Source organism: Capricornis sumatraensis, chromosome 14 (genome assembly GCF_032405125.1).
Source record: "Capricornis sumatraensis isolate serow.1 chromosome 14, serow.2, whole genome shotgun sequence".
Taxonomy (NCBI): domain Eukaryota; kingdom Metazoa; phylum Chordata; class Mammalia; order Artiodactyla; family Bovidae; genus Capricornis; species Capricornis sumatraensis.
The window spans coordinates 77,563,967-77,826,353 of record NC_091082.1 but is presented as its reverse complement, the minus strand read 5'-3'; the positions used below and the strand labels follow the sequence as shown (position 1 = coordinate 77,826,353).

General features: G+C 39.1%; 1 protein-coding gene and 1 pseudogene across 4 annotated transcripts; one reads left to right on the top strand and one right to left on the bottom strand.

Annotated features, from left to right (window-relative positions):
- The first annotated feature begins 29,199 nt into the window (after nt 1-29,199).
- On the top strand, nt 29,200-239,839 carry RPS6KC1 (ribosomal protein S6 kinase C1). Of its 4 annotated transcripts, XM_068985994.1 has the most exons (15): nt 29,200-29,321; nt 49,214-49,249; nt 56,352-56,472; nt 82,470-82,585; nt 93,656-93,749; nt 108,191-108,553; nt 143,683-143,798; nt 156,834-156,926; nt 185,978-186,025; nt 187,221-187,353; nt 202,404-203,984; nt 204,256-204,345; nt 222,280-222,362; nt 223,424-223,519; nt 239,022-239,839. In XM_068985994.1, the coding sequence occupies exons 1-15, from the start codon at nt 29,217-29,219 to the stop codon at nt 239,130-239,132; spliced, it is 3,186 nt and encodes a 1,061-aa protein (XP_068842095.1). In that variant the 5' UTR covers nt 29,200-29,216; the 3' UTR covers nt 239,133-239,839. The 4 variants fall into 4 exon arrangements, with proteins under 4 accessions (XP_068842095.1, XP_068842099.1, XP_068842098.1 ...); XM_068985998.1 differs by lacking the exon at nt 108,191-108,553; XM_068985997.1 differs by lacking the exon at nt 156,834-156,926.
- On the bottom strand, nt 56,696-58,433 carry LOC138090670 (NADH dehydrogenase [ubiquinone] flavoprotein 2, mitochondrial-like; annotated as a pseudogene).
- Nucleotides 239,840-262,387: the final 22,548 nt, after the last annotated feature.

Genomic DNA, 262,387 nt, shown 5'->3' with positions numbered 1-262,387 from the left:
CCTGGAGAATCCCTGGGACAGAACCTGGCGGGCTGCAGTCAACAGGGTCTCACAGAGTCGAACACGACTGAAGCGACTTAGCAAGCAAGCACTGCAGTTACTGTTTTTAGCAGTAACTTTTTAAGGGCGGGGGGGGGGGGAAGTGTTATTTGTATCGGCTCAAGGTAGGGAAAAACTTCTCTGGGTTCCCACAGAATCGTGGTACCACAGATTTTTTCAATGAAGTTTTCGGGACCACGTCTGCAGAGCTCACTTTTAAATGCCCACCTCTGTTCAGTGCAGATTGCGGGTGCAATGCCCTGCTTTTGCTCCTGGCTCTTCAGGAGTGGCAGTTGGGTTTTTTGTTGGTCTCTTTTTTGTTTTTGATAATCAGCCCCAACTGTGCTGTGCTTAGCGGCTTAGCGGTGTGGGACTCTGCGACCCCATGAACTGTAGCCCGCCAGGTTCCTCCGTCCATACTAGAGTGGGTTGCTGTGCCGCCCTCCGCCAAGGAATCTTCCCCACCCAGGGCTTGAACCCAGGTCTCCCGCATTGCGGGCGGATTCTTTACCGGCTGAGTCACCAGGGAAGCCCATGAATACTGGAGTGAGTAGCCTATCCCTTCTCCAAGGGATCTTTCCAACCCAGGAATGGAACCAGAGTCTGCCGCATTGCTGGCGGATTCTTTTATCAGCTGAGCTACCAGGGATGCCCTTTCCCCAACTGTGCATACACAAAATTGTTTCTAGTCCTTTATAGTTTGTATTTTAGTGCTCAAGGAGATTTTTACCAGGTGCAAGCACTGCAGCAAAGGGTCTCAGGTCTCAGGTCCCAGACTGTCTAAAAGTTACTGCAGACACTGAATTAAGGACTACTAAACCTAACAGAAGCAGAAGATATTAAGAAGAGGTGGCAAGAATATACAGAAGAACTGTACAAAAAAGATCTTCAAGACCAAAATAATCACGATGGTGTGATCACTCACCTAGAGCCAGACATCCTGGAATGTGAAGTCAAGTGGGCCTTAGAAAGCATCACTACGAACAAAGCTAGTGGAGGTGATGGAATTCCAGTTGAGCTATTTCAAATCCTGAAAGATGATGCTGTGAAAGTGCTGCACTCAATATGCCAGCAAGTTTGGAAAAGTCAGCAGTGGCCACAGGACTTGAAAAGGTCAGTTTTCATTCCAATCCCAAAGAAAGGCAATGCCAAAGAGTGCTCAAACTACCGCACAACTGCACTCATCTTACAGGCTAGTAAAGTAATGCTCAAAATTCTCCAAGCCAGGCTTCCGCAATACGTGAACCGTGAACTTCCATGTGTTCAATCAAGCTGGTTTTAGAGAAGGCAGAGGAGCCAGAGATCAAATTGCCAACATCCGCTGGATCACGGAAAAAGCAAGAGAATTCCAGAAAAACATCTATTTCTGCTTTATTGACTATGCCAAAGCCTTTGACTGTGTGGATCACAATAAACTGTGGAAAATTCTGAAAGAGATGGGAATACCAGAGCACCTGACCTGCCTCTTGAGAAACCTGTATGCAGGTCAGGAAGCAACAGTTAGAACTGGACATGGAACAACAGACTGCTTCCAAATAGGAAAAGGAATGCTTCAAGGCTGTATATTTTCATCCTGCTTATTTAACTTCTATGCAGAGTACATCATGAGAAACGCTGGGCTGGAAGAGACACAAGCTGGAATTAAGATTGCTGGGAGAAATATCAATAACCTCAGATATGCAGATGACACCATCTTTATGGCAGAAAGTGATAGGAACTAAAAAGCCTGTTGAGGAAAGTGAAAGAGGAGAGTGAAAAAGTTGGCTTAAAGCTCAACATTTAGAAAATGAAGATCATGACATCCGGTCCCATCACTTCATGGGAAATAGATGGAGAAAGAGTGGAAACAGTGGCTGACTTTATTTTTTGGGGCTCCAGGGTCACTGCAGATGGTGACTGCAGCCATGAAATTAAAAGACGCTTACTCCTTGAAAGGAAAGTTATGACCAACCTAGATAGCATATTCAAAAGTGGAGACATTACTTTGCCAACAAAGGTCCGACTAGTCAAGGCTATGGTTTTTCCAGTAGTCATGTATGGATGTGAGAGTTGGACTATGAAGAAAGCTGAGTGCCAAAGAATTGATGCTTTTGAACTGTGGTGTTGGAGAAGACTCTTGAGAGTCCCTTGGACTGCAAGGAGATCCAACAAATCCATTCTAAAGGAAATCAGCCCTGGGTGTTCTTTGGAAGGAATGATGCTAAAGCTGAAATTCCAGTGCTTTGGTCACCTCATGCGAAGAGCTGACTCATTGGAAAAGACTCTGATGCTGGGAGGGATTGAGGGCCAGAGGAAAAGGGGATGACAGAGGATAAGATGGCTGCATGGCATCACTGACTCGATGGACATGAGTTTGAGTGAACTCTGGGAGCTGGTGATGGACAGGGAGGCCTGGCGTGCTGCGATTCATGGGGTCACAAAGAATCGGACACTACTGAGTGACTGAACTGAACTGAAACTATTGTTCCTAAGGAAAATACAGAGTTAGGTTCCCCGGAAACGCTGATCACAACATGTTAGTCACTAACTAACCTTGTTTTATTTACTTGTTTTATTTATTTATTTACTTGTTTTATTTACTAACCTTGTTTTATTTCCTTGTTTTATTTATGTTTGTTTAAAGACACTTTATTTATTATATATTTTTGATTCAGTAACATTGAATTCATGACCAACAGCGCTGTAATTCATACCAAAATGAAGCATAAAAACACATGTGTTATCTCCATAAGGCACATCACAGACTCTAGGAACAACAGACAGCATTTCAGCACTACGTTTGGAGGCCATTTAAATAGCAAAATAACTTAAAAAAAAAAGCACAAGAGGTTTTTTTAGCACTTGGCACTAAATAGGCTGTGAAGAGGTGAATATGCTTTTAAATATGCTGTCTAGGTTGGTCATAACTTTTCTTCCAAGGAGTAAGCATCTTTTAATTTCATGGCTACAATCACCATCTGCAGTGATTTTGGAGCCCCCAAAAATAAAGTCTGACACTGTTTCTACTGTTTCCCCATCTATTTCCCATGGAGTGATGGGACTGGATGCCATGATCTTCGTTTTCTGAATGTTTCTTTATAGTGTGAGAGCTGAAAAAGAAGGCAGCACTTTGCTTTCTTAGACCTTACCTGGGAACATTCATGCTGGGAAACCAAATTTTTCAGTGCTCTGTACATGTCCATGAATGAGGACAAAAGCACTGCAAATATTGATTTTGGAGGCACAGATCTATTTTAGCCAGCAGGCAAATTCACAAATACATAATCCATGAATAATGATGATCAAATACATTTCCATTTTATACTGTCCTACTGTAGTCTCAGTTTGGCAGTTTATTAAATTTATTGACTGATGGTTTCTTGTATTATCTCCATAATGAGGTTGTAAGTACCTTGTGGAGCAAGGACTATGACTCATTATTTTCAAAATATACCCTACCTGGTGCTATGATCATTACACAATAGATTGTGGATAGTATTTTTTTGAATGAATGGTTATTCAGTTCAGTTCAGTCGCTCAGTTGTGTCCGATTCTTTGTGACCCCATGAATCGCAGCACGCCAGGCCTCCCTGTCCATCACCAGCTCCCGGAGTTCACTCAGACTCACGTCCATCGAGTCGGTGATGCCATCCAGCCATCTCATCCTCTGTTGTCCCCTTCTCCTCCTGCCCCCAATCCCTCCCAGCATCTGAGTCTTTTCCAATGAGTCAGCCCTTCGCATGAGGTCGCCAAAGTACTGGAGTTTCAGCTTTAGCATCATTCCTTCCAAAGAAATCCCAGAGTTGATCTCCTTCAGAATGGACTGGTTGGATCTCCTTGCGGTCCAAGGGACTCTCAAGAGTCTTCTCCAACACCACAGTTCAAAAGCATCAATTCTTCGGTGCCCAGCCTTCTTCACAGTCCAACTCTCACATCCATACATGACTACTGGAAAAACCATAGCCTTGACTAGACAGACCTTAGTCACCCAAGTAATGTCTCTGCTTTTGAATATGCTATCTAGGTTGGTCATAACTTTTCTTCCAAGGAGTAAGCATCTTTTAATTTCATGGCTACAATCACCATCTGCAGTGATTTTGGAGCCCAAAATAATAAAACCTGATACTGTTTCCACTGTTTCCCCATCTATTTCCCATGGAGTGATGGGACCTGATGCCATGATCTTCGTTTTCTGAATGTTGAGCTTTAAGCCAACTTTTTCACTTACTGGACCAGAAATAAAGGCTTATGAATTAACAGAACCTTTTCTCTCGAATACACTCTATAACCTCTGGTTTGTGATTTGTAAGGAGGAATGTAGCACTTTAAGCAACATCCCTGGGGACTCCTCTGGAAATATTCTTTGACAGGAAAATAAATCAGCAAGTGTTGTTGTTGTTTAGCCTCTCATTTGCTTCCTACTCTTTGTGACCCCATGGACTGTAGTCCACCAGGTTCCCCAGGCCATGGGATTTCCCAGGCAAGACTGCTGGAGTAGGTTGCCATTTCCTTCTCCAGGGGATCTTTCCAATCCAGGGATCAAACCCGAGTCTCCTGCATTGGCAAGTGAGCCAGTAGGTCTCACAAGAAAAGAAAAGAAGCAACAGAAATTAATGAATATCCTTTCAATGGAGCTGGAATTTGGAGGATTATCTGATCCTAAAAGATAGTCATGTTTACCTTGGATTAAACTATTTTAGAATTTCATAGATATTAGAGAACTGATGGTAATGCAAATAATTGTTGCCTGTGAACATGTGAACAAATTCTATCCAATGGAGGGAAAACTCCTCTGTAGATAAACCAGTTTTGCATCCATTTGTACATTCAATATCCCTGTTCTGTAAAATGTTTATATTTGGATTCTCTTTGAACAAATTGTAACATATCTTTGGTTCCCTTATTAATAAGTTAAATAAAATCACTTTATATTGAGACTAGCTGGGACTTGGGACCTTTTGCTGCAGTGCTTGTACCTGGGCAAACAAAACACAAAGAAACACTAAGGGACTAAAAATAACTGTGTTCATGGGTACTTGGGACAAATTATGAACAAAAGACACAAAAAGACCAAACCCCCCAGCAAAAGAAGTGTGCTGGGAGCAACAGCAGGGTACTGTGCATACACTCTGCATAGAGCACTACCAAGCGGGTGGACAGACCAACGAAGCCACCCCTCTGGCCCAACCTCTGGACCCATCCCTGTGCTGTGCTTAGTCGCCCAGTCCTGTCCAAGTCTTTGCAACCCCATGGACTGCAGCCCACCAGGCTCCTCTGTCCTTGGGGATTCTCCAAGCAGGAATACTGGAGTGGGTTGCCATGCCCTCCTCCAGGGGCTCTTCCCAATCCAGGGATCCACCCCAGGTCTCTCGCATCACAGGCAAATTCTTTACCATTTGAGCCACCAGGGAAGCCCATCCCTACTCTTACCCTATGTAAGGAACCAACTCACCCCGCCTCGAGGAGTGAGGAAGGGAAACTGTTGCTTGTTTTTGCTCCCTCCTGCAGCAGCAAGAGTCCCAATAAACCCTTGCTTGAATTTCTTGTGTGACTTTTTATCAATTTCTATTGATTAGGGAGGCCAAGAACCCTGGCAGGTAACAATATGATTTCATATTTTGTGTGTGTGTGTGTGTGTGTGTGTGTGTGCGAATTATCCTTTAAAATGTCTGCTGTTCCCACTGTGATGCCCAATGAATTCATCTGATGAGCAGATGAACTTCACCATCAGAGGAATACACTTCATGGATACCTAAATCCAGGAATTTCTTTTCTTGTTCCCAGAGGTGAATCTGAAGCATAATCGAATTCTTTAGGTCCTCTGTTTTCCTCCCAGAAATATTCTCCTCCATCAGTTAGAGTTTTATGTTATCAGTAAGTTATTCCCCTCTTGTGGCAGCAAGATCAAGAATTTGGTTGTACAGTGGGCTCTGTAAAAGAATTAATGATTTATAGAGATCTATTATCTGTTGAGTAAGAGACAGAGAATGTGGTTTCTTAGTTTGGTTTTTCTTTTTGTCTATTTTGAGCTCAAGAATTCTGCGTCTGGGCTTCCTTGATGGTCCAGTGGTTGAGAATCCACCTGCCAGTGCAAGGGACGCAGGAGGAAGATTCAATCCCTGATTTAGAAAGGGCCCATATCCTGAGGGGCAACTAAATCCATGCACAACTACTGAGCCCGTGCTCTGAAACCAGTGAGCCACAGCTACTGACGCCCAAGCGCCCAGAGCCTGCGCTCCCGAACAAGAGAAGCCTTTGCGATGAGAAGCTAATACACCACAGCTACAGTGTAGCCCCCATTCTCTGCAACTAGAGAAAGGCCAAGTGCAGCAATGAAGACCCAGCACACCCAAAAGTAAATAAATGTGAAGGAGCTGGAAGCCTTTAAGCATATACTGAGAATGTATTTGCTCCACTCATGACGAAGGTTGGAAGCTGGGACGAGCATAACAAAGGGTTATGAGCGTTCACCGAGTGCCCACGGCTGGGAACGGATAATGAAGTGTTATACGCCCGGCCTTGAGGCGTTCGAAGGCTTCCTTCTGACCACCTGTTTCTGGGAGCAAGGACTGTTGTTTCATGAAAGACTCCTTTTAGAGTTTCGCCAAAGCTATGTTATGGCTTGGGCGGTGGGAACTGTATTTTATGCTTGAATGCTTTGATGTTTCATTGAAAAAGGCTATGTGCAAGTCTGCTTTATGCTTTGCTCCCTGAGACCATATATCTGCAAACAGGTAGATAATAAAATTTGTCAGTCCACTAGAGGCTGTCCCTGAGTGTCCTTTTCAGTGTGTGGTTCTCCGAGCCTTACAAATAAATATATCTTTAAAAAAATTTCTCTCTCTACTGGGTAGAATAGCTCTTTGATATCTAAACTAGTGAGGTTTTACATTTCACACTTCTGTGTTTACTCTTGACCCATAGCTGAAATTGTAGAATTTAAGCCATAAACGCTCCATATGCCTGTGTGTCCATGTGTCTGTTATTTCTAAAGACCTTTATTTCGCATTATGTGAAAGTGAGATGTTTTACATCTGGATGGTACTAATATATTAAATTATAAAGCTTATTAAAGGAGCTCTGTTCTGAATTGTTTGTAAAGATAAAGAGATACATAAATTTCACTTCCCCAAATTATCTGAAAACAAAGAAATAGACATATGTGGGATTTTTTTTTTTTTGGCTGCATTGAGAGGCTTGCAGAATCTTAGTTCCCCCAACTGGAACCTGGGACCCTTTGCTGCAATGCTGCAAAACTTGGACTTGGACACATGCCTCCTACAGTAACAAAATACAAAAAACTATGTGGGACTAAAAATAACTGTGTGTATGCCCAGCTGGGGCTAATTCTAGAACAAAAGATACAAAGACAAACAAACAAAAAAGCCCAACTGCCATTTCTGAAGAGCCAAACAGTGTCAGACTTTATTTTGGGGGGCTCCAAAATCACTGCAGATGGTGATTGCAGCCATGAAATTAAAAGATGCTTACTCCTTGGAAGGAAGGTTATGACCAACCTAGATAGCATATTCAAAAGCAGAGACATTACTTTGCCAACAAAGGTCCATCTAGTCAAGGCTATGGTTTTTCCAGTGGTCATGTATGGATGTTACAGTTGGACTGTGAAGAAAGCTGAGCACAGAAGAATTGATGCTTTTGAACTGTGGTGTTGGAGAAGGCTCTTGAGAGTCCCTTGGACTGCAAGGAGATCCAACCAGTCCATTCTGAAGATCAGCCCTGGGATTTCTTTGGAGGGAGTGATGCTGAAGCTGAAACTCCAATACTTTGGCCACCTCGTGCGAAGAGTTGACTCACTGGAAAAGACCCTGATGCTGGGAGGGATTGGGGGCTGGAGGAGAAGGGGACGACAGAGGATGAGATGGCTGAATGGCATCACTGACTCGATGAATGTGAGTCTGAGTGAACTCCAGGAGTTGGTGATGGACAGGGAGGCCTGGCGTGCTGCGATTCATGGGGTCGCAAAGAGTCGGACAAGACTGAGCGACTGAACTGAACTGAACTGAATGGTAATAAGAAATGGGTAGGATGAGACACTGATTGATATCTCAAGATACCATCTCATCATAATTGTATAGATAGCCAGGGGCTGAGGCAGTGAAGAATGGTCAGGGATACCTCAACATTCAAGTTAAGAGCCTGCCTGCCAATGAAGGAGATGTAAGTGACACGGGTTTGATCCCTGAGTTGGGAAGATCCCCTAAAAGAGGGCATGGCAATCCACTCAGGTTTCTTGTCTGGAGAATCCCATGGACAGAGGAGCCTGGCAGGCTACAGTCCACAGGGTCGAAAAGAGTCAGACTGAAGCGTCTTAGCATGTGGTACATGGCACTAAAGGGAAACCAAATATTTTAGACAAGCATATGGAAATTCATCTGGTACTAAGGGGACTGCTTAAAAGCTTAGGAACTTGAATCAGTTGGGCAGAGGAGTGAGGAGATAATATGGCAATAAAGTGTGAGTTAAATGTCTCCCAGAGGCTCTGATATTTTAAAGAAAAGTGCTTCAGAGCCCACATTTCTACAGCACGAGGACTCTCAAGAATTCTGTGCCCACTGGAAAGAACAACTCTTTAAAGACAGATGGGTGAGGTTTTGCTTGTTCATTTAGTTGTTTTTCTGTATGGAGTTTATTTATTTATTTATTTTTGTCCATGTGTAGCACTGCTTGTGGGATCTTAGTTCCCTGACCAGAGATTGAACCTGCATCCCTCCACAGTGAAAGCATAGAATCCATTTGGCCAGGGGATTCCCTGGATGGGTGAGTTTTTGAGTTTCTGTGTTTAATCTTGATCCATAGAAGTTGTTCCTGCTGCCAGAAACTAAAGGAGGTAAAACTGCCCCTCTCTTCCACAGAACTGGCAGGGCTGATTATGGAGCAAGGAGGAGGGTGGAGAGGTGCAGTGGCATGAAGTCAGAGACTGACTCTCCTCCTGAAAAAGTCACTAGTGGAGGCACTTAGCAGCGTGACACACGTACAGAGAAATTCACTGGGGCATTAAGGGTTTTCCAACTAGAAATAGAGATGAATAGAGCCGTGGAAATGTGGTCAGAGATAAAAGACTGAAAAGTATGAATTTTGTAATGCCGTTTGCAGCAGCATGAATCAACCTAGAGACTGTCATACTCAGTGAAGTAAGTCAGACGGAGGAAGAAATACCATGCGATATTGCTTATATGTGGAATCTTAAAAAATGGTACAAATGAACTTGTTCACAAAACAGAAATAGAGTCGCAGATGTAAAGCAAGTTTATAGTTACCAGGAGGGAAGAAGGAAGAGGGATAAATTGGAAGATTGGGATTGATACATGTACATTTCTATACATAAAACATACAACTAATAAGGACCTACTCTACAGCATAGGAAACTCCACTCAGTACTCTGTAATGACCTGTATGAGAAAAAAATATGAAAAAGAGTGGACATATATATGTATATATGCATAACTGATTGACTTTGTGCACAGCAGAAACTAACACACTGTAAACTAACTATACTCCGATAAAATTTTTTAAAAAAATATTAATTTTGAACAATAGCAAAAGACCTAGAATTATCTGAAGATTATTTTTGAATCCCTGAGCACAGGCTTGACAATTTTGGCTGCTTGACAATTTAGTCTGAAAGCAGACAATCTTAGTATGCTTTCAGACTAAACTGTCAAGCAAGCAAGCAAGATTGTCAAGCTAAGCAAGCAAGATTGTATGGATTATGATAGAAGAAAAATCTAGAATAGACTGGAAGAGAAACATTACATGTCTGGAGAAGGCCTTCATGAGTTTCCAGAGGACAGGAGGAATCTGAAATTAATACCATATTGGTCAAGGGGTGCACACTTTCAGTTATAAAATGAAAAAGTTCTGAGACCTGAAGCACACAGCATAGTGACTATAGTTAATGAAAATGAGTACCTGAAACTTGCTAAGTATTTTCACCATATGCACACAAAATGGTAATTAAGCGAAGAGATGGATAGTATATGTTAATTACCTTGTGATAGTCATTTCAAAATGTTTATATACACCAAAACATGTTTTATACCTTAATATATACAGTTTTTATTTGTCAATCATACCTCAGTAACAGGGGGCATTGAGGAAGAAGTTAATGACATACCAAGAACAGAGCATTTGTAATTCGTTAAGTTACAATTTAAATAATTTTTCCAGATATTATTATTGTTGTATCTCTACACCAGTTGAATTCCAATGACATTTGCAGTTAAGATTCAGTCACTCTTTCATTTATTCATTTATCCCAATACCCAGCTTAAGAAATAATGTATTAAAAATGTAGTTGAAGCCTCTTGGCACTTCATGCACAACTCCTTCATCTCCCCAGATGTAACTCCTGTCCTGATTTTCATGCTTTTCATTCCCATATATGCTGTTATGAGTGAGTGAAGTCGCTCAGTCGTGTCCGACTCTTTGCCACCCCGTGGACTGTAGCCCACCAGGCTCCTCCTTCCATGGGATTCTCCAGGCAGGAAGCAATACTGGAGTGGATATATGCTGTTATATCTTTCTATACATGTAAGTATTCCAAACATTATATAATGTTTTATAAAACATATTAAAACTATATATAAATGGCATACTCCGTATCATTATGCAACTTGCTTTTTAATCGCAACATAATATTTTAAGATTTACCCATATTTACACCTCTTTCTGATTCATTTATTCTTCAGTACTATACAGTATTCCAAATACAAGTCACAGTTTATTTTTCTTTCTTTCTACTGGTACACATTTATGTTGTTTACCATTTTTGCTATCATGACTAATACTACAATTACTAATAAATGTTCTTGTACGTCTCCCTGTTCACATCTATGAGGTTTATTTATGTGTTCCTGGGGTAGAATTGTTCCGATGATAGGAAACATAAAATTGTTCCATCTTTACTACATATTGCCAAATTGCTGTCTAGAGTGGTTGAACTTTCCTTTGGGATGTGTAAAAATTTCCATTGCTCCAAACACTAATTTCACTTGAATTGCTCACAAAATTTCTAATAATAACTGTTATCTCTATCATTTTCATGATTAAGACAAGAACTTTAGCAGACTTTAATTTTTCATTAAACATTGCTGCCCATATTTCTTGGAGAAGGAAATGACAACCCACTCCGGTATTTTTGCCTGAAAAGTCCCATGGCTGGAAGAGCCTGGCAGGCTACATACCATGGGGTTGCAAAGAGTCGGACAAGACTGAGCGACTTCACTTCACTTCACTTCATACTTCTTGAATTTTTGTGCCTTCAACATTAGCGTTTTAATAGTACGTTCACTAACATATTGATGACAACTTCTTTGCTCTTTGTTGTTGTTGAAAACAAAATTCAGCTGAGGAAATTTGAAGATATGATTGGCTTTGTTCAATGATTCATGAATCAGGCAGCATCCTATCAAACAGAGAGAAGCCCCAAAGAGCTGTATAAAATTGAAGGCTTTTAAAGAGGCAGAAAGGGGTGAGATAAAGTATTTTCTAGAAAAGAATGGGTTGTTTCAGGGAAGGTCACCTTCCTTTGGTGGACAAAAATGTCCTATTGAGTAGACTACCTCGCCAGTGCTGACCAGGTAATTTCAGATTGACTAGTTTAAAATTACATTTCTGGGAGAGGCTGAAACTGCAATTAGGTTAGGAATTAAGTCTTGATTTGGAGATACAGGGCTTAGCAAAGTGACCCCATCTGGGGTTTGTTGTTTCTTTTTTAAAACATTGTTTCTCCTTTTTGCAAATGTCTGTTGGTGATAAAATCTTTCCTTTTTAGTGTCACTGATAAATATCTTCATTCTGGTTTCTCTGTGAGTGATACTTTAGGGTTTGGCGTAGTTATCAATACTAAGCTGTGTCTTATTTGCCTCCATGTCCCTCCATGGAATCCCAGACCAGAATTAGATCTTGTATTTCTGGCTTCAGGCTTGTCGAGTTATGTTGTCAAGAAACACTGCACACCCATGGCTGATTCATGTCAATGTATGGCAAAAACCACTACAATGTTTGTAAAGTAATTAGCCTCCAATTAAAATAAATAAATAATATATAAATGAAAGAAACACTGCAGGTCCAGCCTGTGAGTTAGTGGACTAGGTCCTGGATATGAAACTGGCACCTTTCTCCACTTGGGGCATGGCTCTGGAAGCAGTCATTGCTGCCCTTTTCAACCTTTTTGTCATAGGTCAAGAAGCCCCCAGTTTCTGCAGTGAGATTGAATCCATCTCTTTCCTTTCATGGGAGGACTTCAAGTCCATGTTAATGAGCAGGAGCAAAATTCTTAGATGGAGGATCCAGCAGGCCTCAACTTTGGCGTTTTCGAGCCTCAGAGAGGTTTAAATTGGTTCTGAGCATGGTAGTTTACGTGTTTGTTTGTTTTTTGGTTTGGTTTTGTGTGTTAATTTCTCTTTTTATATTTTATCTCTCGTTGCTATGTGTTGGAGCAGAGGGTATTTCAATGTAAGAACTTACAAATTATCTTAGCTGGAAGTCCAAATATATTGTACTATGTAATATCCAGAAGCAATGTCTTTATAAGTTCAAAATATATGCCTCAAGAATCATGAGGACATTGAGATTCGGTGTAGCACAGGAAATGGGAAGACTTGGGAGCGGCAAATAAACCTGCAATTTAACAGCCACGACACTTCCAGATGTGATATGGGGCAAACGTATCACCTCTTTGGTTACAGTTAGCTCATCTCTAAAAGGCGATAATGCTACTTGTGAAATATTGTGATGATTAAATAAAGTGATAGCTATGAAGTATCTGTTATGAGACATAGGCAGAAATGTTTATTTTGCATCAACTTTGTGTGCAAAACAAACGTGAACATAAACTTGATTAAATAAACTACATATACTAAGTAGATAAGACACACATAACACAGCTTTATGCAGACATTTTGGGAAACAGTACAAAATAATTAAACACAGAAAATTAAAATGTTATAAAATCAAATATAAAGTAATATAGTATAGATTTAATACATGAGGTATCCACCAATAATCTCAGGTTTCTTAGTCAAGGATAGATGTGCTAATATATGAAATAATCTATTTGAATTGTTGATTGATATAAATGTCTATTCTTCAAGAAACCTTGTATCTTTTGTTAACAAAACCCCCTATTTCCTGAAGTTGCATAGTCATATACATATGTACAAAACATTTGTATATGAGTATGGGTTATAAAAGTTATTTTTGCCCTTTTGCACTTACAAAGCAGGATTTGGCACTATGTAGATTGCAATAAAAAGCTAAAAAAATAAAGATGAAAATTCAAACTTGAAGTGTCTCTCAACTCCCACACATGTTCTTATACTTCAGTCTCAACTCCAATTTTTGGAAAATGTTTCTGTATAGCCTACCAACTCTCCCAATAAAAATATCTCAAGTTGTCATGGGGACATAATTCTCTCCCCTGCAGAATTTTGTTGGCTGGTGCAGTGGTTTCCTAACTCTTTATGGTTATGAAATCTTACCTTTACTTTTTTCATGCTCTTTCTTATTTTTCCAGCGTAAATTGCACTTGAGCCTAGTGCTGCTGCTGCTGCTGCTGCTAAGTCGCTTCAGTCGTATCTGACTCTGTGCGACCCCAGAGATGGCAGCCCATCAGGCTCCCCCATCCCTGGGATTCTCCAGGTAAGAACACTGGAGTGGGTTGCCATTTCCTTCTCCAATGCATGAAAGTGAAAAGTGAAAGTGAAGTTGCTCAGTCATGTCCGACCCTCAGCGACCCCATGGACTGCAGCCCACCAGGCTCCTCTGTCCATGGGAGTTTCTAGGCAAGAGTACTGGAGTGGGGTGCCATTGAGCCTGCTAGAGTGGTTGCAAATTAAAGGTTTGATTTGGAGCAGGACAGATCTGATGAATCGTCTCACAGTAGCAGGGCTTCTCTGATAGCTCACTTGGTGAAGAATCCACCTGCAATGCAGGAGACCTGGGTTCAATCCCTGGGTGGGGAAGATCCCCTGAAGAAGGGAAAGGCTACCCACTCCAGTATTCTGGCCTAGGGAATTCCATGTCCATGGGGTCACAAAGAGTTGGACACGACTGAGTGACTTTCACTTCACTTCACTCACAATAGCCAAGAGTCAGTAAATTGGTTTGGAAAGTTCATGGAAGTCTTCATGAATATATACGTTCTGCAGTGTTTCTTGATGAACACTTTATAGCATTCAGCCCTTGCTAGAATCTCTCGTTTCTTTCCTAACCTGTAAATGGACTGATTAAATTAAGAACTCTGAAACAAAGCAGTTACAGAAGACAGATGATTACCCCTCTGTTTCCCATAAGACTATGGGAGTAAAATCTCTGAGGGGGGAAGGAAATAGGAGGGAAGAGAGCAGGGCCACAACCTTTAAAAGAATGACACAGTCATAGGACATGACACAAACTGATTAGAACCAGCTAGGTCCAAAATGGCGGGAGATTTGACTTCCAGTAGACCTTGAGCCTCAATAATTGTAGCACATTAGCATGTTAAGTGACACACCCATGAACTCCAGAACAGTTCTGAGACCAACCATAAAAGGTCATAAACTGAACAGTGGCCAAATTCCTGGAAATCTCTGCCCTTTCCCCCAAATAATTGGAATAATCCTCCCATTCATTAGCCTATGAAACTACCCAGCCCATAAAAACTAACCCTGCCAGATTTCAGGGCTTCTCACCTTCTGAGATGGCCCAAACTCTGTGTGTAGAGGGTGTTTCTCCCTAAATAACGCCACTTTTTCCTATCACTTTGTCTTCAAATTCTTTTGCCATGAAGCAAGAACATTAATTCACTGGGAACATCTTAATGTTCAGGCTTTTACAGCAGAGGTGCAATGATAGAGATTTGGCAGTCAGGATATAAAATTTAGATTAGCTCTTCTCTGCTCTCTACCTCCAAAGCCTTTCTTATTCCCATCTCAGTCCCAGAATGGGAACTTTGCAGATTTGTGGGTCTCAACAGTGCAGACACTTGCAGATATCACAGAATAGAGCTCAACTCTGACAAATGTCTTGCTGCCTGGGCTGGTCTGTCTTCAGGCTCCTGTGGTTATCTTTCTGGGAAGCTATGAAAAAGTAAACTGTGGAAAATTCTGAAAGAGATGGGAATACCAGACCACCTGACCTGACTCTTGAGAAACCTGTATGCAGGTCAGGAACCAACAGTTAGAGCTGGACGTGAAGCAACAAAGTGGTTCCAAATAGTAAAAGGAGTATGTCAAGGCTGTATATTGTCACCCTGCTTATTTAGCTTATACGCAGAGTACATCATGAGAAACGCTGGACTGGAAGAAGCACAAGCTGGAATCAAGATTGCCGGGAGAAATATCAATAACTTCAGATATGCAGATGACACCACCCTTATGGCAGAAAGTGAAGAGGAACTAAAAGGCCTGTTGATGAAAGTGAAAGAGGAGAGTGAAAAAGTTGGCTTAAAGCTCAACGTTTAGGAAACGAAGATGATGGCATCTGGTCCCATCATTTCATGGCAAATAGATGGGGAAATAGTGGAAACAGTGTCAGACTTTATTTTTTTGGGCTCCAAAATCACTGCAGATGGTGATTGCAGCCATGAAATTAAAAGATGCTTACTCTTTGGAAGGAAGGTTATGACCAACCTAGATAGCATATTAAAAAGCAGAGACATTACTTTGCCAACTAAGGTCCATCTAGTCAAGGCTATAGTTTTTCCAGTGGTCATGTATGGATGTGAGAGTTGGACTGTGAAGAAGGCTGAGCACTGAAGAATTGATGCTTTTGAACTGTGGTGTTGGAGAAGACTCTTGAGAGTCCCTTGGACTTCAAGGAGGTCCAACCAGATTATCCTAAAGGAGACCAGTCCTGGGTGTTCATTGGAAGGACTAAAGCTGAAACTTCAATACTTTGGCCACCTCATGAGAAGAGTTGACTCATTGGAAAAGCCCCTGATGCTGGGAGGGATTGGGGGCAGGAGGAGAAGGGGACGACAGAGGATGATATGGCTGGATGGCATCACCGACTCAATGGGCATGAGTTTGAGTGAACTTCGGGAGTTGGTGATGGACAAGGAGGCCTGGCATGCTGCGATTCATGGGGTCGCAAAGAGTCAGACACGACTGAGCGACTGAACTGAACTGAACTGAACTGATGAAAGAGTAAGGGCAGATATCAGCAGAGGTTCTTTAGATACAGAGGAGAATGATGGTAAAGCAGAGGAGAGCATGAGGAAGCTGTCTGTAAGAAAGAGTAAAAATGCTCTTCATGGTTGTCTATTTCCCACTTGAGGACAGGAACTGTGTCTTTTGTTTGTCTAAATAATGTGATATTTTATAGTATTTTACCAAGTATTTTGACTTTGCCATGCCAAAACTAAGCATTTAGTTGAAAGCAGTATGTGTCTTTCATGAAGGCTAACATCAAGGTGTAAAGTAACATATCACTTTATTCTCTTTAATTAATCTTTAATTCATAAACAGTTATCTAAACCTGGGAAGTTTAGGATCCTAGAGGTCAAAAAAATTTAAGGAAATCTTTGAATTATTATAATATTTTAAAATATCAAATAGAAATTGAAGAAAAGTCTGTAACAAGGTAGCAAAGGTTTGCCAAAACCACAGTTTCTTGCTTTTGACTGATATTATATGAGCTTAATATGAGTATATTTCTTATTTTATTCTGGTCAGAAGCTCAGATCAGTAGTTAAAAGTCAGTTATTTTGGGCAAAAAGATAAATAGTTATAACAGTATATTTAATTGGATTGGCAGGAAAAAAGTCTTTAGAACCTTGGAGTTAATGTAGTTAGCAAATAGCTCTTCCCTTCTAGCCACTGCAACAGTTACCTGGGGTATGAATACAAAGCAAAAACAGCCCCTGCCTTTAAAGAGTTCACAGCATAATGGGATAAAAACATCTCAGCCCTAAATTAGCCCACATAACATATCGCTACCCTGTGCCAGGTGCATAGCACAGATGAAGAATAGAGAGGTGATACCAAAGACAAAATACCTACTATTCCTTGAGAGAGAAGGTTGGTCTGTGAAAGACGACTTCATTAGTCCTTGAGTGAGCTGATTTCTGCAGGCTGGTTGGAGGTGGTGGGAATTTCTAAAGAAACAGATGATCTGAAGATCTGGAGGTGTGATATTGCAAATGATTTGATTGAAACCCAGATAAATGAAATGAGGTGAGCAAGGACCAGACATAATGGATCCTAAAAATCTATGACAGAGAAATCATGACAATAAGACCCAGTGAAGAATTTACGGACGAGTGACATGCCATAGCTTTTAAAATGGATGATTTTAATGGGAATATGAAAGGTGGATTGGAAGTGTCTAGGGAGACCAGGGGACTTTTATTTTCTTAAAAATTTAAAAAGCTTACTGATTGGGGGAATTCCCTGGAGGTCCATTGGTTAAGACTTCGCCTTCCACTGCAGGAGGCGCAGGTTCAATCCGTGGGGGAACTAAGATCCCACATGCTGCAGAGCACAGCCAAAAATAGATAAATGAAGAAGTAAGCTTATTGATTGGGGCATAACATATACACAGTAAAGTAAATAAATCATAAATGTTTAGTGTGATAAATGTTTTCATATACACATACTTGTGTATGCATGTTCAGTTGCGTCTGACTCTTTGTGACCCAAATGGCCTGTAGCCCGCCATGCTCCTCGGTCCATGGGATTTTCCTGTCAAGAATACTAGACTATTCCTCCTGGGGATCTTCCTGACCCAGGGATTGAACTTGCAGGTTGAACTTCCGTCTCCTGCATCTCCTGCATTGGCAGGTGGATTCTTTACCACTGCACCAGTGGTGGGGGGTGGGGCGGGGGTGCCTTATGTAGCTAACCAGATCATGGCCCTTCCCAGCATCCCAGAGGAATTTCTCGTGTCCTTCTCATGTGCTCACCATCCCCATCCTCCGTGGAGAGCCACCGTCCTGACTTCTATCACTACAGATTGGCTTTGTTTTTGAACTTTATGGAATCATAGAGTATTTACTGATTTCTGGCAGTGAGGCTGACCATTATGTGCATTTACATCAGATGCATTTCTTTTGACCCATGCCCCACGAGCAGGAGTTAATTAGAAAAGAAATTTAGTATACGGTGTTAGGTAGGGATCCAAATTCATTCTTTTGCATGTGGATATCTAGTTTTTCCAGCATTACTTGTTGAAAAGACTGTCTGCTACCCCTCCCCACCCACTTCCATCTTCCTCAGCCATTGAATAATCTTAAGATCCTTGTTGAAAATCACTTGACTATAAATATATCAAGTTATTTCTGAACTCTCGATCCATGCCATTTATTTATATGTTTATCCTTATACCACTACCACTGCCTTGATTACTGTAGCTTTGTGGTAAAATTTGAAATCAGGAAGATTTCAATTCCAACTTTTTTTTTTCAAGATTATTTTGGCCTTTCAGAGTCCCTTGCATTTCCAAATGAATTTTAGGATCAGCTTGACCATTTCTGAAAAAGGAAAAAAAAAAAGTTGGAATTTTAATAGGGATTCATTGGATCAGTAGATAAATTTGGGGAGTATTGCCATCTTAACCATATTTTAAGCCATGAATGGGTATGACTTTCTATTTACTTATGTATGCTTTACTTTCTCAGTTTTCAGTGTACAAGTCATGTTTCTTTTATAAATTTATTCCCAAATATTTTATTATTTTTGATGGTATTGTAAATGGAATTATTTTCTTAATTTTAATTTCAGACTGTTCATTGCTAACATATAGAAATAAAATTGACTTTTGTGTGGTGATCTTATTCCTACCGTTAAATGGAAATTGTTTATTAGTTCTAATAGTTTTATTGCATGTATGTGTGTTTAGAATTTTCTATGTATGAGATCATGTCACCTGCAAATGAAGAGTTTTATTCCTGCCTTTCTCTTCTGTATGCTTTTTACTTCCTTTTCTTGTCTAGTTGCCTTGTCTAGTACTTCTGTACAATGCTTAATAGAAGTGGAAAGAGTGTTCATTTTTGTCTTCTTGCTAATCTCAGGGAGAAAACTCTCAGTCTTTCACCATGAGTATGATGTTAATTGTGAGTTTTTCCTCAGTGCCTTTTATCAGGTTGAGGAAATTCCTTTTTATTCTTTCTTTGCTTTGTGTTTACCATGAAAGTGTGTTTGATATTGTCAAATGCTTTCTTTTTTTGGTATTTAATTATATTATCCAGTGTTTCCCCCCTTTATTTCATTCAGTTCAGCTCAGTTCAGTCGCTCAGTCGTATCTGACTCTTTGCGACCCCATGAATTGCAGCACGCCAGGCCTCCCTGTCCATCACCAACTCCCAGAGTTCACTCAGACTCATGTCCATTGAGTCGGTGATGCCTTCCAGCCATCTCATCTTCTGTCATCCCCTTCTCCTCCTTCCCCCAATCCCTCCCAGCATCAGGGGCTTTTCCAGTGAGTCAACTTTTCGCATGAGGTGGCCAAAGTATTGGAGTTTCAGCTTTAGTATCAGTCCTTCCAATGAACACCCAGGACTGGTCTCCTTTAGGATGATCTGGTTGGACTTCGTAGTCCAAGGGACTCTCAAGAGTCTTCTCCAACACCACAGTTCAAAAGCATCAATTCTTCTGTGCTCAGCTTTCTTCACAGTACAACTCTCACATTCATACATGACCGCTGGAAAAACTATAGCCTTGACTAGATGGACCTTTGTTGGCAAAGTAATATCTCTGCTGTTTAATGTGCTGTCTAGGTTGGTTATAACCTTCCTTCCAAGGAGTAAGCGTCTTTTAATTTCATGACTGCAGTCACCATCTGCAGTGACCCTGGAGCCCCCCAAAATAAAGTCTGACACTGTTTTCACTGTTTGATGGGACCAGATGCCATCATCTTCATTTTCTGAATGTTGAGCTTTAAGCCAAACTTTTCACTCTCCTCTTTCACTTTCAAAAGGCTTTTTAGTTCCTCTTCACTTTCTGCCTTTATTTCATTGATATGGTATATTATACTGATTTATTCTCATATTTTGAACCAACCTTGTATTTTTGGGATAAATCCTCTGTGGTCATGTTATTTAACTTTTTAAATATACTCTGGGATTCTGTTTGCTAATGTTTAGTTGAAGATTTGTTGTTGTTTTTGTTTGTGTTTATATTTGGTTGCAATGGGTCTTTGCTGCTCTGAGTAGGCTTTCTCTGGTTGTAGCAATCCAGGGCTGCTCTTCATTGCAATGTGAGTGCCTCTCATTTCAGTGGCTTCTCCTGTTGCAGAGCACGGGCTCTAGGCACTCAGGCCTCACTAGTTCTGGCACTTGGGCTTAGTTGCTCCATGGCATGTGGGATCTTCCCAGACCAGGAATTGAACCCATTTCCCCTGCATTGGAAGGTAGATTCTTAACTGCTGGACCCCCAGAGAAGCCCCCTAGTTGAATATGTTTACATATATTCATAGGGGATATTTGCAATTTTCTTTTTTTGGGACGGCTCCATCTGCCTTTGGTATTCAGGTAATACTGGCTTCATAAAATGAGTTATTGTTTTCTCGTTTCCTATTTTTTGGGGAAGAGTTTGAAAAAGATTCATGTTAATTTTTCTTTAAATATTTGGTAGAATTCACCAGTGAAGCCATCTGATCCTGGGCTTTTTATTTGTTCAAGTTTTAAAATTACTGATTCAGTATTTTCACTCATTATGGGTCGATTAACATTTCCTCTTTCTTCTTGAACCAGTTTGGTTAAGCAGTTTGGACATTTTTTGCTTGGTGTGTGTGTGTGTGTGTGTGTGTGTTTAGCTCTTTGAACATAGCTTCCTCATGAACTTGGTTTTCAGTGCCCTTTCCACTCCTCTCTCTTGATACTGCTCAGTATCAGGAGAAAAAATCAGAAGAGATGAGAACAAGAATGGTTTCCTTTACTCTTTTCTCTTCCTGGCTAATTCCTGTCTCTCTTTCGAAATTCACCATAGTTTCCCCAGTATCAGAAAACTTTAGCTAGTCTTCCAAACAGAATTAGCTGTGTTCTGTAGCACTCCATATATGCACCTGTGATAGTATTTATTTTAATAACAATATACTTTAAATGTGCTTTGCTTTTTCTTCCTAAATGGTTCTTGAGATCAGGGACTTTGTAACTCCAATGCCTAGTTAGTATGATGACTGGCGTATAATAGGTGGTGAGTTCAGGTTGAATAAACAAATGATAGATTTAGGAATACATAGTGTTAGTCGCTCAGTCGTGTCCAACTCTTTGTGATCCCACCGACTGTGGCCTGCCAGGCTCCTCTGTCCATGGGATTCTCCAGGCAAGAATACTGGAGTGGACTGCCATTCCCTTCTTCAGAGGATCTTCCTGACCCAGGGATCGAACCCAGGTCTCCTGCGTTGCAGGCAGATTCTTTACCATTTGAATTACAGGGAAGACCTTGCATACATAGGCTGCGAAGAAGGAGCCAGTGACAAGGAAGAGGTTGAAGGTACAGAAAGTAGAATTGGGATGTCACTGATGGAACAAGGTCTTTAGGTCTGCCAACGAGGATGGATATCAGTGCATAGGAAGAGTGATTAGTCCTGGAAAATGAGGTAGGGATATGTGTAGGTCTCAGATTGAAACAGAATTATGTGAAGATGAAGGGATTGGTACTAAGTACTTTTCCCCCTCTGTAAAGAAGGAGGGGCCAACAGGTAAAAAGGCGAGGTGAAGAGGAACAGAGTGTTGAGGAGAACGGCAACCATTTGGAAAGAATGTTATGGGGAATGAGAAAATCTTGATGAAGGAAGGTAGAGGAATCAAGCTATCGATAGTGACAAATTTAAATAGGAACTCTGTTTTCGTAGTAGACACAGGTTCCAGCTTTAGAGTATGAATGGATGAATTTTAAAATTGAAATAGGTTGTGTCAAATAAAAAACATGCACAGTGTGAGAACGAGTGTCAGTTTTATTCAGGGGCCGCGTTGAGACCAATAGCCCAAGAGATAGCCTCTCAGATAGCTGAGAAACTGCTCCAAAGAGGTAAGCGAGGAGGCAGGTTTTATTTGATTCTTTTTTTTCGCTGGGAAAAACATGAAGTAGTGAAACATTACTGCTGATTACAGAAAAGCCATCACAGTTAATGATTTTAGTGCTTTTCCATTTGTGGAAGATTTAAGAATCTATTGTGGTGATCCGAGGATGAAAGAGCAGATAAAACCAAGGAGGGTCTTGGAATGCAGGAACAAAACAACCAGACCTGTATCGTCCTTCCCTCCCCCATGTTGTAACTATTAATGGAACAGTATAACATGTCCCCACCTCCTATCCCATAGGGAGAAGGTATTTGCCCTGTTCTTTCCCCACCCAGTATATGTGCCTAATCCAATCAGCAAATGACCTGCAAGACCCCTATCCCACTCCTGTACCCAGGGTATAAAATGGACTAAGGACCCCCATTCAACATTGGTTCTCCCTTGAGCAGGCCCGCTGTTCTAACAGCATCTCCCACTCCAATAAACTTTATTTCCCTCTCATTCGGTCCCATGTCTGGAAATTCTTTTCCAACCCGTGCCCAGACCACAACATTTTTGGTGGCCCGTACGTGGACCTTGGGGTCTCTTCGTCTACCTCCTTGCCTCTTCTTTTTCATAGGGGCCCTCTGCGAACAGGCAAGTGCTGTGGAAGCAACTGAGGGACTCTGGCCAGGGTTACCCTCTAGTGTGTTCCAAAGGCCCCACTGCTCACTGCACCCTAGTAGCTGCCGCCCAAATGGGTGAGGGTCTGTTCTTTGTCTTCTTTCCAACTGAGGATTAGGCCAACTGGGTATTGTGCAGGCACGGGTCAGGCACTTAAAAGCCATTGGGGCTCCTGCCACGTTGATAAGGGGGACACAGAACAGATTGGGCCACAAGGGCATCCACCCCCAGCAAGACAACTTCCATGCACCAAGTCAGGCACACTGTGGCTGAAGCAAAACAGAGACCATTGTCCCCTGGCCACCGTCTCTCCGATAGGATTGTAAGGCAGATTCCTCAGCCTTCTTCCCTGTCACTTCTTTCTCTTTTGGTCCGGATTGACTTACAGGAGCCTAGATGTTGCTTTCATGGTTCTCAGTCAGAATCCAAACTTGAGGGACTCAGGCTGCATGTGTCTTTCTGTTGCCTCCCTATCTCTTGCCCCCTCTGTCTCTCTCCATCAGATTTCCTAGACAACCCCTACTCGAACTTTCATATCCACATGACCTCTAGGAAAGGATTCTGAGGTTCCTTTTTGTTCAGGTCTTTCTCCTATATTCAAAAGCCTGAAGAATCAAAAACTCTCCTAACATTTTAAAGAATCCCCTTCTAACTACACTTCTCTCTCAGGTGGCTGCTGCTAAGTCGCTTCAGTCGTGTCTGACTCTGTGTGACCCGATAGACGGCAGCCCACCAGGCTCCAAGAACACTGGAGTAGGTTGCTATTTCCTTCTCCAATGCATGAAAGTGAAAAGTGAAAGTGAAGTCTCTCAGCCTTGTCCGACTCTTAGCGACCCCATGGACTGCAGCCTACCAGGCTCCTCTGTCCATGGGATTTTCCAGGCAAGAGTACTGGAGTGGGTTGCCATTGCCTTCTCCTCTCAGGTGGAGAGGGAACCAAATTTCCCCAATCCTGAACATCCTAAAGAATTCTCTTCTAACTACTCCTGTTTCTCAGGGTAGGGAAGGACCACAATACCCCACTCCTGCAAATTCCCTTAGCCCTTCAGGGACTAAGGGACAAGGACCTCACTTCCCACCAAAGGGACAATCCAAGATTTTCATCAGCTGATCTGTCTTTGATATCAGAGTCAATTTGAGCACTAGTTGGTCTATATCTTAGCTATAAAACTATGACCACAGAAAGGAAAGATGACTTTTTGACACAGGATGGCCATGATTTTCTTTAGACTCTGGAGAAAACTGGTTAAAATGAATTTTTTTTTCTTGGAAACTACAAAACCAGTTCTTTTTGCATATGCAGTTAAAAACAACTAGCTTGTTAAAAGCCCTGCCTAGGGAAAAGCTTGAGGTTAATCCTTTCATGTTCTCGAAATACACAGCCCGATTTGCCTGAGACCTCAGCCTCAGGAAAATTGGAACTTCAAGCAAAGAAAAAAGGCGGGAGGGTCAAAGAGACATTTTAAATCTCAAGAAGCAAACTATGAGATCTCTGTATGGATTTATGTATGTCTCAGTGTGTGTCTTTTTTATTTTAAATATTGCTGAAGCTATAAATGAGTTCTAATTTAAAAGGAAAGTTATGACCAATCTAGATAGCATATTCAAAAGCAGAAACATTACTTTGCCAACAAAGGTCCATCTAGTCAAGGCTATGGTTTTTCCAGTGGTCATGTATGGATGTGAGAGTTGGACTGTGAAGAAGGCTGAGCGCCAAAGAATTGATGCTTTTGAACTGTGGTGCTGGAGAAGACTCTTGAGAGTCCCTTGGACTTCAACGAGATCCAACCAGTCCATTCTGAAGGAGATCGGCCCTGGATTTCTTTGAAAGGACTGATGCTAAAGCTGAAACTCCAATACTTTGGCCACCTCATGCGAAGGGTTGACTCACTGGAAAAGACCCTGATGCTGGGAGGGATTAGGGGCAGGAGGAGAAGGGGACGACAGAGGATGAGATGGCTGGATGGCATCACTGACTGGATGGATGTGAGTTTGAGTGAACTCTGGGAGTTGGTGATGGACAGGAAGGCCTGGTGTGCTGCGATTCATGGGGTTGCAAAGAGTCGGACACGACTGAGCGACTGAACTGAACTGAACTGAAAGAACAGTACTGCTGCTGCTGCTGCTAAGTCGCTTCAGTCGTGTCTGACTCTGTGTGACCCCATAGATGGCAGCCCACCAGGCTCCCCCGTCCCTGGGATTCTCCAGGCAAGAACACTGGAGTGGGCTGCCATTTCCTTCTCCAATGTATGAAAGTGAAAAGTGAAAGTGAAGTTGCTCAGTGGTGTCCAACTCTTGGCGACCCCATGGACTGTAGCCTACCAGGCTCCTCCGTCCATGGGATTTTCCAGGCAAGAGTACTGGAGTGGGGTGCCATTGAAGAGAAATTAACCTAAATGAATTTCATATTCACATAAACTGGGAAATAATCAATATTAAATATCTAGTATTAATGTTTGTTTGCTAATCTAATATAGACATGTTTAAGAGTCATTAATATTAAGCATACTTTCATTGTGCCTGGGTTAATTATAAGTTAAACATTGTTATATTGTTATTTCTGTTACAAGTTTGTCAGCAAGGAAAGTACCTCAAGTGAAGAAACTTCCAAAAAAAAGTAAATGAGATAGGAGCTTTTAGATAAACTATTAAGAATCATTATACTTTAGAAATGTCTCTCTAAAACAGTCCCTCTAGATTTTGGTAACCCTGAATTTCTAGGGTTGTGCTAAACTAAGTGACTGATTTACTAAATAGCTAGATCATTTCCAAATAAAAAAGATTCTGAAACATTCATTGCTGCTGCTGCTGCTAAGTCGCTTCAGTCGTGTCCAACTGTGCGACCCCAGAGACGGCAGCCCACCAGGCACCCCCGTCCCTGGGACTCTCCTGGCAAGAATGCTGGAGTGGGTTGCCATTTCCTTCTCCAATGTATGATAGTGAAAAGTCAAAGAGAAGTCGCTCAGTCTTGTCCAACTTCTAGTGACCGCATGGAGTGCAGCCTACCAGGCTCCTCCGTCCATGGGATTTTCCAGGCAAAAGTACTGGAGTGGGTCGCCATTGCCTTCTCCACTAACTTCCTCTTACAGAGAAACTAGAGATTTTGGACTATTAATGAATAATATTTGATGCCATCCTGAGATGTTCTCTAGAATTTTTTTAGAAATTGTCACTGGTATTTACGTTCACCAATCTGTAGAATGCTAATATAAAGGTCAGTTCTTGGTTGCTTAAGGAAAGTACGATGTGTGTTTTCAGTAAAGAAGATATGAGGAATGAAATTACATTTTATGAAGGGAAAAGGAAGTAAGTCTGACTTACAAGTGGCTGTTTCAGGATGGGAGAACAAAGTAACGGGTACAGAAAGTGTTAAGGTTTGATGGAAAGTGCACTCCATGGGAAGAGTTTTGTGCATAAATATAAGCTTTCTTGATTTCTTGAACTGCCTTTCATAATGGATTTTAAGTTTCTTTACCTCTGAAGTGATCTGTTCTGTTTACCTTTGAAATCTTCTTTGTTACTTTGGCTAAGTGAATATATTATTTCACAGTGACTTATATGATCCTATCTGACTGACTTATGACCTTACTAATAACTGCTAAGTATAGGTATATTGTTTTCTATGTCACTTGTTTCAGAAGATTGTTTCTTATATCACCAAATGTGTGACTGACCTGTGATAAAATGCTGACATGCAGTTCCATATAAGATCAGTGATTGTAATAATGTAACTCTAGATATGGGAAGAAGCAATAAGAGGGAATATTTTCCTGGACCAAGAGGCTAATCAGACAGGCATGGTCCAGAGACTTTTGCTGCTCGCAAGCCCTGGTCCAATAACAGCACACTGAATGGCCTGTCGATAGAATCTTCATTAGACCTGGTAATGAACCTTCCCAGCACTGCGGGACACAATGGCCATGAAATGCCCCCAAAGCATGGTCAATTATGAGGGGACCCTGCTGACTGGAAATTGGCACTTGCCAGCTGCCTCTGCAAGGATTACATCGTGACCACTGCAAGCTGCTGACCTTCAACATCCCCTGAAAGGAGTTCAGGGTGGAGATCAGAAATAAGGCACTCTGTGCTTGGGAAAAACCCACAAGAACTGGCCTTCAGATAGTCAGATGTTTTCAGGTAAAGATTTTATGAGCCCAAATTCTTGCATCTTCTCATACCTAGAGAAACACTAATGTCACAAACCAATGTCTAGTCCTGATTCGCCTGGCTAGCTCCTCAGCAGCTTTTCTCCTTCTATTAATCTTTGGGCCAAGTACCTTTAACTTTCTTATTGTTTCTTCTAGAATACAACAAATCTCCAAGTAGTAGTATGACTAGAATGTTCCCTGGTCAACACCCAGACGATGCTGAAACAAGCTGCCTTATCACTCCATGGACTTTCATCTCTCTCTGTAAATGCACCCTGACAGAGAGCAGGCAAAAGGAACCCAGAGCTCCACTACACCCCTGTACAGCCTGAAGAAGCCAGAGCGGTCATGGCCCCTTTTTCTTTGAGACTGGGTTCCCAAATACCCAAGAAGTGAAATAGGTAGGTAGTTAGACATGAGCAGGGTATCAAAAGAGGCCAAAGAATTGGCCCTAAAAATAGAAGGAGGAATGTGGTGACCCAAGGACGAAAGAGCAGATAAAACCAAGGAGGGTCTTGGAATGCAGGAACAGAAAAACCAGACCCTTATCCTTTCCTCCCCCATGGAACAGTATATATTATATACTATATACTGTGTATATTATATGGACTTCCCTGGCGGCTCAAACGGTAAAGCGTCTGCCCGCAATGTGGGAGACCCAGATTCGATCCCTGGGTCAGGAAAATCCCCTGGAGAAGGAAATGTCAACCCACACCAGTATTCTTGCCTGGGAAATCCCATGGACGAAGGAACCTGGTGGGCTACAGTCCATGGGGTCGCAAAGAGTCGGACACGACTGAGTGACTTCACTTTGTGTATATTATATATACAGTATTGATGGCACAGTATAACCTCTCTCCCCTCCTATCCCATAGAGAGAAGGTATTTGCTCTACTCTTTTCCCACCCAGTATACGTGCCTCATCCAATCACCAAATGACTGCAAGACCCCTATCCCGTTACTTGTACCCTGGATATAAAAGTGGACTAACCCTGGGATTTCTTTGGAAGGAATGATGCTAAAGCTGAAGCTCCAGTACTTTGGCCACCTCATGCGAAGAGCTGACTCATTGGAAAAGACTCTGATGCTGGGAGGGATTGGGGGCAGGAGGAGAAGGGGATGACAGAGGATGAGATGGCTGGATGGCATCACGGACTCGATGGACATGAATGTGAGTGAACTCTGGGAGATGGTGATGGACAGGGAGGCCTGGCGTGCTGAGATTCATGGGGTTGCAAAGAGTCGGATACGACTGAGCGACTGAACTGAACTGAACTGAAGGACCCCCATTCAATGTCGGTTCTCCCATGAGCAGGCCCGCTATTCTAACAGCATCTCCCACTCTAATAAACTTTACTTTCCCTCTCACTCTGTCTCATGCCTGGAAACTCCTTTCCAACCCACGCCTGGACCATGACATCTATGAAATTTTCCCTTAGATATGCAACTTGACTACCCAAGGGTTAGTATACTCAAAGCAGGGAATGCGTGTTAATTTCCCCTAGTTTGAATTCCCCTCAGGGTGTACTGTCAGTGACTGCAGTGCAGTGGGTTGAAGCTTAATCCTTACAAACCTCTTCAGACAAGCAACTTTTTTTTTTTTTTTTAATTTGGGAGGCTTGCTGTGGCTCAGCTGGTATTGAATCTGCCTGCAATGTAGGAGACCTGGGTTCGATCCCTGGGTTGGGAAGATCCCTTGGCGAAAGGAAAGGCTACCCACTCCAGTACTCTGGCATGGAGAATTCCATGGACTGTACAGTCCTTGAGGTCGCAGAATCAGGACACTGAGCGACTTTCACTTTGTGGCCTCCCTGGTGCTCAGATGGTAAAGCGTCTGCCTGCAATGTGGGAGACCTGGGTTCAATCCCTGGGTTGGGAAGATCACCTGGAGAAGGAAATGGCTACCTACTCCAGTGCTCTTGCCTGGAAAATCCCATGGACAGAGGAACCTGGTAGGTTACAGTCCATGGGGTCGCGTAGAGTCGGACACGACTCAGCGACTTCACTTTCACTTTGTGGTGGTATAAACACAGGTGCACAGATGGACGGGGTTAGTCTTGAAATAAGAGTTCAGGGGTTGTGGGTATTTAAACCAATGGGCCGCCAATAGGGAAGGAAAGAAGATACTAGGCTGGGGTATCCCTCCGTCTCGTCGCGGGCGGTGCCATTGCCTGATCCTCGTTCATTGCCGGGCTGAGGCTGGCGACGCGGGTCCGGGTCTAAAGCGGAGTCTCCCTCCCAGGATTGGAGCCCGGGTCTGACCCGGAAGCTTTCCCGCGACCCCGGAAGCAGAGCCCAGCGGCGGAGGCGCCGCCGATGAGCCACCGCCCCCTCGCCGCCTGGCTGCTGCTTCAGAGAACCGCGGCGGCGCCGGGTTGCACTGATGATCCCCGGCAGGCGGCGGCGGCAGAGGCGGCGGGAGGATGACCTCTCCCCGCGAGCGGGGTGCCGATCTGGCCCGATTCTACACTGTCACCGAGCCCCAGCGACACCCGAGGGGCTACACGGTGTATAAGGTCACCGCCCGGGTGAGTGCAGTTGCCGGACGGGGGTCGGAGTCTGACCAGGGACGAGAGACCGGCGTGGACCCTGGTGTGGGGATGCCGGATGCCAGGTTGCGCCTAGTGCCGGGACAGGCGCCCGAGGTGGGGACTTCAAAAAGGATGAGGTGGGGGCAGAGCGTGCGAAGTCCCGGATTGGGCTGGAAATGGTCTCAACAGTGTCCCCTTTCCAGGGTGGGGCAGGCGTTGATGATTTTTAATAGATGACTCAGCCCCATCCCACTTGGACTTTCTCTTCCGAGGCTGAAATATGCAGAAGTGGTTTTGCTTGTCTCCTAGGGATAATGCAGGTTTAAAAAAAAATGTTAAATTGATGTACTATTTGACTTATATAATAGAGGGTATTTCTTCCCTTCCTTCTGGGTTGCACAGAGGCAGATAAACCCTTGGGAACTATGTCAGTGGTAGGGCCACCATCCTAGGACCTCTGTAACTGGTTGTGTCTTTTCGCCTGTGAATTTTTCGTGGTTTTCCGTAGGAGACAGGAGAAATTCTGCTGAGGGTGTCTTGTGTGAGTTGTCTTGAGAGCACATTTGAAAGTTGTGAGGCTCCTTTTACATCGACTAATTGATACAGTTTTTAGTACCCACTTTGTTCATGTTTGATTGCTCTTACTTTGAGTTTTAGAGTTTGCGTCTTCCTCCTTGAAATAAGAGTAATAAAATTAAATATTAATATTAAATACAAATTAGTATTAAATTACATATATTTAATGTATTATATGTAGTATGAATGTATGTGTGTATTAGGCATATGTACACATCACCTAGTTAAATCCTAATTTTAATGGAGAGGAAACTATGGTTCAAGAAAGTGTTGTAGCTGGCCCAGCTTCACACTGCAGGGAAGTAGCACCTCTGGGGTATGAGTTCTATTCTGTTTAACTCTAAGTTGTAAAAAAAAAGTTTAAGAATTACCTTCATCATTAATTGTTAAAAAAGAGAGGTACAGATAGTAGTAATATTAGAGTATACATTTGGGGGATGTAGTACTCTTGGGGGATAGATCAGGAAGTGGGCCTTGACAAGAACCTTAGAGGTTAAATAGATTCAGATCCGCAGAGTTTGGGGCATGGGAATGGCATGTGCTTTTTGGAGTTGGTACACAATTCAAACAAGTGTAAGAGGATAGGATGGACAAATTTGTGTAAATGTAGTAAGACCAGGCCTGATTATTGCAGAGGGTTGTACCAACAATAGAGAGAAAATTGTTACTCTCTGTTTGCAAGTAAGGTTGTTATATAGGTGGAGTGTTAGTTTCAGCTTAAGAAAAAATTTCAAGATTAAAGGTGCTCTTACTGTAAGCCCCCTTGAAAGCTTCTTTTGGCCCTTCAGAAACCTAGACTTGGTTTCCTAACATAGTTTGTGAAATTAGAACAATTTTCAACATACTTAATGCCCTAGCTCTAATGTTCCCCTCAGAGCACCCTGTTCATCTCCTATTATAACACTTATCACAGTTATAATATATTGTATTAATCTGTTTGCTTGTCTCTGTCTCTCAGATTTAGAGCAGGTCACTATCATTGGTGTTTATTTCCTTTTATATCTCCCAAGGCATTGTGGGGCACAGAGTGCCTAAAAATTATTGTTTTCCTCTGTGTTTTAGGTAGCACATTTACTAAATGTTTAGTTTCAGGTACTATGAGCTCTGAGGGTGACAAGGCAGCATAAAGTGTGGTCCTTCTTTTCAAGGATACCCCTAGTAGAAGATGGTTTACTGTACTTGAAGTCCAGTGCAAGGTAGAAAGTGTTAAATGCTATAAGAGACTACAGAAAAGAGCTATGGGGTTTCAGAATACAGAGTTTCTGGCTCAAGGGATCAGGAAACATGTACCAATTAAGATAGGTGGTGAGAGATGGGAAGAATCTAGATGGGTGGGATAAGTGGAAAGGGCACTGCAAGGAGAAGGAATATGTGAGTGTGTGTAGAACTTGAAGAAGAAACTGAATATGATTATTACTTGTAGTCTTACTTTAGGAATGGTTAATCTATTTGAGATCTTAAATATCTTTTTTCCAAGCTGTCAACTAACATGACAACATCAATTAGAAGATGAAGTAGCACATTGCCTGTTCTCACCAGATCCGTGTAATATGCATATTAGTTACCGCTGTGGTTGTTTAACTGGAAATTGCTTACACTTGTCTTTTTTTCTCCTTGTAAATATTTGTGTCCTCATTTATTGCTTATGGTACAGATTTTGTTTTCTAATTTTAAAGATTGAGGATTGATAAAGAGATATACTTTTAAAAGCTTCATAGTATAAAATACAAGTAAATTATTTGTTATTTTTTGAGACTTAACGAGAAAAACATCTTACCTCAGGAGAATTAATCAGGTTAGTAGTGCTCCCCTGACAGAACTTTGTGAGATAAAAATGTCCTCTTTATGTTTCCAATTACTGACTGACAGATTTTTAAGGAACAATCTCTATATTCTTGATTCTTGCAAGGTTTTTATGTAAGAATAGAATTAGAATCATTGGAATTACCATTGTTAAGTATTGGTTGGCATAAGAGTGTTTCATGTTCTTAAATCTCCTTTATCCTTTCTTTTCCCCCCAGTTCTTTGGAAGCTGGCAGGCTTAGATAACCTTATGGCCAGTTACAAGCTTGCTAATGGATTTCCTACTTAAATCCTATGTTGCTTGTTGATTTTCATCTTGAATAAGTACTTCTGTTCAGCATTTGAAAATTCTTTTGTAGATTTCCATTGATTGTTTAGTTAAAGGGGACGCAGATGTAAAAGAACCATTCACATAGTGTTTTTGGTTGTTTCATCATGCTAAAGTTTACAAAATTGTATAAGGTAATATAGATTTCTTAACAGTATTAAGTAAATAGTAATTCTTGCCTGTATTCTTTCATGAATATGAAAAGAAAATCTTGTTTCTATTATTAAAAGACAATGCTGCCTTATGACTTTCTTTCTGTTGAGGCGTAATTTATATGGAGTAAGATTCACCAATTTTAAGTGTACAGTTTGACGAGTTTTGACCTGTGTCTGTAACTGTGTAACCACCACCGCCACAGTCATCACTGCGGCAGTTCCCTCATGCTCCTTTGCAGGCAGTCCCCTCTCCCCACCCCCTGTCCCTAGGCAGCTGCTGGTCAGCTTTCTGTTGTTGTACTGTGCTCTTTTGTGGAGGAGGGATTTGGCTTCTTTACCTCAGCAGGTTTATTTGAGATTCATCTATATTGTGTATTTTTATTCTCCTTTATTGCTGACCAGTATTCCCTTGCGGGTTTCTCTGGTGGCTCAATGGTAAAGATTCAGCTGCAGTGCAGGAGAGCAGGGATTTGATCCCTGGGTCAGGAAGATTCTTTAGAGGAGGGCCTGGCAACCCACTCCAGTATTCTTGCCTGGAGAATCCCATGGACAGAGGGGCCTGGCGGGGTATAGTCCGTAGGGTCACAGAGTTGGACCTGACTGAAGCGACTGAGCAAGCATGCACATTCCCTTGTATGGTTATCCTATAGTTAATCCTTCCACGTTTGGGTTGATGGACATTTGGATTGTTTCCAGTTTTTGGCTCTTTTAAATACAGCTACTATGGACATTTATATACAAGTCTCAATGAATGTGGGCTTTTGTTTCTCTTGATAGCACACAGCCTTATTATACCTTTATAAGTAAGTAAGTAAGTGAAGTCGCTCAGTCATGTCCAACTCTTTGCGACCCCGTGGACTGTAGCCTGCCAGGCTTCTCCGTCCATGGGATTCTCCAAGCATGAATACTGGAGTGGGTTACCATATCCTACCTTTATACCAAGCTGAAATCTGATAGTCTTAATCCTCTTTCTTTCTCAAAATTATTTTGGCTATTCTGGATTGTTTGCATTTTTAGAAAAACTTTGGAATCAGCTTATTAAACTTGCAAACATGCCTACTCAGATTTTGATTGGAGTTACACTGAGAATGTGGGGCTTTCCTGGTGGCTGGTGGCTCAGTTGTAGAGAATTCATTTGCAATGCAAGAGCCAAAGGCTATACAGGTTTGATCCCTGGGTCAGTAAGAGCCCCTGGAGGAGGGCTGAGCAACTGACTCCAGTATTCTTGCCTGGAGAATCCCTTGGACCAAGGAGCTTGGAGGGCTACAGTCCCTAAGGTCCCAAAGAGTTGGACACAACTGAAGTGACTGAGCATGCAGGCACGCATGTTGAGAGTATAGATCAGTTTTAGAATTGATATCTTTAAGTAATATTGAATCTTCTAATCCATGAACACAAATTTTCCTTTTATTTAGCTCTTTAATTTGAGCAATATTTTCCAGTTTTCAGTGTGCAGGTCTTGCACATAATTTGGGTTTGTTTTCAAACTATCAGAATACATAAGTCTATTTGACATAGCTAACGTTTGTTGAATATTAATAGCACATACTTCTGCGGTGCTTAGTGTGAGTCAAGCTCTATTCTAAGCACATTATATAAATTAGCACATTTTTCATAGCAGTGCATGAGTAGGTGCCATCATTATTCTCACATTAGGAGAATTCCTCACGTGAGGAAATTGAAGCACCTAAATGTTAAATAACTTGCCTAGGCTCACACAGCAAACAAGTGGTAGAGTTTAGATTGGAACCCTGGTAGTCTATCTGTCAGAGTGCTTTTAATCCCAGTGCTGTGCTGAGTTCCTAAACACACTTTATTAGAGGCTGTGGGTATACTGTAGTTTACTAAAGTGATATTTACTAAAGCAAATATTAATAGAAGTACTCAGCTTGACTTGAATCTGAAAATTGCCTCTTCCAAAGCTTCAAATTCAAGCACTATTTGTATTGCTTGGAGGGAAAGTGAAAGTGAAGTTGCTCAGTCGTGTCTGCCGATTCTTCTGTCCATGGGATTTTCCAGGCAAGAATACTGGAGTGGGTTGCCATTTCCTTCTCCAGGGAATCTTCCCGACCCAGGGATCGAGCCCAGGCCTCGCATTGCAGGCAGACGCTTTAACCTCTGAGCCACCAGGGAAGCTTTGGAGGGAACCTGCTTTCAATTCCTGACCACATTGTTGTATGGGCTGCTTGTGCTTGGAAAGATAATTATCTGTAGTTTCCTAAGTATGCTGGTACACTGAGTTTTTCCTGTGTGTGTGTGCACATGTGTGCGTGCTCTGCTGTATCTGACTCTGCGATCCCGTGGGCTGTAGCCAACCAGGCTCCTCTGTCCATGGTATTTTCCAGGCAAGAATACTGGAGGGGGTTGCCATTTCCTCCTCCAGATCTTCCCCACCCAGGGATCGAACACACATCTGCGTCTCCTGTGTCTCCTGCATTGGCAGGCGAATTCTTTACCACTGGGAAGCATGCTTCCTTGCTTCTCTGTTAGATGTGGATTTCTCAGTCTGGAATGCGCTTCCATTTTTTCTTCGCAATCGCTGCTAGTCTCAGGTGACCTCTCCTGCCCTGTTTCTACAGGAAGCCTTTCTTAAATGGAGAACTCTGTGTATTGTATTCAGTTCAGTTCAGTTGCTCAGTTGCGTCCGACTTTGCGACCCCATGAATCTCAGCATGCCAGGCCTCCCTGTCCATCACCATCTCCCGGAGTTCACTCAGACTTACGTCCATCGAGTCCGTGATGCCATCCAGCCATCTCATCCTCTGTCGTCCCCTTCTCCTCCTGCCCCCAATCTCTCCCAGCATCAGAGTCTTTTCCAATTAGTCAGCTCTTCGCATGAGGTGTCCAAAGTACTGGAGTTTCAGCTTTAGCATCATTCCTTCCAAAGAAATCCCAGGGTTGATCTCCTTCAGAATCGACTGGTTGGATCTCCTTGCAGTCCAAGGGACCCTCAAGAGTCTTCTCCAACACCACAGTTCAAAAGCATCAATTCTTTGGTGCTCAGCCTTCTTCACAGTCCAACTCTCACATCCATACATGACCACAGGAAAAACCATAGCTTTGACTAGGCGGACCTTAGTTGGCAAAGTAATGTCTCTGCTTTTGAATATGCTATCTAGGTTGGTCATAACTTTTCTTCCAAGGAGTAAGCGTCTTTTAATTTCATGGCTACAATCACCATCTGCAGTGATTTTGGAGCCCCCAAAAATAAAGTCTGACACTGTTTCTACTGTTTCCCCATCTATTTCCCATGAAGTGATGGGACCAGATGCCATGATCTTCGTTTTCTGAATGTTGAGCTTTAAGCCAACTGTTTCACTCTCCTCTTTCACTTTCATCAAGAGGCTTTTTAGTTCTTCTTCACTTTCTGCCATAAGGGTGGTGTCATCTGCATATCTGAAGTTATTGATATTTCTCCCGGCAATCTTGATTCCAGCTTGTGTTTCTTCCAGTCCAGCGTTTCTCATGATGTACTCTGCATATAAGTTAAATTATCAGGGTGACAATATACAGCCTTGACGCACTCCTTTTCCTATTTGGTACCAGTCTGTTGTTCCATGTCCAGTTCTAACTGTTGCTTTTTGACCTGCATACAGATTTCTCAAGAGGTAGGTTAGGTGGTCTGGTATTCCCATGTTTTTCAGAATTTTCTACAGTTTATTGTGATCCACACAATCAAAGGCTTTGTCATAGTCAATAAAGCAGAAATAGATGTTTTCCTGGAACTCTCTTGCTTTTTCCATGGTCCAGCGGATGTTGGCAATTTGATCTCTGGTTCCTCTGCCTTTTCTAAAACCAGCTTGAACATCAGGAAGTTCACGGTTCACGTATTGCTGAAGCCTGGCTTGGAGAATTTTGAGCATTACTTTACTAGCATGTGAGATGAGTGCAATTGTGAGGTAGTTTGAGCATTCTTTGGCATTGCCTTTCTTTGGAATTGGAATGAAAACTGACCTTTTCAAGTCCTGTGGCCACTGCTGACTTTTCCAAATTTGCTGGCATATTGAGTGCAGCACTTTCACAGCATCATCTTTCAGGATTTGAAATAGCTCAATTGGAATTCCATCACCTCCACTAGCTTTGTTTGTAGTGATGCTTTCTAAGGCCCACTTGACTTCACATTCCAATATGTCTGGCTCTAGATTAGTGATCACATCATCATGATTATCTGGGTCGTGAAGATCTTTTTTGTACAGTTCTTCCATGTATTCTTGCCACCTCTTCTTAATATCTTCTGCTTCTGTTAGGTCCAGACCATTTCTGTCCTTTATCGAGCCCATCTTTGCATGAAGTGTTCCCTTGGTATCTCTAATTTTCTTGAAGAGATCTCTAGTCTTTCCCATTCTGTTGTTTTCCTCGATTTCTTTGCATTGATTGCTGAAGAAGGCGTTCTTATCTCTTCTTGCTATTCTTTGGAACTCTGCATTCAGATGCTTATATCTTTCCTTTTCTCCTTTGCTTTTCGCCTCACTTCTTTTCAGAGCTATTTGTAAGGCCTCCCCAGACAGCCATTTTGCTTGTTTGCATTTCTTTTCCACGGGGATGGTCTTGATCCCTGTCTCCTGTACAATGTCACGAACCTCATTCCATAGTTCATCAGGCACTCTATCCATCAGATCTAGACCCTTAAATCTGTTTCTCACTTCTACTGTATAATCATAAGGGATTTGATTTAGGTCATACCTGAATGGTCTAGTGGTTTTCCCTACTTTCTTCAATTTAAGTCTGAATTTGGCAATAAGGAGTTCATGATCTGAGCCACAGTCAGCTCCTGGCCTTGTTTTTGCTGACTGTATAGAGCTTCTCCATCTTTGGCTGCAAAGAATATAATCAATCTGATTTTAGTATTGACCATCTGGTGATGTCCATGTGTAGAGTCTTCTCTTGTGTTGTTGGAAGAGGGTGTTTGCTATGACTAGTGCGTTCTCTTAGCAAAACTCTATTAGCCTTTGCCCTGCTTCATTCCACATTCCAAGGCCAGATTTGCCTGTTACTCCAGGTGTTTCTTGACTTCCTACTTTTGCATTCCAGTCCCCTATAATGAAAAGGACATCTTTTGTGGGTGTTAGTTCTAAAAGATCTTGTAGGTCTTAATAAAACCGTTCAACTTCAGTTTCTTCAGCATTACTGGTTGGGGCATAGACTTGGATAACTGTGATATTGAATGGTTTGCCTTGGAGACGAACAGAGATCATTCTGTCATTTTTGAGATTGCATCCAAGTACTGCATTTTGGACTCTTTTGTTGACCATGATAGCTACTCCATTTCTTCTGAGGGATTCCTGCCCGCAGTAGTAGATGTAACGGTCATCTGAGTTAAATTCACCCATTCCAGTCCATTTTAGTTCGCTGATTCCTAGAATGTTGACATTCACCCTTGCCATCTCTTTTTTGACCACTTCCAATTTGCCTTGATTCATGGACCTGACATTCCAGGTTCCTATGCAATATTGCTCTTTATAGCATCGGATCTTGCTTCTATCACCAGTCACATCCACAGCTGGGTATTGTTTTTGCTTTGGCTCCATCCCTTCATTCCTTCTGGAGTTATTTCTCCACTGATCTCCAGTAGCATATTGGGCACTTACTGACCTGGGGAGTTCCTCTTTTGGTATCCTATCATTTTGCCTTTTCCTACTGTTCATGGGGTTCTCAAGGCAAGAATACTGAAGTGGTTTGCCATTCCCTTCTCCAGTGGACCACATTCTGTATTCTGTATTGTATTAGGTTGGTGCAAAAGCGATTATGGTTTGCATGGTTGAACTTTGCAGTTTGATATTGGAATACATTCTTAGATAAATGTGGTTATGTTAGACATCATTTTAATGCCCTTTTCTTGCTTTATGTTTTCTTGTTAATGACTTAGTGAAAGTGAAGTTAGTCGCTCAGTCGTGTTTAGTTCTTTGGGACCCCATGGTCAATAGACCACCAGGCTCCTCTGTCCGTGAGATTTTCCAGGCAAGATTACTGGAGTGGATTGCCATTCCTTTCTCCAGGGGATCTTTCTGACCCAGGGATCCAACCCAGGTCTTCTGCATTGCAGGCAGATTCTTTATTGTCTGAGCTATCTGTTTATATTTATTTTAGACTAGGGAAATGATGTTAGACAAAAAGCGCATTCTAATGATTTTCTCATTTGAGTTCAAAGTGGGTAGTAAAGCAGCGGAGACAACTCACAACATCAACAACGCTTTGGCCTAGGAACTGCTAATGAACATACAGTGCAGTGGTGATTCAAGAAATTTTGCAAAGGAGATGAGAGCTTTGGAGATGAGGAGCATAGTGCCCAACCATCAGACGTTGACAATGACCAATTGACCGCAATCATCAAAGCTGATCCTCTATGACTACACAAGAAGTTGCTGAAGAACTCAATGTTGACCATTCTATGGTTGTGTGGCATTTTAAGCAAATTGCAAAGGTGAAAAACTGAATAAGTGGGTGCCTCATGAGCTGACCAAAAATTTTTAAAAATAGTCATTTTGAAGTGTTGTCTTTGCTTATTCTATGAAATAACAATGAACCATTTCTCAATCAGATTGTGACGTGCAACAAAAAGTGGATTTTATATGATAGCCAGCGATGACCAGCTCAGTGCTTGTACTGGGGTGAAGCTCCAAAGCACTTCTCAAAGCCAAACTTGCACCAGAAAAAGGGTCATAGTCACTGACTGGTGGTCTGCTGCCATTCTGATCCACTACAGCTTTCTGAATCCCGGCCAAACCATTACATCTGAGTATGCTCAGCAAATTGATGAGATGTACCAAAAACTGCAGCGCCTGCAAACGGCATTAATCAACAGGATGAGCCCAATTCTTCTCCACGACAGTGACCAACTGCATGTTGCAAACCAACACTTCAAAAGTTGAATGATTTGGGCTACGAAGGTTTGCTTCATCCTCCATATTCACCTGACCTCTTGCCAAATGACTACCACTTCAAACATCTTGACAGGTTTTTACAGGGAAAACGCTTTCACAACCAGTAGGAGGCAGAAAATGCTTTCCAAGAGTTTGTCGAATCTCGAAGCACAGATTTTTATGCTAAGGAAATAAACTTATTTCTCATTGGCAGAAATGTGTTGATTACAGTGGTTCCTATTTTAATTAACAAAGATGTGTTTGAGCCTGGTTACAATGATTTAAGGTTCACCATCGGAAACCACAATTACTTTTTCACCCACCTAATATATCCCTCCATTAAAGCCTTTACCTTATTGTACTTGTTTGCTTCCTCTGAGGGCAAACTGTCTTCTATTTTTGGTGCCTAACACAGCCTGGATATAGTAGGGACTTGAGAGAAGGCTGGAAAGAGGCAGTGTTTTCCTTTCTGTTATCTTTTAAATTAATATACAGTATAACTGATATTTTGTTGTGTAATTTTATGAATCTTTACACATGAATGGATTCACATATTCCCTGCCATAATCAGGGAGCAGAACAGTTCCCATCAGCCTCAAAATCTCCCTCTGCTTTCCCTGTTTTACACTCTTTTCCCACCTCTTAGTCCCTAGCAGCTGCTGTTCTGCTCTCTCCCTCTATACTTTTGTCCTTTTGAGGGCATTTTATAAAGAGAATCAGAGTAATTAACCTGTTGAGATCACCTTTTGCCTAGTTTTTTCAGTGGGTTTGTTTTCTGATTGTTGACTTTTGATAGTTCTTTTTTGAATGTAAGTTTTTTGTCAGATATGTAGTTTGCAAGTGTTTCCTCCCAGTATGTAGCATATCTTTTCATTCTCTTAACAGTGTCTTTCACAAAGTAAAAATTTTTAATTTTGGTGAAGTCTAGGTTATCATATTTTTCTTTTATGGAGGAAAAATAGGCTTTTTGTGCTGTATCTAATAAGATCTCTGTTGACACCAGGTTTTAAAAAATGTAAACAATTCCTGTTTTCATCTTGTTTATTGACAACTTATATGCTCAGATATTAACATTTTAAAATTAAAGGTTTTTATATTAATTCTTTTTATGGCCTCACCCCAGGGTTTGCATTGGAGAAGGAAATGGCAACCCACTCCAGTGTTCTTGCCTGGAGAATCCCAGGGACAGTGGAGCCTGGTGGGCTGCCGTCTATGGGGTCGCACAGAGTTGGACACGACTGAAGCGACTTAGCAGCAGCAGCAGCAGCAGCAGTTCCCCAAGTAGAGATTGAACCTGTGCCCCCTGGGTTCAAAATGTGGAGTCCTAGCCACTAGACTTCCAGAAAATCAGTACATTAACTTTATAATTAAGAATTTTTACTTTCTTTGAATTTTGAGTGGAAAATAGTTGTTTCCCTGCTGTCACAGTGGTAAAGAATCCACCTGCCAATGCAGGAGATCGAACCCAGGTTCTGTCCCTGGATTGGGAAGATCCCCTGTAGAAGATAATGGCAACTCACTCCAGTATTCTTGTCTGGGAAATCCCATGGACAGAGGAGCCTGGTGGACTATAGTCCATGGGATAGCAAAAGAGTTGGATACAACTTCACAACTAAAAAACACCAATAGTATTATAATAATTGGTAGAATTTAAAGTGAGAAAAGCAACTTTAGCAAAACATTTATTGAGTATACCAAGGTAACTTGCTGCTATAACTTTTATTTTTGCTGCAAAGATTGTTTTTTTGGATGTGGACCAATTTTTAGTGTTTATTGAGTCTGTTACATTTTTGCTTCTGTTTTATGTTTTGGTGTTTTGTCTGTGAAGCATGTGGTATCTTAGCTCCCAGGACCAGAGATCACACTTGCATCCGCTGCGTTGGAAGGCAAAGTCTTAACCACTGGACTGCCAAGGAAGTCCCTGTGTTAACTAACATTACAGGTTTTTATTTTCCTTGAACTTTGATTGGAAAGTAGTTTACCTTAGAGTAGTGCTATAATAATTGGGAGAATTTGAAGTGAAAAAAGTAACTTTAGCAAGCGTTTATTGAGCGTGCAAAAGTAACTTGCTGTTAGTTTCTTTATTCTCCTATAGATTTTGGGATTTTAATAATGTAGAAAATATTTCTTACTTTCAACATATTACTATCATAAGCAATTACTAGAAAGTTGAATGTCTAAAATTTTCCCCACTGACTTATCTATCTTAATGGGAGTTCTCTTTCTTCAGAGTACTAAAAAAAATATTGTAAAGTATCCAATTATGGTTTGTGCAGGTGCTGTCTCTTGGGTCCTGACTACCTGGCTGGCAAGTGATTAACCAACCCAGGTATCCTTGCCAACCAGTGACACCTGCAGGTCTGTGGGGAAAAGAGGGGGAGGAGCTGAGATGCAGGTGATGGAGGGGCAGGGGGAGGGGGGTTGAGTTTGGTAAGGGGATGCTTGTCTCTGTGAGCTGGGGTCGCTGTTCCTCTTGCCAGAGTGTGTGTGTGTATGAAAAGCAGTTTAAAGATGTCAGTATGTTTACATGAAGGTGGATTTTATGAAAGTCAAATGTCTGAAAGTCAGAATTGCATGCATTACACAGATGGATGTTCCATTTGGTTTGCCTAATCACCACAATGGGAAAAGTTCAGTATAGTGTAGCCTTACATTTCTGTATACCTTATTTTTTCTCTTCTACGTTTGGAAAGTCATATCTTTGAGAAATAAAATGTGTGGGGCATGTCTCTGTTTTTCATTGAGTTTGATTATTTGTGTTGTGACAGTTTTTTTAAAAATATGTTACTTTTGTTAATATTTTATCCTCTTACCTCTGCTTCTGACCCAAACTAGCAGCTGAATACTGATAGTGAAGTGGCCATCAGAAGACCTGATTATTATAAATTGCTCATAAAAGTAGCTTTTTAAAATTTATGTTTAAATTTGTGATATAAATCATGATTATATGATTATAAATCATATTATGATTTCTGTTTGTTTCTGAAGGGACTTATTTTGTGATCATTTTTGGTAGGAACTATAACGGTTAGATTGAATAAATTTTGTAGTTTTGTTTTCCAGTAGCCATCTCTTAATCTTATGAAGATGACAGTTCTTTTGTGTATTCGAGTTAAGAGATTGATTTCAAATCATTTTTATGATAATTGGAAAAGAGTGCTTTTGACTTTGACTATTAAGGAAACTAGTCACTAAGTCGTGTCCGACTCTTGTGACCCATGGACTGTAGCCTGAAAGGCTCCTCTGGCCCTAGGATTTTTGGCAAGAATACTGGAGTGGGATGCCATTTCCTTCTCCAGGGAATCTTCCCAACCCAGAGTTAGAACCGGGGTCTTCTTCACTTCAAGCAGATTCTTTACCAGCTGAGCTACCAGGAAGGCTCCTTAAGGAAACTAGGTAATAACTTGGTAAGAAGTAGATAAAAGAAGTTAGCACTGGGAAGAATTTAGAGGACCTAAATGCAGAGTACATCATGAGAAACGCTGGGCTGGAAGAAGCACAAGCTGGAATCAAGATTGCCGGGAGAAATATCAATAACCTCAGATATGCAGATGACACCACCCTTATGGCAGAAAGTGAAGAGGAACTAAAAAGCCTCTTGATGAAAGTGAAAGAGGAGAGTGAAATGGTTGGCTTAAAGCTCAACATTCAGAAAACGAAGATCATGGCATCTGGTCCCATCACTTCATGGGAAATAGATGGGGAAAGAGTGGAAACAGTGTCAGACTTTATTTTTTGGGGCTCCAGGGTCACTGCAGATGGTGACTGCAGCCATGAAATTAAAAGACGCTTACTCCTTGGAAGGAAAGTTATGACCAACCTAGATAGCATATTGAAAAGCAGAAACATTACTTTGCCATCAAAGGTCTGTCTAGTCAAGGCTATGGTTTTTCCAGTGGTCATGTGTGGATGTGAGAGTTGGACTGTGAAGAAAGCTGAGCGCCAAAGAATTGATGTTTTTGAACTGTGGTGTTGGAGAAGACTCTTGAGAGTCCCTTGGACTGCAAGGAGATCCAACCAGTCCATCCTAAGGGCCATCAGTCCTGGGTGTTCATTGGAAGGACTGATGCTGAAGCTGAAACTCCAATACTTTGGCCACCTCATTCTAAGAGTTGACTCATTGGAAAAGACCCTGATGCTGGGAGAGATTGGGGGCAGGAGGAGAAGGGGACGATAGAGGATGAGATGGTTGGATGGCATCATGGCTTCGATGGACATGAGTTTGAGCAAGCTCCGAGAGTTGGTGATGGACAGGGAAGCCTGGCGTGCTGCAGTCCATGGGGTTGCAAAGAGTTGGACATGACTGAACAATTGAACTGAACTGGCATTAGGGCTGTTACTTGGAATTTTAATCTCTAGGAGGGCCAATTTAGTTATGTCCTGGAAAGAGCACTTTGTTTAGAACCAGAGGGTTGTGAGACCTGGTCCTGTGTATTACTGATGAATCTGATTAGTGCTAATATGTTCCCCTGGGCCTTGGTTATCTCATCTTAGCAGGCAAGATTGTTGTGTTGATTGAATGTAATAAAATATTTAATTTCTTAGCATAGTAAGAGATAGTTAACCTTTACTGTGAGCCCTTGTTTCCCTAAATTCAGAACTTGCTGTTGGCATTAATTGAGGCCGATGGACGACAAATGTTGCAGTAGCATTTCCCAGTTGTGTTCCAGATTTTATCAGTAATAGGTGTTGCATAAATAGTTGGGTGGATAAATGACCTTGGGAAATACTATTTGTTTTTCTTTCAGAAATTTACTAGGCATAATAATATTGAGAGGCCTTGAGGCCTTGAGAAAGTCTGCTGCAAAAAAAATTTTTTTTAAACGAAAGTAAACTGAATTGATCATTAAGCCCTTAAAATTGGTGATTTAAAGAATATCTGTATTCCATGCAGTGCAGTTTATCAAGCATTGCTTTAGATAATAATTTTCAAGATTACTTGGTGATAGAATTCTCTATAGCAAAAGGCTCTTCATGATATGTATAGTACTTACTGAGCTGGCGATAGTCTATGCTTGCCATGGAAATTTATGAACTTTAAATGAAAAGAATCACTGCTTTAAATTCTAACTTTTGTGGAATTGTATAACAAAATATTGAAATTCACCCCCCCCCCCCAAAAAAAATAACTGAATGCTAGCAACCCACATCAGGGTGAATTTACAGTATTTTTAAGACTATTATTTCGTTATTTATTTTTGGCCACACTGGGTCTTTGTTGCTGTGAGCAGGCTTTCTCTAGCTGTGGTGAGTGGGGCTACTCTGTAGCAGTGCACAGGTTTCTTGTTGAGATGGCTTCTCTTTGTTTTGGAGCGCAAGCTCTAGGCATGAGGGCTTTCGTAGTTGCAGCATGCCAGCTCAGTAGTTGAGGCTCTAGAGCACTTGGCTCAGTATTGTGGTGAATGGGCTTCGTTGCTCCTGGTATGTGGAATCATCTGGGATCAGGGATCGGACCCATGTCCCTGGCATTGGCAGGCGGATTCTTATCACTGTACCACCAGGGAAGTCCCTGAATTTACAGTATTTTTGTTTTGGAATTGACTACTTATTAAGATAATTGCTAACACAATGTTAAAATCTGAATCTGAGGGTTCAATTTTGTTCATTTTCAGTATGATCATATTTTTTTCCTCAGAGTTCTGATATTTTTATTTATTTATTTTTGTCAGTTTTGTAGTACTGCTGAAGAGAATTACATAGTTAGAAAGAGTTACCCTTAAAGGACATTTGGGCTCAACTCATGTTATTCCATGAGGGGGCTTCCCTGATAGCTCAGCCAATAAAGAATCTTCCTGCAGTGCAGGAGACCTGGGTTCGATTTCTGGGTTGGGAAGATTCTCTGGAGAAGGGAACGTCAACCCACTCCAATATTCTCGCCTGGAGAATAGACATGGACAGAGAGACTGGCAGGCTACAGTCCATGGGGTCTCAAGAGTCGGACACGACTGAGCGACTAAACCACCACCACCATGTTATTCCAGCCCATTGTGTTCTTTGGTTTTCATTTCAGAGGACAGATAATTAACTCATTTAAGTGAGTTTGCACACATGGGAATACTGAATCCTTATAGTGGGGTACCAAGTGGTTGAACTTGGTAATGTATTTAGCAAGTGATTATATTTTTCTAATGTTATTAAGAATCAGATCCAGTGTATTCACTGCTATGCTACTCTACCTATCAACAGAGTAGGCACTGATATTTGTTGAATGAATAAGAGTAAATAAAACCTAGTGGTGAAGGGCGATGTGGAGTTAAGTAAAGTTATTGCAGAAAATACTGCAGGTAAATGGAGGGACGCAGTAGAGCAGGACTCATGCCTGATGATCAGAGGGTGGAGCTGATGTCATAATAATAGAAATAAAGTGCACAGTAAGTGTAATGCTTGTGAGTCATCCCCAAGCCCACGCCCCCACCCCCGTCTGTAGAAAAATTGTCTTTAACAAAACTGGTCCTTGGTGCCAAAAAGGTTGGAGACCTTTGCAATAGACTACGGTGGAAAGAGTGCTGAATTAAGAATCAGAAAATCCGAGTTCTAATTGCAAATCTGAAGGTGAATAGCCATGGGACTTTATACAACTTTCTGGACCTTGTATCCTTGTGGGGTAAAAGGGGGACTCATAATAACCTCTTCCTAATAATTCATAGGTTGTTGAGGGAATAAAATGAAAGATTGATATAAAATGCTGTGCAAATGTAAATGTACAAAGTCAAGTTTTTTTTTTCCCCTCCCACTTGCGTAGTACAGTGCCTTGAACAGTATTAACACAGATTCAGACTTTCTCTCTTAATACTGAAAAGTAGGCTAAGAAGCAGAGTTAGAATTGATTCTTGGCGTGCTTACAGAGTGTTGAGGGTAGAAGGAGGAAGGAAAACCTACAAAAGAGAAGCAAAAGAACCAGCGAGGAAAAAGAATCAAGCAAGTATAGCCCTCTACTTTCCGGACATGCTTTTCACTAAGCTTTTTTTATGCTGTTTGGGAAGAGGATAGAATGCTCAGGAAGTAACTTTTGACCTAATTTTCTCAACTCTGCCTCTTCATATGAGAAGTATGTGAGGATGAGGAGAAGTTCTTTTTGAGCTTAAAATTAAAGATCTCCACTTAGTTTGAGTAAGTTTTGCTCTTCTATAATAACTATGAATGACTTGCCATGAAAACATTGAAGGTGCAGCCATTCTTAACCTGTTGCTTAGCACCTACTGTGTGCCACCAGACTGTAAGCTCTGGGAGGTGTGAAGGCAGGCACTTTCTTTTGCTTGCCATCAGCCATATAGCAGAAATCCATGAGCCAACAAAGTGTGGATGAGGAGTCATAATCAGGTTGATTCTTTCCTTCTTTCTTTTTTAAAAATTTTTATTTATTTATTTGGCTGCCCCAGGTCTTAGTTGAGACATGTGGGTCTTTTAGTTGCAGCATGTGGGATCTAGTTTCCTTGACCAGGGATTCAACTTGGGCCCTTTGCATTGGGTGTGAGGAGTCTTAGCCACTGGGCCACAAGGGAAGTCCCAGATTGGTGATTTCTTTCCTTTTTTAAACCAACTTTTAAAAACCTCGTTTTTGGCTGTGCTGGGTCTTGGTTGCTGCGTGGGCTTTTCTCTAGTCGTAGAGAGTAGGGTCTGCTGTGCAGGTGCGGTGCACAGGCTGCTCACTGTGGCGGCTGCTCCTGTGAGCGTGGGGTCTAGAGCGTGGGCTTCGTAGTTGTGGCGCACGGGCTGAGTTGCTCTGGGGCACGTGGGACCTTCTCGGGTCAGGGACTGAACCCGTGTCTCCGGCACTGGCAGGCGGATTCTTCACCACTGAGCCACCAGGGAAGCCCCAGATGGGTTATTTCTGATGAAATTGTTTTTACATTGTGGTTGTTGTTAGGGAATGGCTAATATAGTTTTGATGATGCAGTACAGACATATTTGATTTCCAGGAACAGCTTACCTGAGGAAAATCTAAAATTTGATACTTCTACTACATACACCAAGCAGGAAAATCATTTCTCTTGTCCCAGAAAGATCATCTGCATGTGTTAAAGTGTTGTTTAGAATAAAGTATTATTTATTATTTATAAAGTATTATTAATAAAGAAACAATAAAGTATTGTTTAGAATAAATCTTATTGCCAGTGATCATATGTTGATTTATTTTTGGTGGGTGGATATTAGTGGACTGATTATCTAACTTCTCTTTAGCACATTTTATAAAAATATGTTCTTATATTTTTAGGAGGCAAATTTATATTTATAGGAGGCAAAATTAAATTATTTAATTATGTGAAACACCATGCTTTTGCAAAGGTGGAGATTTTTTAGGGGGTGGAATTTGAAAGTAATAGTTAAAATCCAGTTTTTGAATAATACATTGTTGTTAGTTACCTGTTCTAACCTCTTACTGTAAATCTGTGTTGTTTAGAGAGGCAATGGCACCCCACTCCAGTACTCTTGCCTGGAAAATCCCATGGATGGAGGAGCCTGGAAGGCTGCAGTCCATGGGGTCGCTGAGGGTCAGACACGACTGAGCGACTTCACTTTCACTTTTCACTTTTCACTTTTCATGGATTGGAGAAGGAAATGGCAACCCACTCCAGCGTTCTTGCCTGGAGAATCCCAGGGACGGGGGAGCCTGGTGGGCTGCCGTCTATGAGGTCGCACAGAGTTGGACACGACTGAAGTGACTTAGCAATAGCATTAGCCATATGTGGCTACTTTTATTTTAATTTAAATTAATTTAAATGAAATAAAATTAAAAGTTTCATTCTTCAGTTGTCGTAGCCATATTTCCAGTGCTTAGGAGCCACATGTGCATGTGGCCAGGGGCTACTGCGTTGAACAGTGGCAATAGGGGATATTTCCTTCCATCATCAGAGAAAGTACTGTTGGACAGCATTGTTCTCAATGAAAATGGCTAAGAGATTTCACCAAATTTTATATCCTGAAAGTTGGAGAGTAGAGTGGCAAGAAATTGGAAACCTTTTCTTTCGGAATTGTGTGGGATCTTTCAAGGTACTTAAGTTCTCTAGTAAGAGAAAGATAAGTTTTAAATCATGGAGTTCTTGTGTCTCCATATTTGCTGTCTGCTACAGCCAGGCCAGACAGAGTTTATCCTCATTCTGTAGAGCCCTCAAGCCTGTGAGTGGAGGAACTGTAATTTGAACCCAAGTTTGTGTGGCTTCAGTATACTTTTTGTTTTTGTTTTGGACTTTAGGAGTAGTGTAGTGTTGAATTGATCATAATCTCCAGTTATAGTATTGTCACCTGGCATCAAAGACTTTTCTTCCTCTCATCCGCAGGCACGGTTTTAATATGTTTGATGTATTTGTTTGTTTGTTTCTGCAGAATACATATTGTAGCATCAAGTTTATGACTTTTATATTTGCATAGAGGGTATTATGTATCTAATATGAGATTTTCCCCACTCTGCAATGCATTTGATGATTTAAGCACCCAGCCTGCTTTTTGTACACTTTGTGAGGAATTCTTGGTACATGGTGTTAGACTTTTTGGCTCTTATCATTAGAGAAGTCTGAAAGAATCCAACCCCCACCGTCCCTGCTCAGGCAATAATGATAGGATTATTTGTCAGTGAGTGATGTGTATACTTTTTTTTTTAAAACAGGTTACTTTTGTTTTCTTTTTCACCATTAGGAGGTCAGTGATTACTTCTAACAGATATTGGTATATCTGAGCATTGTGGCTTTTTTTTTTTTTTAAATGTGAAATCTTTATTAAGCTAATTGTAGATTTATATATGGGTGTAAGAAATAATACAGAAAAAATGAAAAATAAAAAAGAAGAAATAATACAGAGCTGTCCCTTTGTATACTTTGTTGAGGTGCAGCTGCCTTTTTATGCTTCTGATTTGTATGTAGACTGGAAAGGGGGGTAGATAAGCTGTTAGAATTGTCAAGTAAGAGTAAAAGGATGAGGCATTCTCTTGTGAATGTAATAGTACACGAACATTAGCATGTGGACTTTATTTTAGTTGCCTTTTGGTTTTAATTTTTTAGTATGTGTTTCAAATAGTGAAGTTATTTAACTGAGTTCTGTGAAAATGATATAATATGATATTTCTTTCAGCAAGTTGAATTTTTCATACAAATGCTGTTGAAATTAATCATGCAAGTGTAAAATAGTTAGTTTTGATAATGATTAGATATTTCTGTGTTTTCTTTGTTTTAGGTTGTTTCACGAAGAAATCCAGAGGATGTCCAGGAGGTAACATGTTTATCCATATGAAAATTTTATTTTATGCATTTTGACAAAAATTTAATTAAATGCTTCATTGAGGAAGCAGTTATTTGTATGTCAGTCTTTGTATCTTGTTTGGAAATTGTTTTCAATTCACTGAACAGTAACTGAAGTATCTTATTTCAGACCTATTAGGTCAATGTTAAGTTTCAGTAGGTGTTAAGTTATATAAATAAAAATTTCAGGAATTATAGTGCCATTTAATAATGTGATAACTTTTCTGATAATTGCCACTCATAAGATTTCAGTACTAGTTAAGGGCCCCTATTGATTTGAAAATTATGATGCCTGTATGGTAAAGAAAAAGAAATAAAAAAGAGTATTTGGTAACATATTAATTTTAAAGAGCATAATAAATTATGGGTTTCTCTGTACTTCATTTGTTTTTGTTGGCATAGAAATGCTTTACAGTGTATGTTAGTCTCTGCTGCACAACAAAGTGACGCAGCTATACGTGTACATACATCCATTCCCTCCCGAACCTCCTTCTCTACTTCCATTTTTATATTGAGTTGGCATGTTGACATCCTGGAAAATTGCTTCTTTTTAGAATTTTGTATTTAGTTCTTTTGCAGACTAATTCCTTCTTTTTAAAATAATACCAGCTTGTTATAGTTTTGCTTAGAACTGTAGGATTCTCTATTTGTAATTACTTTGTCCTTGTTATATACCTTTAGGAATCCTAACTGAGGAGTTCATGTCTTTCAACATTTTTACGTTTACTTTCATTTTGGTCCTTGCTTATTTATAGTAGGACTAGAAGGATATATATAGTCTATATATATATATATTTTTTCTTCCTATTAAAGTGTTTAAAACAGATGTTGTAATTTGTTACATCTTTATTCTGCAAGGTTTTTTTTCCTAATTGCATTTTAATGTCTTCAGGTGGGCTGTGTATTATCTATTTAACCACAAGCCCCACTTAATGCTTACCAAACATACCTGTCTTGATTCATGGATTTAAATTGATTGGTTCTGGTTGGTTTGAACATGTTTTGATAATATTTTAACTTTTATGTATTACTGTTTCTTGCTATATCTAATCTGGTAATTGTTTTTGTCCTATTGTTAAAGAGTTAAAAAAAAAAAAGTTGGATAAAAGACACATTTTAAAAAGATTCCATACTGTTTTCCTTAGGGGTTTTAACCTCACTCCCTGCCCCTCTGATAGCCAGGAAGAAAATATTGTTATTTTGGAAGAAAAGGCTAAGTCTATAGTTATATATGTCTATATCCTTTCAAAATGGCATTGAAAATAACTTGTACCTTTGATTAAGAGAGTACTCTTATTTAAGTCAGTTCATTTAGTATGAACTATTCCTTAGAATTCTGTTAATTCTGTTGAATTAATAGTCAATACCAAAAAAAAAAAATAGTCAATACCAGGCTTTTCTGCTTCTGAATACTTATATCTGTTAGAATTGAAAATGGGTTGTTTCCTTTGAATACAGTGTCTGATTGCTGTGCTGTAGTTTGTAGCTTGATGTTCCCCTTTTCCAGGGAGAATCCTGAGCCAACCTATCCATGAACATACTCTCTGCCATTTCCTTAATCCTTTTTTGGGGAAAGCTCTTTTATAATAACAACTGTTGGTGAACCATTCATCAGAAACTCTTGTAAGTGTGCTTTAGTTAGATGGTTGCATGGTCCTTTGTTAAAAATGGTATAAAATCTTAAAAGGAATGTCTTCTGTCTAGCTGACTTCTTGAAGGATAGAATAACCTTGAAGTTACAACAACATTTTTTAGCTTCCCATGTATTATTTCATTTAAACATTGAAATTCTTACTTAGGAAAGGAATTTACTATGTAGAATTTGTTTCCATTTCCTTTCTTCTCACTTTCTTTCTCTGTTAACTGATTCACTTAGAATTTACTTATGCTTCACCAGAGCTGTTGAAGATCAGTAGATGTACTGTTTGTCTAATCAAATATAGGACAAATAATATGCTATTCTTAAAAGACTGGGGAGATTTAGCTCTTTTTCTCACTTACACACATGCACCTTGGCACATGCTAAAAGATAGTTTTGTTCCTAAGTAGGCCAGAATACTTGCATAGAGTCAGTAATTTAAAATTATCCAGGATGGTTTTCCTTTTTTTTTTTTTTTCACATTTCTGCCAACACTTGCTATTATCAGGCTTTTATTTATTTATTTTATTTTTTTACATTTTCTTTTTTCTTTTTTTTTTTAATTTTTATTTTTACTTTATTTTACTTTACAATACTGTATTGGTTTTGCCATACATTGACTTGAATCCACCACGGGTGTACATGCGTTCCCAAACATGAACCCCCCTCCCACCTCCTTCCCCATAACATCTCTCTGGGTCATCCCCGTGCACCAGCCTCAAGCATGCTGTATCCTGCATCGGACATAGACTGGCGATTCGACTCTCACATGATAGTATACATGTTTCAATGCCATTCTCCCAAATCATCCCACCCTCTCCCTCTCCCTCTGAGTCCAAAAGTCCGTTATACACAGCTGTGTCTTTTTTGTTGTCTTGCATACAGGGTCGTCATTGCCATCTTTCTAAATTCCATATATATGTGTTAGTATACTGTATTGGTGTTTTTCTTTCTGGCTTACTTCACTCTGTATAATTGGCTCCAGTTTCATCCATCTCATCAGAACGGATTCAAATGTATTCTTTTTAACGGCTGAGTAATACTCCATTGCGTATATGTACCACAGCTTTCTTATCCATTCATCTGCTGATGGACATCTAGGTTGTTTCCATGTCCTGGCTATTATAAACAGTGCTGCGATGAACATTGGGGTACATGTGTCTCTTTCAATTCTGGTTTCCTTGGTGTGTATGCCCAGCAGTGGGATTGCTGGGTCATAAGGCAGTTCTATTTGCAATTTTTTAAGGAATCTCCACACTGTTCTCCAAAGTGGCTGTACTAGTTTGCATTCCCACCAACAGTGTAGGAGGGTTCCCTTTTCTCCACACCCTCTCCAGCATTTATTGCTTGCAGATTTTTCGATCGCATTCTGACTGGTGTGAAGTGGTACCTCATTGTGGTTTTGATTTGCATTTCTCTAATAATGAGTGATGTTGAGCATCTTTTCATGTGTTTGTTAGCCATCCATATGTCTTCTTTGGAGAAATGTCTATTTAGTTCTTTGGCCCATTTTTTGATTGGGTCGTTTATTTTTCTGGAATTGAGCTGCATAAGTTGCTTGTATATTTTTGAGATTAGTTGTTTGTCAGTTGCTTCATTTGCTATTATTTTCTCCCATTCAGAAGGCTGTCTTTTCACCTTGCTTATATTTTCCTTTGTTGTGCAGAAGCCCTTTTTATCTTTTAAACATTCCCTCCAAGTTTTCATTTATTAAGAGCAGCACGGGTCATTCTGGAGGGGGACAGCAACAGTTAATGTGACCTTTTGTTCAGCAGGTTCTCTAGAGCACGCAACTATAGGACGCAAAGAATGAGGTAGAGATGTGTCCTTCACTCCTCACCTTTAAAAAAGAAGTAGCCCATAGCTCTGTGTCTCTCTATTTCACTGGGGAAATCTGGGAAAGGAGAACCAAAATAGAACTTTCTGTGTATCATATCCGAAGTCTGTCACTGTTAAGTCATTTCATAAATAAAACAGTTTTAGAAAAACTATTTGAGCACATTCAGAAATGTGTCAGGGGAAAGAAAAGACTCTTTAAAAGGGGAGGAAACAAAATTCATAAGCAGGTAGTATGGTGGTGACATTGCAGAAAAATTGGATCCAGCAAGTTTTAAATATTATATGAGAGTAAAAAGGAGAAAGTTAATTGAGTGGTTTTGTAAAAGATCTAAAGTTTTTTTGGTATTGTTAAGAGAAATTATCTGTATAGAAAGCATTCATTTTATGTAAAAAATATCTAAGGAAATGTTTTTAATGAAAATTAAGCTTTTCTTTGTAGTCTGTTATGATTGTCACTGAATTTTTAGTTGAGGAATATTTAATTGAGGAATTTTATGCAGAAGTAACTTTAATGAATAGGATATTTCTACAGAGTTGATTCAATAGAGTAATAAGTTATTATAAGTTTTTTTTCCTAATAGGAAAGAATTGATTATTAGAGAAAATATTTTTTTTTTGCATGTATCTTTTGGCTACTTTGTATAGTCCAGTTACAGACATCAATACTTGCTGATATAGTGGAGGTGCGCTTTTGTTCACTTTTCCGTTTTGAAGATTTTTAGAAATGTCCAAGCTTAAAAGGAGTAAGAAGAAAGGGAGGCAGTGGCTTGTGACATTTGGAGATGCTTTGGTTTCCTGATTTTTTGAGGGTTTTTATTTGCTCTTGGGTATTTCACTTCTGCAGTGTTGAGAATATGTGAGTGAGTATGTGAATGAATAAATTAGGACATAATGAAGAAACACAGATTTCCTAATTTTTGCTCTGAAAGACTAGCTGCTGGTTTATATGCCATGGCATTATTATCACTATTCTGATTAAATTATTAACTTTTGCCCCTTAAGTTGCCCTGATTTTATTTGACAGTGACCCTAACTGGAATACAAATTTTATCTACAGATTTGTTTCCATGAGCTGTGGTCTTTTGAATAGCTCTCATGTCTAATTTATAATAGCTTTAAGGATTGTGCTTCCCTTAGGTAAGATTATTGTCAGAAGCCCAGCACTCGTTTTGCCCTTAAGCCCTTGGCAGATGTGGTACCACCATAATTTGATCTATTTAAAAGATATGAAATAGCACTATGTTCCCATGACCAGAATTATGTTAATGTATCAAGATTAGAAATTGCAGAGAAGCAAAATATGAAAATTAGAAAGTCACTTGTAATCTCTGAGGCCTTTTACTTTTCAAGTGTTGGTTTGACTCTCTCGGTTCCTCTTACTCTGTCTTCTGCTGGAACCGTGGATGCTCTACTGTCTGCATTTGTCTTGTTCATTTCCATTTCATATGAAACCTCTTCTTCCAGGTGTCCTGTCTCCTGGCACAGCTGAGCTTCTTCAATACGGACTGTGTCCTTGGTTTCCTCTTCTTTTACTTCTGACTAACCCCCATCATTCAGCCGTTTAGACTCCTCATCTTGTAACAAATGCTGAGAAATCTTTTCTGAGTTATTTCCACCTCTCTTCTCCCCAGTTACTACACCTTATTTTTAGTTCTTGCTCTTGAACTCCTGACCTGTCTATTGGATATCTTCAATTAGACTTAGCCTCACATGCACCTAAATAAAATATATCTAAAACTGAGCTTCATTCTTATCTCATCATAGCTTTTTCTCCTTGGCTGTTCACCTTTGGGAATATAGCACCACCATTTATCCAGTTGTAAAAGCCAAAATTTTAGTAATTGTATTTTGCCCTTTCCCTGTCCTTTTAAAATACTTCATTCCTGACCGCTTCTCTCTCCCTCTCTTTTTGTTTTTTTCTGGCCATTACTTCCTTCAGTGTGCTCACCTGAGTCGACACTGTGTGGGTGCTCCTTCCACAACACCCTTTCAGCACAATCATGCCGTCTTGTGATATAGTTACTGTGTTGGCTTATTCTTCCTAATTTGACAGAAAACTCTTTAAAGGAGGGACTGTGTTTCTTATTCTTCGTCCTTTGTGCCAACACAGTGCCTAGCATAAAGTATGCTCATGAAAATATTTGCTTTGTTGACTATTTTTGTTGTTGAGTAAATGAATAAAAAGGACTTCCCAGGTGGCTCAGTGGTAAAGAATCTGCCTGCCAGTGCAGGAGACGCAGGAGATGTGGGTTTGATCCCTGGGTCGGGAAGATCCCCTGGAAGAGGAAATGGTAACCCACTCTGTATTCTTGCCTGAAAAACTCCGTGGGCGGAGCAGCCTGGCAGGCTATAGTCCATGGGGTCACAAAGAGCCGGACACAACTGAGTGACTGAGCACAGACACATGCAGATGACTAAAAGGAAAGCTCAGGGGCAAGCAGTTTGTTTAAATTAATTCATGTTGTCTGACTAGTCTCCTAGGATTAAAAGCAAGTCTCTTATATGAAAAGCAGCACATTTAGTAATCATAATAGAATTTTTGATAGCATGACAGAATTTTGCAAAGAATTTCTTATATGACATTTAGTAATCATAATGGAATTTTTGATAGCATGACAGAATTTTGCAAATAATTTCTTATATGCAGTGAGTGGATTTTTTGACAGGTCTCTTAAATCACACTTGGTTACCTGTTTGGCCTAATGTTTGCTTATTAGTACTACACTATTGAGTTTGTTAGAAGTTAGATAATTAGATTTTTCAGAAGTAAAGGCCCCAATGTACTAGGTAATAGAATTTAAAACTCAGTTTTACCCTGTGAGACTGAGGTCTGGATCAATGTTAAGACCGTGTGTTAAATTTTTTTTCTTTATTAAGTGTTTTTTTTTTTCTTTTGATTTAATCTAAATAAGTTTAGACAATAGTTTAAACTAATGAAGGTAGCTTACTTTTATGTGTTATATAATCTAAATGATTGATATTTTGTTTTTTGAAATATCCTAATTTTAGTGGTATTCTGATCAGGATTTACCTTGCCTCTGGAAATCTTATTACTGTCTTAACTGAGATTTTATGAAATGCAAAAGTTTAGGTTAATTACTTGCTACAAAGCTATTTGTTCTTCAGTATTTTTCAGATTATTTATCCTTCAAGGCAAATGCTGAGTATGTTCTTTATGTTTAAATTTGTTTAAATTATTTTGTGTTTGTAAACATGCTGTTTTTGAGATGAATATATTTTGATATCTAACTCATTTGCAGGGCAATTGTAATTAATGTTTGAAGAGGTTAAGTGACATTTTGTGTAGTGTAGACCTTTTTTGTACTAGGTTGAATATTTTTCTAATATGAAGAAAGCAGTGCTTTCTTAAAATGAAATTTAAAAACCAAAACAGTTGGAGGGAGAATTGCTGCTTTATATTTTTAAAGCAAATATTATTAGTTGATTTCAGACAGGTAACTGCATTGGTTAGAACATTTTTGTTTGCCTTTGCATGACAGTTTTGAGCACTTTAATGAAAATTTTTTTTCTTGTTCAGATATATGAACCTAAATGGTTTGACTGTGAGATACATTTAATTTTCTTCTCTCTTTAGATAATCGTATGGAAGAGATATAGTGACTTTAAGAAATTGCACAAAGAACTATGGCAAATTCACAAAAACTTATTTCGACATTCAGAATTGTTTCCTCCATTTGCTAAAGGAATAGTGTTTGGTAAGTGATTATTTTGAAATTGTGATTTTGAAAAATGATGACTAGCTAATTATGTATATACACTGAATACTAAAACACTGTACCATGAAGTCAGAAGCCCTGTATTAAGATAATTGCTATTATGCCGCAAGCTCTTGAAGTTGTTTTCTCATGGTTTTTTTTTTTTAAATATAGGAGATTCATATTTTATTTCTTCAGTGCTATATTTACAGTTGAACATAAATTAAAGGCCTGCTTGCACACCAAAAGCAAGTGTCTTAGGTGGTTCAGTCAAAGAGGTGAGACCGCTGACTGATGCACATGAGAAGCATCCACGCCTTGACCCAGGTTTTGGGATTTTGCCAGTATTGAGTTCCTCAGTAATTTCTTCAGTATCCTTAGGTGTCAGATTCTCGTAGTAGCTGTCGTTTATTTGAACCATTGGTGCGTTTACACAGCCTTCTAAACATTCCACATCTGTAAGAGTGAAAAGTTGTTCAGGTGTAGCCTCCCCAACCTTTATTCCAGGTTTTTTTCTGAATGGCCTCCAGTGTGCTGTCCAAGTTTCAAAGCATGCAAGGCATAGTAGTGCAGGCTTGAATATGATACTTAACAACTGGTCCCATCACTTCATGGGAAATAGATGGGGAAACAGTGGAAACAGTGTCAGACTTTGTCTTTTGGGGCTGCAGAATCACTGCAGATGGTGATTGCAGCCATGAAATTAAAAAAACTTTTCTTCTTTCCTTGGAAGAAAAGTTATGACAAACCTAGATAGCATATTGAAAAGCAGAGACATTACTTTGCCAACAAAGGTCCATCTAGTCAAGGCTATGGTTTTTCCTGTGGTCATGTATGGATGTGAGAGTTGGACTGTGAAGAAGGCTGAGCACCGAAGAATTGATGCTTTTGAACTGTGGTGTTGGAGAAGACTCTTGAAAGTTGCTTGGACTGCAAGGAGATCCAACCAGTCCATTCTGAAGGAGATCAGCCCTGGGATTTCTGTGGAGGGAATGATGCTGAAACTGAAACTCCAGTACTTTGGCCACCTCATGTGAAGAGTTGACTCATTGGAAAAGACTCTGTTGCTGGGAGGGATTGAGGGCAGGAGGAGAAGGGGACGACAGAGGATGAGATGGCTGGATGGCATCACTGACTCGATGGACGTGAGTCTGAGTGAACTCTGGGAGTTGGTGATGGACAGGGAGGCCTGGCGTGCTGCGATTCATGGGGTCGCAAAGAGTCGGACACGACTGAGCGACTGAACTGAACTGAACAACTGGCTTTGGATTGTACATTATATAAAAAATTGCTGCTTCATATACTTTCATTGAAGATAATTGCAGAACTTCCTGTAACCTTTTTCATGCAGCGAGGGGCAGCCAGCCACTCTGTCTGGGCTAAATCCAGGAGTGGAAGCACAGCTACCGCCTTATGCTCTGCTGGGTAGGTTTTTTTTTTTTTTTTAAATGGTTGCTTCTGTCCTCTTAGAATTTTCTGGTATGAAATCAAATGGAGTGTCTGGGTTATTCTCAAGAGTATCTCTGTGCACAAATAAGGCTCCTCCAGCTCCATTTTGCACAGCTGTCTTATGCAGATTCCTTATACATCTTCTCCTCCGGGTGGTGAGGCTAGCTTTGCGGGCTCAAATGCCACAGAGAGGAACATGGCAGGCTAGACGGCAGTCCTTGTGGGTCACTTGTTTTTTCATGTTCTTGCTGTGGTTTTGTTAACTCAGAGTGCATTTACTCCTCCCTTTCATGAAAAAATCAGCACCAGAACAACTCAAACTCTAACCAGTCAGGCAAATAGAAAAACCCTGTAGGAACATAAGGGTGACATTAACTTATTCTTGCAAAGCTGTCCCTCAGTGTCTCTGGGGGACTAGTTCCAGGACCCCCTGTGGGTACCAGAATCTGTGGGTGCTCAAGTTCCTTGTCAGGTGTAGTGCAGTCGACCTTCGGTATCTGCAGGTTCCTCATCTATAGATTCAACAAACTGTGGATCAGCGCCTCATATAAGTAAAATCATACAGCATTTGTCTTTTCGTGGCTGGCTTATTTCACTTAGCATCATTGCTCAAGATTTATCCACGTGGTAGCATGTATCAGAATTTCCTTCTTATGTCTGAATGTAGTCCCTCGGGTGTGTGTACACTGTTTTATTTTTTCATCCATCAGTGAACACTTGGATTGCTTTTACCTTTTGGCTATTAAAAATAATGCTGCTGTATTGGACTTCACTGGTGGTCCAGGGTTAATACTGCGTTCCAGTCCAGGTTACAGGTTTGATCCCTGGTCAGGGAGCTGGGATCCCACCTGCCTTGCAGCCAAAAGACCAAAGCATAAAAGAAAAACAGTGTGGTAAAATCTAGAACAGAAACATGATACATAATAAAGAGGAAACTGAGAAAGACATCACAAAACCACCAAACTAAAGTGGTAGAAATAAGAAAAAAAAACATGAAGCAACCAGAAAATGATAAACAAATGGCAGTCCTGTCTTCAAATGTCAGTAATCACCCCAGATGTAAATAGATTGAATTCACTCAAAAGAAACAGAATGACCAGATGGATTAAAAACTGTTTGTTGCCTTTAGGATACTTAGCTCAGCTCTAAAGACAAATAAAGGCTCAATGTGAAGGGATGGAAGATGATACTCCAAGCAAATGTCAGCCAGAAGAAAGCATGTGTTCATTTCAGTTCAGTTGATCAGTCGTGTCCGACTCTTTGCGACCCCATGAATCGTAGCACACCAGGCCTCCCTGTCATCACCAACTCCCGGCATCCACCCAAACCCATGTCCATTGAGTCATTGATGCCATCCAACCATCTCATCCTCTGTCGTCTCCTTCTCCTGCCCTCAGTCTTTCCCAGCATCAGGGTCTTTTCCAATGAGTCAACTCTTCGCATGAGGTGGCCAAAGTATTGGAGTTTCAGCTTCAACATCAGTCCTTCCAATGAACACCCAGGACTGATCTCCTTTAGGATGGACTGGTTGGATCTCCTTGCAGTCCAAGGGACGCTCAAGAGTCTTCTCCAACACCACAGTTCAAAAGCATCAATTATTCTGCGCTCAGCTTTCTTTACAGTTTAACTCTCATATCCATACATGACTACTGGGAAGACCATAGCCTTGACTAGAAGGACCTTTGTTGACAAAGTAATATCTCTGCTTTTTAATATGTGTCTAGGTTGGTCATAACTTTCCTTCTAAGGAGTAAGTGTCTTTTAATTTCATGGCTGCAGTCACCATCTGCAGAAAAATAGGCTTAAAGCCAAAAAAATTACAAGAGATGAAAATGGATGTTATATGATGATAAGGGGACTGTCCATTCAGAAGACATGGCTCATTAATATGCATATATACATCTGACATAGCACCAGAATATAAAAACAATTATTAACAGTCCTAAAGGAAGAGATTGACAGCAACACAATAATACTACGGGACTTGAACATCCCACTTACATCAGTGGATAGATCTAGACAGAAAGTCAACAAGGAAACATTGACCTTAAATGAAATATTAGACCATTCTTACAGATATATATAGAATATTCCATTCAAAAGCAACGGATACACATTTTTCTCAAGGGTACGTGAATTGTTTTCAAGGATAGACTGTATGTTGGGACACAAGTTGAGTCTTTTTAAGAAAATTGGGCAGGGACTTCCCTGGTGGTCCAGTGGTTAAGAATCCGCCTTCTAATGCAGGGGATGTGAGTTCAGTGCCTGGCTGGTGAACTAAGGGCCTGCATGCCGTGGGACAACTAACCCTGGCACCACAAGCAGAGAGCCTGCATGTTGCAACTACTGCACTGCAATGGAAAGATCCCACATGCTGCAACTAAGACCTGATACAGCCAAAAAATTAATTAAAAAAAAAAGAAGATCAAACTGTAAGAAGAAAGCTGGAAAATATCGTAAGTATGTGGAGACTGAACAACTGTTGGTCAAAAGAGAAATAAAAAATGCATGAAGACAAATGAAAATGGAAATAGGACATACCAAAATGTATGGGATGCCACAAAAACACAATTCTAAGACAGAAGTTTACAGCAGCACAGGCCTTCCTTAAGTAACGAGAAAATCTCTCGTAATCTAACCTTAAACTAAAGAAACTAGAAGAAGAGAACAAGTGAAGTATATAGTCAGTTGAAGGAAGGACATAAGAAAAGTCACAGTGAAAGTAAATAAAGATTTGAAAGACAGTAGAAAAGATCGGTGAAACTAAGAGCTGGCTCTTTGAAAAGGTAAACAAAATTGGCAAACCTTATGCTAGCCTCACTAAGAGAGAAGGCTCAGATGAGATCAGAAATGGAAAGAAGTGAAGTTACAATGGAAACTACAGAAATACAAAGGATGATAAGAGACTGCTATGAATGAATATACCACCAACTTGGACTGTCTATAAGAACTGGATAAATTCTAAGAATCATTCAAGCTTTCGTGTCTGAAACATGAAGAAGTATAAAATCTGAATAGACTGATCACTGGTAAAGAGATTGAAACTAAAAAAAAAAAAAAAGCAACCTCCCCAAAACATACGTCTAGGACCACATGACTTCAGCAGTGAATTCTATGAATCTTTCAAAGATTTAATACCTGTTCTTCTTAAGCCCTTCCAAACAATTGAGACTGGAGTGCTTCTTAACACGTTTTATGAGGCCATCATTACTTTGATACCAAAACCAGGTAAAGATAACATGCAGAAAAGAAAATTACAGGCCAGTATCTCTATCTTTTGCAATAGATGCAAAAGTCTTCAACAAAATATTAAGCAAATTGAATGCAATGCACTAAAAGGATCATAATGATGAAGTGGCATTCATTCCAGGGATACGAGGATGGCTCCGTATCTGCAAGTCTATTAATATTCTACACCACATTAATAAAATGGAAGATAAAAATCATGCGATCATTTCAATAGATGCAGAAGAAGCATTTGACAGATTTTAACATCTGTTTGTGATAAACTTTGAATAAAATAAAATTATAGAAGGAACGTACCTAAACATGATAAAGGCCATATATGACAAATTGATAGTTAACAGCATACTGAATGGTGAAAACCTGAAAGCTGTCCTTTTATCAGTGAGATCAAGATGCCCACTCTTGTTCAACATAGTATTGGAAGTCCTAGCTAGAGCTTTTAAGCAAGAAAAAGAAAAGACCTCTAAATTGGAAAGGAAGAAGTAAGACTGTCACTATTTGCAGGTGACATGATTTTATATATAGAAACCCCTATAAACATTTCACCAAAAATCCATTAGAAATAATAGACGAATGTAGTAAAGTTGCAGGATATGAAATCAAAATACAAAACTGTTGCATTTTTATACCCTAATAAGAACTAGCAGAAAGAGAAAACAATCCCATTTACATTCACAGCAAAAAGAATAAGATACTCTGGAATAAACTTAACCATGGAGGTGGAGACTTGTACACTGAAAACTGTAAAGCATTGTTGAAGGAAATTGAAGAAAACAGAAAGTAATGGAAAGATAGCCCATGTTCATGGATTGGAAGAATTAACATTATTAAAATGCCTATATTACCTAAGGCTATCCACAGATTCAATCCTTGTCAACAATCCCAACAACAGATTTCATAGAAATTGAACAAAAAAATCATAAAATTTGTATGGAATCACAAAAGATCCGGAATAGCTGAAGTAATCCTGAGGAAAATGACCAAACCTGGAGGTGTCACACTCGCTAATTTCAAATTACACTGCAGAGCGCCCCCGGAGGAGGAAACGGCAGCCCACTCCAGGATTCTTGCCTGGAAAATCCTGTGGACAAAGGAGCCTGGCGGGCTCCAGTCCATGGGGTCACAGAGAGTCGGACACAACTGAAGTGACTTAGCATGCATGCACAAAGCTGTCCTAATCAAAATTGCATGTTATTGGCAGAAAACAGACACACAGATCAATGGAACAGAATTGAGAGCCCAGAAATAAACCCACACATACATATGGATAACTAAGAACCTACCATGGAGAAAGGAAAGTCTCTCCATTAGTGCTGGGAAAAGTGAACAACTGTGTGCGAAAGAATAAACTGGCACACTGTCTAATACCATACACAAAAAATTAACTCAAAATGTACAGAAGATATGAATGTCACATCTGAAACCGTGAAATCCCTAGAAGGAAACAGACTGTACACTCTTTGATATTAGTCTTGGCAGTAATTTTTTTAGATATGACTCCTCAGGCAAAGGAAATAAAAGCAGAGATAAATGGGATGACATCAAACTAAAAAGCATCGGCACAGCAAATGAAACCATTAACAAAATGAAAAGACACCTTACTGAGTGGGAGAAGGTACTTGTAAATTATATACCTTTTAAGGGCTAATATTCAAAATATATGAAGAACTCTTCTAAGTCAACAACAAAAAAACCAAACAACCTGATTAAAAAATGGGCAGAGACTCTGAATAAATCTTTTCCCAAAGAGGACATACAGATGTCCAAAAAGCACATAAAAAATGTTCAGCATCACTGTCAAGGGAATGCAAGTCAGAGTCTCAGTCAGATATCCCCTCATGCTCATTAGAATGCTGGTTGTCAGAAGTGTTGGAGAGGATGCGAAGAGAAAGGAACCCTCATACACTGGGAGTGGGAATGTAAATTAGTGCAGCCACTATGGAAAACAGTGTGGAGATTCCTCAGAAAATTAATATAAATACCATATGATCCATCAGTTTCACTTCTGGGTATTCTGAAGAATATGAAAACAGTAATTTGAAAAGATGTATACAGACCTATGTTTATTGCAACATTATTTATAATATCTAACATAAGGAAACAACCTAAATACCACTGAAGGATGGATAAAGATGTTTGTTTGTGTGTGTGTGTGTGTGTATATGTGCCGGGGTCCAGCCCCGGTGGATCCAGGGAATTTGAAGGGTGGACAGCATTGGCGTGAGAAAAATGTATTTATTGATTGATATAAGATTAGATTAAGAAACAATAGTGTAGTAGGAAAATTAAGTGGAGGAAGAGGGCTGAATAGCTTGGATTACACGGAAGACCAATAAAATTCCAGACAAGGAATTTGTACCATCTACGTTGGGCCACCGTCGCTCGCTTGAATATCTAAGGGTGCCTCGCCTTAGGCTCCCTTTCGCACGAGTCTTAACAGCCAGGGCAAGTAAGTAGACTTTGGTGAGCCTCCGCGCCCCAGATGGAAATTCAGCCTGAAATTAAAGTAAAGAGCAGAGGGAGGGAAAGGGAGAGAAGAAGAGAGAGAGAGACACGGGGGAAACCAGTCCAGCGACTGGCTCCGTCCTCTATTGTTCAGAAGGCCTTTTATACTTTTGATAAAACATGGAGATCAATGGGTAACACAAAGTTATGCAGCGTTAGCAGTCCAGACTGTTATCAAAACCAGGCTTTTCTCTCTGCATACCTAATTGTATACACAAGTCTTAGGTAATTTACATCATCTTCCAGCCAAAAGAGCCAATTAACATTTTACAGCCTTTTTTCTGATAAGGGTTTGTCAACCAGAAGACTTATTTGTGTTGATCTTCCCAAGGTCTGGTGCCACTCTCAGAAAGCACTAAATAAAGTTACATTCTTACACAGCAAAGATATAACAACTTACAACAAGTAGAGGGTGTACAGTGATTTACAGCAAAAGAGAAGCAATTAACTCAAAAGTCTAGTGTTGCTAACATCAAAACTACTATGTATCTTTTTCTACATCCTGCTTGCATTGAGTAACATCCTTCCAGGTGCCTAAAAGATAAAGAATATGGAGGTCTGGCAGCAATCCTTGAGTCAACAGTGAAAACCCGTCACCAATATGATTTTTAACTCTTTAGAAAAGGCTCTGTATCTTAAGATGCTTTCAAGCTTTGTGCCTCTCGCGGTTGGGGGGCTGTAAGCAATTCACAGGCTGTAAGAAGTCTGGGGAACCTGTTAGGCAAGCTAGAGAGCTATCAGAGGGGGTTTAACTGAAACATCCTTTTCAAACGCAGAAGACTACAGCCCTGAATTGACTTTTTTCCAGAGAATATCAGAAGAGTGGAAAAGCAGGCAGATTCTTTTTTTTGGGGGGGTGGATGCTCAGGAAATTCCAGGGGGAAAACCTGAGCTCTGATTAGCCTTGCCATCAGAGCTCTTGCCGCATGACCTTGTCACGGGTGGAATTCCTCACGCTGGCTCCCGGCATATATGTGTGTGTATATATATGTATATATATATGCAATCAAATACTACTAAGCCATAAGAAACAATGAAATCTTGCCATCTACAACAACATGAATGGACCTGGAGGATATTATGTTAAGTGAAATAAGTCAAATGGAAGAAGACAAATATTGTATGACTTCACTCATGTGAAATCTAAATGAAATGAAATGGAACAAAAACAAACAGGTAGATACAGATTGGTAGTTACCAGGGGGAAGAGTAGTGGGGATAGGGCAAAATGGTTAAAGGGGGTCAAGTGCATAGGGATGGATGGAAACTAGACTTTGGTGGTGAGCATGCTGTGGTGTGTACAAAAGTAGAATTATAATGTTATACATGAGAAACTTACTGTTATAAACCAATGTTCAAATGGTTATAAACCTCAAAAAAAAACCCACAAAAAAACACTGTAATTTTCTGCTCTGTGCATCTTCTTCCCAGTTTTGCTTCTAGAGAAAACTGGCTTTTATCTTTTTTATTTTTCATTTCTTGAATGTGTATTCTGTATCTATAATAGTAAATTTATGCAGTTTTTTTTCTTTGTTCTTTGGTGTAACAGCTTATGACGTGTCTATTTACTTTTTGCTCTGGTAGGTAAGATTTTGACTTACCTGTTCCCCTGTATTATTACGTAATATTTTTAGTTCTTCTGTTGACCATGTCTCTATTTCTTTGTTCCATAACTATGGACAATACCATTTGTCTCTGTAAGATGAATCTAAGAGTGTATTTATCCTCTCTTTTACCTCATTAGCTCCTTTTACCACTCAGCTTTTGAAACTTGTATGCTTATTTTAACATTTCTCAAAGGTGGTAATATTTATATTCTTTTCAGTAATCATAATTAAGATTCCATACTTAATCTGTAGAATGATTTTCAAATCTGGAATTTTAATCAACTTCATCTGTAATATTAGTATCATTATGACTGTAAATATTGTTCATTATATCAGGTAATATTTGTATCATTATGACTGTGAATATTGTTCATTAAACAGGTAACAGTTATATTTTGTTAAGTTTAATTGTGATGGCTACTGTGACAATGTAAGTTTTTAAAAACGTTTTATTTTGTATTGTAGTTTAACAGCAGGGGGGCTCAGCCACACATACACATGTTATGACAATATAGCTTTAATGGGATCTTTTTTCCTTATACTACACCAGTAAATCAAATTCACGCTGTGTGCTAGTTTGCTAAATATTTGGACCATACCTTTTGTGATAGACCATCTCCAAGATGGCCATATGCAATCCTTCTCTCCTGCTAGTTACACATTTGTTTATTCCCTTCCCAGGAATCGATTGGTCTGTGTGACCAGTAGCGTAAAGAAAAGTGGCGGTGTGTCATTTCTGAGGTTAGGTTATAAAAGCTGTGGCTTCTCTCTTGGGGATATTGTCTCTTTCTCTCTCATTACTTGCTCTGAGGGTTACCAGCTTTCATACTGTAAGGACACACAGCCCACGATGAGGCCCACACCGGAAGAAATAGAGGCCAGCACCCACACCCAGCAGTCACGTGAAACCTGGTCCAGTCGTGTGGATGAATTTAGGTGCAGATTTCTCCGGTCCCAGTAGGCCTTTGAGATGACTGCAGTGCTGGCTGACAGCTTGACTGCAGCCTCATGAGAGACACTGAGCTGGAAACATCCTGCCTAGCCTCTTTGGATTCCTGACTATCAGAGGCTGTGTGAGATAGTAATGTTTGTTATTGTAGGCTACCAAGTTTTGGGATAATTTTTTACATCGCAATCAGTACTTAAATTTTTTTTTTTTTTTAACCTGGAAGTTTGAGTGCTGTTATGACAAAACCCAAAAATGTGGAGAGTGGCTTTGGAATGAGCCATGGGCTTTGAGGAGAGTGTGAGGGCCTACACTGTCTTGAGGAAGCTGTTTATAGAAGCCTTGTGGTCTTTGATAAGACTGCAGGTGAGGGCTTGCAGGAAAACGAGGTAAATGTTCCTGGAACTTAGAGGAAGGGAGTGGGTCCTTTTTACATAGCTGTAGAAAGTTTAGCAACATGGTTGCGTACAGAGATGTGGGAAGTAGGGACGGTACCAAGGGAAGAGGGTAGTGCTGCTGGGAGATTTCCAACAAAAGTGTTTAATAAGTTTGATGTGGTTTCTTCTTGTCTCTTTTAGTGAAACGTGAGAGAGAAATTAGAGGAAGGTTTGTTTTTGTGGTGGCTTAAAACAATAGAGCTTTATTTTATTTTATTTTTTTTATAGTTTTGGAGGCCTGAAGTCTGAAATGAGTATTATTGGGCAGAAATCAAGGTGTTAGCAGAGCCTAGAGCTTCTAGGGAAGAACGCATTCCTTGCCTCTTTCAGTTTCTGGTGACTGGGTGTGTTCCCTGACTTGTGCCAGCATCGCTTCAGCCTTCAAGGCCCTTATCTTCAAGCCTCTTGTCTACTTCAGTGCTCCACTGCCTTCTCTGTGCGAAATCTCTCTCTGCCCCTCCCTTATAAGACATCTGTGATGGCGTTAGTGCCCATCCTGATAATCCAGGGTAATCTCTGCCTCTCAAGGTCCTTAATCACATCTGCACACACTCTTTGAATAAAGTATCGTCTACAAGTTCCAGGAATTAGGACCTAGTATCGTTGGGGCTGCCTCGAGACTATCACATATATTTGAGTTCCTCTTTTCCTCTGTCTCTCCATCCCTCTCTTCCTTTCTTTCTTTCAAAACTTTAAAGACCATGAATATATTCTGCTCTTTTACAAAACTGCCCCTTAGATTTGGCACCCATAGATTCTTGCACAGACCAGTGTTTCCATCGTGGCTTCAGTTCAGTTCAGTCGCTCAGTTCTGTCCGACTCTGTGACTCCGTGGACTGCGCACACCCGGCCTCCCTGTCCATCACCAGCTCCCATCATGGCTTCATAATAATGATTTTCCAGTTCCAGCACCGGTTCTACCTTAGTGATTATCCTCCCTATCTCTTTACTTGTGTGTCTTTGTAACTGTTCTTCTGTTTACCTGAGTCTATGTTATCTATCTGTATAGCTGCATGTTTGTGTATAGTGTCTATTTGTGCATTTATCCATCTATCCATTATTTATTTGAACTCATATACCTAATTCCTCCCCCCCCCCCCCCCCACAATAGTTCAGAATTCATTGGGCCTGCCTGGTAGCGCAGATGGTAAAGAATCTGTCTACAGTGCAGGAGATCTGGGTTCTATCCCTGGGTCGGAAAGATCCCCTGGAGAAGGGAATGCTGCAGTGTTCTTGCCTGGACAAGAATCCCATGGACAGAGGAACCTGCAAGGCTGCAGTCCATGGAGTCGCAGAGAGTCGGACACGACTGAGTGACTTTCATGTTCACTCTTTCTTTCAGGGTACCAGATGCCCAAATTGTTCTAGCTTTGACCAGTAGGGCCCCTTTACTTTGGCTTCTCTGTCCTTGAAACTTTTCACCATCAAATGTTTTTGTGGTTGTTGTGTTTTTAAAGCACTTACTACTTTTAAGCATAACAAGATGTTCAGTGCTCATCTGTGAGTTTATATGCTCCATCCTTGGAATCAGCCATCTCTTCATATAGCCCTGGTTGCTTTTTGTGGGGAATGTTTTTAGAAACTATGTTAGTTATCAATTTTTTGCATAAAATTAGCTCCAAATTCACCAAATTTTCCCCCCTTATTGGACCTACTTTTCCAACTGGCATGTATAAACTTAATCCGTCGAGGTGTTGGAGGGACCCTGTGGGAGATGGACTTATGCTCCTGCGTGCTCTGTGTTGCCAGTGGCATGGACGTGTGTGGGCTTCCCAGTGGTTCTCACCCTCTAGCAAGTTTTGTTTCTAGTTCCTGTCTAGGGCTCCCCTCTTTCCACCTGTGGCCTGCTGATACCACAGCAGAGTTTCCTGTTTGGCTGTCCAGCCTGCAGTTCTCAGCCCAGTACCTTTGGCCCTCCTGCTGCAGAGCAAGTGGCTGGGGCAGCCCAGCTGACTCTTAGCCAGTCTGCTGCAGCCGCTGTTTCCAGGAGGCCCGAATTCAGCCCTGGGGAGCAGGCCCCCTTGCTAGGACTGCCTTCGGTTCTTTTCCTCCATCCTAGGATATTCCTTACACTTCTCTTTTATTCCTTCTTAGTAGTTAGTCCTGTGCAAATAGTTAATAATTCTTTATAAGACTTTCCCTCTTCAAACTGCTGTGTGAATTCCACTTTTTGGCTGGACTCTGGCTGCCGCAGGGTCCTCTGTCTGGGCAGTAGATAAGCTCACTCTCTGGGTGGTAGACAGGCTCACTGTAGCCTATTCCAAGGCTCGCCCAGCTGCTGTAGTTGGGAAACAGTGCATTTATGTGCATACATATTACAATGCATATGTTGTACATACTTCCATTCATGTGCAAATCTGCACATATAAGCCTTTGACTGTGTGGATCACAATAAACTGGATAATTCTGAAAGAGATGGGAATACCAGACCACCTGACCTGCCTCTTGAGAAATCTGTATGCAGGTCAGGAAGCAACAGTTAGAACTTGGCATGGAACAACAGACTGGTTCCAAATAGGAAAAGGAGTACGTCAAGGCTGTATATTGTCACCCTGCTTATTTAACTTCTATGCAGAGTACATCATGAGAAATGCTGGACTGGAAGAAACACAAGCTGGAATCAGGATTGCCGGGAGAAATATCAATAACCTCAGATATGCAGATGACACCACCCTTATGGCAGAAAGTGAAGAGGAACTAAAAAGCCTCTTGTTGAAAGTGAAAGAGGAGAGTGAAACAGTTGGCTTAAAGCTCAACATTCAGAAAACAAAGATGATGGCATCTGGTCCCATCGCTTCATGGGAAATAGATGGGGAAACAGTGGAAACAGTGTCAGACTTTATTTTTGGGGGCTCCAAAATCACTGCAGATGGTGACTGCAGCCATGAAATTAAAAGACGCTTACTCCTTGGAAGAAAAGTTATGACCAACCTAGATAGCATATTCAAAAGCAGAGACATTACTTTGCTGACTAAGGTCCGTCTAGTCAAGGCTATGGTTTTTCCTGTGGTCATGTATGGATGTGAGAGTTGGACTGTGAAGAAGGTTGAACGCCGAAGAATTGATGCTTTTGAACTGTGGTATTGGAGAAGACTCTTGAGAGTCCCTTGGACTGCAAGGAGATCCAACCAGTCTATTCTGAAGGAGATCAACCCTGGAATTTCTTTGGAAGGACTGATGTTGAAGCTGAAACTCCAGTACTTTGGCCACCTCATGCGAAGAGTTGACTCAGTGGAAAAGACTCTGATGCTGGGAGAGATTGAGGGCAGGAGGAGAAGGGGACGACAGAGGATGAGATGGCTGGATGGCATCACGGACTCGATGGACGTGAGTCTGAGTGAACTCTGGGAGATGGTGATGAACAGGGAGGCCTGGCGTGCTGCGATTCATGGGGTTGCAAAGAGTCGGACACTACTGAGCGACTGAACTGAACTGAACTGAACTGAACTGAACACCTGCTGCTGCTGCTAAGTCACTTCAGTCGTGTCCGACTCTGCGACCTCATAGACGGCAGCCCATCAAGCTCCCCCATCCCTGGGATTCTCCAGGCAAGAACGCTGGAGTGAGTTGCCATTTCCTTCTCCAATGCATGAAAGTGAAAAGTGAAAGGGAAGTCGCTCAGTCGTGTCCGACTCTTCGCGACCCCATGGACTGCATTCCACCAGGCTCCTCTGTCCATGGGATTTTCCAGGCAAGAGTACTGGAGTGGGGTGCCATCGCCTTCTCCGATATATATATATACACTTACATGTGCTTATTTCAGAGTTGTTTATGATAGCTTTTGCCAAACAAATTTTTATATGTTCAGTTTTATTCCTGAATGTTCCTCCACTAACCTCCTTGCCAAGATTTTATGGTTTTGGTCCTGATGAGAAAGGTTGTCCCATACCTACATTTGCTTGTAAGATGATTTTTATAGCTTAAAAAATTCTTTTTAATATCTGTGTGGAATTTCTCTTTGAATGGGATGTCAGATGATGCTCCATTTTAGTTTTCTTTCAGATGGTTAGATATCTGTTGTCAGATCACTTATTCAATAATTTGTATTTTTCCTAATGAAATCTTTGTTATACTTTTCATATGCATTGCCATTAATTAAGGGTTTTTTCTTTTGTGGCATTTATTTGTCTATTCTTACATTAATTCTTGTTTCTATACCATGTTGATTTTTGTATAATGGCTTTATAGAGTATGTTCTGATGCTAGCTATATTTCTTATCAGCATTGGGGAAATGCTGCCTTGCAAGGTCGTCTTGGAATTCCTGGGGCTCTTACGTTGGTTCTTCTTGGTTCCAAGAAGCCATGCCAATTATCCATTATCCATTTATTGCCTCTTAGCTTCAGGTCCGTTCCTTTTTTTTTTTTTGATTGGCCTCACTGTGGGGTTTGTGGGATTTAGTTCCCCCATTTTAGTTCCACTGGACCTCCAGGGAATTCCCTTCAGGTCCTTTCATTTCCTGTTCCACATTAATAGGCTGGACTCCTTAAGCATTTCCCTTTACAGTGAGTATTGCAGTTAAGCTCCACTTAAACATATGCTTAACTGTAGGGGACACTGGCGGGGCACTCTGGGAGGGTCAGGTCTCCTCTCCCTCTTTGCAGTCTGCTGTGGACTGTTTTTTTTTTGCTTTTGCTGTGCTGTTGCCAGAAGCATCTGCCTCAGCCATACACCTGGAGCCCAGGCTCCTGATGAGCTTGTAGCTGCAGTTAGTCCATGGCCATCTAGCTAAGCACTCCACGGTCTCCAGGCCTGTTGGAGAGTGGGCTTCACACACACTCTCTCTGTGTATCTGCCCCTCAGCTGCAGCCCGCTGGCACTCTGTACCCCTCCGACAGGACACTAAAGCTCAGGCCTCATTGCCCTGTAGGCGAGCAGATTCTTGATGCTCCCCCCTTCTGCATGCCAGTCTGACAGCTTCGGCCTGCCTTCCTTACCTCAGAAAGTCATTTCCTGTGGCCTTGCTGACCCTGACAGCGTGTTCCCCAGGCCTTGCATGACCTTGCTTTATGCGTGGGCTCCCGGCACTGTGATTCTCTTGTTGCCCACTTGCCAGCCCTGTCCCTTCTGAAGTATGGAGGGGGTCTTTCCTGGTGACTGTGGACTAGTCCGTGGAGCCCAGCAAATGTTTCCCAATCCAGTGGCTGTAACCATACCTTTTCCAAGAGGATCTGAGATCAAACCGTGGGGAGGGCTTCCCCCTTCCAAGTTTTTTCTTCCTTAGGTACCCTGGGGTATTCACTAGGATTTTCTTTTCACTTTAGAGTTTCTATTTTTCCATTGTCATGCTTAATAATTCTTTATATTAAATTTTTCCTGTTCCAGTTGCTGTGTGATTTTGATCTCTTGACTGAACCCTGCTGTCTGTCTTTGATTTTAGAAGAATTCTGGGTGACATGATGTTATCCTGGCTCTGTTGGCTCAGAGTTCTCATGGCACAGGGATTTCTTCATTCTGATTTGATTGCAGGATCACGGTACTCGTGAGCTTCACACCTGCTTCCTCAGGATGTTCAGTGGGTTTTCACAGCTCCTTGAGATTTGGGCGCAAGATGCAGAGAATCTTACATAGTATAGCAACATCAGTGACATTTATGCCAGAATAAAGGGGTCATTGAAAGCTTCTTGCTACAATTCTTTAATTTTAATAAATGCTAAATATTAACAATTTATGATATATGCTGACATTTCAAAATATAAGTAATGGCAAGAAGTATCTTGGATGCATAATTAGAAAGATAAAAAAACAATTGAGGGAAGTGGGCAACTGGTCACTCGCCACAGAACCATGAGTTCTGATGGTTCCATCCGTTCATTACGTTCTTGTACTCAGCATTTGGGGATCCACGAACTCCTGTTATTGTAGGCTGTTAACCTCTGACTGCTTGCTTTTGGCCTTTGAGTCTAGACATCCCATTGGTTCTCCACATTTCTCTTGCTTTCTGTTCATAGTTACTATCCAAACTCTGTGGTTCCTTCCTTTTTTTCATGACACCTGTCCTGTTTAAGGTTGTCAAGTTGTAGCTGGTTACATGCCGTGAACATAAGACTCTGTTACTAGAGTCTTCTATGGTTAATTTCAGCTTAACCCTTAATCATCTGGGGGTTTTATGAGCACATTTAATTCAAGAAACATTTTAGAGATGGGCACTGTTGTATACAGTGACTGGAGCCTCTGCCTTCTCAGAAATGTAGAGTCTCACAGTTGAAGCAAGTGTCGTGATCCAGAAGTGCTTTAGGATGTGGCTTTCATCCGGTCAAGTTTTTAAGTCTTCTGATTCTCTACTTTTATTATGAAGGTGCAAGTAATGTAGAAAATTGACTATTCTGAGGAGTTTTAAGAATCATACTTATAACGCCACACCAACAGTTTTTTGTTTTTGTATTCTGAAAGTAAAGAAACTTCTCTTGTATTATACCTGTCTTTTCCTCTGCCTTTCCTGAGCTGTGTTATTTAGAGACTGCTTTGTTCTTGTTTACAGATGTATCTTCAGCTTGTAGCACCATGCCTAACCATATATATACTTGAAAAATACAGAAATAATGAGTTAAGGTTTAAGAGCTGGACTAGTTACAGACAATGTTACCATTAAAAATCAGTCTCATGGCAGAAATTTAAAAGTTTGATTATAACTAGTATGGGGAAATAGATATAGGAAGAGTAGAAATTTGCATAGTTTGGGGAGGACAATTTGGAATATACCTTTTCCTGTTTTTTAGTAAATTTTACTACATATCTATTCTCTTGTCTACGGGGAGATGATTATTGATTATTAGATATTTGGCTTCAGAATTCTCCTTTACACTCTTAAAAATTATTAAAGCTTGAAAAACTATTGTTTATGTGGTTGTAGCTATTAATATTTATCACAGTAGAAGTTTAAAAATATTTTTGTACTTAGTTAAAAATGTAATGTGAGTATTTTTATGAAAAATTAGTGTAGTATTAGTTCACTTAAATGAATCTTCAATGCCTGGATTAAAAGAAAAATTCCTAATTCTCATATCTGCTTCTGGATCCAGTCTGTGGTGAAATGTGATGAAGTATACGGAGAAGGCAATGGCACCCCGCTCCAGTACTCTTGCCTGGAAAATCCCATGGATGGAGGAGCCTGGTCGCTAAGAGTTGGACACGACTGAGGGACTTCACTTTGACTTTTCACTTTCATGCATTGGAGAAGGAAATGGCAACCCACTCCAGTGTTCTTGCCTGGAGAATCCCAGGGATGGGAGAGCCTGGTGGGCTGCCATCTGTGGGGTCGCACAGAGTCGGACACAACTGAATCAACTTAGCAGCAGCAGCATATGAAGAAAATTTAGGGTCACACATATGATGTTGTTGAAAAAGGGAGGAGTGTTTTAACAGCTTTTCAGATAGTTGAGGATACTCTTCTTTGATACACTGAAGCTTGATAGTGGTAAATTTGTTCTTTTTTGTTATTGAAGTATAGCTGATTTACAGTATTATATTAGTTTTAGGTGTATAACATGGTGATTTGATATTTTTCTAGATTATACTGTATTTGCAGTTACTATAAAATGTTGGCTATATTTTTTGTGCTGTGCCTTGCATCCTGGTATCATATTTATTTCATGCCTAGTAGTTGGTACTTCTTAATCCTCTACCACTAATTGCCCCTCCCCTCACCCTTTTCTCTGTTGGTAACCACTAGTTTGTTCTTTGTATCTGTGAATCTGTTTCTGTTTTGTTATACTCATTTGTTTATTTTTTAGATTCTACAGATAAGTGAAAATATACAATGTTTGTCTTCCTCCGTCTGACTAATTTCAGTAAGCATACTCCCTTCTAGGAGGTCCATCTATGTTGTTCCATATGGGAAAATTTTATTCTTTTCTATGGCTGGGTAGACAGCAGTAATTTCTTAAAGGCTTAGTTACATTATGGAATCTGACACTCAATCAATGAACCTTTGGTCCTTTGTTGTATTAAAATCCATTTGTCTGTCTTAGATTTGAATGTATCTTTTACTTATGTGTAAGCTTATGGCATGCATTGATCATTTGACAAGTATTGGTTCCCTGAGTTATGCAGATTTTGCAAATGTTGGCCATTTTCATTAAATAGAATCCGAAAATGTTAACTATCACCACAGATCTCTAAAGGAAATTTTTTAAAGTATTAGGAAGCTGTCAAGCTTATAGTGAATTGACAGCTTGAATTTCATCACTGAAAATGATGCCATTGGTTGTTTTCTTTGAAGTGTTAGGCTCACTTTGTTTATTTTTGAGAAAATATCTGTCAGATATCCAAGTCATAGTAGTTTATATATTTTTTACCCACAGACTTTCAAAAAGAAATGGCCTCAAGTATTGAGGTTTAATAAAGTTAATTTTTATGCTTCATCATGGACATTCTTATGTAAAACTGGCATTAAGAATTTAATATGAGTGGCAGTAAGGAATATGACGATTACTAATCAATGTAGTTTGGTGCCCTTGTGTTGGTTCATGCCAAGAGGTCAGCGGCTTACTGCCACCGCTTTTAGATTGCCAGTGCAGATGTCCATGTGGTGAAGAGTGCAGCTGCTGTCCTGGTATCATTATGAAAATGGTTTTGACCTTATTGATTCTTTGAACTCCCTTGGGGGACCCCCAGCAGTTTGTGGACTACACTTTGAGAACACATAACATATGTCTGGACACATATATGTGTATACAGATGAGTGTCCTTGCAGCATTTTTTCCCCTTTATTTATTGGAATGTAGTTGCTTTAGTTTGGTTAGTTTCCACTGTACAACAATGTGGGTCAGCCATTTGTATCCATATGCCCCCTCCTTGGGTCTCCATCCCCCTCCCGCAGCCCAACCCTGTGGGTCATCACCAGAGCTCCCCGCTGGCTGGCTGTTTACCCATGGTAGGTCATGTATGTCAGCGCTGCTCTCTGTTTCTCCCTCCCTCTCCTTCAACAGAAGAAAACTGAAGCTGAGTTTTCTCACTATATAATTGTATGGATGTGCCATACAAACTTAGACAATTACAGGATTCTGCAGCTATTTGTGGTACACTGATATGAAAACATGTCCAAGATTTATTTTTAAGATAAAGAAACAAATGTTGCATAGCAGTATGTTTAGTCAGATCCCATCTGTATTTAAATAGACATTCATGTTTGTGTGAAGACATACCTAATGTGTGCAGCCTGTGGTGACGTGGGTGGAGAGATATTTTTACTTTCTACCTTACACCTTCTGTATTGTGGAATTCAACTGTGCCCAAGTAGCTTGTGATCTTGTGCAAATTAAATGATTAGCTGTCACTGGGTGCAAGGGAATGGCTTCTGAATTGGTTGAGATTCTTAGCTATTATTGTCTGTTGCTAGTTGGTTATTTCCAACTTTTCTACACATCCTTACATATTAAAGAGTGAAAGTTTCTTATTAATCTTAGTAAGTAAGCAATTTATCTCTTTCAGTAACTGGTGCAGTCCATTTGTAATACTTATAGTTGCAGTGAACCCTGCAGGCAGCAGCTGTGGCTGTGTGCAGGGAAGTTTTAGTTAATCATCTATCTTTTTAGCTAGTCTCACATTTTTAGTACATGAGCCTCAGCTGCAAAAGAGTCCTGTTTGTGATTTACAGAACCATCAGATCTGTAGTTACTATTCGAGTGTTTCAGGGAAAAGAACATGCCTTTTGGAATCAGATTTAGGCCCAAATCTCCTCTCCACTGTTTACTAGTGATGTGATCTTGTACAAACTAACATCTGAGCCTGTGTTGTTATTGAGGAGTTAGGGATTACAGCTTCCTGTCCTGAGGATCATATCGGTAGCGTGTGTAGCTCAGTGCTTGGTGCACACCAGCTCCGTTAGCTCTCATCTGTTGCTCGGTCTGCCCTTCCCCTAACTCACCACACTCTCCGTGTCTCCTCCGTCAGTGTTGCCCGGCTCCGCTGAGAAGCTTCCGGTTAGCCTTCCAGGGCTCTAATTGTCTCTTCTAGGAAGTTCTCTGTTTTTTTTTGGGGATAGTTGAGATGGTTGTTTTCCCCTCCTGGCTCTATGTCTCACCAGTCTGGCCCTTTTCTCCAATTTTTTTAACTTGCAAAATTTACAGAAAAGCCTAAAGAATAATATAGTGAACAGTTGTATACCTTTGGCTCAAGTTCACTAAAGAACATTTTGCCACATTTTCCTGGGTCTGTGTGTATCACTTTTTTCCTGAACCACTTGAGAATACATTGCAGATCTTGTGACATTTCATCCCTACTTCCATATTTCCCGTTACTCAAGAAATTTAATGCTGATGTTATACTGTTGTCAAATATGTAGTTAATATTCAGTTTTCTCTAATTATTCTAAAAAATTTTTTTTAATCCAGGATTATATCTGTAGGTTCGTTTCTTTAGACTATTCCTTATGCATTTTTTTGTCTTTTCATGACTTTGACGTTAAAAAAAATTATTATTTTGCTTTTGTTTTAAAAAATAACTATTTATTGGCTGTGCTGGGTCTTTGTTCTGACATTTTAAAAGAGTATTAGTTTGTAGGTTTCGCAATCTTGATCTTTTTTGAGATCATGAAAAACTGTTTTTTGTTTGTTTTGTTACATCTCTCCTCACACTGTGATTTCCTGTGAGGATGGGAAAAGCAGCTGCTGGCAGATGGAGGAAGGAACTGCCCGACACTCCCTATCTGTTCGACCTCGGTGTTTCTTACTAGGGTTGGCCTGGCATTCACAGCTAGGCTGTGGTGTTCTCCTGTTGCATATAAGCAGTTTCACAGAACAGGAGCATTAGACAAGGGCGCCCTGTGTCTTTGGAGCAAGAGTAAAACAAGACCATTCTGTCATCATGCCTGAACACAGACAAAAAGATGGACATTGTCAAGTCACAAAAATGATCAAGCTTCGCTTCATCCCGGCTACCATGGTGACTGCAGAGTTTCTTTTATAAATCACAGCCTTAGCCTCTCTTCATTCTTCTTGCTTCATAGTAAAATTTATTAAAACCATAGAATCGAAGAAGTAGATAGAATTAACAGAATCTTAGAATGGCTCCCAATTCCTGAAAGAGCAAACAAAGCCCCACTTCTTTGAGTCTTTCCCCCAGCAGCCAAGAGAAACACTAATTCTGTAAGTCCTCTCTAACACCCTCTGAGTGAAACGCCCCAGGGTTCCCCAGAGTATACATTCTTCTTAGTCGGAAGGAGTCTTAAATCTAACTTCTTTAACTAGAGGTACGTTCTTGGTGCTGTTGACTAGAGGGAATTCACACCTAAGAACTCGGCCTCTCTCTTCTTTTTGCCTTGTGAATCAGTTTTTAATACAGTTAGGAATTAGTACCAAGCTTCTCTGGCTAGTTTCTTACTGGTCAAGGATAACCTTTGGTTTTGTTTAACTGGGTTTTGGTTACTGACAGTTGCATTTTTAAAAAGCTGTAAATCCTGCTTTCATGAGTTGTTCTTTATAATTTAAAAAAAAAAATGGAGAAGGTTTCAAAGACAGCTTAGAAATCAAAGAAAGTGAAAGTGAAGTCGCTCAGTTGTGTCTGACTCTGCGACCCCGTGGACTGTAGCGTACCAGGCTCCTCTATCCATGGGCTTCCCTAGGCAAGAGTACTGGAGTGGGTTGCCATTTCCTTCTCCAGGGGATCTTCCCAACCCAGAGATGGAACCCAGGTCTCCCGCATTGGAGGCAGACGCTTTAACCTCTGAGCCACCAGGGAAGCCCAGAAATCAAAGAGAGAGACTGTATTTTCAGTGCTTTACCAGCTTTGTGAGAAGGTTTTGGTTTAATTTTCCTTCTGCTGCTTTTAATAGCAAACCATTGTGGAGTAATTTGGAGGTGGTAGAGTGACTTAAAGATAATATATACACACTCACACAAATAATATAGTACATAATGTGTAATACTGCATAATAAACCTCAGGAAAAATTTGTTTTACATTTTCTATCATAAATTACCTATAATTTTTCTACTCTTCACAAGAAAATAAAATTTCCATTCCTGTAAATGGAAATTTAAAGGCTGTAAGAGAAGCACCTGTTTATAATTTCTCATTGTTGTTGACTTTCAAGGGAGGTTATGATGATATTAAAAGATTAACAGTTTGAGAGTAGCCCCTAGGGCATTGTCTCCCATTAGAATTACTGTTGAATCTTGCTACTTTTAAATTTAATTGTCAAATTAGGTGGCTTTGTTACATGTATTAGAGCCAGTAGTCATTGCATTAAAATTTATCTGCTTCTCTTTGTCTGTGCTACCAATACTGTTTCTTATTTTTGTTATTCTGAAATATCTTGGGAACAAAGAAGTGAACATGTTCTTTTATCATATTTGTTCTGATGAGAGGATTTAGTGTAATTGAACCTTTTAATGCATTAGCCTTTAATTTTGGTTGTACTCTGAAAAATGTTCTAATTCATCTCTGCTTGTCCAAGTTTAGTGGAATAGAAATGCATAGATCAATAGAAATAGAGCAAAAATGCACTTTTGACATGTTTATTCTACTTAGAAGTTGATATACTCACAACTTAAGCATTTAAATCTACTTTAATGGGGAGGTGAGGTGAGTCATTGATCACACTAGGATTAAAGCAGCCAAATTTTTGTGTATTTGTTTCAACTAGTAAACTAGCGTTTTTTTAGGATGTCATCAAATATGGGAAAGTTTTTCATTTATATTTCTCAACAAATTATTAGTTCATTTGAAGGTAATATCGGGTTGTCTCATGGGTTGAAACATAATATAATGTGTGCATTTTCTGGATTTCTGTTCTAAGATTATAGATGCTCACGCAATTACTACTACTGAATTTATAGGTACTGCAGTTTGCTTTTTTGTTTAAAGGATAAATATGCTGGACAATAATCATAAGCATTGGTGAATACTCAAATTCTTATTTAGGCAAAAGAAGGGATAATGGACGTTTTTAGCTGTCATTTTAGCCTGTTTGGCCAATGTGTTTTTTCCCCCAGGATTGAATATCTTAGGTTGTTTTCAGGTCAGAGAATTTGTGCTACATGTTACAGTTCTCAGAAGTTTGTTTCCAGAGAATATTATTGATAGGTAAGCTAGCAGTGTCACTTTAGACGTGTTTTTGTCATTGGAAGAATTCAGTGTAGTTGTTGAGTGTGAACTGGAAACTAGTAGATTTAGCATAATGGATAATATTAGTTCTGGCTTCTCATGGCATATGCTCTGGATGTAGCTGCAGGCAAGGTGGCTCCAGAGTGATCAGGAATCCAAACTCCTTCCTGCCTTGTTCTGTCTTGTTTTTAACCTCCCACATCCTAGTCCTTCCTGGAAGGGGAAAAGGAGACAGAAGAAAGAGGAGGAGGGGGAGAGTGTATATAGGAGGGTGTGTAGCAGTTATCTCTTAAAGAGATTTCTGGTAAGCTGCAGAATAGATTTCATTCATATATTTTTGGTCAGAATTTAGTCCACATGTAATCTCAAGGCAAGCTGGAAATTATTGTCTATTCCCCCCCGCCCCGGGCTTCTCAGATAGCTCAGTGGTCAAGAACGGGCCTACTGATGCTGGAGACGTGGGTTTAATGTAGGAGACATGGGTTTAATCCCTGTGTCGGGAGGATCCCTTGAGAAGGAAATGGCAACCCACTCTAATGTTTTTGTCTGGAAGATTCTATGGACAGAGTTTCTAAGTTTTTATTTACTCAAATAGTCAACAAAAATATATTAGCCCATTCTATATACTGGACAGTATAATGGTACTTGAAGATTTAAAGAAACCATGATTGGTTTATTAAGAGCTTTTTATGTGCTTGATGAGGAGGGCATGGCAACCCACTTCAGTGTCCTTGCCTAGAGAAACCCATGGACTGAGGAACCTGGCGGGCTATGGTCCATGGGGTTACAGAGTTGGACACGACTGAAGTGACTGTGCATGCATGCATGTGCTTGGTATGGAATTATTCATTTTGAGTACCTTGTTCATTTTCTCCATTTTGTAAATTAGAATGTCATCAACCTAAATTTTATAATTACCAAGTGAGAGAGCAAGTAGTTTGAACCCAGGTCTATCTCTCAAACCATTTCTTTCAGTTGTCATTAAGTTAGGGTTAACGTTTCATTAGACCCGAGACACATTAAGCTGAGGCATTTAATTATTCAGTTTCAAATTCTTGCCTTGGGTAGTATAACTAGGAGTCTTTCTCTCTTTTTTTTAAGGTTAACTAGCGTTTTTGTGATCATACTACCTTGCTTATTTACACTTCATAGACTTGTAAAAACCTGTTCATTTTCTATATAACTATTTCTATTGTTTTATATATATATATATATACCCATTTCTATTGTTACATATGTATAACCATTTCTACTGTTATATATATACACACTCATTTCTGTTGTTATATATGTAGAGCCATTTCTATTCTATTTCTGTTTAAAAACCTGTTCACTTTCTGTTGTTAACCATGTTAAGGTGATGTCATGATTAAAATCAACAAGCTTGAACCTCAGTTATTTTCCACAAAGTCTAGTTATTATCTTAAGTTTGTCAGCTGGGAGATGGTGTAATCTTACATGTAAGTGCTGGTTTTAAAGTATGTTGGATTAGATGTGTGTGATGTTTCCTAGCTTAGAACATCTTTTTTTTTTTTTTTTGTAATTCTGTGCTCTCACAATAGAGTTGAGCGTTTTGAAACAAATTTCCCTATAAACAATAGGGAGAGTAGAGATTTGGCACAAATTTAGTTAGCATACGAAAATTTAATCATTAATTGTGTTTCTGAGTGAGTGGAAAACAGATGTGATATTTTAAAAAGTTGCTAAAAAACAGATTTCCTTACTTTATCGTTATATTAAGTACTTAGTAAGCTCCTGGAAGAAGCATGGCCGGGTAAAAGTGACCTCTTTTCTCTGTACTCTCGGATGTACAGTATTTAATGCTTTGACTAAAGCAACTGAGGGCTCTGTTTTAATCCGTCTATTTCTTTCCTCTCTTTCACTCATTTGCGGCTCTGTGATAACTGCTAAGAAGTTGATTTATTTCCAGTAAGTTGTGGTGCCTATAACTAAGAATCTCTTTATGCTTCTGTTTTCATTAACATTTTGCAAAGCCAGTCAAGTATGGGATGTGTTACTTTTTGATTTTGTAGTTTTTTAACCTAAATTGCAGTCAGTATGATACTTGGCGTGCGACAAATACCAACCGGTGGTCTTATCTGAGGGTAGCTCAAAGTACTCAGATTTGAAAACGTCTTATCAGCACTCAAACTGTATATATCATTAAAAAAATTTCTATGAAACTACCTTTCGATCACCTTGTAAACCAGAGCTCACTGCGCCGTGCGGGTTCTTCTGTTTTCTCACGAGAGTGCTTTGTGTACACTGACAGCATCGCACGTGGAAATTGGCTTGAAAGCTTTTTGCTTCAAGCTGAGGTGTTTGACCCCACTGCCATGCAGATGTTCTCATAATTTCCTCTCTTCGACTCCTTTTATAAATCAAAAAGGAGTGGGGAAGGGAAAATGATATGAGTAATTGCAGTACTAAATTACTGTAGAAAACTATTTGAGTTCTTTATAATTCTCTTTTCAACTTTAGTTTCAAATTGCCAGCTTCTTAAATGGTAAGGTTTTTGTATTGACAGCCTTTAGATTATGACAGCACTATTTATTGGCTAGTTGCCACCTCTGCCTCCTGTTCTAGGAGAAACGTTCCTTTCTTCCCTGGTGGGAGCACGAGTGATTCCAGTTATGGAGACTAGATTTGACTTCAGAAGACTGCGTGCTGATCTCAGCAAAGCGCTTTCTCATTGGGAAGCTCAGCTGTTGCAAACCAGCTTTGGTCTTTCTTTCCTTCAGTGTTGACTCTTGTTTAATTCTAGGGCGATTTGCTGAAACCGTTATTGAAGAGAGGAGACAGTGTGCTGAAGACCTGCTGCAGTTCTCTGCCAACATTCCTGCCCTCTATCACAGCAAACAGCTTGAAGAGTTTTTCAAGGTTTGCTGTTCTTTCTGGAATATCTTGTATCTTATTAAATGTTTTTATTTTCTAATGTATAGTAAAGCAAGATTTAAGTGTTTTTTTTTTCATCCCCAAACAAAATGTCATTTACTTTTAAATTTCATTATTTAGTAAAATGACTAGAAGTTAATAGTAAATAACAGTGTCTGGCATGTCTTCTGTTTCTCTTGTGAAAATGTGTACAGTTTGTGATTCACCGATTTAAGAAAAATTGTTGCAGAGGGCTTAGAGATTATCTAATTCATCATAATTGAAATACTTTAAAACGTTTAAATATCATGAAACTCCAGTAGTTATCTTCACTTTTTGAGGTTTCTTTCAGTAATAGACTTCTTTTGGGGACAGAAACTACTGTAAGTCCATATTAAATTTGTTCTAATTAGACTAATTTGTGTAAAGATAGAACAAAAATAGTTCGTGTACAACTTAAAAGAGGTAGTCTAGTACAAATTGTATTACCAGAGGTCTTTGGATATTAGTGTTTTAAGTTTCTTGACATGAGATGCCTTCATTCTGAGTTCATTATCATTTCTACTAATAATATTCTAGTTTATTATGTATTGAATTTTTGCTAGTTGTTGGTTAACATCAGTGTCTTTCTTCAGTATTAATGTCTTAATTTTTCTATTACATTTAGCTTTCTAGACTAAAGCTAGATGATTGTGCCATAATTATTTTTTCCCTTCTTTAACTAAAAATCTACTCAGTTGTATAAATGTAATTTCTTAGAACATGTAGCCAGCAAGATATATGAGGATCTTACAAAAGAATATTATCTACAGAAGGAATTTATTTTTTATGGTCTGTTTTAGTTTGCTGAAGGAAGTTGATCTTTTGAAAGACATTACAAACTTGTGATTTGGAAATAATAGTAGAAGAGTTTGTGGTAATAAGATTCTTGCTGATTGACTTTGTTGCTTAATTTTTCATTACTCTGCAAACTGGGTTGAGATGATGAATTGGCTTCTGCTTATGACCTAATGCAGATATTTAGGATAAAAGACCAAATCAAATTGATACAGTATTAGCTATTTGCTAAATATAGCTGTTTCTGTGTAATCTATCCTTATAGAAAAAGACAGCATTATTAAGCAAGAAGAATATTGCTTTATAGAAATTATGAAAGGCACTCTTGCAAATTAACGCATACCAAGGGCTAAGAAAAGAATATAGAGATCAGATAGTAGATTTTGAATAACTTAAATAAAAGCTGTTCATTCTGTTTCTTTTGGATCTGGGAACTCCTCATTGTAACTGTTGCTGAAAGACACTTATTTTTGGGTTGTGTGAAATGAGAAACAGAAGAAGAGGAAGAAAAAATTGGGCAGTTTAAGAAAAGTCAAGCTGGTCTTGGAAAATATCTTGGAAATATCCTAAGCAGTGTGTTTGGTGGGAGAGGTATACTGATTTAATATCATAACAGTGATGCTTAGTTTCTTAATGTAGAGATGAGTAAATATGGTCTTACAAGGTTATTTAACTCCCAAGTAAGCAACAAAGCAAAACTCACCATGTTATCTTATCTGTCTCATACAACAAAGTTTTTTTTTTTCACATATGTACATATTTTAAAATTATAGTTGATTTACAAGATTATGTAAGTTTCAGGTGTACAGTATAGTGATTGACAGTTTTAAAGGCTGTACCCTGTTAATAGCTACTGTACAATATTGGCTATATTCCCTGTGCTGTGCACTACCTCTTAATCCCCTACTCCTATTTTGCTCTTCACCTTTTCCCTCTTCCCAATTGTAACCTCTAGTTTCTCTGCGAGTCTGTTTCCTTTTTTTTGTTTTATTCATTAGTTTCTTTTTTAGATTCCACATATAAGTGATATCAAACAGTATTTGTCTTTCTCTGACTGACTTTTTTCACCAAACATGACACCCTCTGAGCCCATGCATTGTTGTTGCAGATGGCAAAATTTCATTACTGGGGAATGTAAAATGGTAAAAATCACTTTGGAAAACAGTTTGGCAGTTTCTTAAAAACATAAACTTCTGTTGATCTGTGTGCCTGTTCTTTTACTAATACCATACTGTCTTGATTACTGTAGCTTTATAATAAGTTTTGAAATGAAAAAGTATAAGTTATCCCACTTTATTTGTATTTTTTTTCTGAGTTATTACAGCAGTTTTGATTCTTTTGAATTTTCATAAAATGTTTTAACATCCATGTGATGCACAAAAGTTTGTCCATGTGAGCACAAAATTCTGATGAAATTTTGATTGGAATTGTATTAAGTATACAGTTCAATTTGGGGAGAATTGTTATCTTACTATTATAATCTGTGAACATGAAATAACTCACCATTTATTTAGGTATTGTTTAATTTATCTCAGCACTGTTTATGATTTTCCTGTATAAGGTACTTCTTTTGCCAAATTTAATACAAAATATTTTATTCTTTTGATGCTATTATGAATGGAATTGTTCTTTCATTTAGCATTGTGCTTTAAAGGTTTATCCATGTTATAGCCGGTATCCATTAATTCTTTATTTTTAAATACTAATTATAATTTTCCTTTGTGTGGATCCATAGATATACCACATTTTGTTTCTCTCTTCATCAAGTTGATGCACATGTGGGTTGTTGTCTCCTTTGACTACTATGTGAATGATGCTGTTATGAATATTGGCATATAAGTTTTTGTGTGGACATTTTTTGTTTCTCTTAGGTATATACTTAGGAGTGGAATTGATATGGGAAGATTTTAAATTCTAGTTCAGTTTATTTTCTTGTATAGGTCTAGTCTAATTTTCTCTTTTTGCTTGATACTTGATACAGCTTGGTAACTTGTGTTTTACTAGGAGTTTTCATCTGAATCCTGTAATTTCTTCATACTGTTCACTTACAATGTTTCTAACTCATGTAGGAATGGTAGTGATGTCCTCTCTTTTCATTCATAATTTTGGTGATTTGTGTCTATTTTTTCTTGACCCATCTAGCTAACAGTATTTTTGTTGATCGTTTCAAAGGATGGACTTGGTTTCATTGATTTTTTTTTCCCCTGTATTTTTCTGTTTCGTTTCACTGATCTCTGTTCTAAACTGTATTTCCTTCCTTTGGCATGCTTTGGATTTAGTTTGATCTTTGTCTGATTCTTTAATTCCTTAAATTGGAAGCTTTAGTTATTGATTTGAGATGGTTTTTCTTGTCTGACATAGGCATTTACAGCTATAAAGTTCCCTCTTAGCACTGTTTGAGCCTCATCTCATAAGTTTTTGCTTTATTTTCACTTTTATTCAGTTTAAAGTATTTTCTGATTCCTTTTGTGATTTTTTCCGTTGATCCATTGGTTATTTGGAGGTATGTTCTTTAATTTCCAAATGTTTGTGGGTTTCTTAAAGTTTCGTCTGTTACTGATGTCTAATTTTGTTTTCTTGCGGTTGTGATCAGAAAATATGCATTGTATGATTTCAGTCCTTTTAAATTTATTGAGACATGATTTATTCCCTAGCATGTGCTCTACCCTGGAGAATGTTACATGTTGACATATTCTGTTGTCAGAATATTATATTTATTAATACAGGTGGAGTAAATATTAATTCAAGTTAGTTGATAGTATTGTCTTCATTATCCTTGCTGATTTTCTGTCTAGTTGTTCTAGCAATTATTGAGATTGAGGTATTGAAGTCTCTTATTATTGTTGAATTTTCTATTTTTCTTTTATGTTGAGTTTTACTTTAATTTGGGCCTTTTTTGGCATTTGCATGTATGTTTAGAATTGTTTTATCTTCCTGATGAAATGATTTACTTAATCTTATGAAATGTCTCTCTTTCTAGTAATGTTTATTGTCTTAAAGTCTGTTTCGTGTGATTTTAATATAGGCAGTCTAGGTTTCTGACAGTCTGCATGTACTTTTCTTTTAAATTTTGCTTTCAATCTGTTTGTATAATTGAATCTAAAGAGTACTCTTACATGCACGATATATAGTTTGATCCTATTTTTTTAATCTAGTCTGAGAACTGCTGTTGTTGATGTGGTATTTAGTCCTTTTGTATTCAATTAATGATAAGACTGAATTTTTGTCTGTCACTTGCTATTTGTTATATGTCATACATATTTTTTGTTTTTTATTTCTACTTTATGCCACCTTTTGTATTAAATAGGTATTGTTTATTGTACCACTTAAATTCTTTTTTTTTTTTTTCCTGTGTGTGCTTTTATTTAAAAAGAACTTATTTGTTTGGTTGCCCCAAGGCTTAGTTGTGGCATCCAGGCTCAGTAGTTATGGGCATGGGCTTAGTTGCTCTGCCTCCTGTGGGGTCTTAGCTCCCCCACCAGGTTTTGAACCCAGGTCCCCTGCGTTGCAGGGCAGGTTCTTAACCATTGGCCACCAGTGAAGTCCCTCGTGTATGTGCTTTTAAAAGTTATATTCTTACTGTTTGCTCTAGGTATTAATGTATGCATTTTAATTTATGACAATTTACTTGAGAAGAATACTAAATTCTGGTCAAGTAGAGCTTTCTGGTGCAAACTTGCTCTATCTACTTCTCCTTTTTTATTATCATCATCATAGATAGCATATTAAAAAGTGGAGACATTACTTTGCCAACAAAGGTCCATCTAGTCAAAGCTATGGTTTTTCCAGTAGTCATGTATGGATGTGAGAGTTGGACTATAAAGAAAGCTGAGCACTGAAGAATTGATGCTTTTGAACTGTGGTGTTGGAGAAGACTCTTGAGAGTCCTTTGGACTGCAGGGAGCTCCAACCAGTCCATCCTAAAGGAAATCAGTCCTGAATATTCATTGGAAGGATTGATGCTGAAGCCAATACTTTGGCCACCTGATGCAAAGAACTGACTCATTGGAAAAGACTCCAATGCTGGGAAAGATTGAAGGCGGGAGGAGAAGGGGACGGCAGTGGATGAGATGGTTGGATGGCATCACCAACTCAATGGACATGAGTTTGAGCAAGCTTCTGGAGTTGGTGATAGACAGGGAAGCCTGGCGTACTGCAGCCCTTGGGGTCACAAAGAGTTGGACTGAGTGACTGAACTGAACTGATACCTCATATATAAACAGAACAAGACAGTGTTACAGTGTCTTTTTAAAAAGTTAAGGGAGGAAAAAATAAGACCACATATATATGTAGTCTTTCTGTTTGCCTTGTTTCTCTGTTTTTTTTTGGTGTTCTTTATTTGTCTAGGTGGATTGGAATTACCATATGTTATTCTTTTCTTTCAGCTTGGAGGACTGTAGTTTTCTTTTGTGTGTAAGGCAGATTTGCTAGTAATAGAGTCTCTAGTCCTTATCTGGAAATGTTTTTATCACCCCATCTTTTTTTAAATTTTAAGAATAATTTAATATGTTAGCTTTGACATACAACTATATAATGTCAGTTTTAAATGTAAAGAAATGGATCCTTATAGGACCAAAGTAACCCCTGGGCCATGAGATTGGCTTTTCCTTTTTGCTTTTTGTTTGTTCAACAATTGTGCATACAGTGGTTCAGCATACAAGGCAGATGTGGTGAATACGAGAGCTGTAGTTTGCAATATACCACATCTAGAACTCAGAGGAGCTGAATTAGACAGAAGTGGTAGTCGTTCTAGTTAAAGAGTCAGGAAACACTGGGACAAGTTGGTCTACAGCATCAAAAGCATCCATTTAAGTGTCTTTTTTCTTAATGATCAGAGGCCCCATATTGTCTCCGGTTTCTTCATTGTGTTTTGTGTCAGATCCAACACAGAATGGGAACTATTTTGGACGTTCAGCAGCGTCATCAGTACCCAGCTTTATCAGTACCCAGCTTTATCTGCCATGTCAAAAGCATGTACTACCTTGGGGTTGTCTTTCTGGATGAGAGGGTTTCCCCTAGATTTGTTGCGATGATCTTTAAAATCCTTTGTAAGCTAGATAACCAGTTGCAGCTGTCCCAGCAGCAGTGGTCACTGCAGCAGTCCATTCAGCTTGTATGCTGGACGTCATAGTCACGGCACTGTCTCTTGCAAGGGTGTGCCTTTACCCATCATTTTTAAAGAGTACTCTGGCAGACTGCAGTTCATGGGATTGCAAGAGTTGGACACAACGTAGCGCTATCTTTCTCTTTCTTTTTTTGCTGGACATAGAGAATTATCGATTGACATGTTTCTTTTTTAAAAAGTTCTTTTACTTTATTTTTGACTGTGCTGGGTCTTCGTTGCTTTGCGCGGGCTTCCCTAGTTGCCGTGAGCAGGGGCCTCTCTTCATTGTGGTGTGTGGGCTTCGCACTGTGGCGGCTTTTCTTGTTGTGGACCTAGGTGTGCACAAGCTTCAGGAGTTGCAGTACGTGGGCTCAGTAGTTGTGGCTCGAGGGCTCTAGAGTGCTGGCTCAGTAGTGCGGCGCACAGGCTTAGTTGCCCCGCGGCATGTGCAATCTTCCTGGATCAGGGATCGGACCCATGTACCCTGGGTTTGTGAGAGTTTTATGTGAGATTTAAGTCACATAACGTAAAATTCACCATCGGCAGGTGGGTTCTTATCTACTGTGCCACCAGGGAGGCCCCACAGTGTTTCTTTTAGCAGTTTGAACTTATCATTCCTCTGCCTTCTGTCCTTTATTGTGTTTTATGTGAAGTCAGCTGTTAATTATACTGTGGCTCCACTGCATACGTCTTTTTCTATTACTTCTTTCAGAATTTAGCCTTTGTCTTTCAATTGTGTGACTAGGTGTTGAGCTCTTTCTGTTTATTTTATTTTGGGTTTATCTTTTTACATTTGTAGACTGATTTTTTAAAATCAAATTTGGGAAGTTTTCTGCCCTCATCTCCTCAAATACTTTTTAGCCCTTTTTTCCCCTCTCCTGTTTGCTACTACCATTATATATAAATTGGTATGTTTGATATTGTCCTGTAGCTCTCCCTGATTCTCTTTATTATAATGTTCATTTTTTCCCTATGATTTTCATATTGGATAGTTTATATTGATCTTCAAGCTCATTGACTATTTGTCTTTCTCAGATCTATTGTTGAACTTCTCTAGTAAATTTAAAATTTTGTTATTAAACTTTTCAACTCCAGGATTTTCATCTGGTACTTTTTAAAAAAATTGAGATCAAGTCACATAAAGTAAAATTCACCATTTAAGGTGTACAGTTCAGTGTTTTTCTTAGTATATTCACATGGTTAGGCAACCATTATTATTATTATTACCATTATTATTATTATTATTACCATTATTATTACCATTATTACTACCTAATTCCAGAACATTTTTATCACCCCATAAAGAATGCACATTAATGAAGTCTCCTCTATGTACAGTTGGGAAGGTCACCTGGAAGAGGAAATGACACTACTGTATTTTTTCCTAGAGAATCCCATGGACAGAGGAGCCTGGCAGGCTATAGTCCATGGGGTCGCAAAAAGTCGGACACGACTGAGCAACTAATACTTTTACCTTTAAAGAAACCTTAGAGGCTTCCCACATGACTCAGTGGTAAAGAATCTGCCTGCCTATGCAGGAGATGCAGGTTCCATCCCTGTGTCAGGAAGATCCCCTGGAGGAGGAAATGGCAGCCCACTCCAGTATTCTTGCCTGGAAAATCCCATGGACAGAGGAGCCTGGTGGGCTATAGCCCATGGGAAATCAACGAGTGGGACACGACTGAGCGACTGAACACACAAAGAAACTTAATTCCCATTAGCGTTCACCCTTCCTACACCATTTGCCCTATCCTGTAGAAAACACTAATCTGCTTTCTGTCTTGATGGATTTGCCTATACTGGACATGAATGGAGCCATCCGATATATGGTCTTTTGCATCTGACTTGTTTCACATAGCTTAGTGCTTTCAAGGTTCATCTGTATTATGTGTAGCATGTATCAGTACTTAAATCCATTTTATGGTTGAATAATATCTATTAAGTGGATATAAATATATCACATTTTGTGTATTCACTCTTCATCACACTTTTCTGTTTCTTTGGATATCTTGTCATTTTGTTGTTGAAAACCGAAAAGTTTGGATAATATAGCAAATCTGTGTTCTGATTTGTTTCCCCTGAGGGTTCTTACTGTAGTTTTATCAGTGTGTTTAGTAACATGTCTGTACTAAATCTGTGGAGTCTGCTTGATGTACAGTGTGTGACTGCTACTATTTTTGCTCAACCTAATATCTTGTATTTTTAAACTTGGCTTGGCGTTGGCTAACCCTGTGTAAGCATAGCTTGGGTCAGCCAGTGATTGTTCTTTGCTTGTACACTGTGTTTCATTCTATTTCTCCCTTGATGGTGATGATTCTTTGTGTGTTTTAGAGGTTCCAGCATGGTTTAAGTTGCTCTGGCTTTTGTTTTCCTCTGGGATCTCTTGCATTTCCTCTGTGCATGTGCTCATGGTTTGCCAGGGATTTGCAGATAGCTTGATCCCTCTCTGTTTTTTCCTTCATGGATAGGTGGAGGGTTTATTAAGAATAAGAACCCTTACAGCTCTGCCATTTTCTGGATCTTCCTGCTAAATGTCTGGTCCTTTGCCAACTGCAGCTTTGTGCTGCTACTGTTTCTATGTTCTTGCCATGTTTGGCACTGAGATTACTACTGTTGTTGATGACACTGGAGTGGACCTCTTTCTCTGCTTCAATCTGAATCATGCCAGCCTCATCTGCAAGTGAATCTGCTAGTTTTTAAGGTTTGTCTTTCCTTGTATGATTACCATGGCAACCCAGATGGGATGGAAGATGGAAACAACCCCAGGCAAGAACACCACAGACTCCCACAGTTCTTACCTTTGGTTCTATAGTTTTTCATGAGTAGCCACTTATTCATTTGCTTTGTGTTTTTTTGTCAGTTTCCAGAGCTCTGGAATGGTTGCTTTGACAGTTTCCTCTAGCTTTGTCATTGCCTTCTCTGGGGAGAGCATTTGCTAACTTCCCACCGTATTTGAATATTCTGGCACATCTGAGCTCCCCTTCCCACCGCCTCCAAATTGACTCTTCATTAATCAAAACCTTTGAGATGCTGTATAATAAGAGTTTCTTTTTACTACATATTCAGAAACACTAAAAGGTGAATATTTTTGAACTGAAGATTTAAAATAGAATTGTGGCATATTTTCCTACTACTTAAGTTCCTCTAGAACAGTTTTTATTGTTATTGTTTCATTAAATATTTATTTTTTATTATCTATTTTTTATTAAATTGTTTATTAAGTTAGGTAAGTAAAATTTCCATAGGATTGTGAGCTAAAACATTTTTGTATTCTTTAGTATTTTGTTTTTATTTTTTTATAAGCAGACTTTATATCAGCTAGTAATAATAGCAGATAATAATTTACTGAGTACTTACATTGTTCTAAACACTTCATATGCATGAAATCTTTTAGTCCTGAGAAATCCCTGAGTTAGTTATATACATGTTATTTCTGTTTTATAGGTAGGTAACTTAAAGTCACATACCTGATAGTGGAAGAGGTAGTTAACAGTTGAAAGGCACTTTCTGTTACGTGAGATTGTAGGTCAAATCAACTTTGTCTATTAAAATGCTCAAAAATACTTTTAGATTTTCTTAGGATTTGGTTTGGATGTTGTTTAGAGTCGAATAGATACTCTTCTTTTTGGAGAAAAAGTCAATTGTAATCTGTTATTTGAATATTTGAGTACATACAATAAAGTGATAAAAATTCAAACATTTTCAGAGTTTCAGTTCACTTAAGACTCAAGGAAGTAAAATTTGATAATTTGAGAGGGACCATTTCACATTTCTCTTCCTTTAACTGGCAGGGAGACTTGAGGTAAAGATGTTGTTGAGAGTTAGGGGAAGGATACTTGTTGAGTTCTGAGTGCCGAACCAGAGAGGAAATAGGGGGCTTATATTTCTCTTTGGCTTTGCTACCCTGGTAATAGTGTTGGGGGTATAGAACTGTTGGTGGAAGGTTAAAGAGCAGAAGAGCTGTCATTGTAATTGTTGGTTGGTTGGTTGCTAAGCTGTGTCCGACCGACTGTTTTGTGACCCCATGGACCATAGTCCTCCAGGCTCTTCTGTCCATGGTGTCTCCCAGGCAAGAATACTGGCGAGGGTTGCCATTTCCTTCCCTATCCAGGGATCAAACCTGGGCCTACTGCATTGCAGGCGGATTCTTACCACTGAGCCACCAGGGAAGCCCGTTAATTTAGTTCTTTAAGGGTTATAAGCCTTTAGAGCATTCAGTCCATAGAGCCACAGCACAGAATCACACTACACCACTTGCCTGACAGAGCAGTCTCTAGTTGTACACAAAGGAAGAGAATCTTTTTGGCATGAATTTGGAAACTTAAATATTTAATTAAAATGGTGGTCACACGGATAAATCAGTTTATGTTTATTAAAAATGTTTCCCCAGTGGTCCAGTGGCTAAGACCCTGAGCAGGGCACCTGGGTTCAATCCCTGGTCAGGGAACTAAATCCCACATGTTGCATCTAAGACCTGATACAGCCAAATACATATTAAAAAAAATTTCCTTAATAAATTTATTTCATGTTGTGTGCATTGTATTCAAATGATTCTCAAGTATACTTTTTGGATCACTTGAGGTACTGTGTGGCATGTGGTAGTTTTTAATTTGGTAAAATTAAATGACTCCCTAATGGAGTCCTTCATTTATCACTAATTAGAAAGACTAGTGACTCTAAAGAAACTGAATGACATCCCCCACTTAAGCTGGTGGGCTTTTTCTTTTTCTGCATTTTAAAAAGATGAGCACTTCTGATAGATTTCAAATAACATGCTTTTGTAAAAAGCCACACATTATTAGAAACATAAAATTCCTGTTGAATTAAAAAAGTTTTAGAACAGTATAGGTTTACAGAAAAATTATGGGGAAAGTATAGAGTTTTCCCATGTATTCACCTTTCTCCCTCACAGTTTCCCTTGTTGTTAGCATCTTGCCTTGGTGTGGTACATTTTTTACTTTTGATAAACCAATATGGCTATTCCTGTCGATTTTTTAAAAGCAGTTGTAATCTAGTTTAATAGATGAACGTTTTTGTAATTCTTTTAAATAGTTGCGATAACTATCATTCATTCATTACTGATATTTTAAAATAGTCATCCTGACCATGAAACACAGTTATTCTAATCTTTTTAGGGTGGGATAATCAATGATGGCTCTGAATTGATCGGTCCCGTTGAAGCTTATCCGGATTCCCTCACTGATAGCTTTCCTGAGTGCAGCACAGAAGGTAAGAGATTTATATATATATATATTTTTTTCATTTCAGTGGTTTTGATTGCTGCAGACTATAAATCATATCTACATTGCCCAAATCAGATGGATATAGGGGTTTGAGAGTATTGCACTAATTCTAAGGTACTTTTTTCTTCACATTTTAACATCATTGCTATTGAGTACATGGTATTGGGTTGATGATACATTAATTGACAGCTTTTTTCTTTCTTAGTGATACATAAAATAATGATTTGTCCTACAATTAATGGCTTCTTAGGTTTGTTGAAATGTGGTATAGTAAGTGCTCAGAATTGGTATTGTTGAGTGCCTTTCTGAGGTTTATTTAGCTGGATCTGACTTTCAGACAATTAATTTCAAAAGGGACTTTAAAAGTTTAGTCATGTACTGGAAAGAATAAATCTAAGGCAGTTTTAGTATTTTTGATATTCTTTATAATAGCATGAGTCTAAACCAAAGCAATTTTTGTACTTTTTATCACTTTAATTCAAGAATGCGTAATCTCTTGTTTTTTTCCTCTATTAAGCCATTCTTGAATTTTTAATGAAGATTTTAAAAATTTCCTTAGTTTTCTTCCAGAAAGTATTTTAGATTTAAAAGAGAGATATATGTGGGGACAGGGCTGGGGAGAGTCTTTAAAAATAGGTAAATTAGATTTGCTTGAAGTTGCTTAGGTTTGGTTTATATAAAAGAAAAATCATACACCAGAGGCTATTTCTTGATCTGTTTCACGAGTAAGAAATTATGGTAGAGGAGAATGGTTTATGACTGACATGAGAGGTGGTCATGATCTCACTGTAGTGATGGTCTTGTTGGAATGTGTACTGATATCATACCTTGACACGCTAACATAGATTTATTGCAGTCAATTCTCATCATGGTTTGGTAGGAGCAACAAGTTCCCATCCATTTTGTGGGCTGATGCACTTAAAATTTGTTTTTCTTTCGGTGAAGAAAATCCACACTGAGAAGTAATTAAAATTTCTTATTTTTCATGGTAGCTCCCATTGACTTAAAAGCATAGTCCATTAACTTACATCTAGTGTTCTGTGTAATGTATGGGGGATCTTAGGCTGGGGTCTCCTTTGGGTCCTCGGTATCTTCAACTCCATCCTGAATCAGCTAAGATCATAGAAAAACAATATTGATAGTCATTTTACTTTGCAGTCCATCAGGTGTTTTTGGGGAAAAATACATCTGTTCTCCATGACTTGTTTTGATCTGAGATTCTTGCTAGGCTTTGGAAAAATCTAACCACTTCTTGGGATCCCAAGATGACTATTTTTAGAACAAGTTTCCTTGGAGGATGACTCTTTTGGGATAACCTGATCTGGCTGTTGCCTCAGAGACACCCTCCTACTTTTGAGAAACAGGGAGTCAACATTTTCTGCTTGTAAAACTGGCAGATTTGGTGATGTCCAAGAGAGGCCAAGCAGGAGACTTAGAAAAGATTTGTGGGAGAGTGTTCAGTGAGGAGTACAGTTCCTGAAAATTACGGGATCTTTTTTTTTCTCTCTTTGATTTTTGGCTCAGGAATTGAAGGGTATGTGATCTGAGGATGACTCTGTTCTTTTGTATCCTTGATAAGTCTTTATTACCTAGGTAGGTGTCAGCCATGGTGAGAGAAGGGTGTCTCAGGAGCCTATTTTAGTAGAAAGTAATCAAGGATAGGAGTGGTGCAGAGATCTTTTGTCCTTTGCTTAAGTTTAGAAGAGAAGGGGAAGAGTTGTTATTAGGATGTTTTTTCTTGGGATGGTGTTTTAAAATGTGGAAGGCTCTTCAGAATAAAAAGGTATTCATGTTAAAGGAGATATAACCTAAGGTGGGTTATAACCTTAAACTTATAGGATAGGGTGAGTTTGTAATTTATTGTCCCAACTGAGACACTTCTGAGAATTAAAGAAGATGCTATTGTACTTATTGTTCACCAAGACTAGGACTGCTCTCTGGGTGAATGGGCCACCCTCCCTACAGTAGAGGTAGGGTGTACTTGTTTCAGAGTTTATCTTTTAACATTTCAAAACGATGAGTTTTCCTTGGAAGCAATTATCATGTTAGGAATATGCTTTTATGGGAGAAACTAGGGGCAACATTTAATACTGAAATTTTATCCTTCCAGTGCATAAGTTAGTTTTCTAACTGCATTACCACCTCTGAAACACCCTGGGCTCCATGAAGAATGAAAAACCGGGAGCTGGAAAAGCCCGTTAATGTTTATGTTTTTCACCCCCTCCCTTTCAAAACCTCTGTGCATGGCTCATTGATCCTGCCCAGATACCTTGTTGACAAATACAGGTTCGAGTATCAGACATCTTACAGATTTGCTGATATTTGAGAGGAAAAATGACTTTTAAATACCATGAGATTGCCTGGCATCCTGGGTAAGCGCGGGATTTACTTTCACACCAAAAGGTCTGCCAGTCCCAGAGACAACCAAGAGAGAGGGCCTCTCGTAGGAAGGGGGCAGGACAGCTCGCAGCCAGCCGAGCCCCGCAGGTGTTCAGGGCAAGGGAAGGTTGCCGAGGGACCGTGGCGGCACATGCTGGCAAAGCGGATTTAGAGCCAGAACGTGAGGAGGTGCTGCACTGCGTAACAGCTCCTCTGAGTGCAGGGCTTTAAATGGTGTTTTGAAGGTGGATTCATTTTTCATACTTGTCATTTAGTTTGCCAGTGGAATGAGCCAGCGGGGCGGGTGTTAATACGTATAGTCTGCTGTGCCAGGGCCCTTCAGTTAGAGTCAGAATGACACATGGCAGGTACATCACCTCTCAGAGAACAGATGCAGAGGCTAAGTGATCATTATTTTTATTAGTACCATAAAATGCAATCAACAAGTCTTTACCTTGAAAGAAAGTTTTCTAAGGAAAGCATAAAGAGTTGGATTCGAGGATTCTTAAAAACTTTCAGTATTTTATATAGTATAGTGTGATAGAGGAAACCCCTTTAAGGTTTTAGAAAACCCAACAATTTAGTGATTAACTGCTTAATGTATTTTTATCTAATATGAAATTAAAAATTATAAAATTTTTCAGTAGGTTTTTAGATGAAACGTTGTTTTATATTTTTAAAATGAAGTGCTGGTTTGCTCTTCATCTCTTTTGTTCAGTGAAATTAAACCATATATTTTCTCAAAGATGAAAGAAGATTTAGTTGATTGTTAACATCTTACTTCCTTTTTAAAATTCCATCTTTTTGTTGAATTAAACTTAGCCATAAAGTTTCTGTGGCATTTGTGGGGACCTGGCCAAAGTGGTGGTTGGGAATTGAGCTTCTTGGCATGTTTCTCTCGTCTGTTGGCCTTTCGGAAGGATATAGGTTGCTTTACTGCATGCTGGCCTTAATATTGGAGCCTTTGATGTTTGTGTAAGCTCATCTGGTAAACTGTGTCATTTCCTCTTTGCAGTACATTACTTGACTTCTTTTGCAGTTTTGGGAGGGACATTTTCCAGGTGTATGCAGCAAGTAAGAAAAAGTAATTAGGTGATCATAACCACAGATACAAATTGAGAGATCAGCTTCTTATATGTAGCATATCTTGAGTAAATATTCTTAAATGTTTCCTAAACTAGTCAAATTTACCTTTGCTTTTTCCTTTTTCTTTTTGCCTGTAAATTGGGGAGTGGGAACTCTTAAGTGCTCATTGTAGCAATTGTAGACACAAGAAAGGGTCTATTAAGTAAGCTGTCTTGAATTAGATATTTTAAAGTAAATGAGATGTACATTTTGAGAATAGAATCTGTTGCTGGTCCATGTAAGGGACCTTTTCAAAATCACTTTCAGTTCAAAATTTGTGTATTTATTTGGTGTCAGGGTAATAATTCTTTTCATTATATAGAAAAGCACAAAGATGACAAAATTAAGGTTTTAACTTTAAAGTAGAATTTACAGCAAATGTCCACCAGGTGGCACCACAAGAACGCTAAATCTTGTTACTGGGCTAATTCTAGGTGCTCTGTACTACTTCAGAGTGTGTTTATTCAGTTTGAAGTTCCTTTGTCTCCTGAGTGCTTATCTACTTAACTTTTATTCACTGTCCATTATTAGTTGAATTTTCTTTGTGGGGAAGTTTAAAATAAATAGAAAAAGAATAAGTTGTTATTATTAAGATAAGCAGAAATGAGAACATGTCCTTGTGTGTATGCGTGGATATAAAACAGTTGACACAAAATTACAAAAATTGACCCTTAACAATTCTGTGACTATTGAGGATAACATTGTATATTAAGAGTTTAGGAGTCTGATGGGGCAAATAAAAATTTCACGATATGTTGTGGGAATAGATTTTAGAGTAGAAGGAACACTGGGAATGATATAGATAAATACCTTACTTTATAGTTAAAAATTGGAATTTCAGAAAAGTTAAGACAGATGCCTGAGGCAGTCAAAGCCCTCCAGATATTTAACAGCAATCCCAGACCTGTATTCTGAAATGAGATTTAATTTGGCATAGAGAGCTCAGTATGAGCTGCTGTGTGCTGGTCACAGATTTGATTTGCAGAGTAGATTATGGAGTACCATAAAAAGTTCATTAAGTAAACATGGAAGCCAACTCACGGATCTTTGTTGTTCATGATAAGGTAACAGTACCAGGGTTGTAATTGTGATTGATGTGTTTTTTCCTGTGCTTATTCTTTTTTTTAAACCAAATATGTAGTAAACATTCTGATGTTCTTTTTATAAAATTTCAAGGGTGAAGCAAGACATGTATCAAAAACATTATAAAAATGTGAAATGTCAGAGGAATGGCTCTTTTTAGTAACAGTAGCTATTATTGAGTGCGGAGTTGGTGATCAAATAGAGGAATCTTAACTAACATCAACTTTTAGGTTTATGTAGTCACTTAAAATCACATTTATAATAAAGACTTGTTTCTTAATGGAGATTGATATGTATGTCTTCTACCTCAGGGTGACCTTTGTTCTGCTAGCTAGATACCTTGCTTTGTGTGTGAAGCTTGAGTCATCGCTACTAGGAAAAGTAGAAATTCCCTTTCATTGACTATGGCAATATTTGAAGCTCAGGGCTCAGTGAAAGCTATCAGCTAATAATAATGAGGCCATGTATTTTAGGCATAGTCAGCCATGAGAGAACACCTGTTGTTCTAAAGGAAACTGATCTCTTTTTGCAGAAGGTCTTCAAATACAGATTTCTGATAGCTTATAGTATAAAGATTTATTCTATGGCAACTCAACCTTTTCCCCTGGCGCCTGTCTTTCAGAGATGGTGTCCTAGACAGATTACACTACACTGCCCTACTCTGAGCAGTTCAAAGCACAGAAGGTGAGGGTAGGTAGGTGAACTGGGACGCTGTACAAACCCCTCATGTCTGTAGCTGCTTTTTAACCAGTCACCTGGGGTCCTCTAATAGCCCTGAGACTTGAATCTCTGTGATATGAACCTGGAGGCTGAACACTTTCATAGAACCTTTGACTCCCCCCCACCCCCATCCTTTCCAAAAAAGGCTTAGGTTTTTGACTTGATGGTGTTGGTAAAGGATGCACCTTTTACTCTTCTGATGGCCCAGAGGGCCCCTTTAAACATGGATGGACTTCAGGTTGGTTTAACTTTTGACAAATAGCCTCTGTATTGTCAGTTGTTGCCCTGCATTATCCACAATGTTCTTCTTACTCACTTTAACTGAGAACCGCTTTCTTGCTTGCAGCTCTTTTTATCTTACTTGTTAACTTTCCGGGTTTCAGGGAGCTAGTGTCCATTATGTGTAGCTTTATAAAAAACAGACTGAATGACAAGACCGTGGTTTCAAGGAGTTGGGCAAGCACTGTATTAAGCAGATATATTAAAGATATAAGATGAATAAAATAGGTACTGAGTATTTGCGTGCCTCTCTCTGTATCTTTGTACTCACTGTTGAGGTAGTGATGGGGAATGTTCTTCTTGAGCTGGTTGGGGAGTTCTTCAATGAAAAGAAGGAGAGTTAGCAATTGCTTCAGTGTGGAAGAGAAACACATCAGATAATAACTAGGTTAGTTGCCGTGTATAGTTGAGGAACTTTGCTAGTGCCTAGGTTTTTCAGAAACATTAGGGTGCATCCTAGGAGGAGATGAAAGGAAGAAAATAAGGAAGGAAGGAGTGTCAGGGTTAGTCTGCTTTATGCAGATCTGGTTTTATACTCATCTCTGTCTTCTCTCAAGTTAGAAATTTCTTGGCACTGGCTGCTGGATGACTCACATAGGTCTACGGTTTATAAATCACGTCTGTATAACATAGCTTGATTTACACACAAACCCCCAGTGTCAGCCCTTGCTGCATCTTCTTCGATACCCTTCACATTCATAGCCTTAAGGGCTTGTCACACATACAGCAAATATGATGGGTCACCTGTACTTCCAGCACACAGAGAGAAGTGCTGTGAACGTTTCGTGTACTTTTCTAACCTTTCTTCCTGTTTGTGTTTTTAATTTTTGTTTTGTATGTATTTTTAATTGGAGGGTAATTGCTTTATAGTGTTGTGTTGGTTTCTGCTGGAAAACAGTGTGAGTCAGCTCTAAGCATACGTACATCCCCTCCCTCTGGAGCCTCCCTCCCACCCCTCTAGGTCATCATAAGGCCCCGAGCTGAGCTCCCTCTGCTATCGCCTGCCTCCCACGAGGCTTTCTAGTTTACACATTGTAGTGTATGTGTATGTCAATGCTATTCTCTCAGTCTGTCCCCTCTTCTCTTTACCCCACTGTGTCTACAAGTCCATTCTCTACATCTGCATCTCTATTCCTGCCGTGCAAATAGGTTCATCAGTACTATTCTTCTAGATTCCATATATATGCATTAATATATGATACTTGTTTTTCTCCTTCTCACTTACTTCACAATGTATGACATGCTCTAGGTTCATACACCTCACTACAACTGACTCAAACTTGTTCTTTTTTATGGGTGATTAATATTCCATTGTATATATGTGCCACAACTTCTTGATAGACTCATCTGTCAATGAACAGCTAGGTTTCTTCCATGTCCTAGCTATTGTAAATAGTGCTGCTATGACCATTGGTGTGTGTGTGTGTTTTTAAATTAGAATTATATTATATATACTGCTTTGGAGTTTGTTGTTTTTGATTAATAAAGCATGAATACTTTAGCATTAAATATTCTCCTATAACAATTTTTGTGCTTCATCCAGCCCGGCATTTCGCGTGATATACTCTGCATATAAGTTAAAAAAGCAGGCTGACAATATACAACCTTGACGTACTCTTTTCCTTATTTGGAACCAGTCTGTGAAATGTCCATGCAAAATGCCAGGCTGGATGAAGCACAAGCTGGAATCAAGATTGCCGGCAGAAATATCAATAAGCTCAGATATGCAGATGACACCACCCTTAGGGCAGAAAGCAAAGAAGAACTAAAGTGATGAAAATGAAAGAGGAGAGTGCAAAAGTTGGCTTAAAACTCAACATTCAGAAAACTAAGATCATGGCATCCGGTTCCATCACTACAAGGCGAATAGATGGGGAGACAATGGAAACAGTGACAGACTTTATTTTTTGGGCTCCAAAATCACTGCAGATGGTGACTGCAGCCATGAAATTAAAAGATTCTTTATTCCTTGGAAGAATAGCTATGACCAACCTAGACAGCATATTAAAAAGCAGAGACATTACTTTGCCAACAAAGGTCCATCTAGGCAAAGCTGTGGTTTTTCCAGTAGTCATGTATGGATGTGAGGGTTGGACTGTAAAGAAAGCTGAGCATGGGAACAGTTGATGCTTTTGAAGTGTGGTGTTGAAGACTCTTGAGAGTCCCTTGGACTGCAAGGAGATCCAACTAGTCCATCCTAAAGGAGATCAGTCCTGAATATTCATTGGAAGGACTGATGCTGAAGCTGAAACTCCAATACTTTGGCCACCTGATGTGAAGAACTGATTCATTTAAAAAGACTGATGTTGGGAAAGATTGAAGGTGGCAGGAGAAGGGGACGACAGAGTATGAGATGGTTGAATGGGATCACCAACTCAATGGACATGAGTTTGAGCAAGCTGAGGGAGTTGCTGATGGACAGGGAGGCCTGCATGCTGCAGTCCTTGGGGTCACAAAAGGTCGGACATGACTGAGCGACTGAACTGATAAAAGTTTTTAATAACTCTATAATATTTTATCTTCAGTTCAGTTCAGTTGCTTAGTCTTGTCTGACTCTTTGTGACTCCATGAATTGCAGCACGCCAGGCCTCCCTGTCCATCACCAACTCCCGGAGTTTACCCAAACTCATGTCCATCGAGTTGGTGATGCCATCCAGCCATCTGATCCTCTGTCGTCCCCTTCTCTTCCTGCTCCCAATCCCTCCCAGCATCAGGGTCTTTTCCAGTGAGTCAACTCTTCGCATGAGGTGGCCAAGTATTGGAGTTTCAGCTTCAACATCAGTCCTTTCAATGAACACCCAGGACTGATCTCCTTTAGAATGTACTGGTTGGATCTCCCTGCAGTCCAAGGGACTCTCAAGAGTCTTCTCCAACACCACAGTTCAAAAGCATCAATTCTTCAGCATTCAGCTTTCTTTACAGTCCAACTCTCTCATCCATCCATGACCACTGGAAAAACCATAGCCTTGACTAGACGGACCTTTGTTGACAAAGTAATGTCTCTGCTTTTTAATATGCTATCTAGGTTGGTAATAACTTTCCTTCCAAGGAGTAAGCATCTTTTAATTTCATGGCTGCAGTCACCATCTGCAGTGATTTTGGAGCCCCCCAAAATAAAGTCTGACATTGTTTCCCCTGTTTCCCCATCTATTTCCCATGACCAGATGCCACGATCTTTGTTTTCTGAATGTTGAGCTTTAAGCCAACTTGTTCACTCTCCTCTTACACTTTCATCAAGAGGCTTTTTAGTTCCTCTTCACTTTCTGCCATAAGGGTGGTGTCATCTGCATATCTGAGGTTATTGATATTTCTCCCAGCAATCTTGATTCCAGCTTGTGCTTCTTCCAGTCCAGCGTTTCTCATGATGTACTCTGCATATAAGTTAAATAAGGAGGGTGACAATATACAGCCTTGACATACTCCTTTTCCTATTTGGAACCAGTCTGTTGTTCCATGTCCACTTCTGACTGTTGCTTCCTGACCTGCATGTAGGTTTCTCAAGAGGCAGGTTAGGTGGTCTGGTATTCCCATCTCTCTCAAAATTTTCCACAGTTTATTGTGATCCTCACAGTCAAAGGCTTTGGCGTAGTCAATAAAGCAGAAATAGATGTTTTTTTGGAACTCTGTTGCTTTTTCGATGATCCAGCGGATGTTGGGAATTTGATCTCTGGTTCCTCTGCCTTTTCTAAAACCAGCTTGAACATCTGGAAGTTCATGGTTCACTTATTGCTGAAGCCTGGCTTGGAGAATTTTGAGCATTACTTTGCTAGTGTGTGAGATGAGTGCAATTGTGCGGTAGTTTGAGCATTCTTTGGCATTGCCTTTCTTTGGGATTGGAATGAAAACTGACCTTTTCCAGTCCTGTGGCCACTGCTGAGTTTTCCAAATTTGTTGGCATATTGAGTGCAGCACTTTCACAGCATCATTTTTAAGGATTTGAAATAGTTCCACTGGAATTCCATCACCTCTACTAGCTTTGTTCGTAGTGATGCTTTCTAAGGCCCACTTGACTTTCACATTCCAGGATGTCTGGCTCTAGGTGAGTAATCACACCATTGTGATTATCTTGGTCATGAAGATCTTTTTTGTACGGTTCTTCTGTGTATTCTTGCCATCTCTTCTTAATATCGTCTGATTCTGTTAGGTCCATACCATGTCTGTCCTTTATCGAGCCCATCTCTGCATGAAATGTTTCCTTTGCATCTCTAATTTTCTTGAAGAGATCTCTAGTCTTTCCCATTCTGTTGTTTTCCTCTATTTCTTTGCATTGATTGCTGAGGAAGGCTTTCTTATCTCTTCTTGCTTTCTTTGGAACTCTGCATTCAGATGCTTATATCTTTCCTTTTCTCCTTTGCTTTTCGCCTCTCTTCTTTTCACAGCTATTTGTAAGGCCTCCTCATGGGATATGCCATATTCTCCTATTGTTAGAAATTTGTTATTTCAATTGCATTAGTTTTTGTGATGAATATTCTTATGTGTATGTCTTTTTTTCCTACATCTCTGATTGTTTCTGGTATATATTACTAAATTTCTGGACTAAAGATATAGGCATTTTTGCCTCTGACATATATTTTATTTTATTTTATTTATTTATTTATTTATTTTTTAATTTTTATTTTTACTTTATTTTACTTTACCATACTGTATTGGTTTTGCCATACATTGACATGAATCCACCACGGGTGTACATGCGTTCCCAAACATGAACCCCCCTCCCACCTCCCTCCCCATAACATCTCTCTGGGTCATCACCGTGCACCAGCCCCAAGCATGCTGTATCCTGCGTCGGACATAGACTGGTGATTCGATTCTTACATGATAGTATACATGTTACAATGCCATTCTCCCAAATCATCCCACCCTCTCCCTCTCCCTCTGACATATATTTTAAAATTGTCCTCCATAAACCAGAAGAAGTAATTTTGTTTCCTTTTGCTTCTCTTGCTTAAGCTAAACAATTTTCTCTTCCTAACCTGCTGGTTCTTATTGGTTTGCTTATTTTGAAACATTTCTCATTTAGAATTAGGTAGAATTTGAAGAGGGAACCATTTGTATAGAACCTTTATTTTACTATCTGACTTTTCCCTAGGTGTTTTATGATCTTACTTTTCGGATCTAGTTTCATGTAATCATGATTTCTTTGCTAATAAAAATAAGGTTGGAAGAGTAAGAGGAAATATGACTGTGTGACTAAATTTTCATGGTCAAAAGCCAAGAACCTGAGTACACATAACTTTACCCTCTTGCCCTTTGGTATTATTGTTCTTGTTAGAAAGGAAAATCAAGCAAAGCATGAAGCAGTATGATGTGATAGATGATGTAGGGGTTATGGTGACAAGACATCAGAGAGCAGACAAAGATCTGTAACAACGCTTCCTTTCATTTGTGATTAGCTGTATAAACCACAGCATTTTTTTCTTTGTCTGTTTATTAGTTTCGGAGGACCAGGTTATACAATGATAACCATTTAAGGAAGTAAATTTGTACTGAATATAGAAAATATTTAAAATTATTTTAAAAAATCTTGGAAAGTTTATATATTTCTCAGAGCAGTGCATAAATTTGTAGACGGCTTTAAAGAGATTTTGATTTTAAGTGTTGTCTGTAGAATTGAACTGTGGTGAATTGAAGATATTTCCAATAGATCCAATGAATTTCATCTGATATCGTGGCTTTAATGAAGTCTCTTGCTTTCATGGAACAAAATTAGTATTTCATGGGCATTCCAAGGATTTGTGGGAAAAAAAAGTGCCAAACCCTGGAAACAGGGTATATTGACAAGAGTGCCAAAACAGTGTCTAAAGTTGATTTGAAATTAGAGCTTAGCTGCCAATAAATGTTTTTATCCCAACTTACTTTATTCGGTATGAAGTAAGCAGTTTGATGAGATGGTTGGATGGCGTCACCGACTCAATGGACATGAGTTTGAGTAAACTCCGGGAGTTGGTGATGGACAGGGAGGCCTGGGGTGCTGCAGTCCATGGGGTTGCAAAGAGTCGGACATGACTGAGCGACTGAACTGAACTGAAGCAATTTGAGTCTATAGTAGGGGTTGACAAACTGTGGCCCATGGGCCAAGTCTGGCCTTCCACCTGTTTTTATATGTCCTGCCCTATAAGCTAAGAATGGTTTTTACATTTTTAAATGGTTGACAAAATTCCAAAGAATCTTATTTTGTGGCACGTGAACATTATGCGGCATTCAGAGTTCAGCCTCCACGCAGGAAGCTCTGTTGGAACACAGGCATACTTGGACGTGTGGGCGTTGTTTGTGGCTGCTTTCGAGCTACAGCAGCAGTGTTGATTGGTTGTGACTGAGATAGTATGGCCTGAAAAGACTAAAATAATTCACCCTGTGGCCCTCAGAAAAGAAGTTTGCGGACCCTTGATCTGCAACTGTAGACTCAGATCCACCTTTGATTTTGACTTAGTGTATGATGCTGGGGAGATCATTTTCTTCTTTATGTATTACGTTGGCCAGAAAGTTTGTTCGAGTTATGGGAAAAACCGGAACGAACTTTTTGGCCAACCCAGTATTTTCCTTCCTGAGAAGCGTGGCAGTCAGTATGTATTCAGTGGTGATGCAGACCACATAGTTGTTCCCAAACCTGTTTTGCCTAACCCTGTTGTGAATCTTATTTAATGATACAAGTCAGTGGCTTTTAAAGTATAGTTTTCAGATCTCTGGGTTTTCATTCCTGAGATCTTTTCAGGGACTCTCCAAGTAAGAAACTTTTTTTTATGATAATCTAGGAAGTTATTTTCTGTTTCTATTGTGCTGACGTTTGTACTGATGATCCAAAAGCAGTGGTCAGTAAAACTGCTGTACTTGAGCATGAATCAAGACAGTGATATGAGACTGTAACAGTATTTGTTGCACATACTTCCAGTAATACCAATGCTTATTTCACCTAGGAGATCCTTGATAAAGCAGTAAAAACAGTTAATTTTACTGAATCTCAACCCTTGGATATATGTCTTTTATATGCTATTATGTGGGATGAAATGAAAATGAAAAAACACTTTACATACTGAACTGCCCTGGTTGTCTTGGAAAAAAAAAAAAAAAAAAAAGAGCGCCTTTGCAGTTATTTGAACCATAAACTAGCTACTCTTTTCCCGGGACCCCATTTTTGCTTGAGAGAATGATTGACAGACAACTCATTTTCAGACTTGAATATTTAGCAATTTTTTTTTTTTTAATGCAAAAAGGAAGCTTGTACTTCAGGGAAAACAGTTAACAGTATTTATTGCCAAATAGTGATGATATTCTAGTTCTCAACACCAAAATAGAATTTTGGAGAACCTGTATCAGCCACTTTGAGCCTAACAGTTTCAGAATACGTAAACAATTTTTGGACGAGGTCGGTGGTGATAAGTAGCAAATGTGATTTTCTTGGAGATATTGTAACGATGAAATTTATCACCATTTGGAGGCTCCGTGTAACTCAGGAAACTAATATTTTCAAAATGACCAGAGTGTGATGTTATAGACTCAGTGTGTGAGACAGACCCATGGATTTGAATGTAACAGAAACAGAAATGACGTTGATAGAAATTTATATTCCACATGTAAACTAACCTTTAAGAAGCTACTACTTGTTAAGTTTTGTTATAGTATCAAAAAAATGATAGCTATAGTTATTTGAAAAGGCTGTTAAAATACCCCATTTTCAGTTACTTAGCAATGTGACATTTTCTTCAACTCTTTTAACCAGAATGACATCTAACAGATTGAGTACAGAATTAGACCTGAGAATATGGCCATCTTCTGTTAACAAGATTTGCAAATATGTAACAATGGTACTTCTTAATCATTTTTATAAAAATTATTTAACATATAATGGACTTTTAAGTGTTTAAAAATTCAGTCTTTTTAAAATACCAAGATTAGTAAATATTTACAGATGTAATCCATATAAACAAAAGCTCTTTGAGGTCCTTAATCATTTCTAAGAATGTAAAAGTAGAGCAGGTTTAGTAACGGTTATTGTAGTTCAAGCTCATGTATCATGAAGTCAGTTATATGAAATGGAAGAAGTAATTTTCATTGAGTAAATGTTCAGTAGCATCCGCTGTTCATTTTCTGTCAGCAAACTAAGATGCAAATACTATTCATTTTCTGTCAGAAAACTAAGGTGCAAATACTGACCAAAGCTTTTGCCAAAAGCTTGTGGAAGCAGCTGAAACAGGAATTTCAAAAAATTCAGTTAAAAGAGTGCTGCATGGCATACATTTTCCAGATATGGATGGTTACTTAAAAGCACATCTCTGAGGATACGTTATATTATATATAGTAAAATTATTATTATGTAATTGCTATAAAAGTTATAATTTAATCTTAGCCTGTTATACGCATTAGCTCTTTTTCTCATTTAAAGCCCCACATAATAACTCTTATTATTAAGTAACGTGTGGTTGGTCGCACGGTAAGTTTTAAGAGCTGGGATTCAAGCACTTCTCTTTTCTATTCTAAAGCCCTTATTCTTTTCCTTTTATCATAATTCTGTTGTTCACAGAAGCTGTGTATGTAAGCATCAACCTTCTGTAAATACAAGATCCTGTTGTAAAGGCTTTTTGTAACAACAGGGCTAGATAAAGACTTGTCTTCAGTTTTAGTTTGATGGTTAAGGCAGGAGACTGTCTTCTAGAACTGTGGGGAGACAGTGCAAGAATGAATGAGCTAAGCTGAGACAAACTGCTAGACACTGACTTCCACCCGTGAGTTGCAGTCTTCCTGGTTGGCAGGGGTAGTGTGAAAAAATGTTTAGTCAGTATGATTCGCACTCTTTTGGCTGATTCTCGATTTAATATCTGCTCACTGTTGTGATCGTATTTCTAGGTTTCTCCAGTGACAGTGATCTGGTATCCCTCACTGTTGATGTGGATTCTCTTGCTGAGCTGGATGATGGAATGGCTTCCAATCAAAATTCTCCCATCAGGACTTTTGGTCCCAATCTTTCTTCGGATTCCTCAGCACTAGGGGCTGTTTTTTCTGACAGTGAACAGAACAAAACAGAAGAAGAACGGGAAAGTCGTAGCCTTTTTCCTGGCAGTTTAAAATCCAAGCTTGGCAAGAGAGATTATTTGGAGAAAGCAGGAGAATTAATAAAGCTGGCTTTAAAAAAGGAAGAAGAAGATGACTATGAAGCTGCCTCTGATTTTTATAGGAAGGGGGTTGATTTGCTCCTGGAAGGTGTTCAAGGTACAATTTTATCTGTGTTATTATATTTTGGCATGTTCTTATGTTGATACTTGGGGGAAAATACACGCACACACACACACATATACATATATAGCAATTTCTTATGTATAATCTTGTGTAAAAACAAGACTGAAAAGAAGAAATTACTGGAGATTAAATTACCTAAATATGGTAATTTGGTTTTTAATTACGTGGTGGAAGACAATATACTTAAGTCTCTGCTTTGATCAATTAATCAACACAAAGAGAATTTTTAAAAATCAAGCTTCTAAGTCCCTTGTTTGAATAATAATTTTTTTTTTTTCCTGCCATGTTCACCTGATTCTGTCAGGAGTATTCCCAGAGTTTCTTTAGTACATTTACTCTTGATGGCCTGAAGAGGCAAGATGAAATGGGCTTTTAAACTGAGAACGTAAAGGGTTCTTGGATTTGCTTACTATTCTGTTTTCGTTAGTTGTGATAAATTCTCAGCCAATTAATGGGACATGGAGAGCTGAATGCTGCTAAATGTCTATAAGTAGAACTTAGCCTGTTATTTATGTTTAAGCATCAGTTTTTCATCATTTGCCTTTCTCTTAGGGAAGCAGATTGAAGCATACTGCAATTCATAATCTGACGTCCTGGACACAATAGTCAGAGGTTAACAGGACGTTCTTCCAGTGGTTTTCTTTCAGGAAAAGCACCGTTGTTGTTGTTCTGTGGTCTTCGACTTGTCAGTACTGTTTAACTTATCACAGTCTCCTGGATTCCTAACAATTTTTGTTTTTTAACTGCAGTACTTCGACCCTCACTCTGCTTGGTGTACTGCAGTCAGGAGCCTTCTGTTTACTCTTCCTCGAGTATAAACTTTCCATCTTCTAGTGTGAGTGATGTAAAAATGGATATTGGCCATAAGGAGTGGAAGAAGGAGTGTGTAGGACTCCTAACAACTTCTTAACTAGGATTTTGGTGAATTTTCTTGGTTTTAGCTTTCACACTCACTTCCACAGGTATCCAAAACCACCAGTTCCTGAACTTTTGGAGAGATTGACATTGCTCTGTAAGTAAGGCAGCTTCCCTGAGTTGATCACACAGTAACCACTCATTCATCTACTTTTTAGCTTCTAAAATTTGATTGCTGTTGTTTTCTTTCTTTTTATTCTTGAAGGGTTTTGCCTTAAAAATAATTTCTTTTACTGCCACATTAATGGAACTTCAGGTGGGAGCATCTCTTATGATTTGATTGATATATAATTTTGATATAAATTTTGTTTTTCAAGTAGTTTCATTGTCTTTTGGGTTTTTTGTCTGCTAGTGGAACATTCCAATCTTAATGACTTACTCATTTTTCTTCTTTGTCTTAATTCTCATTTGGAGTTTTAAAATGGGGATGAGTTGCAAACAATTAGATTTAATGTTACCCCCTTTTCTTTCTATGTAATTTTTTGCTAAAACACAAAATTGACATATATAAAACATATCAGTGTGTTACTTTTCTGTCTAAAAGTTATTAGTATTTAAACCTTAGAACACTTCATAATGTTACCACTTGATGGCACCAGAAAAATAAAAATCTTTTCTTCAAAATGAGAATTATGGATACATATCAGCAAATATCAAAAAATAATATTGTTTCATTATTTCATAATAATAATGTTGTTATTTGTGATTATGGTGGTGAGTTATTTCTCCACTGCAACTTGATACCAAACCTCCTAGTTCAGTTCAGTTCAGTTGCTCAGTTGTGTCCGACTCTTTGCGACCCCATGAACCGCAGCACGCCAGGCCTCCCTGACCATCACCAACTCCCGGAGTCCACCCAAACCCATGTCCATCGAGTCTGTGATGTCATCCAACCATCTCATCCTCTGTCATCCACTGATCTCCAGTAGCGTATTGGGCACCTACCGACCTGGGGAGTTCATCTTTCAGTGTCCTACCTTTTCATAATGTTCGTGGGGTTCTCAAGGCAGGAATACTGAAGTGGTTTGCCATTCCCTTCTCCAGTGGACCGCATTCTGTCAGGCCTCTCCACCATGACCCGTCCGTCTTGGGTGACCCCACAGGGCATGGCTTAGTTTCATTGAGTTAGACAAGGCTGTGGTCCATGTGATCAGATTGGCTAGTTGTAAACCTACTAGACCTCTGTCTTAAGGAATGTTACAATTTAAATATACTTTTCCTATTTAGCTTAACATATTTCTGAAACTGCAATCTCTATTTCTGCCTGTATTAGTTTTTGTGGTTAATATGGCTTCAAGTCTAAAAAGTTATAGTCAAGTAATTGCTTTTAGCCTTCTATTGTTTATCCATAATGTGATCAATTTAATTCATACAAACCATGGTGACCATAGTCACAATTCTAACTTTTAACCAAAATGTATAATAATGTCTGTTTCAGGCACATGGTTATACATTTAACCATGTTTAAATGTAACGTTAGGGCAGTGTTTCTAGTCTGTGGATTCTGTTTAGAAACATACCACTCACCACACATGGACATTATTTTTGAAAAATGTTTTCCCCAGTTTTATGGAGGTATAATTGACATATGGCATCATAATGCTTTGATATATGTGTATATTGTGAAATGATTACTGCAGTAAGTTTAGTTACCATACATCACTTCACATAGTTATATATTTTTTTCTAGTAATAAGAACTTTAAAGATTATTCTCTTAGCAGCTTTCAAATATAGAATATAGTAACGTTAACTGTAGTCACCATATTGTATGTTGTTATTGTTCAGTCGCTAAGTCGTGTCTGACTTTTTGTGACCCCATGGACTGTAGCCCTCCAGGCTCCTATGTCCATGGGACTTCCCAGGCAAGAATACTGGAGTGGGTTGCCATTCCCTTCTCCAGGGAATCTTCTTGACCCAGGGATTGAACTGGAGTCTCTGACACTGGCAGGTGGGTTTTTTTTTTTTAACCACTGACCCACCTGGGAAGCCCATGTTTTATCCCCTGAATTTATTAATCGTATAAATGAACGTTTGTGTTTTTTGACCACCTTCACCCCTTGCCTCTGGAAACCACCAGTCTGTTCTCTGTTTCTTTTGCGTTTGGTTCCATTTAGATTCCACATATAAGTGAGATCATATGGTATTTGTCTTTCTCTGACTTAATTTACTTAGCATAGTGCCCTGAAGAATTTATTTTTTATGGTTGAATAATATTCCACTGTATATTATTCACTATATATCATAAAATACATTTTTATGGTTGTATAATATTCCACCACACTATCAATTCATCTCTTGATGGACGCTTGGGTTGAATTGTGTCATCTTGGCTGTTGTGAATAGTTCTGCAGTGAACATGGACATGTAAATATATCTTTGAGATAATGATTTGTTTCCTTTGGATATATACCTGAAAATGGAATTGCTCAATTATATGGTAGTTCTATTTAAAATTTTTCCTCCATACCACTTTCCGTAGGGGCTGTACATAAGTGTATGAGCGTTCCCTTTTTTTCACATCCCTGTCAACATTTGTTATTTATTGTCTTTCTGATGATAGGATAGCCATTCTGACAGGTGTGAGGTGATGATGGCCATTCTGACTGGTGTGAGGTGATATCTTATTGTAGTTTTGATTTGCGTTTCTCTAATAATGAGCGATGTTGAGCATCTTTTTGTGTGTTTGTTAGACGTCTGTATGTCTTCTTTGGAGGAATGTCTGTTTAGGTCTTTTCCTCACTTTTGGATTGGGTTGTTTGTTTTTGTGGTATTGAGTTCTATGAGCTGCTTGTATATTTTGGAAATTAATCCTTTGTCCATTGTTTCATTTGCTGCTATTTTCTCCCAGTCTGAGGATTGTCTTTTTACCTTGCTTATAGTTTCCTTTGCTGTGCAAAAGCTTTTAAGTTTAATCAGGTCCCACTTGTTTACTTTTGCTTTTATTTTCCTCACTTTAGGAGGTGGGTAGTAGAAGATCTTGCTTTGATTTATGTCATCAAGTGTTCTACCTATGTTTTCCCCTAAGTTTTATAGTTTCTGGTCTTACATTTAGGTCTTTAATCCATTTTGAGTTTATCTTTGTGTATGGTGTTAGGAAGTGTTCTAATTTCATTCTTTTACATGTAGCTGTCCAGTTTTCCCATCACCACTTATTGAAGAGGCTGCCTTTACCCATTGTATGTTCTTGCCTCCTTTGTCAAAAACAAGGTACCCATAGGTGCATGGGTTTATTTCTAGGCTTTTCTATCTTGTTCCATTGGTCTGTATTTCTGTTTTTGTGCCAGTACCATACTGTCGTGATGACTGTAGCTTTGTGGTATAGTCTGAAGTCAGGAAGGTTGATTCCTCCAGCTCCATTCTTCTTTCTCAAGACTGCTTTGGCTCTTTGGGGTCTTTTGTGTTTCCATATGAATGGTGAAATGTTTTGTTCTAGTTCTGTGAAAAATGCCATTGGTAATTTGATAGGGATTGTGTTGAATCTGTAGACTCCATTTGGTAGTATAGTCATTTTCACAATATTGATTCTTCCTACCCAGGAACATGGACTATCTCTCCATCTGTTTATGTCATCTTTGATTTCTTTCATCAGTGTCTTATAATTTTCTGTGTACAGTTCTTTTCCTAGATATTTTATTCTTTTTGTTGCAATGGTGAATGGGATTTATTCCTTAATTTCTCTTTCTGATTTTTCACTTTTAGTGTGTAGAAATGCAAGTGATTTCTGTGTATTGATTTTGTATCCTACGACTTTGCTATATTCACTGATTGGCTCTAGTAGTTTTCTATTAATATCTTTAGGATTTTCTATGTACGTATCATGTCATCTGCAAACAGTGAGAGCTTTACTTCTTTTCCAATCTGGATTCCTTTTATTTCTTTTTCTTCTCTGATTGCTGTAACTAGGACTGCCAAAACTGTGTTGAATAATAGTGGTAAAAGTGGTGACCCTTGTCTTATTCCTGATTTTCGGGGGAGTGCTTTCAGTTTTTCACCATTGAGAATAATGTTTGTTGTAGGCTTATCATATATGGCCTTTACTATGTTGAGATCATGGCATCTAGTCCCATCACTTCATGGGAAATAGATGGGGAAACAGTAGAAACAGTGTCAGACTTAATTTTTTTGGGCTCCAAAATCACTGCAGATGGTGACTGCAGCCATGAAATTAAAAGACGCTTACTCCTTGGAAGAAAAGTTATGACTAACCTAGATAGTATATTCACAAGCAGAGACATTACTTTGCCGACTAAGGTCCATCTAGTCAAGGCTGTGGTTTTTCCAGTAGTCATGTATGGATGTGAGAGTTGGACTGTGAAGAAGGCTGAGCGCCGAAGAACTGATGCTTTTGAACTGTGGTGTTGGAGAAGACTCTTGAGAGTCCCTTGGACTGCAAGGAGATCCAACCAGTCCATTCTGAAGGAGATTGGCCCTGGAATTTCTTTGGAAGGAATGATGCTAAAGCTGAAGCTCCAGTACTTTGGCCACCTCATGCGAAGAGTTGACTCATTGGAAAAGACTCTGATGGTGGGAGGGATTGGGGGCAGGAGGAGAAAGGGACGACTGAGGATGAGATGGCTGGATGGCATCACTGACTTGATGGACGTGAGTCTGAGTGAACTCTGAGAGATGGAGATGGACAGGGAGGCCTGGCGTGCTGCGATTCATGGGGTCGCAAAGAGTCGGACACGACTGAGCAATTCAACTGAACTGATGTTGAGATAGGTTTCCTCTGTGCCCATTTTTTGTAGAGTTTTAATCATAAATGGGTGCTGAATTTTGTCAAAGGCTTTCTCTGCATCTATTGAGATTATCATATGGTTTTTATCTTTCAATTTGTTGATATGGTGTATCACATTGATTGATTGATTTGTGTGTATTGAAGAATCTTTGCATCCCTGGAAAAAACCCAACTTGATCATGGTGTATGAGCTTTTTGATGTGTTGCTGAATGCTGTTTGCTAAAATTTTGTGGATGATTTTTGCATCTATGTTCATCAGTGATATTGGCCTGTAGTTTTCTGTTTCTGTGTTGTCTTTGTCTGGTTTTGGTATCAGGGTGGTGGTGGCCTTGTAGAATGAGTTTGGAAATGTTCCTCTCTCTGCAAGTTTTTGGAAGAGTTTTAGAAGGATAGGCATTAGCTCTTCTCTAAATGTTTAATAGAGTTCTCCTGTGAAGCCGTCTGATCCTGGGCTTGCCTTTTGATTTTTTAAAAAAATCCTTTAAGCTTTTTATTTTGTATTGGGTATAGCTGATTAACAGTGTTGTGACAGTTTCAGGTGATCAGCAAAAGGACTCAGCCAGTCATATTTATGTATCCATTCTCCCCCAGACTCATCTCCCATCCAGGCTGCCACATAAATAACATTGAGCAGAGTTCCATGTGCTACACAGTAGGTCCTTCTTAATTATCCATTTAAAATAAAGCAGTGTACACACGTCAATCCCAAACCCAGCTGTCCTTCCCCCTCTGGTTTCCCTTTTGATTTTGTTGATGGTTACCTTTACTCTGCAGAAGAAGCTTTTTAGTTTGAGGTAGTTCCACTTGTTTATTTTTGCTTTTGTTGCCTTTTTTTGTGGTTTCAAGTCCAAAAGATTATTCCCAAGACTCATGTCATGGAACTTACCGTCTATGTTTTCTTCTAGGAATTTCATGGTCTCAAGTCTTACCTGCAAGTTTGTAATCCATTTTGAGTTTATTTTTGTGTATGGTGTGAGATAGGGGTCCAGTTTTACTCTGTTGCAAGTGACTGCCCAGCTTTCCCAGCACCATTTATTGTGCATATTCTTTTCCTATTGAATATTCTTAGCTCCTTTGTTGAAAATTAGTTAACCATGCATGTATGGGTTTTTTTTTTGGACTCTCTATTTGGTTCCATTGACGTTTGTGTCTTTTTAATGTGAATACCATACTATTTTGATTACTCTAGCTTTATAATATAGTTTGCAATTAAGAAATGTGAGACCTCCAGCTTTTTTCTTCTTTCTTAAGATTACTTTGCCTATTTGGTCTTCCGAGGTTCTGTATAAATTTTAGAGTTTTTTTTTCTGCTTTTTGGAATTTTGATAGAGATTGCTTTAAATCATGGGTCACTTTGAGGAGTATGGACATTTTAACATTATTTATTCTCCCAGTTCATGAGCATGGAATATCTTTCATCATTCTCTTCAGTTTCTTTCACCAGTTATTTGTCGGTTTTAGTATACTTACTTTCACCTCCCCAGTTAAATTTATTCCTAGGTATTTTTTTTTTTAATGCAGTTTTAAGTGGGGTTGCTCTCCTAATTTATCTTCTGATATTTTGTTGCTAGTGTGTAGAAACACACTGATTTTTGTGTATTGATTTTGTATCTTGCACTTTTACTGAATGTGTTTATTAGTTTAACAGTTTTGGGGGAGGAATTTAGGATTTTCTATATCTAACATCATGTCATCTGTAAAAAGAGACAGTTTTACTTCTTCCTTTTGATTTGGATGCTCTCCCCACTGCTCTTTTTTTTCTTGCCTGATTAACTCTGGCTAGGACTTCCAGTACTGTGTTGAATAAAGTGGCAAAAGTGGGCATCCTTGTTTTGTTCCTGATCTTAGAGAAAAAGTTTTCAACTTATTACTGTTGTTTGAAGTTGAATATAAAGATTTTGTTCTTTTATTTGTGGGGAAACTAGGGACTCTAGCTTGTGAACTAACTTAACATTTAGGAGCAGAAGAGATGTTTTCTTGGAGAAAAACTGTTGCTGAGGCATCATTATAATATGAGTCATTTTAGTTTAACTCTTGCTGGAAAATTGTTACCTGTGACCTTGGGTTGGATTGGCATGCTTTAAAATAAAATAACTTTTTCTGGATATCTGGTAATCCAAAGAAATAATCTTTCAGAGCTAAGTAAGAGTACTTTATACAGGGGTTCTTATGAGTTGACAAATTTTGTTATTTTGCATACTAACTAGTCAGCTTAACTAACTATGCTTTCTAAAGGAATTTCTCTAGGTTGTTTGTAGATCTTATAAAGATGGCTTGATGTTTTTCTTACTTAGCTGGTGTTTGCACAGCTGAGACTAAGTGCAGAGCACAATAGCAGCAGTTCTCTTTGCCCATCCAGCAGAGAAAAAGCACACACTGAGTGGTAACTTTGAACTCTCCTTTTGAATCCAACAGTTATTTCCTTAGTCTGGAAATGGCTCTTGAAATTAGGGTCCCTCTACTCTTCTAAGTCCTCAGGTTTTTCTGGATTTAAGAGAGAAAATCCAAAAAGTCAAGATTGAAGGAATCAAACTGACTCTTTGAAGAGAATGTTTCATAATTTTTCATTTCTGTCTCTGTAACCTTTCATTTCTGCCTAATGTATGTTTTTCTGCAAGTGAGTGATATGATTAATCTGTATTCTTAGTGTGGGCTTATTGGAATAATTGTGATAATGTGGAGTGGCAAATGGATGACATGAAGGTATTCATGAAATATTTAAATAACAATAATTTATTATTGATTACATGTCTGTCACTGTACAACGGGTTTTTCTTAATGTTATTTTTAATCCTCAGAGCAAACCTGTCTACTATGAGCTATGGCTAGTCATACTGGGCTTTTTCTAAGGACACCAAAATTTAGAGGGTGCAAACATTCACTATAATGATTCTAAAAGCTTGGCACCTAGTTAGCAAGAATAATTATTTAAAAGAGGAAGCTACCAGATGGCGAGCATTGTTAGTAACACCCATCTGTGGGCTACATTATGAATTACAGAATTGATTTGAGAGCTGGTTTTGTTCAGTTTGTTCTAGGTGCCAACATTGCTGGTTTATTGTGTTTGTAAGGTGGTTACTGGGATCCCCATTTTACAGATGGAGAAAACTAGTTTAGTCGCCAAGTCATGTCTGACTCTTCGTGGCCCCATGGACTGCAGGATGCCAGGCTTCCCTGCCCCTTGTCATCTCCCAGAGCTTGCCCAATTTCATGGCCATTGCATCGGTGATGCCATCCAACCATCTCATCCCCTGTTGCCCTCTTCTCCTTCTGCCTTCAGTCTTTCCCAGCATCAGAGTCTTTTCCAGTGAGTCAGCTTTTTGCATAGAGTGGCCAAAGAATAGGAGCTTCAGCTTCAGCATCAGTCCTTCCGAAAAGTATTCTGGGTTGATTTCCTTCAAGATTGACTGGTTTGATCTGCCTGCTTTCCAAGGGACTCTCAAGAGTCTTCTCTAGCACCGTGGTTTGAAAGCATCAATTGTTCGGCACTCTGCCTTCTTTACTGTCTAGCTCTCACATCCATACATGACTACTGGAAAAGCCATAGCTTTGACTATATGGACCTTTATCAGCAAAGTGATGTCTTTGCTTTTTAACACACTGTCTAGGTTTGTCAAAGCTTTCCTGCCAAGAAGCAGTCGTCTTCTAACTTCATGGCTGCAGTCACCATCTGCAGTGATTTTAGAGCCCAAGTGGAATTCTGTTACTGCTTCCACCTTTCCCCCTTCTATTTGCCATGAAGTGATGGGACTGGATACCATGATCTTATTACTTTTTTCAATATTGAGTTTTAAGTCGGCTTTTTCACTCTCCTCCTTCACCCGCATCAAGAGCCTCTTTAGTTCCTCTTCTCTTTCAGCCATTAGAATGGTATCATCTGTATTTCTGAGGTTGTTGATGTTGCTCCTGGCAGTCTTGATTCCAGCTTTTAACTCATCCAGCTAACATTTCACATGATGTGCTCTGCATATAAGTTAAAGAAACAGGGTGACAATGTACAGCCCTGTTGTACTCATTTCTCACTCCTGAACCAGTCAACAGTAAGGCTTATATAAAATATTAGCAGCGCAGACCAGTAAAAGTTTCATCCAGGATTTAAATCTAGGTCCTTCTGAGTTCAAATCTTGCCTTCTTTCCACCTGGCCATGCTACTTCTCACATATATCTCTCCTATAAAAATGGAGACATATATCTTCTTTACAATCAAATGTTTTTAAACTTCGAGTTTTTTTTTCTTTTTCATTCTACCCATTTATTTCTTTGCTCATTCAGCCATCTGTTCATTCAGTTGACCGTTCAACAAGCTTTTACTACTTGTATGTACCAGGTATTGTGATAGTGACTATATAGTGGTTTCTTATAAAAATATAAAATTGAATGATGGCCTTTCAAAATGAGACCTCCTCTACTTTCTCTCATTCCTTTTTTCCTTTCTCTTCCCCTCTTCTTCTCTCCCCTCTCTTTTCAAGTCTCCTGCATGCATTATGAATATCACTATGAAAAGAGTCCTTTGAAGAAAAATTATGACAGCATATTAAAAAGCAGAGACATTACTTTGCCAACAAAGGTCAATCTAGGCAAATCTATGGTTTTTCCAGTAGTCATGTATGGATGTGAGAGTTGGACTATAAAGAAAGCTGAGCACCAAAGAATTGATGCTTTTGAACTGTGGTGTTGGAAAAGACTCTTGAGAGTCCCTTGGACTGCAAGGAGATTCAACCACTCCATCCTAAAGGAAATCAGTCCTGAGTATTCATTGGAAGGACTGATGCTGAAGCTTAAACTCCAATACTTTGGCCACCTGATGCGAAGAACTGACTCATTTGAAAAGACCCTAATGCTGGGAAAGATTGAAGGCAGGAGGAGAAGGGGACAACAAAGGATGAGATGGTTGGATGGCATCACCGACTCAATGGACATGAGTTTGAGTAAACTCTGGGAGTTGGTAATGGTCAGGGAGGCCTGGTGTGCTGTAGTCCATGGGTTGACAAAGAGTCGGACATGACTGAGTGAATGAACTGATGAAGAGTTTCTTGATGTTGTTGGTGTCTCTTTTTTGTCAAACTTGCTGATATTTTTGACATGTGAGACTGCTTGTGATGCTATCACTCAGCTGAAAGATGCAAACAGTCTTCTGCAGTTTTCCTCTTGGTAAATGGTATAATAAGCAATAGCAAACCATTTTTCATGGTTTACCCATCCCCTGGGTTTATGTGTGCTAGGCTCTCAGGGATGTCCAGACATATTTCAAAAGCTGAACTAGTGTAGAGGTACTGTATCATTCTGGGTCTCTTACTGGGTCTTGATTGTTTTTCTTCCCCTTCCTACAGTGAGGAATAGAATTTCTGGAGAAATCATAAATCTACATGTATGTCTAGGTTTCCTTTCAGTCACTTGGACTAGCTCAGAATTACAGGGCTGGTTCTAGGACATGTGTAGGCTCTATGAATGTGGCTAGTCTCTGTGCAGTCATAATAATATATATTCACATGCTTTATAAAAGTTTTGACCATCAATTTATTCCTTTGAATGAGTTACTCAAATATGAGGACACTCAAAGGATAACTTTGCTTTAGAATGGATGGATATATGAGAAAGGTAGTAGTAAGTTTACATTTGATGAAGAGAAGCAAGTCACATGATTTCTTATTGCTGAATTCCAGAAGTGAAAATATGTAGCTTTAAACTTTGTTTGGCTGTTTATGGTATTAACTCTGATGATCTTACGAAAATATTATTCGGCCCACTTTTTCTCTAAAGGATTGCCCAGTTCAGTACAAAGCATATTTATAAGGCTAACAAGACAAAAACCTGTATTTTAAGAAACATATTTGTTTATTTATTTGGCTCCGTCAAGTCTTAGTTGAGGCATGCGGAAATTCTCCTTGCGGTGCACAGCTTCTTTAGTTGCAAAGTGCAGGCTCCAGGATGTGGGGGCTTCAGCGGTCGTGGCACGCAGGTTTAGTTCTCCGCGGCATGTGGGAATCTTAGGTCCTTGACCAGGGATTCAACCTGCGTCCCCTGCATTGTAAGGTGGGTTCTTAGCCACTGGACCACCAAGGAGATCCCCAAACTTCTATTTTTACAAGCAATAGTGGCGTGATTGTCTAGCCATCTAATACATTGGCTCCTAGCTTTTTTGATTTGTGATCTTCTTTGAGAATTTTTTCCATTGTCAATGTTGTTTCTACTGTGGGGTCTCCTTATAACTATATGAATTTGAAAATCACTGTAAAAAACTGAGGTATAATTGACATTTTATTTTCAAAGTTTGTTTTTATTATTGAAGAAATCATGTTTTATATTTCCACCAAAAAAGCTATTGAAGTTTTACTGGGCGTTGAATTAAATCTAAATAAATTTGGGCAATATTGCCATCTTAACAATATTAAGTCTTTCAATCTGTGAGCATAGATGTCTTATTTATTTAGATCTTTCTTTCAGCAATGTTTTGTGATTTTCGGCATATGAGTCTTTTTGCCTCCTTGGTTAAATAGGTTCCTAGATATTTATATTTTTCAATGCTATCACAAATGGAATTGTTTCATTAATTTTCTTGGCAGATTGTTGACTTGTAGTGTGTTAAAACACAACTGATTTTTGTGTGTTTATCTTGTATCTGACAACTTGCTGAATTCATCTGTTAGCTCTAGGTAGGTGTTTGTAAATTCCTTGGGATTTCTACATATAGGGTTATTTTATCTGTGAATAGATGTAGTTTAATGTATTCTTTTGCAGTTTGGTTGCCTTTTATTTCTTATCTAATACTCTGGCTAGAACTTCTAGTATAGTGTTCAGGAGCATTGGGGAAGTAGGCATCCTTGTCCTGTTCCAGATCATAGGGGGAGAGCTTTGTCATTAACCATTGACTATGTTAGTTATTGGTTTTTCATAGGTGTCTTTTATAATGTTGAAGAAGTTCCCATTTGTTTCTAGTTTTCTGGGTGGTTTTGTCAAGAAAGAGTTAGATTCTGTTATGTAAAATTACTACAGATTTATAACACAAATTTATTATTTTATGGTTCTGTAGGTTAGAAATCTGCCATGAATCTTACAGGCTGAAATCAAAGTTGGGCAGGACTGTATTCCCAGCTTCTAGAGGCCACCTGCATGTCTTCTACCTGGAAAACCAGCAATTTTGTATCTGCCTGGTCATTTTTCCATAGTTATATCTCACTTTGATTCTTAGCAAGGAAATGTTACCTGATTTTAAGAACCCAGGTGATTTGATTGGGCCCACCTTGATAATCCAGGAAAATTGCCCAGTCTCAAAATTTGCAACCTTAATCACATTTTGTAAAGTTGTTTAGCCAAGTAAAGTAGAATATTCACAGGTTTCTTTGTTAGGGCACAGACATCTTAGGGGTCCATTAGTCTACCTGCTGCACTTGTGAATTACTTCCAAGTAATAGATTTCCAGGGCTTCCCTGGTGGCTCAGATGGTGAAGAATCTGCCTGCAATGCAGGAGACCTGGGTTCAATCTCTGGGTTGGAAAGATCAAGTGTACTATTTAATATCCTAGCAATTGAGATTTTTTCTGATTATCTTTTTGCTTCTATTTCTAGCTTAATTCCATGGTGTCCAGGGGACTTTGTCTGAATGATTTTAACTTTTTGAAAATTGTTGAGACTTTCTTTATGGCCAGGTCATACTATTTAATCATTTTAACACAGGGACTTGAAATGGGGATGCTTGATACATTATTTTATTTGAAGGTTTCAGGACACTTTCTATAACATGGCTATCATATTTATGTTTATAGGACATTTCCCACATTTTAGTAGTCTCTGTAATTTTTGATAATCAGTCATTATGGACTAGTCATAGGAACTTATAATTAAATTGATTTGATTTTTGAACTATATGAGGTGTTGTTAAGTTATTCTCTGATTAATGAAAGCATACCTGCTTTATTGGCTGTGGGTGAAAAGTTCACGATTAAAGTAAAATCTTGGTATAAAATAGTTATCATGAATAAACCTAGATTAATTTAACTTTAACATTGTTTTTGTCTCTAGTAAATTTTTTTTCTTAGAATCTATTTCAATAGATGTTAGTATAGTTATCTACCTCTCTTATGATTACTTTTTGTATGATACGTTTTTCCATTCTTTTTCTTTCAACCTATATTTGTCTGAATAAAAGTCTGTCTCCTGTAGATGGAATGTAGTTAGATTTTTTTTTAATTGGTCTTATAATCTCTACTTTTTGATTGGCATGTTTAATCCATATTCATTTAATGTGTTTAATAATATCATCGGATTTATATCTGCTGTCTCACTATTTGTTTTCTATATGTCTCATTTCTTTTTGTTTTACTGCCTCCTCTGTGACAAGTAGATATATTTCTAGGCTATCTTTATTATCTTTTTTTTTTTTCCTAGACTATATCATTTTAACTTTGATTTGACTGATTTTCCATAATGGTTTTTTTAAAAAAAATTATTTAATTGAAGGATAATTGCTTTACAGAATTTTGTCGGTTTATGCCAAACATCAACATGAATCAGCCATAGGTATACATATGTCTCCTCATTCTTGAACCTCCCTCCCATCTCCCTCAGCATCCTACCCCTCTAGGTTGTTGCAGAGCCCTTGTTTGAGTTCCCTGAGTCACACAGCAAATTCCCATTGGCTATATATTTTACATATAGTAATGGAAGTTTCCATGTTACTCTCTCCATACATCCCACCCTCTCCTTCCTCCCCCCATAATGCTTTTTCTGAAGATTAAAGTAATAAGCCTTTTAACTTAAAACATTTCTACTTGAGAGTAAAACTACTTTAATTCTACTGATATAGAGAAACTCTGCTTCAGTATAGCTTCCTTCCCTTCCTTTTGCTAGTATTTTCATATGTATTATCTTTATATAAGCCCTACAGTGCAGTTTTACAATTATTGATTAAATTTGCTTGTTTTTGAAACTACTTTGGAGAAGAAATGAGAAGAAATATGCTGTCTTTTTAAAATTTTTCCCAAGGCAAGTCTGTTAGCAACAAATTCTCTCAGTGTTTCTGTAGGAATGTTCATTTTGTCTTTACATTTTAGTTTTGGCTGCGCTGGGTCCTCAGGGCACACACAGTTTGTCCAGTTGTGGCACGAAGCGGGTTTTCTAGTTGCAGGATGTGGGCCTCTTCTGCTGGGGCGCAGGGCTCCAGAGCACTTGGATTCAGTAGTTGCGGTGTGCAGGCCTCTCTAGCTGCCGTGTGTGGCTTCTCTAGTCACAGCGTGTGGGCTCGGTTGCCCATGGCACGTGGGATCCTAATTCCCCGCCCAGGGATTGAATGCACGTGTCCCACCCTGGAAGGTGGACTCCCAACCACTGGACCACCAGGGAGGTCTCTGTTTTGTCTTTATTGTTGAAAGATGGTTTCCCTAGATATTGGATTCTTGTTTGACAGGTTTTTATGCCCTTTTTCAGCATGTTGAATATGCTATATCACTGCCTTTTGGTTTTCATTTTTCTGATAATAAGTCAGTTGTTAAATTTTGTTGAGATCCCCTAGTATGTGATAAGTAATGTTTATCTTTTGCTACTTTTAAGATTTTCTGTTTTGGCTTTTGACAGTTTGGCTGTTATGTATTTGGGTGTGAGACTCTTTTAAGTTTATCCTTGCTGATATTTGTTGTATCCATGATATTTGTTGATCTTCTTAGATATGAGTTCCTTCAGAGATGGGTTTCCCAAGTGGCACTAGTGGTAAAGAATCCGCCTGCCAGTGCAGGTTAGACGTAAGAGATGTTGGTTCGATCCCTGGGTCAGGAAGATGCCCTGGAGAAGGGCATGGCAACTCATTCCAGTATTCTTGCCCGTAGAATAGCGTGACCAGGGGAGCCTGGCGGCTGCAGTCCATAGAGTCACAAGGAGTCCAACACGACTGAAGTGATTTAGCATGCACACATGCCCTTCAGAGAGAGTTTTTACTGACTGCTTTCTATTCTGATTATGGGCCATACCTTTCTTGTTTCTTTGCATGTCTTGTATTTTTTTGTTGAAAAGTTGACATTTTAGATAACAGAGCAACTCTTAAGATTCTACCTCCTCCCTTCCATTTACCTAGGGTTGTTTGTTGTTGTTTGTGGCCAGTCAGTAATTATGTAGAGATGATGCTTAAACTGCCTCAGTTAGTGAGGCTTCTGCCATTTGCTGAGACTCTGTGTGGGCTGAGGCTTTAAAAATTCAGGTGGTTTGTAAGTCTTCCCTGGTTTTACTTTCTGTTTTTGCAGGGTCTCCTGTTCACCGAGAGTGAGTGGGTAGTTATGACCCCTGCGATCTCTTCTGTGCATGTGTATAACTTTCAGGATCCCTATGACTGTGGGAGCTTATCAAAGCACACTGACTTACCTAGTTTCTCAGATTTCTCTGTTAAATTTTTGTCTTGCCTGTTTTCACTGTTTGCTGTTGATTTTAATAGCCTGGAGCTTTCTCCAGTGGATGTCAGACTAGTCCCCTCCAGCATCAGGAAGACTGTTGATCCCCACATCCCTTATCAGCATTTGGCTAGGGATGGGTAGGAGTAGCTGCGTGTTAAAACACCCTTGCTTCTCTGTTGCAGTTCAGTACTTTTTCTTACATATGTATTTCTTAATTTCCTGTTTCTCTATAGTCAGTTTCCAGAGTTGTGATTTTTTGATAATTTTGACCAGTTTTATCTGGGAAGATGTTTTCTCCAGTTCCTCTCTCTAATAATCTGGAAGTCCCACCTTCCATCATTGCTTTTCTAACAACTCTATAATTTTTTTTCCCCTGCTCTGCTCTTGCTTGATTCTGATTTATTCTTTCTCTACCAGTAGCCTGAGTGATCTTTTAAAAATGGTCTAATCATGTCACTTTCGTGCCTTAAACTCATTACTTTGAGGACAAAATCCACAGATACTATGGCCTCCAAGGCTGTGGATGCTGTGGCTTCTGCCTGCCTCTCCAGGCTCATCTTGACCCACTCTTCACCTCACCTTCTTTAGCCGCAGTGGCTTCTTTGCCTCCTGGCAGGCAGCAAGGTCTTTTCTGTGTTAATACCGTCATGTGAGCTGGGCTGTGTTTGAGCGGCTTTCTGTGTCTCCTCAGTTGATACCTCCTTGTTCATCAGGTCGCAGTTTCAGTGACAGTTCCTCAAGGAAGCCTTTCCTTACCTCTGTTTAGACCAGAATAGATTCCTTGAACCTTGTGGTCACTGTACACTTGTTTTGTTTCAAGTGCTTATATTTACAGTGAAATATTTGTTCATCTAATTATTTGTTGAATTAATGTCTCTTTGTTTACTTGTAGATGTCCTTGAATGCAAGGAATTTTCTTATTCATTGTTGTATCTTCTAGCATAGTAGCTTTTCCATAGAAAATTCCCTATAAATAATTTTGAATGAGAGTGCTTCTGTAGATACATATAAGTGGGCACTTAACCAAGGGGAAGGAGAAGGCTTATAGGAAAGGCTTCTGGAAGAGGTGATAGTTAAGTGAAATCTTAAAGTATGTATAATAAATAGCCAGTATGCATTAAGGTAGATTGTGAAAGTGTCAGGTAGGTTTAAAATGACCTCTGCCTGTCCTGTCAGTACTCCACACAGACATTAGTGTTATTTATCCCGAAAGGTTGACAATGTGTAGAATGCAACCATTTGAAATGACATTAATTATATGCATTATTACATTAATGTTTGTTGCTACATAAATGGTGAGAACTCAGTATTGAGAGTTTCTGCTAATCTGACCCTAAGCTTGATTTCTAGCTTCAACAAATATACTTCTGTCTTGGTACATTTCCAGGTCTTGGTCTTGTGTTTCCTGTCCCAGCATCTTTGGAACTAGGACTCTGTTCTGTTTTAATTAGACTCAACCCTAAATTGTTTGTAAAGAATCTGCCTGCCATGCAGGAGACCCCAGTTCGATTCCTGGGCTGGGAAGATCGTCTGGAGAAGGGATAGGTTACCCACTCCAGCATTCTTGGGCTTCGCTTGTGGCTCAGCTGGTAAAGAACTGACCTGCAATGTGAGGGACCTGGGTTCGATCCCTGGGTTGGGAAGATCCCCTGGAGAAAGGAAAGGCTACCCTCTCCAGTGTTTTGGCCTGGAGAATTTCATGGACTACAGTCCAGGGGGGTCACAAAAAGTTGGACACAACTGAATGCTTTCACTAATTTGTCCAGAATTAGCATTCGGCCTAAAACACATGCTTGGCAACTGGGAAACTGTCATTTGATTTACTCTAATATTTTCCTCATGTTCTTTTTGAGAACAAGGTAGGGATAGACAGACACCGACACTGTGTTCCAGAAGACACCTATAGCATATCACAGTATCATATCACCTATCATATCACCTGTCATAGCATATCACGATAGCTGATAGTCGGGGGAAGAATGGAATAACTCGGTTTAGATATATTCATATTAAGAGTTATATAAGTTTGGACCCAGAAGGGCTAATTTTTATATTATCTCTCAAAATTTTGATTGTGAAAATAAGCAGAAAAACCTTGTGTACTAAGAATTCTTTATTACCACACTTTTTTTAAAAAAAAATACTGTGGGTTTTAATCATAGATGTTTTAAAAATTACTTTTCTTCTTTCAAAAAAATATTTATTTATTTATTTATTTATTTATAGCTGTGCTGGGTCTTGATTGCTGTGTGTTGGCTTTCTCTAGTTGCGACAAGCAGGAGCTACTGTTTTGTTGCAGGGCACCTCATTGAGGTGGCCTCTCTTGTTGCAGAGTATGGTTTCTAGGTGTGTGGACTTCAGGAGTTGCAGCTTATGGACTCTAGAGTGCAGGTTCAGTAGTTATGGTGTACGGGCTTAGTTGTTCGGTGGCATGTTAGGAATTGAACCCATGTTCGCTGCATCGGCAGGTGGATTCCCAGACACTGGATCACCAGGGAAATCCCCAAAACTACCTTTTTTAAGAAAAGAAGGAACCCCAGAAAAATCTTATATTGTTGTGCTTCTTCATTAATTTTAGATTTTGTTTCCCCTGGAAACAGAATTTAACAGATCACATACCTTAGGCCTAGAAGAATGTCCATTTAAGGATTACTATTAACAATATTGTTAATGTATAATAATAGTAATGATAATTAAGATGATCTTTCACATAGTTAGAACTCGAGCAGGATGAATTGATTATGAAGCAGTATACTGGGCAGGATTTGATTCTTCATTTGTTGCTCTCGTGTTGAAGATATGAATATTTGGTGGTCTAGATGGAATGAATATTACACATTCAAAAAACAATGCACCTTCTAAATCTCTGATGTTCAGAAGGCTTATACTGTAGTCGATTGGCAAAAAGTACTGCATTCTCAGGTGGTTACAACTGAAGGAAGAAAGTCCTGTTGAATCATCTGCGGGCATATTATTTCTTGAATTGTTGGCTATTTTGGTAATGACTTTTATGTTAGAATTTCATGTTTTAATGACAAAAATGTTTACTGGAAATTATAGCTTGGAAAAGAGAGCCACTTTCCTGCTTCTGCAAAAAGCTAGGTAAAGCATCGATGTGGGGTAGAGTAGCTGAGGAGCTTTATATTCAGATTGTATGAAGAGTAAACAGAGCATCTAAAATAACCACTTGCACATTGCAACAAACACATCATCATTTGCTTAAAAAAGAGTTATAATTACAGTTGACGAAGCATGGACACCATAAAAAATGCATTAGTTTGGCTTGACACATTAATTACCTGTTTTTGCAGATGTTTTTATGTATTGTTGTGTGAACAGTTTACAAAATAATTACAGGAAAGTCATATGGAAAATAAACTAAGTGGGTGGTTTCTCGTCTAAATATTTTCATTCATGTGAATCTGTGAGGCACAGCTGCTCTACAGCAAAATCAGTGAGATAGATGAGGATTCTCGAAGGGTTTTTTTATTTTATTAGATGGTCTCTGTCATCAGTATCACCACATTTTTATATCTTTAGCAACACAATTTAAAAACATTAAAATGAGAGGGTTGGTTTAATCCCTGTGGTTATTGGTGGGGGGGGGGGGAGGAAAAAACCTTGATTCTGATTGGAAGAATTGTATATGTCTATGAGTATTTTAAAATAAACCAAACAAAACTAAAATAGTCTAGGTGGAAACACTACTACTACTATTTTAATTCTGGCAGGTTGTTAGGCACTTGGGCAAGGAGTTAATCATTATTTTGGTATTATTTGAGTTACGTACTTTTATATAATTTAGAGCTTCAGCTGTATCTTAAACATTGAGCTGTTAATAAATTGCATGGAAGTTCAGCCTATTTATTCCCTTTTAGGGAGTATTAAAAATGTAGCTCTGCTTTTTCTCAGAAGATTACACTGTGTTTCTGTTTGTGGTCTCAAAGTGTGTTTATTTGAAAAATAAAAAATAACCAGATCACTGTGCAGACATATCATACTTTTATAAACTGTTAAGAAACACATTTTCCAAAATTGTCAAACAATAGAGAGTTCATAGACTTCACAGTGATTTATAATTACTTAGAATATTTGTGTTGTATTTTCCTCACTGATAGTTATAATGTAAAATTAGACCAAATACAGACTCTCTCTTTAGTTCAGCCATGGCCCATCTATGCTATATTCCTTTATATTCCTTTTATATACACAGATGATAAAGACAATAATTATACATATTTCTGAAATGCATTTATGTGACTGTTATGAAAGGCACTAAGTTATAATTGGATCATCTGTAGGCAGGAAGGTATTGTTATCAGACTGTGTACTATTGGTGCAAAATCATTCACTTACTTTTCCATTCATTTGTTTAACAAAATTTTATTGATAGTCTTCTCTATGTAATATTCAGTGATAACACTGAAATGACTATAAACATTGAGATGATTTTCTGGAACGTAATATATGGTTAGTAACTAGTAGATATCTTTCCTTCTGAAAGGGGTAGGAAGGGCAGGACTAAGTGATATGGAGAACTTTTTCATTTTGATGGCTTACTTAAAGAAAGCCAGTTGCTAGGGGGATTTTCATTGTTAACTTGAAATGAGCTTCATATGTGATATATTCTGGGAGTATTGCTTTACACATACTTTGAACTGTTTAAACATGGTGATATGTATATCTTTACCTTAGATCAGTCTGAAGAAAGATGGGATAGCGTCTGTTCTAATTCTAGTATGCACTAAGTCAATTTAATTTTTAAGGTGAAAGTGAAAGTGTGTCATGTCCGATTCTTTGTGATAGCAAGGCCTGCAGCCCTCCAGGTACCTCTGTCCATGGGATTCTCTAGGCAGGAATACTGGAGTGGGTTGCCATTCCCTTCTCCATGGGATCTTCCTGACCCAGGGATAGAACCTGGGTCTCCTGCATTGCATGCAGACTCTTTACCGCCTGAGCCACCAGTGGGATGCATTAAGAGAGTCTGTGAAGCTTCTAGAATTGAGAAGAATTTACAGATTATAGTCAGTATTTCTGTTTATCATTTTATATCATCTAAGGAAAAAAAATGTGATTCCATATCATGACATCAAGAAAACAGTTGTTGAACTGAATCTTCCATAGATTTGCTGCTTCTTTTAAGATGTCTCCTATAGGCCGTGAAAAAATGAGTAAAAGCTTTTGTATGGCTTGAGGGACTTTCCATATTTATCTGTGTGGCAGATTAAAAAACTCTTAAGTTTATGTGGAGTTTGATTTCCAAATTTTCTCCTATCTTATTTTTATTCCTTCTTTTAAGAGAAAGTTTTAACTCCTTGGTTTTAATTCTTTATTCCCTTTTCCTTCTCTTAATCTTTTTATCTTAATCTTTTAGAAGTCATTTAATTAGAACAGAATCCTTAGGGGATTATCATCATCTGGAACATTTAGGGGATTGTTTATTTACTTATTTTCTTACTTAGAAGAGTTTATTGTCAGAAAGAAAATGTCCAGGTAATATTCTTTTGAAGGAATTGAATGATTTGTCTTTTGGATTCTCACCTTTAAAATAAAAATAAGGATTATTTTGAGCGAGGTCTCTTTCCTTTGGGGTCAAAAGGTTGTTTTTTTGTTTTTACTTTATGGCTTTTCTAGTTTTTTGTTGTGGTGCATGGGCTTAGTTGCCCCATGGCATGTGGGGATCTTAGTTCCCCGACCAGGGATTGAACTCATGTCCCCTGGATTGGAAGGCAGATTCTTAGCCACTGAACCACCAGGGAAGTCCCAAAAGGGTTTATTATGCATATTATCTCACTGGTCCTAACTGGGAAATTCCAGGTCTATTGGTTAAGATTCCAGTCCTTGGGAAAGTTGAAATTTAAGTCTTGGTTTGGTGATATGGGTTTAGCACAAGTGACTCCATTCCAGACATGTTGTTTCTTTTTCTTTTTTTTAAACAATTCTCCCCCTTTGATCAAACCCTTAGCTTAACTGAGAAATGTGATCAAAGTTTAAGGTTCAATATAATGTACCAGCGAGATTATTATGATTATAATAATCAAAAGCAGGATAATTCCCAGTATTTGGAGTGAGTATTGGGACCATGGTCCCCAGGATCCAAATTAATTGAGACCAAATAAAGCAAAGAACAACCCTCCTGAAGGAGTCACCTTTTTAACCATGTGGCTTGCTCAGTGATTTTACATAATTGTTTCAGCTTCCCCTGAAGTGTTAATCTAGGCACAGCAGTTTGTGTTGGCCACAGCACCTCCCTGCTCAGCTAAAAGATAATTAAGGGCTCTTCTATTTTGAGGAACAATTCTGGCTAAAGAGTCCGAGGAGTTTTTTGGGGACAGCTGTTGTTTTAGCAGCAGATTCTTGAATATCTTCAAGAACTAAGGAGAATTTTAAAATCACATTCTCAGTTACATTTGCTCCTCACCAGGAAGGCGTGGCATTGCCAAAGGAAGTGAATTCTGAGTCATGAACACCTCCTGGTAGGCCTTGTCTAACTTTCTGATGTAAATCTATGGGAGTTAACCAATGAGGGAACTCGTTCATTCATGGAAAGTTAGGGGTACTGTTAGATAACCTAAGAGGCATCACATGGTTTGTGTGCCAGCCATCTCGGCATTCATGGGCCCAAGGAGAACTATAACCACCACAAACAAAGACCAGCCCTATCGGGGCACAAACTATATTCCTGTTCAAGGGATGCTGCTAATGGATCATTCACAGGGATTGCTGTTTTTAGTGTTCAAACCAGGAGTCAATTAGGATTTCAGTGCATACAGAAAGAAAATCTTTTAGTCTGAAAGAAAGAGGCACCCACCTTGCAAAGATGGGTGCTGCTGGTGAGATCTCCTAGTGAGTGGGGGCAGATTCATCTAGATAATCATGGGAATGTGGGGGTGCAAATGACCTAAAATAATGTAGGCGATTGTGTCTAACTGGGTAAGTATTATAATTGGAGAAAGATAAAAACACTATTTGATATTCTGACCACAAGAGTTGAAGTTGGTAAGAGACTTCTAGGTTGAGGGGGTGGTGTTGATCATAGTTCCCATTGGCATTGGGATAGAAGAGAAATTAGTCACAGGGAGGACCAGGAGACCTCTAGTGTTGGGTAGATCAGAATCTTTAGAGACAAACCTAGCAGGCTGAGATGTTACCCTACTTAGGACTGGACTGAGAGATGTATAAATGTCTTTCCAATTCCAGAGTAAAGGAAAGAAAGAGAAGAATAAAGGATTTCATGTTTTGTCTTGATCTGACATCATGGGCAGAAGCAGTCTACCCTGATGTCAGCTACTGCTCTCCCTTGACAGTTGATTCAGAGGTCCCTCGTGCCTGTCCAGGACCAGATGTCAGGTGGAGCCATCTTCAGCTGTGAGACACATCTCCATGGCTCAAGAGCCTGAAGCCTGACTGCCGCCTGGGCAGGGAAGAGGATCTGGTTGTTACAGTTAGTCCCTTCCAAGAAGGTTCAAGGGCAGTCTTTGTTTTTGGTAATTTTAAATTAGAAGGGTTAGAGAGCATTAGAAATGTTAGTTTGGAGAGTTGTAGCCAGATCTTTGAGGAAACTAGAAGAATTTAGGGTCTAGTTCAGTTGCTAGATGTATCACAAAACCTCAAAACCAGTTGATGGGGTTAGACTCTAAAATAGACAAAAGTCCAGGCATAATTCTTCTGCATACAATAATCTCCACTTCTCTTTTTTAAGGATAATTACAGTAAAACTAGTTAGTTTGCATTAGACTGGCTTGATTATTTACACAAATGCAGCAAGAATAGTGATTGATTGTGTAAGTTCTTTTTAAGACTGCTTTGGTGGAAATTTTCATAAGGGGTCTCAGACTGAACTCTTAAAATCCTTTGAGACTCGAAAGCCAATCTAAGAATCATCACTAGATTTTCCTTGCAGCACCTACAGTCTGAGTGAACTCCTCTTCGAGGTTGCTGGGCCTGCCAGGAAGTATAACCGTCCATACTTATCTGGTAAGGCTGATGGTACGTGTTAAGTAAGGCACTAGGCCAGTTTTTCCGAGTTGTCTGGTCATATCTGGGTCTATACACATTTCTCTCAAATATGACATTCTGTTTAAAGCCTTTGTGATATAGCGAGTATTTCCAGTTATGTTCTGGTATAATGAGAACAGATTCTTATTGAACTTATGCAAATAATGACATTTATTACAATGGAAAGAATACTCAAGAGTTTCTGAATTTTGGTGAGATCAAGTAAGGAGAAAAAATAAATGTTTCACTTTAGTTCACAAATGTTATTACCAAATTGCTGAAAGCTTTTAAGGGAAAAGAGGATTTCCTTAAGCCTGGAAAAACAAAACACAAAAGAACCAGCAATGTTTTAAACAAAAAAATCATAAGAAAATTCTACACATCTCTATCAGTTCATTCAGTCCTACGCAGTTAGTTTTTGATCTGCGTCTTTTGTTAGCAGTTTTATGAATCTGGTTTTTCCTTAGAGTTCTATAAATCCTTACCCAGTTGGTATGATGATCTGAAAGTTCCCGTAAATTTGTATCCTAGAGTACCTGTCAGAATGCTTTTTAGAAATTTCTCTGAAGAAAGAACACTTTTTAGGAATGCTTTAGGAAAAACCTCAGAGTAAAGCAATAACTGTCTGTAAATGTCAAAAGACTTAAAATGCCATGGTTAAAGATCTGATTAGAGTTCATTACAGCGTAGTTGACAGGGAAATTTGATAATTTCTATGATACATAGCACTCTAAGACAGTAACTAGAATTATGACTGATAACATTATCAGAGTTATTATTATATTACTATTATAAATAAAATATCACTATGTGTATTATAATGTTTTACCACAACATTATCAGATACTAACATATATCAGATTTCTAGGAACTTCATATAGTTTTAAAAGTACTTATATCCTATATAAATACAACATAAAGCTTAGTATTTTTATTTCTCAATGCTTCTTCACATGTAACTTAACATATCAAATAAGTCTAATTAATTTAACATCTATCTTTTTATGAGAAGAGCAAACGAAATCTTTTGTAATATGCTTGGGGCCCTCTTAAAAACATCCCAAAGTTAGTTTGAGGTCAGAAAGACTTCTTTTAGAATTTGATTTTGGGGAAGTTTGTCAAAAATATTAAAAGGTTTAAAAATACTTGTTCACATAGGGTCATAGGACACTGCGAAACAGTACTTATGTATTTAACCAAAGAGACAAAGACTTTACAGGCAAATATAGACTACATCGTTCTGAGTGAAAATTAGCTCTTTTAATATTGAGAAGACTAGGTTTAAGAAATCAAAGGTCTGATAAAAAGACAACAGGAACATAGGTGCTTATTTTGACAAAGCACAAGATCTTTGTGTCCTCCACCTCCTCCCTGGCAGATTGTTCAAAAGGTAAAGAAAACCTTTTATAATCTCTGATTGTCAAAAGCAGACCAATAGTCTAAGAAAGCTTTGTCCCTTTCAACAGGGAGAAAGTCAAATTCTAATTTTATACCAGCTTACTTTTGATATTAAAACTCACTTAATCAGACTCATTCCCATCTTAGCCAGTCCTGATAACACATAAAATTCCTTTTCCTTATTATTTCTAGTAGTTTTAATTATCAATGTGAGAATTTTTAACCCTTAGAAACCTTGCTTTTAAACTTGTTTCTAGTGAAAACTGGGAAGTAAGCGGTTATGAACTGTCTTTCACATTAGCATTCTATGGATTGGCAGATTCATAAATACTTTTAAAATTTCTAGAAATGTGTTTTCTTATAGTTTCTCAGTGTGGCAAAAACAAGCTTATTAAGAGAACAAAATACCTTTAATTTCTCTATAAAAGAAAACAAAAATTAAATAAACTTGTGTTCAGTAATTAATATTTCAGTGCTCTACCTTGTTTGGAAATGATCTGGATATTTAATGACTATCATTTAACTTAATGGAATTTCAGGTTACCATAAAGATTTGGAGACACTATTAGACGGTTCACCTAAAAACCTTTTATCCTCGTTACATCTATTTCATTTACTTGTTTTTAACAATTATGCTTAGACTGCCCACAAAAGCTTCATGAGACATTAGACAATGTCAGTGTTCATTCTAAGCCATTTTTTTTGCTGACAAAATTTGTAATAGATAACATGAACTTATTTGATCTTTAGTGAGCCTGGGTTGAATGAAAGGTGTATACTTTCATTATTTTTAATATCAGTAACTTTAAAGACATGTCTGTCTGTTTTAATTAAATCAACAAACTTAAAACAAGCTTAGTTACTCAATGTTATCTCACATCATGTGAACCTCAAAAGGATTGGGGTTAATTTTTCTTGTTTTTTAAAGAATTTTATGATTACATGAAGTGTTTAATTTTTTGTAAGCCAATTAAATAGAGCTCTTCTATAAATTCATTTTGGCTGTACAATCCAGAGGTAGAAAATATATCTGTAACACAGGTATAGGCACATGTGAATGTATAGACAGGCGCGAACAGGGACCGCATAGCTTCTCTACATGTAAGATTTCTCACTAACTCAAGTTCCAAATGACCTACCCCCAGCTCCCCTCTCCTGTGTTTTTTTTTTTTACTGATAAGAATTACCTCTCTGAAGTTTGTACGTTAATATTTACATCCCAAAGACATAAGAAAAATGCAAGTTATAAGAATTTTAAGTAAATAAGGGAGGTTATGGGACTAGGAAAAGGAATAGGTGAATTTTGGATTGCCTTGAGCTGCATTTCTAGTCTTGCAAAGATTTGTAGGATAAGGACAGTTGCTCTCAACTACTCAAGGAATTGGGTGGTTACTTAAATGACATCATAAGTTGATCCACCCATAAGTCCTTTCAAGGGCTATAGAAAGTTTTTCTTTGCTGCTGGGTACATTATTTTAGTTTAGGGGAGAAGGCCTTAAAAAGTTCTTACCAGGCTCTGTATATCAGCTTCCAATTTGGCCAACTTTTGACCACAGATCTGTTTAAAATTTTAAAAATAAAATCTTAGCAGTTTTCAGCTTGAATAAACAGTAAATATTTCTGACAGTATTGAACAACCCTTTGGACTTAAGAGGCATCCTGTAATGGGATGAAAAACATATTTTTCTCTTTATTGGGTACTACAGACAGAGATCCAGAAGAATTATAATAATTCTTCCCCTTAGCTAACTTTTGCCAGTTTATTTCCAAGATCCTGTCTGCAGGTTCTAAGTGGGGTTTAAGTGGAAAGAATGTGTCTCTGATGTTTACCAGAATTTGTTAAGGGTTTAAAATTAATTTTTGATTTTAGCTTCCCCTTTGTTGTTTAAGGGAATGGTATAGCAGTTTACCAGAAAATCCTCAGTCTCATCATCTCTGAGAGGGGTCTTTACAAGGTCCTTCTTTCAGAGCTATATGGGGGGGGGGGTACCTTTAAGGCCATTAACCTCATAGACTTTTGTTTATGGCCCTGTAGGTCTCTTCAGAGTAGAAAGACAGTTCAAACAGAGGACTGCTAGAGTGAGTACTAGATAACGGTAGGTAGGGGCAGTAGGAGTTGTGTCTTATAATCCTTTGTTTTAGATACCTCTTGTGTCTTTAATTTTTTATTAGTTTTTTGTAATGAAACTTTAAAGTTCTTTTTGGCATTTTGAAGCCTTTAGAAGCTTCTGCATACCAATTAAAATATGTATCCCCTTCTGTTTGTAATTTAATTGAGGCGCTCTTAAGTGTGCTTCTCAAGTGAATGATCTTGTCTAATTGCAAAGTTCCCCATAATGGCCATCATAATTCTAGGTTGTTTTCAGTAAGATTTTTGCCACTTTTGTAGATTTCCAGGATTATAGTTGTTAGACATGAAATCAGCAGGTATGTCAGAAGGGTTTGCTTAACTCTGGATTTTAAAGATTCCATTATTATTTTTATTATTTTAGCTAAGCCTTTGGATCTCTTGGAATCAAACTGATACCTAAGAGGGGTGTGTCATAGCATTGGGGATTATGTAGTGTTTTACAGTCTACCTCTGTGTGGAAATTTTCTTGAGGTTAGCAGGTGACTGAGTGTCAATATCCCATTCTGTGACCAGCTTATCCTAATTTGGGAGTCTTTTGAGTTAGGTGGCAGTTGCTCTAACAGATCTTAAATCCTTAATCCTTAACCGTAAATATTGAGGCTGTTTTGAATTCTGGGATATTATTAGCATTTAGCCTTTATCTACATAAAATAAGACCCCCCCCCAAAAAAAAAATGTACCTTAGGGTAACTGAGTTCCAGCCAAGAAGAGGCCCTGTGTGTACCACACCAATGCCCCAGTGTGGGACCTTGGACTGGGGAAAGGATTAAACCAGCAGATCTCAGTAAATGAGGGCGGTGGACTGGGGGCCCCACATACATAGGGAGCTGTGCATTACCATGAACAGTTCCTAAGTGAATCTTGGGACAGAGTTAAGGGTTGAGGGTTCTGCTCAAAAGCCTGGGAATTACAATCCACAATAAAGCAAGGGATTTGAGTTCCAGGCAGAAGTGTCCATCAGCTCAAGGTGTCTTGCTCTGTAAAGGAAAGCCAATCAGATGTGGAGCTTGATGCAGAGAGAGAGGAGCTTGGTATTTACAGAAACTTACCCCTGGTCCTTGAAAATAGCAAGAAAGACAGCAACCGCAAAAAGGGCTCCACAGGTTCCAAACCTGTCTGTCTTGTCCTGGAATGCCATCAGAAGTTTGTTCACTTTGGATCCTGACACTGACACCCTATCTATTAAAAGAATCCAGCCTAGTAAGTTTGAAGATCTAGTTGGCTTTATTAGTTGATTCATGAACCAGGCAGCCTCCCATCCAGCAAGTAGAAAGGAGCTCCAGGGAACTCCAGAAAGGGAAAGGTTGTTAAAGCCAGAGAGGGGATGGGACAAGGAAGTGGTAAACAGAAAAGAACTATTTGAGCAAGGCACCTTCCTTTGGGAGACAAAAATATTTATTGGCCTTCCTGGTGCTGACCAGGAAATTCCAGACTAACTGGTTAAGATTCCAGTCCTGGGGAAGTTTGAAACCACAGTTAGTTTAGGTCTTAAGTCTTGGTTTGGTGACATGGGCTTAGCTCAGGTGGCTCCATTTTGGGCTGCTTGTTTCATTTTTTTAAGGACAGAAAAACTGTGAAACAACATTGAAAGCAATTGTAATCGACGCAATGCCTGGGTGTGAATGTTATTGTGACTTTTGCTTTTACTGTTCTTTGGTGATTCTTTGAACTTCTAGGGTTCACCTAACACTGAGCTTAGAAAAAACATCAGTAGAAGGTTGGCTAAATGCAAATGGGAAGCAGATTCCCGTTCTTGACCAGGTTTGTGTTATTCATGGAAAGGCTGATGGCTCCATGTTTGTGGATCTTGTGTAGAACCATACATTACAGTTCTTCTCAAGGTTGCCTTTTGTTGTCAGAACACTTAGCATAAGTCAGAAATGGTAGGCTTTCCCTGAAAAGAACAAAAAAACCCATTAAATATAATAAATCAGCACTTAAAAAAAAAAAACAAACTCTCACCACCAAGGCCATCTCAAATAGGCATATTCTTTTATGTGACTGAAGTTGTTTAAAAAAAGAATCACTAACAAACAAAAATTATTGCAGCAAACCCAGGTTGATTTGGATGTTCTTTCTAATGTGATAAATTTGAATGAAAACCAGGCACCCTTGACCAAGAGTAATGTGGCATAGAGCCTGGTGGACAGTGTGGAGTGGAGGAGTAGAGATCAGAATGTAAGATGTGATTAAGGACAGTCTTATATGGGAATTAAATTCTGTGCATGTGGAGACGATCAAGTATGATCAAAATGCCCTTGAAAATCCCCTAAAATTTCCCATGAAGTACAAATGTAGACACACTGGCTTTCAAGAAGTCTAACGTGGGGCTTCCCGGGTGGCTCAGGGGTAGGGAGCCCGCCTGCCAACGCAGGAGACACAGGTTTGACCCCACGTGCTGCGGAGCTGCCCAGCCTGTCCCCACATCCTCTGAGCCCATGTGCCAGAGCCTGTGCTTCTCAACGGGAGGAACCTCCCCAAAGAGAAGCCCAGGCAGTGCGCCTGGCGGGCGGCCCCTGCTCCCTGCAATCAGAGCAGAGCCCGTGTGGCAGCGAGGACCCAGCACAGCTCAAAATGAATGCATAAGACTACTGAGAAAAGCTCAGCATGGTCAGTTCTGCCTTTAGCATTGCTTTTCTTCTGTTGACTCAGTGATGAGGCATTAGCTATATTTTTTTAGTGTCCAGGCGTAGAATAACAGAACTGGAAGAATTAACTTTTCTAGTTCTTGAAATGGATTTTCGTTATTTCTGTGAATAAAAATGCCCTTTTTAAAAAACGGATAAATGAGTGGCCTTTGTTTTCCAAAGAAGTGCTTGGGTAAGAAGAATGTTTGAGAGCCTGGTTTTTCTCCTAGAGGCCCATTCTCTTTTACATAGTGTGAAATGTGTGTACCTCTTCATAGCTGTGATTTCACTGTGTGCTGTCTGATTTCATCAGTCTCTTCGCTTCTCTCTGACTCAGACTCAACTCCTTACATTTATTTTCTCCTCATCTTTGTTCCCATACTCACTTGTATTGTACTTGCTCTGTGCTCTGTATTTTTCTTGTTCTACTCAATAATCTAGTTCAGATTCAATTATGTGAAGTGTGGTAGCATAAGACCTGGTTTAGGTTTAGGTTCTTAAATTAACTTTGTGATGGAGAAAGGCATTTCACATCTCCAAGCCTCCATTTCCTTTGTGATAAAAAGAAGGTAATACAGTAAATGAATTTACTGTTGTGATCAGGGAGTGGCCAGATGGTGATGGTCTCTTGGGTAAATAAGAATTTCACAATTCTGTTATCTGTAGATGGTGCCTTCTATAAAAACTTCTCTGAGGAAGCTGAGTGAGAGTTGGTGCTCTGAGAAATGCAGGATAGGCAGGCCAATGATTCTAAAATTGTCAGTGACAAATTAAAAAAAATACTTATTTGGCTGAACAGGGTCTTGGTTGCAGCCCACAGGGGCTTTGATCTGAATTCCCTGTGGCATGTGGGATCTTTTTCATTGCAGCATGCAAATTCTTTGTTGTGGCATTTGGGATCTAGTTCCCCGACCAGGGATAGAACCTGGGCCCCCTATAATGGGAGCTTGGAGTCTTATCTACTGAGCCACCAGGGAAGTCCCTCAATAACAACTTCAAAATTTCTCCTCATTTCTATTCAGCTACAGTTTCTTTTTTTCACGTGTTCTGTAATCACCCTGATTCTATCCTCTCTCTTGATTTGAGGTAAAGAAATATGGGTTGACTCAATATATACAAAACGTCTTTTATTGGACACCAGAACTTTTTGACCTAATGGTTGTTAAATAACGGAAGCAGCTTTTCTGTCTTGACTGCCAAAGCACAGTGGAAATTCTTGTTCTGAATGATCAACAGAAATGTAGAGAACTTACTGAAGGTATTGGTTTAGCATGTTAAATATGGATCCAGTTTTAAAAGCATTTATAGATAGATTACTGAAGAAATAATAGTCACATGACCTAGTGTGGGGTTAGCAGTTAAATTCCAGGTAGCCTGCTCTCTCCCCAAAATAATCATAAGCTTTGTGTATGTCTTGAAGATTAAGAAATTAAGAAGGTTAAAGTCAAAAGTTTTGATCAAGTAAAATCCGTTTAAAGTCACATTTATAAATAATGTGATTAGTTGGACTTATTCTGGAAATCGATAGATTGATCTTTTCTTTCTGGGACTCACAGACCTCAGCGAGGATCCTGCAGCAGCAGTCTGTAAGAGGTGGTTTTCATCCTGGGCTGCTGCTGTTGATCAGCAGTGCTTGTGACCTACTTTTAAGGGGCTGATAAGGAAGGAGTCCTAGTATGTATATTTAAGGTTACATTTAAAAAGGCTTCTAGTATTTCCATCACTTCATTGTTGTTTCCATGGAAGCGGAACCACTATCATCAGCAGGAGTCCATTTCGACTGCTAGTTTCCGGTTCTTTTTTCTCTGTTACTATGGTGACTGCCTAGAAAGCGACAGAAATACCAAAAGTTTAAAGAGCAGCAATTTGATTACAAAATAGGGTTTTACCTCTAGCTTTAAATAGGTGTTCTATAGTCTTGACATTTTTGAATTTCAGATTACTTTGTGAGACAAGTTAATTTTTTTTTCTTTTGAAAAAAGAATATTTTGAAGTTTTATTAGAGGTTACACTGAAGGTTTCCCAGGTGGCACAGTGCTAAAGAATCTGCCTGTGAATGGAGGAGACACAAGAGGTTCAATCCCCGGGTTGGGAAGATTCCTCTGGAGGAGGAAATAGCAACCCACTCCAGTGTTCTTGCCTGGGAAATCCCATGGACAGAGGAGCCACAGTCCATGGGGTCACAAAGAGTTGGATGTGATTGAGAGGCCGAACAACAGCAACCATAAAGGAGAGAAGAGATGGAACTGTAAGGTAAAAGCTGTGAAAGGAAAGATGCATAAGCAAAATTGCAATCCCAGCTTTCCTGCAGTTTTTCTTTGAGGTCTGTATTCATTTAGGGTTCTTTGGTTTACATGTGATACAGTCCACTTCCTTAGGATTGTAGGTCCAGCTAAAATCATGGGCCCCAGGCACATTAGAGTTTCTTTTTTTGTCTCATATTTGCGTCTGTCAAGTTCCTTCTTGTCGGTCTTTTTTTTCCTTTGACAGAAACGATGGCTGTTGGCAGTCCCACTCATTTTACTTCCAGCATCAATTACACAGAAGATTGGCCCAGTTTGTGTTGGGTCAACCTCTCCCTTCTCCAACTGTGACCAGGAGGGTGGGGTTCTGATTGGCTCTGCTGTAACAGGGAGGCTCACCCTTGGCTAACAAGTAGTGTTTGGAGGGGCTGAGATCTGAAATAAGGTAGAAGCTTTCATTCAAACCATATTAAGGGTTGAATGAACACAAGATGGAATCAAGATTGCCAGGAGAAATATCAATAATCTCAGATATGCAGATGATATCACCCTTATGGCAGAAAGCAAACAAGAACTAAAGAGCCTCTTGATGAGAGGGAAAGAGGAGAGTGAAGAAGTTAGCTTAAAGCTCAACATTCAGAAAACTAACATGGCATCCGGTCCCATCACTTCATGGCAAATAGATGGGGAAACAGTGGAAACAGTGACAGACTTTATTTTAGGGGGCTCCAAAATCACTGCAGATGGTGACTGCAGCCATGAAGTTAAAAGACGCTTGCTCCTTGGAAGGAAAGTTATGACTAACCTAGACAGCATATTAAAAAGCAGAGACAATACTTTGCCAACAAAGGTCCCTCTAGTCAAGGCTGTGGTTTTCCCAGTAGTCGTGTATGGATGTGAGATTTGGACTATAAAGAAAGCTGAACGCCAAAGAAATGATGCTTTTGAACTGTGGTGTTGGAGAAGACTCTTGAGAGTCCCATGGACTGCAAGGAGATCCAACCAACTCCATCCTAAAGGAGATCAGTCCTGAATATTCATTGGAAGGACTGATGCTGAAGCTGAAACTCCAATGCTTTGGCCCCCTGATGTGAAGAACTGACTCATTTGAAAAGACCCTGATACTCGGAAAGATTGAAGGCAGAAAGAGAGAGGGACGACAAAGGATGAGATGGTTGGATGGCATCACCGACTCGATGGACGTGAGTTTGAGTGAACTCTGGGAGTTGGTGATGGACAGGGAGCCTGGTGTGCTGTGGTCCATGGTGTCGGGAAGAGTTGGACATGACTGAGCGATTGAACTGAACTAAGAGTTGGTAGTGGTTCTCAGGAGATGGAGGGGTCTGAAGGGGAGGAGAAAAGGACATTTCCCAGAAGAAGTAGATGTTATTCCAGGCAGAAAAAAGAAGAGCTTTTTCTACCTGTAGTCTTTTGGGGGGAAATATCTGCTTTATTCTAATTCAGTAAACTAGGTGACATTATTACGTAGGATTTGGTTTTGAAAGGAAAACCAAGATCGAAAACTTTAATATTTCATTGCTTCCTTCACTACTAGAGCTGTTGTAGTGCCTTTCATGTATTTGGTCTCCTGTAATCTCTGTAGTCATTTGAGGTATGCATTCCCATTTTAGAGAATGAGGAAGAGGTTCAGAGTTGAAATGACTTATCACTGGACACATGACTAATGAGAGGCAGGGCCAGAATTCAGATAACCAGCGTTTCTGGGATGTAATCCCGGGTACTTTCCACTGTGTGATACGTACATTTTGGTTAACAGCTTCATTCAGAAGGTGCATAGGGTGAATTATAAAAACAGTACTGTGTATTATTAAGTGCTTTGATAAAAATGAGTCATGCACAGTATTGAATAGTATTTATGAACGGAACCTTAGACATCGTATAGTACAGTGGTGTCAAACTTTTTGACTTTCAGCCCTAGAAACCTTTCTTCAAATGGAATGTTATAGTTGAGTATATAAAATGGATAAAAGCATCAGATCATCCTGCTCTGGAGAGGAGAGATCCAGGAGTGGACCGCCTCCTCTTTGAGATTCTGAGTTCATTAAAGGCTGCTTTGAATACCCTTCCGTTAGGGAAACTGAGAGCCAGACAGGATAGTGACCTTATTTCAATTTCAGATAATTATATGTTAAAAGAATTGAAGTCACATTCTTGTGTTCAGTTGTAAGGTGGGTGACAATTTGTTATTAACAACTAAACCATGACACTTGCAAATATTAGAGTTGCCCTGAATACTTTTATTCTCTGGTTTGGTCTCACATCCATGTCACAGCTCTTACTAAACATCTCTTCCATTTGGTGCTGTTTGTTGAGTTGGACAACTGTACACTGTCTGGACTAGCCTAATCTTTTGTCCACAGAGCTTTTTATATCACATTCTTTATATATTGATTCCTTTTATACAATACATCAAGTTCTCTATACATATTTAAATATGGGAATTTCAGAATTTAGATAAATGCAATTTATCTGGGTAATGTTTAGACCTTGCTGATATTAGTGACTTTGATGTCTGTTCCAATTTTGGCCTCTCTCGTCTTTTCAATTAGAAATGTGAACGGGCGGTAAATTGGGTAAAAGGCAGTTAATCTTCAGTTTGCATAAATGAAAGTTTACTTTTCACATGTCCTGACTTTTGTTTTTTCCTTTTAGGAGAGTCAAGCCCCACCCGGCGAGAAGCTGTGAAGAGAAGAACCGCAGAATATCTCATGCGAGCAGAGAGTCTCTCTAGCCTTTGTGCGAAACCTCAGCTTGATGATGTGTCTCAGGTATGTCTTATGTTTCATTGTGCTTTTCTTTTAGCCATTTTTGCTGTGCCTTTTTTTTTTTGTTTTTTCCCTCTTGATTTTATTTCTAACTGGGATGTTTGAGAATTTTGGTCCTTGGAATTTTATCAATGATTTTCTTTCTTTCTTTTATTTTTTTAGCAGAAATCTTATTGGAAGAATTTTGATTCAGTCATTTATTATTTTTTAAAAACACGTTTGAGGTTAAAATATATACGTGAATATCTTCAGTTAGAAAAAAGCAAAATATGAGCTTGTTGTGTTGTTTTTAGGGAAATCATAATTGCTCACTCTAGTATATTCAAACCAAGTTAAAACATAGTCTTTGACATTTCAACCTAGCCGTGTATTCAGACATTTATTTAGAATTGTTTTGTTGACATCCTCTTCACCAAAGAAGTCAAACCCAGATCCAGCTTGGCCATGTGTTTAGAAACCATTAAAGACAGATAGGTAAAATGTTGTAGGGGTGTTTAAAATATACAAGAAAGATTTGGCAATTTTTCATTCACACTATTTCTGACACAGAAGACCCATTCTGTTTATTGATCAGACTCAAAAACGTTCGGGCAAAATATCACTTGGGCAGATATATCACTGAATTTGCTGCTCTTAGAGGAAGCAATGAGACTACTTGGCAGGCTCTTGACAGGATACCTCTAGTTCAAAATGGCAACTTTATTGAGCCTAATTGATGTATGATACATGATACTTAAAATTCAAAATAAAACTTTTTTTTTCCACCAGCAAAAGAGAAGTTTTACATTTGCAGCAACAATGAAAGAGATGGAAAATAAGTAAAACCCAAAGAAATAAAGAGAAGCTCTATGAAAATTTATTATTTAGAGGGGAAAAAGAGAAGATGAAAACTATTCTAGGAATATTAGATCACTTAATGAATACATGTAGTGCTGCTTTTATAGAAGCACCTTCAAGATATACCTTTGAAAGAGTTTTGGATGAAAATATACCTGGGATAAATGAAATAGAATGTTATACACAGGCCCTTAAAGTACTAGATAATAGGAATATGGTAATTTCCTATATTAAAAATTTGGCTATACAAGATATAAAAATTTAAGTGACCCACGTTCCACAGTCCCAGTTCTACCAATTTCCTGTCCAACCCAGCATGCAAAATGGAAAACGTCTCTATATTCCCACAATTCCTATATTAAAATAAAGGAGCAGCTTACAAGGTTACTTGAGAAAGAAAAGGCCAAAGTGGTTATAAAGTCACTTATTTGTGCAAAAATGCCATAGAAAAGATGAGCTGTCTTCTGTAATAAACAGTAAATTACTGGTTTTACCTTACTTGTATATCCACTGCTGTCTACAGTATTTACTTACTGGTTAACCAGACATTTACTAAGCCTGGAAGTGTAAATCGTGTTGAGTTCAGTGACAGTAGGAGACACGAGACATTCTTTTTTCCACCATGATCAAAATTTCACATATCGAATTCACAAAGCCTGGGGAAATTCCGAAGAGTTCAGGGTAAAATATTAAGTGTAAGCATCCTGCTGCTGCTGCTGCTGCTGCTGCTGCTGCTACTAAGTCGCTTCATTCGTGTCCGACTCTGTGCGACCCCATAGACAGCAGCCCACCAGGCTCCCCCGTCCCTGGAGTTCTCCAGGCGAGAACACTGGAGTGGGTTGCCATTTTCTTCTCCAATGCATGAAAGTGAAGAGTGAAAGTGAAGTCGCTCAGTCGTGTCTGACTCTTAGCGACCCCATGGACTGCAGCCCACCAGGCTCCTCCGTCCATGGGATTTTCCAGGCAAGAGTACTGGAGTGGAGTGCCATTGCCTTCTCTGAAGTGTAAGCATAAATAATACTAATTAGGAAATCTATTTCTTCCTTTTGAAGAGGTGTCTGTAAAATGTTCAGTTCAGTTCAGTCACTCAGTTGTGTCCAACTCTTTGCAACCACATGGACTGCAGCACGACAGGCCTCCCTGTCCATCACCAACTCCCGGAGTTCACCCAAACTCATGTCCATTGAGTCAGTGATGCTCTCCAACCATCCCATCCTCTGTTGTCCCCTTCTCCTCCTGCCCCCAATCCCTCCCAGCATCAGGGTCTTTTCAAATTAGTCAGCTCTTCACATCAGGTGGCCAAAGTATTGGAGTTTCAGCTTCAATATCAGTCCTTCCAATGAACACTCAGGATTGATCTCCTTCAGAATGGACTGGTTGGATCTCCTTGCAGTCCAAGGGACTCTCAAGAGTCTTCTCCAACACCACAGTTTGAAAGCATCAATTCTTTGGGGCTCAGCTTTCTTTATAGTCCAAATCTCACATCCATACATGACTGGAAGAACCATAGCCTTGACTAGAGGGACCTTTGTTGGCAAAGTATTGTCTCTGCTTTTTAATATGCTGTCTAGGTTAGTCATAACTTTCCTTCCAAGGAGTAAACATCTTTTAATTTCATGGCTGCAGTCACCATCTGCAGTGATTTTGGAGCCCCCCAAAATAAAGTCTGTCACTGTTTCCACTGTTTCCCCATCTATTTGCCATGAAGTGATGGGACTGGATGCCATGATGTTAGTTTTCTGAATGTTGAGCTTTAAGCCAACTTCTTCACTCTCCTCTTTCCCTTTCATCAAGAGGCTCTTGAGTTCTTCACTTTCTGCCATAAGGGTGGTGTCATCTGCATATCTGAGGTTATTGATACTTCTCCCGGCAGTCTATAAAATGGAATGTAAATCACATCATATACATCTCTCTCATGCAGTGCAAAATTACTTGTACTTCTTAGACGACAACTTCCTGCCTTCTAAGTTAACGTCTCTTTGCCAGGAGTTCAGTTTCTCTTCACTCACTGGTACCGACAATATTGAATCAGTCCCTTTTAAGCAGCTTACTCTGTGAGTGTCAAGAAAACTTTTTTGTTAAACAAAAGGTTCTTAAAAGGGCTTAAAGGAGCTCTGATTGCTCATTTTGGCCTGCACAGTGTTAGAAGGTAATTAGCGTAGGCTTGGGATCCAAAGAAGGAAATGAGTCTAAACAAGGTATATATAACAACTATTCCTCTTTATCAATTTTGTCATTTTAATTGTTCATGATTTTATTTTGCTATTGTTGTTTACTCACTAAGTCATGTCTGAATCTTTTGTGACCCCATGGAGCCTGCTAGTCTCCTCTGTCCATAGGATTTCCCAGATAAGAATACTGGAGTGGGTTACCATTACCTTTTCCATTAATGATTTTCTTAAAAGTTATTGATGGGTGAAAAGCATTAAAGCAAACCATCAAAGATGAAATAAAATGAGACTCACCTTCTCCTTCTTTTTCTTGGCCCTTAGCTCTCTGTTCTGTGCTATGCTTAGTCGCTCAGTCGTGTCTGACTCTCTGCGACCCCATGGGCTGTAGCCTGCTAGGCTCCTCTGTCTTTGGGGATTCTCTAGGCAGGAATTCCATCCCTAATATCCCTAATATTGCCATGTGTAGAATGACAGTAATTTTAGACTTTATTTTATTTGAAATTTAAAATTATGATTCTTTTAGCATTCATATACAGTTTTATTGATTCATGCTAAAACTAATAATTTAAGCATAAGCCCTACAAGTGGCAGCTAGAGATCACCTGGAATTATAAAGGCATAATTCTAACAGGGATATTTAGTTTATTTGGGGCTACCCCTAGTCTTATTAAGAAAGCAGGTGAATACTTAAAATGTTAGAAACATTGTGGTTTATCGTTATTGTTTTTATGTTACATCTATCTGGATGTGGCATATTTCTGGAAGAAATTTTCTTTTTTAATTAAACTAAGGTTTTATTTTTATGATGCAATTTAAGAGTTACATCTTCTAGAGTGAAAATGTTTCTTAATTAATCTAAGGCAGACTTGTCTACGTCTCAGATCTGTCCCTTGAAGCTATGGAAGATTGGACAAGATACTTAACTCCACCTCTTCGCTTCAGTTTCTACATGTGAATAATGAAGATAATAGTAATTCCCTGTTGTTAGGATTAAATAGGTTAAAAAAAATTGCTCACGTATGTGGATGCATGCACACACTTCCATGTAAACAATCAAGCGCCTGCCTTGTAAAAAGACTGGCTGATAAGCGAAGCTTTTCAGTTCAGTTCAGTTCAGTCGCTCAGTCGTGTCTGACTCTTTGCGACCCCATGAATCCCAGCACGCCAGGCCTCGCTGTCCATCACCAACTCCTGGAATTCACTCAGATTCGCGTCCATCGAGTCCGTGATGCCATCCAGCCTTCTCATCCTCTGTCGTCCTCTTCTCCTGCCCCCAATCCCTCCCAGCATCAAAGTCTTTTCCAATGAGTCAACTCTTCGCATGAGGTGGCTTTTAAGACTAGCTTAATAAGCATTAACCTGTTTTCCATCTCCCCTCATATATTTACTTTATATACCTTTTTGCACATTTATAAATGCTTTTTATACTTTTTGAAAATTGTAAAAGGTTTCAGTTTCTAGTTTAGAAACAGACTGTAATCTTGGTTCATCAGACTGCTAGAAATTTTTCTGCTGCTTTTCTGAGTCCTTTTCATTTTCTCTGTGGCCTTTAAAACATACAGTTACCAGAACTATACTTCTAGTGTAAGAATTTCTGTTGTTAAGCAGTTGACCATTCTTTTTAGGACAAACTGTATACACTTTTGTTACTTCTAACATAATAGATGTGTTTAAATAAGTTACCTGCTGAGTCATTTTCAGATTGTTAATGGTTATAACTGTTCTGTTTGCTAACCTTTTCCTGCTTTCTGTCATTGTTATTTCAATTATATTATTTCTTTTACTATTATTATTTCTTTACTATTGACTTATTCTATCTAATTTTAAAACTAAAAATTATTTTTAATGAAGTATAAGTGACTTAACGATATTGTATTAGTTTTAGGTGTATAGCATAGAGATTCAGTATATTTATATATTGCAAAACATGCATCATAGTAAGTCTAGTTATCATCTATTGCCATATAAAGTTATTACAGTACTATTAACAGTATTCCTTGTGCTGACTTATTTACTTTAAACTGAAAGTTCTTACCTCTTAATCTCCCTTACCTATTTCACTCAACTCTCCCCACCTCCTTTCTGGCAACCACCAGTTTGTATCTGTGTCTGTTTCTATTTTGTTATGTTTATACATTTGTTTTCTTAGATTATATAAGTGCAATCATATGCTATTTGTCTTTCCTGTCTGATTTAGTTTACTTAGCCTAATATCCTCTAAGTCCAAGCATGTTGTTGCAAATGGCAGGATTGCATTTAAGCATTTTTAAATGGACTATTTATCTGAAGGTTGCTTTGAATTCAGTTTCTATTTTCTGTGGAGTTGGCAACTGGCCCTATGTGCAGTCCGGTGTGTATATTCTCCATCTATTTTGGGGGGACACTGATAAGCATATTAAATAGGATGGGCCTCTATGAACTTAATTTTTTTTTAACTAACTCCATCTTGTATGTCAGTACAGTTGGTCTTGAACGACGTGGGCTTGGACAGTGCGGGTGTACTCAGATGTGATTTTTTAGCAGTAGGACTGCAGTAGTATCTGCTGTTCAGTTGCTGAGTTGTGTCTGACTCTTTGTGACCCCATGGACTGTAGCTCACCATGCTCGTCTGTCCTCCACTGTGTCCTCCAGTTTGCTCAGATTCGTGTCCATTGAATTGGTGATGCTGTCCTACCATCTCATCCTCTGCCGTCCTCTTCAGTCTTACCCAGCATCAGAGTCTTTTCCAGTGCGTCATCACTTCGCATCAGTTGGCAAGGTGTTGGAGCTTCAGCATCAGTCCTTCCAATGACTATTTAGGGTTGATTTCTTTTAGGATAGACTGCAGTCTAAGGGTCTCTCACGAGTCTTCTCCAGCACCACTATTTGAAAGCATTAATTCTTTGGTGCTAAGCCTTCTTTATGGTCCAATTCTCACATCCATACATGACTACTGGAGAAAAACATAGCTTTGACTGTATGGACCTTTGTCGGCAAAGTGATATCTTTGCTTTTTAATATGCTCTCTAGATTGGTCATAGCTTTTCTTCCAAGGAACAAGCGTCTCTTAATTTTGTGGCTGCAGTCACCGTCCACAGTGATTTTAGAGCCCAAGAAAATAAAATCTGTCACTGTGTTTCCATTTTATTCTCCAGCTATTTGCCATGAAGTGATGGGGCTAGATGCTGTGATCTTAGTTTTTTTAATGTTGAGTTTCAAGCCAGCTTTTTCACTCTCCTCTTTGACCTTCATCAAGAGGCTCATTAATTCCTCTTTATTTTCTGTCGTTAGAGTGGTATTATCTGCATATCTGAGGTTGTTGGTATTTCTCCCAGCAATCTTGATTCCAGCTTGTGAGTCATCCAGCCTGGCATTTCTACTCATCCTTACTCATTCAAGCTCCCTATTTATACATTCTCAGTTACAGTTCCCCATAATCACTTTTATAAGGCAATAACTTATTAAGCAAATAAATATATAAAGCCTGCCGTGTAACTTTTGACTTTGAGAAAGGAACCATGATGTGTATCAGTCAGAATTTTCTTTCAGGCATAGCTTTAAATGAAAATAAAAGAGATTTAGTATAGGGAAGCTGATTGTATTAGATTGTATAAATTCACTAGCATCTAAGACTCAGTGTGTATACAGTATCAAACTAGGTGTGCATTGGAGTTATTTCAACACAATCTCTGCTCTTGCACACCCTAAAGCAGGGGTTCCCAACCTCTGGGATCTAATGCATGGTGATCTGAGATGGAGTTGATGTAATAATAAAAGAAATAAAGTGCCCAATAAATGTCATGTGCTTGAATCGTCCCCAAACCATCCCCCTTCCAACCGGTCGATGGAAAAATTGTCTTCCATGAAGCCAGTCCCTGGTGCCACTGCCCTAAAGCATGATTGGGGAGCCAGTATGTGTGCATAATAGAGGTGACAAATGTTAGAATTGTAAGAGCCGTGTAGAATAATAAAACCTGTATCAGCAGGGGTTAAAAAGGGGTACCTAGGGAGTTAGATTTGATATGTTAGGATTTTTTTCCCCAGTTCTTAGGCAATTAAGAGCAAGGTGTTTTTCTTTTGGAGTAAGCATTTACTTTTTATTTTCACTTTGGTATTTTACTGTATTAATGTGTGTGTGTGTGTGTGTGTGTGCCTCCGCACGCATACATGTGGCTCAATCTTTTCTGAAACTCTCTGTCACCTCATGGACCTCCAGGTTCCTCCATTTGTAGAATTTTCCAGGCAACAATACTGAAATGGGTTGCAAATTCCTCCCCCAGGGGAATCCTCCGAACCCACGGATTGAACTCACATCTCACGTCTCCTGCGTTGGCAGGCAGGTTCTATCACTGTGCCACCTGGGAAGCCCTTACTCTATTAAACCTGGCCTTTATTTAGGTTAGAGTCATGCTTGATTATTTCTTGTCTGAACTTTAATGTAAATGTCTTTTGGAGGTTCTTGATTGGCTTGATGAATTTATTTCTCTTCTTTAACCATATTTGGACCATACTGTCAACCATTACAACAAGTGAATTGATTTAAATGATTTTTGGCAAGTCTTTAATTCTCTGCAGAGCAGATCTTTTTCTTGAATACACAAACAAACATTTGTTTCTAACCTGGTTATTAAGAAAATAAAAGAATTTTCCTTTTCAGTTTTGAATTTTTTGTTGATCAGTGTTTTTCCTTTGGGGCAGTCTAGGTCATGAGTTACTTTACCTGAGTTTTCTGTGATGGTTCAAGCTTTCGCTTTATTGAATTTATTTGAGACTCTCATGCAGTAAATAAAAGTTCCAAATTTTTCCAGTTGTTGTTGATAATATCTTTTTCAAAAAAAGGACAGAAAGGAGCAAAAGCACTATCCTACTCTTTCTTTTCTTCATTACTAAAAAGCTCTGAGGAAATTTAAAGACCAAATCTCAAAAAAAAAAAGAAAAAAGAACTTTGCGTAAACTAAAGATATGGTGGCTCAGATGATAAAGAATTCACCTGCAGTGTAGGGGACCTGGGTTCGATCCCTGGGTCAGAAAGATCCCCTGGAGAAGGAAACGGCAAACCACTCTAGTATTCTTGTCCTGAGAATTCCATGGACAGAGGAACCTGGTGGGCTACAGTCCATGGAGTTGCAAAGAGTTGGACACGACTGAACGACTAAAACTTTCACTTAAAGTTGCAGTTTTAACTAAAGGAGATGCATTTCTTATTCCTCTTTTTGAACTGTAGATGACTTTGAATGATTTAAGAGTTAGTAGTTTTAGAGGAGATTTCCCTGTAAAAGACATGGAATAGCTCATTTGCTATTTTTAGCTCTAGGAATTTAAAACTCAAGATCAATGAAATTTAGAAAAAGTAAATCGTCTAAATTTAGGACGTGAAAGACTGGGTAGTTTCTAAAGTATGAATGCAGTTTTTACTGGCAGTTATAAGGTATGAATGGAAACACAGTGGGCCTTCTGTACACATGGGCTCCACATTTGTGGATTAAGTCAACTACAAACTGAAAATAGTTGGGGAGACAAAATGCTGCTGCTGCTGCTGCTAAGTCGCTTCAGTCATGTCTGACTCCGTGCGAGCTCATGGACTGCAGCCCACCAGGCTCCTCCGTCCATGGGATTTTCCAGGCAAGAGTATTGGAGTGGGGTGCCATTGCCTTCTACGATAAGTAGTTAAGAGATGATTTAAAATACATGGGTGGATTACGTAGGTTATATAAGCACCACACCATTTTACATAAGGGACTTGAGCATCTGTGCATTTCAGTATTCATGGGGATCCTGGAGTCAGTCTCATGTGTGTTGGTTCCAGGGACAGTTGTGTGTAGAATGTATGCATTTCCTGAGTATTTCATAGAGTCTGAGTATAGTTGCTATAATATTGACAGTATTTCACTGTTGTACATTTTGTTTACTAGTGTCACTGGTATGTCTCAATTCTTCTTCAGCAAATACTTTAGAACGAGTGTTGTGTCACCCTTAATGAGACATGGGCAAAGCAAAGGTGGCAGTCAGGTGCGCTCCAGATCAGTAATAGGACCACAGTTAGGAGTCATGCTTGTGTGACCCAAGAGAGACTTGTTTAGGAGGCTGAGTACTGGGGGTTAGTAGGTTGCCAGGGAAAGCGTCAGCAAAGCCAAAAATCTATAGATGAAGCTAAGTTCAGAAACTAGTGCAGTTAGCTATCATGGTTTCAGAGTGTGGATTCTTGATATGTTCCTGGTGGAACTTTCCTTCTGCCTTTGACTGCTTGTTGCCACCCAGATAATGCTGACTTAACTCTCAGGTTACTTAAGGACAAGTAGCTAACCCTATTCCACATACAGGTGGTGGACCAGCAGCTCAGCATCACCTGGTAGCTTCTTGGAAATGCAGATTCACGGGCTCTACCACGGACGGACTGAGTCTGAATCTCCATTTTCATCAAGTCCTCAGGTAATGCGCATGCATGTTAAACGTTTGAAAAGTACCTCACTAACAGATCGTTAAGAATTGAGATAGATCTCATTCAGAAAAGGGAATAATATCAAGTAAAAAACACTCTGGGCTGAATAAATAACAACTTAAAAAAAAAAGAACCCAAATGAAAACAAAGGCAAGCTTCACTTTAGCCATGTAGACAGTGTCAGACAGTGATAGTAAATAGGTCTCGCTGGTGTGCTGATAACTCTGGTCCACTGGTGGTGGCCGCCAAGTGCAAGACAGAGTGTGGACTAAGAGAGTCTGCCATAGGCTGGAGCAGTTGCGTGATACATACTTGCCATCTTTGCTTCTGAAAGTTGGTGGATTATCACATATTCTTGTGTTTCCCCCCTGCTTCCACACCTCCTGTATTTAGTTTTGAACTTTTTGTTTCTCTAGGCATCTTCTGATATTGTAGCCGATACAGAGAAGTAAAATTTTTATTTTCTTCCTTAAGGAAATGAGCCGTATTGCCTAGAAATATTTCCATTTACCCTGCCCCAACAGTATCTGCTGAAGTTCCTTTAAACAGTGTTATGTAATTATATAAATAAGATCTAATCCCCTCTTATCTATTACTTAGTTTTGTCATCTTAGCCAGATTGCTAAACCTTGCTGCTTTTCAGTTTTCTCATCTGAAAAAAAAAAAAAGAATGTTGGACTTGATCTCTGCCTCTTCTGTTCTTAAAATTCTGTGGATTTATGTTTCCTTTTGCCATCTAAAAAAAGGAATAGATCTATAGGGATTCTACCCAATTTAAACACTGCATATCAGAAATACAGGATTTTTTATTGATGATTTTATTTCATGATCTTTCTTTGTTCGTTTCTCTGATCTTAGACTTTTATAGATGGTTAAAGTAGAAAGAGAACTTGAATGATCACTTTGCCTTTGGTCTTTCCCCATTACAATTTCACCATTCCTGTCTTTGCAAAAGTAACCTTACTAAATACTGTTTCGTTGAGTTGCTTCTTGTACAAAAACTTGTTTTCTAGATTCTGGAGAACCTAGTCCAGACTTTTCTTCTTGGCATTCAAGGCCTGTTAAAAGCAGTAAAACCAACCAACCTTAAATGTGTAATTTTATTTTCCTCTGTTCTACAATTTCAACATTTTCCCCCTACCAAGCCAGTTTTTTTCCCCAATCCTATGTATAATATCCTTTCCTGACATTATTTCTATATAACATTTAAAATCCCCTTTGATTTCACTTCTTTCTGAGACCACAGTTTATCATACATTGACTAATGACTTATCTCTATTGTCTTATATTTTTAAAAAATGTTTTACTGTTATTTAAGTTTTCATGTGTTTAGCTTATCTCTTCAAGTCAATTGTAAATGTCTTGAAACTAGGGACTGTGTCTTTTGATGATTTTTATCCCTTTCAGTTATCATGCACATAGTGGGCATGGTAATTTATTGAAAGACACAGTAGAGAGCTTGTGGTTTTCTATCTGCTGTTGAGATTGATAAAGTGAACTGATAACTTTCCTTGGAAACTGAAAGATCCTATGACATCAGTGAATAGGAGGGATGAGTAAGAGATAGGGATGTTGGACATGTTTGGCCATGTTATTCTTTTTCCTCTTATGTTTTCTAGCCATTCCTTTTACAAAAATCACAAGCAGTTCTTGAGGCTTCCTTGATAATAGAGTAGGGAGAGCCGAATTTTTAATCATCAGAATGTGTTGTGTAGCAGAAGGACTGCAAGCAATCAAGTAAGGAGTTAGGATCTAGTCTGGGATCTTTCACTGCTCTTTCTGACTGTAAACTGCCAACCATTCTGAACTTCCTTTTATTTATCTGTAAAATGAGATTATAATGATAACTTCTTGTAAGTACTACACTCAGACCAGGGTGAGGTATGAGGATGAAATAATATAACATAGATTAAGAGAGAAGAGTCTGTATTTGTTTTATTTCTATTAAAATGCCCTGCTAAGTGTTTTTCTAGCCTTAAAAATTCGCCTTGGATTTTAAGCTTTAGGGAGACAGAGATGTATCTGTGTTTTATGTCATCTAGCTCAGCACTTAATATAAGTGAGATATTAAAAATATAATTTTTTGGAAACATATCCTAGAAGTGGAAATTACATAGATTTTGAAAAGATTGTTATTACCCTGTTGAGTTTCCATTATCACCAACATTCTCAAGTTTCTTTAAAAAGTAAAGAGTTATCTTTTTAAAATATCACCTCTTTAGGCATATTGAAGTTAGTGTTTGCTTGCTAAACCTAAGAACAAACAAAAAAAATTTTGAAAGCTAATTGCACAAAGTGATAGTTTTCCTAGCTGTTAAAGACACCTGATTTGTCTATGCGACCTCCCTCACTTGTCACTCTCCTCTCTTCCTCCTTCTTTTCTTTTCTGCTCTTCCTCTTGGCTTCCAACCAGCATGCTAGGCATTGTGAATATACAGGTGAATAAGGCATACTTCCTGTTCTCAAGGAGCTTCTTGTCTAGTGATGTTGGGCTGCGCTAGGACTTGAAGTATCGAAAATGGTAACTCAGTAACTCCAGTAATCATAACATTTGGTTAACCAGGTTATTTATCAGTAGCTACTCAGTGGGGGTGATAAATGTTTCCTCTGTATTCTAACAGATTGTTGAGAACAGAAAGGTCTGTTTTGAAGATATAATAAGGCTTTGTGTGTCCTGTCATCGCATCACCATTTTAATATAAAGGTTAATAAAGGATTGCTTTCTGATTGTAAATGCCAAATGGAAAGGTCTTTGGAATTTATCTAGTCTAATGTTTTGTATGACTGGTAGTGAAAAACTAAGACCAATGGATGGGAATTTAGGATTATTATTTTATTGTAAGTGGTACTGAAATATCCCTTCTGTATTCATTGATCTTTTTTGCACTTTTTATTATGGTGAACAGATGAAGTGTTCCACATCACAGGTGTTCAAATATTTAAAAGACATTTTCTTCTGTAAATCATCTCTTTTCTAGGCTTAACCAATCTCAGTTCTAATAATTATTGGTTATGGGATAGAGTTTCTTAATTCTTCATCATTATTAGCAATTCTGGTTGACCTTAAATTTGCCAATCCCTCTTAACATACATAGTATGTATTTTAAAAGTAGCATTAAAGAACTGTAGTTTTATGATGAGAGAAGATGACTTATGTTCCCTCTCTCCCCAAGTTTATCTATTGTTTTTTAGTCTTTTTCTTCTAAATTACTCTTGAGCCTTCTGGGACAAATATAAGGCTGTGATTGATTGTCGGTTCAGTTATCCATTTGTTACAAAGTTTCATTATAGCTGTACAGTTCTGAATTGAATTGTTGCTTTGGAAACTGTATCAGCTCATTAATTTTTCTTTTTAAAATCTTGTTTCCAGTGTTATCATGATTTATTTACTTGCAACTTTTTTCTTGCTTTTTCTTTTTGATTTCCTTCATTTTTGATTTTATTATTTTTTTTTTACTTTATATTACAGACAAACAGAAACTTCCTCCTTTCATCTTTCCATTCTCTGATTTATGATAAATTTAGTTCCTTTGGCCTGGCATTTGCTTCAGCAGGCAGTCTTCCTTCAAGTACCTCCCTGATTGATGTGTAATCTTTGATATCTTCCATTAGCCTCCAGGATCACTAAGTTCAAGGCCCCCTTGGAACCTAAGGAGCCCTGCCGAGGAGCTGAAGGCCTTCAGAGTCCTTGGGGTGATTGACAAGGTAATTCTTCAGTGTCTCTTCAAGAGTTCAGTAATAAATCGACTGCATGCTGACATTGTGTCTTTGAAGCTTTGGATCTTAAGGATATGAAACAAAAGGAGAAAATGACTCAAATGCATCTGCACTTTAAAATAACAAAAGCAGAAAAGAAAAAGCTTTTATCTAAGCAATTCATGTAAGGTCATGCAAAATATGTTATGTTAAAGGAGAAGGTGCTTATTTGTTGGCATTCAGTCTAGTAAAGAGTTTGATTTTATAAACCTGTTATAGCAGATAAAGATACACTGTGTTAGTTACAAACACTAGTGAGTCAGTAGTTGTTCAGCATTAACTGGTATAGTCAGTCTAATGGTCAAAAAGAAGAATGGTGCTCTCCTAATAAATACTGTTTCTTGAGTACCTACTATGTATCAGACCATGTATTAGGCAATTTATGTAATATAAACAACATAATACAATGTTTTATGTATGTTTACAGTATAAACAACATAATCCTTTTTCAACCCTGTTATTTGCATCTTGGTGGAAAAGTGATGTTTAGAACAGTTTAAGTAACTTGCCCCAAAAGTCACATAGAAATATTTATAGTACTGGAATTCAAACCAGGATCATTGTAACACCAAGAACTGTGTTTTTCCCCTGTACACTAAATCCCCCTTTACACACTCACATTTTTATATTTGAAATCCGAGTGTTGCGATAGCAGGTGTCTCTGCCATTCAGTTTCCCCAGATTTGGTGACATCTCAGGTATGCCAAACAACAGTGCTGGGGCGTCAGAAAGTTTTTGAGTAATTGTAAAATCATACCCCGTAAGCCAGTTTTGAATATTTTTGGTCAACCACCACTATTTTAATACCTTTCAAAGTGAAAGAAAATGCCTTAATGTTAGATATAAATTAATTTAATCTTTTTAATGTCAGTCAATCCTTTATGAAGCACCTTAGTGTTTATTTATAACTTCACATTCATTCACTGCTTCTTGTGTTCTAAAGTATGTGTGTGATTCTAAGCTAAAATTGAATAATGTGGAATATATTTCAGGTAATTTGAGGTATTTCAAAAGGAATATTAGGTTAGATATTACATGAAGCTGTTGTGGTCTTTTAAAATTCTTATCAGCATCAGTTTGTCTCAGAGAAATTTATTTGACTGAATTTTGAAGTTAAAGAATTCTAAGCAATAGAACTTTTGATCCTGAAATATTTCCTTAACCATATTTTTTTCTAGCCTTCCCAGATTAGAGAAAATTCTGTTTGAGAATTCAGAAAAGTAAAACAGCAGTTAAATAGTTCTTGGATTAATTAAAAGTTCTTGGATTTCTGTGCAGGCAAATATACTTTTTTGAGGTACTGTGTCTGTTCCCTCTCTTAGATCTGTTTATTTTGACAAATATGACCTTTCATTGCTCGACTCTAATCATGAGTACGTCACCTTTAAGTCCTGGTAATAGCTGTGAGTCTCACATATTTATCCAAATAAGGATGCTGACGGTGGAGGAATCCCTAAATTCTATGCTGAGAATGATAATTCACTATTATCTTTGTTCTGTTAACTGCGGGAGTATGTTGGTGTTTAGAAGGGGACATTTTAACTTTTGTAAGTAGAAATAAAGAAATCTGTACTTTGGAATTAATAAACTTTGCAAATAATCTTTAAAAATTTGTAATAGTCTCTATTGTAAAAACATGAATAGATTTTTTAAAACTTTGAATTTTTTTTAAAGATGAATTCTTCTCCATTGAAATGAAGGATACCTAATATTTGGGTTTTAGAAACTTAAAGGTTTGGAAGAGAAGTGTTGTGTCAATTCTAGAAAATACACTAGATACATTAATCATCACCTGCTGTTGTTTAGTTGCTAAATTGTGTCCAACTCTTTTGCGACCCCATGAACTGTAGCCCACTAGGCTCCTCTGCATGGGATTTCCCATGCCAGAATGCTGGAGTGGGTTACTATTTCCTTCTCCAGGGGCTCTTCCTGACCCAGAGCTCGAACCCGTGCCTTCTGCACTGGCAGGTGGATTTTTTACCACTGAGCCACCAGGGAAGCCCCAATCTTACCTGTACTGAACATAGATTCTCTAATTCTGTTTCATTATGATACGTTCCTTAAGAGCTATTTAAAATGTTATTCTCTAATAGCTTAGGAAAATAAAATTTCCTTTGGAATAGAATTTGACAGACTTTTATAATGAAAACAAGTAAAGCAGATTTGTTTATTAATATCTAGACTGTAAGCTTCATGAAAATAAGATCATGTCTTTCTTGTTCACCTTTATAATCTCAACATCCAGAATCATGCCTGGCACATAATGGACACTTAGTCAATATTTGTTGAAGGGATGAAATTGAGACTTAAGTGACTTTTAATGTATCATATATAGAGTGACACCTACTGGTATAACGTGAGACTGCTATCTAGTATCGTGGTTCAAGACACTTAGATATTCTTATCCAGAGGGACAGTAATTACATAGTTGTGTCTTGGTCTAGAATTCAAAGAGGAATAAGTGACTTTCTGTTCTTTAACTGGGATTGGAAAATCTTTCATTTTAATGCAGTGCAAGGAAAGCAGCACTTTACTTATTGAGGAGAAACAGTTCAAATGACGGTGGATTTCTCACCAGAAATCATCAAGGCCGTGCAGACATGGCACAACACTGGAGTGCTGGAGAAGAGCTGTCAACCCCGTTTCTGTGTCCTGAAAAATAGCGGTCAAGAATGAAGGGGAAATCGGCCCTTTTGAAGGCTGAAGGGAATTTGTCACTTGATAATCTGCTGTGAGAGAACAGCTTAAGTAAGTTCTCTAAGCAGAAAGGAAATAATAAAAGCAGGAATTCTGAAATATTAAGGAAGAAAGAACAAAAGAGTGAAATGCGAGTGGATGTTTTCCTTTCCCTCTGGAGTATTCTAAGTTGTTTCATGGTTGAACAAAAACTATCCTGTCTGATGTTCTTTTTTTAAGAAAATCATTTCTTTATTTTAATTGGAGGATAATTACATTACAGTATTGCGATGGCTTTTGCCGTACATAGGCATGAGTAGGCCACAGGTACGCCTGTGTCCCCCATCCTCCCACTCCGCCCCGCCCCATCCCTGCAGGCTGTCACAGAGCACCAGCCCTGGGGGCCCTGCTTCATGCGGGCCTGGTGTAGTTCTAAACGTGTAGAGAGAAAACGTTTACGACAATTACAAATGAAGGAGTATAAAGGAATGTGAGGTTTTCGCACTTCATCTGAAACGGTAGAATGATGGCGCCAGTAGGCGGAGATGTTGTTTGTATCTGATGGCTAGAGTGAGCAGTAAAAAAGGTAGACGCGGAGAGAGACACTAAAAAGCACTCTAGGTAAACCAAATGGGATTCTGAAAAGCATTCAAGTAACCCACAGGAAGGCAAGAAAAAGAAAATAGAAAGAACAAAGAGTACAGACAGAAAATGTAAAAATTGGCTTCAGAGCAAAGAAAATTAACCGGAGACAGGAAAATTATATAATGATAAAAGGGTTAATCCACTAAGAATATGTAGCAGTCCTAGACATGTACTCACCAAATTTAAGTTTGGTATATTATTAGTACTGTACTGATAATACAAAAAAACTGATAAAACTGAAAGGAGAAATAAACAATTTCACATTTGTGAGATATGGTGAAAGTGGTGCTTAGAAGGAAATTGACAGCATTGAATGCATATGTTAAAATTGAAGAAAGATCTAAAATCAATTATCTTTAAGTTTCCATCCTAGGAAATGAGAAAAAGAAGGGCAAAATAAATAGGGAGTCGCCCAGTCATGTCCCAACTCTTTGCAACCCCATGAACTGTGGTCCACCAGGCATGGATTCAGGAATCCACTTGCAATGGAAGAGACCCAAGTTCGATCCCTGGGTTGGGAAGATCCCCTGGAGAAGGGAATGGCTACCTGCTCCATTATTCTTGCTTGGAGAATTCCATGGACAGGGCAGCTTGGCGGATTATAGTTCATGGGGTTGCAAAGAGTTGGAAATGATTGAGTGACTAACACTGGGTCTTCCCAGGTAGCACTAGTGGTAAAGAACCCTCTTGCCAGTGCAGGAGATGTAAGAGACATGAGTTCGATCCCCAGGTCAGGAAGATTCCCTGGAGGAAGGCATGGCAACCCACTCCAATACTCTTGCTTGGAGAATCCCACGGGCAGAAGAGCCTGGTGGACTACAGTCCATGGGATTTCAAACAGTCAGACATGGCTGAATCAACTTAGCAGACATGCACAAGCAGAAGAAAAGAAATAATAAAAATTAAGGCGGAAATCATAAGAATTGAAAAACAGGAACTCAAAAAAGAAAAACTCAAACCTGGTTCTGTTAAAAAGTCAATAAGCTTTTTACTAGGTTTACTAATAAAAAGAAAAGATACAAATTTTTAAGATCAGAGGTGTAAGAGAGAACCTCACTTTAGGCATAAACCTTAAAAGGGTAATAAGGGAATACTGTGAACAGTGCTGTGCACACAAAATTGATAACCTTGATGAAATGGACCATTTCCTTTAAAGACATAATCTGCTGAAACTCACACAAGAAATATTCAATCTGAGTAGGTCTATATCTATTAAAAAAAAATTGAACCAATAATTAATAAGCTTCTAGAGTCGAAAGCATCAGGCCTAGATGGATTCACTGGTGAATTCCACCAACATTTAGGGAAGAGATTGAACCAATTCTATAATTTCTTCCGGAAGATCGAAGCAGCAGTCGTACTTCCTAACTCAATCACTGAGGTCAGTGTTAGCTTAAAAACAGAAGTAAAGATATTACTAGAAATGAAAGTTATAGACCAGTATCTCTCATAAACATAGATATAAAAAGCCTAAAAAAATATTAGGAATTTTGAATCTAATAATGTATAGAAAGAGCTATGTACTATGACCAAGTGGTATTTATCCCAAGTGTGCAAGGCTGGTTTGACATTTCCAAGCCAATTAATGTTATCCAGCATATCTACAAGCTAAAGAAGAAAAATCACATCATCCTCTCAATTGACTATAAAAAAGCATATGGCATAATCCAATACCCATTCATGATAAAAACTCTCAGCAAATTAGGAATCGAGGGAAAATTTCCCAACTTGATAAAGCACTTTTACAGAGCTCCTATAGTTTGCATCATCCTTAATGCTGAGAATCTTGAAGTTTCCCTCTAAGATCATGATCAAGGCAAGGATGTCCTTTCTCATCCCTCCTTTTCAGCATCCTACTGAAAGTTCTCACGATTGCAGTAAGGTAAGGAAAGGAAATAAAGATACAAAAATTGGAAAGGAAGAAAGAAAACTTCATTTGAAGGTGACATGATTGTCTATATGAAAAATGCACCCCAAAATACTGTTATAAGAAGGCTGCATGATACATGGTTAATGTATAAAAGTCCATCACTTTCTTATATACCAGCAGTGAACAAGGGGAATTTAAAAACTCAATATCACGTATATCAGCACTTCCAAAAAAATGAAATACTTAGACAGAAATCTAACAAAATATATACAACTTTATATGAGGAAAACTATAAAACTCTAATGAAAAAAATTAAAGAAGGGCTAAATAAATGGCGAGATATTCCATGTTCATATGTAGGATGATTCGTTACTGCCAAGATGTCAGTTCTTCCCTGCTTGATTTATACATTTAGTACAATCTCAGTCAAAATCACAGCAAGTTATTTTGTGGATATTGAGAAAATGATTCTAAAGTTTTAATAAAGGAACAGATGTTCCAGAAAATCTAACATAATATTGAAGGAAAAGAACAAATTCAGAGAAGTAATTCTACCTGAATTTAAGACTTTCTGTAAAGCTATAGAAATCAAGACAGTGGTGTGGGATTGGTGAAAGAATAGACAGATAAATGGAACAGAATAGAGTTAGAAATAGATCTACATGAATATAGTCTAGTGGTCTTTGATAAAGAAGTAAAGGCAGTACCATGGAGAAAAGATAGTTGCATCAGCAGATGGTACTGAAGCACCAAAGCCAGTGAAGAAAGGGGCCCGAGACACAGGCCTTAAAGGGGCCTGAGATGCAGGCCTTAAAGGGGTCCTGGATGCAGACCTCAAAGGGGCCCGAGACGCAGGCCTCGAGGGGGCCCGAGACATAGGCCTTAAAGGGGTCCTAGACATAGACACATTGAAAAAAAATGAACTCAAAGTGGATTGTAGACCTAAAGAAAAACACAAAGGTATAAAAATCTTAGAATACAACATAGGAAAAAATCTAGATAACCTTGGGTATGGCAGTGACTTTTTAGATATAACACCAAAGACGTGATCCATGAAAGAAATATTTGATAAGCTGGACATCATCAGAATTAAAAACTTCTCCTCTATGAAAGACACTGTAAAGATAATGAAGACAAGTTAAAAACTGGGAAAAAATATTTGTCAAAGCATATATGATAAGGAATGTTATCCAGAATATACAAAGAACTTGTAAAACCTAACAATAAGAAAATGAACAACCCAATTAAAAATGGGCTGAAGACCTTAATAGGAACCTCACCAAAGGAAATCTACAGATGTCAAGTAAGCAGATGAAAAGACGCTGCACATCCTACATCATCAGGGAAATGTAAACTAAAACAGCAATGAAGTACCTCTAGATACTTGTTGAGTTGCCCAGTCATGTGGGACTCTTTGTGACCCTATGGAGTGTAGCCTGCCAGGTTGCTCTGTCCATGGGATTTCCAAGGCTAGAATACTGGAGTGGGCTGCCATTTTCCTCTCTAGGGGATCTTCCTGACCCGACCCAGGGATCGAACCCGCGTCTCCCACAAGTCTCCTGAGTTACAGGCAGATTCTTCACTGCTGAGCCACCAGGGAGGCCATTAGAATGGCCAAAATCTGAAACACTGACAACGCCAAATGCTGGCGAGGATGTGAAACAATAGGGACTCTCATTCATTGCTGGCTGGGAGTATGAAACGGTGCAGTCACTCTGGAAGACTAAACGTACTTTTACTGTATAATCCAGCAATGGTGCTTATTAGTTATTTACTCAAATGAGCTGAAAAGTTAACATCCACACAAAAGTCTACATGTGTATATTTATAACAGCTTTATTCATAATTGCCAAAAGTTGGAAGCAACCAGATGCCCTTCATGGGATGAATAAACTGTGGTACATCTAGACAATGGAAAATGATTCAGCACTTAAAAGAAATGAGCTATCAAACTGTGAAGACATGGAGGAACTTTAAATGCATATCACTGAGTGAAAGATGTGCGTGCTGCCTGCGTCAGACTCTTTGCAACCCCGTGGGCTATAGCCCTCTAGGTTCTTCTCTCCGTGGGACACCAGGCAAAGATGCTGGAGTGGGTTGCCATTTCCTCCTCCAGAGGATCTTCCTAACCCAGGGACTGAACCTGCATCTCTTCTGTCTCCTGCATTGGCAGGCGGGCTCTTTACCACTAGTACCACCTGGGAAACCCAAACAAGTAAAAGATAACAGACCTGAAAAGGGTACGTGTTGCATGACTGTAAGTATATGACATTCTGGAAAGGGCACAAAGTCAGGGAGACAGTAGAATGATCAGTGATTACCAGGGATTAGGAGGAAGGAAGGAAGGGTGAACAGGTAGAGATGGAATTTTGGGGGGCAGTGAAACTATTCTGCTTGATATAATGGTGGATACATGTTGTACATTTGTCAAAAACCATTGAAATATCAAGAGTGAACTCTAAATTGTGATCTTTGGGTGATAATAATGTGTCACTGTAGGTTCATCAGTTTCAACAAATGTACCACTGCTGCAAGATGTTCATAATGGTGGAGGAGCTTGTAGGGCGTTTGGGGGCAGGAGGAATGTATGGAAACTTTGTACTTTCTGTTCAGTTTTGTTGTGAACCTAAAACTGCTTCAAGAAGCTAAGGAATAGTTAACAATAGAGTTGGATTGTGCTGATAACATGATAACCACAAGCTGATTTATGCATATTGTTGAAGGGCGTGTAGTTTAGCCACAGTTTTTATACATGAAATCAAAATAGACTTTGATTATAGCTAGTAATATTATCTTTAAAGAATGGCATCTAATATACCTGTTTTTTAAAACAAGGGACAGCTACATGTTTGATAAACACACACACACATGCATTTTGGTTGTTTCATTATGTTCAATACTTAAATATCTTGTTCTTTCTCTTGGAAACATACGTCTTAACTGTAATTGAATATATAAAAATGAATTCTATACTTGCAAAACCCTTTATCTGTGATATTAATGCTAATAGATTAGATTAATAGAGTATTTTTTTATTCTAAAGAACTCATTCTTTTTGTACTTAAAGTATGATTATCTAATATATTTTTAGGGATAGATTTGTATGGGCAGTTTTATAATATGATAACCTAAGTAATTTTGGGGTCAAGGAGCTAGTTTCATTTTACCTCCTAACGGCTATTCAAGCTCAGGGTTAGAAAGGACTTTAAGGTCATCTGACCCAATGAATTACAGATCTTGTGGCCTATCTGTAGTGCCCACTGAATGGCTGCTCAGCTTTAGGCTCTTTTTATTTGTTAATTTAACCATGCCACCATGTGACAGCCACTGCTGGGTGCTGTATAGGGCTTGTCTCTCCCTTTTAGTCTAGCAGGAGAGATACAGGTCAGTCTGTAAATTCTAAAACAACACGGGAAGGACTATAAAGAAGTGTGAGTAAAGACTGAGCTACTCAGTGTCTCAGTCGGTCATTCCATTTTACACAATTGAAACTCTTAGAAAGGCTTTTTTGTTTACTCTTGAGCCAAGTACTGCTGCTTTAGTCCTTAGTACTGCCCTTCTCCAATAACCATTTTTTAGTTACTTCAAGACAGTGTGTTGTCTTTCCAGTTGGTATTGTTTTTCTTTTTGTTTCTTCTAGTTTTATTTTGCTTAAATTTGACCAAAATTTCAATCTGTTGAAATATCTTCAGACTTTCCTTGTACACACTTTTTGTTCCTTAGGGTTAATAGATTGGTTCCTTCTCTCCCCGTCATGCTCCTCTTATTTTTTCCTATGTCCCTGTCCTTATTTTTTACATTTATTACTAAACCATTTGATAAAACTTTAAAATGTCTCAGTACCATCCGGTGCCTCAGACAGTACTTTGGATCAGTGGTTTTCTCGTAGTCGTCTCTCTCGGATTCCTTCTTTGCTCTTCTCAAGTCTGGACTGGTTTGTTCTCTTGGTCTTCTGCATAGCTGCCCTCATCACACTTTCACTTGTTTTCCTGGGAATTCCTTCCATCAGTCTTCTCTATTGAATTCCAGTTCCTGACCTTTTCCCCACCCCCACCTTCTTTCTGCTTGCTGGAGGCCTGTAGGCTCTTCTTTCTGACCTTACTGTTTCAGAATTTCACAGTGATTTGTTTTGGTGGGATTTTATTTTATTTTAATTTGTTGAGTTGGGCGTTTGGTGACCTTCAATTTGGGAAATGATAGATATTTTATTAGGAAACCTAATAGTCTCAGTATCCATATGTCTCATCTTTTAGGCTACTTGGTTTTCTTAGAAAAGAACTTTCCAGTCTTTTACTGAGGGATGTAGTATTAGACCAGCCAGGATTCTGGGAGCCCAGTGGTTGAAGGAGGACCACTGTCCTCATCCGTTTGGTGTGTAGGTCTTCATATAAGCCCTGTTTTCACTGCCACTCTTCAATCCCTGCTTTAGCTGTCTGTAGTATCTGGTTCATTCTGTTGTCTGTCTTCTGTCTTTTCTGTCTTCCATCTTTTCTCATCTCCTCTCTTGTTTTCTTTGTAGTCATTATTATATAGCTTTAAAATTTTCTTTCAGTTCAGTTCAGCAGCTCAGTCATGTCTGACTCTTTGCGACCGCATGGACTGCAGCACGCCAGGCTTCCCTGTCCATCGCCAGTTTCTATAGGGGATAGTGATCTGTGTTTCAGAGAATGTTAAATTTAACACATTGTGTGGACCTCTCAGCTTCGTGGTGTCCATGATTTTGATCAACATGTCTTTGTTGACCTTTTTCAAGTTAACAATTTTTTTTTTCACCAAAATAGGACAAAGAATCCTGTAGATGACATATAGCTTGAATAATTATTTCAAGTTGACCCAATACCTTCTGGGCACTGCTAGTTACAACTAACCTTCAACTGTTTCAAATCAAAACTTAGGCATCCCAAGTTACTTGTAAGTTTAAAGGCATACACTATTCTCTTTATCCCCCTTTTAATACATACTATACTTGCCTCTAATCTGATTTTCCTCCAGTTCATTGTTGACACTACTGTCAGAATAATTCATAAAATGGATACTTTAGAAAAGTGATCTTTCTAAAGCAAATAACTCTCTTGCTAATAAGTCTTTAATACCATCACATAGATTTTTAGGATAATGTTTGCACTTCTTATCTAAGCCTGCAAAGACCATTCCCAGACCACCTCAGCATGCTTCCTTGGGTACAGCCCTATGGAACTTGTAAGGTACACAGGGTACACAGTTTTACACAGGATGTACCCTTCTACCTGGAGTGACTTTTTTTTTCCCCTCCTCACATAATTTTGTTTCATTCTGAATTATTATCTTCTCTTGGAAGGCTACCTTGCTTACCTCTACTGTGTGATATTTTAAAATATCTTTTGCTGTGTCTTTTTAATGCCTTGAACCTTTCTGCCGTAGCATTCATCCATATTATATGGTAGATTTATTTTTTAAATATTTATTTATTTGGCTGCTCCGGGTCTTAACTGCAGTGTGCAGGATCCTCGATCTTTATTGTGGTGTGTGGGCTCTTTAGCTGTGGCATGCGAACTCTTAGTTGTGGCATATGGGATCCAGTTCCCTGACCAGGGATTGAACCCAGGCCTTCTGCATTGGGCGTGCAGAGTCTTAGCCACTGGACCACCAGGGAAGTCTGTGTGTGGTAGTTTTTGATACTATTTCTATGCTTCTTCCAGCAAGCCTTCACATGCCTCAAATACCAAGTATTTTTCTTCTTTTTTCCTAAAAATTAACATTTTTGTCATTTTGATACAGTATCATAGACATCTATTAATTTTAGACAGGAAAGATAGTCTAAATCTTGGGCAAAAGATAATGTGTCTTTGAAGAGGAAGCCTCTATAAGATGTCAAATACCAGCTTGGTGACTATGTCTTATTTAATTTTGTGTTTTTGACATTTAGCTTAGTGACTTAGAAACAGCAATACTCAATAAATATGTGTTAAAAAATGAATAAATAAATGAATGATACCTCTCTACTCACATTATCTTAAAAACAGGTAGGGACCATTTATTCTAACTGACCTACCTCCTCACCATTTCTCTCCAGGTCTTTTCTATTTCTATTTCCTCATTCATTCATTAATTCAGAAAGTATTTGTTGAGCTCCTCAGTTCAGTTCAGTTCAGTTTCTCAGTCGTGTCCACCTCTTTGTGACCCCATGGACCACAGCACACCGGGCCTCCATGTGCATCACCAACTCCCAGAATTTACCCAAACGCATGTCCATTGAGTCAGTGATGCCCCCTAACCTTCTTATCCTTTGTCGTCCCCTTCTCCTCCTGCCGCCAATCCCTCCCAGCATCCAGTGACTCAGCTCTTCACTTCAGGTGGCCAAAGTATTGGAGTTTCAGCTTCAACATCAGTCCTTCCAGTGAATACCTAGGACTGATCTCCTTTAGGATGGACTGGTTGGATCTCCTTGCAGTCCAAGGGACTCTCAAGAGTCTTCTCCAACACCACAGCTCAAAAGCATCAATTCTTCAGCACTCACGTCTATACATAACTACTGGAAAAACCATAGCCTTGACTAGATGGACCTTTGTTGGCAAAGTAATGTTTCTGCTTTTTCATATGCTTCCTTCCAAATCTTTTAATTTCATGGCTGGAATCACCCTCTGCAGTGATTTTGTTGAGCTCCTGCTATATGTCAAATGTGATAATAGCCACTGGAGATATAATGGTGAATAAAACACTTCATCTCTACTCTCTCAGAGTTTATAATTTAGTGGGAAATAGCAGTTAGAATACAATGTGAAGCTGTTTCAGTGAGGGAAGTACACCAGAGTATTATGAGAACATGTAAGAGAGGTACCTAACTTGGGGCTCTCCAGAGGCTTTTTAAAGAAAGTAAAGACATGAGAAATGAGTAGGGTTACTCATAGAAGGCTAAAGGAATGCCAGTATACAGAGATGTGCCAGACTTAGAGCTTTCTTTCGAGCTTCTCCAACTGTGAATTTTCTCTTCTTTCTTCCTTCCTGCCTACCTATGTATAGTCCAGTCTTCACGACGTACTTGAAAGCTTACCTCCTCAACTGTAATATTCATGTTTCCTTTCTTTGAATTAAACTTAGCATTCGTTTGTGTCTTATTTTCACTTTGGTTGCCTTAAATATATTGTTAACCTGCCCTAGAGGGCAGAAAGTATACCTTATTTACCTCTCTTCATGTCTTTGATAATGCCTGATTAGATATATTGCTGTCTATCCAGTAAGGATGTAATAAATGCTTGCTGAATAGTTATAAAGGGGACAAAAAGAAATAATACATGTATTTTAAGGTTTCACATACTCTGTGAGGCTGCACCTCAAACTATACCGCATGTTCAGGATCAGAGCAAGAGAGGGGTTTTGAAAACTGTCCAAGCATTCATCCCCCTCCCTTTTGCACCATCTCACGGAATACACGTGTAGATTGTTGGCAGGGAAATAGTTGCAGTCAATGAAATTGTCAGTTTGAGAATGAGTGTTGTGTCTTTGTGTTTCGTATGTGCTTTGAAATATTTTGGAATGTTTTTAAGAACATCAACACTTGGATTTTTAAACTAAATAAATGTTCTAGGTCATATGAAAACACTGTTAAATTTTAATCAGTACCAAAATTTCAGCTCCATCTGCTCTAAAAGTGCAAAACCCATTTAAAACACTTAATAGCATCTAAAGCTTTCTTGCCCTTGAAGCATTTTATTCTGCATTGGAATCAGGCTGTCTCTGACATTGGTAACTTGGTTGGATACATATGATTGACTTGAAGATGTAGGCTCTGTGTCAGCCTGTTACCTTTGTAACATAGCATTTGCTGAGTACACACTACTCCAATTTTGAACACCATATACAAACTATGTGCATGTATTTGCTATTTTTTAGGAACTTATTTCTATTTCCAGAACCTATAAATTTATTGGAGTGTATTGACAGCACATTTAGCAGCCAAAGGAAAATATTAAGGCAGAGTATGAATCACTGTCAGTCTCTCAGTTCAGTCGCTCAGTCATGTCCAACTCTTTGCTCCTTGTTTTCAGTGACTATCCTATGCTGCCTCTCTCAATATAGACACCTATATGAGGCACTGATAAGGAAAGATGACCAAAGTACACTATCAGGACGGGCGGAAAGCAAGCTACTGAACAATATGTGAAATCCATTTGTTTTTAAAAATCAGACAGGTGAAGACAGAGTTCAGGTGAGTTCAACTCAGTCACTCAGTTGTGTCTGACTCTTTGAGACACCATGGACTGCAGCATGCCAGGCTTCCCTGTCTATCAGCAACTCCTGGAGTTTACTCAAGCTTATGTCCATTGAGTTGGTGATGCCATCCAACCATCTCATCCTCTGTCGTCCCCTTCTCCTCCTGCCTTCAGTCTTTCCCAGCGTCTGGGGCTTTTCCAGCAAGTCAGTTCTCCACATCAGGTGGCCAAAGTACTGGAGTTTCAGCTTCAGCATCAGTCCTTCCAATGAATATTCAGGACTGATTTCCTTTAGGATGGACTGGTTGGATCTCCTTGCAGTCCAAGGGACTCTCAAGAATCTTCTTCAACACCATGGTTCAAAAGCATCAATTCTTTGGCACTCAGCTTTCTTTATAGTCCAACTCTCACATCCATACATGACCACTGGAAAAACCATAGCCTTGACTAGACGGACCTTTGTTGGCAAAGTAATATCTCTGCTTTTTAATATGCTGTCTAGGTTGATCATAACTTTTCTTCCAAGGAGTAAGTGTCTTCTAATTTCATGGATATTTTTTATCAGCACTAGAGTATTAGATGTTTCTGGCAAATACAAAAAAAAAAAAAAATGTATCTAAAGCTAAGTATAACAGATCATACTTTTGAGTTAATTTTCATCTAAAGTTAACAGTGTCAAATCATTATCCCAAGTGAACTTCAGAATTCAAACCAAAAAAATAAATGGTTTCATTATGGAATTGAATGACATAAGCTGAACTTGGGCCTATAAACCCAGAACTTCAGAGTTTTAACCTCTCTTTAGCATAATCTCTTTGTGGCCTTGGGCAAGTTGCTTCACAAAAACAGAAGACAGACAATCAAAATGAGAATGACAAAGGTGTAGAGATCTAGCTTTTAAGGCATTTAAGTGGATGTTTTTCCTAGCTGTTCAGCCTTTCCGTTTTAAACCTGATTTCTCTGTCTTTTATATTCTGCCTTCTGCTGTATTTATATCCTGTTTTCTTACAAAGACACACCATGTCCTTTAGAAGCATGTTTTATGAAGTAATAGATGTATAGGCCTAGGATTTTAAAAATTATACAAAGTAAAATTTTTTTCATGTATTTATGTTTGTGTGTGTGTATATATATAAGACATTTCTATATAGGTTACTGTTCACTAAATCATTCACTTCACATCCTAATACGAGATATCACTGAGGAATGGCTCACATTCATTGACATTCGGCTAATAGGAATATAAGAGATTTAAAATTCATATTTGTGGTTGAAATAATTACTCCCTGGGTTATTTTCCAGAGAATCACATGTGTTTTGTATTGCTGTAGGGCAGGACTAGATTTAGCTATTTGCCTAAGGATGAATAATCCAGGTGTTGGCCAAATGACTTTTAGATGGGAAGTAGAGAAACATCCTTAAAATCCTTTTTATCTTTTCTGATACTGATATTAGACTGTCAAAGAAAACACACTTTGACAGCCATATTTCAGTGCCCTTTGGAGCAATGAAATAGTGTGAGAATGACTGGTTTTTGAATTTTGCGTACATTACTTGTATTTGCAAATTCTTTTAGCACCACCAAAATATGCTTACTTTTTTTTAAATGTTATGATTCATAATATATTGATAACATTTCTTGGAAGATAAAGTTATTTTGATAATATTTACCTGTCCTGCCTCTTGAGAAATCTGTATGCAGGTCAGGAAGCAACAGTTAGAACTGGACATGGAACAACAGACTGCTTCCAAATAGGAAAAGGAGTATGTCAAGGCTGTATATTGTCACCCTGCTTATTTAACTTATATGCAAGTACATCATGAGAAACGCTGGGCTGGAGGAAGCACAAGCTGGAATCAAGATTGCCAGAAGAAATATCAATAACCTCAGATATGCAGATGTTCAGTTCAGTTCAGTTCAGTCACTCAGTCGTGTCCGACTCTTTGCGACCCCATGAATCCCGGCACGCCAGGCCTCCCTGTTCATCACCATCTCCCGGAGTTCACTCAGACTCATGTCCATCCAGTCCGTGATGCCATCCAGCCATCTCATCCTCTATCATCCCCTTCTCCTCCTGCCCCCAATCCCTCCCAGCATCAGAGTCTTTTCCAGTGAGTAAACTCTTCTCATGAAATGGCCAAAGTACTGGAGTTTCAGCTTTAGCATCATTTCTTTCCAAAGAAATCCCAGGGTTGATCTCCTTTAGAATGGACTGGTTGGATTTCCTTGCAGTCCAAGGGACTCTCAAGAGTCTTCTCCAACACCACAGTTCAAAAGCATCAATTCTTCGGCACTCAGCCTTCTTCACAGTCCAACTCTCACATCCATACGTGACCACAGGAAAAACGATAGCCTTGACTAGCCAGACCTTAGTCAGCAAAGTAATGTCTCTGCTTTTGACTATACTATCTAGGTTGGTCATAACTTTTCTTCCAAGGAGTAAGCGTCTTTTAATTTCATGGCTGCAGTCACCATCTGCAGCGATTTTGGAGCCCCCCAAAATAAAGTCTGACACTGTTTCCACTGTTTCCCCATCTATTTCCCATGAAGTGATGGGACCGGATGCCATGATCTTCGTTTTCTGAATGTTGAGCTTTAAGCCAACTTTTTCGCTGTCCTCACCACCCTTATGGCAGAAAGTGAAGAAGAACTAAAGAGCCTCTTGATGAAAGTGAAAGAAGAGAGTGAAAAAGTTGGCTTAAAGCAGCTCAACATTCAGAAAACTAAGATCATGGCATCCGGTCCCATCACTTCATGGCAAATGGATGGGGAAACAATGGAAATAGTGGCTGACTTTATTTTTCTGGGCTCCAAAATCACTGCAGATGGTGATTGCAGCCAAGAAGTTAAAAGACCCTTACTCCTTGGAAGGAAAGTTATGACCAACCTAGACAGCATATTAAAAAGCAGAGACATTACTTTGTCAACAAAGGTCCATCTAGTCAAGGCTATGGCTTTTCCAGTGTTCATGTATGGATGTGAGAGTTGGACTATAAAAAAGCTGAGCACCGAAGAATGGATGCTTTTGAACTGTGGTGTTGGAGAAGACTCTTGAGAGTCCCTTGGACTGCAAGGAGATCCAACCAGTCCATCCTAAAGGAGATCAGTCCTGGGTGTTCTTTGGAAGGACTGATGCTGAAGCTGAAACTCCAATACTTAGGCCACCTGATGTGAAGAACTGACTCATTGGAAAAGACTCTGATGCTGGGAAAGATTGATGGCAGGAGGAGAAGGGGACGACAGAGGATGAGATGGTTGGATGGCATCACTGACTCAATGGACATGGGTTTGCGTGGACTCCGGGAGTTGGTGATGGACAGGGAGGCCTGGCGTGCTGCGATTCATGTGGTCGCAAAGAATCGGACACGACCGAGTGACTGAGGTGAAGTGAACTGAACTGAACTCTATTTTTAGCTCTCACAATGACAGACTATGAACCTTGGAAAAACCATCATGATTGTTTTTGAAATTACGAAGTATATAGAGGTATGAATTGTGTTTACCTGGGACACGCACACACACTACACTATTGTATTTGGTTGTAGAAGCTGTAGATAGTTGTGCTCAACAGGTTGTGTTCAATTTTGATAGAGGGCATGACAAATGGGCTTCATTATGACAGTTCCTATGGTATATGAATGCTTAATAATGCCCTAGATTTAATTTATAACTAATTTGCTGTGGACGTTTGGAAGAATTTTAAGCTATCTGGGTTAAGATTAGAATGAATTCTAAGTAAATGTATCTGTTGCCATTTTAAAATTAAGAATAGAAAGATGCTTTATATACTCTAAAAGATATTTTCTATATTGCTTTTTTTTAACTACATTTAAGAAACCAAAATAACCAACCTAGAAACGAAAGATGATGTATAAGAAAATTTCATATTAGTTAATTTCTTTTAAGATGAATATGTCAATTATTCAGTATTATAATTGAATATAGCCAGGTTTTTGAGTTTCTCTCTTTTTAGTATTTTAAAAGACACCACGATATTATGTTTCTATATGCAGTATTGTAGTGAATATGATTATTACCTTAAATAAATGACATTTTTCAGTAGCCAGAAATCAGGGTTTTTAATTGCTATTTTGTGAATTTTATAAAATCTCATCTCAGAGTACTTTGTTAGTATTTGAATGGTAGGTATGATGGTACACAGAAAATAAAATAAATCTTTTAAAACAAAGTACCTTATTTTATGACTGCCTAAAATATATACTTATACCTTTATTATTATTCACTAATATATATATTAATATATATTATTCATTAATATAACTTCAATTTTATATTTCATTTTATTTACCATATGCTTGCTTTGAATAAAATTATAGGAGACTTAAAAAATAACTATCCCCTCTCTTTTAAGGAAAAAATCATCACACTTATTTACTTAAGTAAATTCCATTAGTGGTAGTATTTCTCTTGGCTGTTTGTTCAGCCACTAGAGTCCCTTGTGACCTTGGGTATGTATTCGAAGAGGTGACTGCTGGTTCGTGATGTTCTAAATTTTCTGGTAGCTTGCCTGTTGCCTGCCTCTGGGTTTGTCATCGCCCTTATGCTGACTTAGGCAGTATTCCTTCAGTCTCTTATCTCCAGGCTTTGATGCATATGTTCTGAAGGTGGCCACAGTGACTTTGGGTAGCAGCAGATGGTGAACCTTCAGGCTGCCACCGGCTATACTGGTGTTAAGTTGGAAAGTTAACGTTTGATGAAGAATCAGTAGTGCATATGAAAGAGCTTTCACTGCTGAAATATCTTTTAATTAAAAAATTAGCATACTCAAACCTTTGCAAATGTGTGGGCATTTAAAGAAGTCTAAGATCAGTTGTTTTCTCATAGAGAAATTAGTTATTTACCGGCTTAGTTTTGTGTTGCTTGCTTGTCCTAATGTCATTCTTTCCCCTTGTTCCTGCCCCAATTTGTTTGTAGTTAAGGCAGATAAGAAAATTAGGTAAACTGAAATGGGATGTTTTGGGGAATTACATGTGATTGGATAAACATTTAAACTATATTTTTATTTATGATAATTTGGAATTTAATAACTGGAAAACAATGTAGATCTTGCATACTACTTCCGTATAATCCTAGTAGATCAGTTCTGTTGTTTCCTGTCTTTGAAGATATTTCTAGGTTATATAGATGCCCTGAGAACTCAGCCCACTTCAGAATGATATCTCACCTTGCTGTAAGCTGCTTGGTGGTGTTTCTGGCTTTGGCATCAATCCACAGAGCAGTATCCTTTGGGATTGTTTGTTCACTTACTTCATGATGTTGCGTTACGCTGGAAATTCTAGCACCAATAAAACACTAATAAGATGCCAAAGAATTTTTTTCTGTTTCCTTTCAGTCACAAAGGTACTTTTTATGCTTTACTGAAAACAGATCCTTGAACTCTCCATCTTTTAGGATAGAGTTGTAAGTATCCATGTCAAATGCTGTTCTTCATACTTCAGTTTTTATCAGTGAAACAACTTCTGTGAGCACAGGACCATCAAGAACAGATTGGTTTCATGGCATAAGGGCGAGAAGTGTCTCTCCACTGTCCATGCTGACACCCCTGGTGCTGCAGTTTCTCATGGAAAAAAGTGGTAGGCTGAGTATCCTTTGTTTTTTAGTTGCTGGGCGGTGGTACAGGGAGCACTGCTAGTTTCTGATGTCCAAGAAAGAGAAAGTTAGACCCCGGTGAGAAGAATTGGAGAAATTGTTGGTATTAAAGTTCACCAAGTACTTTTTGTTTTCTGGTTGTTGAATTTTTATAAGATATCTCTCATAAGAATAAGGTATGGAATTAACAGTCAAAATACATTTTGAATATTCTAAGCCTATGAAATGAGATGAGTTTTAGCAATAAGTGTAAGTAACATTTGATTATCATCATGTGGTATTGACAGGGAAAGCAACGGTTTAGTGCTTTAGGTTTGTGACTATTTCTACAGAAGAATAACATTACGAGTACCTATAACGCTGCCAAGATGAGTTTAGTGAATCTAATAATGGTCAAGTGTTGAGAACTATGTTGAGAAAAACTAGCTAACTTGTGTGATTGGGCTTCTCTGTTTTCTCTGCCTTCTTTCTTATGTTGATCTCCTTGTTCTCTGGTATATTTATATGTGAATTCTAAATGGTATAACTTGCACAACTGACGTCCATTTAGATGACATCCAGACAACACGAACAGTACTGTGACAACCGTTAAAGGAAAGGCTGTTTGCCCCACTATGGCTGTCTCTGTAGGCTTTTCTTAAACATTAAAACACACATACACACACTTTTATTAATTATTTTGGAGTTCTGTGAAATAAGTGGCACCAAAGTAGTGAGAGATGTTCCCTTGGATTACCCAGGTAATCTTTCTTCTTAAAGGAATTGGAGCTGAAGTTACTTCTACAGGCTTATAGACTTTGAATGTCAGCATTTAAAAAAAAATTAAGTATCTAAAAAAATTCAAAAATAGATGACATATAATCGTCACCAAAGGGAACTTTCTGCAATTTCTCACCACGTTCATCATGTCTTTATTGCTGTTTGTCTCTTTTCTTTTCTCTAAATTTATTTTTCATGTGCCTAAAAATTAATTGTCATTTGATGCTTTTGATATGCTCTCCTACCTCCCCTCTTTCCAGAGGCAGTACCTGGTTAAACTTAGTTAAATGTCAGGTCTTCCCCATTCTAGTTAACAAAATTTACTGATAATCAACTGGAGCTTTTCTTGTTACTGTTGTGAAAGGAAAGTAGGCAAGTCTCATTGTGCTGGTGGAATTGAAGAACAGATGAGGCTAATCCTAGAGGGATAAGTTGTTTGCTTTTTTTTTTTTTTTTTTCCAGTTAGGAGCAGTGATTCTATATATTACCATGGGCAAAGATGGAGTAATCTCTCCTGTTAGACCATATGCTAATATAGTGCTGATAAGTAAGTGTGAAAAATGAAAGGGAAAAATACATTAATTGTATTCTCTCAATAAGGTATGCCATCCAAGATAATTATTTCATGACAGTTTGAGTTATAGAACTTGTTTTATCATGAAATAAAAGCTGGTTTTAGGAGCCTTTTATTGGAAAGACAATTGTATCAAATTAGTCCTAGATTAGATTTTTGTCTTTATAAAGGTGAGCAAACCCATGAGCAGTTTTTAAATTGATGTGTTCTAGTCCACAAATGAACAAATTCTGTTTGAGGGTTAAAGAAGCTATTATTTTGTCCTTTATGCTGACAGCTTCATTACAGATTGGCCTACTGTTGGCATTAAAAAAATGTTTGGCTCCTTATGATCTTTGTGCATGCAACTATAATATTAATGCAGTGCCATAGCACTGTTCATTAAGAAATGACTCTAAATGAGGTTGAAGCGTGTAAATTTGGAAAGATACAGATGTTAAATGCAGTCGTTTCTCTTTGTATACAGCCGTATGGCTAATAATTTCCAAGTGGCTAAAGCTCTTGTTAGCAGGAGTGCTGGTGTGTTAAGAATGGCTCTATAAATAACTTTAAGAACTAAAGTTGAAGGTGCTTCTTTTAAAGACTATTGTTAACTAAACATTATTGCCAAACAGATGGAAAGCATTCACCAGCCTGATGTTTTTAGGTCTAATTATATTATCACCAGCCCTGTACGGCTCAGTTGAAGAGGTGTATCCAGAGGCCAATTTATAATCATTTAGCCAACACCTGTTTGGGAGAAATTGACAGTCAAAGGGCACATTTTAAAAAAATCACATATGTTCTTGTGTTTATTGCCTCAATGTGAACATTGTCTAGTCACAAACAAACTTGGTAGGAGAAGAAAGTAAATGTAAACAAAGAAGCCCTTTTCAGCCATGTTTATCGATCTTACTTTGGCCTTTTTATCTATACTTCATGCTTCATGGCTAAGTGAGACCATCAAAGAGATAACACTGCTGATTTACACAGGTACATATTGTCCAGTCAATTAAGAAGCTTCTGGTAGAAAAAAGTTCTTTCCTTTGTACAGCTTCCATACCTTTTACCTGGTGAAATGTTTTGGATTGGAATCTGGTGAGTGACTTAACAGAGTCACAAACCGATATGAAAACAAATGAGATTTAAGGAACACTGAATGTCTTTACAGACTCAGTAGATGTTTATTGAGCTTTCCTTTACAGGGGTGTGCCTCCTTTTGCACTCATGGTATTAATTTGACTGTCAAGGTTCAGGTTCTTTAACTATAGTTCCTTGACTTGGAGGTTCAAGATTGGTGGTGAATACAGGTTCCAAGGGAGAGCAGTTTGACCCTCTCTGAGAAAGTGCAAACCTGATGATCCTACCAACTCTTTCATTTTAGTGTTTTTCCTTCTTCTGATATACTTCTCTATGGAAAGATATGTATATGTTTCCTCCATTTTCTTATCCCCCATTACTAACTCAGAGCGGTTCGCTTCTGTCCCCAGGTCACTGCATAGCGCAGTATTGAAAGTTATCAGTGACTCCCTAACTGCCTTAGGCTGTAGTCCTTTCTAAGTCCTTATTCTTCATGATTTCTCTTTGTTGTTTGGCACAGGCAGGTGATTCAGTTCAGTTCAGTCGCTCAGTCATGTCTGACTCTTTGTGACCCCATGAACCGCAGCACGCCAGGCCTCCCTGTCCAACACCAACTCCCGGAGTTCACTCAGATTCACGTCCATCGAGTCAGTGATGCCATCCAGCCATCTCATCCTCTGTCATCCCCTTCTTCTCCTGCTCCCAATCCCTCCCAGCATCAAAGTCTTACAGTCTCTTCCTGATGTCTGAACTACTGTATTTTCTGCATTTTGGGGGTACATTTCTTATGGTACTATGGTGGTTATTGTCTTGTATACCCTCAGTGTTCCAGCTATGTATATACAGACATAAATAGTATAGTTTAGCAGTTAAAGAGGAAGAACCCTGGAGCCAGATTGGTAGGGTTTAAATTTCACCTCTCAGTTCAGTTAAGTTGAGTTCAGTCACTCAGTCGTGTCCGACTCTTTGTGACTCCATGGACTACAGCACGCCAGGCCTCCCTGTCCATCACCAACTCCCGGAGCCTACTCAGACTCATGTCCACTGAGTCAGTAATGCCATCCAACCATCTCATCCTCTGTCATCCCCTTCTCCTCCCGCCTTCAATCTTTCCCAGCATCAGGGTCTTTTCCAATGAGTCAGTTCTTTGCATCAGGTGGCCAAAGTATTGGAGTTTCAGCTTCAGCATCAGTCCTTCCAGTGTATATTCAGGACTGATCTCCTTTATGATGGACTGGTTAGATCTCCTTGCAGTCCAAGGGACTCTCAAGAGTCTTCTCCAACACCACGGTTCAAAAGCATCAATTCTTCGGTGCTTAGCTTTCTTTATAGTCCAACTCTCACATCCCTACCTGACCACTGGAAAAACTTGACTAGACGGACCTTTGTTGGCAAAGTAATGTCTCTGCTTTTTAATATCCTGTCTGGGTTGGTCATAGCTTTTCTTCCAAGAAGTAAGCGTCTTTTAATTTCATGGCTGCAATCACCATCTGCAGTGAGTGATTTTGGAGCCTAGAAAAATAAAGTCTGTCACTGTTTCCACTGTTTCTCCATCTATTTCCCATGAAGTGATGGGACCAGATGCCATGATCTTCGTTTTCTGAATGTTGAGCTTCAAGCAACTTTTCAGTCTCCTCTTTCCCTTTCATCAAGAGGCTCTTTAGTTCTTTTTCACTTTCTGCCATAAGAGTGGTGTCATCTGTGTACCTGAGATTATTGATATTTCTCCTGGCAATCTTGATTCCAGCTTGTGCTTCATCCATTCCAGAATTTCTCATGATGTACTCTTCAGTTCAGGTCAGTTCAGTCGCTCAGTCGTGTCCGACTCTTTGCAACCCCATGAATCACAGCACGCCAGGCCTCCCTGTCCATCACCAACTCCCGGAGTTCACTCAGACTCAAGTCCATCGAGTCAGTGATGCCATCCAGCCATTTCATCCTCTGTCATCCCCTTCTCCTCCTGCCCCCAATCCCTCCCAGCATCAGAGTCTTTTCCAATGAGTCAGCTCTTCTCATGAGGTGGCCAAAATACTGGAGTTTCAGCTTTAGCATCATTCCTTCCAAAGAAATCCCAGGGCTGATCTCCTGCATATAAGTTAAATAAGCATGGTGACAATATTTGGAACCAGTCTGTTGTTCCATGTCCAGTTCTAACTGTTGCTTCCTGACTTGCATACAGATTTCTCAGGAGGTAGGTCAGGTGGTCTGATATTCCCATCTCTTTCAGAATTTTCCATAGTTTGTGGTGATCCACACAGTCAAAGGCTTTGGCATAGTCATTAAAGCAGAAATAGATGTTTTTCTGGAACTCCCTTGCTTTTTCGATAATCCAACGGATGTTGGCAATTTGATCTCTGGTTCCTCTGCCTTTCTAAAACCAGCTTGAAGATCTGGAAGTTCACAGTTCATGTGATCTTGAAGCCTGGCTTGGAGAATTTTGAGCATTACTTTGCTAGCGTGTGGGATGAGTGCAATTGTGCGGTAGTTTGAGCATTCTTTGGCATTGCCTTTCTTTGAGATTGGAATGAGAACTGACCTTTTGCAGTCCTGTGGCCACTGCTGAGTTTTTCAAATTTGTTGGCATATTGAGTGCAGCCCTTTCACAGCATCATCTTTCAGGATTTGAAATAGCTCAACTGGAATTTCATCACGTCCACTAGCTTTGTTTATAGTGATGCTTCCTAAAGCCCACTTGACTTTGCATTCCAGGATGCGCTAGGTGAGTGATCACACCATCATGATTATCTGGGTCATGAAGATCTTTTTTGTATAATTCTTCTGTGTATTCTTACCACCTCTTCTTAATATCTTCTGCTTCTGTTAGGTCCCTACCATTTCTGTCCTTTATCGAGCCCATCTTTGCATGAAATGTTCCCTTGGTATCTCTAATTTTCTTGAAGAGATCTCTAGTCTTTCCTGTTCTATTGTTTTCCTCTAATTGTTTTTGTGAGCATGAGCACATTGACAATTTTATGTTTGTTTTCTCATCTATGAAAGTGAGAGTCGCTCATTTATGTCAAACTCTTTGTGACCCCCATAGACCCTAACCTGCCAGGCTCCTCTGTCCATGGACTTCTCCAGGCCAGAATACTGGAGTGGGTAGCTATTCCCTTCTCCAGGGGATCTTCCCAACCCAGGGATTGAACCCAGGTCTCCTGCGTTACAGGTGGATTCTTTACCATCTGAGCCACCAGGAAAGGCCTTCTCATCTATAAAAGTGATTAATAGAAGTATACTTAGCTCAGGACTTCCCTGGCAGTCCAGTGGTTAAGAGTCCACACTTCACTGCAAGGCGCATCGGTTTGATCCCTAGTTGGGGAACGAAGATCCCACATGCTGCATGGTGTGATCAAAGAGAAAGGGAAAAAGTATACCTTCCTTATTAGATTGTTGAATGAATTATGTGATTTGATTCTTTAAACCCCATCACAGTGCCTGCTCAAAGCATTCTAGTAGGATAATTTCTCCTGTCTTAGCTATTGTTTTTAATGGAGAATTCTTAGCTATTCATATACATCTCTAGTCCTGACTTATTTTCTAAATTCCATTCCCACATTGCTATCTACCTTCCAAACTTTATGCCTAAATTCATTTACATATGTTTAGTGAACAGTTACTTTGGGAGGTGGATAGGTTATGTGTTGCAGGAAATACAGTTTTTGCCCTGTATTAATTTTCTGTTGCTGCATTACAAATTGCCACAAACTCTACAGCTTAAAACAACTCACTTTATTATGTCAGAGTTCTCTGGATCAGAGGTCTGACATGAGTTGCATTGGGCTGAAATCAAGGTGCTGGCAGGGCTGCTTTCTTGCCCAGAGACTCTGGGGGAAAATCCACGTTCAAGCTCATTCAGGTTGTTGGCTGTATTCTTTTCTTTGGGGTTGTAGGACTGTGGTTGCTAGCTCTCAGCCAAGGGTTGGTCTTTGTGCCTAAAAGCTGCCTGTTCCTTCTCATGGCTACTGTGAGCTTCTTAGAGGTCTGTGTCCTGTGTTTACATGTGGACCTCTGTGTCTTGGAGCCAGCAGCAGCACCTCTCTCTCATACTATGAATCCCTCTGATTTCCCCTTCTGTCACATCAGTTTTGTGCATCATTACAGTTCTGGACCAAGATAGTTCTCTAGGGGTTCATGTGATTTGATTGAGCCCACTCAGATAATCCAAGGTAATCTGTTTTAAGGTCTGTGTCCTAATTACATCTGCAGAGTCCTTTTGGCCAATAACATAACATATTCACAAGTTATGGAGATTAAGGTATGAGCATCATTGGCAACTATTATTCTGCTTACAACATGCTGATGAAAAGCTTGAAATCTGGTTGGGATATAGACCAAAGTGACCAAATAAAACCATATTAAAGAGGCTGGTATTGTATATAGTAGGAAAACATAAGAAGAGCATCAGTGACATTTGAGCTGAATATGGAAATATGAGTGTTTGTTTGATAAGGGGCTGGGTGAACATTTCAGGGAGAAGAAGCTATAATAGTAACAGCAGTAATAGTAACAACTGGCTGTACCAAGCACTTTTAAAGATTATCTCACTGAAATTCTCACAAATGGTAGATACTATTATTATCCACCATTATGGGCTTCCCTTGTGGCTCAGCTGGTAAAAGAATCGGCCTGCGATGTGAGTTTTTCAAATCGATACCTGGGTTCGATCCCTGAGTTGGGAAGATCCCCTGAAGAAGGGAAAGGCTACCCACTCCAGTATTCTGGCCTGGAGAATTCTACAGACAGTACATGGGGTCGCAAAGAGTCAGATACGACTAAGCGACTTTCACTTCACCTCACCATTATATCTTCTACAGATGAAGCTGTAATATTTTCACATATGGAGTAGGAATGGTAAAATTATCTTACTGGGTAATTGAAAGAATTAACAATGATTACACATGACTGAAGCATAGCACATAGTAAACACTGAAACCATGGTCGGCGAAAGAGAGTGGAGCGTGGAGAAGAGAAATGCTTAGGGGGTAGAATTGACTAGGCTGCTAGGCCACTGGTCATGAAGGTGGGGACAGGGGAGAACTCACAGGACTTAGGGAGCTTTTGGATTTAGGGGGTTTCATGGGTGATAATATTATTTAATACTGTTAAGAGGTGAAACGGGGTTTTGTTTTTAGTGAGGAGAGGGCTTTGGGAAGAGGATGGGAGTTCAGGAGGCATCCGTGCGAGTATTGGTTTGAGATTAGGTGGCGTAGAATAGGATCGATGAAGCACTGAGAAGAGGGGTCAAGGATGAAGTTGTCGCTATGACTTCAAATTCATCAGGTCTTAAACAGATTCCTCATTTTAACTCTCCTGTTTCTTCTCAGCATTCTTTTATTTCCCCAAGCTTGATATCTTCTTTTACCCTTGGCTCCCAGCTCACTGAAGAGGGCAGGAAAGAAGGCCTTGTACACAGTGCTTACAGATTGCCAGGTGTTTACAGATTTCTCTGTGTAAGTTCTCCTGCCACGGCCCATTTCAGACTCTGCTGCTTTTGTGCTACAGCAGTGGAGTTCAGTCACTACACCAGAGACTACATGGGTTGCAAAGCCTAAGATATTTACTGTCTGTATCTCTCCAGGAATAGTTTGCCAGCCTCTGCTGTAATGTCTCCAAAATGATAAGATCAGCATGATATAAAATATGTAAATATCAAATATATTTATAAACTATAAATGTAAATATGAGAGGATAATTTCCTATCTCTGTTCACTCTTTTCATCAAGATGGGTAGGGGGAGTAGGTGGTTTGAAGGGGTGATGTGTGAAATTATGAGGGGTCTTGACGTCATTTTTTGGATGTATGCTTTTTTTCTGAATAAGAAAAGTGGCATGATATAACATATTGACTATGCCGAAGCCTTTGACTGTGTGGATTGCAATAAACTGTGGAAAATTCTGAAAGAGATGGGAATACCAGACCACCTGACCTGCCTCTGGAGAAACCTATATGCAGGTCAGGAAGCAACAGTTAGAACTGGACATGGAACAACAGACTGGTTCCAACTAGGAAAAGGAGTACGTCAAGGCTGTATATTGTCCCCCTGCTTATTTAACTTATATGCCGAGTACATCATGAGAAATGCTGGGCTGGAAGAAGCACAGGCTGGAATCAAGATTGCCGGGAGAAATATCAGTAATCTCAGATTTGCAGATGACACCACCCTTATGGCAGAAAGTGAAGAGGAACTAAAAAGCCTCTTGATAAAAGTGAAAGAGGAGAGTGAAAAAGTTGTCTTAAAGCTCAACATTCAGAAAACGAAGATCATGGCATCTGGTCCCATCACTTCATGGGAAATAGATGGGGAAACAGTGGAAACAGTGTCAGACTTTATTTTTTGGAGGGCTCCAAAATCACTGCAGATGGTGATTGCAGCCATGAAATTAAAAGATGCTTACTCCTTGGAAGAAAAGCTGTGACCAACCTAGACAGCATATTCAAAAGCAGAGACATTACCTTGCCAACAAAGGTCTGTCTAGTCAAGGCTATGGTTTTTCCAGTAGTCATATATGGATGTGAGAGTTGGGCTGTGAAGAAGTCTAAGCACCAAAGAATTGATGCTTTTCATCTGTGGTGTTGGAGAAGACTCTTGAGAGTCCCTTGGACTGCAAGGAGATCCAACCAGTCCATTCTGAAGGAGATCAGCCCTGGGATTTCTTTGGAAGGAATGATGCTAAAGCTGAAACTCCAGTACTTTGGCCAACTCATGCGAAGAGTTGACTCATTGGAAAAGACTCTGATGCTGGGAGGGATTGGGGGCATGAGGAAAAGGGGATGACAGAGGATGAGATGGCTGGATGGCATCACTGACTCGATGGACGTGAGTTTGAGTGAACTCTGGGAGTTGGTGATGGACAGGGAGGCCTGGTGTGCTGTGATTCATGGGGTCGCAAAGAGTTGGACACAACTGAGTAACTGAACTGAACTGAATGTTGTGAAAAGAAAACCTGCCTACTATTTTGAGAATACAGCATAGGGCAGCAAAGATGGAAGCAGAGAAATCTGTTGGGAGGCCATTGTTATAATCCGGGTAAATCTTTGTGTTTCATTCAGGGTAATACCTGTGGAAGGGGTGAGGTGAGTTCAGATTCTGGATCCAGTTTGAAGATAGAGCTGGCAGGATTTGCTGATGGGAAAAGAGAATTTAAGGATGAGTCCAAGATGGAGAAGTAGCACCAGAAGGGTGCCTTGGGCTGGAGCCTGAGTTATTGAGATCACATTGTAGCAAGTGGCTACGTTTGAGGTTTTGGGAAGAAAATTGAGACTTCAATTTCTGTAAAACAATATTTATTTAATTTTTACTTAGCCACTTAAATGTTTCATAAGGAAAAGTTCTTTTTCTAAAATAATTTTTCCCTTTAAGAATTATATTTTAAAACAAATCTGGGGAAACATGGTAGAGTTTGTAAAATATGGCATTTTTAGAAAGAAAATATCCTTTGGATAAGATTTTTCACTGTGTGATTTGGTGACTTAAAAAAAAGCCTGTTCAGAAATTATTGGTTCTGGCTGAGTCAGTTTCAGTACTTTCCCCCCAAACCTTTAGTATGGTTTCAAAAAGTTATGAGTTCCTATTTCATTGTATTGTAAATAATTTATTCTTCATGTCTTTTTTTGTAGGTTTTACTTGTAATGGACACAAGGACAGAACAGACATTTATTTTAAAAGTAAGTAGAATTTTTCTGTTTAATGAGTTTAGAAGTGTATTTTCAAATTATGCTTCTGAAAGAAAGTATTTTTTGGGGGGTGTTTGAATTTCTGTGTGTGTGTTTACAGTCATCTGGATTCACTTTACTTGTGTCCTTCCATCACAGTTTATAAATACTCTGTAGCATACATTTAAAAAGTGTATGGAGGAAATAATTTGGATAAGTTGAAGACTCATTTTATGCTGTTTAAATGTATCTTGTATAATTTAAATACATCTCTAATATATTTTGCATAATTTATGAAGACCACATGCAATGACACATTTGATTATGATTACAGTTCTTAAGAGCTGAAATTTTTTTGTTAAAGGTATTTGGAAAAGTGTTATCTACGTCCCTGGCCGTGTCTTTTACCTAAATTCAATTTCGATTCTCTGTATTACTCAATTTGTAATTAAGTGAATAAGGGAAGAAACCCCCTTCAATTTTGTAATTTCAAAATTGTATTTGAAGTGGATTTTGCTAGTGCAATATTCTAAAAGTATCCTAATTTTAAGCATTTCCTCAACATCCAGAATTAATGAATTTCAAATTAGTGTTATATTTTTCTGATTTTTTCCTTTTACTTATCAGCATGGCAGTAGGTCACACTGACATACACTGAAATAAATTTTTCTCTCTGTGTGTACTTTACTGCTGCTATGTCCTTAGGTTTTTAAACCAGGGCGTGACGTGAGAAACTCCACATACCTTATTCCTTTGGAGAAAACTTAAAATGATCTTCGTATTTTTTTTGGAATAGAATTTCAAAACTGCCCGTTTAATCTCGGAATACCTTTTGTGTCTCAGCAATTTGAATTGATCTCATGATGTCTGCTGCTTTGAAGATACACATAAGTAAAATAAAACTTAAGGAAAGGTCATAGAGAAATAACTGTGTGTCATCCTGATGACTTAGTTTGAGAGCATCTCTAATAAAAACACTGACCCACGTAATTGATTTTAATGGCAGCTTTGTGGCATCTTCAGTGCTCTGGACTCACGCCAGATGCCATCAGCAGAGCCTCCAGGGACCGAGGGGCATAGAGCAGCAGATGAGTGGTTTCTCTGAAGCCCAGAGTAACTCGGATAGATTAGTTTGGTTGATAAACACAGAGCACAGCAGGCTCCAAAGGCAACTGAGGGTACAACTGACCTTTTTGTTCTCTGTCAGGGTCTAAGGAAAAGCAGTGAATACAGCAGGAACAGAAAGACCATCGTCCCCCGCTGCGTGCCCAACATGGTGTGCCTGCACAAGTACATCGTTTCTGAGGAGTCGGTGTTTCTTGTGCTGCAGCACGCAGAAGGTTGGTTTGCAGCTTAAATTGTTTATGCACTGAAAGCTGGGCAGCCTTCTCAGCTTTTTGGTGTCTATAATGTCCTTCTTCCTTCTGTCATTACTTGAGTGGATGAAACATACGAAACACATGTAAGAAACTGTTTCCTTATTCCTCTGCTCGCCCTCTGCCCCCCACCCCCAACTTTGAGTTGTGAGGGACAGTGAAAGCCCAGGCGAGCAGCAGATTTCATTTGAACTGTAGGAACATTCTTAGATACGCTTAACTGCTTCCTTACTCTGAGGATGGGTCCAATATGACGAGAAGTTTAATGCGGCCGTGTGCTAAGAGGACTAGATTTTATTTTAGGGATTTCTCTTGTTCTTTGCTGAAAAAAATACATTAATGTTAGATGACAAAATGAAAAGTATCCCCTGAAGAATTTATTAATTACCTCCTTTTTTAGAAGGCGTAGGTATTTGCTTAACGTTTGACATCAACTAGTTACTCTGATCTGGGTTTTTATGAATACAGCCATTGGCATCACATATGGATACAAAGCAGAGGCGCAGTGCTCTGCCTTCAGACTCTTTATGAGATTTCAGCTCTTAGTAAAGGGAACAGGTGGCAAAAAAAAAGTACTACATTTTGGTTTGTTTTTGCCCTTTAACACTTGAGTTTAAATAATTAGTCTTCTATTAAAATGAACACAGCATATACATATAAATGCACAAGATAAGCATTACCTTTGGGGTTTTGAGAGATATTTTTTAAATGGTAAAGAAAATTAAATTATTTTCCATATTTCAAGAAGGTGTTGTTATTATTTCTATGTCACTGAGAATAAAGAACTGTTGTGCTTTAGTAATAGGCATAACATTTGAATTGAATGCATTTTGCTAGGAAAATGAGTCATTGCTTTGTGGAATGAGGTCTCTTATGATAACTAATGTAAGATTTTTGACAGGGGCAATAAACTATTAATATTGTTTATTATGAAGTACAGCACAAGATAACTACAGATGGAGGGAAGACCTCCATATGTAGTATTTAATAGGAAATTCAGAAGGGGCTCCATGGTCTCTCAGGTATTAAGAGAGTTAATTGCGTGTGTGAATTGGATAACTAATTCACCTTTGTTCAGACATTATAGACAGCTTTTATCTGAGGATACCAGTGCATTACAGACATTATTGAATTAGAGGTCATGTCATCTGATAGCGAAATACAGCCACCTCTGGTGTGGAACAAAATAACTTGCGTAGTAATAATCCATAATAATTTAGAACAAGGTCAGTAGGATGAATGTAATTATAGTCAATATTCTATTACCCAGTGTGGATTATTCATGTTGGAGATAATCTGTGGTAAATTTTCAATCCTAGTTTACCTCTGCCATTTGAAGCTTCCTCTTCCTGTTTTTCCTTTTCCTTCTCCAAATACTTACTTTTTTCTTATGCCATCTTCTTATCATTTTTTATACTTCTTAAAGCTCATATTTCAACTGATTTTACCTTGTTACTATAGAAGGTGTTTATAACCTGCTTTAAAGCCATAGACATGTGGCTTTCAAATTTTTCACTGTTTAAGATTGTCTTCACCAAATCTCTTCCTTTGCTGTTGAGACCATGCCTGGCTTTGAACGATCACGTGGCCATGGAATTTGTCCTGGATTATTTAAATGGGGGGGAGGTAGGTGGATGGGGGTGGGGAGAGGAGACGACTTGCTTTTGACAGTTTATTTCAGGTGTTTATTGTTTAATTTAAAAAAGATTTTATGATACAGATAGATTATAGTAGAAATAGGGACTCTGGATTCATTTAATATTCAGCGAATTTATTGAGTATGTACCATCTATTAGACTTTCTTTTCGATGAACAAGACAGAAAAATTAACTTACATTCTTCTTGTGGAGAGTCAAACAGAAAATGAAAGAGTGATAATATCAGTTAATAACAGGGGCTGTCCTCATCTCTGGGGCTTCCCAGGTGGTGCTGGTGGTAAAGTACTGGCCTGCCAGTGCTGGGGATGCCAGAGACAAGGGTTCGATCCCTGGATGGGGAAGATTCCTTGGAGGAGGGAATGGCAACCCACTCCAGTATTCCTGCCTGGAGAATACCATGGACAGAGCAGCCTGGCTGGCTATGGTCCATAGGGTCACAAAATATTGAACGTGACTGAAGCGACTTAGCACTCACTCATACTCATTTTTAACATAGAGAGATCTAATAGCGAGTGACTGGGTGACAACTTTACTTATTCAAGGAAGCCTACTCTAAAAAAGGGACATTTTAGAGGAGTTCTGAATGACAAAAGAAATAACCCTTTGAATGTAAGGTGGAAGCCCGTTCTAGGTATAGGGATCAGTGTGAAAAATCGAAGGCAGAAGCAAACTTGGTTGGTCTGATGAACAAGAATGGAGACCATTCAGTTGGATCCAGCAGTCGACGGCTTTGGTGTTGTATGAAGTTACGGAAGAAGCAGGCAGGAGCAAGGTAGAAACTTTGGCTTTCATTCAAGGGCATTGGGAAATGATGGGACATTTTAAGCAGTGACAAGATCTGGTTCACATTCAAGAAAATCCCTCTGACTGTTACATGTGGAATAGATTATAGAAAGTCAGGAGGAGACGCAGTGAGCAGGCTAGTAAAGGAACCTGGGCAAGAGATGATGATGGCATGGCCTTCTGGGATACTATGGAGTTGCTTTGAGGATAATCAATGGGACCCTATGTGGGCTTCCCTGATAGCTCAATTGGTGAAGAATCTACCCACAATGCAGGAGACCCTGGTTTAGTTCGTCAGTCGGGAAGATCCTTTGGAGAAGGGAAAGGCTACCCACTCCAGTATTCTGGCCTAGAGAATTCCATGGACTGCATAGTCCATGGAATCACAGAGAGTCGGACACAACTGAGCAACTTTCACTTTCACTTTTCACTTTCAGTGGGACCTATGATGGATTTAAAGTTAGGGAGAGAATTTAGGATAATTCCCTGGATTTGGCATGAGCAGTCACGTGAACTGGTTGGACAGTGTGTTATCTTTTACGTGTCACTGGTACTTTGTTACCCTGTGAAACAGGAGGTTGTGCATTTATCATAAAAATACCACTTTCATATGCATGAGTAGCTATTACTGAAAAAGTAAACATTGAAGAATTGTTTTCTCCATAATATAAATGTTTGAATATTTATGATTTCGGCTTTAACTTCCCTTTGCTTACAGAACTATTCATTTTTCACACGAGTCTCTTGGACTAATTTTCTTAACATTTTAATTCAGTCAATTAGAAATATTTTGGGCACGCTCTGGGCTCTTAGTTTTAACATGTGTGCATGCACGCTAAGTCGGTTTAGTTGTGTCTGACTCTTTTGTGACCCTATGGACTGTAGCCCACCAGGCTCTTCTGTCCGTGGTATTCTCCAGGCAAGGACACTGGGGTGGGTTGTCATGCCCTGGGAACTTCCCAACCCAGAGATTGAACCCACGTCTCTTATGCCTTCTGTGTTGGCAGGCAGGTTCTTTACCACTAGCGCTACCTGGGAAGCCCTAGTTGTAACATGTGCTGTGCTCACTCACTCAGTTGTGTCCAATGTTTTGCAGCCTCATGGACTGCAGGGTGCCAGGCTCCTCTGTCCATGGGATTCTCCAGGCAAGAATACTGGAGTGGCTTGTCATGCATGCCCTACTCCAGGGGATCTTCCCAACCCGGGGATTGAACCCAGGTCTGCATTGCAGGCAGTTTCTTTACCATCTGAGCCACCAGAGAAGCCTCAGTTCTAACATGGTAATGAGCAAAAAGAAGAATATGCCCTCACGGAGTTAATAGTATAGAGGCAGAGCAGACAATAAGCAAATACACTGGTAAATATACGAGGGAATGCCAGAAGGGTGAGCTGAGAGTTTCTGTTTTACAGAGTGGTCGATCTCATTAAGAAGGGAACATTTGGCAAATGACCTGAGGGAAGTGAGAGCGGGAGCAGATGTGGACGTGGGAGGGAAGAGTATCTTGGCAAAGAGATCAAGCACATAGGCCTGGAGGCAAGAGTGTATTTGCTGTACAAGAAACAGCAAGGTCAGCGGTGGCTGGAGCAGAATGGGAAGAGTGATAGGAAATGGTCCCGTAGAAGTGGGGACACACACACGTGGACAGATCTGGTATGGCCTCCTAAGACACCTTAAGAACATAGTTTTATTCTGGGTGGATAGGAAGTTGCTGGGGGATATTGAGCAGAGAAATGACAAGGTAGGGATCACTCTGGTTGCTTGGTGAAAAACAGAATCTAGGAGGAAAAATAGAATTTAGGAGGGAGACCATTTTGGAGGTTGTTGAAGCAATCCAGGAGAAGTTGACGCTGGTATGAGCATAGAGGTGGAGGTGGTGAGAAATGGTTATTCGATTGTGAATGTATTTTGAAGACAGAACTGGCATGGTTCTGCCTTGTATGACTCCATGGTTTGGGGCTCAAATAACCGAAAGAATGGTTTCCATTTGCTAAGATAAAGAAAGCTCTGGGAAGAGTAGATTCAGGGAGAAAAACTGGAGATTCAGTGTTGGACATTTGAGTTTGAAAGTGACTGACTCTTGGCAACGCCTTGGACTGTAGCCCACCAGGCTCCTCTGTCCGTGGAATTCTCCTGGCGAGAATAGTGGAGTGGGTTGCCCTTCCCTTCTCCGGAGATCTTCCCAATGCAGGGATCGAACCCAGATCTCCCACATTGCAGGCAGATTCTTTACCATTTGAGGTACCTGGGAAGCCCCTTTTGAGTTTGAGATGCTTTATTAAATTAAATTTCTAGGTGGTGTTGAGTAGGCAGTTGGAAATGCCAGACAGGATTTTAGGAGAGAGGGTTAAAACAGGTATTGTTCCTATGAATGGATCTCTTACTTTAATTCAGTTTGAAGAAGGAAAGGTGGGAGAAACAAATATATTCAGTCAAGGCTATGTGTGTCATTAAAAACGTTAGGTTCCTAAGATTAAGGATTATGATTCATTGTGTATACAGATACCCACACTTACAGGAATGCTTGGTACGTAGAAGGTGCTCAGTGTATAACTGTTTAATACTGAATAAGAAAAGATGAATGATTAGGTTATTAGAAAGTGATTGGAAAAGCATCTGAACATGAACATACCAATTAGGTGGGGGATAGGAAAGAGTTTCTCCTCAAGATACCTGGGAACCCAAAGGATGAAATGATTCTTATTAGCTAGTTTCTAAAAAATATTATAAATGAATATAGAAAGAAATTCACACTAGATGGAAGTCTATAAAATAGAAATGAAAATTCTTCCTTATTCACTTTGATGCCCAAGAAACAGGGGGAGTATTTTCAGAAACTTCCTTTGTATATAAACATACACTACTCCCTCTTCTTGCCTTTAGAAAACCAGCTTGAACATCTGGAAGTTCTTGGTTCACGTACTGTTGAAGCCTGGCTTGGAGAATTCTGAGCATTACTTTGCTAGTGTGTGAGATGAGTGCCATTGTGCGTTCTTTGAGCATTCTTTGGCATTGCCTTTCTTTGGGATTGGAATGAAAACTGACCTTTTCCAGTCCTGTGGCCGCTGCTGAGTTTTTCAAATTTGCTGGCATATTGAGTGTAGCCGTTTCACAGCATCATCTTCTAGGATTTGAAATAGCTCAACTGGAATTCCATCACGTCCACTAGCTTTGTTCATAGTGATGTTTCCTAAGTCCCCCTTGACTTCACATTCCAGGATGTCTGGCTCTAGGTGAGTGATCACACCATCATGATTATCTGGGTCATGAAGATCTTTTTGTATAGTTCTTCTGTGTATTCTTGCCACCTCTTCCTAATATCTTCTGCTTCTGTTAGGTCCCTACCATTTCTGTCCTTTATTTTGCCCATCTTTGCATAAAATGTTCCCTTGGTATCTCTAATTTTCTTAAAGAGATCTTTAGTCTTTCCCATTCTGTTGTTTTCCTCTATTTCCTTGCATTGATCACTGAGGAAGGCTTTCTTATCTCTCCTTGCTGTTGTTTGAAACTGCATTCAAATGGGTATATCTTTCCTTTTCTCCCTTGCTTTTCACTTCTCTTCTTTTCACAGCTATTTGTAAGGCCTCCTCAGACAGCCATTTTGCTCTTTTGCATTTCTTTTTCTTGGAGATGGTCTTGATCCCTGTCTCCAGTACAACGTCACAAACCTCCATCCATAGTTCATCAGATGTTCAAGCTGGTTTTAGAAAAGGCAGAGGAACCAGAGATCAAATTCCCAACATCCGTTGGATCATCCAGTAAGAGAGTTCCAGAAAAACATCTATTTCTGCTTTATCGACTATGCCAAAGCCTTTGACTGTGTGGATCACAATAAACTGTGGAAAATTCTGAAAGAGATGGGAATACCAGACCACCTGACCTGCCTCTTGGGAAACCTATATGCAGGTCAGGAAGCAACAGTTAGAACCGGACATGGAACAACAGACTGGTTCCAAATAGGAAAAGGAGTACATCAAGGCTGTATATTGTCACCCTGCTTATTTAACTTATATGTATCATGAGAAATGCTGGGCTGGTGGAGCACAAGCTGGAATCAAGATTGCCAGGAGAAATATCAATAACCTCAGATATGCAGATGACACCACCCTTATGGCAGAAAACGAAGAAGAACTAAAGAGCCTCTTGATGAAAGGGAAAGAGGAGAGTGAAAAAGTTGTCTTAAAGCTCAACATTCAGAAAACTAAGATCATGGCATCCAGTCCCATCACTTCATGGCAAATAGATGGGGAAACAATGATAGACTTTATTTTTGGGGGGCTCCAAAATCACTGCAGATGGTGACTGCAGCCATGAAATTAAAAGACGCTTACTCCTTAGAAGGAAAGTTATGACCAACCTAGATAGCATATTGAAAAGCAGAGACATTACTTTGCCAACAAAGGTCTATCTAGTCAAGGCTATGGTTTTTCCAGTAGTAATGTATGGATGTGAGAGTTGGACTGTGAAGAAAGCTGAGCACCAAAGAATTGATGCTTTTCAACTGTGGTGTTGGAGAAGACTCTTGAGAGTCCCTTGGACTGCAAGAAGATCCAACCAGTCCATCATAATGGAAATCAGTCCTGAATATTCACTGGAGGGACTGATGCTGAAGCTGAAACTCCAATACTTTGGCCACCTGATGCGAAGAACTGACCCATTTGAAAAATAAGACCCTGATGCTGGGAAAGATTGAAGGCGGGAGGAGAAGGGGACGACAGAGGACGAGATGGTTGGATGGTATCACTGACTCAATGGACATGAGTTTGAGTAAACTCCGGGAGTTGCTGATGGAGAGGGAGGCATGATGTGTTGTAGTCCATGGGGTTGCAAAGAGTCAGACAGGACTGAACTGAACTGAACTGAACTCCCTCTTCATCTTTCTGATTTTTAAAAATAAATGGATTTCACATATTGTTCTATGGCTTGCTTTCCCCCCATCCTAATAGTGTACTTCGGTCATCTTTCCTCATCAGTACCTCGTATAGTTGTCTGTACTCAGAGAGGCAGTATAGTATAGTCATTGAAAACCAGGATCTTAGTGCCAGACCACATTAGACTGAAGGTTGGTTCCTAATTTACTAGTGGTGACCTTGCACAAATTATTTAGCCTTTTTATGCCTCTGTTTCCTTATGTGTAAAATAGGCATAATAAGAGTTATATAATAGTTATATAGTTAACTCTAATAATTACATATGGTTGATGTAAGGATTAAGTAGTTGATATATGTAAAATACTTAAAATAGTGCCTAGTACATGTTTGCAGTATTGTTGTTCTGTTTATTTTTTAATAAACAGAAAATGTTCAAGCTGGGTATTTATTTGGTTGTGCTGATTTACTGTAATTGATTTAAGTAGTCCTCTGTCAATTGTTGTTTAAATTGTTTCCAAAAAAAAAAATAATAAATTGTTTCCAGTACTTGTCCCTATACATCTTTGTACATTTTTGTTTTGAGAGTTATTTAAATAATAGTTTATTCTAAGTATTATTTATTAGAATAAATTATTTAAATAACCAGTAATTTATTAGAATTGAATGAAATAACATAAGTGTATAAATATTTATTTAAAATTGAATTAATTAATAATAAATTATTGCTTATTTATGGAACAAATTTCGTGAAGTAGAATTTCTGGGTCAAAAGATAATTTTTGATCATTTGTTCAGAAATATTTTATCATATGTATTAAAACAATTCCAATTCTGATCAGGTAAATTGAACAGATTTTCTTTGCACTCTTGTAGAAAACCAATAGATGAAAATCTTGAGAGACAATTTTTATTAAACCTTATGGATTGCTATTTTTGTAGTGTAAAATAGCTAATATCTACAATTTTATATGCTTCAACAGGGCTTAAAAAAGTGTAATTTATATTTTTAGAGTATTAAAAATTAAGTGTTTTAGGTATTTTCTATTTATATTTGTGATTTAGCAATAATGGGATTTTCTAGGTTAATGTCATTAATGTTACAATAATAATGTTAATGTTTGTGTAAGCTTGTGTGTTAGGCCTGATGTTAACCCTGTAGAAAGTAAAACCCATTCAGCTTCTGTGGATCAGGAACGTCATGGAATAATATGTTTTTTGTAAGTTATGTGGTTTTCATGATTTTGTAATTGAAAAAAAAATATGTCATAGGACCAAATTTTTGTTTCTGTAGCTCTGTATTATATTCTGTAGATCTAACTGGGGCCACATAGAATGGAGATGAGCTGAAACAGTTTTTTTCTCCCTGGAACGTGCAGTCTTTATATTTTGTGTTAGGGTGCTCATTTAGGCTAGTAACAAATTTTGTAAAGAAAATGCCAACAATCACATTAAAATTTTATCTAACCATAGTTGATTAATCAAATCAGTAAACATGCTAATGTTCAGTGCAGGTAAGATGCCGTGAAGATGGCTCTGGTACATGTCATAGCGGGAGTGGATTCTGGCATAGCCTTTAAAGCAGTTTAGTGACACATACATATCAGGAGCATTAAATATATTCATACTTCCTGACCTACCACTTTCATTTCTGATATTCAGTCCTGATGAAATAGTCAGAGGTGTTAAATATTTGTAAGTTAAACTATGAATATACAGTATTTAAATTCTAATAGTAAAAGACTGGAAGCAAATGTTCAACAGTAGAGGAGCATTTAAACACCTTATCTGTTTATCTCATGGATATGCTCTGTAGGCATTCAAGCTTGTATTCTCATGAAATTAGAAAATTAGAGGTTAGTTATGAAAAGTCTGAAAAAAAATATACTAATGGTTAATAGTGTTTGTGGTTGAATTATATATGCTGAATTTTTTGCTGTTCTCCTTGTCCTTTTCTGTATTTAAATTTTTTTCATAGTAAAACTATGACATGTATCTGTTTTAGAATAAGAAGAAAGTATGACCCCAAAAAATGACATTTTTAGTGTGCATAAGCTTTTCCTTGAAAGATTTTAAAAAATTTGTAAAAATATCATTGTTTTAAAACTTTAATAAATATTTAATTCCTATTATTTTACTTTCTACACAGAATCCTCTCTTTGTAGTTCTGAAGACCTTGCACTCTGGTAAAGGAGCTGATGAAAGCGTAAAAGTAATATTAGTAGGAAATAGGATGTTGTAAATGTAATAAGAGGGATGAAGTGATACAGAGGATTCTGAGAAAATAGGAATTGTATCCAATGAAGTGAAGTGAAGTCGCTCAGTCGTGTCTGACTCTTTGCGACCCCATGGACTGTAGCTTACCAGGCTCCTCTGTCCATGGGATTCTCCAGGCAAGAATACTGGAGTGGGTTGCCATTTCCTTCTCCAAGGGATCTTCCCGACCCAAGGACTGAACCCAGGTCTCCTGCATTGCTGGCAGATGCTTTAACCTCTGAGCCACCAGGGAAGCCCCCTGTATTCAGTGAGGACATGTACAAAATTGATGAAAGAAAACAAATTCTGAAAGACCTTCAAGAATGGATAGGATTTTGACAAGCAGATACTGGGGAAACTAACAGGGAGGAAAATTCTAAGTGGTATAAATATCAGTTCAGTTCAGTTCAGTTGCTCAGCCATGTCTGACTCTTTGCAACCCCGTGAATCGCAGCATGCCAGCCCTCCCTGTCCATTACCAACTCCCGGAGTTTACTCAAACTCATGTCTATTGAGTCAGTGATGCCATCCAACCATCTCATCCTTTGTCATCCCCTTCTCCTCCCCTCCTTCAATCTTTCCAAGCATCAGAGTCTTTTCAAATGAGTCAGTTCTTCGCATCAGGTAGCCAAAGTATTGGAGTTTCAGCTTCAGCATCAGTCCTTCCAGTGAATATTCAGGACTGATTTCCGTTACGGTGGACTGGTTGGATCTCCTTGCAGTCCAAGGGACTCTCAAGAGTCTTCTCCAACACCACAGTTCAATAGCATCAATTCTTTGGCACTCAGCTTTCATTTGAGCAAAAACACAGGATGGGTTATATGTGGAGAAATTCTGTTCAGGTAAAATGCCATAGTAATTTGAGGGAGAAAACCGAGTCATGGATTGATACTGCATTAGTAGGGGTTTAAATGCCCATATGGTGTTGGTACATCATTCAGTGAGGTTTCCCAGGTGGCGCAGTGGTAAAGAATCCACCTGCCAATGCAGGAGATGCAGGAGATGTGGGTTTGATCCCTGAAGAAATGGCAACCCATTCCAGTATTCTTGCCTGGGGAATCCCATGGACAGAGGAGCCTGGCAGGCTATGGTCCATGGAGTCACAAAAAGACACAACTGAAATGACTGAGGATGTACATCATTCAGTAGGTGGGCAGCAGGGGGATTGGGATTTTTGGAGAGGTGACATGATAAGATCTGTGCTAAAGTGAAAAGCTTACTTGGGTAGCAGTTAGTATGGCAGGGTGCCACAAGGACTGACAGTAGGGGTCTAATTGTAGGTGTAACATTATTCCAGAGGAATTAAAAGAAGAGGAGGACTGTGGGAAGCATGTGTAGATCTTATAGGACATTGAAACTTGTCAGATGTAGGAAGAACAGGGACAGAAAATAGTCCAAGATGGTCCAAAGTTTTTGTGCCTCAGTAGCTCTGAAGTCAGAAAGAGGAAGTGATCTGGGGAGCAAAAATAAAGAATTTAAGCACACTCAGTTTTAGATTTGAGCAGCTCATCCAGGATTGTGTGTGTGTGTGTGTGTGTGTGTGTGTGTGTGTGTGTGCATGTGTGTGTTAGTCGTTCAGTTGTGTCCGACTCTTTGCAACCTCATGGACTGTGTAGCCCATCAGGCTCCTCTGTCTATGGAATTCTTCAGGCAAGAATACTAGAGTGGGTTGCCATTTCCTTCTCCAGGAGATCTTCCTGACCCAGGGATCAACCCTGGGTCTTCTGCATTGCAGGTGGATTTTTTTTTTTAATATATACTGTCTGAGCTACTAGGGAAGCCCAGTTAGCCTAAAAATAAATGCAGCTTTTCTTAGAACTTTATTAGGTTCCTTGCTGATTACTGGAACGTTACAGCTATGGATCGTGTCCACTTCGTGATGGTGTATCTCATGACGAATGAGTAACCATCTGAGTTAACAAGCATTGAGTGATGCCTGTCATTTCCTGTACACCATACCGGCAGTAGATATATAAAGATGAAAAAGACTTGGTCCTGTCCTTACGGTAGTTATCATCTAAGAGGACTGAAAACAGTAGACAACATGGTTTTTTGGATTTCACACAAGAATACCAGCTTCAGGGTAGGCATTGCTTATTTATTTATTTGGTTGCACTGTGTCTCCATCGCTGCCCCGGAGCTTTCCCTAGTTTTGGCGAGTGGGGTGCGCACGCATTCATTCATTGTGATGCGCAGCCTTCTTATTGCAGTGGCTTCTCTTGTTGCAGAGCACGGGCTCTGGGCCCTCAGTCTTCAGTAATTGCAGCACGGGGCTCAGTAGTTGCGACTCGTGGGCTTAGTTGCTTTGTGGCATGTGGGATCTCCCCAGACCAGGAATGAAAGCCATGTCCCTTGCGTTGGCAGGTAGACTCTTCACCACTGGACCACCAGGAGAGTCCCATGGTAGGCGTTATTATCAGTGTGCCAGGGAAGGTATCTGTGATCAGAGGAATGTCATCGTTGTTGTCAAAGAAATAAAAAAGATGGAATCGATGCATGGCTTATTTTGTGTGTAAACGAGTGAATTTCAAAGCCATATATGAATCCTTAAAGTAGTTTGAATATGGGGAAAGGAGACTCTTGCATATAATCTAGTGATGACAGAAGATTAGCTAAGAAAAAGCCACAGGGAAAAGTTAAAAACCACAATGTTCTGAATTTAAAAAGTGGGATAAGTCTGTAAACTAAATCACTGGTAGAAGATGTCTGAGTATCCTAGGAATAATATGACAACTACCCTTCATAGCATTTACTCTGTGCTGGCACCATGTTGGATATTTATGTTATTTACTGAGTTCCTTTAAATGAAGTGAAATGCCAAGGAGAAAGAGTTTTTGGATGCTTCCATTGACTTTTTACACATATAATTGACTGTCAATGATTATTTCCCCTGAGATTTAGTTACCTTTGTTACATGATGTTTAATAACGACATTTAAAAATGTACTGAAAAAATTGCTGTCTTCTTATTAGTACAGGGTTTCATTTTTAGTGCATTATTTCCTATTTTTGGAAGCAAGAGTTACATCTTGACAAAATTCAGTTCAGTTGAGTCGCTCAGTCGTGTCCGACTCTTTGCGACCCCATGAATCTCAGCACGCCAGGCCTCCCTGTCCATCACCAACTCCCGGAGTTCACTCAGACTCATGTCCATTGAGTCAGTGATGCCATCCAGCCATCTCATCCTCGGTCGTCCCCTTCTCCTCCTGCCTTCAATCCCTCCCAGCATCAAAGTCTTTTCCAATGAGTCAACTCTTCCCATGAGGTGGCCAAAGTACTGGAGCTTCAGCTTTAGCATCATTCCTTCCAAGGAAATCCTAGGGTTGATCTCCTTCAGAATGGACTGGTTGAATCTCCTTGCAGTCCAAGGGACTCTCAAGAGCCTTCTCCAACACCACAGTTCAAAAGCATCAATTTTTGGTGCTCAGCCTTCTTCACAGTCCAACCCTCACATCCATACATGACCAATGGAAAAACCATAACCTTGACTAGACGGACCTTAGTCGGCAAAGTAATGTCTCTGCTTTTGAATATGCTATCTAGGTTGGTCATAACTTTTCTTCCAAGGAGCAAACGTCTTTTAATTTCATGGCTGCAATCACCATCTGTAGTGATTTTGGAGCCCCCCAAAATAAAGTCTGACACTGTTTCCACTGTTTCCCCATCTATTGCCCATGAAGTGATGGGACCAGATGCCATAATCTTCGTTTTCTGAATGTTGAGCTTGAAGCCAACCTTTTCACTCTCCTCTTTCACTTTCATCAGGAGGCTCTTTAGTTCCTCTTCACTTTCTGCCATAAGGGTGGTGTCATCTGCATATCTGAGGTTATTGATATTTCTCCCAGCAATCTTGATTCCAGCTTGTGTTTCTTCCAGTCCAGCATTTCTTATGATGTACTCTGCATAGAAGTTAAATAAGCAGGGTGACAATATACAGCCTTGAAGCACTCCTTTTCCTATTTGGAACCAGTCTGTTGTTCCATGTCCAGTTCTAACTATTGCTTCCTGACCTGCATACAGATTTCTCAGGAGGCAGGTCAGGTGGTCTGGTATTCCCATCTCGCTCAGAATTTTCCACAGTTTATTGTGATCCACACAGTCAAAGGCTTTGTCATAGTCAATAAAGCAGAAGTAGATGTTTTTCCGGAACTCTCTTGCTTTTCCCATGATCCAGCACATGTTGGCAATGTGATCTCTGTTTCCTCTGCCTTTTCTAAAACCAGCTTGAACATCAGGGAGTTTACGGTTCATGTATTGCTGAAGCCTGGCTTGGAGAATTTTGAGCATTACTTTACTAGCATGTGAGATGAGTGCAATTGTTTGGTACTTTGAGCATTCTTTGGCATTGCCTTTCTTAGAGATTGGAATGAAAACTGACCTTTTGCAGTCCTGTGGCCACTGCTGAGTTTTCCAAATTTGTTGGCATATTGAGTGCAGCACTTTCACAGCATCATCTTTCAGGATTTGAAACAGCTCAACTGGAATTCCATCACCTCCGCTAGCTTTGTCCGTAGTGATGCTTTCTAAGGCCCACTTGACTTCACATTCCAGAATGTCTGGCTCTAAATGAGTGATCACACCATCGTGATTATCCGGGTCATGAAGATCTTTTTTGTACAGTTCTGTGTATTCTTGCCACCTCTTCTTAATATCTTCTGCTTCTGTTAGGTCCAGACCATTTCTGTCCTTTATTGAGCCCGTCTTTGCATGAAATGTTCCCTTGGTATCTCTAATTTTCTTGAAGAGATCTCTAGTCTTTCCCATTCTGTTGTTTTCCTCGATTTATTTGCATTGATCGCTGAAGAAGGCTTTCTTATCTCTTGTTGCTATTCTTTGGAACTCTGCATTCAGATGCTTATATCTTTCCTTTTCTCCTTTGCTTTTCGCTTCTCTTCTTTTCACAGCTATTTGTATGTTCCCATAATTACTGTTTTTAAGATTTATGGATCAGACTTATTCTTTCTTTTTATAATACTGTTTTCTTGTCAGGAGAGCTTCAGTGGCCATGCTTGAAAAAATTATTAACAAAGCAGAACATAGATATTTCTAGAGTTAATTATTTGTAAGTAGAATTTTAGCTGTGAAGTTTCATATTTAGTTTTTGTTATAACCAGTTCTTCAAAGGAAGAAATAGGTTGATATTTATAAAATAATTGATATTAGGCGATATGCTTGAAACTGTACTCACCAGTAATAAAATATTTAGTTTCTTTTTTCATTGTAGAAATTCTATTTAAACTCTTTGTTGTCATGAATCCCAAATCCATGCGTGACTGTTCTTTAAGAAGCCATTTTTATTAAAATGCTTCTTACAGCGTACTTGATGTTAATGGGTATCATTGACTTGCTTTTGATTATTAGAATACTTTTTTGTTTTTCTAATGGCTTCAATATATAACCATTAATTTGGGGTTCTTAATTTTTTTTTTTTTTTGGTTGTATTTGTTCACAGGTGGCAAACTCTGGTCATATATCAGTAAGTTTCTCAACAGAAGTCCTGAAGAAAGCTTTGACATCAAAGAAGTGAAAAAGTCTCCAGTTGCTAAAGTTCATCTGCAACAGCCGGCTTGTAGTCCCCACGACAGCACCAGCTTTGAATCCAGAGGAAGTGATGGTGGAGCCACGCTCCAAGTCCTGCCTTTGAAGACTAGTCTTACTCCAAGCTCTCAGGATGATAGCAACCAAGATGATGGTGGGCAAGACAGCTCTCCAAAATGGCCAGACTCTGGCTCAAGTTCCGAAGAAGAGTGTACTACTAGTTATTTAACATTATGCAATGAGTACGGGCAAGAGAAAATTGAACCAGGGTCTTTGAGTGAGGAACCTTTCATGAAGACTGAAAGGAATGATGTTGATACCAAAGCTATAGAAAACTTCCCAGGACAGCTTGCTACTGACAGCGACAGCCCCAGCAGACAGCTGAAGTTCTTCCCTGGAGATGATGGCCTTGAAGCAGCTAGTTCTCCAAGAACATCAGATTCCCTCAGTAGATCTAAAAACATCCCCATGGAATTCTTTAGGATAGATAGTAAGGACAGCACTAGTGAACTCCTAGGACTTGATTTTGGAGAAAAATTGTATAGTCTAAAGTCAGAACCTTTGAAACCGTTCTTCACTCTGTCAGACGGAGAAAGCACTCCCAGGAGTGTTAGTACTAGTGAAAGCAAGGTAGAGTGTATAGCTCAGGACACTATTAGCAGGGGCTCAGATGACTCAGTCCCCGTTATTTCTTTTAAAGATGCTGCTTTTGATGATGTCAGTGGTGCTGATGAAGGAAGGCCTGATCTTCTTGTAAATCTACCTGGTGAACTGGAGCCAATGAAAGATGGCGTGGCAATGGGACCTACCAAGTTCACACAGACTAATATAGGCATAATAGAAAGTAAACTGTTGGAAACCCCTGATGTTTTATGCCTCAGGCTTAGTACTGAACAGTGCCAAGCCCAGGAAGAAAAAGGCACAGAGGAACTGAGTGATCCCTGTGGGCCTGAAGCCCACAGTATAACAGAGAAACACTACATACAGGGGGGTATTGGGATGTTATTTTTACCAGCTGTTGATCATAGTAATACGGGAGACATGTCTTTGTTACACAGTTCAGAGTCTAAGTTCCAAGGACTTAGCGTGGTTGAGTCACCAGGAACTGCAAACAGCACAGAAGAAAGCTTATTCCACGTTTCTGACCCACTCTCAGGTGCTAATGAATATAACACAAATACAGACACTTTAAAAACTGAAGAAGTCTTGCTGTTTACAGATCAAACTGATGATTTGGCTAAAGAGGAACCCGCTATATTTCAGAGAGACTTGGAGCCTAAGCAAGCGAGTGGGCTAGCACAAGAAGGAGACAAGGAAATACATCAGATTTTTGAGGACCTTGATAAAAAATTAGCACTAAACTCCAGGTTTTACATCCCAGAGGGCTACATTCAAAGATGGGCAGCTGAAATGGTGGTAGCCCTTGATGCTTTACATAGAGAGGGGATTGTGTGCCGCGATTTGAACCCAAACAACATCTTATTGAATGATAGAGGTCAGGAACTTTTGCAAATGCATTTCTTTTTATTCGCTGTTGCTTCCAATTAACTGAGTAGGCGTTTTATCTTGTAATTAGTATCTTCATTTCCTGTCTAGAGCTTCATTATCAGTGCAGCAAATTCACCCCCAGTAATAGCTTCTAGTACTTAATGATGCCATTATTCTTAATGATACTGTTTTTAGCTACAAAAGGAGTAATTACAGTTCACTTCTGCAGAAAATGGAAGAGAAAAATGTTTTGATTTCTCCTGTCGTTTTGTTTTTAGGACACATTCAGCTAACGTATTTTAGCAGGTGGAGTGAGGTTGAAGATTCCTGTGACAGCGATGCCATAGAGAGAATGTACTGTGCCCCAGGTTAGAGCCATCTCCTAAATGTCTCACTTACAAAAGTAGTTCAGCAGCTCTCATTTCTTTATCAAAGTTATATTTTCACTAGCCATTGATAAAATATTGGATCTGGTTATCTCTTTAACCCTTTAAAAAAGATTATTTGGGGGATAAAATCATTATATGGTCCATAGCATATGTGTATATGTATATTTGTTAGTGTATGCTGTTAAATGGGTTTATACTTCTCTTAGAACTGGCAGTGAATTTTTAGAAATATCTTAACTTCTTAGTGTTTAAAAAGACCTTTAAGTATCCTGAATCTCTTTGAAAAGAAAATTATTTGTTTGACTGTATTGGGTCTTAGTTGCTGCGGGCAGGCTTAGTTTTTCCCATGGCCAATGGAATCTTAGTTCCCCTACCAGGGATTGAACCTCTGTCCCCTGTGTTGCAAGCCAGATTATTAACCACTGGACCACCAGGGAAGTCCTCCTGAACCTCTTCAAATGGATCATTTTTATGATGTGAGAGGTAGATGACTAAAACAATAAAATTCCTAAGGCTATAAATGGATAAAATTTGAAATAAAAAAAATACAATGTTGTGACTTCGGTAATGAGCCATCCTGACATTTTAGAACAGATTTTAAATAATTCTTTCCATATTTGAGAAATTTTAGGAAGCGTATTCTTCTTGTTTTGAAATAACCAAATATCTGACCCAAATGTTGGGTCAGATATTTACTGTATTATCTTTGTATTATTTACTGTATTATCTTTGTGATAGTTACTGTATTATCTTTGTTTTCTAAAATTAGAGATTTATTAGAGACTCTCTGTGGTTGTTAGGTCCTTTGCTGATAATTACAGGTCTCTTAAGCATATGAATTGGGTTTGAGTTACTTTCTCTGTCATCACTGCAGATGGGGCTGTGTTTGAATCCAGTTTGTTCACCTTTTGCCTAGTATGGGCTTGCCTCATAGCTCAGTTGGTAAAGAATCCGCCTGAGGTGCAGGAGACCCCAGTTTGATTCCTGGGTTGGGAAGATCTGCTGGAGAGGGGATAGGCTACCCACTCCAGTATTCTTGGGTTTCTTTTGTGGCTCAGCTGGTAAAGAATCCGCCTGCAGTGAGGGAGACCTGGGTTCGATTCCTGGGTTGGGAAGATCCCCTGGAGAAGGGAAAGGCTCCCCACTCCAGTTTTCTGGCCTGGAGAATTCCAAGGACTGTATAGTCCATGGGGTTGCAAAGAGTCAAACACAACTGAGCGACTTTCGCTTTCACTTTCAGCCCCTTTGGATGGCCAAAGTTGCTTTACTCGTCACCACTCTGGATTGTATTGACATGATCAGCTTGGTTGTTGATTAATACAGTATTTAACGTTTACTAGCAAACCAGCGTTTTGTTTATGCTAACATTGTTTCCCTGCATAATGGGAAATGATTATAATTAGGATTGAAAGAGCTATATGGTTTTTAGTTATAATTTTCATTGTTAAGAATTATTTCTTTATTGGGGAATAGAAAAGTTTTTCAATATGCCAAGCAGATATCCTCAAACTATTTCCTGAAAACAATGATTTAGATTTTCTTCTTACTGTTATACTCTTTTCTTTCCTCTTTCGTCCCCCAAATTAGGATTGTTTGATTTTGTTTCTTCCCAGGGGCAATAGAGCATAGAACATGCCTACATTTTTTTGTTTCTCACAAATAGATAATATTATGCTGGCTGTTGATCTTATTAGTATGATTTAGTTAATGGGATAACAAAAAAAATTTCATAGTGAAATCACTTTATTATGGTTATCTGGTTTATTTTTTGACACACTTTCCCCCTTTCTAATTTGATGATAAATAATATTTTAGGTACCAATGTATATAAATATGTATGTTAATATAATGAATTTCAAGGTTTTATTATTGTTCAGTAGCTAAGCTGTGTCTGACTCTTTGCGACCCCATGGACTGCAGTATGTCAGGCCTTTCTGTCCTTCACTATCTCCTGGAGTTTGCTCAGATTCAAGGGTTTAGGGTCAACATTAAATCTGGGAGGTTTTTGTTTTTTTTTTTAATGTAAAATCTGTTAAATCCTTAAGTGTAAGTGTAGTATAAACCTCGCATCAAAACCAGATGTTTGTGAAGTAGTTTAATGTTTATAACTGACTCTTTATTTCCTATTTTTCTTCTCACTTTCTTGTTGAAAACTATCCGTAGGGTTGTACTTTGGCTTTCTAGCAGATTATTTTTCTTCAAACTACAGACATGTTTAACATCCATAGTATGTTGACCCCCTGAGAATTCTAATACATGTGGAACAAAACCATATGACGTTCATCAGCAGGTACATACTTTCGGCTCTGTGCTCAGTTGAATACAGTTTTGTGTACTGAATTTAACACAGATCAGTTTCCAAGTTGTAATTTTTAAGCCTTTTCCCAGAAAGCACAGTTCCCAAAGTTTACCAGCAGGTGGCAGTCTACCATTAATGGATTTTTGCTGTCATGGTCTAGGTTGTCCTCTAACATTTGAAAAAAGCTGTCATCTGAAGAAGGGCTTTGTTTTAATTATTTGTATAAAAGAATTGCACTTTAAAGCTTTATGAGTTACAAAAGTGTTTTGTATTATGGCGTATATTGAACAATGTGAGAAGTCTCTTCATTCCTTGGACCTATTAATTTACCAATAGGATAAAACTCAGATCAGTAATGGCCTTAATTGAAAAGTAACGCTGGTGTTCTAGTTTAGATGATTTGAAACCTAGAGTTGCAGAACTCAAGTTTGTGTACTCCTGCCCATTGCTTATAATGAAGGGGAGTTGCATTTGTAAGGAGCAAAAATTTGTGATTTACTGTTTATTTCAAAACTGAATAGCAGTGCTGCTGATAAAAATACAAGTAGACTTTGCTCCTCTTCTCAGAGGGGTGGAAGCAGTGATAAGAAGCTGATGTTTCAGTGGTTAAAATCACAAATCAGTGACTACACGGGGACATAGAGTACCAAGTTATCTTTTGATCTGCCCCTTGTAGTACTAAGGGTTGAAGTACGTCTCCCATGTCCCCGCTTCCCTCCTATTTCCCAGCTCTGACCTTAGAATTATTGCCCAAGTAACTCTGAAGCATGTTAAGCAGCTGATGTTTGGTTAGAAAGTAAAGTTGTCAGAAGATTGTGATGAGAACGACTCACTTCTGTGTAAACAGCGTGCAGCCTCTCCCTCGCCACTCCTCTCTCCTGGGAATCCTTATCACACATTTGTCCTAAAAACATTGCCCACCTGCCCTGTACTCTGTAATATCAGCAGTGTATCTTTTTATCTTGTGGATGATGTGCCTTTATATTTTGAGAAAATTTTCCAGTAACAGATTCGACAGAAACTTGAGCAAATGCCAAACTAGCAGGGGGGCCATTATTCTGCTCTATAAATAAGTTTAAAAAAGAAAACACACACAGAGAAACCTGTGAATCAACATGTTTTGGTCTAATTGAGGGGAAAAGCAAGATAGATAAATTTTGAAATGCAAATGATCACCTTCTGTTATTTAAGTATAGTTTCTGCCAACTTTGAGATCTTAGATTTTAAAAAGTCATAGTTATTTCAATGATGTATATACTACCAAGGATGTCCGGTGTGCACAAGTTTCTACAGTGAAACAAAAACTTAAAAAAAAAAGTCACATTTTTATATTAAAGAAAATAAATCCAACAACAAAAAGACAAAAACCATGGAGCTTTCTCTGTCTACATCTGTGAAAAAGCCAGCAAATAAATGGCTGCAGCTGCAGGCCCATCAAGAGGGTCTTGAGAATACGAATTCACTGATCAAACCCAGCCCTGTTTTCAAAGTAGAAGCCATTCCTTTTATATTCACTTTGTATCCTTAGATTATCTAGGATGATTCTCTAGAAAGGTTTTATTTTAAATAAACATCATTCGTGGCAAATGGGTTCCTTTCATACCATAGAAACACAGAACAGAGTTCAGGAAAAGAAAGAGTGAAGAAATAGTCCCCAAAGTGGGAATAGATTTTATAGCATGACAATGTAAATATAACACTATCTAGTTCCCATCTGAGGAGAGTTTTAGATATTTATTGAGATGTCTAGACAGATTCTTCTGTTTTTTTTAAACTTATTTATTTTAAATTGAAGGATGATTGCTTTATAATATTGTGTTGGTTTCTGCCATACATCAGTCTCCTGTTTTTTGTTAGGAGAGATTTTAGAATAATCTGGAGTATTATAGAAAAAATGGAGTTAATTGGTTATTCTTCTCCAGAGGGCTTCCTTATAGTTACTCTGATTTTATTTGTTTGTATATCCACACCTACAAACACAGATTTATGTAAAAGATTTTATGTGCTTTATCATTGGAGCTATTAGCTTATCATAATATAGAATAAAATTTTTGTTACAGTATTTTAAATATAGAGGAAAAATAAAATGTCAAATATTTTTTTCTTTTACTAGTATTTTTTTCTTAGTGGTCTCGTCTTTTATCATAAAAAAGCAGCTAGAAAATAGTCCTTAGAATATTAAGCACATAAAAAACACAAAAGACTAGATTTGAAAGTTTAATATGAAATTAAGACAAGTGAGTAAAGTTTGTTTATATGTTAGTTTTTATGCTAACATAATCACTTAAGTTTCCCATTCTAGTGTTAACAAGTTGATATGGTATCCTGACAGTGTGTCCTTCACCTTTATTTTCTAGCCTATTATGAGCCTTTATAAACGCTTGAGATTTACATTGATATTTTTCATTGAATACTTTCCACACTTGAGAATTTATAGGTGAATGTGTGTGTAAATTGAAGAAGTCCGAAGTGCTTTTTACCACCGCCCAATCTCCACGCTCCCAGATGTCAAATGACAGCTTTGCTTCCTCTCTCAGGCGATTTCACACTTGGAAACAGCTCACAGCTGACGGTGAAAAGTGAAACAGAAAAACCATGCTGAAAACTATCTGCAAAATTCACTTCTAAAGCATGACATTTATTTACTACCACTCTTTGCTCTTCTTGCCTGATTTTGTCAAATAATCCATGAATATATTTTTGGGGCATAGTCTCTCCTGCCTTTCTCCATAAGCATGCTTTACACACGATTAGTTGCCTTTTAAGCATGGTGTTCTGTGTGACAGTTATGTATTTGATAATTAGATCTAAGACTCAGACCATGGATGGTTTAAAAATACCATGAGGGTGTCATAGGTTTAAGATTTAGAATATTATGATGGAATTGAGAATTATCAAAACTCAATATTCTGAAATCAGCCATTAACTCATTGCATGACATTAGACAAATTATTTAAGACTTTTTAGGCCTTAATATTTCAGTAGTAAAATAGATTTTTGCACTTTTTTCTTAACATTTTATTTTGAAAAAATTTCAAACATACAGAAAAATTGGAAGAATTGTACACCCATATTTATCTGTCACCTAGATTCTGCAGTTAACATCCTATAATAATATTTGCTTTATCATATATCTACCTGAAGTAGATTTATTGAATATTGAGGAGATGCCAGATGTCAGATGATCTAATAGCCTTCTTATACAAAGTTTAGTCAAAACTGGAGTCCATCTTATTAAGGCAAGAACTTTTCCCCTGAGGAATAAATACTGATTTCTTGTCTAACATCAGTAAGTTAAAAAATTATTTCACTTGGAGGACTTTCTAAGTATTCTGTTTTTACTCATATATCATTTGTACATAAACGATATGCAATATGGAAATGAGGAGTTTATGGAAAATATTTTCATTTGGAGGAAAAAAGCCAAGACAGCTCTTGAATAGTGTGAAATTTAACTGCCAGGATTTTTAACAAAGTTGTCTAAAAGAAGGATCATTTAGATCTCAGAATTTCTGGTCCTAGGTAACTTCACCATGAGTGAGGAATCTAATTTTAAGAATGTGAAGTTGATAGAGAAAGCAGACGAATATAGATGTATATTTTGAAATAATTTTTTTTTCTTTTTTTTTTTTTATTAAATTTTAAAATCTTTAATTCTTACATGTGTTCCCAAACATGAAACCCCCTTCCACCTCCCTCCCCATAACATCTCTGTGGGTGATCCCCATGCACCAGCCCCAAGCATGCTGTATCCTGCGTCAGACATAGACTGGCGATTCAATTCTTACATGATATGTTATAACCAGGAAGTATGGCTGTATTTCTGGTCTAGTCTTCCACCCCATAGGAAAAGGAAGAAAAAGGCAAGAGGGAATCATAGAAGTAATTTTAAAAGAGTGAAATATCTGTGGTTAATATTTAAACGTTATGTTTCAAACAGAAGCTCTTTTGTTTGATTTACCCTTAAGCAAAACTTCAACAGTAGCTCTCTTGTACATAGTAGATGTTTTAATGTTTTCCTCGAATGATTAGCAAGTACTTTTAATCTTTTGCCTTTAGTTCCTAATGTTATAAAACTAAATCTATATCTTCTTTGAGAGAAGCAGTATCTTTTCAAGTTTGCCATAGAATAGTGGAAATTTTACATGAGGAAAATTCCCTCCGTCAGTGCACTACACCCCCATCAGTACCCCTGTGTACTGATGAAGCTTGTGCCCTGAGTATATTAGGTTAGGCAAGAAAAGGTTCAATTCAGCTTAAGTCTTAACCGTGTTCAGGAGGGCAAGAGCTTTCTGATCGAAGGAAGATTAAAGGGTTACTTTATGTTTGTTGGGCTTCCTGGATAGCTCAGTTGGTAAAGAACCTGCCTGCAATGCAGGAGACCCTGGTTTGATTCCTGGGTTGGGAATATCCGCTGGGGAATGGATAGGCTACCCACTCCAGTATTCTTGGGCTTCCCTTGTGGCTCAGCAGGTAAAGAATCTGCTTGCAATGCAGGAGAACTGGGTTCAATCCCTGGATTGGGAAGATCCCTTGGAGAAAGGAACGGCTACGTACTCCAGTACTCTGGCCTGGAGAATCCCATGGACTGTATAGTCCATGGGGTCACAAAGAGCCAGAAACGACAGCGACTTTCACTTTCACTTATGTATGTTTGAGGGTCTGGAACCTTGGGGTCAATCCCTAGGCAGGGTATATCCTGAAGCCTTCATGAATCCCTTAATCATGGGCCAGTCTCCTTCACCTCTGCGTTAAGGTCCTGTGTTGAAATAGACCCATTTTGAAACCAAACTTCTTATCAGATCAGAATGTGATTTGGATCTAGTGGTAAAAATGAGACAGAGTAATAGAGTGTTTAGTTCTTGTTATTTGGCACTTGAGTAAATAATTTATTAGTCTCTCTTAAGAGAAGAAATTCTTTGGCTATTAGAACTAGAAAATTGATAAGGGTAAACGAATTGATACTGTATTTCACCTCTTCTGTGTAAAAACAAAGTCGTTGTCCATTTCCTAGTACCACCTGATATTGGGAAATAAGGGGTTTACTTCAAGCTTCAGGTTATTAAAAGAAAGTTAATTTTCATCTCTTATTCCTCCTAATCTTTCTCTTTATGATCTTAGACAAATTTCTTTTTTAGAAGAGGAACATGAGATTAGATTCTTAAATAGTTTTAAGTAATAGCTGCATTGTAATGCTTCTTAATTTTAAGACCAGATGTGTTTCTGGCAATTGTTCAGTTAATTGACCTTACCACCATATTATTCTGAAGAAGACAGGGAGCTGTCTTTTACTTGTGATACTTAACACGAAGATGAAAGCTGAGTTCAGCATTACATACCAGAACTCTTGCCAAGCTGCTTTGACCAAATCCTCAATTTTTATACCATGTAAAGTCTTGTCAGTTTGAATCGCCAGGAAGTAACCAGGTCTGATGCCTTCTAAACAGTTATTCATAAATACTTCCTTCCAATACATGTTTAAAAATCCTAAGGTTTTAAAAAATTGATGATAAAGCAAATAGAATTCCTGAAACTCCCTTCGTAGCAGTGCATGTAGCTCTGCCTGACACAGCAATAGGGCAGCAGGGAGAGGGAGAACCGTGCCTGTCACAGTCACAGTTTCCAGTTAGCCTTTTTCTCATCAATCAACTGTAATGGCTTTGGTTGGGTAACATTGTGACACCCGATGGCTATTCAGAATGGAGTTGTTGTGATATGATCAATGGAAAGTGGAGCATGCTATTGGTTTTTTTCCTACCGGAAATGCAGGGTGAGAGTTAAGTAAGCAGGACTGTACAGAGCTCAGAATTACAATCAGTCAGTCAACCAGAAGTCATCTGGTAGTTACCTGTTTCTTATTTTATCTCACAAGAAAATGATATAGTAATGGTACCTATAAACTTCCTTGAACCAGTAATTTTTGGCTCTGGAATGCTGCATCTAGTTAAATCAAGGAGTCCTGACCCAAGTTGTGCAGATAACTGTGTAAGAGCTCAAAACATGGTTGCCAGGTCGCCACGACAACAAGGCATTAAAATATGGGTAGTGAGAGATTCAGAAGTGTGTCAACCCTCCCCTGAATTGTCTTAGTGTGGTCTGTTACTTATGTTCAAGTCTCCGCAATACAACCCAGGGCCCAGGGTTTCATATCATGACATTACCTGGAAACCACCCGAATTAGTCTGGTGGTGGCAGGAAGCAAGGCTAGAGACTGGGATGAGCCAAGAGAGGGCAGGAGCCCCGCCCCCCTCCCGTCACCTGGGGCATGAGGAGAAGCATAGAGCCCAGGCGCTGGAAACTCTCCCCTCTGGAAAGTGCCAGCCCCTGTCATCGGTCTTGTCTGGTGACACTCTGATGAGTCCGAGTGACGCAACAGCAGCAACTTGTAAGCGGTTCATACGCTCTACTTGACAATAAGGTATTTGAATAATCAGTTGAATACAATGTTGAAGGACTTTATGGCGTATGGAGCCAGATAACTGGGCAGCTTACATTTTCTGAAATACAGATAAAACTTTATTAAATAACGAAGGAGCAAAATGCCCATTTGAAAGGATGGGCTAGGAAATGCAGATTCCAAACTCTAGTTAGGGGTTATCTCCAGCTGACCCGTTAGCAGGACATTTCGAGTAATTGTGTCTGGATTCCTTCCATTGAGCGCGGGCAGAGGAAAGCTCAGTTTACTTCCCAGTTCTCTCTCCTTCCTACTCCCAGAGCTTTCCAGTCCCTTTTCCTTACCACAGTCTGTCCATGCCAGGACAGACTGTAGTCACACTCTGCAGAGGGGAGCCCTGGAAGGTGTCCATTTGACCACACCTCTTCAAGCCACCATCATCTCTTCCCTGGACTACTGCAGTCCTCACGCTTAGCTCACTGACCTCCATTTCTACCTTGTTCTAATCTGGGTTTCATCTAGCAGCCAGAGTGATGCTTTTGATAACGTTTAAAACTTTCTGGCCTACTGCATGAAAGATGCAGAAAGACTTGCTGTAGATCTCTGTGCTCAATGAGACTTAAAGAAAATGCATGCAGGGCAGCCTTTGCAGGTGTTTTAATGCATCGTGCTACAAAACATGAGGTGGAGATAGTGGTTCAACACACATCTATTAATGTGCTGCCCACGTGCCAGGTGCTGTGCCTCGGAGCTAGAAACAAGACAGATTTGGTTTGATATTGACAGTTACTTCAGATTTGTGTGAAGAGACAGCCCAAACAGTAGACATACACAGTTAGTTAACTAGGACACTAATGGACTTTATAGGTGAATAGTTATGTTTACAGAATTGTAATTTACCAAGCTAACTAAAGATATGCTTAGCTGTCCCTCTTCTCACAGTTTAGCTCCATGTATTGTTGGATATATAAAGAGAAATGAAATGTTTTCTTCCGTGTTTCTCTTAGCTCTTTAGTCATTATCTGTAGTGGAAGACTAATGCTCAGCCCCTGCATAGAAAATCTTTATACACAGCAAGAGCTGGTGAGAGAAATTGACTAGGATTTTGTAATTCTCGTTCCTTTCAATTAGCAACAGATGCTGCAGGGAAAGACTGTCTGTGTAGAAACACAGGACTAATGTTTCCATGCTCTAGCTGACATGGAATGCTCATTGCAGAAGAAAGATATTCTTTTCCTTGGTTCACATATATCACTAATGGTAGATCACATTATAATAAAAATTTCTAAGGCCACTAATGAAGTCTGACTCTTTTGGAAGAAAGTTAACAAACTATTCATTTTAAATTTTACTGAACACTTACAGAATTTATGGAAAATTTAAACACCATAGCTTTTTTTTTTGATACTGTAAAAGTGTATGTGGTGCTTAATTTTAAGGTTCGTAAGAATGTGGCTTAATTTTTATATTGTCCTATTCACCAAAGATCTCTCTTTTATTCTAAAAGCTTATATATTTTTCTTACTTTCTTTTTCCCAAAAGAGAGACTTGGAATCCTTGAGTCACATAATTAACTTCAAAATTTAAAGAATTGTTTTGGGAAGAAAATCCTGTGACATTAGAGAACTGCATTTACCCTCCCCCCCCACCTCCCCTCAAAGTATACTTACTATTGATTATCATTTTAATGTATTCTATAGGTGTACTTTTAAAATTGTTCCATCATTTTGATATTTGGATCAAGTGCTCCATCATTTATGTGACTAATTCTTTTAGCATCTAAATATTGGTTTAATTTGACTATTTATTTGCAACAGTAGTTGCTTTTTAATTGAGTTTTATATGACCTCTTAGTAACAGTTCCACAATTACTATAACTTCGAGAGTGAAGAGAAATGAAGCGTCTAAGATTCTATTTATTAAAAAGAAGTGTAGTTAAGGGAAAGAGTTTGGGAGAGATATTTAAATACTCTAAATTTAAATAGAATTTCTCTATATGTGAACATACTGTGTTTCCTATCATATCCTGAATGGAAGAGAGCAGCAACAGAATATACTGCCAGAGGGAGGTCAAGGAATTGTCTCTTAGTATTTTTGGAATGTGGGTGAGTAGCTATTTGTTGTTATCAGTAGAGGTAAGGAGAAGGAAGCGATGACATGTGTGGGTCTCCCTTAGTGGACAAACCAGGGAACAGAATCAAGTGACGTCACCAGTCTGAAAATGTGCCTTAACAAATGCATCAAAGCCTAAATGTGGAATATCAGATTCCCTTCTTTATCAAGCACCATAGCAGTAATGTCTCTTAAAGAAAAGTAAATTCTAACTCTGGGAATTCAGTTTAAATGCAAGGTAGTTCCTTCTTCATAAAGCTTTATAGGAAGGTTGGCGTTCATTTTTAAAGCTTGGGTTTGAGACACATTTTCTAGCTTTTAAAATTTTCTGTACAATTTCTCGCTTAGTATTATCTACAGTTACTTTTGAGTCATGTCTTTGACAGATCCACGTGGCTTCAGTTGTATAGCCCTAAAAGGCAAGGCCTCGGTCAGTAGACAGTACGTGTTGTGATTTCAGTAATGTTGGGATCACCTGGCCTCTCCAGTGCCTCAGACTTCACATAGTCGAAGAGTGTGTTCTTTGCATTTTTCCCTTCTCTTCTCATACACATAGAGATATTTTTTTTGTCTCCTGAGTCCAGGGTTTCTGCTTTCTTTACTTTTCTGGAGTGAGGCTGCTTATAACACAGTTTTGGGGGCAGGTTAACATTATTATTTTTGATTGTAAGAAGGAGACAATAAACTGACTATCATGAGGACTATAAAACTCTTATTCTATGTTTTAGCAAGCCTTTTGACAATGTGGGTTACTAAAGCAGCATTATTTTTCTGAAAAATATCCTAGCTTGTTGAAGTGTTCTGTGAGTTAAACATGAGTGAAACAGAGGTAAACAATTTTTATGTTGTGATATCTTTATTGTTTTTTTTAAACTTGTTATTTCACTTGTGAATTTTGGGTTGAATCATTAGTGTGAATCAGTTAGATTTTATATTGTTAGGATATGAGTATTGATGGGGCTAAAATGGGAGTTCTAGAATTTTACTGAAGAGTTCTTAGATATTTGCTGTCCTCCAAAAAATTTGGATGAGTTGAAATGTAATCTGGAGCTGAGTTTGTGTCTCCATTACGTTAAACGATAACAGCGGTTAGATTTAGTGACACTGATTCATTTTGCTCACCATCAGGTCTCAGGGGAAGGGAAGAGTCACTGTGGAGAGAAAGGAGAAGAAAGACTGTGGAATGCTGGCTCTTTTTAGCATAATCCCACTCTTCTGCCGTCTTAGGTTAATGGAGAGAGAAGTTATGAGAAAGGCTCACGAGTGCTTTTGAAAACACTTTCAGGATCATAAAATTACAGGTAGAAAGAATGTTAGAAGTCTGGCTGTCCTCATTTTCAGAGAAGCTGAAATACCCAGCTGGGCTCAAACAGTAGCAGAGCTAGAGCCCCATCGGTACATTTCTTTGACTGGAAGACAAAAATCCAGCATCCTTTGATATCGCTGTTTGAGTTTTCATGGGAATAACCTGAGAATTTGTTTGTTTCTATAGGAAATAGTTTACTTCCTCCACCGCCGCCCCCCCCCCGCCCCCACCCCATCACTTTGCTTAATGCCTGTAGCCCTGCCGTACTTATGGAGACTAGGGAGACTGCTCAACCACCCTGGAAACTGCAAATACAGGCTGTAGTGTCGGGGGAGGGGTCCGCGTGGAAACTCAACACAGTGGGTTTTATAGGGAAGATATTTTGAAAATTGACAAAGCAGTGGTAGAATTTATCCTTTAAATTTTTTGTTTTCTGCTTTATTTCCCCCCAGAGATTTAAAAAATTCAAGGTGGGAGTTTAAAGGAATTTCTCAGCGTTACTACATTATACTTTAAAAGAGTGTAAGAGTATAAGAACTTTTAAAAGAAGCCTCACAGATTTGTTTGATATTTCTTTATATTCTCTGTGTTTGACTTTAGATATACATACCTATTCACCTTGTGTTTGTAGTAGCTATCATGTAGCTTTATATATGAATTGGCACTCTTGTTTAATGCTTGAAATTTTGTATAGACTTTACAAATAAGCAGTCTTAGAATATTAGTTTTGACAATTGCACAACCTCAGTCTTCTTTTTGGCAATGAGATTTCAGAGTGTATCTTTAAAATTTTAATCTAAGAATTATCAATCTATAAAGAATGTTAAAAAGACAACCAAAATATTTTATTCTGATTATTAAAAGAAAGTGAGTGGTACATATACACAATGGAGTATTACTCAGCCGTTAAAAAGAATTCATTTGAATCAGTTCTGATGAGATGGATGAAACTGGAGCCGATTATACAGAGTGAAGTAAGCCAGAAAGAAAAACACCAATACAGTATACTAACACATATATATGGAATCTAGAAAGATGGCAATGATGACCCTGTATGCAAGACAGGAAAAAAGACACAGCTGTGTATAACGGACTTTTGGACTCAGAGGGAGAGGGAGAGGGTGGGATAATTTGGGAGAATGGCATTCTATGATGTATACTATCATGTAAGAATTGAATCGCCAGTCTATGTCTGACGCAGGATACAGCATGCTTGGGGCTGGTGCATGGGGATGACCCACAGAAATGTTATGGGGAGGGAGGTAGGAGGGGGGTTCATGTTTGGGAACACATGTAAGAATTAAAGATTTTAAAATTAAAAAAAAAAAAAGAGATTCTATTTTAAAACCCTAAAGGAGAAATTTTATAACTCTCTGCTTCCAGTTGTTCTAACATTTACATTTTCTTAGCCATTGGGAGGTCCTTTGTATCTTTGTTGTAGTTCAGAGTTATCTATTAAAATCAAGGACAGTTGGTTACGATGTCAGTTTCACATTAATTAATGGATCCCTGCTTAATATAAACTCATTTTGAAGTCGTTCAAGCTGCATTGTTAAGGGGATGGATTTAAAATTGTTTAGTGTCTTTTTCCAGGTTTTCATGAGAAAAAAAATTAACTTTTCAAAGTTGCTGTCTTAGTCCAGTCAGATTAAAGATGATATTCAGCCTAGCTGCCTCCAGATTTTCAGGTACACTTTTTCTTAGATTGGGGCTTCAGTAGTTACTTTAGGCCCAAGTGCTTTAGAAATTCTGCTTAACCAGTGGTGGCCAAGGGGTTGAGGGGAGGGAAGCGAGAATTAGGGGAGGGGAAAAGAAGCAGGCTGTTTGTGGAAGAAGGAAGAGGGGAAAAGAAACGGGGAGTAGATGAAGTCGACTAAGGTTGATGGTGCCAGAGTGTCGCCAGCGGTCACACGAGGTGCCGTGTAGCGCATCCTGGACCATACAGTGAGCCCGCTCAGAGTGGGAAGTGCGTTGGCTGTAGGGCCTGTCTGGGTCTCTTGCTACTGTCTGTGTTGTTTCACATTCAGCCTGAGGCTCGTTTCGAAGCGCTATGTTGGTTGTTACCTACCTGTTAAGGACTCAGGCAGAAAATTGTGAGAGATTTCAAAGCAGCATAAAACACCAATGAACCTTGTTCTTAGATGCTTTAGTTGAGCGAGGTTGCGGAAAACCAGTAGAGGCAGAGCACCGTGTCTGTCTCCGCAAGTGCCTCTCAAACTTTTCTGTCCAAGTAGTTCTGACTGTAGAGGTGGTGAAATGGGGACCCCTGAGACTAGTCATGTGATCCTGACGTTGCTTTGAAGTCTTTTTATCTTGCAAATCCATGCAAGGTTTACATTCTGTTCCATGATGGGTCTGTGTTTCTTTTAATAATAAAACAACATCCTGCCCCCTCCCACACATAAAAATCTTTGATGCTCAGGAAGATGCACTGTGCTTATGGTGGCATCAAGGAGCCCCCATCCCCACCCCCACACGTGGTAACATTTCACCCCCAGTCGCCTTCCTAGCAGTGATCTGGGAAGCAGGCAAACACATAGTGCTTGGTTGTCTAGGCTGCACTGGTGATGGCAGTTTGGACCTTAGCTGAATTTGAAAGGTCCCTTTATAAATTGTATTAGCCATTGATTACCTTGTGAAGACTTACCCCAGTGACCCTTTGCTCAGTTGTGACAGGAAACCTTTGTGAGTGAGGCTTGGGGTGTGATTCTAGTCTAGAGCTCCTCAGGCCATGTTGTTAGAGCCTACAACACATGTCTGATTTTCACAACTTAACCTGAGCTGACAGGATCAGGTGTTCCCACTTTGCCTGAACACACAAATATAGTATTCTTTCTCCTCCAAAGTCTTTCTGTGCAAGTAAGTTCTCCATAAGGATGCTTGGAAATTTTAAATAATTTGTGTAAAATGTTAAACACAGTTCCTTACATATAGTAAGCAGTCAGCAGATGTTAGCTACTGTCTTATTGTTGCAGCTATCATTATTGCAATACATGCCCACTAGCAACATTCATACACAGAAAGTTAGACTTGGAGGTGCCACATTCAAAACAGATGGCTGGTCATTAACTTGGGGTCTTGAGTTGTGAACATATAACACCTTTTTAAAAGTAAGGAGTATATAGTACTTGCTATAGGATTAAAGAAAATGACATAACATATTCTTGAGCAAGATATTTAAAAAGAAAGCCATTAACCCTGCTAGAAGGGAAGCTGACTTTAGCTTCACATTATTTAGCAACGTAGTAAGTACATAGAGTTCTGCAGAGCAATAGTGCCTAGCAGGGGACCTAGTTAGTACTGCTTATAAGTGTTGGTTTGAATGAATCAGATACATTGAGACCTCATTATGGAGACCTGAATGTATACATGCCTGGTTAAGCAAGACATTTGAATGTTACTGAATGTTAAGCGAGAAGCCATTTCAGAATTTTGAATAGGTAAGTGATATAATGCATTGCCTGCCTTAGGCTAGAGGGGAATGAGCAAAAGGTTATATATGATGACAGGGCTGTGGTAAATTTCTTCTACTTTTCAAACGTTTCTAAGAACACACATCCTTTCCAGAGTTTCTAGAGCACTCTTCTGAAGGTGATGGTGGCTCTCTGTGTGGATGTTGGGAATGGGGGTGGGGGTCTTGTATTTGAATCTGGGAGGGCTAGTGTAAGTACTTTGAATGAGAGCCCCCAAGGAATGGTCCCTCAAGAAAATCTCCTTCAGGAAATCCGTGTCAGAACTGTAGATTATATAGCTAAGTTTAACGTAGAGGCCCTCAGATCTAATCCTCATGTTAGGATGAGATCAAGTGAATTTCTCAAGGTTCTTAGTCCAGGACTCTTGATTCCTAGTCTTCTACTGTCTCAAATGTTATACAACACGTTAAAGTAGAGGGTCGCTTCTCAGGCTTTTGGCTAAGTTCAAGTGTAAAGTTATAGAGCAAACTGTAGGCAGACAGATTCTTAGAGAGGACTGACCTGTAATAGCTTCATCTGTCCTGCTCCAAGAAGCCTGAATGAAGTTTTCATGTCATTTCACTATATGTTTAAAATTATACCACTTAGATATTCGTGTAGGTTAGTAAGTATAGAATGGAAATAAAGATCTCACTATCCCAGAGCCAAAAACTAAAACATTTCGTTGTATTTTCTCACCAGTCTCTTAGAAAAAAAAATACATATTTTAAAAATTAAGATTCTGTTGTTTTATAGCTTGTTTTTTAAAATTTAATATATTCAGATATTTACTTACATACTTCAACCTTGTGTGAATACATCATTTAAAATGCTTATGTGGTAACGTTTCATTGATGTGCCAATATGAGTAACTGACCCTTTGCTGTCAGATGGTAAGGTAGTTCTCAGTTTTTCAAACAAATTGACTATTTTGTGAATGCAAATGGCTTTCAGGGGATTAGGAGACTTTGGGTGATTCACAGAATAATTTGAGTTAGTTACATATCTATGTTTTCTTCTTACCACCTAGCTGAGAGCAGCTGAGTTAGAGAATAGAGGTTGTCATTTGGTGGATAGCACAACTCAGGGGGAAAAACTGAGTGGGCGCTAGTGTGGAGGGTGTAGTTGAACATAGGCCTTTGGCAACCCAGAATGGGGCAGGGATATGGAAGAAGGTTGCTGCAGTGGAATAATTTCAGTATTCTGTATAAAAATGGCTCTTTTTCTGATGCCTGTGACCTTTACTTTAAAACTCAAAACTCAAGCTGTATTACAAGTCTTCTTGATTTTCCGACATAGTTGATAGTAGATTCGCTAAGTATCCGTTAAAAGACTGGGCACCTGAGCACCTCTTCCACTTATTATTATTGTCCAGGTTCTAACCTAGTTACTTACAAAGCCTTTTCAACATGATTATTGTGAGTTGTGGGCTACCTGCAGACAAATATCAAGCATGTTTTGTCAGTCTAATGGAAATGAAAGGGCAGATACATTCAGGCTTAGTGACTAGTTGGATCTTATTAGGAAAGGACAAGAAGACATCAAAACATGAGTTAGCTAAAAACTTCAAAAATGGTGAAATGAGGAGTTATTGCTGATTTGTGGAGAAACCTGAAAGATTACACTTGAAAACGATTACATTTCAGGAACTTGTGCCGGTGAGAGATAGGGATAACACAGATAAAATTGTAATTTGGAGATATTCTAAAAGCCCTTATCTTAGCCAGTACTTTCAGTTGTGGCTTAAAACACCATATCTGTCTGTACTTCTGAATAACAAATTTGCATTTCACATGCTCCTTCTTTAGTTGAAAACAATGGATTATATAGGAGAGGGGTGATACTATAAACTGGGTCTTAGTTCTGCTGCTGATTTACTGTATGACATTGGACAAGACATTTCACCTTTCTGGTTTCTGGTCTGTAACTCAAAGGATAATTAATACCGGTTTAGATAATTTTCGAAGTTCCTTCTGAAACCTAGAGTCTTTATTCCTAAAACAAAAAATGACCTCTGAGATAGAGTTGACTGTATATTCTCAAATTTGAAAAATTAAGCAAAATGCTGATCTAGTAGATTCATGTAACTTTCAAGTATAGCATCTTGAAGGTGTCCCTCTATCAGCTAAAGAACAAATGTCTCAGTTTAATATATGACTGCATAGGAAAAAAAAAATGCAACCACAGTAGGTGACCAAAGGGATAAGTAACTTTCAGGAATTTTGAAAGCCCAGTAGTATTTAGTATGTGCTCTCTCAGCATTAAAAAGGTCACCTTGCTAATACATGTTAATTTTGAGAGTTTAATTGACCTTTGGAATTTTAATATCAACCTTTTTTGGTGTGTTTAGAGGTTGGAGCAATCACGGAAGAAACTGAAGCCTGTGATTGGTGGAGTTTGGGTGCTGTCCTCTTTGAACTTCTCACTGGCAAGGTAAGCAGTGACCTGGAGGTTTAATAAGTTTATCCAGATGCTACCTTGATTTCAAATTGAGAATATTTAGCCTTTGCCTTTAGTTTTTAGGTTGGGGACTAAGTAAGAAAACCTTGATATCAAAAGGGATGGGACACCAGAAAAATGCAAATTTATCAAGATTCCAGGTTTTTTAAAAAGTAGAATTGTATTACATTGAATAAATTGATAGTAAAATTCTGTTATGTCACAGTGTTAGTACATAGCGAGATACAAGACTAGACATTCTTTCTCTTCTTTTTCTGTGATTCAATTTTAACAGAGTTAAACCTGTAAGGGCTGTGTAATAATTTGTTAGAATTCTCTGTTTTAAACACCTGTCTGAAATCAGGAGGGAATTAGCACTTTAGAAAATAGATGTAGATATTAAAGGTAGCATGATTTTTTTTCTCAACACTAAATTTTTCCTCTCCGTTCCGGCTTAAATACAGAATTCATACTCTTTCTGATCAATAACTTTTAAGTAAGATATTTGACGTTAATAGATTCTAATAGAGCATTGGGCAAATTGCCTCCTGGGAGTAAAATAGAAGAAATGAACAGTCATACCTTTGTAAGCAGTCATCTACCTTAAATATGTAGTTAATACTGAGCTCTTAACATTGTTGTGAAATATACAAATCACCTATAGATAATACATTTGAGGCATAAGGTGCTATACATATAAAAAACATTATTATTATCAAATTCTTGACTTCAGACGTTTTTAAGAACATTAAAAAATTTCCGAGATACAGAATCCTGTTTTAGGTTTTGGCTGTAATGGAATCTTTCTATTATGGACCGTTTTCTTTATGTCTAAGGGAAAAGGGCAAGTGGCATAAGCTTATGATGTGATTTTGATGACTGCCTTTTTTCCAGTTATAAGTGCTTTAGGCTCATAGCCTTTGTCCTAGACTGCTTAGAGGGCACTGTGGAGAAGGTGGTTGTTGAGCTGTCTGTCTTTGCTGTCTGTAAACCCTGTGATGGAACAGAAGATGATGTTATTTCGGATAAGAAGTGTATGTGATTGATTGTTTCAGACTCTGGTTGAGTGCCATCCAGCAGGAATAAATACTCACACCACTTTGAACATGCCAGAATGTGTCTCTGAAGAGGCTCGCTCACTCATTCAACAGGTAATTTAATTGACCTATTGGCCAAGTATATCAACCATGCAAATTGGCAGAGCCCACACCTCTAAAACCTTAAAGAAATTAGTTTTGGGCAAGAAGGACCCATTAGTAATTGCACATTCAGAACTAGTACTGTGTATCTTTAGGCTTCTGTTATTATCTAAGTATTGGTGATGTCAGAGAGAACAGTTAAAAGTTGTATTACTTTTTTTTAATTTCTGAAATCCAGGCTAATGGTTAGTCAATTCCATTTATCTGTGTAGGCGTGAGATTTAAGTATTGCTTTTAAGCCTGTCTGTAGCTGCTTTATATTTCGTAACCATATACGAATGGCTCCTTTTTTCCTTTTAAGTTATTGAAGCTTTTATTCCTTAGAGCTAGTCTCGGCATTTCATAAATGGCTATTTTAAATCTTTAATTCATATTGATAAGCTTAAGAATTGGCTGGTTGGGAGAGAAGTGGTAGAAAATCCTGCCAAGTTAAATCACTTTAGCGCCATTCATGGAACTGGAATATTGCTGTCAGTTAGTATATCTCTGGTGGCTTTGGAGAAAGAGACTATTGATAATTAAAGTTTGGTATCCCAGAGGTAGGCTTACTCTAGTGAGCTCCTTAAATTGATTCCCTGCATTTAAAATGCTTGTCTAGTTTTATGGCAGACTCACCACAGATCAGCAAGAGTTGTCAGAACTGTGATCCCTTTCACTTTTGGGAAAATATCAATGGAAAACTTATTTGAAAAAGATAAAGAACCAAAGTTTTTGTTTAATGAAACATAAATTATTTTTTAAATAAAGGAAAACAAAATTTGTAAAAAAGAAAAAAAGTGAGAGGAAAAAAAAGGAGGAGGGGATAATATATTAAGAAAAGATTTACCTAGTATTTTCTTAGGCAGTGATGTTGGTTCCATTCAGCAAATGTATATAAAGGCATGGTGTCATAAGCTGCAAACCTGAGACTCACAAATAGCTATATCACAGATGGATTTGATAAAGGCTATCAGAGAGGTTTAAAAAATACTTTGGCAAGTCAGGATAAAGAGGTGTTCTAACTGATACAGTGGTGGTGTTAAGGAAGGTTTTATGTAATGAGTGTTACTTTCGTGGAGCTTTAGCCAGAAGGTTAGATGTGGGGGAATAGCTGGGAGGGATGAAAAGTTTGAATGAAGGCGAGGACTGAGTCAGAAAGACTCAATTTGGGAAATCAAAAGTTTGGTTTATCTAGAGTACAGGGAGAATATAGGGATGAGTAATAGTAGTAAATGAGTGTGGAAAGAGAAGCTGGGATTCTCTTATCATGAATACCAGGGGAGAATGATAGTATTTAATTCAGTAAAAAAAAATTGAGATTTGAAGTTTTTGTGCACAAAGAATGAAAGGATCAGAGTTGTGCTTCAGGAAGATTCATTTGTCCAGAGTATGTAAAATATAAAGAAACATAATTAGGTTGAAAATGGTGAGATGAGAGTACCCTGAGCACTTTGTACAAGGATTAAGAGGTAATGTAAAGATTCATAAAACATTTCATTCTAATGGAGAGAAAGGACATCGCCTCCTCTATTTTCCTCTTATTTGTTGTGGAACAGCAAGGTAAATTCAAAGTCTTTTTTTTTTTTTTTGTCTATTAATTTAAGGAAGGCTAGCAACTGCTGCTGTTTGTTTCTCTTTCTTAAAGAGGTAGTCATCATGACAAATACTGAGACTAGAATTCCCCACAGTAATTAATAAAGATCTGCTGCTCCTGTCCATCAGAATTTATATTGTAAGGAGTCTGAGCTTAGGGTATGTTAAGTTCCCCTATGCAGATGTGTATGTATCTTATAGAGCATACTTATATAGTAAAGCAGCATTCTGTCCCTGGCCTGCCTAAGGAAACTACCACTCACATTAAGGAAACATCATCAGGAAAGGGAAAAGAGGTCTCTTGTCATGATTAGCAATCTGTCATTTTGACTTTCCTCTTCCACTACCTCACAGTTCATAGAGGTTATTTTAAAAAATCATCAAATGATTTATATGGAAAGAATTATTCCACTTTGAGGAGATTTTCCTCTCTTTGGTCTTTTTAGCTGCTTGCTTTCTTCCTAGAGTTCATAATTCCCTGTACCCATGGTTTAGTCATCTCAGTCCAAGTGAATGGTGCTGAAGTAAGCATAGTTACATTTTGAATGCAATTAAAAAGCATATATTTACAATTTACAGATCCTCAGAGCATGTATGTTTGTACTTCACAGTGTACATTTAGTTCTTTATGACACAATTGCTTTGTCAGTTGAAAGATATTATATGAGAAAAAGACCATCAAAACAAACTTCTCTGCTTCCATTGCTCAGCGTTATTGTCTATTCTTTAAGAGAAAGAAAGTTGGCAGTGACTGTCCTGGTTTTGCCACTGGTCAACACATTCTCTTAGGAGAAGAATCTTTGTGAAATCTCTCAGAAGATCTGGGATAGTATTAATATTTTAAGTGGCAGAATAAGCAAGACAGTTATGGGTAAAACAGTTATATTTTTGCCTATGGATTTATACTTACAAGTTTATAGAAGAGTTCATGAACTAAGGTAAATTGACTTTAGTAAAAGTCAAAATATGAACTTTCATTGGAATTTCATAATGAGGTCATGGTTTGGAGAGAATGGGGGTGGAAAAACCAATTGTAACAAGAAAGAGAGAACTTACATGTTTACATATTTGCTGAAATATTAAAAAACATGCTATAGTTTAGTTAATTCTTACCAATGTGTAGTATTTTAGTTTTATATTCAACTGTTTGATGCCTTCCAAACCTCAGTCAGTAGATACGAATTGTCTGATTTTGAAAATGGATTTGCTATGTTAGAATGTTCTTAGATGTTTGTTTTATAATAACAGCTTTTCTCTTAACACACTTTAGCAACTTCTAATATAAAAAGTCTTTGTACTCAATACACTTTAATAAAAATTCATTTTGAATGCTGGATACAATAATGTCAAGTGAAAAGACTGAGAGTACAGTCTTTTGAAGTATATACTTCACTGCCCTTGTGGATTTGGTAATATCAAAGTGAAGTAATAGATTCTTGGCATTTGTAGATCACACACTCATAAGGCAGTGTAGTGTTGTGGTTAACAGCATGGCTTCTGGAGACTTAGTACCTGAATTCAGATCATATCCTTGCCGTCTACTGCCTAATATGACCTTAAACAAGTTTCTATCTTCTCATCTATAAAACAGAAATAATTATAGTAACTATTCATAGAGTTGTTGTGACTTCGATGAACTAATTTATACAAGGCAATTAGAATAATGCCTAGTACACAGTAAGTGTCACATAAAAACTTTGTATTATTATTATTGATAGAGCAGCATTGGGAGCTCATGACGTGTAGTAATTTATAATTTGATGAAGTATGTAGTTGAATTATAGTGTAGGGTTGCCAGTGTAAGAGGAGGCAACTACTGGTGATACATGTTGAGAAGGTCTAGAAAAGTAGTGGATTGGCACCCAATAGGAAATCAGCTGATATTTTTATATGAATAATTGAATTAATGATTAGTGAATGAAAGAAAAAAAATAGAAATAAAGGAAAAACAAGAAACAAATGTGTAGGTTTAATTTGAGTAGTGGGATTTCCTACAGTTGTGGAACCACTAATGTAATCATCCAGATATTTTATTGCAGTTGACTAAATTCTGAAGAAAAAAACTATATGCTTTAGGGATATTCTCATATGTGAATAACTAGCCATATATGAGAAGGTTGGAAAGTTCTCTTCTCAAAAAAGGAAATTATAAAGTTAGACAGACTTGGCAACCCTTTTCAATCACTGGTTGACCCCTAAGCTATGCAGGCACAGGAGTGACCCTTAGGAAACCAAGCTTAAAAAATGAAAAAAAAAAACTTTTTTTATTAAGAAAGGAAAAAAAAATGAGCAGGTCTGTCAACCTCTGCTTATTATAGTTGGAGGTGGGGGTGGGGGAAAGCAGATTTACAGATCTAGCTGGAAAAAGTTACCAAACAAAGAATGAACCAGCAAACAGCAATGGCAACTGTCTTCATGGAAAGAATGACTCGAGTCACTAAAATATATTGTCTAAGATGTCTCATTTTTAGCAAAATATTGTAAGATATTCACAGAAACAAAATAGGCAGAGAAAAAGAGCAGTCAATAGGAATTGCTCTTGGGTGTCCCCAGATTTTGGATATAGTGAAGACTTCAAAGCAGTTACTATAGTTATATTCAAAGAACTAAAGGAATCTGTGTATAAATAACTTAAAGGAGGACGTCCCTGGTGTTACAGTGGATAGGAATCTGCCTACCAATGCAGGGGACACAGATTCGATTCCTGGTCCAGAAAGATTCCACATGCCGTGGAGCAGCTAAGCTTGTGCACCACAGCTGCCGAGCCTGCAGTCTAGAGCCTGCATGCCACAATTACTGAAGCCCGTGCGCCTAGAACCTGTGATTCACAAGAGAAGTTGCCGCAGTAAGAAGCTGGTGTGCCACGACAAAGAGAGTAGCCCCTGCTTGCTGCAGCTAGAGAAAGCCCGCACGCAGCAACAAAGACCCAGAACAACTGAAAATAATTAATTAGAAAAGAATTAAAGGAAATTGAGACAATAATGAATCAATAAATAAAGATTCTCAATGATATTGAAATCATATTTTTTTTTTAAAAAAAGAGCCAAATAGAAATTCTCAAGTTGGAAAGCACTGTAATTGAAATGAAGAATTAAATAGGTGAAAAAAATTCCCTGGAGCATCTCAACAGCAATTTGAGACAGATGAAGGAAAAGTCAAAGAACTTGAAGACCAGGAGATAGTAATTATTCAGTCTGAAAATCAGATTTAAAATGTCTGAAGAAAAATGAACAGGGATATGGAGAGCTGTAAGATAATATTTTAGTTTAGTTCAGTTGCTCAGTCGTGTCTGACTCTTTGCGACCCCATGAATCGCAGCACGCCAGGCCTCCCTGTCCATCACCAACTCCCGAAGTTCACCCAAACTCATGTGCATCGAGTCGGTGATGCCATCCAGCCATCTGATCCTCTGTCGTCCCCTTCTCCTCCTGCCCCCAATCCCTCCCAGCATCAGGGTCTTTTCCAATGAGTCAACTCTTTGCATGAGGTGGCCAAAGTATTGGAGTTCAGCCTCAGCATCAGTCCTTCCAATGAACATCCAGGACTGATCTCCTTTAGGATGGACTGGTTGGATCTCTTTACAGTCCAAGGGACTCTCAAGAGTCTTCTCGAGCACCACAGTTCAAAAGCATCAATTCTTCACCACTCATCTTCTTCACAGTCCAACTCCCACATCCAGTACATCAAAATACATATAATGGGAGTTCCAGAAAGAGAGGACATAGAGAAAAGGGCAGCAAAAAATGTTTAAGACATAATAGCTAAAAGCGTCACAAATTTGATGAAGAACATTAAAATGCATTCAAGAAGCTTAGTGGATATTAAGTTGGAAAATACAGAGAGATCCACATAGGGATATTTCATCTTTCAATTGTTGAAAGACAAAAACAAAGATGAAAATTTTGAAAGCAGCCAAGAACAACTTGTATTCAAAGGAACACTGATGTCTAACTTCTTATCAGAAACAATGGAAGACAAGTTAGTGGAAAGGCATATTTAAAATGTTGAAGTAACTTTCAGCCAAGAATCCCTTATCCAGCAAAATTATCCTTCAAAAAATAAAAATGAAATAAAGAAATTTCCAAGTAAAGACAGAGCATTCATTCCTAGCAAACCTGTCTTATGAGGAATAATACAGGAAGTCCTTAGGCTGAAAGTTACTGTATAGTGACTTAAATTTATAGAAATGAAGAGTGTTAGAAAGATAAATATGCGTTAATAGAGAAGACTAAATATGTTTTTTTCTCATTTCTCTGCTCAACTTCTTTTAAAAAACATAAGGTTGAGCAAAGCAATATTTATAACATTATGCTGGTAGGTTTATAACATATGTAATATATAGTATTCAATGACTATATAGGTAGTATTTAATGACATATAGATATAATATACAGTATTTAGGGCTTCTCTGGTGGCTCAGTGGTGAGGAATCTGCCTACCAATGCAGGAGACTTGGGTTCGGTCCTGGGGTTGGGAAGATCCCCTGGAGAAGGAAATGGCAACGCATTTCAGTATTCTTGCCTGGAAAATCCCATGGACAGGGGAGCTGGTGGACTACACTCCACGGCGTCACCAAAGAGTCACACATGACTTAGCAACTAAACAGCAACAACCATACAACATTTAAGACAAAATAAGGCAGAAGGAATAGAACCAGAGTAGAGCAAAATTTCTTCATTTCACTGGAAGAAGCAAGTTAGTATTAATCCGAAGTAGACTGTGATAAATCAAGAAGCATATTATAGTCTTGATAGCAGCCACTCAAAAAATAGTAAGTTAATAGAGGAACTGAAACAGTACAGTAAAAAGTATTTGGCACAAGACAAGGCAGTAAAGAGGAATAGAAAAGGCAGTAACTGTAGAAAGCATAGGAAAATGGCAAATGTGAACTCACAGTGTTAATGACAATCAGTATGAATCTCTAAGCATGTGAAGCTAAAGACAAAGATTGTTCACTGGATAAAAAAGATCCAATTATCAGTGTATGAGAGGCATACTTAAATTAATAAATACAAATAGGTTGAAAGAAAAAGGGTGGGAAAAGATAAACGATGCAAACATTGACTACAAGAGAGATGAAGTGGTTTTATTAAATATCAGATAAAATAGATGTGAAGATGAGACTTAGCAGAGACTGAGATTTTTTATAATGATGAGAGGATCAGTACAAAGAAAGATATAACAATTATAAATGTATATGCTCTAATAACAGTTTCAAAACATATGAAGCAAAGCCCAATTGAATTGAAGGAAAAGTAGATATTCCAATAATAAGTGCAGGCTTCAATACCCTATTCATGATCATTGATAGAAAATCAGCAATGATATAGAGAAGACTTGAACAACACTATCAAACAACTCGGACATGTATAGAACAGTGATTGTAGAATACATTCTTATCACATGCACACGGAATATTCTCTGTGGTGGATCATTTGCTGTGCCATAAAACAAGTTTCAGTATTTGAAAGGCTTGAAATCACGTAGCATACACTGACCGTAACAATTTTTTGTTAGAAATCATCAACAGAAAGAGATCTGGCGAGCCCATAACAGATGTTTAGAGATTAAACAACACACTTCTAAATAGCCTGAGTCAAAGAAGAAATCCCAAGAAAAGCCATAAAATGTTTTAAATGGAATGAAAACATATCCACAATATATCAAAATTTACAGGATACAGGTACATCAGTTCTTGAGAAAAATGTATGGCTTTAGAAATCTGTATAGGAAAAGAATGGTCTCAAAGGAAAATCTCACCTTGGAACTGAGGAAACTAGAAAGAGAAACTATAAAAAGCAAAATAAATCCAAAACAACCAGAAGAAAGAAAACAGAAATCAGTGAAGAGAAAATCTTCATTGGCTAGAAGATAAAAATAAGAGACAAATTAAATCTCAAGTTGGTTCTTTGAAAAGATTAGCAAAATTGGGAAATGTTTAGCTGACTTCAGAAATGAGTATTTTAAAAGGGCAAGGGAGGGGCTGCCATATGACCCAGCAATCTCACTGCTGGGCATACACACTGAGGAAAGCAGAATTGAAAGAGACACGTGTACTCCAATGTTCATCGCAGCACTGTTTACAATAGCCAGGATATGGAAGCAACCTAGATGTCCATTGGCAGACGAATGGATAGGAAAGTTGTGGTACATATACACAATGGAATATTATTCAGCTATTAAAAAGAGTGCATTTGAATCAGTTCTAATGAGGTGGATGAACTGGAGCCTATTATACAGAGTGAAGTAAGTCAGAAAGAAAAACACCAATACAGTATATTAATGCATATTTACAGAATTTAGAAAGATGGTAATGATGACCCTAAATGCGAGATAGCAAAAGAGACACAGAGATAAAGAATAGACTTTTGGACTCTGTGGGAGAAGGCGAGGGTGGGATGGTTTGAGAGAATAGCATTGAAACATGTATATTACCATATGTGAAATAGATTGCCAGTCCACATTCGATGCATGAGACAGGGCGCTCAGGGCTGGTGCACTGGGATGACCCTGAGGGATGGGATGGGGAGGGAGGTGGGAGAGGGGTTCAGGATGGGGGACACCTGTACACCTATGGCTATTTTTGTCGATGTATGGGGAAAGCCACTACAATATTGTAAAGTAATTAGCCTCCAATTAAAATAAATAAATTAATTTTTTAAAAAGACAAGGGACCTATAGTATCTGAAACAATTTTTTTTCACTTGGAACTGAGCATTTATTTAGTACAGAGTATGTGCAGACTAGAGACTATAGAAATAACCTAACAGCTGATAGCAGATGAGAAATTGTATACTATACTATCAATTAAAAGTCAGCACTTAAAATGCTTAATACAAATTTATAGTGATAATTTTTTACTGAAATACTCATACTTCAAAATTTGTTCTGTTATGATGATGTATGGCTTTGGCTGGAACTGAGTAGTAGACTGTTTTGTTTTTTTGATCTGTAGATGTGTTTATTTCAGTCCTGGAAAGTTTTTAAAGTATTATTTATTTGACAGTTTCTGCACTCCTCCATGTATTTCTTTTTCCTGGAACACCTACTAGTTGGATGTTAGGCTTCCTACATTAACCATACTCATTTTTAAATATTCTTTTTCCTTATTCTTCTTTAAAAAAGTTATTAATTTAATCGGAGGATAGTTACTTTACAATACTGTGGTGGTTTTTGCCATACATCGATATGAATCAGCCATGGGTGCACATGTGTACCCCCATCCTGAACCCCCCCCTCACGCCCCTCTGCATCCCATGATTTTTCAATAAAAAATGCCAAGATAATTTGGTGAAAAATAGTCTTTTCAAGAAATGGTGTTGGGAAAATAAAATATTAACATGCTAAAATGAAAATGAACTAAGACTGTTAATTCATATCATATGCAAAAATTAACTCAAAGTAGCTCATAGACCTATATGTGGAGCTGAAACTATAAAATCATAGGGAAAATAGGAGAAAATCTTCATGACCTTGGGTTAGGAAAAGAATTATTATATGTGACACCAAAATATGATCTGTAAAAGAAAAAAATGATAAAGTGGGCTTCATTAAAATTAAAAACATTTGCACTTCAAAAGCTAACAGTAAAAGATTGAAAAGACAGGCCACAGACAGGGAGAAAATACATTGACATCCAGTAACTGATGTGTTTTCAGAATGTATAAAGAAACCCTTTAACTCAGTAAGCAGACAGCTCAGTATAAAAATGGTCAAAGATTCACCAGGGAGGCTATATAAATGGCTAATAAGTATATGAAAAGATGCTCAGCATTATTAGTCATTCAGTTCAGTTCAGTTCAGTCTCTCAGTTGTGTCCGACTCTTTGCGACCCCATGAATCACAGCACGCCAGGCCTCCCTGTTCATCACCATCTCCCGGGTTCACTCAGACGCATGTCCATCAAGTCCTTGATGCCATCCAGCCATCTCATCCTCGGTCATCCCTTTCTCCTCCTGCCCCCAATCCCTCCCAGCGTCAGAGTCTTTTCCAATGAGTCACCTCTTCGCATGAGGTGGCCAAAGTACTAGAGTTTCAGCAGCATCATTCCTTCCAAGGAAATCCCAGGATTGATCTCCTTCAGAATGGACTGGTTGGATCTCCTTGCAGTCCAAGGGACTCTGAAGAGTCTTCTCCAACACCACAGTTCAAAAGCATCAATTCTTCGGCATTCAGCCTTCTTCACAGTCCAACTCTCACATCCATACATGACCACAGGAAAAACCATAGCCTTGACTAGATGGACCTTAGTCGGCAAAGTAATGTCTCTGCTTTTGAATATGCTGTCTAGGTTGGTCATAACTTTTCTTCCAAGGAGTAAGTGTCTTTTAATTTCATGGCTGTAGTCACCATCTGCAGTGATTTTGGAGTCCCCAAAAATAAAGTCTGACACTGTTTCCAATGTTTCCCCATCTATTTCCCATGAAGTGATGGGACCAGATGCCATGATCTTCGTTTTCTGAATGTTGAGCTTTAAGTCAACTTTTTCACTTTCCTCTTTCACTTTCAACAAGAGGCTTCTTAGTTCCTCTTCACTTTCTGCCATAAGGGTGGTGTCATCTGCATATCTGAGGTTATTCATATTTCTCCCGGCAATCTTGATTCCAGCTTGTGTTTCTTCCAGTCCAGCGTTTCTCATGATGTACTCTACATGTAAGTTAAATAAGCAGGGTGACAATATATAGCCTTGACGGACTCCTTTTCCTATTTGGAACCAGTCTGTTGTTCAATGTCCAGTTCTAACTGTTGCTTCCTGACCTGCATATAGGTTTTTCAAGAGGCGTGTTAGGTGGTCTGGTGTTGCCATCTCTTTCAGAATTTTCCACAGTTTATTGTGATCCACACAGTCAAAGGCTTTGGCATAGTCAATAAAGCAAAAATAGATGTTTTTCTGGAACTCTCGCTTTTTCCATGATCCAGCGGATGTTGGCAATTTGATCTCTGGTTCCTCTGCCTTTTCTAAAACCAGCTTGAACATCAGGAAGTTCACGGTTCACGTTTTGCTGAAGCCTGGCTTGGAGAATTTTGAGCATTTCTTTACTAGCATATGAGATGAGTGCAATTGTGTGATAGTTTGAGCATTCTTTGGCATTGTCTTTCTTTGAGATTGGAATGAAAACTGACCTTTTCCAGTCCTGTGGCCACTGCTGAGTTTTCCAAATTTGTTGGCATATTGAGGGCAGCACTTTCACAGCATCATCTTTCAGGATCTGAAACAGCTCAACTGGAATTCCGTCACCTCCGCTAGCTTTGTTCGTAGTGATGCTTTCTAAGGCCCACTTGACTTCACTTTCCAAGATGTCTGGCTCTAGATTAGTGATCACATCATCATGATTATCTGGGTCGTGAAGATCTTTTTTGTACAGTTCTTCTGTGTGTATTCTTGCCACCTCTTCTTAATATCTTCTGCTTCTGTTAGGTCCAGACCATTTCTGTCCTTTATCGAGCCCATCTTTGCATGAAATGTTCCCTTTGAATCTCTAATTTTCTTGAAGAGATCTCTAGTCTTTCCCATTCTGTTGTTTTCCTCGATTTCTTTGCATTGATCGCTGAAGAAGGCTTTCTTATCTCTTCTTGCTATTCTTTGGAACTCTGCATTCAGGTGCTTATATCTTTTCTTTTCTCCTTTGCTTTTTGCCTCTCTCCTTTTCACAGCTATTTGTAAGGCCTCCCCAGACAGCCATTTTGCTTTTTTGCATTTCTTTTCCAAGGGGATGGTCTTGATCCCTGTCTCCTGTACAATGTCATGAACCTCATTCCATAGTTCATCAGGTACTCTATCTATCAGATCTAGGCCCTTAAATCTATTTCTCACTTCCACTGTATAATCACAAGGGATTTGATTGAGGTCATACCTCAATGGTCTAGCGGTTTTCCCTACTTTCTTCAATTTGAGTCTGAATTTGGTAATAAGGAGTTCATGATCTGAGCCACAGCCAGCTCCTGGTCTTGTTTTTGTTGACTGTATAGAGCTTCTTCATCTTTTGTTGAAGAGAATATAATCAATCTGATTTTGGTGTTGACCATCTGGTGATGTCCATGTGTAGAGTCTTCTCTTGTGTTGTTGGAGAGGGTGGTTGCTATGATCAGTGCGTTTTCTTGGCAAAACTCTATTAGTCTTTGCCCTGCTTCATTCCGCATTCCAAGGCCAAATTTGCCTGTTACTCCAGGTGTTTCTTGACTTCCTACTTTTGCATTCCAGTCCCCTATAATGAAAAGGACATCTTTTTTGGGTGTTAGTTCTAAAAGGTCTTGTAGGTCTTCATAAAACCGTTCAACTTCAGCTTCTTCAGCATTACTGGTTGGGGCATAGACTTGGATAACTGTGATATTGAATGGTTTGCCTTGGAGACGAACAGAGATCATTCTGTCGTTTTCGAGATTGCATCCAAGTACTGCATTTAGGACTCTTTTGTTGACCATGATGGCTACTCCGTTTATTCTGAGGGATTCCTGCCTGCAGTAGTAGATATAATGGTCATCTGAGTTAAATTCACCCATTCCTGTCCATTTTAGTTCGCTGATTCCTAGAATGTTGACATTCACCCTTGCCATCTCTTGTTTGACCACTTCCAATTTGCCTTGATTCATGGACCTGACATTCCAGGTTCCTATGCAATATTGCTCTTTACAGCATCGGATCTTGCTTCTAACACCAGTCACATGCACAACTGGGTATTGTTTTTGTTTTGGCTCCATCCCTTCATTCTTTCTGGAGTTACTGCTCCACTGATCTCCAGTAGCATATTGGGCACCTAATGACCTGGGGAGTTCCTCTTTTGGTAACCTATCATTTTGCCTTTTCCTACTCTTCATGGGGTTCTCAAGGCAAGAATAGTGAAGTGGCTTGCCATTCCCTTCTCCAGTGGACCACATTCTGTCAGACCTCTCCACCATGACCCGCCCGTCTTGGGTTGCCCTGCAGGCATGGCTTGGTTTCATTGAGTTAGGCAAGGCTGTGGTCCTAGTGTGATTAGATTGACTAGTTTTCTGTGAGTATGGTTTCAGTGTGTCTGCCCTCTGATGCCCTCTTGCAACACCTACCATCTTACTTGGGTTTCTCTTACCTTGGGCGTGGGGTATCTCTTCATGGCTGCTCCAGCAAAGCACAGCCGCTGCTCCTTACCTTGGACGAGGGGTATCTCCTTACTGCCGCCCTTCCTGACCTTCAACGTGGGATAGCTCTAGGCCTTCCTGCGCTTGCGCTGCCACCGCTCCCCTGGTTGCTCCTCCTGGGCGAACAGGCCGCTGCTGGCCCTGGCCTCGGATGCGGGGTAGCTCCTCCTGGCCGCCGCCCCTGACCTCGGACGTGGTGTGTCTCCCGCCCGCCCCTGACCTCGGACGCGGGGTAGCTCCTCTTGGCCGTTACTGTGCCATCTCAGCCTGGCACTCTAGGCCGCTGCCCCTGACCTCGGACGTGGGGTAGCTCCTGTAAAGTAATGCTCAAAATTATCCAAGCCAGGCTTCAGCAATACGTGGACCGTGAACTTCCTGATGTTCAAGCTGTGTTGCTATTTTCAGGAGAAGTTTTAGATCTCTCTTCTGTATATTGAGAAATCAGTTGGCGAAAGTTGTTCATTTTGTCCCTGTCGTTCAGCTCATTCTCTCCAAGCAACAGAACCTCGTGGACTTTGGCTACACTGCCTACACTGGCAGCTTTCTGTATTCTTCCGAGTCCCGTCTCGGATGTGGTACCAGGGCTGGAAGTCGGTTCTATGATGACCTCTGTCTCTCGGCTGGCTGATGGAGGAGCCTAAGGGCGACTCGCTCTTCTTACAAATCTTCTTCAGAGCCTATAGGCTCCAAACAAACCTCACCTCCCCCTAGGCTCTTCACAGTCCCCTAAACCCAACACAAACACTACAGGTAAGCCAGAGCCGTCCAGCCACAACTTCCCAACTGTGAAGCTCAACGGTTATTAGTCATTAGGGAATATAAATTAAAACCAAAATAAGATATCATTAATACCCACTAGAAGGACTATATAAAGAAGATAGTATCAAGTGTTGATGAGGATATAGAGAAACTGAAACTCCCATATATTGCTGACAGGAATGTAAAATGGTACAGATACTTTAAAAAAGTTTGGTAGTTTCTTAAAAAGCTAAACATAAACTTAACACACAACTGACTGTTCCCACTCCTAGGAATGTCCTTAAAAGAAATGAAAATACATGTCTGCAGGAAGTCATATATGTAAATGTTAAAAGCAATACAATTAATTGTAGCCACAACCTGGGAAGTCCATATGTCCATTAACTGGTGAACAGATTCACAAAATATGTTATATCTAAATAGTAGTAGTGGTGTTAGTTGCTCAGTTGTGTTCAACTCTTTGCAGCCCCATGGACTGTAGCCCACCAGGCTCTTTGGTCCATGGGATTCTCCAGGCAAGAATACTGGAGTGGGTTGCCATGCCCTTACTCCAGGGGATCTTCCTGACCCGGGGATCAAACCTGGGTCTCCTGCATTGCAGGCAGATTCTTTACCATCTGAGCTACAGGGAAGCCCAAGTAGTTATATCCAAATAGTGGAATGCTCTTCAGAAACCAAAAGGAACAGACTGTTGACACCTTCTACAACACCTACAACACGGATGGACCTCACAAACATTAATCTTGGTGAAAGAAGGCAGCTGTTCTGATTTCATTTCTATGAAATATCCAGAAGGGGCAAGTTTATAGAGATAGAAAGCAAATCAGTGGTTGCCTGGGGGTGGGGATGGAAATGTAGATTGACTGCAAACAACATGAAGAAACTTTTTAGGGTGATCAAAGTATCTCAAGCTAGATTGTGGTGATAGTTGCACAGCTCTTCAAATTTGCTAAGAATCATTAGGTTGTACACTTGCAATAGATAAATTTTGTGCTATATAAATTATCTCAGTAAAGTTGTTAAAACAAAAATTTGAGGATACATGAATGTCTTAAGCAACACATTCTTTCAGTATGACCAGCGTCATCTGTTATTGTGTATGACTACTTATATTTTCCCACTCTTAACAAATCGTGTTGCAAATAGCATTATTAACTTATTTTAAACCTGATTCCTATTAGTGAAGAAGTTGAAACACATTTCCCTCATTGGATCAGATTGTTCCATGTGAGTCAGTTCATTGAAAGAAAGCAATTTTGGAATATGAATTTGCTTATTCAGACCTTGGGCTTCCCAGGCGGCACTAGTGCTAAGAACTCACCCACCAATGCAGGAGATAACAGATGCAGGTTCATTCCCGAGTTGGGAAGATCCCCTGGAGGGGGGCATTCTTGCCTGGGAAATTCTGTGAACAGAGGAGCCTGATGGGCCCCAGCCCGTAGGGTCACAAAGAATTGGACATGACTGAAGTGGCTAATACACACATTCAGACCTCAGATAAACTTTAGTCCCTGGGCATATATAATTCACTAGAGGTTGAAACACTTAGTGTGCCTTTCAGACTTTCTAACCATGAAAGGAGTAGCTGGATCTCTCAGAATTTGGTGCAGTATCTAACTAATGTCATGATCATACTTTTGGAGTAGGAAATTGATAGGTGTAACTATCCTATGGTATATAGATATATATAGTATAGTATCTATATAGATAAGTAGTATAGATATACTAGATATATACTACTAGATATATTGTAGCTATATAGTAACAGTGAGTTACTCACGGTGATATCACTTGAAAAGCCATAAACTCAGGTATATTCCCCACCACTCCATAGCTAGAGTAGTGTTACAGACATAACCCTTTTTCAAGGAAATATAGTCAGTTGGCTGTCATCAAGTCCATTTGTTACTGAGGTTGAATTTAGAAGTAGTTTCCTTTCCTTCTGGTTTTATTTTCCTTTGATTCTTTAGTTAGATTCCCACTACTCGCTTAAATCCTTCCTTTTTAGCTCTTACAGTTCAACCCTGTGGAGCGGCTTGGTGCTGGAGTTGCTGGTGTTGAAGATATCAAATCTCATCCATTTTTTACCCCTGTGGATTGGGCAGAACTGATGAGATGAACAGAACGCAGGGTTCTCTGCACACATTCTGGCCTTCTCTGCGAAAGGCATCTCTAGCACGGAGGCAGCTCTGCTTCACACTCACTTACGGGACACCAAGCATTAAGATGAAGAGCTTTAGAGAAAATGGAGAGAAAAGGCCTGAGAGAGAACAATTCCTTTACAGTTGGTGTCTGGACAAGATATTGGCTGCCTTTGCAAGGGGCTGTTATATACAAACCAAGGTGTGATCTTTATTTTATCTGCATTTAGTGGTGCAGGTGAGTTGTAAACCCAACTAAAAGAGGAATGCCCTTTAAGAACTTCCTCTGAGATGAAGCTCCGAGTGTAGAATGAAGTGTTACTTGAAAGGACGACCCTTACATGGCAGCTGACTGTGCTTTTCGCTAACCAAGATATATATACTAAAAGTGCTTCACACGTAATGTCATCTATGAAGCTTAAAAAATAAGGAAAAAAAGAAGATACTCATCATGTCTGATAGGGAACCTCAACCACAATGCTATATAATTAATGTATATCAAATGTGGTCCCATATTCATTCTTTCAGAAGTCCATGTAAGAAAAAAACACTTTCTGTTGTCAACTCTGTACTTTCTTGGTTGGTATTGCTAACAGTAGGGTTCATATGAGCTCTCAGCTCTCTCTCTCTCTCTCTATCTTTCCACTTTCTACACCCTTTGCCTATTGTCATATTCTGTTCTTCCTACCGCTACTAATACATAGGCAGCAAAAAAGGGAAGGGAGTATTTATTTCCCCAAATTGTATCAACTTAATAAGAATTAAAGAATCATGATGTAAAATAAATGCTCTAAAAATTAAAGTCTCTCTTTCTTTTAATTGCTTACAATTTTTTTTCTATTCAAAGACCTCTCTTCCTTTCATTTTGAAAGGTTAGCAATTTCTGCTGCTTACTGTGTTTGACTGTGTTTTAGTTTTTTGGCTGAGTATCCCAAGAACCAAAGGATCTCATCTCAGTGGGATTGAATGGCAATCCTATTTTGTTACGTATTGACAGGATTTCTAGATTTGACCTCCTCATCTACTTGACATTGTGTCAAAAGAACGTGAGTATTTGTACATTTGTGTTTGTTATTTCTTTCTGTTGCTACTATTGCTCCTGTAGTCATACTGTGTTTACAACAGAATACAAACTTTTTAAGTTAATGCCTGTTTTTTTTAAACTTTATCCAAAGATGAAAGAATAAATCACCGTTTCCAAATGGTGCCACAAACATAATGAAAGTTTTCTGTATGTTTTAATTCTTTGTATTTTCAAGATCTGTGACAGAGCCTATCCCCACCCCGAGAGCCTCTGTGCAGCTTCCAGCTGCCATTGGCCAGGTCCGCCCATCATATTAAATGGAAGCAGAAAATGCTTCAGTGGAACGAAGGAAATGTGCAAGCATTTTTCCTTGTTCTGTTATCCTACTCCCCCATTTTCCTTTTTGTTCCCCTTATAACCTGAACCCCAGCTGAAGGGCTGCAACAACACCAGGATGGGGAGCAGGTCACCAGGATCATAGCTCAGTTGAGATGACATCACTCCCTGGAACTGGATTTCAACTCGCCAGCCCCCGGGTCTCAAAACAGGAACTCATGCAGGTGAGACACAAGAATGACTTCCTCTGTAGGACTAGTAGGAAATCTGCAAGTAGTCAGAGTTGGTCATTCCAGAGCTTCCTTCCAGAAGTGCCCTATGGCATGAAAGTAGGACTTCACAGCCAAGGTGACGCTCCCAGCCCTACCACATGACTTTCATCCCTGGGTTCAAAGGACAGTGTTAACAGATGGAATTGTGTTGACATAAATCCATTGCTTCAGTTTCTCTATTTCTGTGTTTGGAACTTGTACTTAATGTAAATACATCATTCATAATCATGGTGGACATGAATTATAGAGTAATAAACACACAGGGTAAATGACTTTGAGGTGGTGGACCCAAGTCTGTTTTTACTTGATGACATGTATTAGAAAAATCCAAATCAGAGAACTTACCATTTACTATTTCTTATTTGATTTTTTAAATATATTTTTTCTCAATTAGTTTTTTATTGTATCAAAATTTACATAATAAAATTTATCATTTTAACTGCCTTAAAGTATGCAATTCAATGCCATTAAGTATATTCACATTTTCCCCCAACCATTACCACTGCATTTCAGAACTTTTAAATCTCTAAAACTGAATTTCTTAACCCATTAAACAAGAACTTTCCATTCCTCCTCCCTCCACCCCCTAGTAACCACTGTTCTACTTTCTGTATGAATCTTATTTTCTAGGTCTCTCACAGAAGTGGAATCATATAATATCTGTTCTTTTTTGTCTGATTTATTTTGCTTGATACAGTGTTTTCAAGGTTAATCCATGCTGTATCATATATCAGAGTTCCGTTCCTTTTTAAGGCTGAATAATATTCCATTATATGTACATACACATTTTGTTATCCATTCATCTGTCAATGGACACATGGATATTTCTACCTTCTGGCTGTTGTAAGCAGTGTCCCAACATTGGTGTACAGACGTCTGTTTGAGTCCTTACTCTCATTTGATTTTATATTTTTGTATGAAATTACCAGTGCCATTGGCTGTTATTTTACTACATTCTTTAAAAAGAGCTTTTCCAGCAGGTTGCCAGTAATTTGGCATGATGCCACCTATCTTCAGACATGGTATGAATATCTACCATTTCTGTTTCACAGAAGGGGTAAGTTAAGGTCCCTAAGAGTAACAAAGAATGCTGTGATTTTAACAGTTTGTTTTAACAATGGTATGACTTAAGACTTTTGGGAGACATGTATGTCTTCAATTTACTTGTTATAATTACTGACCTCTTATTAACATGATTAAACCTGTATTTTAAGCCTTTCTGCTGCTGCTGCTGCCAAGTCGCTTCAGTCGTGTCCGACTCTGTGTTACCCCATAGACGGCAGCCCAGCTATAATTCCTATTGTGTTTTGACCCTCAGGCTTTTCCTACCCTGTCTTATTTCAGAATCATTGTGAACCAAGATTAAGTTTAGCTTTCCTATAATGCGTGTAATGAAAAAGATAAAATCTATAAATAATATTCATGCTATGACCGGTAACACTATATTAGGACCTTGTACATAATGTATGCCTTAGTTGAATTCCACTTGCCCATAATTTATGACTCTAAATAGAAAAATACTTGATGTAGCACGGAAAATTTCTTTGCCTCACAGTGAGCCTTTTCTAGCATCTTTATTGGATTCACTTAGGGATTACTTCCCAGGTGGCAAACCCTCCTGCCAAAGCAGAAGACGTAAGAGACTTGGTTTCAATCCCTGGGTCAGGAAGACCCCCTGGAGGAGGGTATGGCAACCCACTCCAGTATTCTTGCCTGGAGAAGCCCATAGACAGCAAAGCTTGGTGGGCTACTGTCCACGGGGTTGTAAAGAGTCAGACATTAACTGAAGCAACTTAGCACACACAGGGATTACTTTATTTTATAGCAGAGGCCAAGGCATAAGATGGATCATCTTTCTTCTTAGAGTAGTGGATTTAACCTCTGGTATATCTAAATGCTCTGGGTAATGAAACTTGGTATTTCAAGTTCTTTCTCTAAGGATTGTGAAATATTATAGAAAGTCTTAGGGTGGTATCTGGTCCCATCTCTGTGACTGGCCTTTTAACTTTAATAACAATATTCTAGATCTGTTCCCTTACCTATAGAATGAAAAGATAGTTGAGTTCTAAGCGTCACAAGTATATGGTGGACTTTTTCAGAGTAAACCAACGTTGTAAAAATACAAAGGTAATGAAAATCTTACATTGGTACTTAACTGTTTTCTTGTAATTATCTTTTTAGTAATCCTAGATACTTGGGTTACTGCCATGTATTCGCTCAGTAGCACAGTGCTTAGTGGTTATGTGGCTATAAAAATTAAAAATAGATTGAAATATTAAAGGGCTGTTTCTCTGTCAGCTCTACGCTGGAAAAGGAGAGTTGAAAGTCTGGATAGAAGTGCATGGAGGTGAAAGGAGTAGGACACATTTACATTTGCTCACTTCTTAGACCTCTCCACAACTCTGGTGGTTTTCCTACCCCTGTTGCCCTCATCTATCATGTTTCATATGCTTATTTGACTCACTTCTTGGGCAGGCACAGTCAGAGTACAAAATTGATACCTTCTGTTCCTATTTAATGCAGAACATTAACCTCTACTAGTCTAGGTAATTTTGACTTTCGAGTATTTGGAGTCTACTCAGCTCATTTTAAGGATTGCATATTAAGTCCATGTTGAAGGGTTACTAAATGGCAAAAGCTGTGAAGTCAGTCATTTCTCAGTAAGATGGTAAACATAGCAGGGAAACGGGAAGCAATGTACTACACGTTTTTATGATTCAGCAGCACTTACTCTCTAAAGAACAGTAAATAGGAAACCAGAGGACAAGCTTCCTTTTTTAGGAAGATTTATAATAGTGGAGCTGTGTACTCAGATGGCAGAGCCCTGTCTTTTTTGTCCCTGCCACGTGACTTCTTCCCTCGATCCAGGGGTCTGGCACAGGGAGAAATAGCGACAGAGAAAATGTGAGGAGGTGTAGGAGAGAAAGTGACTTGAGTGTCATTCTATGAGAGTGGAAGCAGGGCTGGTGAGGTGTGTTGGCCCAGGTTTCTGGAACAATAGAGTGTGCTTTTTTGAGCTCAAGTGCTATTCTTTGTTCTTCCCCCAGTGAGAGTTAGGCAGAAACAGAAACTATTCCTCTTCTTCCAGGAAAAGAGATGCTAAACTACCTTTTGGAAAGAATTAAGTGACTCACTTACCCAGAGTTGGTTCTAGCTCTGCTTTCTTGCAGAGGACAGCTGGTATGTCTGCAGTAAAGGAAGAGGCCAGGAGTGTCTCCAGAGAGCTGCTTTGACTTCTTTGGGCAAGAAAAACCTCTCAATGAATAAGAAAGAATGGCCAGCAAACCAACTTCTGGTCAGTCTTAGAGATGTTGGCGTCCTGCTTTTGTAAATCTCAAAAGAAGCATATCAAAAAGGTAACTCTTCTGGGCATGTTGATCAAATTCCTTCTAAAGCTAAACCACAAGGTAGGGGTTTGACCAGCCCCACCCAAAGAGGCAAATGTCAAAGGGGATTTGACACCTGTGAAAAGACTTCAACCTGTTTCATTATTTGAACCAAAATAACAGCTGCAATGTGATGTTGCCCTTATCCCATGGGAGACAGACATAAAATAGTGACATAGAAAGTAGGAAAAATTTTAAGAAGACGTGACGTGTTGGCAAAACAAAAATCTGTACAACTTTATAGTCTTGGTTGTTCTGGAAGGAAAATGTATTTTACCTATTTGAAGGATCTGTCTTGAGCAAAAGTCTAAGAAAACTCTAAAACTGAACACGGCCCCTCCCTGTGCTCGCCTTTCCTTGTTCTTCTCCGTCTTCCTCCCTTCATCTTCTCTTCATCTGCCCACCATGCCTCCTGTGGGCTTCTCTCGTCATTGAACAAAAGACATGGTACTTGTCTTCAAGGACCTTATGAAACTCAGGGGGAAGAAAGCATAAATAAGAAGTAGGGCAGGACGTGTTAGTGTTAGAAGGTACAAATAGAGTATGGTGAGCCTACAAAGGCGAGATCACAGCAACTGCAGGAAGGCTGCCTATATTGGAATGGAACCTTGACCTTTGAATAGTATTTTTAACCATAAGGACTTCTCTTTTTCAAGATTTTGTTTGGGAAGAAGGAAAATCTCCAGGGGAACAAAAAACAGTTGTGTACAAAGGCCTGGAGCTAGGAAAAGGTGAAACTGTGCCTATTCTCTTGGGGCTGGTGTGTAGACATACGCTTTTGAAAGGTAGGTTGGGGCCAGGTTCAGTGCCACCTAGAGACATTTGGACTTCCTTCTCTAAGTGGTAGGGGGCTTCAGAGAGATGACATTATTGCAGCCTTCTGTTAAAAAGGTAACTTCAGGGTTAGAATGGAGGATAAATTGGAGAGAAGGTGATAAGAGGTCAAGAGATCAGTTAGGAGTTAACTGCAGACATCCAGGCAAGAGATAAAGTCCTGAGTTCAGGCAGTAGAATAGAGGGGTACATGACTGTCCGCTCATCCGTGTGTGTCTCTCAGGCACAGAGCTTCCCTGGCAAATGATTGCTTTTCTTTTTTTTCTTGAAGCCAGCTTATCCTAGGAGATATGGATTTGTAGTTTGAACATTCAGAAAACTAAGATCATGGCATCTGGTCCCATCACTTCATGGGAAATAGATGGGGAAACAGTGGAAACAGCGTCAGACTTTATTTTGGGGGGCTCCAAAATCACTGCAGATGGTGACTGCAGCCATGAAATTAAAAGACGCTTACTCCTTGGAAGGAAAGTTATGACCAACCTAGAGAGCATATTCAAAAGCAGAGACATTACTTTGCCAACAAAGGTCTGTCTAGTCAAGGCTATGGTTTTTCCAGTGGTCATGTATGGATATAAGAGTAGGACTGTGAAGAAAGCTGAGTGCCAAAGAATTGATGCTTTTGAACTGTGGTGTTGGAGAAGACTCGTGAGAGTCCCTTGGACTGCAAGGAGATCCAACCAGTCCATTCTGAAGGAGATCAGTCCTGGGATTTCTTTGGAAGGAATGATGCTAAAGCTGAAACTCCAGTACTTTGGCCACCTCACGTGAAGAGTTGACTCATTGGAAAAGACTCTGATGCTGGGAGGGATTGGGGGCAGGAGGAGAAGGGGACGATAGAGGATGAGATGGTTGGATGGCATCACCGACTTGAAGGATGTGAGTTTGAGTGAACTCTAGGAGTTGGTAATGGACAGGGAGGCCTGGCGTGCTGAAATTCATGGGGTTGCAAAGAGTTGGACGTGACTGAGCGACTGAACTGAACTGAACTGAACTGAAAATCACCGCTAAGGAATAACCAGGGAAGCAAACCAGGAATTTCTATACTTCCACCCATTGGTTGCCAATGCTGTTCACTGTTCTGAGCTTAAAACCCCTGGGGCCCCCTCTCAGTTTCGCTCATCATTTTGTGACACTTCGTCCCACCTGCTAAAGAGTTGGTCTGCTTTCTATGTGGATAGCACTCCGCTCCTGTTTTTAGAAGGCAGTGTGTCTTGCCAGGGGATTGTTTGCTCTTCAGACATAGCTTAGCTTAGGGGTCCTCAAAAAGGGATCCCAATCTGAGTCAAGGGAACAGTGAGATTTTTACTCTTCTTGAGAGTTTAAATTTGAAATTACTCCCAAATAAGAAAGTTTTAGGGAAATGGAAAAAAAAGAGGTCCCCAGACCATCAATATTAGCATCACCTGGGAACTTGTTAGAAATGCATAGTCTCGAACCCTATCCCAAATCGCAGCAATCGATTTTATTTAACGAACCCTTCAAGGTGATTCTCATGCACAATGAAGTTTGAGAACCACTGGCTTAGTTCATTGTCAGTTTATCGCCTGTGCTTTGCATCAACACCAACATCCTTCCCTGCCGTGTGTGTTTTGAGTTTGAAGACATTTCCCAGCACTTAGCTTATTTCCCTGGAGGCTGGCCCAAGGAGTGTTTGCATCAATGGGAACAGGTGACAGCGGAAGATAGATAAGGAGGACAACAAGGGGGAAGGGAAAAGTCAAGGGGAAGAGCCAACTGGACAAAGGAAACATGAGAGGCGGGGGCAGAGGAGGCGTGCGTGGTGGGCTGTGATCTGGTCCCCCCAGAGACTCAGCCCCTTCTGTCGCAGTTCTCTGGATTCAAATAACTCATCCACTTAACAGAATAAACATTATCATTGCAATTCTTTTGATTACTTGCTGCATGTTGTTGGACTGTTTGCTTATTCTTGAGCAGAGCCACAGTGGAAATTTAGTATTTAGACCCTGCGTTGTTCAAAATCTCAGTGTAAAGAATCTAAACCAAGATTGAGGAAGACACCAGAAAGTTCCAGGCGAATTTGCGGGGGGGTTGCAGAGCTGCTTAGTGTTCTCCAGAACCGAGGGACTCAGCTGAGGACATTCTCTCTGTAGGCTTGGTTTTGCCTTTTGAAAAGGGGCACCAAGCTTCCCAGGAGTAAAGAGAAATACATCAGCTGTTCCCTGAAGGCTGTGTGTGTATGTGTGTGTGTGTGTGTGTGTGTGTGTGTGTGTGTGTAGGTGGAGGGGGTGTAAAGGGGAAGGCTCCTGTTGTTTATAAGGTATCAAGGTTATTAGGTGAGATAATAAAGTATATATGATAAAGTATGTCTTGACCCAATATATGTTGACCGTGTGCATGCATCTGCCAGATGTTTAGATAATTTCGTGTTTTCAGGCGGTGGGATTTCAGTGTTGGCAGCTGCTTCATGTGTCTCTACACTCTTGCTGTGGCCGGGCTCAGTCCCAGTAGTAATGGGCTAGCCTTTTTCAAAAGCGACACTGTTGCTTAAGGCACCATTGATAGAACGTGCTTTGAAGCATTTTTTTCACTGGTAGATAGAAAAGCGTTGGTCACTCAGTCACGCCCGACTCTTTGCAACCCCACGGACTGTAGCCCACCAGGCTCCTCTGTCCACGGGCTTCTCCAGGCAAGAATGCTGGAGTGGGTTGCCATGTCCTACTCCAGGGGATCTTCTGATCCAGGGATCGAACCTGAGTTGCAGGCAGATTCTTCACCGTCTGAGCCACTAGGGAAGCCCTGGCAGACAGGTACCCCCTAACACCACCTCCTCGCCGCTAATCTGGGAGCAGAAGCACCACCACGTGATTCTAGTTCCCGAATATAGTATCTGATGAGCAGAAAACAGCCAGTGTGCCCCAAGAGAAGCAACCCTCCCACTGGCAGATGTCCTCTGGGGCTGTCTCCCCAGTCTTCAGACAGTAGAAGCTGGGCTCTTTCCACCACGTGTCGACTCTCATTCTCTTGCTCCTCCAACTTGTATTTCAAGCCCCTAAGGCCCTGAACACCTCTTGATGGACATGATGGGGGAAAAGGGGGTGCTGGGTACAGTTGGGGATTTTTAAGAAAGAAGAACTGCTGCCTCCTTTTTCTTCTCACCTCTTGTTTCGGACCCTAACCTTTCCTCATGCAGCCCAACCCTCCTGGGCCATGCCTCCACCTCACAGGACTCCGGCAGGATCCGAAGCTTCACTTGGCCTGGTGTCACTGTAGCATCAAAAGTCAGTTGAAGGCAAAGGGCTTCTTTTTGCCTGCACCCCGTTCCACTGCTCAAACCGCCCCCCCACCCCACCCCAATCACACCTTTCTGGATCGAAAGGATCCTCTGAAGACGGCCGGTCTGAATCTTGCCCTGGCCATTTCTTCGACCTTGCTGGCGTGGGTCAGTCTTGGCACCCAGAAAGCGGAAAGTGATAGCCATCCTGGTGTTGCCCCCAGTCCCCCAGCTGTAGATCGAAGCCCCATCCGGTGGGCTCTCAGTGCCCGGAGCCCAGAGAACATGGCTGCCTGCTGCAGCTGTCTCCTTTCGAATCAGCCACCCCCACTCCCCAGGTGCCAAAGCAGCTTGCTGGGTTTAGAATGCTCCCCATCTCTACCTCTCCCGCCCATGGCAGCGTTGGTAGCAGCTTTCCAAGGAGTCTTTTGTTGTGGAGGCTCTAAATCCTTGGTAGGGAAATTACCAAGAGACTCTTCCACAGCCTGCCCGCCCTCCCCGCGCTCCATCTCTTTCTTTCGTTCCTTTGTCTCCTTCCGTAGCTGGGGTCAGAATCCCTAGCCAGACTGAGAACATGGTTGCGATTCCAGGACCCAGATGCCAATATGTGGCAGCATCTGGCTTATTGGCAAGCGTTGCCGGCAGTTGTGCTGGCTGCTTCAAGGCCTGTCATGTGGCTGAGCTTGCTAATGGGGGCCCTGTCACAAAACGGAGTTTCTTTGAGAATATGGTGTCGACCAAGGAGCCCACCAGAAAACAATGAGCTGCGCGGCGAGGGCATGAATTATTGGGCAGGGCGGCTGCAGACTAGAGCTTTGATGCCGATCCTAGACCTGTTTTGCAAAAATCCCTGTTTCATGTTGTTGGAGTCTGCTCCTCCTGTAACCTTACCTTCTTGTGCTGTTAGTGCTTCAGGTGCCTTAAGGCATGGAGCTCCTTGAAAGAGAAACACAAATCACTAAAAATGTTGAGATAAAATCCTGCTCCTCAGAGGCGCCTGTTTGGCACGGTGAGTGCATGATAACAGCTTGCTTTAGAAAGGTGACATTTCTGCTGAAGGCTGAATAATAAAGCATGCATTTTAAAAACTCAGCTCTTCCCTGTCTTCTGATGCTTGACTTTTGGAGTGAAGGCCATTTCTTCCATGTGAAGGGTCCTTCTGGAGGCTACCCTCTCGAGTCCCAAACATGGGCTGATTAACTTTTGTTATCGCTGATGTGGCCAAGGAACTCCTTAAATTAATAATTCCATAATAGGGCTGTTAGCATTTTTTTTCAAGATGCAAGCACTGAGTACTCAGAATGTGTCAAGCGCTCTGTGAGGCCCTGAAGGGCAGAGACAAGGATGAAGAACAGCACAGTCGCTGCCCCCCAGCCTCCAGGACGCAGGCTGTTGATGACCAGATCATATATGCTTCTCTTATTTCATTTCTTCCCCCACAACCTACACAACTGAACAGGGCGGTGATACGCGCTGTGTTTTACAAAGGGAGGAGCTAAAGTCCCTAGGAGTTGCCTTCCCCCATTTGGCATGGCAAGCTAATAAGAGCTGTGATTGAAAACCAGGTAGCTATACTTCTGCTTCACTAAGCAAGCGTGTGTTGGATTCTTAGGTGATAAACACTTAAGGGCAGGGACTGTGTCTTTAACTTTTTGCAGTTGTGCCCCCAATTAGCAGCAGCCTCAACTCATTCATGACCCTGTCTTCATACATCTCAGCTCAACACACACACACACACACACACACACATACACACACGCACACACTCTCTCTCTAATACAAGCTGAAGCCAAGTTCTTCCTGTGACAGGCTGAAGGAAGGAATCAAGAGGAAGTACAAAGCAAAAATTAGCTGGAATTAGAAGATGGTGATAATCCTGGCAAGTTGGTGGTGATGATGGCAATAGCATACTGCTCTCATAATCCCATGTGAAAATGTAACAGTGCAATTAGATTAGCGAAGTCAAAAATTCATGGGTGACATTTACCCAGAATGCAAGCAGTTGGGGACAAAATACCAAGAACCACAAGACTCATGTGATAAGCAGACTCGTGGGAAACAAAAAGAAGCAAAAGTCTAGCTTCTGACTGGACCAGAGAACAGGCGATTGCTAGCTAGCCAGCTGGTACTCACTGGGAAACTCAGTGGACCAAGTTGAGAACAGCAGCTGAAGGTAAAGGTGTTTCGTCTGCTTAAACACCCGGTAAGTGCAGAGAGCTTGCAATACAAGAGCTTAAAGGGGTAGGTTCCTTGAACTTTCAAAACTGACCTATCGGAGCCGCCTTCTAGTCCAGGACCCTCCAATGAGGAGAAATTGCTTGGAATGGAATCGAAACAGCAGAGTCGGGACAAGAGAAAGGTCCAGTTTAAAGGAAAGGAAGAGCAGCGAGGAAATTGCAGAAAGCAATGTGACATACTTAAAAAAGAAAGTAAAAAAACCTTAACAAAAACAACAGACGGAGCTCTGTGAAGTTAGAGCCTTTGAAAGTTTAACCTGCTTCATTCTCGTAGTTTAGGAAAACTAATTTCACATAAAAATACACAACAGAAAACAATCAAGTCCCATGCAAAGTTATACGAAAAAAGAGAATTCGGACTAGAATAAAGTCCTTAGAGGCAATGAGAGCATTCGGGAAAGACATTCTCACAAAACAGATGAAAATTTACAATTTCAAAATGAACTGAAAGACATTAAGAAAATTGTATGACATGAAAGAACGACAGAAATCATTAAGTAGGAAACTCGGAAATGAGGTGGCAACTCAGGAAAGACTTGGAGGTAAAAAAAAAACACAACTATTTCAGAAATGAAGACTTAAGTAGGAGGACCAGAAGAGTGCATAAACATGACAGATAATAAGAGAAATATAAAATGAAAATGAAAGACTAAAAAATTAAAACATTTTAGTGCACTTTCAGGTTCATAGCAAAATTGAGGGGAAGTTACAAATTCCCTAATGCCCTTGGCCCCGCACATACATAGCCTCCACCACTGTGAACATCCCCCACTAGACTGACTGATACATTTGTTACAACTGATGGGGGTAGTTTGGCACATCATGTCCTTTGCTTGGTAGCTCAGAGGTTAAAGCATCTGCCTCCAATGCAGGAGTCCTGGGATCTATCCCTGGGTCGCGAAGATCCCCTGGAGAAGGAAATGGCAACCCACTGCAGTATTCTTGCCTGGAGAATCCCATGGACGGTGGAACCTGGTAGGCTACAGTCCACGGGTCGCAAAGAGTCAGACACGACTGAGCGACTTCACTTTCACTTTCTTTTCACTTACCACTCAAAAGTTCAAATTAACATTATGGTTCACACTTGGTGCTGCACTTTCTATGGGTTTTGATAAATGTATAATAATGTGTATTCATCATTATGGCATAAACAGTATTTTCACTGCCCCCCAAATACTCTGTCAACTGCCTATTTATCCCTCCTTACCTCGTCCGACTCTTGACCTCTCATAACCACTGAAGATTTTACTGTCTCCACAGTTTTGCTTTTTCTAGAATGTCATAGATGGAATCATATGTGATGCCAACCTTCAGATTGGCTTCTTTCACTTAGTAATATGCTTTTAAGTTTCCTCCATGTCTTCATGATTTGATAGCTGATTTCTTTTTAATCCCTGGAGAAGGAAATGCTAACCCACTCCAGTATTCTTGCCTGGAGAATGCCGTGGACAGAGGAGCCTGGTGGGCTACAGTCCATACAGTCCATGGGGTTGCAAAGAGCTGGACATGACTGAGTGACTAACACTTTACACTTCTTTTTAATGCTAAATAATTTTCCATTATCTGAATGTACTCTAATTCATTTATACATTCATCTGATGAAGGACATCTTGATTGCTTCTAAGATGGTTGGGCCATCATGAATAAAGTTGCTATCAATATCCATATGTAGATTTTTGTGTGGATGTAAGTTTCAACTCATTTAAATAAATTCTAATGAGAATGATTGCTGGACTGTATGGTAAACGTGTGTTTCATTGGGTTTAAAACCTGTCAGATGGTCTCCCAAAGTGGCTGTACCAATTTCTGCTGCCACCAGCAATGAATGAAAGTTTCTGTTGCTTTATATCCTCGACATCATTTGATATTGTCCGTGTTGCAGATTTTGGCCATTCTAATACGTGTGTGGTAGTACCTTATTGTTTTAATTTGCATGTCCCCAATGACTCATGATGTGGGGCATCTTTTCATATGCTTATTTGCCATCTGTATATTTTCTCTAGTGAGGTGCCTGTTAAGGTTTTTGGCCCATTTTCAACCTTGGGTTTCTCATTTTCTTATTATTGAGTTTAAGAGTTCTTTGAATATTTTGGAGAACAGTCCTTTATCAGATATGTACTTTGTAAATATTTTCTCCTACTTTGTGACTTGTCTGCTTATTCTCTTGACATTGTCTTTTGCAGAGCAGAAATTTGAAGTTTGAACAAAGTCTTAGGCTTATAATTACTTCTTTATGGAACATGCTTTTGGTCTGGTATCAAAAAGTCATTGCCGTACCTAAATTCATCTAGGGTTTTTTTCCTGTGTTATAGTCAAGAATTTTATGGTTTTTTGGTTTTATCTTTAGGCCTGTCATTCCATTTTGAGTTAATTTTTGTGAAGGATGTAAGGTCTGTGTTTAGATTCATTTTTTTGCATGTTCAGTTGTTCCAGCACCATTTGTTGAAAATATTTATTTGTAGTGCTTTGTCTGTGGTTCTACTTCTGGGGTCTCGACTTTGTTCAATAATCTATTTGTCCATTCTTTCACCAATACCACACTTCCTGTTTTTTCCCCCACACTTTCTGATTACCATAGCTTTATAGTGAATCTTTGAATTGGGTAGTGTTAGTATCTAACTTTGTCTTTCAATATTGTTTTGGCTATTTTGAGTCTTTTGCCTTTCCATGTAAACTTGAGAAAGAGTTTGTTGATATACACAAAATAACTTGCTGAAATTCTGATTGAAATTGCACTGAACCTATAGATCAAAGTGGAAAGAAATGACATCTTGATGATATTTAGTCTTCCTATCCATGAAATATCATAAACTATCCATTTATTTAGTTCTTTGATTTTGTTCAAAAGAATGTTATAGTTTTCCTTGTATAAAGATCTTGTGTTTTTATTTTTATTCAATGTATACTAAAGTATCTCATTTTTGGAGGGTGCTAATTTAGAAAAGGCAGAGGAACCAGAGATCAAATTGCCAACATCCACTGGATCATCGAAAAGCAAGAGAGTTTCAGAAAAGCATCTATTTCTGCTTTTTTGACTATGCCAAAACCTTTGACTGTGTGGATCACAATAAACGGTGGAAAATTCTGAAAGAGATGGGAATACCAGACCACCTGACCTGCCTCTTGAGAAACCTATATGCAGGCCAGGAAGCAACAGTTAGAACTGGACATGCAACAACAGACTGGTTCCATATAGGAAAAGGAGTACATCAAGGCTGTATATTGTCACCCTGCTTATTTAACTTATATGCAGAGTAAGCACATCATGAGAAATGCTGGGCTGGATGAAGCACAAGCTGGAATCAAGATTGCCGGGTGAAATATCAATAACCTCAGATATGCAGATGACACCACCCTTATGGCAGAAAGTGAAGAGGAGCTAAAAAGCCTCTTGTTGAAAGTGAAAGAGGAGAGCGAAAAAGTTGACTTAAAGCTCAACATTCAGAAAACGAAGATGGCATCTGGTCTCATCACTTCATGGGAAATAGATGGGGAAACAGTGGGAACAGTGTCAGACTTTATTTTTGGGGGCTCCAAAATCACTGCAGATGGTGGTTGCAGCCATGAAATTAAGAGACGCTTACTCCTTGAAAGGAAAGTTATGACCAACCAAGATAGCATATTCAAAAGCAGAGACATTACCTTGCCAACAAAGGTCCATCTAGTCAAGGCTATGGTTTTTCCTGTGGTCATGTATGGATATGAGAGTTGGACTGTGAAGAAGGCAGAGCACCAAAGAATTGATGCTTTTGAACTGTGGTGTTGGAGAAGACTCTTGAGAGTCCCTTGGACTGCAAAGAGGTCCAACCAGTCCATTCTAAAGGAGATCAGCCCTGGGTGTCCTTTGGAAGGAATGATGCTAAAGCTGAAACTCCAGTACTTTGGCCACCTCATGCAAAGGGTTGACTCACTGGAAAAGACTCAGATGGTGGGAGGGATTGGGGGCAGGAGGAGAAGGGAATGACAGAGGATGAGATGGCTGGATGGCATCACGGACTCGTTGGACGTGAGTTTGAGTGAACTCTGGGAGATGGACAAGGAGGCTTGGTGTGCTGCGATTCATGGGGTTGCAAAGAGTCGGACACGACTGAGCAACTGAACTGAACTGAACTGAATGTAAATGGTATTGTGTTTTTTTCATTTCAGATTTTCACTGCTGATATATAGGAAATTGTACCCTGCCACATTGCTATAATTGCTTATTAGTTCCAGGAAATTTTTTTTGAGGGGAGGGGTCAATACTTTCAGATTTTCTGCATAGACAACCATGTCATCTGTGAACAAATACAGTTTTATTTCTCCTTTCCAATCTACATACCTATTCTTTTTTTTTTCTTATATCATCACATAAGCTTAGAACTTCCAGAAGGACTTTGTAAAGGAGCAGTGAGAAGGGATATTCTTGTCTTTCCCCTGATCTTAGTGTGAAAGCTTTGAGTTTCTCACCATTAAATATGTTGCTGCTAAGTCACTTCATTCATGTCCGACCCTGTGCGACCCCACAGATGGCAGCCCACCAGGCTCCGCCATCCCTGGGATTCTCCAGGCAAGAACACTGGAGTCAGTTGCCATTTCCTTCTCCGATGCATGAAAGTGAAAAGTGAAAGAAGTTGCTTTGTTGTGTCCGACTCTTTGCAACCCCATGGACTGCAGCCTACCAGGCTCCTCCGTCCATGGGATTTTCCAGGCAAGAGTACTGGAGTGGGGTGCCATTGCCTTCTCCAATTAAATATGTTAGCTGTGGATATTTTTTTCATAAGGAATACTTTATTTGCTTTCACCTCTTTTTTTGTACTAAAAAAAAAAGGAAGTATAGTTGATTTATGGTGTTAGTTTCAGGTATATGCCACAGTGATTCAGTTACATATTTATGATATATAATATATATATTGTTGTTTAGATCCTTTTCCCTTATAGACTATTTAAAAATACTAAGTATAATTCCCTGTGCTATACAGTCGGTCTGGGTTGGCTATCTGTTTTATATGCTGTAGAGTGTATATATGAATCCCAGTCTCCTAGTGTACCCCTCGCTATAGACTTTTTTGTAAATGCGCTTTTTCAAGCTGAGGAAGCTTCTTTCTATTCCTACTTCTCTGAGAGTCTATATGAATGTGGGGTAGATTTTGTCAAGTGGTTTTGCTCTTTTTTAAAGGTACACCTTTATTCATTTATCTTTAAGATTTATGAAACGATTCATTTATTTACTTTTGACTGCGCTGGGTCTTTGCTGCTGTGCGCTGGCTTTCCCTGGTTGCGGCGAGCAGGGCTCTCTGGTTGCAGTGCATCGGCTTCTTATTGTGGTGGCTTCTCTTGTCATGGCTTAGCTGCTCCACGGCACGTGGCATCCTCCCAGATCAGGGATCGAACCCGTTTGTCCCGCATTAGCAGGCAGATTCTTTACCACTGAGCCATCAGGGAAGCCCCTCAACTGTTTTTTCTTTATCTACTGATACGATCACGTGCTTTTTCTTTTTCAGCCTGTTGATATGATGGATTCATTTATCGATTTCTTTTTAAACTATTTAGTTATTTTTATTTCTGGCTGTGCTGGGTCTTTGTTGCTGTGTGTGGACTTTCTCTAGTTGCCGAGAGTGGGGGCTCCTCTCTGTTGCAGGGCATGGGCTTCTTCCTGCGGTGACTTCTCTTATTGCGGAGTGTGGGCTCTAGGCATTTGGGGTTCAGTATCGGTGGCTCCCAGGCTCTAGAGTGCAGGCTCAGTAGTTGTGGCACGTGGGTTTAGTTGCTTCTCAACATGTGGGATCTTCCCGGATCAGGGATTGATCCTGTGTCCCCTGAATTGACAGGTGGATTCTTAACCACTGGACACCAGGGAAGTCCCTGTTACTTGATTTTTGAATATTATTTATTCCCTCAATTTTTGTTTGAGAGTCTTTCATAATCTTTCCCTTTTGAATGTTAATGTCTCAGGATGCAAATTTCTAGTCCGATTTTTTTTCCTCTCAACACATTAAATATTTCACTCTACTCTCTTCTTATTTGTGTGGTTTCTAAGAAGTCAGATGTGAGTTGTATCTTTGTTCCTCTAGATGTAACTTCCAGGGTCTGTGGTTTGATGTCTGACATTAATTTGGGGGAAATTCTGTTATTTGTGTTTCAAATATTTCTTCTGTTCATTTCCATCTTCTCCTTCTGGTATTAACATTACATGTATGTTATACCTTTTGTAATTACTCCAAAGTCCTTGGATAGTCTATTTCCACCCCCCTCAATCTTTGTTCTCTTTGCTTTTCTGTTTTCAAGGATTCTCTTGATATATCCTTTAGCTCAGAGATTCATTTGTCAGCTGTGTCTAGTCTACTAAGAAGCCCATTAAAGACATTCTTCATTTCTTTTAGTGTTTTTGTTTTTATCTGTAGCATTTCTTTTTGATTCTTTCTTAGGATTTCCATGTGCCTGCTTACATTGCCTATCTGTTCTTGCATGTTGTCTTACCCATTAGAATCCTTACTATATTAATCATGCTTGTTTTAAATTTGCAATATGATAATGCAATATGATATATAATTTCTGTTCTGTTGCTTGCTCTGTGACTTCAGATGGTGTTTTTTTTTTTTTTTTTTTTTTTGCCTTTTGGCATGCCTTGTCATTTTTTCTTAATAGCCAGACAAGATGCCTGCTGTAAATAGGCCTTTAGTAATGTCGTTGTGAGGTATGGAAAGAAAGGAAGCACTCTATAGTCTTGTGATTAGGGCTCACTCTTTTAGTGAAACTATGCCTCTGGATTGTGAACTGCATGGAGTTTCGTAGTTTTTTCCAACCTCCTTAGGTAGGACAGGGTGGTTAGACTGGAGTTAGTATTTCCATTCTCCCACATGGAAGACTAGAGGAGACTGGAGTTGGTTATTTTCCTTCCCCGGATCAGTTAGGCTCTGATAATATCCCAGCAGATTATGCTAGGGTTAACTAGTTTCCCCCAAGGAAATGTCTTGTTAAGAAGAACAGAATCCCCTGGCATATTACAAAATGGTTCCTTTTTTTGCTCCCTTGCTGGGAACATGAAAACACGAAGGACTTTTTCTCTGGTGTATACTATGGAAACCTGGTTGTTTCTGGAGGTAAATATCATGGTATGTATTGTGGGGACCCCGATTACTGAGTCCCCTTGGAGACTTTAGATCTCAAGCTTGTCCACACTGAGCCTCTATCACTTTGTCAATTACAGTTCAGATTTTCTTACCGCGACCTTGCTTCCCAGCTGTGAGTCTTCCATATGTGAATTTCTGCTCTGTAAGCCACGACTCCCTTCATTCATTTGTCTGTCTCTCCAGTCTTAGGGACAGCCGTTTCCCCGTGTCCTTGCCCCTCTCTTACAAATCTAAGAGTTGTTGGTTTCTCACTCTGTATAGAATTTTACATGCTGTTAGGCTAGAGTGGTGACTTCTAAACTCCTTATTTGTGGAACTGGAAACTGAATGCCAGAAAATTTAAAAAAATAAAAAATTTAAGAGAGAAAGAGATAAAAAGCATTCAAGAAAATGTCCCAAATATTGAAGTGGGCAAAGGAAATAGAATATATGGTTGGTAGGAGATCACAAGAAAGTCAAAGCAAGGCAATTGAAGTGTAAAAGCTAATTCAAGAAAACTTTCTTGAAAGTTAAAAAAAATTGAAGCGAAATACAGAAATAGCACACTGCATACCTGAGAATGGCAACAGTGTGGCTAACACAAAGAAAAGGGAAAAATCCTTTGAGCTTCTAGAAGAAAAGTGCACGTGACTCACAAAGGAGACAAGGTTATCATTAATCACTTCTCAACAACAGCATTTTATTGTGGGGGAGAAATGAATCAACACAGAGTTGACCCTTGAACAAGGCGGATTTGAACTCTGCGGGTCCACTTATATGCGTTTTTCAATACTAAAAACTACAGTACTACACCATCCATGGCTCTTTGAATCTGCAGGTGTGAAACCGTGGATATGAAGGAACTGTGGGTATGGAGTACCAAATATCAGTTATACCTGAATTTTCTACTCTGTGGAGGGTCAAGTCCCCACTTTGTGTTGTTCAACCTTTGTATTTAAAATAAGGGAAAAAAGAATGAGCCAAGGATTTTACACCCAACAAAGCTAATTTTTAGGTATGAAGGGCACAATAGTTATCAACATGTGAATATTCACAGAGTATTGTTTACATGAGCTTTTCCTGAAAAATCTACTAGAGAATATATTATAGATGACTGAGGTGATAAAAAAGACACCAACATAAAACTTAAGTATTAAATAAACAGATGCTTGTAGAATTAGGACTAAGGAGGAGAGTGCATAGTGTATAATGATAATATTTTCTGACAGTGTAAATGTAACATCCATTTTTTACTGGAGAAATAGTGAGAGCATATACAAAAATTTAAACACATTTTTGATAATCATATTGGTTGTAATATTACTGCTGAGATTGTTGCTGTGTAACATGGGCTAAAACAGATAATTTTGAGATGTTCTAAGTCTATTGTGCCTTTTGCTTTTAAGAACCAGAATTCTCAGAATGGAGGAAAGAAGATTCCAATGTTTAGAGAAGTGGTTAGGTAAAAGCTCTGTAGTGTTGAATTTGAATAGAAGGTGTCAATATGCATTTATGAGATTTTTTTTCTTTGAACTGATAGTATTTCCTAGTTTATTCCACTGAAAAGTCCTAGAAAATATGTCTAATTTAGCAAAGAACATCTCTAGCACTCAGACTCTGGTTCTGAAATACCATTTTTCTATAAGATAAATTAGGGCTTCTTAGAGAAATAAGTCTGAGGTAGAAAGTTTGTGAAATGAAACTGGAACATCTTATATAACAAGGAAACTATAAAAGACTTCTCGGATCATGTCAAAAAGACAGAACCTCCCACTGGCCAAAGACGGAACAATCTGACCTTCAATATTGAGAAAAATGGAAGCCCATCAGGTATGTTTAATCCATGATTTTATAATGATATTAAAAAGAATTATCTTCAGAGAATTATAGAGAACTAATTCATTATCTTGTAAACAAGGAAGCAAAGGAAAAGAATCAAGCATTTACACTGATTTTTATATGAACTATATCTCTGGGTATCCACATATTAAATGAGGGACAGAGTTTCTTACAGAGTCAGTCTAGCTACGAAAAGAAGCAATAGAATTAGATTATCACCATTTTGTAACCCTCGATGGATGGATACAAGAATTAAACATCAATGGCTGCTAAGATTATAAAAAGAAAAACAACCAGACATTTTGTGACTCTTAATAATGTTGCTAAACACCACCTGTCGTCTTCATGAAGGGGTCCAAAAGTGGTCTGATACTTAACTGGACTGAGCTTGCCGTTTTCTGGGAACACAGACGCCACAGGCATGTGAACTTTCCCATAAGTATGTAGTCAGCAGGGGCTTCCCAGCTGGTTCCATGGGTAAAGAATCTGCCTGCAATGCAGGAGATGTGGGTTCGATCCCTTTGTCGGGAAGATCCCCTGGAGGAGGGCAGGGCAGCCCACTCCAGTGTTCTTGTCTGGCAACTTACATGGACCGAGGAGCCTGGTGGGCTACAGTCCGTGGGGTCACTAAGAGCTGGACATGACTGAGCAACTGAACATGCACAAGCGTGTAGTCAGCAACGTCAAGACATTGGGAAACTATATGTCAAATTTTCTGAAGTCTTCAGCAGATAATTTATAAAGATATGAAAATGATGGAGATGAATGGAGATATGAAAATGCTAGATGAAAAGAAATGTACTGAAGTTTTTAAGGGCACATCTAAAGACCAGTATCTAGAGATGCACTTTTGGGTGATAAAATGATTTTTTAAATGCAAATAAGTTAAAATTATAACAGGATAAGTGTTCCTTTGGGGGAAGGGAGGGATTATGATTGGGTAGGGTGCATGGAGGGACTTCTTGGGGATATTACATATATATGTGTGTGTGTGTGTGTGTGTGTGTATGCTTAGTAGCTCAATTATGTCCGACTCTTTGCGACCCCATGGACTGTAGCCCACCAGGCTCCTCTGTCCATGTTCAAGATTCTCCAGGCAGAAGAATACTAAAGTGGGTAGCCTATCCCTTCTCCATGGATAATATGTATATATACACATAATATATACACACAAATATAATACATAAATAAAAATAAAATTGCTATTTCTATTTATATATTTTTCTATAAATGTATAAATAGAAATAGAGGATACTGGCTACCTTGTCCTTTTACTAGATTTAAGTTTCTACAGAGCTGCTGCTAGTCTTTATCACATTAGATAAAGTTAGCGCTTCCTTGGGCATTTACTGCTATTGGCCAATAAATACAAAAATATATAATAATGACTATGAATGAAAAGTGCCTCTTTGATGGTGATTTTGTATGGTGTACAACCTCTGCAACATTATGAAATGGCCTCAAATCTCTACATTGTTTCAGGTTCGTCTCTGTTCAGTGTTGTTACGGAAAGGGATTTTCTTTTTTTTTGCAAACATCCTTCTGGCTTTTGAGGGATTTTACTTCAGTGCAATTTAGCAATCCAGTGGGATAGACAAAGTGCTATTCTAGCTAGTATTTCAGCGTTAGAAAGGTTTAAGAGGGCTGAATGGCTGCGGAGGCAGGAAATTCGATGGTATTATACCCCTGCTCTGTTTAGCACAAAGGCGAGCTCTAGACCCCATCTTGGCCAGGTCCAGAACTTGATTCATCATAACTCATCAGGTTCAGGGGGATAGATCCACATGAGCAAAGGTTCAAAAGATTGTGATATAAATTTGAATGTCAGTTGATTAATTTCCTATAGTAATAGCAACTGCTAAATGAAGGAAGGTACTCACGTTATCTCTATTTTCTCCCTACTAGGTGAGTACATTTGAAGCCAGGAAGTTATGTGGTTTGCAGAGTGAAGTGGATGATGCTAATGGTTGGTGACATTCCCAGCACATTCTGGTCCACCCCATCTACTCCTGGGAGATACCTGCCAGCTGGACCAAAACACTTGTGTCAACCGTGTCAACATCGTGCAGTGTACACACTTACAAATTCTTGCTTTCTAGTTTATCTTTTCCTCAGCTCCACATAGAGGGAGAAAGGAAACACCTTCACAGTCAGAACATCTGGGTCAACCCTAGTGACTGGTGACACAAAAGCTGGAGCAGCCTGCTCACTTCACATTTAAAGAATTTCAGGTAAATGAATCTAACAGACTTGAAGCACCTTCCATGGACTAGACAAAAAGGGAACCAGCAGTGGTTCCTGGTCTCAAGTAGCTTACAGCCTGGTAGGACCAGATTTAAACATTCTTTGCCCACTTCTACTTGGCATATCTCTGTCTGTCTATCATCTGTCTATAGTTTGTGTGTGTGTGAGAGAGAGACGGAAATCAGAGAAAGCATCAAAGTAAACTTTAGTTTGGCCTGTGTCTGAGCAATGTGAGACTCAGATTACTGGGTCTCTTGTCTAAATAAAGTTTTATTGGAATTCTTTTCTTGGACTTCTGTGTAACAGGACTGAACTATGCCTGAACCCAATCTATAAATTTTCTTAGACGGGATTCTGATTTATCGGGTCCTATTGGAGGCAGCCCTGTCTGGTCATGTATTTAAAGAAATAGCAGTAATTTCCTCTGAGGGTGACAAAGTGCTGAGAAAGGGGACTACGTCTCTCCATGCTTCGTTTAATAGTGTAGGTCTATGTGGTTAAGTTTGGCTGCTTTTGTTTGTTGGTTTTTTTTTTTTTTTTTAATCCAGCTTAGGACAAGGAACTATTGGTGCTGCTCTAGGTTTCAGGGCTTATCCTGCTCTGGGCTCAGGTGACTGTGATGTGCAGCCCCCTCCTATTCTTCAAACCCATCAGCCACGTGGCCACTGTAGTGTCTTCTCACATGCCTACCACCTGGTCTGCAAACAGAGGGTTTAAAGTTAAGTGTGCTTTCTGTCT

What these genes read in the sequence shown, in the direction of transcription:
- RPS6KC1 (XM_068985994.1), top strand. Translation starts at nt 29,217, where the DNA reads ATGACCTCTCCCCGCGAGCGGGGTGCCGATCTGGCCCGATTCTACACT. An exon ending in TCCTGAGTGCAGCACAGAAG is followed by an intron (nt 93,750 to 108,190) that starts GTAAGAGATTTA and finishes TCGTATTTCTAG; the next exon opens with GTTTCTCCAGTGACAGTGAT. An exon ending in AGCTTGATGATGTGTCTCAG is followed by an intron (nt 143,799 to 156,833) that starts GTATGTCTTATG and finishes ATCTTCCATTAG; the next exon opens with CCTCCAGGATCACTAAGTTC.